Source organism: Cervus canadensis, chromosome 30 (genome assembly GCF_019320065.1).
Source record: "Cervus canadensis isolate Bull #8, Minnesota chromosome 30, ASM1932006v1, whole genome shotgun sequence".
In the NCBI taxonomy this organism is placed as follows: domain Eukaryota; kingdom Metazoa; phylum Chordata; class Mammalia; order Artiodactyla; family Cervidae; genus Cervus; species Cervus canadensis.
The window spans coordinates 9,103,634-9,391,991 of record NC_057415.1 but is presented as its reverse complement, the minus strand read 5'-3'; the positions used below and the strand labels follow the sequence as shown (position 1 = coordinate 9,391,991).

The following is a 288,358-nucleotide window of genomic DNA, read 5'->3' as shown; positions in this document are numbered from 1 at the left end:
ACAGAGTCCTAGCCCTGGGGCTAAACCTCACCAATCATTGCTCTAAGTCCTCTTGCCAAAGTACCCCTTGACCTAAGCGCTGATCCTCTGCTTGGATCAAAGTGAAAGTGCAAATTGCTCAGTCGTGTCTGACTCTTTGCCACCCCATGGACTATACAGTCCATGGAATGCTCTAGGCCAGACTACTGGCATGGGTAACCTTTCCCTTCCCCAGGGGATCTTCCCAACCTAGGGATCGAACCCAGGTCTCCTGCATTTCAGGCAGATTCTTTACCAGCTGAGCCACAGGGGAAGCCCCCTGATCAAAGAAGAGCCTGACCCTCTTTGTCTGGGAGGATAAACAACCTCCACTGCTATCACCTTCTCTATGCTTCCCCCACCCTTCACGCATTCCTGCCTCTCATGCGCCTCTCTCTGACTCGAATAGGCTAATTTGTGTGCCTGTCAATTCCCCACCTTTAGACTAAAGTCTTCTTGGCAAGAACCAGGTCTTGGTGTTTTTTTTCCCTCCTCAAAATGCATTTTGTCCTGCCTGCCCCCTTGTTGGTCTTCAGTGAACATCAAATTGTGGGTTTTTTTTTTTAACAAGTTGCAAGCATTAAGCTTCCCTGGTGGCTCAGACAGTAAAGAATCTGCCTACAAGGCAGATTTGATCCCTAGGTCTGCAAGATCCCCTGGAGAAGGAAATGGGTACCCACTCCAGTATTCTTGCCTAGAGAATCCCAGGGACAGAGGAGCCTGGCGGGCTACAGTCCATGGGGTCTCAAAGAGTCGGACATTACAGAGTGACTCACGCTTCGCTTTCAAGCTCACCAATGCTTAATTATTGGGATGACCAAAAAAAGGAAAGAACAGGGGACTACTCTGGCCAGAGAGATGCAAGTTGTCTTTATGGGCAAAAAGTGGTACTTGCCAGGCATAATGGAGACTGGAGAGTTAGATGAGTCTGTAAGGGAGAGGAAAGGCAGAGGCAGGAAATGCCACAGAGGGGAGAAGCTACTTGATACCAGCCCTCCAAGTCCATTGTCCACCACAGACAAGTAGCTCTTTACTCTTCCAAGGCCAGAGGAAAGGGGTCCGAGATGGCAGCCCTGGGAAGACACCCATAGCCTTTCAGATGACTGCCTTCTTGGGAAATCCAGGAGTCCAGAAGAGTTATGAGTCAGTGCAGGCTTGGCTCAGTCTCTTGAGTAATTGAAGCTTATCAAACATCCTCAAGCGAGATTTGGAGCCAAGATCCAGATGAAGATCCACAAGTAGTCTGATGCAGACCAAATGTCACTGTTTGTTGACATTTCTGTTGCTTCAGCTTCCTATCATGTGCAGGGATGAGGGACCAGTCTCAAGGACTCTCCAACCAAATGCCTTCTATCAATTCCTTGGCAGCATCTCTCCTTGGTGTTCTGTGCCTCCTTCCTTACGTTGAGGAACTAGATTCCACATCCTGGAAAGAAACCAAAGGGTCGTCTGGACCACACTTCTTAAAGCTCTATTACCCCTGAATATCCAGTCCCCTTCTTTGCCTACTTTGGACCCTGTCCAAGTAGAAGGCCCCTAGAGCCGCAGATCCCTTGGCCTCTTTAACTCCCTTGATTTTAGAATCATTTCCATGCAAAGTCTCATCTCCAAAGTCTGTGTTGGCCGAAACTGAATTAAATAAGAGAAGGGACTGCCTCCTTTCCACTGCCCACCCTCTTACCATCTTCTTCTGCCTCAGGCCCTACCAGTTAATCTCTTTTTTCCCCCATTTTTTCCCATTGTGGTAAAATATATATAACATAAAATTTATCACTTCAACCATTTCTGATCTACTTTTTAAAAGAATTTTACACCTTCACCCCTTTCTCCATTAAGTGAGATGACCTCTCCCTAAAGAGGTTGAAATAGGAGAAGGTGATGGGGGAGCAGGATGTGGGACTCAAAAACGTTTTGATTCACCAGATTGTAGAGGATAAGACCTGTGTCTCTGCCCGGTCCAAGGTAAGACAGGAGTCTGCTCAACATCTGGCTCAGAGGATGAGCTTGGGGATAGGGATGAAGTTCAAGGACTAGGCCAAGTCAAGCCTCCCGGAGGAACCAAGGTTTCTCAGTTTCTGGCCCTGCCCCTGTCTCCTGGATCAGGAGGCTCATCCCCTAGGCCTTTATGCAGAGGCTTCCCCCAAGTCACTGTTGCTGTCTAATTGTCCCTGAGTTAGGCATTTGCCCTATCTCCCAAACAAAGGCTTTTTGTTCGTAGGATTTCCAGGTGAATAGGAACAGGAATGAATAACAGAACATCAATCTAGGATAAGCAGCCCTAACCACGGGGAAGGCAAAGCAGGATTCTAAATCATTTTTTAAAACTTACAGGTCCCTTGTCTCCCCCAAATGAATCTGGGGCTTCCCTGGTGGCTCAGTGGTAAAGAACTCCCCTGCCAATGCAGGAGACACAGTTTAATCCTGGTCCAGGGAGATCCCACACGCCTCAGAGCAACTAGGCCCATTCACCACAACTACTGAAAGCCATACTGTAGAGCCTGCGAACCACAACTGCTGAGCCCTCTTGCTGCAACTACTGAAGCCCAAATGCCGTGGAACCACATGCTCAGCAACAAGAGAAGTCATTGTAATAAGAAGCCTGCACACTGCAACTAGAGAGTAGCCCCTGCTCGCCATAACTAGAGAAAAGCCTATGCAGCAATGAAGACCCAGCACAGCCAAAGATAAATAAATGCAATTTTTTTTTTTAGTGAATCCAATTATTTGCCATCCCAGTGCTAGCTCTGCATCTTTCACCATCCTTTTCTCTCCCTGTTTCTGAATAGCTATTTTTGAAAACTAAATAATAGGTAAGGGAGTGGGAGCTGCCAGTCTTTCTGGAATAACTGCAGAGCCATTTTGGTTCATTGTCTCACCCCAAATCTGAAAGCAAGGGAGACCTCCTCGGTGAGGTTTGCCTCCTGGATCTGCAGCTTTGGTCCCAGTGCCTGCAGCCGATGTGCACAGGCCAGGGACCAGCTGCAGCGTGGCAGAGCCTCACCCAAGCTGCAGTGTAATAGTCTTCTCTGCTTTTGCTCTTAATCAGTGGTTCTCTACTTTTGCTCTTAATCAGTGGCCTCCAGTCAGGAATATTTTGTCTGGCAGGTAATGCCCAGAGGAAATTCTATTCTTTGAAAGAAGATTCCCCAGAGGGAACCAGGCAAATAGGACTGGAGAAGAGCTCTCTTGGAAAACAGTAGATAGATGTGATGACCTGAAATACCCTGGAACACAGTGAAAAATCAAATACTAAAAAACCAGCTATAGCTATTGGTTGTGACTACAGGCATTGTAAATTGGAACAATCCTCTGGGAAAGCAGTTTGGCAGTATGTATCAAGAATCTTAAAAGCGTTCACACTTTTTGATTTATAATAGTGCAATATTGCAAACCACGTAAATGTCCAAAATAAGTGAAGGGTTAAAAAGTTATTGTATGTCCCCTTTATGGATATCATGTAGCCATGAAGCTGATGGTTAAGAAAACTATGTAAAAATATGGAGAGCTGAATATGCCCTAATACTAATTTTTTTAAATATAGAATATAAGATACAGTGTGTTTTTCTTTAAATGTTGTTCTATGAATAATTATTAGTAGATGCTTTCTGGTTATAGTAACAAAATCCAACTCAAGCTAGTTTAAGCTAAAAAGGTGACTAGACTGTATGGACACTAGATTTTCTCCTGATACATGAGGACAGGTGTGTAATCAAACCTTAGAGGGACAGGACAAGTTCTAGAACCAGAACCTGAAACCTAGGGGAAAAGACTTTCTAGCTCTTGTGATTCTTCTTTCTGAACATCAGCTTTATTCTTGTCTCCCTGCCAGTGACCTTCTCGGCTACCTAATCTACAGTCTTAAGCTTCACGTCTCCTCTTAGAAGCCCCACTTCCCAATTCTGGGGGATGCTCTGATGGGCTCCACCTGGTCTAAGCAAGGATGGGACCACATAGACCCAACAATGTACCTACTTAGAGGCCCACGCCTGTGACCATGAGGACAGGCAAAACACCAGCTCCCAGAGAGGGAAACCCCCTAGTGTTGCTACTGTAATATACATAAAAGACTCAGATACACTAGAACATTAACAAAGATTGCCTCAAAGTGGTAAAACTAAATGTGATTTTTTTTTTTTTAATTTTACCATGTATCACTTTATAATAGAAAAATCTGTTAAACTTGCCATGGCTAAAGTTGTTTCTAGCCATGGGGTTCTGCATTTTGGTTCTCCCAATGAAAGTCACCACAAAGCTACTAAAGCTTAGTGGGTGGTGCTTCTTTTTGGGAATGAATTCCATCCTAGGAGCTGTTTAAGGAAACAGAAAATCTTCAGCTATACACACGACCCCCTTGAGTTCTTGAACTCTAGCCCAGCCATGAGAATCCTTTCAGCTTCCTTCTAGGGAGCTTTGCTTCATCCCGTAATGCTCTGCAGAAGTGTGGTGCATGTGGAGAAGGTGTGTTTTCTTCCCTACAACCGACACCCAGTCCAGAGCTGGAAAGGAGTGGCCACTCAGTGTTGACTTTGTTTGAACTGAGTCTTCTTATAGAGAAAAACCTTGAGGAGTGAGGAGATTTAGACTGATAAGAGAGACCTCCCTGAACTTGGCAGGGTCCTCTGACCCCTTTCCTGAATTCAGGCTTCATAGACTTCCCTAGCTTTTCTGTTCTTTCCCCTGCTCTTTGTAAGAGCTACAAACAATATTTGGAGAGACTGTCTCTCTTATGTTTCCCTGACCGCCTTCCAGATATTCCCCAAAAGACCTTACACCTAACAGAGGTCTTTGTCCTTTCCTATAAGTGGGGCCCCTATGGGTCTTAATATTTCCTGAAAGGATAGAAGTCCTGGCCAGTTGCCTGGCAGAAATGCTAGCAAAGAGGGAGATAGGAAATGAAAGTGGGAGCTCCCCAACCATGGTACTCACAGGACCTCAGATCCTTCCGCAAAGTAGGAACTGTCATTGGCCAAATGATTCTCATGTTGAGCCAGAGAGGGATGGGAATGCCTAAGAGGCTGAATGGACAGCCATCTGCAGGGAAGCTGAGAGGTCTAAGCAATGCCTAAACTGCTACTGAATATTCTTGGACTGGATGTTAGGTTTCTGCCAAGCCATGGGCATTGGACAGAAAGGCATAGAGTTGCCTTTTTTTTTTTTTTTTTTTTTGATCTCCCTCTAAAATATGAGATCTAAACATGCTTATTACCACCCCTGCCAAGGAATGTTTTGGGGGAGTGGCATAACTCTTCAGGGAGCCACAACCTTAGGAAGTTTCTGAGCTGAACCACTTGTGACAGGAACAGAGTTGGTCTTTGATACCCTATCTTGCTGTCTCTCTGCCCATCAGAGAGTGGCCTGAGCTCCAGAGCACCCCCTGTTTTCCTTTTCTTATCAGTACTACCTGTCCTCCTGGCCCTGTTCCTGTTCCTGCTCTAAGTCTGTTCTGCTTTCTCCCAGGGGAACTGAACAGGGTACAGACATGACTATTCCAGGGGTAGCCTTTCAGCATTTCGTAACTCAGAACTGCTTCCACCAGCTCTCTCCTAAAACTAGAGGAAAATCCATGTGTGTTAGGCAAAGAGAGGTTAGATAATGTTGATACTAGCACTTTGACTCTTCATACCTCATTCTAAATCCATTTCATTTCCATCTTCCTGAAAATTAGTGCTTGAAGGTGAGGGACAGAGGTTACCTTTCCTGTGGGAAAGTGAAAATTGAATCATGTTGTTACCTTGAATCATCTGTGTTCAGTCCTTAAGACAAAGGCAAAATTGTTCAGCACCACGGAGAGTGCCTTTCATCCTGAAGACAAGATCAAGAGCGGGTGCAAGTTGAGGATTTGTAGCTGAAACCCCTGCCAGTCTGATCTCCTTCCACTCCTGTCCAGCCAAGAGTTCCTCTTTTCCTCAACCCCTTAGCATCTGCCCCCTTCTTTTACTTAACTAGGCTTTTAGGAATGAACTCCCTTAACTTTCCACCCACCTGTCTCCATGTTATCTGCATCCCCCACCCATCTTCACCTCCTTTCCATTTCAGTAAGGAGCATTTCTCCTCTCACCTGATTCTGGTTCTATCTTCTCTTGACTCCCCAAAGACCACATTCCATTGAACATCTCCCTTTCTACTCAATTTTCTTTCCCTCAGTGTGAAACAGTGGTCATGTGTTCCCTCCCTTCAAAGAATCCTTCAACTCCAAAACTCCCTCTGACTGTCATTCCTCCTCACTCCCTCTTCTCAATTTAGCTCCTTGAGAGAACAGCCTGTGTTCACTGTTTCTACTTCCTTATCTCCCATTCCCTCCTCCATCCCTTGTGATCTGGGCTCTGTTCTTACCATTCAACCAAAACTCTGTTTGCTGAGGTCGCCTATGACTTCCTTACTTCTAAATATTATCTTTATCTTATGGACTCATGTATTAGTTTGACACTGTTGATTTGTTTCACCTGGAAACTGCTTGAATATCTTCCTGGATCTTTTTCTACATCTTGTCTTTCTGCTCCTACTCAACCTTCTTCTTCCACTCGTTTCCTAAGGTTGGATGCTCTCCAGGACTCTATTCTTGGTTCCTGTTTGTTTTCACTGTGCCTGTTCTCCCTGAGGAGGTTTATTCTCCTCTGTGGGCTTCAATCACCATCAGTCCACAGCTCTTTCTTGAGATCCTGAACCTCAATTCCTACTGACTAATGATGTCATCTAGTGTCCAAAAGACGCTTCAAAGCTCAACCTGTCCCAAACTGAGCTCATCTGGTTTTCCCTGACCATAGTTATGCCTTCTCCTGCATTGTCTGTTTTAATAATTACTACGAGCATCCCTTTCCCAGTTACCCCACCCAGAAAACTAGGAGTGTCTGGACTCCTTCTACATTTTATCTCAGAGGTCTGCCACTCTACTCTCTTTAACATCCTCCTTTATGGCTTTTTATCTTCTGCTTAGTTCAGGTCTCTGTCATCTCTTGCCGGCACTGATGCAATAGTTCCCTAAACTCCAGTCTCATTTCCTTCCCACCAATCTGCTACGTGACTTTTAGAGTGTCCTTCTCCATCTCAAATCTGATCATGTTACTCCCCTACTCAAGGCTTCATTGGCTCCTCCGCCATCATCTTCTGAGCAAAGAACAAAATCAAGGCCCATCTTCCAGCATGATCTGAGCCCTGCTGGCCCCGCAACTTTATTTCCTGTCACTCTTCATCATCATACCTTCTAGGTTTCCACTGTAGCAAAATATTGACTGTTCCTTGAATGTGCAATGCTAGTTTCAGGCTTCTGAGCCTTTGCAGATGTTCCCCGAACATCCTTCCTCTTAAGATAACTGGGAAACTGATGTCTGGAGACCTTTTCGAGAGTCTTCCTCTGGGAAGTTTTCCCTGATCACCCTCCCTTTGTCCCTTTCCCTCTTCTTTTATGGCTCTTGTTACATTTACTGATAATTACTGGGAGTTCCTTAAGGATGGGTCTATTTCTATGTATCTTGATGAGCCCCGGGCTCATCACTGATAACTAAGTGAGGAGAGAGAGGAGACAGAATGCTCCCTGATCAGGCCCCTCCTCACCCTGCTGAGTGAGCATCTCTTCCACAGATACCTCCCCACATAAGCCAGGCCCCAACCCGGGTGGTGACAGGACCGCTGCTGTGGATCGGCCACTGCCAGGGTACCCTGTTCATGGCCGTGTGTCCCACAGAGCCTGCACTGATAAAAGCTTCAAAGCTACCACACATGGAGTGTGCTGGATGTAGTATATATACTCAGTACTACTCTAAATGCTTGCATATTAAGCACTAGATTACATAGTCTCACTTTATCCTCACAGAAACCTTTGACATAGGTATTAGTATTAGCCCTACTTTACAGAAGTAGAAACTAAAGCCCAGATCACATAGCTAGTGTTATAAATGGAGGATCCACGATTTTTTTTTTAAAGAATAGTCTAAATGGTAATTTGTTGAAGCTAGTAATTTGTTTGATAGGTACCCAGGATCTCTCTATACTGTTTCCTCTGTTTTCATGTAAATTTAATAAGTTCTACAGTAAAGCATTTTTAAAAGATTGGGCTAAATCAGTGTGTTTTAAACTCCCTCCCCCACCTTTCTTTTAAGGCAATAAAACCCTTTCTTCAACCAAAATCTTGCAGAAAGGCTCCTATGTAAGTGAAATGAAAATGGATCTATTCTGGGGATTTCCCTGGTGGTCCTGTGGTTGGGAATCCACCTTGGATTGCAGGGGACGTGGGTTTGATACCTGGTCCGGGAACTAGGATCCCCCGTGTTGCAGAGTAGCTAAGCCCCGTGTGCCACATCGTGCCCACACGCCACAAACCAGAGAGCCCACACACCGCAACGCAAGATCCCAAGTAACACAGCGGAAATCCCGTGTGCCACAGCGAAGACCTGCCACAGCCAAACAAATGCATAAAAATGGACCTATTCTGGCTTCAGGGAAGCCAGACCCCTCCTGTTGCTTTCCTCTCACACTCAGCCCTGCCCAAGGCACCGGGTTCGGGAAACACAGTTGAATGAAAATCACTGGACCAGACTAACTCTGAAGATTCTTCTGGTACTTCTGCCTTCCTCTAGTTATATTGGTTTTGCGCTGGTCATTAGCTGATTTATTCCATCCCAGAAACAGTGAGATTGAGCTATTAATCATCTCCGTAGTCTTTGGAGAATTTCCGCACAGGGTTGTAGAAACACGGGCTGCTGCTAGAGATGCATTTCAATGTCTGTCTCTGCTGAGTGTTTATTAATAACCTTGCTAATCGCCACTCTAGTTTCTGGATCTAGCTAACTCCTGTCAGATGTCCTTGGGGGGCATTTTAAATTTTCCCTGATTTCTTCCAGCCAGATGCTTCCTTCTGCCTGGATTCCTCTCTGATACTTGTATTCATGAATATTTCACATCTAATCTCCCTGATTACATTTCCATGTGGTGGTCATGGTGCATTGGCTGCACCTCCCGGGAAAGACATACAGGAAGCCCACAGTGAAGACTCGAGTTTGCAGGCACAGTGCCAGAGTCTTTGTTCCCACCTCAAAGATGGCCTTCCATCAAGGACAGTGATGGGGAAATGCTGAATGGGACCTTGCAGTCTGGGGCTTTACATGCTGGCTCTTGGCCTAACGGGACTGGCAGTGTCACTCAGGAATCCCAGTGGCCTTAGGGAACACATGTGGGTCCCTGTGACCAGAGTCACTCAACAGCTTCCCACTCAGGCCCCATCCTTCCTGCGCTGGCCCCGTCCAGTGTTGCTACCCAGGACCTCCAGCCTGAGAGAAGACACTCTGATGGACTCATCTGCACCAAGGAGGGAAAAGTTAGCCACAAACGCCCAAGGACTTGAGTTCTTAAAGTTAACTGTGGGAGAAGGCAGAGGTGATGGGGAAAGAGACAAGATGAGCCAGGGGGCATAGTGTCCTGGAAGCCAGGGGAGGAAATCCTTTCCAAATGGACATGGTATGTGTGACACGTGACATACTCTACAGAAAGAGGAAAGGAAGTTGGAAATCTGTCAGTGCTTCCCTGGGAGGGCCCCGCAGGCACGTCTGTGGGTTTCCCCTTTGAGAAGCCCTCGCTCAGGCGGCCTTGGGAGTGAGCCGTCCCTGCAGCCTAGTGCTCATCGGCAGGTCTCCATGCCCTCTGCAGGCGGCACTTGCCAGGCTGTTTTGACCACAGAAAGACATGGATAGGTCACTGGAGGCCTCCTTCTCCAGGGCAGCAGGGGACAGGTGCTGCCAGTGATCAGCCTCCCAAGGAGGAGCCGAGCCAGGGAGGCAGAGGATGGATGACTTGGCAAGACCAGTGGCTTGGGAGGTTGCCTGGGATGCATGCACTGAGCCCCCAGTGCCCCCGACCTGTTCCACCCTTCTGTCCCATTCCCCTCAGTGACAGCGAAGGCCGGGAATCAGAGATGAGGACACAGGCCCGGGTTCTGCCCTCAGGAACTCACAAACCACTGTGGCAACACAGCCCACGCAGGCCTTGCACTCTGGATGGCCTAAAGAAACACAGACAAGGCCAGGATTTCCCTCCAAAACACTCTAGACTTTTCCCTTTTCCTTTAGTGGCAAGCATGTTTTCATCCCCCACTGCTTCATTCTAAAGGGAAACTAAACCACCATAATGGCTGCGTAGCCGCCCTTTAACAGTCACCAGAAGCCACTCAGATCCCTGGCCTGGCCCCACAGGGCCCATCCTCCAGCATTCTCCCTGCCTGTCTGTCTGTTCTCCATGTCCCCAGAGGCAGAATAGGCACAGCCTTGGAGCCTCTCTGTGATCCTCTGACCTAAGGTTTACCACTCTGTGATCTTGGGTGGTTAGGATGGCCGCATCCTATGTCCATGGCTGGTTATCAGTTTCTCAGGGCGAGGGTGAATGACTCCCGCGCCTTCCAACTGACTAAGGCAGAGTAGGACAAGGCCCTGGATCTTGTAGCAGAGATTTGGGGTGGTTCTGGAGAGAATAGTGAGGGTAAAGTAGGACTTGGGGCAGCATAACACCCATAGCAATGGGAAGAAGTCAGTAAAGAGGGCAGTGAGGGAGACCAAAATGGTTCCAGACCCTGGACATACACAGAATGCATGCTGTCTTCTTTGTCATCTGTAGGGTCCAGCCCTGTCTGGGCAACACAGGACGAGCTGGCCACCGGCTGACTTGCCATGGTCTGTCTTCTCACCTGCCATTCCCAGCCAACCATTCAGGTTCTCTCAGGAGACACTCTTTAGGATTCATCTGTGAAATGGAGAAGTTCTGACTAGAACTGCGTGGCTACAGCCTGGAAGTCTAGCCTGGCTCGGCCAGTCAGTTCTCTGGATCCTGGGAAGGGATCAGCCAGAGCTGGGGAAACAGAGAGAGAAGGCCCGTCTCAGGGAGCACCTGCTCAGATCTTAATCCAGACTTAAACTCACAGAAACCTAGAAAGATCTTTCTAAATAAGGCAGGGCCCTAAGGAGCATGGCGACTAGTATGGGAGGCAGGAGAAGGTGGTCCTGTGGGTTTAAAGAATCACAGGAGGCTTCCTGGGGGTCGCAGATGACACGGGACTTAAAGGACAGACACCCAGATGGGTGTAAATAGGGCCAAGATCCGGGCTCTTCCACCCAGCTCCCGATCTTCCTTCCATAGTAGACGGGTCTGTCCCTTCCTTCCTGAACCCCACCCGCTGCCAGGGAGAAATACCCACATAGGATAGGTGAGAACAGCCCCCTGTGTTCACCTCCTAACAGCTCCCTCTCTCCCTGCTTTCTCCCCCAGGACCCAGCCGCCGCCTCCATCTCAGACGGAGACTGTGACGCCCGGGAGGGTGAGTCAGTAGCCATGAATTACAAACCATCCCCGCTCCAAGTGAAGCTGGGTGAGTGTGTCCGGGGGGTGAGGGAGATGTTGGGCGTGGACAGGCAAGGTGCGCTGGGCTGGGTCTGCGAAGAGGTACAGCTCAGGTTAGACAATTCCAAGACTCTAGCCACCAAGTCACTGGCACCACCCGGAACCTTCTCTCCTGCAAGGCCAAGAGGGAGGTGATAGTTCTCTACAGGAGCCCAGAGCTCTAGAGGCATCTCTGGGGCCCAGAAGGCTCCAGATGTTCTGGGGCATAGCTGCAGGAACCCCAGAGAGAGGGTTGGAAGCCCCATCAAACACTGGACCAGGTTGAGAGGAAGCTGCCTTAGAAGTGGGCATCAGTTCCTGTGTCTGAGGGGAGAAAGTAGTGAGGCTTCCGAAGCCTAGAACCTGGCTCCTCTCCCCTAGAAGCTGAGCCCCGCTCCCCCTTCCTAGTCAGCCTATCTGGATATCTCTGGATCTTGTTGGCTCCTGTTTGGAGGAACTTTCCCTTAGTTTCTTAATAAACCCAAACCTCTCCTGACTTCCCAGGGTCACCCTGCCCTTGGGGGTTTATCTCACGTCCGCTCCAAAGTCAGTTTATGCCGCCGCCCGCTCCTTTGAGCCGCCTCTCTCCCAGGCACTGCCCAGAGCCCCTGCAGCTGCTGTGCTCACCTTATCTCCCCCCAAACACCTCCTCTCTCCCTCAGGGACCATCTCACTCACCCAAGGCTGCCGTACATAACAGACTTCTAATTTTAAAAACTGGTTTCAGGAATTCCCTGACGGCCCAGTGGTTAGGACACTTCATTTCCACTGCTGAGGGCCTGGGTTCAATCCTTGGTCAGGGAACTAAGATCCCACAGGCCATGAGGTGCAGCCATCAATCAATAAATAAAAAGTTTGTTTTCGCGAGTGAAAATATAGCTAACACAGTGCATCCAGGAAAGAGTTAACAATTAAATGCAGGCCACGACCATCCTTCAGAACTTCTCTGCCATCCCGGCCCGCCACACTCCTGCTCATCTTTCTCCCCAGGCTCCAACTGCCCATCAAATACTGGGCCCTCTCCTTAGTCCTGAGAAATCTGTTTTAAAAACCTTGCTCTGCAGCTGCCAGGACACCTTTTCAGAGTCCTGTTATATTATTCAGCTTTTCTTTTTTCCTTTTAACTTGCTTTTCTCCTTCCAGACCAAATCCAGGGAGCCCCTCAGGCTGTTTTTCTAAACAAGAGAGCAGTCCTCTCAGTGGAATTTGTTCATCTTCCCAGGACAGGACACCGGACTCAAACTCCAGCCAGTTTTATTTGCTTATTATTGTTTAATTTAACAACACAAATATTTAACAAGTATAATTTCTTTACTCTGCCCCATCATTTTCTCCTCCCCAGAGATGATCATTCCAAGAGTTTTGCTTTTGGTTTTTAGGTTTTTCTAGTTTTATTTTGTATTTGAACACAAGTGGTATCATACTGTCCACATTTTCTGAAGCTTTTTTATGTTTTCTGATTGATGTCTTAGAGCCCCTTCTAATGTCAGTATATAGAGAATGACTTCTTTTAATAGTTGCATTGTAGTCTGTAGTTTGCTTTTGCAGTTTATTAGCATTTTTCCACTGTTTCAAAGCAAATTGCACCCCCTAGAGGCTTGGGGTGGTAATTGCAGCTGCTGCCTGCAGGAAAGGAGGTGAAGGTGGGTTTGAGGGCGTGAGATAGATGAACAGTGACAAAGAAAGAGGGTTAGAGAGTGGGAGATGAGAGACATGGAGGTCGAGAAAATTCCAGAGTCCCAGTAGCTATAAATGCCCATCCCATACTTCCTCTCTGGAACTTGTTGTTTTATGAGAGCTTTCCCCAGGAGTCCTTTTGCCAGTGTCAGAGCTGCTGTGAGGAGGAGGAATGGGAAGACAAGCCTCCTGTAGGGCCCAGGCAGAACCCGACTACTGGCAACAGAGCCACACACCAGGCAATGGGTCCCTTGGTTGCCAGTCCCATGAATCTGGTAGGTTCTAGAGCCTCGGAGAATCCATAGGCTGACCGAGGAGTCAGAAGTAGTCTCGGCAGAGGGCCCCCCAGCCTGCTGCCCCTCCTGCTCCACAGTCTTCAGGGCTTCTTTTCCTTTCCATTAAGCCCAGACTCCTCTGCTTGGCATTCAAGGCCTCTCTGCTCCAAGTCTGTAATTAGAGGGGGCCCCCAGTCCCTTGTGCACAGGACCTGATACATGACTGACGACACAGATGTTTGCTGAATAAATAAATGACTGAAGAAATGCATCCAACTTTTCCAACCCGGCCTTCCCCCATCTTCGTCCCTCCACCCCGTCCAGCTCCACACTTACTACACTCACTTCTAAATGGACTTTTCTCTACACTACCCTTCCTTCTTCAAATGCCCTCCTCACTCGGCCTCAAGTGGGATTCCCTGGTGGTTCAGAAGGTAGAGAATCTGCCTGCAGTGCAGGAGACCTGGCTTCAATCCCTAGGTCAGGAAGACCCCCTGGAGAAGGGAATGGCTACCCACTCCAGTGTTCTTGCCTAGCGGAACCTAGCGGACAGAGGAGCCTGGCGGGCTACAGTCTATGAGGTCACACAGTTGGACACAACTGAGCGACCGGCATTTCCAGTCTCCACCTCAAGGTGTCACCTGCAGGAAGCCCTGCCATCCTTCTATTCCATCTCTCCCTCTCCAGCCTTTCTCTGGGTCAAGCACATGCTAGCTGCCCCACTTAGGAGTACAGTTCCTGGAAGATGGGGGTCAGCCTCCTCCTGTCACCCTTCACTCTCTGCCTCAGGTTGTGCCGAGCAAAGCACTGTCTCTTTCAAGCAGCAGGGCTTAGAGTTGGATCCTTGCCTCAGTTTTTAGAGAAGCAAGGGATTTCACCATGGGGCCAGCCCGGGCTGTCCTGAGTGGTAAGGCAGCGCGGCCCTGGAGGCAGGACACAGCTTCGTTCCCACGTCCCCCTGCAGAGAAGCAGCGGGAGCTGGCCCGGAAGGGCTCCCTGAAGAACGGCAGCATGGGCAGTCCCGTCAACCAGCAACCCAAGAAGAACAACGTCATGGCCCGGACAAGGTAGGCCCCTCCCCGCCAGGGCCCTGCCAGCCGGCTCCTGTCTCTGCTGGTTCTGAGCCTCCCCGCTTCCCTCGCTCCTCAGGCCCAGCTCCTCTCCGAGAGGAGAGAGTCTCACAGGATCAAGGTGGCGGGGTGGGATGGGGCCGGGTGGGATTGGGCCGGGAGGGAGATTGTGGGGTGTGGCCAACCCAGTTCCTTGCCAGGTTGGTATGCTTCAGTCACCAATCCAGTCCCCCAAATTCTCCCCCCAGGCTGGTCGTCCCGAATAAAGGCTACTCCTCGCTTGACCAGAGCCCGGATGAGAAGCCACTGGTAGCCCTTGACACAGACAGGTGTGTACGGAGACATCAGGGCAGCTGGGCAAGCCCCAGCAGTGAATGAATGGGAATAAACAAGTGGGCTGAACAGGCCACACCTGCTCTGTCAGAATAAGGGTGTCCCTCAGCCAGGAGCTCTCCGAGGGTGAATCCCCCAAAGAATGGAGATGGGGGGGAGCAGACAGAGGAAAGGGGATCAGTGCAATCTGCTGCTGTCCTGGGACAGCTGACCTGGCAGCTGCCCCTCGAATGGGCCCTGATGCCGTGGTGCCCTGCCCACTCTGAGGGGGGAGCCCTACTGCAGGGCACAGACCTGGCTAGACCTAGACTTTGGGAAAACCCAACAAACCCAGATGATTTGAGCCTAGGAAAAAGAGGGGCAAGGCTGTGGGGTAGTAGCAGCTTGATTTAGGAGGAGGTTAAGGGTATTTGGTTAAAGGTTAAAGGTATTTGGCTTCCAAATACTTGGGTTTCCAAATACTACCCTTGGTTTGGGCTTCCCTGGTGGCTCAGACGGTAAAGCGTCTGCCCGCAATGCGGGAGACCTGGGTTCAATCCCTGGGTCGGGAAGATCCCCTGGAGAAGGAAATGGCAACCCACTCCAGTACTCTTGCCTGAAAAATCCCATGGACAGAGGAGCCTGGTAGGCTACAGTCTATGGGGTCACAAACAGTCAGACACGATGGAGCGATTTCACTTTCAAGGGTAGTATGTATTTAGAAGGGTGGGGCTAAGGAACCTGGCTTAAAACTGCATTCCCACAGCAAGCATGGTTTCTGCTGAGATTGTGCTGTTTATTTGGAAGTGTGGGGGGAGGGGGAGGTATTGACTGATGTGGGGGAGGGTAAAGAGAGTTTTCTATTTAATGTCTGGAAATCACTTCCTCTCTGCCTTCTCTCCTCTGCGGCCAGTGATGATGACTTTGACATGTCCAGATACTCCTCCTCTGGCTACTCCTCCGCTGAGGTGAGGGCCCACTGCTTCCTGCCCTAAACGCACCTTAGTAGGACCACCTCTAGGGGAAGGGGTGGGGCTAACACCAAAACACCCTGAGCAGAGCAGTGGGCAATAGAATGGGAAAGACTAGAGCTCTCTTCAAGAAAACCAGAGATACCAAGGGAAAATTTCATGCAAAGATGGACACAATAAAGGCCAATAATGGTATGGACCTAACAGAAGCAGAAGATATTAAGAAGTGGTGGCAAGAATACACAGAAGAACTATACAAAAAAGGTCTTTATGACCCAGATAACCACAATGATGTGATCATTCACCTACAGTGCTGGAATGCGAAGTCAAGTGGGCCTTAGAAAGCAACACTATGAACAAAGCTAGTGGAGGTGATAGAATTCCAGTTGAGCTATTTCAAATCCTAAAACATGATGTTGTGAAAGTGCTGCACTCAATATGCCAGCAAATTTGGAAAACTCAGCAGTGGCCACAGGACTGGAAAAGATCATTCTTCATTCCAATCCCAAAGAAAGGCAATCCCAAAGAATGCTCAAACTACTGCACAGTTGTACTCATCTCACATGCTAATAAAGTAATGCTCAAAATTCTCCAAGCCAGGCTTCAAAAGGACATGAACGTGAACTTCCAGATGTTCAAGCTGGATTTAGAAAAGGCAGAGGAACCAGAGATCAAATTGCCAACATCTGCTGGATTGTAGAAAAAGCAAGAGAGTTCCAGAAAAACATCTACTTTTGCTTTATTGACTATGCCAAATCCTTTGACTGTGTGGATCACAAGAAACTGTGGAAAATTCTTCAAGAGATGGGAATACCAGACCACCTGACCTGCCTCCTGAGAAATCTGTATGCAGGTCAGGAAGCAACAGTTAGAACTGGACATGGAACAACAGACTGGTTCCAAATAGGAAAAGGAGTAAGTCAAGGCTGTATAGTGTCACCCTGCTTATTTAACTTATATGCAGAGTACATCATGAGAAACGCTGGGCTGGAAGAGCACAAGCCAGAATCAAGATTGCCGGGAGAAATATCAATACCTCAGATATGCAGATGACACCACCCTTAGGCAGAAAGCAAAGAAAAACTAAAGAGCCTCTTGATGAAAGTGAAAGAGGAGAGTGAAAAAGTTGGCTTAAAACTCAACATTCAGAAAACTAAGATCATGGCATCCCGTCCCATCACTTCATGACAAATAGATGGGGAAACAATGGAAATAGTGACAGACTTTATTTTTGGGGGCTCCAAAATCACTGCACATGGTGACTGCAGCTATGAAATTAAAAGACACTTGCTCCTTGGAAGAAAAGCAATGACCAACCTAGACAGCATATTAAAAAGCAGAGACATTACTTTGCCAACAAAGGTCTGTCTAGTCAAAGCTATGGTTTTTCCAGTAGTCATGTATGGATGTGAGAGTTGGACCATAAAGAAGGCTGAGCACCGAAGAATCGATGCTTTTGAACTGTGGTGTTGGAGAAGACTCTTGAGAGTCCCTTGACTGCAAGGAGATCAAACCAGTCCGTCCTAAAGGAGATCAGTCCTGAATATTCGTTGTAAGGATTGAAGCTGAAGCTGAAACTCCAATACTTTGGCCACCTCATGTGAAGAGTTGACTCATTGGAAAAGACCCTGATGCCGGGCAAGATTAAAGGCAGGAGGAGAAGAGGATGACAGGGGATGAGATGGTTGGATGGCATCACGACTCCATGGACATGAGTTTGAGCAAGCTCTGGGAGTTGGCGATGGACAGAGAAGCCCGGTGTGTTGCAGTCCATGGGTTGCAAAGAGTCGGATTGGACACGACTGAGCCCTGAGCGATTGAACTGAGGTGGAGCCTGTGCTGGGCGGGGCCTGGGATAAGATCTCACTCCGCCTCCAGTGCAGGGAGCAGAGTTAGGGGCGGGGTTCGGACCCAGGTTGGAACCGGGCCCTGAACTGCAGTGGGGTGTGGCACAGGGGCGACCCCTTATGGGCGAGGGCCTGAAGTAGGGGCGGGGCGAACAGAAGCAGGATCTGAGGTGGGAAGTTGCCCCTAGAAAGGGGTAGGGTGAGTAGCAGGGCCAGGTGGAGCCCCAAGAGGATGTGCCTGTAAGGGAGGCCAGAACTGAGGCTAGGGCCTAAAGGAGGTGCAAAGCATGGGGTTTCTGGAGAGCCAGGGATGGGACAGGGCTGGGTGTGGACAGCTGGTGCCTGCGGGTGGCCCCGAGCCTGACCTCCCTCCCCTTTGTCTACAGCAGATCAACCAAGATTTGAACATCCAGCTGCTGAAGGACGGCTACCGGTTAGATGAGATCCCCGACGACGAGGACCTGGACCTCATTCCCCCCAAGTCCGTGAACCCCACCTGCATGTGCTGCCAGGCCACGTCCTCCACCGCCTGCCACATCCAGTAGCGGGCGGGGCCGCTGCGGCCGCCGGGGTGGGGCCACCAGGGGCCAGCTTGGACCGGGCAGGGGCCAACCCCTCCCCTGCTCGTCCACCTGCCCCCTGGGGCCCCGCGCCCCCTACAGCCGCCAACCTCGTAACAGTCATTGCTTCCTCCTATGGTAGGACGTGTACCTCTGTGTGTTCATGGAGCCGGAGAAACCAAAACCGGGTCTCTCTCCACCCCCCGGGGCTGAGGAGGGGAGGGCTGTTTGTTCAGTTACTTGGGGGACCTTGCCCAGCATCCTGCCCCCTTCCCGAAGCCACTGTCTGGTGGAGGAAAGGGGTGACTGGACTTCGTGGAGGCTAACAGTAATGAGTAAGGGGCAGGATCACAAAGCCAGGGGTTTGGCTCCACCCCAGTGAAGCCAGGAACCCCCAGCACCAGCCAAGGAAAGGGGCTGGGAGGAGAAAGGCCCAAGCCAACAGGGTCAGGGCCCAGCCCCACAGAGCCGCCTCCACATGCTCCCTTGCTGGCCCATGTACCATTTGCATTTCTCCCCTCATCTCCAGATGGGAAGTCTGGCAAAGCTGCCCAGTGGGATATTGTCCCCCATCCATCAGATCACTGCCATCTTCCTCCACTTTGCCCCATTCACCTCCTTCCTTGCTGTCTGGATTGCGTGGTGGGTGAGGTGGGCCTTAGAGACAGCCAGAGTTTAGATGGTATGATCCGTCCTCACCTGCCCCTAACTAACACATCTATCTCTCTGCACCCCTTCCCCTGCCCCCCACATTTCTGTTCTGTTCATCTGTCCTGGGTTAGAAGCAGGAGGTAAGGCTGGCCTCGAATGCCCCATTGTGGTCTTACTCTAGCACAAGATCCTAGAGGCTGCTTCCCAGGAAGACTCTTCAAGAAAGCAAGCCTGGGAGAATACAGTGGCAGCAGGTGTATGGTAGGGATGGCTTGGCAGAATGTGTGCGCACCTGGGGCTGTCAGAGTGTGTGTCTACATCTCTGGGTTGGGCCTTTCTCTCTAGATGACCGTGGTGACCATGGTGGGGAAATGACTGTGTGACCTGTTAACAGTGTGAGAGGCCACTCAGCAGTTCAGTGGACTGACAGCCCTGGGCGGGGGTCAGAAGTCTGAGTTCTGGTCCTCGCTCGGGCACGCTTCCTCTCACCTCCAACAAGCCAGTTATGTTCTCTGGCCTTCTGTTTCCTACACGGCATAGTGAGCAGCATCTGAAATTATTTTGAAGGTTATTTCAAACCTGAAGAAATTTCTTCATAGGAATTTCCTTGGAGGTGGACAGGGAGGTCTCTGGTGTCTTCAAGTATACCTGGGGTCTTCCTGAGCTGCATGTCTGTGTGGAGAAAAAAGGGGGACGTTCCTATGGGACCTATGTATGTCTGAATACATGTGGGTCTTTGGGGGAATGTGAGTGTGTGTGTCTGTGAATGTATTTGTGTATGTGGGTATCTATTGTGTGTGTAGCTGTACCTGTGTGTGTAGCTGTATCTACGGGGTGTGTGAGAGTCCGAATGTATGTATCTACTGCTGCTTCTGCCACTGTTACTCATTGGTGGAGGGGTGGGGGTGGTGGCCAGAAAAGCTGAGGATGAAAATCAAGAGGGAGGAGGGGACCAAGGCCCTCCCCAGGGCCTGGGCAATACAGACCTGCCCCCAGGTGAAGAAAAGCAAAAGCACAGATGGCCTATACCTGCTCAGGTCTCTGCTCCTTGAACCCCATACCCCAGGGCCATTCCTCAGGCCGACCCCATCCTGCACATGCTGGCCAGTCCTCTCTGATACATACCACTCACGTGCTGCAAGTGTGCACAGGCCACACCCACAGCCCAGCCCCTGGCTGCCATCCCGGGAGGCTGGAAAGGGGAGAGGGCAGAGAGGAGAGAGAGCAAGGCTGCTGACTTAGGAAGGGTATCACTTCTCCCTGCACCACACCCAGGGGCTACCAGCTCCCCTCAACTTCTTCAACCCAACCCCACCTCCTCTTAGTTCAGGGAGGAAATGCCAAAGGGAAGCAAAGGACAGAGAAGTCAGCTGCAGGACTCACATGGCCCAGACTGGTCCCCACCTGAGCCCATTGCTCCCACCCTGATCAGCAGACCCACCCCCTGTCATCTGGGCACCAGAGCCGTGCTTCCTGCCACCACCACCCCAGGCTCCTTGACTCACCCTTCAAGAACACGGGTACCTCCTCTTTTCCAGGCAGGGCGCCCACCAGGGCTCATTTAGACGGCGGCCTTTGCTGCTGACGTGCTATGTGACTCTGGCCCACTGCGCAACCTCTCTGGCCCTGAGGAACAAGGGAAAGGCTCCCTCCCCACAGGACAGACCTAATCCCCTGGCAGACAGGGGCCTCTCGCTGAGGCCGAGGCCATGTGGTGGAGAGAAGTAGGAAGCTGGTGGCTAGCACCCTCTGGGTGTAGGGAGTGCGCAGTTCCCTCCTTCCTACCCAGGAGGCTGGAGGGGAGAACGGAGGCCTTGGCTCGCCCTGCCGCCCTCCCCCTGTAGATACTGCCTTAACGCTCCCTGCCCTCAGCACTGGCTGCCACTCAGCCGGGTTCCTCCGTGCTCACTAATTTATTTCCAGGAAGGTGTGTGGAAGACATGAGCCGTGTATAATATTTTTTTTAACATTTCCATCGCAGTATTGACCATCATCCTCGGTTGTGTATCGTGTAACACAAATAATGATATTAAAAGCATCAAACAAGCTAGCCTCAGCTCCCTACCTGGGGTCGGGGCCAGGGGCAGATGGGCCGGGAAGGGCAGAGAACTGACCCTCTGAACTTGACCCCTCGGGATCTCCATCCCTCTTCACCACAGTGAGAAGCTTTGGCCTAGAAGGTCTCCGGGGACCTTGTGAACTCTTGGAAATTGGGCCCTTTTGAGAGGCTGAAGGCAGGAAGAGACTGGGGTGGGGAGTCAATCTTCACCTCCCCGGAGATGGGGCTGAGCCAGATGATATCATAATGGGCCGTGCCCATCGTAGAGAGGGAGTCATGGTGGGGTAGGAGCAAGAAGGCTGTGAGGGAGGGAAGCTGAGAGACCCTCCACAGGAGGGGGTCACAGCAGCTAGGGGTACCTGCCGGGCTGTCTGGGAAAGAAGGGGTGGTCACTGATGTCTTGCAGGAGCCCTTGGTAGGTAGAACCCACGACGGCGTCCCCCAGACCCCACTATGTTCCTCTTTTCCCAAAAGACCAAGACCCCCGTCAGCACCTACAGTGACTCCTACAGGGCCCCCACCTCCATCAAGGAGGTCTACAAGGACCCACCTCTGTGGGCCTGGGAAGCCAACAAGTTTGTGACCCCGGTAAGTGGCAAGCTGGTGTGGGAGGCTTGGGGGAGTGCAGTCCAGAATGTATGGCTGTGGGTGTCTGGATGACTGATGGTGTGGCTGTCATTGTGTTTTTGTAATTATTTGTAGTTTTGTGTGTATGTGATTCATTTGCTTAGGCATAAAACTTCTAATAATATATACAAAGGAATACAAGATCCTGCCCTCACGGTACCTTGCTACTCCACCAGGATAGGGGATGGAGAGAGACAGATGATAAGAAATAAACAAGACTGTCCAAAATTCTGTAAAGGAAATAAACATGGTACTGGAAATGAACGGTAACCAGGGAGAGCTACTTATATTGAGAGTGATGGAAGAGCTTTCTCTCTTTCAAGGTGCCATTGAGTTGAGGCTGGAAAGGTGAGCGACAGCTAGCTCACCTTTGAGCTATGTGAGGAACTGAAAGAACAGGATTCCGGGCAGAGTGATCAGAAAGCGCAAAGGCCCTGAGGCTGCCTGTAGGCTGTGCCTACAAGCATGTTTTTATGCATGCATGTCACAGTCTCCTGTAGTTGAAGACAGGTGGCCAAGTGGGGGTGTGCAGCTTCACAAAATCGAGAGGAGATGTGGGAGTCTTAACTGTGACTCTGCCCAAGGAAGATTATCTATGTGTAGCATCCAACAAAACTGCTGAGTATTTACATGTGCCAGGTACAGTACAGTTACAACCATGAAGGGCCAGGCACTGCCTCTGAGGAGCTCTCAGCAAGAAATGAACAAAGTGCCCAATGTGAAACATGCAACAGCAGAGGCTTGTGCTGGTGGAAGAACCAGAAAGAAGAGCTCACTCCCGGGACCTGAAGGGCAGGTCTACTAAGAGATCCAGGAGGGACTTCCCTGGTGGGCTAGTCATTAAGAACAAACCTGCCAATGCAGGGGACACAGGTTAAATCCCTGGTCCAGGAAGATTCCACATGCTCCGAAGAAAGTAAGCCCATGCACCTCAACTACTGAGCCTGCAGCTAGAGAAAGCTTGTGCAGAGCGACAAAGACACAGCGCGGCCAAAAAATAAATTAACTGGTTTTAAAAATGAGAGCCAGGAGGAGGATGCTTCGAGCAGAAGAGATATAAAAAAGGGCAATGCCGGGTCGGGGACCCACCAGGTACTAAGAACTAGAGCAGAGAGAGAACCCAGCCCTATGGTAAGAGAGGGGCCTGCAGACCACGAAGAGCCACAGGTTGTGTTGAGAAATGTGGTCATCATGCTCCAGGTTTTTGATCCTGGGAGTGTCATGCTTGGATTGTAAGCAACTCTGGCCACAGTGGCAAGAGATCGAAGGGACTGGGACTGGGAAAGGAAGCCCCATGAGAGGGTGAAGGATAAGGGGAGAGGATGTAGGTGGGAGATAAGGAGAGTCCGTAGCAGTGAAAAGGGGAATTTGTTGAATAGGAGGACATTTTAAAAATTATTTTTGTAATTATAAAATAAATATATGCTCAGAAAATGGGGATAACTAAGAGAAGCACAAAGAAAAAGGCCTATAATTCTCACTACCCAGAATAACCACTGATAATTTATTACTCCATGCCCTTTCAGGAAGCAAAAAAAATTTATGAAGGTGGTGTCATGTTGTATACCATGTTTTGAATCTTGCTTTTTCTGCAAAACCATCTATCAAGAACATTTTCCTGTGTCGAAAATATTCAATAATGTAATTTTAATACCTGTATGGTGTTTTACTTTATGAATGTACCAAAATGTAGTTCAGGAATTTTATATTATTGGAAATTTAGATTGCTTATAAAAGTTTGCTAGTATAGTCATTCTTGTACATTCTTTGTGTAACATCAACTGTTCTCTTAGGATAAATTCATAGATATGAAACTGTTGGGAGAAAGGTCACATCCAAAAAACTTTTTGGATATAAACTTCAAATTGCTGTGATGAGGTCATAATAATCTACATGCCCACCAGCAAGATATGAAAATGCCTGCCTGCTTTTCCAAACTCAATAGGAGAAAATTTTTAGGAAGTAGATCAACACATCTTGGTCACCATCTGGATATGAAGATGAGAGAGATTAGGATGACTCCTGGGTTTAGGGCTCTGGAAAACTAGAGGAATGTTAGTGCTACCACCTGAGATTTGGAATGCACATTAGAGAGAGGTTTGGGGTTCTTCTGGGGGCAAAAATATTCAAAGACTTCCAGGTAAAGATGTCTGATGGGTAGCTGGATATACTTATCTGAAGCAAAGAAAAGAGGTCTGGGCTACAGACGTATATTTTGAAATCAACATATTGGTGGTAGCTGAAATCATAGGAGTAATTCAGATTGCCAAAAAAGAGTAAGAAAATGGCCAAGGACAGAACTTTGGAGAACATCAATATTCAAGGGGTAGGTAAAGGAAGAAGAGCCATGAAAGGAGACAGAGTGATAGGAGGAAAAATCCAAGAGAAACCAACAAAGACAATATTATTAGACAAAACTCAGTATCAAACGTTGTCGGCACAGAAAGGGATCTCTTGGCTGTAGTAACCCTTAGCCACCTGACTATACAGCTTCGTTGAGTGGAAAGGAATGAAAGTCAAATAGCAGTAGGATTAATAATGAAAGAAAAGGCTTCTGCTTCTGACAGTATGGTGGTCTAAAACTCTGAAGGACGCTCCTGCTTACCAAACAACTAGGTCTTGCATAAAAGTTAATTTTTATTTGGTTTTGGACTGTTAGTGGAGATGAGTGGTAAGTATACTAAGATGACAGGATTGCCCTGAGAACAAATGCAACTATCAGTACTACAAGCAGGAGTTTAAGCCTTAAACTAGCTGCAAGATGGAGCAACTAAACCTGGAATCCCCAAACTGAACCAGAAAACCTGTAATTCCCAAACTGAACCAGAAAATCCAATGATCCCTGGCTCCCTGCCCCACCCACACACACATGTATATATATTCTGTGTTGGAAAATATCTTCAATGTAGGTCTCTAGGTGCCCTTCAAAGTACAGTCATTCACATCTGAGCTCATAATAAGAGATATAAGGAAACAAACCACCATATGACAGAGGCAGTAGAAACAATAAACAACAGCCTTAAACCTCTAAGGACATAAGATATTGGAATTAACAAAGAATACAAAATAAATGGCAACCCACTCCAGTATTCTTGCCTGGAAAACCCCATGGACGGAGGAGCCTGGTAGACTACAGCCCATGTGGTCGCAAAGAGTCAGACACGACTCAGTGACTTCACCTTCACAAAATAACTATGAGTCTTTAAAAATAAAATGTGAAATCATCAAAAAGAGCAAGAAATAAGAGATCGTGTTCTTAAAAGGACAGACAAATTTTTAAATGAATAGAAATTTTAGAAATAAAATATATGTTAAAACCAAAAACTCAATGGATGGGTTAAAGAGCTAATTAGACACAGCTTAACAGTGTCAGTGAGGGTCTTCCCTGGTGGTCCAGTGGTTAAGAATCTGCCTTCCAATGCAGGGGACTCAGGTTCGATCCCTGGTCAGGGAACTAAGATCTCACATGCTAGTGGAGCAACTCAGTCCGCACACAGCAGCTGGAGAGGAGCCCACGCGCCACAATGGTGAGTCCACACGCCACAACAGAGACCAGGCCCAGCCGAAACTTAAAAAAAGAAAAACCTGAGTGTCAGTAAAATGAAAGAATGAAATAAATTTTCCAGAATGCAGCACAGAGAGACAGAGAGAAAATATGGAAGAAACATTAAGCAACATGAAAGAAGGGGAAGATCTCACACAACCACTCAGAGTCCTAGGATGAAAGAACAGAAAGGAGAATAGGCATTATCTGAAGAGGAAAAGGCTCAGAATTTTCCACAACTAACGAGAAATGCATCCAAGGATTCTTAGGTAACTCATTCAAATCTGCACACCAGCTTAACAGATGACCTTAAAAATATGCAGAGAGAATTATTTTCAATGCATCTTCCTTTCAACACCAATAAATAAATAAGATAAAGACACTTACAGGCAAATAAAAATTAAAACATTTACTACCATAAGACCTGCTATAAAAGAATTTCTAAAGGATATACTTTGAGGAAAGGGAACTAATCACAAAAGGAAAATTTGAGATAAAGGAAGAAATGATGAGCTAAGAAACTGGTAAATGAGATAAATTTAAGCAAAATTGTCTACAGAAAATCATTATAATAATTTTAGCTTGTAAAATTTATTTTTTTAGCTTGTAAAATTTAAAGAAAGAATCAAAATATTAGAAAACAGTACCATGTAAATTATATATTGGAAAACAATATCATGTAAGATACAAGGATACGAAAGGAATTTTTATAAAAACTGTCATTATTCAATTATTCACAGATGATACAGTTGTACTATAGAATCTGAAAATTATTCAAATAAGAGAATTTAGAAAGTCAGATGAATATAAGATAAGTCAACCACATTTCTTTACATCAAAAACAAGTATTTAGGAGGCATAATCTTAAAGTATATATCATTTGAGCATCAAAGAGTAAAACTTAGTAGAACTAAATAACAGTCTATGCAAAACTATGCAAAAAACTATGCAAAAAACAGTCTATGGATAATATTATAAAACTTTGAATACTTTAAGAAGATACTTAAATGAAGAGGCATAACATGCTCTTGGAGAGGAAAAGTCACTAACATAGAGATTCAATACAATTCTGATTAAAATCTGAAAAAGATTCTTTGAAGAATTTGTCAAGCTGTTTCTAAAATTTATAGAGAAGAGCCAAGGCCCAAGACTAGCTAAAACACACCTGAAGAAAATGAGGACTTGCTCTATCAGATAATAATATTTATTACCAATCTACAGAAATTCATAAAGCATAGTATTACTGAAGGGATATACAAACTGATTAATAAAATAGACCAGAAATGGAGCCACACATAAATGGAAACAATATGCAACAGAGATGATTGAAAGTAAAGCTATAAAGATGTATCAGGGTGGGGTAGCTTTACAAATACATGGGAGGGACTTCCCTGGTGGTCCAGTGGTTAAGAATCTACCTGCCAATGCAGGGAATTCAGGTTTGATCCCTGGTTGAGGAACTAAGATCCCACATGCTGCAGGGCAACTAAGCCTGCACACTGCAGCTACCCAGCCGGTGCCATCTGGAGCCTACATGCTGCAACTAGAGAAGCCCCCACCCCACAACAAAAGATCTCGTGAGCTGCAACTAAGACCCAACATAGCCAAGTAGATAAGTACTTTAAAAAATTTGTGGGAGAAGTTAGATTACTCAATGAGACAACTGATCACCTTGTGGATTAAAAATAAAATTGATCCCTAGTTCACCCCAAACACAAGAAGCAGTTCCTGACAAATTAAGGCTTAAATATAGCAAGTAAAACTATACAGCTTTTAGAAGAAATTATATATTATCTCCATTATTTTAGGTAATGGGTGGATTTCCTAAGTCACAAAAGCACTACCTAAGAGATTAATAAATTCAATTATATTAAAATTAAGAACTTATGTTCATCAAAAGACACCAAAAAGAAAATGAAGATATAAGCCATGAACTGAGAGATGATATTTGTAACATGTAACTGACAAAAGAATGTGTAGAATGTATAAAGGATAATAATTCGCTGGGTTAAGATTGAGCACATGTTTTGACTTCTTCCTAAAACTCCTCTAAAACTACAATAAATGGACATTTATTGGACAAAAAATGGACAAAAATAGTGAAAAAGTGGGACAATGACAACAAAATTTCAGAAGCTGGAAAGTGTGATAGTTAAGTAACTGACAACAGTTCTGAGAAAGCTGAATCCAAAGCTAATAGTGGGAAACACAAGGCATAATTCAATTTAAAACTGTGGAATTTTCAAAAGGTTCAGAAATTAGTAATATTAGACTTCTCTGGAACTGAAGATGAGACAGGACCAAGGCTGAAACAATGATTTAAACGCTGATAAAAAGCAATTAAAAAAATTAAAAAAAAAAAAAAGCAATTAAAGGGACTCCTCTGGTGGTCCAGTGGTTAAGACTCCATGCTGCCAATGCAGAGTGTACAGGTTTGATCCCTGGCTGGGGGAATTTGGAAACTAGGATCCTGCATAATGCCTGGCTTGAACAAAATAAAAAGAAACCATTAAAACCACTAACTTCCTCCTCTAATTCATGCCATAGGGTGACTACTTGCCCATCTCTGCAAAAGTCAGAAGGCTTATTTTTCTGGCAAGGATCTCAGGACTGGGAATTCCAGGCCCAGCTAAGGTCAGGGTACCATATTGAAAACAGGTGAATCTCCATATGCTGAATGCTAAAACCCCCAGCAGCCCTATTCTCCACTAGGTTCTCAAAACACTGGCAGCCAGGTACAACTCTGAAGCCAAAGATTGAAACAGTCTCTTCAGAGAGATCTGATCAACCCAAGAGAAAAGACTTAACAGATACTGACAGAGTTTGCAACAAATAGTCTAGCCAGACCAGCCTACAATGATGCCCACCCACAGCTCAAAGCCTTCAGTAAGTTTTTATAGTCTGCTATTCATGAACAGACAATCAAAGATTATAAATATCTGAGGGAAGCCTCAAAGGGAAATACTGAAGATATCTGTGGGTTCTTTTAAATGACTATGTGTGTGTGTGCGCGCGCGTGTGTGCACGCACACGCGTCTGTGGGTTTGTGAGCATGTTTGAGTGTCTATGGATGTGTGAGCATGTCTGACTGTGTTTGCATAGATGTACATCTGTACGTGTGTCTATGAGTGTATCTGGGTGCACAGATCTATGTGTATGTCTGGATGTGCATGTGTTTGTGTGTGTGTAAAACTCAGGGGAGTGCTAAGTCTTGGGGCCCCTCCACCCACATGGAGTATGACCGTGCAGGATCTGCCCAAAGAACAAAACCTCGGCTAGCATGGAGGATTCAAGAAGCCCCTCAGCTGAGGGATTTTCAGGGGCCTAGGAGGGCTAGGAGCAGCAAGTTCTCACCCCTGGCCAAGAGAAACCTCTGCTTTTTAGATCACATGGGGGAAGTGTGGTAGCAACGTCAGCACCCCAGCACCTTGCTGCCCGCCATGATGAGGAAGTCCTGTCTGATATTTGACCTTGCTGGGTGTCCCACCTCTGTAACCCAGCTGCCTTTCATCCTGGATGCCTACAGAGACATGGGCCCACAACTAACCTGGCAATCTACATTTAGCTGAGGAGAAGGGAGCCCCCAAAGGGAGACCTTGATCTGAAATTTGGGGTGATAGGATAAGATGAGGTGAACCCCAAGAAGCAGAGGGACCTGAACCAAGATCAGGGGAAAAGTCAGGCTAGGATAAAGAATAGCACATCGTGAATGTCAGGGTCAAGCGTAATACTGGTGTCAAGATGAGAGCCACAGCAGAATTCAGGTCAGGCTGGAGTCAGAGAATTCGATTTTTAAAGTAGGTGCCCCTCTGTCCCCATTCTTCATCTCCTTTAGGGTGCCAGATTCTTCGAGGGTCCTCTCTGTCCTAAGCACCTGCCTAAGGCAGCCAGCTCCCAGGGCAGCCAGCCTGTCCTGAGGCTCCAGGTTCTACCACAGGTCTATTGCTCTGTCGGGGGAGACCCAGACCCTGATCCCAGGCAGCGCACAGTCTGAAAGAAAGAAGACAAGAACACCCAGCTCTGCCCTTAGAAGTCCTAGTCAAGGAAAGGACAGAAATGAGAACATCAGGAAATCACTCTGATTGAGGGCAAATGTCAGGTTCCAAATCCTTAGATGGAAGAAAGGGTGACTCAAGCAAAGCTGGCCTGGATATCCCTCCAGCATAGGGAGAGGGGTGGAACACCCACCTGGGCTGACCTCAAGAGCTAAATCTAGGTCCAGCCGGATGCCAAGGCTGGGGTCCCCATGCACCTAGCCGTCTCTTCCCCTCTCCCCTTGCCCAGGGCCTGACTCAGACTGCACAGCGCCATGTGGATCCTGACGCCCTGCAGAAGATGCTCAAGTGTGCTGGGCAGGACTACAGCTACAGGGGCTCCATACCAAGCCACCCCTACTTCCCTGAGAAATACTGGCTCTGTCCAGAGGAAGGTAGGGCCTCACCACTCACCCATTCAGTGACCCCAGCGAAGACCCTACACCTGAACCCAACTTGAATCCTGACCTCCACCCTGGTCCTTATCCCCATCCACAACCTGGCTTTCTATTCTTATCTCCCCCATTCTAGCTTGAGTCCCAACCACCTGCCCTGACCCTGACCCTCACCCCTGACCCTGGAGGAGGAGATCCAGGCTCTACCTTTTGGGAGCTCCCAGTCTGTGCCAAAGAACTGGAAGAGGCCTTGGTCTTATCCCTAGAGTAAGGGAGGGAGCATTAACCTCCTCCAAACAAATTCCTCCATGTGTATTCTGGGTGCCATCTTCTCCCGTCTTCTTGGTGGCCCTGTTCCATCAGTTTCCCCTTCTCTCCTGCATCCCCTTGCCCCACCACACCTCTCTCCACTCAATCTGGAAGGCTTTTCTAATTTCCCTCTGCCTAAAAATTATCTCTTGCTCCTCCCCCTAACAGCGAAGATTCTTGAAAATAAGAGTTACTCCTTATGCCTTATGAGAAATCATCTTTCTCATTTGGTTAGGTGTTTATTATTTGTCTCTCTATACATTCCAAAAGAGCAGAATGTCCTGTTTTTATTTAGAACAGGCCCCCTCCATCCAGAATAGCATCAGGCTTCCTAAGTATTTGTTGAACGAATTGATTAATGTTCAATTGAAATTGGGAATCTGCATCTCCTACACTTATATTTAACGTTATTAAAAATGATCTTGTATGGTTCCAGTTACCTCATCCATGGAACTCTTCAGTCTTTACCTTATGAGACCTACCCTGTGCATTTCATTCTGACAACTCTCTACTTTGTGAAACGCCTTCCCTCCATCTGTGAAAGGAAGATGTGAAACCCCACGAGCTTCTCTAATGCCTCAATTTCCTCGGTCTCTTGTCTAATCATTCTGGAAACATAGGTTTTCTTGAGATGCTGATCTGAGCCCTCCTCTCTCATTTCTCTCCTGAGACCATTTAATTTAACCCACAACTTTAATTACTGACAACTCCAAGTCTTTATTTCAGGCCTTGACCTCTCACTAGAATTCCACTCTCCTTTATCTGATTATGATCAGATTTACCTAAATGGCCCCAAACACTTCAAACTCAGCATGTCCAACCCTCCAACCCGGACCCCCCAGTCCCAACACACTGCCCCACGTGTACACACACCTGCTCTTCCTCTGTGGCCCCTGGACCTGCTTTCCTCATCTCTCAGGTGTGTTCTTTCACACTGTTAGTGGGGTGGATCACAGAGGAACTTACAGGACAGATTCAGGGGACTGCGTGGGTGTAGCTTTGGAGGGTTTTTACATGGGGATTTTCATTTATGATAAGTGCCAAAGTTTCTATGTAGAGATTGGATTGTAGGATTTCAAAATGAGGTAGGAAGATCAATAGACTAATAGCAATAATAATCACAATAATAATGATGGTGATAGTCTTCTGTGTGCCAGGCATTGTTCTCAGTGTTTTACATATAATAACTTATTTAAATCTCACAACAACCCTGTGGGGTAGATAGTATTATTAGTCCCATATTAAAAGTAAGGAAACAGAGACAAGATGAAATTAACTAGATCAAGGTCGCACACAGTTAATATCTGGCAGAGCTGAAATTAGAACCACAGGAGTCTGTCTGCAGAGTCCATCCTATTAACCATGACATTATTGTCTCCTGGCTTAGGCACTGTGGAAATACAGGAGTAAGATCATGGGGGATTGGAGGAAGGATTTCATCAAGCGATTTTAAGGAGGCAGAATAAGCAGACTTTGAGCCTGCATGTGGAAGATGAAAGGGAAGATTTGAAAGGAGGCCCATTTCCAGGGTTTCCACGTTGGCTGATTCAGAGAGGGTGGTGTTAGGATGAAAAGTAACCAGCTCAAAGGACACAGACCTCACTCAGAAGCTTGCTTTAGGTGGGATTCAGGCTGCATCTCAGTATCTAAGACAAATGTGGGGCCAGGATGGGCTTTTCTGGCCTAAGGGAGATTAGTGGGAGTCCAGTTTTGTGATAGGGATCAGAGGAGAGACATTTAGGGGCTCCCCAGATCCTGGGATAGAATAAGGAGTTATCCTAGGAAAAAAAAGAATAAGGAGTAATTCTGTCTTATATATCTCCACCCCTGTGATCAAGCAGACAAATGCAACCCAAACTACCTGTGTGGCAACCCAAACTACCTGTGCAGTAACCGGTATAACACGTGGAGGATGGGGCCTTACAACTGCTGGAACAAATGTACCACATACCTTCCCCGGCTGCCTAAGGTACCTACTGTGCCCAGCAAAGACGCCTGGGGTCTGGGATGGCACCCCCACCATCTGCCTCCCAAATCACAGGGTCTGACATCTCACCATTAGTTTCTCATCCCTTTCCCACCAAGGTTCCAAGGCCTTTTCCCACTTGTGAGACTAGGGTTTATATTTGCTAGGAAACAAGGGAGCTCGGGAGAGAAGCTGTGCTGGGCCCCTGAGTCCCAATCTCTAGGAACTGGGTCTCCAAGTCCCAAACTCTGGCTAGGCTGTGTGGAGACAGGGGCTGGTGCAAACTCCTTGATGTGCTACCTTCCTGAAGCTTGCCACCTGGCCCCTCTCTAGTGGTCTGGCCAAGGAGTCAGTGATAGGCTGAGTCTACCTGCTCCTCTCCTTTGTGATGATAACAAGGACAAAAGGAGGCAGAACAAGGCCCTCCAGAGACAGAGCAGATAGATACAGGACAGTCTTCCAAGGAGATAGGAAAGAGTCCGCACATGACCTCAGGCATCAAGAAAGAAGGAATATGAGAGGATTGCAGGCTATATTAGGGGCTCTTAGCTGTAGGTTGATGGCTGACCTCAGGTTAACTGAACCCTTCTGAATTAGAACTTCCTCAAGAATCAGAAATTTTCATAAGGTCCCCAAATGATTCTGATGGACAGGCAACAATGCAATATTTAAAAACTCCTTTTAGAGAGACACGGAGACACAGAGTCGGCTAGATAAGGAGGGGTCAAATCAAAGGCAAACGCTGAGACAGGGATGGCAGGGACCCAGGTACAGACCGGGTCCACCTACAGCTCCACTTCCCCCACCTCCATGCCCACCCCCCAGGGAGGCGGAGTAAACGGCGTTGCCCGGCGACAACCGCAAACACTCAGAGCGTTGGAGAGTAGAAGGCGCGGCCTGGGACTAGTCTGGGTGTTCTGGGAGAACCCACCAAGGGAGGAATTCTTCCGGGTCAGAACTTGAGGTAGCGTTTCTGCCACTTCCAGGAGGCCGGGATGGAGACAGTGGTTCGAGGAATGCCCTTGGTGTATCCTCCTAAGCCGGAGCGACTCAATGCCTACGGTAACAGATAGAGGGAAAGCAGAGGGAAATGGGTAGACCAGAAGGCCGGAGGGATGGAGACTCGAAATGTGGAACAAATGTTGAGGGTCATGGAGAGGTTGTAACCCTGTCTCGGCTTGTGTCTCCATCTCTTCCTGTCTCTGACCTCCTCTCTGGCCGTTCCCGTGACTCTGTGTCTGGGTCTCCCGGGCTCGGGGCTCGCGGGCGCAGAGCGCGAGGTAGTGGTGAACATGCTGAACTCGCTGTCACGAAACCAGCCGCTGCCGCAGATCACGCCCCGCTGCGGGTGTGTGGACCCGCTGCCGGGCCGCCTGCCCTTTCAGGGCTATGAGAGCACTTGCTCTGGCCGCCACTATTGTCTGCGTGGGATGGACTACACCGTCTCCGGGCCACCCTGCACGGAACGCCGCCTGCGGCCTTTATGCACAGAGCTGCCTACTGTAAGGTTCGCAGGGCCGCGCGCGGTGTCGCCGGGCTCCGCCCCCAAACAAGCCCCGCCCCCAGAGCCCAGCCCTACCCCCCCACCCCCTCCACCCCGCGGGTCTGCATCCCGCGCCACTTCTAGCTCTGCCCGGCCTCTGCGCCAGACCCCACTCCGCCTCCAGCCCGCGCGGTCCCCTTGCTGGGCGCCACCCTGTCCCTTCCTCGGGCCTCATGGCCTGAGCAGACTGCTGAGGGGAGAGACCTGCACAAACTGGGCTCAAGGTCCACCTGGCTCTTGTTTGTCTTCTGGAGGCTCCGCTGGAGAGCTTCTTGGAGGCACACACCCCGCGCACCGATTCCATCCCGTTCCCTCGCTCGCCGGCCCTCCCCCCTACCTGGCCACCAGGCCCTGGAGACGCAGGTTCTAGCTTGCGGAGCGCCACGTGTCCTCAGAATACTGTCCCCTATTCCTGGGCCTCGTGGTTGGTACATCGGCAGGGTTATCGTTGGGTTCTAAGAGGGCGAGGAAATGGTGACCACGTGGGTAACAGAAGGGTCCTGGCCTCCTCGGAGCCCCGCACCACCTCCGGAGATGGACAGCCTCCCGTGTTATTGTGGAGGAAACTGAGGCTCGGGCGCCCAGCAGAAGCTCAGATTGCCATCTATCTCCCTGCACCTGGTGTTAGACAAGGCGGGCTGAGCCGGGGAGAACTCCAACATCCGCGTCTGCCTAGAGAGCTGAGAAAGGGGGAGGGGGTCCTGAACCATGTCCCTAACCCTGTGGGGACACCCCGTCCCTCCCCAGGCTGAGAGAGCCTGATGTATTGAGCGAAACTGGGTCTTATCACTCAAAAGGGTGTGGAGGAGGGAGAAAGTGCCTAAGCCTCAGAAAATCGCCTCGTCGATAAGCGAGGATCCAGGGTACTCAATGACTGGACCCCTTTAACCCTCCCCGGAGTACAGCGTTCTCCGTGGTCCAGCCTGGGCGGCAGAAACCAGGCCTCGTGGGGAGAGGGACTTCCAGGTGTCTTCCTGGAGGCAATACTTCGAGGATATCTTGAAGGGCCAGGAGGCTGGAAGGGAGGATCTCCGAGCCGTAGGACAGACACCTGAAACGCGGCTCAGGGTCCTGGTCTGGGCTGGGGTGTGGGGAGAAGTGAAAAGGTCCGACTCCTTCCTGCCCACCGTTTCTTCCTTCAGGAGTGTGTCTCCCTGCGAGCACCGACCCGGAATGCAATGTGCTGTTATAACTCCCCAGCCGTCGTACTACCCCTGTCCGAACCTTAGGTAAGTCTGGCGCGCACACATGCAAATTCGCACCCACAAAAGAAGCTGTAACCTTGAGTGGCGGGGGACCCAGGGACTAGCTGGGGTGAGAACTGTTCGCTGTAATGCACCGATTGGAAGATGCCACAAGGGGGCGCTAGTGCCATGGGGAAGTCAAACTGGCAACTAAACCAGAGCCCCAGGAGAGGGCATGGAGATTGGCATTGAAGAGTTACAAGTTGGCAGTCGGGCTTCAGGAGACGGCAATGGCAACCCACTCCAGTACTCTTGCCTGGAAAATCCCATGGACGGAGGAGCCTGGTGGGCTGCCATCTATGGGGTCGCACAGATTCAGACACAACTGAAGCGACTTAGTAGCAGCAGCAGCAGCTGCAGCGGGGCTTCAGTGGGGCTTAGAGTCAAGAGATCAGGGTGTTAGGTTCAGGGCTTGAATTAAAGGGTTCAGTTCAGTTCAGTCGCTCAGTCATGTCCGACTCTTTGCAACCCCATGGACTGCAGCATGCCAGGCTTCCCTGTCCATCACCAACTCCCAGAGTTTGCCCAAACTCATGTCCATCATTCCAGTGATGCCAGCCAACCATCTCTTCTGTCATCCATTCTCCTGACTTCAATCTCACCCATAATCAGGGTCTTTTCCAATGAGTCAGTGCTTCCCATCAGGTTACCAAAGTATTGGAGTTTCAGCATCAGTCCTTCCAGTGAATATTCAGGACTGATTTCCTTTAGGATTGATTGTTTGATCTCCTTGCAGTCAAGGGACTCTCAAGAGTCTTCTCCAACACCACAGTTCAAAAGCATCAATTGATGCTTTTGAATTAAAAGGTAGGAAGTCAATGTTAGGGAGAGGGTATTGGGAATCAAAAATTTAACAGTAGTACCTGAGGTCAAGAGGTCAATGTTGGAGCCTAGGGTCAGTATTAGGGGCAAAATGTTGGGATAAGATTAACACTGAGAATTGGAGTCAGATGTATGAGGGTCCAAAAGGGCTGACCCATCTCTCCACACAGATGGGACACAAGTCACTTCAAGAAGACTGGTGGCTCCCAGAGAAACAACTATGTCGTCCACCCTGAGTTTGTGTCTGAGACCTATCCTGACTACCACTGCTGGTAGAAGCCCGGGCTGGCCGGGCCAAGGGGGCTGAACGATAAATAAATTCTTCATCCTAAAGGCTGCCTGCAGCATCTTCACCCAGCAGGATCTGGCATGAGGAGTCAGTCACTCAGGCCTCTGCCACGCCTCGTCAGCAGAGATGCAGTTTCTCAAAGTCATCCTGCACTGAGCCCTCCCCACCCCATCATGTCAGTAGTTCCCATGGGTGGCACTGAGCGCCCTCCTGACACATAACAGTAGCTCTATGAGGGGCATGTCCTCCTCCTTTCCACTCCAGAGCCCAAACTAATGGGCCCACCTAGCCACTCAGGAGGGCCCATTCACCTCCCATCCCAGGAGGGCACAGCTGACATTTCCCCAATATCCTCCAACCTAGATGTCCCATCACCCCCATACCCCAGAGGACAGAATTCTCCATCCTGCAGTCAGAGTCATGTCCCTCACCCAACCTCTTGATCTCTGTTCCCAGAGTCTCCGTCACAGCCACCCTAAAGTCTATACAGAACCCCTTACTGCCCTCCCTGACCCAAGACCAAGGGGTGGGGTCCAGAACAATTTTGGAAGATTTCATGACCAAGAAATCTTTCATTTCAAGTCACACAACAAAGCCCTGTTTCTCTGTCCCTCAAGAAGCTAGGTTTGGGGTGTTCTGGAGTCTCTGGGGTCGTTGGTATTTTTTCACCCCATTCCTCCTGGGTGCAGGTGTATGCTGGGTCACACCCACCTCCTCGCAGCACGGGCACTTACAAGGGCGATCACCAAGGGAAGTGGGTGGGGGAAGACTTTGCAAAATACCGAGCAGAATCTGGGCTTCCCAGTCCCTAACCTCAGACACTGCTGGTCTGGTCCGTTGGGAACTGACAGATCGGGCCTCCCGGAAGATGGAACTAGGCTACACTCCGTGGGGTCCTTGATTGGATCCAACCTGCATTGAACCGCTGGGATCTTCCCAGAATCCCCCTACCCTTTTTCCATCTGGGAAAAGAGCTGATGAGAGCGTTATCCCAAGACGGCCCCAACCTGCCCAAACCTGGAGGAAAAGGAATCCCGAGAGCCAGCTCTGGCCCATTACCCTGAGGCTCGCGCCTTCTCACACACATCCTAAATTTAGCCTTGGAGGTGTGAGTATCCTAACTTTCGGCAGCGGCACTTTCCCCCAGAACTACACTTCCCAGCAGGCCTGGGGAAGAGCCCCGGCCGCGTGTGGGTGAGCAACAGTCCACCAGGGGCGGGCCTGCGGGCGAGTGGGGCGGGGACTGGGGGGAGCGGGGAAGCGGGTGGTGAGCCGGGAAGCACCAGGCAGGCGGCTGGCCTGAGCTGCCCCGAGCTGGGCACAGAGCAGAGGCGGGGAAGGTAGGGGCTAAGGGGCGTGGCCTCTAGTCCGCGTGACAATGTGGGAGGATGGTCCGACGCCAGCTGCGGAGCTGGACTTCGAGACTAGGCGAGACCGAATGACCGGGGCGTGGCCGAGCAGCCAGGGGGCGGGGCCTGAGGGCGGCCTCGGCAGTCCCCAGCGAGGCAGCGCCCCGGGTCGCACCGTAGCAGCTCAACTTCTGCGAGCTTGGAGGGGATCTGCGGTAGCCTCCCTTCACCCCCACTTCTGGGGTCACTGCCGTGAGTGAGCCCCGAGGGAAGACCTTGGGTGGAGGGTGCTGGGGGAGTATTTCCTGCACTTTCTCTCCTACAGATGAGTAGGTGGGGTGAACCTAGACACCTGGGCTACTTTTGGGGCCGCGGTCACCAGCTGGCGACCGGCCCCTTGACCTCAGTCTGTCCCTTCGGACATTATAGCTGCAGCATTGGCAGTGGGTGTAGGGTATTCCAGGCTGTAGACTCAAGTCACTCGATACCCCCGGATCCCTTCGCTGCGCAGGACGGGGAGAGGGGCCCGGATCGAGTTGCCTTTGACATTTCCACCCCCACCTTACCCCTGGGAATTGTGTTGGACAAACAACTCAACGTGGAATGGCCTCCCCTCAGTTGGGTTGGGCCTGACCCTCCCCGTTAGAGCTAGCTAGAGGCCGGAAGCCAAGACTGAGGTTGACCATCAAGTGGGGAGAGGCTTGGCTAGGGCAAACCCCCACCTACCAGCCTTAGCCGGTGGTTGGCCAGATGGCGGAGGCGGCAGATTACAGGGGTCTCCAGTGCCACCGTTAACACCGGAACCACAGTCCCTGTGCCAGATGCCATTAAAACTGCCACTTCCCACCCCCAAGAAGCCTTCCTGGAGCCAGCAGCAGCACCAGCCCTTGGGAGGACAGGCCTCACCATGCCCACATCCACCCGATGGAAACCTGTCCCACCCCTTTGGCCACAAAGCTCCTCTCCTCTACTGCATTCAGAGAGCCAGTAATTATCTCCCATTCCTAAAACTTACCCTGTGGGGGTTAAACTGGGATTTTGGACTCAAGAAACCTTGCTACCTGAGTGACTTCAAACAAGCTCCTTTTTCTGTTTGGGCCACTATTTCCTCATCTGTAAAGTGGCACTGCTGCTGTGCACCCCCCAACCTGGTTCAGCGTTATTGTTAGGGTTCAGGGCCTGTGGGTTTTTGTTCTTCACCAAAGAACCTCAGAACTGTAGTAAGAAAAGATTCTTAGAACCCAAGTGTTTGAAAAGGCTTTTGAGGACACCTTGGTGGCCTCTCCATGCCTCCAGGGGTCATTAGATGGTTGGCTTAATATGATAGTTTTGAGGATGAGCTATCTCTCTTATATTAGATACAGACCCTTTCTCCCTAGATGCCCAGAAGGCACCATGGTTGTCTTGAATGAATTTTGGTGGCCTGGTCTGCCAAAGCCTGCTTTGGGTCTTGCTTAGCTTAAGGGCTTAAGGGTGTCCATGGTGGCTCAGGTGGTAAAGAATCTGCCTGCAATGAACCCAGGGTTCGATCCCTGGGTTGGAAAGATTCCCTGGAGATGGGCATGGCAACCCACTCCAGTATTCTTGCCTGGAGAATTCCATGGACAGAGGAGCCTGGTGGGCTACAATCCATGGGGCCACAAAGAGTCAGACGTGACTGAGAGACTTAACACTAGCTTAAGGGCATCAGCTAAAGGCTACTGCCTACACTTTCCAGGACTTTTCTAACCTACGCCTACAGGAAGGGAGTCCATAGTGAGGTGGGGGAATTTTGAAGGCTAAATCGTGTAGGATGAGAGGAAGGGAGTAAGAGGCTGTTCTAGACCAGCTGGAACTAACCAATTTTGAGAGTTAGGGGAAGGAGCTCAGAGATAAGGCCCCGAGATAGAACCTCACTGGTAGGGGGTGGGGGAGGATATTGTTGGGAGCTGTATATTGACATCTGGGATCAAACTTCTGATCGGCACCTTGCATTCTTGATAATGTCTTTGGGGGAGAGGAGGGGAGGTGAGAACCCTGAGCAGTTCTGGCAAGTCCTTGGAAGTCTCTGGGGACTTGGAAACAGACACTGGAATCTGGGAGGAGTCTAATTACTGTTTGTCAGTCTCCTCTTTCCTCCCCACCATGCCCCCCCGCCCCCCAACCTCCAGCTGGAGCAGATGGGCAGCTGGCGGGCTGGCAGTGTATATATCTGTGTATGCACCTGGTTGGTGCTATTTCTTTGTTGGACTCTGCCCTGAGGGCGGGGACAAGAAGGGTCAGTAGCCTTGAACAGCAGGTTGGGACATACCTCCTCCCAAGTCTGTGTTTCTCTGCAGTCATATCTGAGTCTTTAGCATACAGTATGCATAAGTGTATATGTGTGTAGTAGTGGGTGTCTGACTGCCAGAGAGTTGGGGTTGGGGAAAAGAAATTGACCCAAGATGGGTGGGTGAAATTTCCTAAAGCAGGTGGCCTAAAGGATTTAGGTTAAGGAAGGAATGAGGTTGGTAGTCATAGGATAAGCCTGGGTGGAAATGGAATCAGAAGGACAGGTGAGACCATGTATGCCTTGAGCCTCAATTTGAAAAGCTTAGTCTTCTGAACATCATGGGGGTCTTGAGCAGCTCCCTGAACTAGGGAGAGATGTAATCTGATAAGTGCTCTAGAAAGATCAGGTTAGTACCTGGGAGCAGAAGGCCTTGGGGGAAAAGAAGTTGAAATCAGGGAGGCCTATTGAGGAAGTGTCGCAATGGTGCAGGAGAGAAATAACAGTGCTCCCATGAGGATAGGAGCAAGCAGGACAGTGGGAGAGTGCTGGAGACAAAGCCAGGAGGTAACTGGCCCACAGATGTGGGTGCTGGGAGCAGAGCAGGAAGGTGAGCAGGGACAGGGACTTGGTGGTCCTGATGGCTAAGAGTAGAGGGGCGTTTGAGAGCAAAGAGAGGGAGATGTGAGAAGCCTCCAGGCCCTCATACTAAGCTCCTGACCCTTTCCTAATGTCCAAACCCACCCTGCCCTCCCCCCCGCCCAAACCAGGCCCTAGGACTGAGTCTGGCTTCAAGTAACTTGTCTAATCTCCAGATTTAATATGGCTTCTGACTCAAGATTAAATTCCATGTCTGAGCCATTCCCCTTCCTTTCTCCTCTCCCCCTCCTGCATGGGGAAGCCAGCCCACTGCAGCCCTATGCACGACGTTAAAGGTCTCAAGGAGCTCGCAGGCTTGTCTGCCTTCTCACAATCATGGCCACCACTCTGGGAGACTAGGCCTTCTCCAGATCCTTCCCCTTCTCATCAGCCTGAACAGCCCCCATGTGTGATCCAGGGAGGCCTGATTAATTCTGTGATCCTGGACAGCTCCCTGACTGTCTGGGTTTGTTCCTCCACCAGGAAAATGGAGATGCATGTCATCTGCCCCTCCCCTTTCAGAAAGTGAAAGTGTTAGTCGCTCAGTCCTGTCCCACTCTTTGAGACCCCATGGACTGTAGCCAGCCAGGCTCTTCTGTCCATGGAATTTTCCAGGCGAGAATACTGGTGTGGGTTGCCATTCCCTTCTCCGGGGGACTTTCCCAACCCAGGGATCGAGCCCCAGTCTCCTGCATTGCAGGCAGATTCTTTACCTTCTGAGTTACCTCTCCTTTCAGAGTTCTGACTAATTTTGGCAAACAGGGTGCCCATGAGAAAGGGTAGGTAAGGTGCAGACAGAACATCCTGGTAAGAGTAAAGTCTTGAGATCCCAGTATACAACTGCCCAAAATACACACTTCTTTCTTACAAAAGCAAATGTAAATACTGTGGAATGAGAAGGCTCAGTGCCACCTCTCTCTTCCCCTTCCTGAATCAGGCCGGCCAGGTTCAGATTGGCTTTGTCGGGTGCCCGCCTGCCCGCTCCTTCCTTAACTGGGGGCTGATGCCCCAGAATTCTCAGGAGAATTCCCAGGCCTACCCCCGCCGCCGCCGCTCTGGGAGCCACACAGGTCGTAAGACTCCCGAGTCCGTCGCAGCCGCAACCATGTACACCTTCTTGCCTGACAACTTTTCCCCTACCAAGCCCAAGCCGTCCAAAGAGCTGAAGCCGCTGCTGGGCTCCGCGGTGCTGGGGCTGCTGCTGGTGCTGGCCGCGGTGGTGGCCTGGTGCTACTACAGCGCCTCTCTGCGAAAGGCGGAACGCCTGCGCGCCGAGCTGCTGGATCTCAACCGCGGTGGCTTCTCCATTCGCAACCAGAAGGGCGAGCAGGTGTTCCGCCTGGCCTTCCGCTCGGGCGTCCTGGACCTGGATTCCTGCAGCCGCGACGGCGCCCTGCTTGGCTGCTCTCGCACAGCGGATGGGCGCCCGCTGCACTTCTTCATCCAGACCGTGCGACCCAAGGACACAGTCATGTGCTACCGCGTGCGCTGGGAGGAGGCGGCTCCGGGGCGCGCGGTGGAGCATGCCATGTTCCTGGGCGATGCTGGGGCGCACTGGTACGGCGGCGCGGAGATGAAGACCCAGCACTGGCCCATCCGCCTGGACGGCCAGCAGGAGCCACAGCCCTTCGTCACCAGCGACGTCTACTCCTCCGATGCCGCCTTTGGCGGCATCCTTGAGCGCTACTGGCTGTCGTCGCGCGCGGCGGCCATCAAGGTCAACGACTCGGTGCCCTTCCACCTGGGCTGGAACAGCACGGAGCGCTCTCTGCGACTGCAGGCGCGCTACCACGACACGCCCTACAAGCCGCCCGCCGGCCGAGCCGCTGCTCCAGAGCTCAGCTACCGCGTGTGCGTCGGCTCGGACGTCACCTCCATCCACAAGTACATGGTGCGGCGCTATTTCAACAAGCCGTCCAGGGTGCCAGCATCCGAGGCCTTCCGCGACCCCATCTGGTCCACGTGGGTGCTGTACGGGCGCGCGGTGGACCAGGAGAAGGTGTGGCGTTTCGCCCAGCAGATCCGCCAGCACCGCTTCAACAGCAGTCACCTGGAGATCGACGACATGTACACGCCTGCCTATGGCGACTTCGACTTCGACGAGGCCAAGTTTCCCAACGCTAGCGACATGTTCCGCCGCCTGCGCGACGCTGGCTTTCGCGTCACGCTTTGGGTGCACCCGTTTGTCAACTACAACTCTTCCCGCTTTGGCGAGGGCGTGGAGCGGGAGCTGTTTGTGCGCGAACCCACCGGCCGGCTGCCGGCTCTCGTGCGCTGGTGGAATGGCATCGGCGCAGTGCTCGACTTCACGCGCCCCGAGGCCCGCGACTGGTTCCAAGGACACCTAAGGCGACTGCGCTCGCGCTACTCCGTGGCCTCCTTCAAGTTTGACGCTGGCGAAGTCAGCTATTTGCCCCGGGACTTCAGTACCTACAGGCCGCTGTCTGATCCCAACATCTGGAGCCGGCGCTACACCGAGATGGCGCTGCCCTTCTTCTCGCTGGCCGAGGTCCGCGTGGGCTACCAGTCCCAGAACATATCCTGCTTTTTCCGCCTGGTGGACCGCGACTCGGTGTGGGGCTACGATCTGGGGCTGCGCTCGCTCATCCCCGCGGTGCTCACCGTCAGCATGCTGGGCTACCCCTTCATCCTGCCCGATATGGTGGGTGGCAACGCTGTATCTGAGCGCTCAACCAGCGGCGGCGATGTGCCGGAGCGCGAGCTGTACGTGCGCTGGCTGGAAGTGGCCGCCTTCATGCCCGCTATGCAGTTCTCCGTTCCGCCCTGGCGGTACGACGCTGAAGTGGTGGCCATCGCGCACAAGTTCACGGCGCTGAGGGCCTCTCTCGTGGCGCCACTGTTGTTGGAGCTGGCGGGTGAGGTCACTGACACGGGCGACCCCATCGTGCGCCCCCTCTGGTGGATCGCTCCCGGGGATGAAACGGCGCATCGCATTGACTCACAGTTTCTTATCGGAGACACGCTGCTCGTGGCACCCGTACTGGAGCCGGGCAAGCAGGAGCGGGATGTCTACCTGCCCGCAGGCAAGTGGCGCAGCTATAAAGGTGAGCTTTTTGACAAGACACCAGTGCTGCTCACCGATTACCCCGTTGACCTGGACGAGATCGCTTACTTCATCTGGGTATCCTGACCCAGTCCAGGGTCCAGAAACCTAGCAGCCCTAACCCTAGTCTTCATGTAGGCCTTTAACCCTCAAAATCACAACCGTGTATCCCCCAGGAAGTCCCCAACTTTATACCACCCACTAAGTGGGTAATTGACCTAAATGTGCTGGAACCGGCTCCTGTAGTGCGGGGGAGAAGACACTGAAGCAACCACCCCCACCCCCAACTCCAGTGCACAATTGTTACAGCCGTCCTCTCCACCGGCACTCCAGTCTACAGAAACTCCTTCCCTTGGATGGGGGCAAGAGAGCTCAGAGGAAAAAAATCAGCTCTCTTCCTGTAAAACACAGTTGGGTTTTAAACGCACAGAGAGGGGGACTTCCCGTGGTGGTCCAGTGGTCCACTGCAGGGGGCTGGAGTTCAGTCCCTAGTAGGGGAACTAAGATCCTGCATACCACAGTGGCCAAAACAAAAACAGAAAGGCGCAGAAAGAAGCCTCACCTTCCGTCTTTGTCCTTCTGAAGTGGTGACTTGGTCCTCTTGAAGGTCCCAAAATAGCCTCCTGCCACACTTAGAAAGGGCACATTCTTGGTGTTGGAAAGTGCCAGGCCCCGAGTTCTCAGCACTCGCCTGACCTGTGGCTGACCTGGTCCCTCCCAGCTGGCCACAACGGATGGAGGTACTTGGCCAACTGACAAGGAGGCAAGTGGTCCCCTCCCAAAGGCCGGGAGGACAGAGCCATCGTCATTGTCCCTCATTTGAGAAGAGACTCCTAACCCCGTCCTAAGGCATCTGTGAACACACATGATGCAGCCCTGGGCCAGGGTCACTGCCTGATGGGCAAAGACTCGCAAGGCCATGCAGGCCAGACTTGGTGCCTTAACTCAAGAACCTGTGTGTGTGTTCTGTGTGTATGTGTGTGTGTGAGACAGAGAGGCACCACGGTCCCTGGGTCTGTGGAATTAACACAATACCTCTGAGGCTGCATAAGCCTGGAGGGAGGGGGCAGGGAGCAAACTTGAGGTTTTAGACTTTGAACCTGGTCGCTTCCTAGGTGATGCCCCTGGGACTCTCATAGAAAATAAACAGCCCTGTCCAGATTTCGCAGCTGCCTCACTCCGTATACACATGGCAGAGGTGTGGCTTAAAAGGGAGCCGTGTTAGGGAATTCCCTGGTGGTCCAGTGGTTAGGACTCCACGTCTCTTCCACCACAGTGGGCGCAAATTTGATCCCCAGTTCAGGAATCCCACCAGCCGGGTGGGAAAATAGGGGGCAGAAAAGACAAAAAAAAAGGGGGGGGGAGTGGGGAAAGGATGTTTTTATTCTGGTGGTGGTGTGCTTCAGCACACAAACTATTGCATACAGCGACACCCACAAATAATACACACAGGGTAAGATTTTTCATTTTAGTAATTTTTCTTTGCTAAGAAGAGCAGCCAGAGAGCTTTTTCTTCCTTTGCAGCTGAGTCTGGGGAAGGAGTGGCTTGCCAGCCATGGAGAGGTGGGAAATAGGTCAGGGTTCAGCTTCCCTTAACAGCTCTGACAGCAGAATCAGCCCCTCACCCCCTAGAGAATGCATCTCTTTGCCCACTCCTCCACCCCCTCGATTTTCTTTGTGAAGAATTCTAGTGAAACTTTAGGAACACTCACTCCTGATTGTACCATTCATCTACAAACTGTGTGGCCTTGAGTAAGCTGCTTCACCTCTCTGAGCCTCAGTTTCTTCATCTATAAAATGGTGATAATAATGCCTACCTCCCAGGTTGTTGTGGGAATTATAAGCACAGATGTATGTAAAGTGCCTGGCACAAGTAGGTGCTCAATAAAAGCTATTATAGTAGTTTTTTTTTTTTTTCTTGCTTAAAAACAACATGGATTTTTTTCCAGGCTCCAGGTCCCAGCCCAGCTGGCTCGCTCTGAGCACTCAGTTGAGCTTGAGTTTGTGACCTGGGGGACACTGTGGTCCAGGAGAAAGGCAAGAGAAGAGACGTCTGAAGTGGAATGTCAGGAGCCAGGAGTCCCCAGGATATGGGGAGTACATGGAATTAGCTTCCCTCTCTTTTTGGTCAAGAGCATTTACCAGTCAGTATTCAGTGATGAGCCTTCCTAGGTCCTGGTGCACAGCCATGGGGTATGTGTGGAGTGACTGTAGAAGGAAGACATATAAGCTGGGTCCTGGGAAGTTTCCTAAGTGTCCGGACAGCATGACTCACACTTAAATGGCCCTCCACTTCAGACTATGCAGTCTGAAACAGTTGACCTAACCTCTCAAGCAATGGCTTCTTTATCTTTAAAATAGAATTTCTAGGACTCATTGAGATGTGTCTGTAGAGTACTTATGCAAAAATTGGCAAGGAGTAAGTGTTTAGTAAATGGTAACTCCTATTAACTCTTGATAGTAAACAAGGACTGAAGGAAAACTGCCTAAAACTTGTGCTGTATCCTACTGGGTAGCCTCTAGTCACATGTCACTTCTTAAATTTAATTTTTAAATAAATGTAATTAAAAATCCAGTTCTTCAGGCACGCTAGCCACATTTCAAGTGTTCAAAAGCCATGTGTGACTAGTGGCTCACATGTTGGACAGTTCAGACTACAGAACATGTAGCATAAAGTTCTACAGCCCAGCACCAAGCAAGTGTGTGCTGAAATGGCATGGGAGAGTGGAGGTGGGTAAAGTAATCCGGAGGGCCTAAGTCATCTGGCCTGGAGGAGGAGTATCCTTTAGCAGAGCACTGAGGGAGTTCCCTGACCGTCCAGCAGCTAGGACTCCACGCTTCCACTGCAGGGGGCTAGGGTTCGATCCCTGGTCATCAGGGAACTAAGATCCCACAAGCCATGTGGTGTGGCCAATTGAAAAAAAAAAAACAAATGAAGTCAAATGTTAAGAATTTTAAGAGGGCATTGAGGGCAGGCAGCTCAGCTGGAGGAGGGGACACAGCATGCCCACTGAGCACTCACTGTCTGCTAGGGCAGGGCCAGAGGGCAGAGTGCCCGTGACTGGCCACATCCCAGCCAAATGGGCCTTGACTTGTAGTCTGGTTTCTAGTCTGACCTCTGCCATTGACCTCATTAATCACAAAAGCACAGATGAACGAACTAAAACACTGAGAAAAGGAAGAGGGCATTGACTTGAGTCACACAGGTTAGTCCCCAAGGCTGGACTGGAACCTGATGTTCTGTATTGAGATACCTAGAATCTGCCGCCCATGCTTCACCCATCTTTCAACAGCTTGGCCCAGCTCCTGTCTGTACACATCCAAGGTTGTGAAATCACGGAAACGTATGTCTTTGAAGCAGCCACCCAATGGGTCCGATTCTAGACCAAGAAGTGTTTCCCTTTCCCCCACTGACAACAAAAAAGAGAGGTTCAAGAAGTTGGGGGTGGTGGCTGGAACAGTAGGAACCATGAGAAAGAGCTGGTCTTGGGATGGGGGGAGGGGAGGGACCAGGACTAAAAGCTCCCTCTACCCATTTGCTAGGATGCCAGAAACTCTGCCCCCTTGGAGCCTTATCCAGCCCCCCACCATCCCTGCCAGCACCTCTTGTACATTCCATGTTTATCTCTGCACATCGGGGTGGGAGGGAGGGCTAATGCCCCTCGATGGAGCTTCCAGCAGCCTTGTCATGGCCATTCCCCACTGGTCTTTTCTGTACCACTCAGGGTGGGGGTGGGGAGGCTGGTATGCAGGAGTGGAGCGCTCCCTTCTCCAGCGGTAATGGGGGCGGGGAGCTTGCGTGGACACTGCAGAATATCTGAGACTGGGGACTAACACCCCCGTTCAGTGACCACGTACAGCCTTAGAGTCTGCCCCAGTTTCCCTTCCAACACTATATGAGTCGGCTGAACTCTGGCCAAGTCCTCTCTCAAGACCAAGATTTGAATTTTCTGGGAGGCTCTTTGCTCTGTTCTCCCAGATTTGGGCAAAGGATCCCTCACCCTGGTTGGCTACAGAGCCAATAAGTCTTCTTTTGTTGGTTCCCCTCACCAGGATTTCTGGTCCCTTTTCTCAAATCCGAGGCAGTATTGACTTCTCCATCTCCTGGCCACTACCCCATGTCAGGTCTTACCAGTTCTAGCGTGGACCATTGCAGTGGATTCCTCACTCTGTCCACTCTTGAACCCTTCAATTCAATCAGTATAGCGGGCAGCCAAGCAAATCTTTCTGAAATTCAATCAGGCCATTTAGGAAAAAATTCAATCTCTGATGTTCAAGACCTCTAAGATCTAAATTCTTCTCACACTTCTGTTTTGCTCACACGCACATGCTTATGAGCATATTTTGAAAATCATTTTAAGAGATACTCCCTTCTGTTCTGGGAACAGCTGCACAGCCCATCCCTATGAGAGGAGGCCTGCCCAGACCAGCCTTGAAGAAGACTGCAGCGGCAGCCGGGTGATTTCCTTTCCTGCCATTGTCCAACTCAGTGGGACTTCTGCGGATGCCCTCCCCTCTTTGGTACACACCCCGGCTCCCAAGGAACAACATGGTTTTTATCTTCAGGCTAGCTATTTTATTTCATCTTGCCCAGGGATCTTTCCAGCAGCTTGAGGGGAGGAGAGAATTTCTTTTTTTCAAGGCACTTTACCATTTTAATGGACTATAGGGGAAAAGAGAAACAAATTTTTGTTAAATTGAGGCATCAGTAACATATTAACTTCAGGTATTCAGTATAATGATTTGTTATTTGTATATATTGCTAAATGATCACCACAGTAAGTCCAGTTAACAGCTGTCATCAGTTACAAAAATTTTTTTTTCTTGTAGTGAGACCATTCAAGATCCACTCTCCTACCTACTTTCAAATACGCGATACAATATTAACTATAGTCACCATGCTGTTCATTACAGCCCAATGACTGTATGTATTTATTTTACAACTGAAAATTTGTACCTTTTCACCCCCTCACCCATTAAGAGAGGGGAGAATTCTTGGCCTTATGAGGTTAAGCCCGGAGTCTGAGGGTGGGGTTGGCGGAGTGGGGAAAACTAAAGAGGAAGAGGCTCAGTCCCTGGGCGGGGAGGGGGTCCCGGTCTGAAGAACAGGAAGAGACTTTGCCTCTGACTCAGTGTCCTACTGCTGTCTTTCCCCTCCATAGCCCCTTTCCCCTCCTCAGGGGGTCCTGTTGAGAGCTTCCTACTACATAATCTGAGGTGGAGGCAGGGTAGGAAGGGAAGGAAGTGAAGGGGGAGGGTTAGAAGGAAGGTGGAGAGCAAGCTTCGCTGGACTCTGTAGCACAGCCTCTAGGGGGCTGCAGTGGGGTTGGCACTGCCCCCCTCTAGAGCCTAAGGGACCCGCTGGATCACTCAGGGAGCAGTCAGCCTCTGCTTCTCACCAGTGGGGGCCCCACCTGGGGTCCCACACTGGCACCAGGATTTCAATTTAAATTCTATAATTAAAATCACCCCTATAGCTTCATGCCTTTAGATCTTCAATTCAGCAAACAACTGCTTACTGTGGAGGTGTAAGATACTGCCTCTGAGAGTCAAGAGGGCATTTTGGTTTTCCAGAGCCTCTATCAAAGGCCCCCAAGAGGGGGCAACTTAGGACCACCCTCGTGGGGATTAATTTACTAGAAGCTTCTTCACCCCAGGATGGGCTTCCCTGGTGGCTCAGAGAGTGAAGAATCTGCCTTCGATGCAGGAGACCTGGGTTCAATCCCTGGGTCAGAAACCCCTGGAGAAGGGAATAGAAAACCACTCCAGTATTCTTGCTTGGAGATTTCCATGGACAGAGAAGCCTAGTGGGCTATAACCCGTGGGGTTGCAAAGAGTCAGACACGACTAAGGACTAACATTTCACCCTGGGGTGGTGCAGGTGGTAGTGGAGAAAATAAGTGCAACTCCAAGAGAAGCCTCTTTGGGTGTAGGTGGGGACAGAACAGTGTTTAGAGAATGAGTGGTTGTCAGGGGAAGCTTCCAGGAGGAGATGCTCTGGAACCTGGATGGAGGGCCTGAGACTGAAGGGGAAATTGCAGTCTTAGCCCCATAACCCTTGAACAAGCCCAGGCAGCCAAAAGCAAAGTGGTGATGACAACAAAGCCCACTCACCTGTTAGACCCCAATCTCGGTTCTGCTCTCACCCTCCCTCATCCACTGCCCATTAACATGCCCCAGTCACACCTGTCAATTCGTCCCACAAAGTGAGCAGCTGAATGCAATTTATCCACCCCCCTTCTCCAAAGTACCTGTGTTTTAATGGAAAACTCTGTAAGGCCTAGAAGAATGACTCCAAAGCTACACAAGATATTCTAAAATCAGAGTCCCCTCAGGCACCTAATTCTCGAAGGACCTCACATATAGACAATTGCCAGGGCCATCCAGCTTCTTAAGCCTCAATATTCCCAGCTTAAAAAAAAAAATGAGCAGCAGAATCAGGTCATTTTCCAGGTCCCTTCGAACTCTGATGTACAAGTGCTGAGCATTTTGAGATTCCACAGACTCCCTCAGACTCCCATGCTGAGAGCACAGGGCTGGCCAGCCCTCATTAGGAGGCAGCCAGTCTGTGGTTTGGCACCACTGCCCAGCAGGCATTTATTAAATCAGTAGGATGTGGTCCCTGCTGGCTTGGAAAGAGAACACTAAGCTCCAAAAACTTCCTGCAGCAGGCCTCCTTCAGGGAGTGCCGCTTGGAGGGGTGAGGAACAAAACCGTTCAGGCCCCTGGCAGGGCTCCAAGATCCTGTTCACTAGTACTTCTGCCCTGTCTACACGGAGGGGCGGTGACTGAAAACATCTGGAAGCCTGTCGGAGACCCGGGCGACTTCTCTATTTCGTCTGGGGGTGCCTGCTCTTGACCCTGGTAATCCAGGTTGACCTTTGCCAATGCCCCTTCCCAGCCAATCTTCTGCACTTCATTGGGCAACAACCCTCTAATGAAATCCACATGAACCCAGCTGCTAACAGCTCCTGGAAGGGCTGTAGGATCTAACACCTTCCCTGCGTTCTGTGAGCCCTAGTAGCAAGCGGAAAGAGGGCCACGGCCCAACTCTTGCGCCTCTGGATCTTCCAGCAGAATTGTGGAGAAAGGGAGTAGGTAGGAAGAGAGGAATGCCAATGAGCAACGCCTGCTAAAGGTGGAGAAGGCCGCAGCAGGCGAGGATGGCACAGGGAAGTGACAGGGCTGCAGGTGGCCCAGCAGAGGCCCCAGGCTCAGGCCTGCTCCTCGCCAGTACCTCAGTCACACTGACACCACGCTGACCGTGGGAGTCGGGACTGGGCCGGGAGACGGGAGTGTGTGTCATTGACCTGGTGGCCCAGGGTTGCCTGACCCTCCTGTCCCTGTTGTGACTGGGGATCTGTTCCAATGTTCTCTGGGTCTCTATTTTAGGAAATACTTACTGAGCACCTGCAACATGTGTCCCTGGTGCCAGGAAAAGATACATCAGTGAGTACAATCCTACTCTGTTATCTGCGGAGGACTGAGGGACCCACTGTGGATACCAAACTCCACAGGTGTTCGAGTCCCACTATGGGTCCTCGGCACCTGTGGATATGGCGGGCAGACCCAATTCCTTCACTCCAGTCCCACTCACTGGTATGTCCTGTCCACTAAAAGCCACAACATCTCGGGCACATTGGTGGGGTAGGGTGAAAGTGCCTGGAAGTCCAGGGGCAGAAGAGCTACCCTGGTCATGTTGGGTCTTCCTAATTCTGACTCCCTCCCTCAGCTTCTCTGGGGTACAGTGGTTGGACCCAGGGTTCCCTCTGGCTAAGGTTGGAGCTCTGATCCACTCTCGTTTTCCTTCACCGCCCCCGCCCACGCCCCGAGCAAAAGTCCATGAAATAAATACAGCAGGTTAGAGGGAGAGAGAAGCTGCTTGAAGTTTATTCATAAAGTATAAGGAGGCACTCACTGGACCTGGGCTTTTTTTTTAAACTCCTCCTTTCCCTTCCTTTCCACCTAGCTGAGATTCTTGCTTGCTCTCCTCTGAGAGTCCTCAGCTGATTTTACTAGCCTCTCTGCTCTCTGCTATAATGAGCCAAAGACCAAGGAAGTGAAGTGAAGGCAGTTCATCTCAGAAGGCCCTGAAGGATCCTACTGAGGCAAAAGGCCGGACTCTGGTCAGTTCAGGTCGCTGTGGAGCAGAGAAACTGGTGTCCTTCTTGGAGTGCTGCCTTCATCTCCTCAAACTGAGCCAACTGGCAGGCATCCTCCAGCCCCAGCCAACGGTAGGCTTGGTGCTCGTGGGAGAGGCGGACCTCCACATCGCAGTCCTTTACCTCTGCCAGCCAGTAGATGACAATTTTAGGCTTCTCCCTGGCCACGTAATTGAGCTCCCTTCTGAAGCCCTCAATGATGGTCAGCTGGCTTGCTTCTATGCCTGCTTCCTCCTGGGTCTCCCGAAGGGCTGTTTCCAAGTCACTTTCTCCTGGTTCCACATGGCCTGGTGAGGAAAAAAGAAGAGGAAGCAAATATAATCATCAACAAAGCTAGATTTTCCAGGTCAGATGATTTAAAGCTGGGGTCTCTGGTGACTTTTCTAGGTGTTGCTAGGCTTTGGCAATATCCTATACTGGCGGGGAATAGGGTACAGGACAGGGAGGGTCTGGCTGTGTGGTGTCTGGGCAAGACCCTTCCCCACCCCAACTTCGCTACAGAGAGTGAAACAAACCATACATTTGGCAAGTCTGGTCTAGAATGCTGCTCCTCGATGTGGAAGAATCGGCCTCCCCCAGACCTCTGCTCTATTTTCCTCTGGAGCTCTCTTCATCCCATGTTCTCAGGGAAGACCCTTCCCTGGGAGACCTTAACGTGACTCTCCCAAGGAGGGGTGGTCCTTTCTTGCCAGGTGGGAGCTGGCTGAAGAGGGAGGTCTTCGCTTATAGCCCACAGTGAGGACTTAACACTGTCTGCAGTTGGTGCCCGAAGTCCCAGGGCCAACGGTCAGGCTCTAAACCCTATACCGAGGCACCGGCAGCTGTTTCCAAGTAGCTATCAAGGCTCTTCCAAATTGTTTTCATCTTTCTAACTGAGTAAGGCCAGACTCCAGTTTCATAGGGAAAGTCCTGATGGGAACTTAGACTAAGGACAAGCCGAGAGCCAGTTCTAAGAAAATTTGTTGGCAAGGACCAAACCCAAGCAGACAACTGCCAAGAAACTGTTGTAAGAGAACTTGAAGCTCTGCAGACTGGAAGCAGCCCTCGGCTTTGCCTCAAGGCCCTCCCTGCAAATTCTCAGCTTGCCCAAGGGGGCCAAGAAGGCCTGGGAGGGGTCTGGCAGCCTCGATCAACACATGGCTTCAACAAGTTGCTGGGGGCCTCCTGCTTCGGGAGCTCCTGGGAAGCAGGAATTCTTAACTGTTCTCTTCTTAGCTCAAAGACAGGGCTACATCCTAGTCTCCTCCTTCCCGGGGGTCCCCAGAGCAGCGCCCCAGTCAGCTGCTGCTGCACAGCTCCCACAGAAAGCAACCAGGAGTCTGGACTTAAAATTCCATTTCTGTCCATGGCTGCTGGGGCATTTTCTCTGGAAGCACCTCCATATAGCTGTGGACACAAAGATAGGCAGGTACTGCATCGGGGGAGGCAGGTGGGAGGGATGCTGGTGGGCAGAGAGGTGACGCTGATTCGGGATGCTTGACCTTCCCTCAGAACTGTGTGCGAACCTCTGAGCACACCCCACCCAACAGCATCTATTCAGCATTCTGCCCAACAGTGCTAAGATGGTAACTTCTCCCCCGCCTAAGGCAGGGAAAATTCAGAGATTTCCTTTGAAATCTTTCATTGACAGGCACCATGCAGTGTGACTCAGGTGGTCAGGAGGCAAGTGTGAATATTCCTATTCATAGTATTGGTGACACCTCTTTTTTTATTTTTTCACTTTGTTTCTTCCCAGTGGAACTCAAATGTGCCAATTGTTTTTCCTGTTCCCACTTCCTTGTTCTCCAACCTTAAGATGTTAGTCGCTCAGTCGCATCCGACTCTTTATGACCCCATGGATTACAGCCCACCAGGCTTCTCTGTCTATGGAATTCTCCAGGCAAGGATACTAGAGTGGGTCGTCATTCCCTTCTCCAGGGGATTTTCCCAGCCCAGGGTTTGAAGCCAGGTCTCTCAAACTGCAGGCAGATTCTTTACCATCTGAGCCGCCAGAGAAGCCCTCCTCCAACCCTGGAGGAGCCTTGCTCACCTCTCCCCCACCCCACTTCCCCTTAAAGTCTCTGCTCCCTTCTGTCTGGGGGCTGTTCTCTCTTAACCTGTAGCCCAGGAATGCCCTGGCCTCAGGGTCCCCAGCGGCCAGCTCAGTGCCTCTTCTCGTTCCCCATCATTCACTGGAGAGGCTGACGCTCTGGTGACTGAGACAAGGAAACCTGGTATTCAGTCTCAGAGTTCTATTTCGATTCTTCTCTGGCCTGGCATGTAGACCTTGTATGCAGAAAGAACCGAGAGCTTCTGCCCACACACCCACCTCCTGCTACACAATCACCGGGAAGCAAGTGCTGTAGGGTGCCTGGCAGCGTGGATTTCTGAACAGCGCCTCGCATCTCCCCACAGCCCACCCCCTGGCCTCCCACCTTTGGGAGGAGTCCAGTGATGAATGCCATCTGATGCCTGTAGCAGTAGAAACTCAATTGCAGCGTTGTCCACCTTGGGGATGAGGCGTCTTCGGAAGATGATCAAGCCACATGCTCTCAGGGCCATGGTCTATCTGAAGGCGTAACAAAGATGTGCCAAGTTACACAAAACAGGAAGATCCATACTGAGGAGGCCGGAAGGGGGCAGCACTCTGGTGCCGGGGAGTCACACAGACCAGCTAACAGTGACCTCATCACCTACATGCTGAGGACCAATGTGGAGAAGCCAGGAGTCAGATACAGGCCTTTGTGTCTAACTGCAGGCCCCGGCCTCTAGCTGGTAGTGTGGGTCTGTCCCAACTTTTCCGGGTCTCTTTGCCAGAGCAGGGCCCATGTGTGTATGTAGAGATGGGAGATCCTCAGGTGCAAACTCACCAAAACTGGAGAGCTGCTGGGAATGGGAGAGACGCAGTACAATGTCATCATCAAATCCACAGTCCCATTTCCCTCAGCCTCCAGCTTGAGACTCTGGAGCAGAGAGACCCCAAAGTATGGTTTCTTTGTATCTTTTAACTTCTATCATTTATTTATTTTGGGGTATAGTTGATTTACAATGTTGGTTAGTTTCTGCCTACAGCAGAATGAATCATTATACATATACCCACTCCATTTTAGATTCTTTTCCATATAGGTCATCACAGAGTATTGATTAGCATTCTCTGGGAAACAATGTGGTTTCTGATGGCTTAGAAGGGTCACTTAGGAATGGTGGCTTAGTGTTCTAAAAATTTACTGTTTTTTTTCAGTCTTTTATGTTTTGGAATGTGATACATTCACATGGTCCAAAATTCAAAATATAAAGGGGCACCCATGGTAGAAAGTCTTCCCATCCCATCAGAGGCGAACTAGCAGAGTGGTCAAGAGTATGAACCTGGAGCCTGGGTTCAAATTCAGGCTCTGCCACTCATTTACCATGTGATGGGCTCCTAAGGCTGTTTCCTCAGCTGTAAGACAGGGTAATGACAGCTCTGCTCTAAAGGGTTGCTGTGAGGATTACACGACTTAACTTTGTCAAATGGTTTAGAACAGTGCCTGCTGATTAATAAGCACTCAATAGACTTCAATAGGCACAGAAAAATGTCTGTGCATCATTAATACCGTTTTCTGGAGGATGAGATTATGGGGAAACTTTCATTTTCTGCTCCATATATATCTGTATTATTTGGAAATTTACAGAGAACATTAACTTCATAATCAGCCATACAATAACAACAGAGTTTTTTTTTAGTCTTTTCCATTTAGTCTTCTTTCCACTGCAGGAAAAAATGTCAACAAAAGACAGGAGGGACTTCCCTGGTGGTCCAGCCTTTAAGACTCTGAGATTCTACTGCAGGGGGTGTGGAACTAAGATCCTGCATGCCATGCGTGCAGCCAAACACACACACACACCCCAAAAAACATGGAAGATCCTTTCAGTAAGGCCCTGCTAAAGAAAAACTTGTGGCATTTGTTCATGCAGCAAATATTTATGGAGCACCTACTATGTTTCAAGTACTGTGCTTGGCCTTTGCCTTTGCATGAATATAGAATATAGTTTATAGTCTAGTAAGAGAGGAAGACTTTAAATAGTTAAGCAAATTTAAAGACATTTGTCAATAAGGTCTGTGTTCCAAAGGGAAAATGTATGATTGGAAACTTGACCTTGCCTGAGGGATCAAGGTATGCTTCCTACACTTGATCTTAGCCAACAGGCCGAGAAGCGATAAGGAATGCTTCCTGAAAGAAAGGTGTTTGAGCAGAGAAGTAAAGGATGAGTAAAAGGTAAACTGGCAAAGGGAAGAAGGAACATGTGCTCCAGGTAGGGGGAACAGCATGGACAAGGGTTCCCGGGTGAGATGGCAGAACTGGAAGAAAACCGGGTATCTAAAGCACAGCTGAGGTCTGAGAGACTGGCCAGGCAGGCAGAGGCCCGAGCTGCAGGGCCTCGTCTGCAGGATTCCAGGGCCGGAGAAGCAGCAGGTGCTCCTGGGTGGCACAACTGATGCTGAGAGGAGTGGCTGGAATAGGAGTGGATGATCTCCATGGCCCCCATGATGCTGCTCAATCAAGATGAGCTTCCCTGGCGGTCCACTGGTTAAGCATCTGCCTTCCAACGCAGAGTTCAATCCCTGGTTGGGGAACTAAGATCCCACATGCCGTGGGGCAACCAAGTCCATGTGCCACGACCACCGGGCCTGAGCTCTGTGGAGTCTGTGACCCTCAACAAGAGAACCCCCGCACCACAGTGAAGACCCAGTGCAGCCAAAATAAGTAATTTTTTAAAAAATGAGGTAGAGACAAATGTGCTGCTTGTAAAACACTTTTCAGACACACTAAGTGGAAAAAGAGTGGCTCATAACAGTATGTAAAGTGTGGATCCTTCCAAGTTTAAAATTCATATATAAACTGCTATCAGGGCTTTTATTAAATGTGGTGTTCTGCTCCCTGGTCTCCCAGGGAATAAATACATGCTAAGGACTTTATTCTGGAAGCCAGAAGGAACCCTGTCACCAAAGAACTAGTGAAGGAAGATTTCAAATTACTGGTTACAGGTTTAGGTAGGAATAGGTACCTGATCCCAGACCTTCCTATCGTGATGCTCAGAAAGCATCAGCAAGTTACAGGTGTAGGGTACCTTGCCCCTGCTTCGAGTAGAGTCCCATGAGATGGATGTTGGGACAAGCTTAGGGATCCAAGGCTAGAGTGCACAGTGCCCGGCCTAGGACAGGAAGCCCCTGGGCATTCTTTCACACCACTGCCGTCACCAACGCTGCATGAGGAAACAAAGATGCCTCCATGGGGGCCAAGAGAGACAAGCCTGCGGTGGCCATGTGGCACCACCGGGGAGAGGGCAGCAGGCCAGCACTGTCCTATGGGGAGGAGGCTTAGGTTAGTGACAAGGGTGCACCCTACCAAAACTGTATCTCAGTAGATACCTGTATTCAGTGGTGACCACAGATAACAGTCAGACCAGAAGAGCTAGGATCAAGAGCCAGGATCAGCCAGATGTTCACTTTCTACCTGTGCTCTGTACCCAGAGAGGACAGAAAGGCAGAACTCCTGTTCGTCCTCCAATCACTTGGCTTGAGCCAGCTGAACTCTACAGTTTCTCCTTCCTTCCCCATCCATGCAACCATCTCCTTATCCTTTCAGCAACAACTCAGATGTCACCTCTTCTGTGAGGCCTTCTGGCTTCTAATCCCTCCATCTTCTGGGCCTTTAACATGGCCTGAATAATCTACTACTGTCATGTTTGATAAGAGAAACAGAATACTATAAGAATTCAGGGTAGGGAATAGACCTTGTCCAATCAGGAAGTTGATGGAGAAACCCATGTACCTCTGTCACCTCCGCATCTGGTGTTAGGCCTGAAGTCTCTGTAAGCCGGTGAGGCCAGCAGCTGGAAAGGAAAGCTGACTGTGAAGTGGGAGACTTCTGTCCACTGTCTCCAAGCTCATTGACTCGGGTGACTTGCAGGAGAAGCTGGAGCCCTTTGCCATAGAGCTGAGCGTACACCCAAGCCGGGACTTGGAGCAGCTGAAGGAGGTGATGCAGTAGGAATTGGGGAGCTGCGGGCCTGGGTGCTGTCCTGCACCCCAAAGTGAGCCAGCAGATCAGAGTGTCCAGAGGTATGTCCTGCCACCATGCCCGGGATCCTGCTCTGTCCTTCAGTGGACCGGCTGCTACTTCACTTCAGCCTTCCAAATCTTGCACAAAATTCTCCTGAGGTCAGCCCTAACCTGGAACTATCCAGGAAGGGACTCCTGGGAAACTCAGTTCCAGCTTAGCTACATGGACATGGTACAAAGCCGTCACAAGCACGCACATCTAGCATGGTAAATCTCTGCACCTCTGGCAGGTAAGAGCCAGACTGTGAGCTGTCTCCTGGGACCCAGCACAGCAGCTCTCAACAGATGTTCATTGACTCAACAGAACTATCTCCCCACCTCCCACTCAAACAAATGCTCAGGTTCTGTTCTGGGACTTTGGGAAATAGCCCAGTGTTTTCCTGAAGAGTGCCATTTACATAAAAGTCAATGGAGCTATTGTTGGAAGTTTTCTGTTTTTCTGGAGACCGTGGAGCTGAAACTGTCCTGGGGTTTTAAAGTATCCAGATTTCTTTCTTCCTCTCTCTCTCTCACAGATACACATACACACATTCAAAACACTGAGTGGATTCAAACCCCAGGGGGTTAAAGAACACAGCATCTAATATGCAAATATGCCTGCAGCCAGATTTCGGAGGTGAGAACTCCAGGCTGACAGCAGGCAATTCACACTTCAGCAAAGTAGCAAAGTGCCTTAGGTGGTTTAAAAAAAACCTGAACAAAACCCCCTCAGTGTCAGCAGAAGGTTCCAGAAGCTAAGGAAAAGTGCTCTTGGCTTTCTCTATAGATACAAATCCCTCACCGCCTAGGAGGTTGAGGACTTAGGTGCCAAAAAATAATTCACAGATAAATGTCTATACTGATGTGTTGTGGTCCAATATTTTCATCAAATTAATCAGAGTGCTATTGCAAGCACGGCTCAACCACAGGAGCTGTCACAAATGTACCTTTAGAAAGAGCTCTCCAAATCCTCCTGCAACCTGTTCCTCATAGTCTAAAATCCCTCTAGCAGAAACAGTATTTCATCCCACCATGTTATCAAGAATCTACCCCATGCAATGTTTTTTTTTAATCTTTTATAATGCTCAAGACAACTCTTCACAATAAGCATTGTTACCTCCAGTTTAAGATAAGGAAATTCAGATTCAAAATGTTTAAAATACTTGCCCAAACGCCTAACTGGTCTGTGAATCCTGAGATTTGAATCTAAGTAAAAGCGAAAAGTGAAAGTATTAGTCATTCAGTGGTATCTGACTCTTTGCAACCTCATGGACTGTAGCCCTCCATGCTCCTCTGTCCACGAATTCTCCAGGCAAGAATACTGAAGTGGGTACCCATTCCCTTCTCCAGGGAATCTTCCCAACTTAGGGACCTAACTTGGGTCTCTTGCATTGCAGGCAGAATCTTTACCATCAGAGATACAGGGAAACCAAGTCTAACTCCAAAGTTTGTATTTTTTCCATTATACAGCTTTGCTTACCATGAAAGAGCAGGGCGTAGGGCACAAGTGGCCCTGAGGATACGAAAATGATTTATTAAATTGCTTCCAGTTCCAAAATTCCCACACTTTGATCTACATTCATTTGGAGGATTTTAAAGATGTCTAACTGGAATCCTTTTCACAGAAGTTTTAGTGGAAGGCTGACATAGATGAAGATCCTGTTGCCCAAAGACAACCCTGGAGGGGTAAAGTGTAGTCTGATGCCCCTAAACTTTGTCTCTCTGATAAAGGTTTCTATGCCTCTGCTTTTCTTTTGTTTTGTTTTGTTTTTCTGGGAAGCTGGAACCTATAACCACACGTTCAAAACCATACCCAGTAGCCTGAGGGTTCTCAAGCACCAAGTATTGGGGACATGCTTGATGCCAACCTTGGACAAGCACACAAGTAACTAACTTGGGGCACTCGTGTCCTGAAAATTTGCCCAGGCCACTCCACTATGAGAAGGAAGGTCAACTCTGCCTACCCACAAGCAGCTAGCTATGTGACTGCTCACCTTCTCTTCACATCGCACATCATGATGGTCTCTTCTCCAATTCTCCTAGTCCCTTCTTCCCTTTCGAAGGAGTGAACAGAAATAAGGCTCCCATCTTTGAATAAAGCAACAACAACAACAAAAAGATAAAACTAAAAAAGAAAGAAAAGAAAAACCCCCAACTACCATAAACTGATGAGCTGAGACAAAGAAAATGTTCCCTCAACCTCACCTTTACCTGGACATCTGCCACTCTCTGTTTCAAAGACTAAGCTGCTGCGTCATCTTGCTATCTTTGCTGTTTGGCTGAGGGAGGAAATGGGAGATTTCACCTGTAATGACATGAATACTGGCTTCAAGGATGAAGTCAAAGTCAGACAAGGTTGGGACAAAAATCGTTTCTGGTGAAGGAGAACTGTTAAGTGGCCTATTAGTGCCATCTGCTGTACAATTTTTGCTTTCCAGCAAACATGGGGAATTCTAATACTAGAGCCTGCAAGGATTCATTCTCTCATCTAATGTCTGTTGAGTGTGTCCCATTCGACAAGCAGTGTGACAGGACTGAAGAGTAGATAGGAAGCTGAATACTAGTGAAAGTGGAAGGTATTTAAACAGACAAGTCACTAGATGTATTTTGTGCATCACAAAGGTATGTGTAAGATGTAAAGACAGCAAAGACGGAATGATTATCTTTAGGTCAAGGGGTACTTCCATAAGGGTTTTAAAGGATGACTACGAGTTTGCTTGCTTGCTAAGTCACTTCAGTTGTGTCTGACTCTGTGACGCTATGGACTGTAGCTCTCCAGGCTCCTCTGTCCATGGGATTCTCCAGGCAAGAATACAGGAGTGGATTGCTATCTCCTCCTCCAGGGGATCTTCCCAACCCAGGGATTGAACCCCCTTCTCTTATGTCTCCTGCATTGGCAGGAGGGTTCTTTACCACCAGCGTCACCTGGGAGGCTTCCCTGGTGGCTTAGACGGTAAAGACTGCCTGTGTTCCAAGTATTTTCATCCCTTCTCAGTCAAAAACAGAATGCACAACACAGAAAAGCATGGCTGGCTTTGCAGTGAGAAATACTTAGCTCCCTAATTCAACAGCATTTTATTTTGAGCAACACACTTCTCTAAGCCTCCTTTTCCAAATAAGGAAATACCAACCTACTATTAACAGTTGTTGCAGAGTTTCAAATAATGTATACCTAGGGTCTGACATATCAGAAGTACTAGATATATGTCACACTTAATCCCTGTATAAAACATCATCAGAAAGCTTCTCTGTTATGTTTTAATGACATGCTCTCAGCTTTCACTAATAGTTGAATAAAAAAATGACTTTTCATATTTTCTGCAAAACTGTCAGTGAACACACTGTTCATCACACCATGTACATCCCTGACAGCCCCCCAAGATGTTTTAATATAGCTACTAGAAGAAATTTCACTCTTTTGAAGAACAAATTGTTTCCTTAATTATTAGTTATTTAACTGACAAGTTTTGAACTAAATTGGGCACTCAATTACAGTACATCTACTGGTTCCATTGGCTAATATATTTTCTTATTTCTAGTATGAAGATAATAGCTACCACTTTTGGAAGAGCTACTACTTGTCAGGCATTTTGCCAAGTGCTTTACCTTCATTATTTCACTTAATTTTCACAAGAACCCCATGAGGCATTACTCCTCGTTTTCAGAAGAGGAAAAAGAAAATTACAGCTCAGAGATGAGTCTGGGTAGGGACTCAAAAGCAGATCTGCCCACTCCTAACATCAGTGCTCTCAACCTGGACTCGACACCAGCTACCTTTGGCTATTTGATTGCATTCAACTTCTTTAATGTCATTCATATATTTATTTATTTTTCCCCTTGAGAGATATAATAGATAAATAAGGTCCAAACTAGGCCACAAGGAAAAAAGAAGTTTTTAAATAGTAAGGACTCTCCTGTGACTTCTGTTGTAACTGTCACGATAGTATCCATTCAATAAAGGAAGTAATTAGAAAATATAAAACCTCTCTTGGAAAGTAGGCAGGGTTTAAAGAGTAACAAAGTTAAAACTGAGGCCCAAGGAAGGGAAGGTATGGCGCTAGGGTGGCTGGGCCCCACACCCGGTACTCTGGGTTTCCGACGACCTACCCGATCACCACTCGTTTCGGGACAAACAAGGCTCGCGGGGCCCCCAAAGGGTCTCCCTCCCTTCTCTCTGCAGCGGCTGGAGTCTGGCCTGCCCGCGCCCCACAGCCAGCTGGAGAAAGGCAGGTCCACGACCCTACAGCGACCGGAGGTTAGTCAGCTGCAGACTCATTGCTCCGAGCCTCAATTTCTCCGCGGAGAACTAAACCCAGTAATCCCTCTTTAAGGCTACTCACCCCGAGTAGAAGGAGGCAAAAGGCGGACCTTGGGCGAAGACTGGCAGTCCGTCGACCAATCCCAAGAGCTGGGTTGCGCTTTGGACGACCAACTGCTCGGGGCGGAAGGATCCTGGACCCGCCTCAAAGGTGCGTTTCTCTCGCTTAGAACATCGCGAGATTTTCATTTCAGTGGAACGATTGGTTGAAGGGCGGAAAGTGAGAGTTACGCCCACTGTTTCATCGGGTTCCTGATTGGCCTTCTATAAGAGAAGGCGGTCCACGTCCACGCGTTCCCTCGATGCTCATTGGTGGACGGTGTGGGACTGCCGGCGCGCGGGCGTCGGCGCGGGCGTTCGAACCGGCGCTTGGGGGCGTTGCCATGGGGATGAGGCCTGGCCGCAGGCTCCAGCTTGTGAGCTGAGAGGGTTCCAGTCGCCCGCGTTGGGGCTTTCTCCTCTAAGCGTTGTCTTCAGTCTTCAGACAAGGTTGACCGAGGAGGAATTTGGAAGCCTCCGAGGTGAGAAATGGCGGAAGAGAATCAAGGCGGGTTGGCCTGGTCGAGAGCCTTAGTGCATGCCTCTGCCGGAGAGGGTGAGCAGGGCGCCCGCCGAGCGCGTGAAGAGGCGGGCAGTTGTAAAGGAAACCGGGAGTTGACGTCTCCCGGTCGGCCGTTCACCCACTCGCCTACCCTTCTTCCCCACTTCTCCCGTGAAACTTTTTCTGAGTCTCGGAGTCTTGCTTTTGGACCCATAGCCCTGACTGGAACCTCTCTTAGAGTGCTTCTGTTCTGCCTTGGATTATTTGTGTACTTCCGTGAACCGCGTTCTTCTCCCTTCTCCCATGTAATTCTGAAGTCTCTGAGGCAAGGCAAGCATCTTGCATGTTTCACACATAGTAGATTTTTCAGGAAATATTTGTTGTGTTGAGTTTAAGTCACCACAAATAGATTGGATTCCTCTTTATGCCCTGCCCCGTTTTTCCTCATTTACAGAGATTAGTTTTTAATTTTTATAGAACTAGGAGGAGGGCATTCTAATCTCATATGCACAAGGACCTGGAAGTTCACGGTTGGCCTTTCCACTCTGTGTGAAATGGAGAACTTTTTGGTTGCTTACTGGAACTCTTCCTACCTTATGGCTTTTAGTCTTGGTCTCCCAGTTTTTATTGAACTTTCTCTTAGTGTTGCTTAAAACAAACCCTTCTGTTGTTGCTGTATGCCAAGAGACATAATCTCAGTTTCTTAGTGACCCACAGCTATTGTCACATTTTCAGTGTGTTTTGGAAAACGTTTTATTTAAATCCTTTTCTCTTTTGTATTTGTATTCTGCTTGTAGTCTACTTGAGCACATATAACAGCTGCTCTGGTAGCCTTTCCATTTATCAGGTGTCCCTGATAGAATTGTATTACCAAGACTGTTGTTTCGTTTTTAACTCATAAGACTATATGTTGCCATTATGCTTTGTTGATTCTTATATCAAAATCATAGCTCAATGCTGACTTTAATAAAAGGATTGAAAAAAGTTAGGTATAGCAGTTCTGTTCTTAATTACTTTCCTGTGAAAGTTTGAGTAAAACCTTATAGTTAAGCCACAGACCTATGACATGTAATGGAAACCCGACTGGGGATTCAGAGTTGGGTCTTGGCTCTAACTCACTCACTATGGCTGGCTTTGCAGGTCATTTAGCTCTTTTAGATTTCTCTTTTTCCATGTGGAAAATCAAAAGGTTAAATTAGAAGTCCTGTGGCTCTATTATCAATTTAGTCAAGCAGTTGTTGGCAGGTAGAGATCACACACTCAGCCTTCCAGAGACCATACAGCTGGAGGTAATTAATAGCTACCATTATTGAGCATTTACCCTGTGAAAAGCACTGTATCAAGGGCTTTATATAAATATACATTTTTCTTAGCATAGTACAGTATGTACTACCCACATACCACTTCATTAAAGACTTTTGGTTTCTGTTGTTAATGAAAATCTTTAACTATTCATAGTATGGCCTTGGAGCAAACTAGGGTATGGTTCTCTTATCTTCCAATTGAGGAGAAATAGCAGTTTCTTTCTCTGGACTCCACTTTTGTTGTTTGTAAAGTGAGTTGAAATATTCTTCTCAGATCTCTTCACTTTAACTGATGAATTAATCCAGTTTCCTGTGCTCGCTCAGCAACCCTATTCATAATTTGTTCAGAGTAGGTCGTCAACAAATTTTGTTAAATGAGTGATGGATTTCTACTTCTTGTACTTTGAGTGTTGTAGTCATTATATACTTCCCAAGATGATGTCTCAAGGACTTTGATGTTCATCATCCTATTAAACAAGAAGACTTTTCTATAAGCATAATCTAATAGGTACCATTCATATTGGAAAAATTCAGTTTTCCACCAGTATGTCTTTTTTCCTGTGTAGGGAAAAACCACACGTGTCAGGGTTCCCCCTCCCCACCAAAACAATTTTCTGTGACACCAGCTGGGTGTTCTACAATTTACCTCAATCCAGCACTGTTTACCTGGAGGTAGTGTCAGATCCTAGAGGTTAAGGGCTTAGTCCCACAAGACTGCTCCATACCACTTCAGACACCAGTCACAAGTGGTAAGTCCTCAGATACCCACAACTTCTGTCAGATTTGACTACGAATTGGAAGTTCGCAAGCCCCCTCCTCAGGTTCAGTTAATTTGCTACAGCAGCTCCCAGAACTCAGAGAAACGCTGATGTTTACCAGGATGTTAAAGGATATGATAAAGGATTCAGATAACAGTCAGATGAAGAGGTCCATAGGGCATGGTCTTGGGAAGGTTTCAAGTGCAGGAGCTTCTGTGCCTATGGAGTTGGGATGTGTCACCCTCTCGGCATGGATGAATACACCAACCCAAAAGCTCTCTGAACCCTGTCCTTTTGGGATTTTCAGAGACTTCATCATACAGATGTGATCAGTTATTAACTCCCCTGCCAGCCCTTCCCCCTTCTCTGGAGACTAGGAGGTAGTGGCTGAAAAATTCTAAGCTTCTCTTTGTGGTTTAGTCTTTCCATCCAGGAGCTGACCCAGAGCTGCCACTAAGAGATATTCCTAGTGCTGTTATTGCTTGGGAAATTACAAGGGTTTTAGAAGCTCTGTGCCAGGATCTCAAGGCAGAGACCAATGTATATCTCCTATTCTTACTCTTAGGTTTTTTTTTGTGTGTGTGCTTATGTTATTTGATTGCTTATTTAGCACTTTATTACATTATCCCAGCTAATCCTCACAAAAGCAAAAATCTCTTCCAAGTCACTATCATTTTCTGCCTGTTTAACTGCAGTAGCTTCCCACTGATCTCCCTCCCTCCATTTCTGCCCGTTCTCTGCGATCCATTCCACCACAGAACTGACAGAGTAATCTTTAAAGATCATGTCCTTTCCCCTGCTTAAGATCCTCCAAAGACTTCCTGCTTCACTTTAAATTCCAGACACCTTTAGGTGGCCCACTGGACTGCATTTGATCTGTCCCCTACCTTTCTGTTGTCATCTCATATAACTTTCTCTTTCATCTACTGTGCTAGAGCCAAACTGATCTTCTCTTGATTGCTTGCTCATGTCATGCTTTAGGGCAACTTTAGGGCCAGTGTGTTTGCCTGGTATGTTCTTTCTCTTGATCTTTACATAAATGACTCCTTCACATTATTTCAGATTTCACCTCAAATATTCTCTTCTGAATGAAGTCTTCTCTGATCATCCAATGTTGAAGTAGAATCTTCATCCTGCTTTATTTTTTTCATCACACTTGTCACTATCTGAAATTATCTCACTTATTTGATTATTGATTATCTCCTTCCATTAAAATAATAGCACCTTGAGGGCAGTGACCTTACCTGTTTTGTTCCTCAATGTTTAGAAAGAGCCTAGCTCATAAAAGACCTTCAAGCTATTTCTTGAGTGACTAGATGAAAGGTTTTTGTTACTGTGACCATAGCTTTGTCCATAGCAATTTGTTTGTGTGATAGGAACTTCTTTCATTTTCTTGCTCAGAAGTAGTGAGTCAAGACACCAACTCTGCTATAGTTTTCCTAAGTAATCAAACTATGCCTGATACAAAAGTTTTACTACTGGTGACTGCAAGTGGTATCAAATGCTTTTTTATAGTTTTAAAAATAGTGCAGGGATATTTATGCATTGAATAATTATTGTATGTTTATTATTCCCAGGACTCTTTAGGTTCTAGGGATAAAAAGATTAATAAGACACATTCCTTGACCACAAGATGCTATTCTAGTGAAGGAAATAGACATACTCATAGATAATTATAACAGAATGTAGCTTCAATAATAAAAATATGCAAAAAGTATGATACGAACATAGAAGGGAAATCCAGCCACATCTGGGGAGACCAGAAAAAACTCATTTGTGTTTTAATCAGTGGGTAAGAGAAAGTTAAAATGAGGTTCGATGAGAGTCAGAGGAGGCCATTTAAGAGTACAGTGTGAATAAATGCAAAGATAACAGTCTAAGAAGTTGACTGAACTGAGGAGTGAGGTGGGGAGAGGAATGGGCTAGACTGTAGACCTTGTTGTTGTGTCTGACTCTTTGCGGTCCCCTGGACTGACCCGTACCAGGCTTCCCTGTCTTGTACTATCAGTTTGCTCAACTCATGTCCATTGAGTCAGTGATGCCGTCCAACCATTTCATCCTCTGTTGCCCCCTTCTGCCCTCAATCTTTCCCAGCATCAGAAGCTTTGTAGGACATGCTAACAAGCTTGGATTTTGGCCTTTAGATAGGTGACAGGATGCCACTGAAAGGTTTTAAATAAGGGAGCAGCATGGTCATAACTATGCTCTCAAAATAATGATCTGGTTCTCTAGTGCAGTCGATGGCTTGGAGGGGGCAAAACTGGAGGTGAGGAGAGCAGTTAAGAGGCATGTGATGATCTAGGTGAACCACCATCTGAGGCTGAACCATTCTTGTGGTAGTAGGAATGAGGATATCTAAGGGGAGATGCGACAGATACTTAGATTAAATTGACTGGACCTGTTGATTAGGTTTGGGATTAAAGGAGAAGGAGTCTAAAGATGCTTCCCAGTTTAGCTCTGAGTGACTAGATGCTATTTTGTCACTTACCTCACCCCAACCCCCACTTCTCCAAGGCACAGAGAAATGGAGGAACAGATTTCGTGGGGAGTTAATGAGTTTAGTTATTGACAAATAGTTTGGATGTTCACTTTTGAGGATATTTTGATGATTATACCTGCATATTTTTGCTGCAGGTTGGAGGAAAAGATATTTGTAAGATGGTTAGTTTTATTGTGAGGTGAGATAAAGTTACACTGAAATTCTGAAAGTAGCTGGTTAATAATATTGCATGATATTCAGGCCAAAACGACTAGAAGAGATTTCACAAGCAATGAGGAGCAGTAGTGTGTCTTTTATAGTCTTTTAAGTTACCTGCTTATGTTGAGATTTGATAGGTTAGAACTAGTGGTATAGAATTGTGTAGCCAACATACAGATATCTTATTGCTGTCAAAACAAATTCATATAGCTGTTTTTAATAAATTATCTCTGCATTGTTTTCATTTATATAAAGCGAGGTGATAATTGCCATCTCTCATAAAAAGTCTTCCAAGATTAATCAAGTAGCATAATTAATTCAGTTCAATTCAGTTGCTCAGTTGTGTCCCACTCTTTGAGACCCCGTGGACTGCAGTACACCAGGCCTTCCTGTCCACCACCAACTTCCAGAGTTTACTCAAACTTATGTCCGTTGAGTCAGTGATGCCATCCAGCCATCTCATCCTCTGTCGTCCCCTTCTCCTCCCGCCTTCAGTCTTTCCCAGCATCAGATCCCAATGAATGGAATTGTTTTAATTGTTCTTTGTTTTCTCAGCATTGTTCCTTTAGAAATTATTTCTGGTGCCATTGTGGTAATAGTTCCCAAGAGAGTATAACCCTGAGTAAAAGAAATCTCTTATCATCTTAGTAATTTATAAAACTGTAATCATTATTTTTCTACAACAATATCTTTATAGAAAACCATAACTATATATTACATAAAGTTATTTAACAATAAACAATATAACTATATTGTAATAGCTATTAACCATGTGGGATATATTTTATGATAAGTATTTTATAACTGCCAAATGGCAACAAATCTGAAAGTGACCAACATCTACAATTGGATTGTACGTGTGCGCTGTCTCTTCAGTGGTGTCCAACTCTGTGCTACCCCGTGGACTGTAGCCCGCCAGGCTTCTCTGTCCATGGGATTCTCCAGGCTTGAATACTGGAGTGGGTTTCCATGCCCTCCTCCAGGCATCTTCCCAACCCAAAGATCAAACAAATGCCTCTTACATCTCCTGCATTGGCAGGTAAGTTTTTTTACCACTGGCACCATCACAATTGGATTAGGCCAAGGTTTAAAAAATAAAACACTGAGTTTAAACCCTATATTGGTTACCACCTGTTCCAGGGAATTATTTCAAAATTAAACCTCTATATTTAGAGAGAGCAATACTTGCACTGTTTTAAAATAACTGAGTCCAACAGTTTTGTTATGCTTAGAAACTTAGAAATTTTAAAGTGTCATAGTGGGGCTCTTGAATGAAATTGCGGTAATTGCAAAGCATTAGCTACTTAACCATAAACCTTGAAACTTTTTTTTTTCAGTTGCAAAAATAATCTTTCACAAAGTACTTTTGGGTATAACTCATATGATTTGTATCCCAAAATTCACATTTAGCCTTAAGAGTTACATTAGGAATCATATATTCTTATCCCTTTGCAGCTGTTGTTTTAAGCAGGTGTCTAGTATCCCTTTCTTAAGACCAGTGGTCTATAGATAGAACAATATCTGGAGCTTGAAATAACTTAATTCCCTTGTTGGAGGAAGAGTATATACTCTACTAGCCACCTTTTAACCTCCCACTGGCAATATTGAATTCTTGTGTTCTTAATTAGGGATCTTATGCCTATTGTAGGGTACACAAACATCTTAATGCAGTTTCATTGAGAATATTGGATTTGTGTTGTATGCAGTTACTAACAGTACTGTGTGACTTTGTTTTTTAAAGTGATCATTATTACCTAGGGCCAGATGGATTGATGGTTTAGTACTACACATACTAAAAAGGCATTTACTAAAAGGCTTTGAAACTTTATGGGTGAGTTGTATGGTATATGAATTGTTTCTCAATACAGTTGTTATCTAGATAAGTATTTTTTAAGTGGCTATTGTCACAATTTAGGGGAACTCAGATAAAGAAATACTTCTTGGCAGTCAGAAGCTATTTTAGTCCTTGTATAATATTTCACATCACCTCTGTATTAATGAGAGCATGTAGTATGTTCTAATGCCTGCTGACCTGCCTGTGGAGTCCTTTTCTTTCAGAAACAGTATATTCATTTAAAACATATATAACTCAGTAAGTAGAAAATGGAAAATAGTAAGGTGTTTGAAAAGACCACTGAGGTTTAGCCTATCAAAGCTGTGTGACCTTAGGCAAGTCACTTAATCATTCAGAGCCTCAGATACCATATAAAATGAAGGTGTTGGAGCAGATCCTAGTTCTCAAACTGATGTACACAGGGCTAACCAATTAATGGAAATGAATAAAGTTGGTGGGTATAAAGAAATAGGGAGCAGGGGGACTATGGTGTATAGGGTAATATGTGTCCTTCTAAAGAGTAGAGCCATAACTTAATTTTAATTGTTCCTGCTTTTTAAATATTGCAATTTAAAAAAATTTTAAACATTCAAGCCAGACTACAAGATGTGAGGAAATCCTTCATGGGCCTAGTATTATAGACTTTGTTGTTATTGTTCAGTCTCCCAGTCTTGTCCAGCTCTTTGCAAACCCATGGGCTGCAACACGCCAGGCCTCCCTGTCCTTCAACCACCTCCCAAAGTTTGCCCAAGTTCATGTCCATTGCATTAGTGATGCCGTCCAGCCATCTGATCCTCTGATGCCCTAGATCAGCTATAAACAGGATGATCTCTGTTGACCGGGAAAGCTGTAGGATTCTTTTTTTCCCCCTTAATATAAATATTATGTGATACATTCCAAAGGGTATTATGAAGCATATATATGTAAGTTACAAAGCATAATACAAAATGAATAAATGTCTAAGACCTAGCAGATAATGTCCTGTATTCTCTTCTGTTAACCACTTTCTTGCTCTTCCATCGGAAATAGCCATTATCCTACATTTTCTATTTTGATGCTTAAATAATGCAGTGGATTTGCTTGCTTTTGAAGCCTTCAGTTCAGTTCAGTTCAGTCGCTCTGTCGTTTCCAACTCTGCGACCCCATGAGCTGCAGCACGCTAGGCCTCCCTGTCCAACACCAACTTCGGAGTTTACCCAAACTCATGTCCATTGAGTCGGAGATGCCATCCAACCATCTCATCCTCTGTCATCCGCTTCTCCTCCTGCCCTCAATCTTTCCCAGCATCAGGGTCTTTTCCAATGTGTCAGCTCTTCACATCAGGTGGCCAAAGTATTGGAGTTTTGGCTTCAACATCAGTCCTTCAATGAATATTCAGGACTGATTTCCTTTAGAACTGACTGGTTGGATCTCCTTGCAGTCTAAGGGACTCTTCAAGAGTCCTCTCCAACACCAGAGTTCAAAAGCATCAATTCTTCGGCGCTCAGCTTTCTTTATAGTCCAACTCTCACATCCATCCATGACTACTGGAAAAACCATAGCCTTGACTAGATGTACCTTTGTTGGCAGAGTAATGTCTCTGCTTTTTAATATGCTGTCTAGGTTGGTCATAACTTTCCTTCCAAGGAGTAAGCGTCTTTTAATTTCATGGCTGCAGTCACCATCTGCAGTGATTTTGGAGCCCAAAAAATAAAGTCAGCCACTGTTTCCACTGTTTCCCCATCTATATGCCATGAAGTGATGGGACCGGATGCCATGATCTTAGTTTTCTGAATGTTGAGCTTTAAGCCATCTTTTTCACTCTCCTCTTTCACTTTCATCAAGAGGCTGTTTAGTTCTTCTTCACTTTCTGCCATAAGGGTGGTGTCATCTGCATATCTGAGGTTATTGAAATTTCTCCCGGCAATCTTGATTCCAGCTTGTGCTTCCTCCAGCCCAGCGTTTCTCATGATGTACTCTGCATATAAGTTAAATAAGCAGGGTGACAATATACTGCCTCCTTTTTCTATTTGGAACCAGTCTGTTGTTCCATGTCCAGTTCTAACTGTTGCTTCCTGACCTGTGTATAGTTTTCTCAAGAGGCAGGTCAGGTGGTCTGGTATTCCCATCTCTTTCAGAATTTTCCACAGTTTATTGTGATCCACACAGTCAAAGGCTTTGGCATAGCCTTAGGAAAAGGAACATTGTTTTCTGGGATTTCTTTTTTTCCTCATGATGTTTCTGAGATTTGACAAGTTGTTTAGTATAGTTTGTTCTTTTACCACTATTGTATAATGTTCCATTGTTTGAATATACCCAAGTTTATTTATACTCCTGCCAGTGGGCATTCAGGTTATTTTGTTTTTGGCTTTTATGAACAGTGCTGCTCTCAACATTTTCTGTGTGTGCCTCATGAAGCTCTCATGTGCAGAGGTTTTTCTAAGGAATATACCTAAGAGTTGAGTTGCCTTGGTTGTAGGCTGTAAAAACACTCAACTTTGTAAGATAATGCCACACAGTTTTTCAGTGTTGTTTACCCCCATTATCCTTTGTTCTGAATGTTCTCCATAACTCTGCCTTCTTTAATTTGTTTTCCCTTCTTCCACACCTTTTTCCCCTTAGTGAAGATAACCTGCCTCACTGCACCTTATTTTCTTTTTCTAGAAAGTCGTATGTTCTCTGCCATTTCATTTAAAACGTTTCCTCTAACATAATCCAATCATATTTAGAAGTAAATATTACTCTTTTACAGTTACATTTTAAATAACTTCCTAAAAGTGCCCTTAAAAGGCTTTTCCATGCAGAATATTTATTTTTAAATTTAATGGTCTTTTAAAGAGCTTTGTAAGTTGTATTTGTCAGGTTTGATCTAGGAGTTCTGTTTACTGTGGGTGTTTTTTTAATTACCTCACAAATGATCTGGTTATTTCCAGCATTTGTGAACTTTTAGTTTCTGGGGTTGCTCAGGATAAATAATTTGAAATTTTGTTGTTTAATGGAGTGAATTTTTTTAAACTTGAGAACATGAATTATTTCCGAAATAAATTTGAATATTTTTCTTTTAAAAAGCTGTGACACACAAATGTTACCAACTTTTGTTTTTTCTACCATCAAAGTTACCCAAAGCCACATTTTAGTTTCCTCTTCATTGTATTCTTTATAACAAAAATAAATACCCTTTTAAAGAATTGTTCAGTTAAACATTATAAAGATAACAAAGATTATTTGATACTATGAAATACATGGACAAATGAATCAGATTTCCTTTTGTTTTAAACAGGGCGATTTATTTCAAATAAGTGAGGTTAGAGTTCCTAATATTCTTAATAAAATGAAACTGGCTTCAGTTTATGCATTATGAGGCTTATATTGAATTACTTCTTAAAAACTATGGCCATAAACACCCACCTGGAACATGTTCGATATGCCCTTCTAATTTATTCAAACAAAGCTCTTGAGATTTTCATTCTGTGCTACAAGAGTCTAAAAAATAACTCAGCCTGTGCATTTTTAACAGCTCTTGACCACAGCTTAAATTTCCACAGAAGCTTTCAATACATTTTCTTGATTTCTTCCGTGGTTAATTTTGTTTTTGTTAATGATAGAAGTAAATGTTTTAGGAGAAATGCTTTTCTCTTTTAGATGCTAGTGTAACATCTAAAATTTAATGATACCGGGTTTCTTTTTGGAGTGGTAAAAATGTTCTAAAATTGTGGTGATGGTTGCCACAACTCTGTGAACATACTAAAAACTATTGAATTGTACGCTTTAAACGGGTGAGTTTTATGGTATGTAAATTATATCTCAAAAAAGTTATTAAAGTTTAATGATGGTATGGGGGGTGTATTGACCCTTTTTTTCCTTTTTCTCTTTGATAATTTAAGTATTTGAAATGTCACATGAATTTCACAAACTGAAAATAGCTTGGCTGCTTTAGAACTTGGGCAGTTTTCCCCCAGTTTTTCTGACTGATCAGGAATTTATAGACCTTAGATTTAGGTTGTCTACTTTTATAGTGAGCAAAAACTTTTATTGGAAATATTGAATAGTCTTAAGGGACTTCCCTGGTGGTCCAGTGGCTAAGACTCTGGGCTCCTAATGCAGGGGCCGTGGGTTTGATCCTGGTTAGGGAACTAGACCCCACATGGTGCCACAAAGATCCCGTGTGCTGCAACGGAGACCTGGTGCAGCCAAACAAATAAATACTTTTTTAAAAAAAGAAAATTGAGATTTTGAATTGACATTTATACAGTCAAGCAGCAGTAGATTGTGATACTTTCTTCAAACTTGTTTCACTATTCATTTTTCTGTTAAATTAGACTGATTTAAGAAAATTTTTCCTTATTAGCAGATGTCATTTAGGTCAGTGAAAAAAGAGCTATGAAAAATAGTATGATCATTTTAACTTTTTCCCAAAGGCCTAAGAAAGGAAAAATCCCCCAAATTTCAGTCTTTGTATGTTAAATAGATTTAAACTAACAATGACACTAGATGATTTTATTTTATGAAAAATTGTAGAGAATACACTCGACATAGTGATGGAAAACAAATCAAAGATTAGCTGGGATCATGGGTGGAGGAGAGGATTGACTCCCAAGGGGCACTGGGAACTCTTTTGATGAGACTGTCTTGGTTGTATTGGTATTTTGATTGATATAGTGGTTACATTAGTATATATTTGTCAGAACTTATGAAACTGTACTAAAATTGGTCTAGTTCGTTATACATAAATTATACCTTAGTATTTTGATATATAGCATCATCTAATAACTCTATATAATATATAGTAACTAGGTGTTTGGACTTCCCTGCTGGCACAGTGGTAAAGAATCCACCTGTCAATGAAGGAGAGGAAAGTATTTGTACAGTTGTCATCGATGAAATAATACTAAGTTAGTAGAAGCCTACACATAGTACTACTATTATTTTGCAAGTGTAATTCCTCTACTTCCGTACCTCTAATCTCTTACCTTTTGATTCTCTTACGTATTCAACTTTTTATCAATCAAATAATAGAAACCATCTTTTAATACTTTTAGAAATCTTTAATATGATGTATCTGTTTCTAATAAGTCAACACTTCTTTTACATGCCAGGCACAGTGACCCAGTGCTGAATAAGAGCATGGCTCCATTTTTATGGAGTACTTTAAAACTTTCAAGTTGGTTTTACATAAATATTTTATCACATCCTTTGAGAGGGGGAAATGAAACTCAGAGAAACTAAGTGATTTTGCCCAAGGTTACACAGCTAAACGATTGAGAGTTATCTGATTCCAAGTTCAGTTTCAGGCAGTTTAGGTGGGTAGAGTTACATAGTTTAGATAGATGAATGAAAAGTTTGAGGGGACATGTTAAATAGCTGGATCTTATCCACATCCTGGAATGTGAATCAGCTTCCTTAATTGTGTATAAAGTTGCATGAATTCCCCTTCCAGTTTATTTTCTCTGCCACCAGGATAAGAAAATTTGAATTTCTGCCAACTGGATTTCTTCCAAGACTCTATTTCTGATTGTTACCCCAACAGCTGAGACCTAGCCTTCTCTGGGTTTGTCACAAAGGAGCATTGTGCATACTTGTGGCATTGAACATGAGTGGGCCCTCATGTAAAAACCTGCCCATCTGACCTCCATTATTGATTTGCAGGGCATTTTCCTGGTGGTGGCAGCTGTGAGAGGTACCATGCTGCAGCACAGATCTGCAGGAGGCAGCCATTCTGCTGAGCAGGGTCCACAGTGGGCCTCTTAGGGGAGCTGGCAGTGAGCTGTCTTTGTAGCTGCTTTTGACGGAGGCAACATGGAATAGTGCAAAGAACATGGGACTAGCCATGAGAAGACCTAAGTTTGAATCTGAGAACTATTCCTTGAGAGCTGTGTTAAAACTTGGGCAACTCACTGATTCCTTCTAGTCTTTTTCCTCCTGAGTAAAATGAGCGTGTGACATGTGCATTATGGATGAATCTGATAATCATTATACTAAATAAAAGGACCCAGATACAAAAGAGAATATATTGTATAATTCTATTTACATAAGCTTTCAGAAAAGCAAACATATATGTAATGACAGAAACATCATACAGATCAGTTCAGTTCAGTTCATTTGCTCAGTCATGTCTGACTCTTGACGACCCCATGGACTCAGCACACCAGGCTTTCCTGTGTATCACCGACTCCCGAAGCTTGCTCAAACTCCTGTCCATGGAGTAGGTGATGCCATCCAGCCATCTTATCATCTACCGTCCCCTACTCTTCCTGCCTTCAATCTTTCCCAACATCAGGGTCTTTTCCAAGGAGTCAGATCAGTGGTTGGCTAGGGCCAAGGGCAGAGGGGAGGATGAAGTGCAAAGAGATGTGAGGAATCTTGTGAGGGTGATGGAAATATTCTGTATTATAATTGCGGTGATGGTTTTACAGGTGTTTACAATGGTCAGAACTCATGGAATTGTACCCTGTCGTGCACTCACACCCAAAAGGAGATTTTTGAAGCTGTTTCAGAGCTTAATAAGAAAGAATTGAGGGAATTCCCTGCCAGTCCATGGTTAGGACTCCATGCTTCCACTGCAGGGGACATAGGTTCTATCCCTGATAGGGAACTGAGCTCCTTGTGCCTTGTGGTTCACCAAAAAAAGAGAGAAAGAATTGAAATAGGTTTGAATTATTTACCATGGGTACAGGAGGAGAGAAAAACAACCCAGTGAAGTTACAGCTCATGTAACAGGGAAGCTCAGACACTGAACAAAGTCAACAGTCATCCACCTTGACTTCTAACCCATCTTTTATCAGTTTGCTATTTTTATCTGAATCTTTATAAACTACTAGTAGTAGGGGATGTTTAAAACTAGACAGATTTCTTAAAATACTTGAAATACTTCATTTACTAAAAATTTTTATCTATATTCCGTTGTCTGGTCATTCCACTTTTTAGTGATCATTATATCCTATCACTTTTATGTTGAGGAACTCCATTGACATCCTCATTGTCACAGTGCGACAAAGGTGTCAGTGTTATATTTTTAACTTCAGTATGTAAGACGGGCTGCAAGAAATAAAATGGAAATGACTTGCCCTTCCCAGCCCCCGAATTCTCATCTTGTTTTCTATTAATGATTGTAAATGCCTCAACATCCTTCTTAATAAAGCTTCCAGAAGCACAACTCATTGTTTGGAGTTGACACTGAAGTCAGAAATTGACCTAAAGAGAATATTTAGTAACTCAAATATGCAGTAGTTCAGTTCAGTTCAGTCATTCAGTCGTGTCCAACTCTTTGCGACCCCGTGAACCACAGCACGCCAGGCCTCCCTGTCCATCACCAACTCCCGGAGTTTACCCAAACTCATGTCCATTGAGTCGGTGATGCCATCCAACCATCTCATCCTCTGTCATCCCCTTCTCCTCCTGCCCTCAATCTTTCCCAGCATCAGGGTCTTTTCCAATGAGTCAGCTCTTCACATCAGGTGGCCTAAGTATTGGAGTTTCAGCTTCAGCATCAGTACTTCCAGTGAACACCCAGGACTCATCTCCTTTAGGATGGACTGGTTGGATCTCCTTGCAGCCCAAGGGACTCTCAAGAGTCTTCTCCAATGCCACAGTTCAAAAGCATCAATTCTTCTGTGCTCAGCTTTGTTTATAGTCCAACTCTCACATCCATCCATGACTACTTGAAAAACCATAACCTTGACTAGACAGACCTTTGTTGACAAAGTAATGTCTCTGCTTTTTAATATGCTGTCTAGGTTGGTCATAACTTTCCTTCCAAGGAGTAAGCGTCTTTTAATTTCATGGCTGCAGTCACCATCTGCAGTGATTTTGGAGCCCAAAAAATAAAGTCAGCCACTGTTTCCACTGTTTCCCCATCTATATGCCATGAAGTGATGGGACCAGATGCCATGATCTTAGTTTTCTGAATGTTGAGCTTTAAGCCAACTTTTTCACTCTCTTCTTTTGCTTTCATCAAGAGGCTCTTTAGTTCTTCACTTTCTGCCATAAGGGTGGTATCGTCTGCGTATCTGAGGTTATTGATATTTCTCCCAGCAGTCTTGATTCCAGCTTGTGCTTCCTCCAGCCCTGTGTTTCTCATGATGTACTCTGCATATAAGTTAAATAAGCAGGGTGACAATATACAGCCTTGACGTACTCCTTTTTCTATTTGGAACCAGTCTGTTGTTCCATGTCCAGTTCTAACTGTTGCTTCCTGACCTGCACACAGCTTTCTCAAGAGGCAGGTCAGGTAGTCTGCCACTCCCATCCCTTTCAGAATTTTCCACAGTTTATTGTGGTCCACACAGCTAAAGGCTTTGGCATAGTCAATAAAGCAGAAATAGATGGTTTTGTGGAACTCTCTTGCTTTTTTGATGATCCAGCAAATGTTGGCAATTTGATCTCTAGTTCCTCTGCCTTTTCTAAAACCAGTTTGAACATCTGGAAGTTCACGGTTCACGTATTTCTGAAGCCTGGCTTGGAGAATTTTGAGCATTACTTTACTAGCATGTGAGATGAGTGCAATTGTGCGGTAGCTTGAGCATTCTGTGGCATTGTCTTTCTTTGGGATTGGAATGAAGACTGACCTTTTCCAGTCCTGTGGCCACTGCTGAGTTTTCCAAATTTGCTTTCATATTGAGTGCAGCACTTTCACAGCATCATCTTTTAGGATTTGAAATCGCTCCACTGGAATTCCATGACCTCCACTAGCTTTGTTTGTAGTGATGCTTCCTAAGGCCCACTTGACTTCACATTCCAGGATGTCTGGCTCTAGGTGAGTGATATGCAGTAAGTAGTGTCTATTCTAGATTAGCTACTTGTGGCTGTGTAGAGTTCTTCCTTATCTCCAAAGGGAAGATAAAGGCCAGTGTGGTTGTGTTCATTCTTTTCCCTCTTTTGCTAATGCCCAGGCCCTCTCTGCTTAAGATAGGCATATATAACCTTTAGCTGGATGTGGGACAAAGGGCAGTTACTTCCAAAACAGAAATACATATTTCTTGAAAGAAACCTGATTTTAGATTTCTGCCAGGAAATATACAAGATGAAGCTCTTAAAGATTAAGACAATTGATTGAAACACTTGAAATATATAAAACCCATGAGTTAATAATGAATTTTAGCCGCCCCCCCCCCCCAAAAAAAAAGAAAGGCAGATTTCCAAGAGAACTCATTGGAAACCATCCAAAATAACTAGGCCACTACTTAACTCTGAAAATTAGAAACTGAAAAGAAAGAATACTCTTATGCCTGCCTTCATGTGCAAACTCTACTTTGGATAATCAAATAGCCCTAGTTGTTAACAGAAAGTTTTTCTTTATAGGAAAATTCCAAAAAGAGTGATAGATTCAGAAAAACACCATTTTGCAACCCCAGTGAAATGATTGAGGCAGGTAACCGTCATCAGTGGATGAAACCATTGGATTAATTGGTTGATGAGAGTACTTTGCAATGAAGGAAGTCAGTCTGCCATTTGCAGACATTGTATGTTTTCTGGTGTGATAAACTGTGAAGCACATGGTAACACCTATGAAATATTTTTGCCCAAATTGTAGAACTTGATTCAAATACAGGGTTGCCAGATTAAGCCAGCATAAAATAGGACACTTAGTTAAATGTGAATTTCAGATGAACAATGAGGAATGTTTTTAGTGTGGTATATCCCATACTTAGGACATATTTGGTTTCTGTGTTAAGTCAGTGGAATATAAAGGAAAAAAGAAAGAATAGGGTACTGCCCTGTCAGAAAAAAGGAGACATAACAATGAAATTCATGATCCTGGTTTTTATTCTGATTTGAACAAAAAAATATTTTTGTAAAAAGATACTTTAAAATATATATGCATATTTTAAAAAAATAAATAAATAAAATATATATGCATATTTAATATAAATAGAGATTTTCTTTTAGATAATTGGGTAAATTATATTATGGACTGAGTATAAGATACCAAAGAATTATTTTTAAACTTACTAGGTATAATACACTAGGGTTACATAAGAAAATATCTGTTTAGAAAATTTAGAAGTGAAATGACATATCTAGGATTTACTTTTAAAATATTTCAGCAAAGAAAAGAAAGAATAGGAGAAGCAGGTGTGGGAAATTTTTGATAACTGAAGAATCTATGGGTAGATAACATGGGAGTTCATGGTACAATTCTGTTTACTTTTGTGATGTTTGAAACTATTTTAAGGAAAAGTATTTTAAAATGCTGTTGGTAGATCATTATTCCTGCTATTTGCCAGGCACTTAGTAAATGCTTTACAGAATCTGCATACTGCATAATGAATACATTCATAGAGTACTTTTTAAAAAATTTTATTTTTCTGATTGCAGTGGGTCTTCATTGATGTGCACAGGCTTTCTCTTATTGTGGTGAATGGAAGTTACTCTCAAGTTGTGGTGCACGGGCTTCTCATTGAGGTGGCTTCTCCTGTTGCAGAGCGCAGACTCTAGAGTGTGCAGGCTTCAGTAGTTGTGGATCTTGGGCTCTAGAGCACAGGCTCAGTAGTCGTGGTACACGGGCTTAGTTGCTTCATGGTGTGTGGAATCTTCTTGAACTGGGATCAAACCCGTGTCTCCTGCATTGGGAAGCAGATTCTTAACAACTGGACCACCAGGGAAGTCCCTGGTTGTTTTTTTTTTTATTTTCTTATGTATCTGGGATGGGGCTCAGGTATCTATTTCTTAAAGTTCCTGGAGTGATTCTGATCATTATCCCAGAAGAAGAGAGGAGCTGGACTTTTTGTGACATGGAAAGAAATGTGATACAAAGCATATCTATTTTTTAAATTTTTATTGGAGTATAGTTGATTCACAATGTTGTATTAGTTTTTGATGTACAGCAAAGTGGATCACAGCCTTGTTGTGGTGAAGGGGCTTTCATAACTCAGTAAAGCTGTGAGCCATGCTGTGCAGGGCCACCCAGGACGGATGGGTCACAGTGAAGAGTTCTGACTGAACATCCAGTGGAGGAGGAAATGGCAACCCAGTCCAGTATTCTCGCTGCGAGAACACGAACAGTATATAAAGGCAAAAAGATATGACGCTGGAAGATTACCTGACCCCTCAGGACGGAAGGTGTCCAGTATGCTACTGGGGAAGAACGGAGGGCAATTACTAATAGCTCCAGATAGAATGAAGCAGCTGGGCCAAGAGGAAACAACGCTCAGTTGTGGACGTGTCTGGTGGTGAAAGTAAAGTCTAATGTTATAAAGAACAATATTGCATAGGAACCTGGAATGTTAGGTCCATGAATCAAGGTAAATTGGACATGGTCAAGCAGGAGATGGCAAGGTTGAACATCAACATCTTTAGGAATCACTGAACTAAAATGGATGAGAATCGGCAAATTTAATTCAGATGACCATTGTATTTACTACTGTGGGCAAGAATCCCTTAGAAGAAATGGAGTAGCCCACATAGTCAACAAAAGAATCTGAAATCCAGTGCTTGGGTGCAATCTCAAAAACAACAGAATGGTCTCATTTCGTTTCCAAGGTAAACCATTCAGTATTACAGTAATTCAAGTCTGTGCCCCAACTACTGATGCTGAAGAAGCTGATGTTGAATGGTTCCATGAAGACCTATAAAACCTCTAGAACTGACACTAAAAAAAAGATGTCTGTGTAATCATAGGGGATTGAAATGCAAAAATAGGAAGTCGAGATAACCCGGAATAACAAGCAAGTTTGGCCTTGAAGTACAAAATGAAGCAGGGCAAAGGCTAACAGAGTCTTGTTAAAAGAACATGCTCATCATACCAAACACCCTTTTCCAACAACACAAGAGACAGCTCTATACATGGACATCACCAGATGGTCAGTACCAAAATCAGATTGATTATGTTCTTTGTAGCCAAAGATAGAGAAATGCTATACACTTAGCAGGAACAAGACCTGGAGCTGACTGTGGCTCAGATCATGAGCTCCTCATTGAAAAATTCAGGCTTAAATTGAAGAAAGTAGGGAAAACCACTAGGCCATTAAGGTATGACCTAAATCAAATCCCTTATTATTATACAATAGAGGTGACAGATTGATTCAAGGGATTAGATCTGGTAGACAGAGTGCCTGAAGAACTATGGACAGAGATTCATAACATTGTACAGGAGCCAGTGACCAAAAACATCCCCAAGAAAAAGAAATGCAAGAAGGTAAAGCAGTTGTCTGGGGAGGCTTTACAAATAGCTGAGGAAAGAATAGAAAGAAAAGGCAAGGGAGAAAGGGAAAGATTTACCCAGCTGAATACAGAGTTTCAGAGAATAGCAAGGAGAGATAAAAGGCCTTCTTCAATGAACAATGCAGGGAAATAGAGGAAAACAATAGAATGGGAAAGACTAGAGATCTCTATGAGAAAACTGGAGATATCAAGGGAACATTTCATGCAAGGATGAGCACGATAAAGGACAGAAACATTAAGGACCTAACAAAAGCAGAAGAGGTTAAGAAGAGGTGGCAAGAATACACAGAAGAACTATACAAAAATGGTCTTAATGACTTGGATAACCACGATGGTGTGATCACTCACCTAGAGCCAGACATCCTGGAATGTGAAGTCAAGTGGGCCTTCGGAAGCATCACTACGAACAAAACTAGAGGAGCTGATGAAATTCCAGCTGAGCTATTTCAAATCCTAAATGATGATGCTGTTTAAGTGCTGCACTCAGTATGTTAGCAAATTTGGAAAACTCAACAGTGGCCACAGGACTGGAAAAGGTCAGTTTTCATTCCATTCTTTTTTTTTTTTTTTTTTCATTCCATTCTTAAAGAAAGGCAATGCCAAAGAATATTCAAGCTACCGTACAATTGTGTTCATTTCACATGCTAGCAAGGTTATGCTCAAAATGCTTCAAGCTAGGTTTCAGCAATGTGTGAACTGAAAACTTAGAAATGTATAAGCTGGTTTTAAAAAAGGCAGAGGAACCAGAGATTAAATTGCCAATGGAGAAAGCAAGGGAATTCCAGAAAAACATCTTCTTCACTGACTACACTAAAGACTTTGTGTGGATTACAACAAACTGTGGAAAATTCTTACAGAGATGGGAGTACCAGATAACTTTACCTGTGTCCTGATAAACCTGTATAAAGGCCAAGAAGCAACAGTTAGTACCAGACATGGAACAACGGATTGGTTCAAAATTGGGAAAGAAGTATGTTAAGACTGTATATTGTCACCCAGCTTATTTAACTTCTATGCAGAGTACTTCATGTGAAATGTTGGAGCTGGAATCAAGATTGCTGGGAGATATATCAACAACCTCAGATATGCAGATGACACCACCCTTATGGTAGGAAGCAAAGAGGAACTAACGAACCTCTTGATGAAGGTGAAAGAGGAGAGTGAAAAAGCTGGCTTTGAAACTCAACGTTCAAAAAACTAAGATAATGGCATCTGGTCCCATGACTTCATGGCAAATAGATAAGGAAACAATGCAAACAGTGACAAACTTTATTTTCTTGAGCTCCAAAATTACTGTGGATGGTGACTACAGCCATGAAATTAAAAAACGCTTGCTCCTTGGAAGAAAAGCTATGAAAAAACCTAGACAGTGGATTAAAAAGCAGAGACATCACTTTGCCGACAAAGGTCCGTATTGTCAAAGCTATGGTTTATCCAGTAATCATGGACGGATGTGCGAGTTGGACCGTAAAGAAGGCTGTCAGTTCAGTTCAGTCGCTCAGTCGTGTCCAACTCTCTGCGACCCCATGGACTGCAGCGCGCCAGGCTTCCCTGTCCGTCACTATCTCAAAGAATTGATGCTTTTAAACTATGGTGTTGGAGAGGACTCTTGAGAGTCCCTTGGGCTGCAAGGAGTTCAAACCAGTCAATCCTAAAGGAAATCAGTTCTGAATATTCATTGGAAGAACTAATGCTGAAGCTGAAGCTCCAATACTTAAGCCGCCTGATGGAAAGAGCTGACTCATTGGAAAATGTCCTGATGCTGGGAAAGACTGAAGGCAGGAGAAGGTGGCAGAGGATGAGATGGTTGGATGGTCACCAACTCGATGGACATGAGTTTGAGCGAACTCCAGGGGATAGTGTAGAACTGGGAAGCCTGGAGTGCTCAGGCCACAGGGTTGCAGAGTCGGACATGACTTAGTGACTGGCAACAGTCAAGGGCTCTTGACCAGGCATATAAGTCACATAGTGTCATTTCCACCACTTTCTGTTGGCCAAAACATGTCACAAGGCCAGCCTAAATGCAACAGAAGTAAATTTCATCTCTTGGTGGAAGGGCCTGCAAAGAATTTTTCTTTTTCTATCTACCACAAATGGAAAAGGACAGGATGAGTTTAGAATGTGCTTTTTAGCCCCTTTGACCATTTCTGTACCCTAAGAAGCATTTCCTCCAAAGTTTATTACTCAGGGTCCTTTAATTACTACTTTTACCTGGCCCTGACCTCTTTTTCTGTTTCTCCTAGAAGGGAGATAAAATATAAATTAAAATGAAAAACAGAAAAGCTTTACCAAGAACTAAAAGAATTTTGAAAACTCTGAATTATTTAAAAAAAATTTTAGAGAAAATGTAGTTTACCTACTTTTAAATATTCTTATGAACTTGAACTTGATTAACAGTGATAGAAAGAACTCCTCAGGGTCCTGACTTTAATAATAGACTAGGATTATGTGTTATTACCACATCATTTGTTAGTATTTAACTAAATAGCTTGTGTTAAATTTTTTAAACATTTTAATGTATAGCCATTAAAATTTTTGACCATAGTATTAATTTCCTAGGTAAATTGTTTTATTCATGTTCTGTATATAGGTAGACATCTACAAACACCTGCCTTTTAGAATGATCTGAAATCCTGAATTAGTAGATTCTAAATTAATGATGTTTTTACTTCTTTATTCAACTAACTTCTACCAGTACTCAGTATATACAAATGTGATTTTCTCTGAATTATATTCATGATCCTCTGTGAGTCACTATTTAATTCTGCTTTCCATTTTGAAACAGTTCTTAGCCTTTGTTCGTTAATCATGGGAAACAGTTGTGCCACATGCCTTGACATTAACTTGAACATCTAAAATTAGTCCTGTAACAATCAGCAGTTGGGGAGAACGTTTCAGTAGTTTGTGGTATATGTTAAGTAGACATTGCAAGGTTGGAAGGGACTCCCTAGAAATAAGTAAGTGATTTGTGTTATGTGTGTGTGCATGTACCTATGTGTATGCATAATTGAAAGTCTCTTTTTATTAAGCAAAGGACAAATTACTACAAATGCATTATAAGCAAGTTTACACATTATGCTATTTAATAATTTTAAAAGAAAAATGTATTTATTGAAAACCTGGAATGCTGGATGGATTTTGCTGTGTATTTCTTTTGTGGTTTTCTTTTTTTTTTTAAGGAATAATTGTATTATATATACTATATTTCAAGTGAATGAATTTTTTTTTCTCTTCAGAGTTTATAGAAACCCGTTCACAAAAATGACATCCTGGTTGTATGAATGTCTTTGTGAAGCTGAACTAGCACAGTATTATCCTCATTTTACTGCTCTTGGCCTTCAGAAAATAGATGAATTAGCCAACGTTACAATGAAGGACTACTCCAAATTGGGAGTCCATGACATGAATGACCGCAAACGTCTCTTCCAACTTATCAAAATCATTAAGATTATGCAGGAAGAAGATAAAGCAGTCAGTAGCCCAGACTATCGTCTTCAGACAAGCAGTCTGTGTGTCAAGCCTCAGAAATCCAGATCTGGCCCTCGTAGGCAACTGCATTTTGATTCCCCTGCTGACAACAAAGACAGAACTACCAGCAACAATCAGTTTGAACTGTGTGATTTATCAGATTTTTCTGCAGGTGAACAGAAGTCTAACTACATAAAAGTACTGGAGCACATGCTACCAGATGATTCCCAGTACCGTATACAAACAGGAATTCTGAATGCCACCGCCGCTGATTCCTACATACAAAAAGAAGCGAAGACTTCACCCTTTTCATCAAATCACTTTTCTCCAGTACAGGGGGATTGTGATAGTTCAGTTATTCAAAGAGTCTCTTATGTTTCAGGGTATAACTATGGAATTCCTCATTCCTATATCAGGTAATAACTTTTTCTTTTTTTCTTTTTTTTTTTTGTTCTGGAGTGAAGGGAGCCTTAGGCAAGGGCAGGGTTCTCCATGACCAGAGGAGACCAACTACTCCATATTTACAGAAAATAATAGTGAACAGCTTCTGTGGTGATAATGCAGATACCTTGACTGGGGGAAATTGATGAGGAATTTGGACTTTCCAGATGGGAGAAAGATGATATTGTTCATGTGCATCAAGCAGCTGCTTTACCAGGGTCTGCTGCAGACCTGTTTTTATTAGCATGACATGATATATCTAGTGCATCCATGAAGATAAAATAGTTAACTTGCCTCTGCAGTAGAAAAAAAAATGACAAAATCCACAGAATTTTTTTTTTTTAAGACTATCAAATTAACTTCAACCAGGGGTCATGAAGCTTAGTTTAAAAAAAAAAAAACACTGTTTAATTCAGCTAGTTGAATTCAATAGGTCTTTGGAGCAGTTGATTTACCTGCAAAATTTGAAATAAGATCCTGATTTTGAGTGCTTTTTACAATTCCAGCCCGGGAAGAACAGATGAGTTTGGTCATTGCAAAGAGTAAGATACTTCTGATAGCATGTAGAGTTTGGGAGCCAGAGTGACAATAAGTTATTTTCACTTAGTGCTTTGAGTTAGAATTTGAAAAAGGTCCCTAAGAGTTGAAATATCAAGTAATCCCTAATACTAACCTTGGTATAATAGAAAATACATTCTTTTAAAAATAATGCGTATTGCCTGTTTTGTTCTTTTAAAAGTTACGGTTGGTGAGTTGCGGAGAAACAAAATACATTCTTCAGGCACTTAAAAAAATAAGGGCTATTATTCATACCTTAAAACAAAGTATTTCCATATGGTTTTGTAGCAGCTAAGGTTTCAGAGGATTTCATAACCAAGCAGTTCTTTTATTCTAAAAGAATAGAGGACCCAGTTTTAAAGGTAAAGATACCTTTAGTAATTTGAAATACATAAATGAATTCTATAGTGTTTCTGAAAAAAAATTTTTTTTGGCTTGGTTTAGCAAAGCACAGAGCATGTAGTATTTTTTTCTTCTTTTAGTTGTGAAAGGACTAGATTGTTCTATGACCATCAATGCCATGATTGTTGCTGTCCTGTTGGTTAGCTCAGCGGTGAAAGAACAAATACTTTTTTGAATGTTAATCTTTTATTGAGCAACATATAAAAATCTAAATTGGAATTATTTATAAATAGAATGAAGATATGACTTTCCATTATTTATTTAGATAGAATGGATATTTTAGTTTAAATATTGCTGCTTTATTTATTTCGCATATATAGAATACCCCCTCTGCCTGTCCTGATTCTAGATATAAAGATCATTAGAATATCTGGAGAATCAAGACTCTTAGGGGGCAGGGTGAATGGGAAGTCAGACAACCATAGAGTGAGCTAAGTGCTCTCACAGAGGTTTATACATGGCAGACCCAGGATGAAAGGTATTCAATTGAGCTTTCTCACCTTTTGTATCATCTTACTCTTTCCATTCCTTATTATATTAGAGAAATGGAGGTTAAGAAAGCTCATTGTCCCAGTAATTCTCAATATTGTCTTCTCCCTTAAATCCTAAGTAGGAGCCAGAGTTTCAGAACCCTGAGAAATTCTCTCACCAACTTGAAGCTTCCTGTTGGTGAGTCATCCCTACCCGAAGAGCATTCTCTTTGGATACCTCAAATTAGGTAAGTTCAAAATAACTTATTGGATTCTGAATTTTAATAAAAGTAAGGCATTTAGAGGACTGGTTGCCCTGACTTATTTAAGATCGTGAACAGACCTAACTCTAGCTGTATTAACTTTGCATGTCAGACAGATATATAGTTTATTTCTTCTAGGGAATATTGCACATTAAAACTAGAGCCTTAAAAAAAGAAACAAGCTAGAACCTTTTAGGATGCGTTAAAAATGTGTTTTATTCTGAGAAATTCCCAGTAGCCCAATGTTTAAGATTCAGTACTTTCACTGCTGGGCCTGGGTTCAGTCCTGGTTGGAGAACTGAGATCCTGCAAACCCCACAGCATGGTCCAAAAAAAACCCAAAGAAAGTTTGTTTTTTTCTTATAAAAAATAAAACACATGCAAAAGAAGAGAAAATACAACCATGAACCCCCACATGCCTGCCGTTCACTTTTAATGATTGTCAGGATTTTGCCATACTTCAAGTCAAAATGGTTCTTTTTTAAGATGTCTACTATACATTGGTTAAAAAAAAATAACATGCTTCAAAAGCCTTGAGTAGTTTTTTATGCATTATATTAGAAATTTTATTTCCTACTTTTTACTAATTTAGATCCTGGTGAAAAATAATTTTCCAGCCAGTTGGAGGTCTCAGAAAATTGAAATTGATATGAAACAATTATATAGTGAAATATCCTGTGTAAAATCTATTATAAAAGGCTGTTTAGGGGCTATTAATCAAATTCTAAAGTGTAAAGGAAGGGAATGATTTGTCTCTCTAAGACATTCTAAGTGTATGTGCCAAAGGCATTGGTCTTGGTAAAATATCTACTTTCAAGGATTCTCTTTTCTTGTTACCTTGCTTAAGAGGCATTTCTGCATAGGTAAAGTGGTCAGTGCTTAGATGTATCATATATGCCACCATTAGGCTCAGCTAGTAAACCTGATGAATTTTGTACTCTTAACCCAAGGAATATTGCCTCTCTACTGGATGTTAAGGTGGATGAGTTCACTGAACACAGCCAGAGAAGAAATGTGTCTGAATAGAAGGATGATTTAGTGGTGGACAGCACCAGTCATAAAATCGTCCTGGGAGTAGGATCGTGTTCTAACAAATAAATACATATCAGGGTAGGCAGAAAAAAAAGAAGCAAGAAAGACAAAGGGAGGGTCAGAATATACCTGGGAGAAACATGGGGAAAATACATTGAAACCTACCACCAAATTCAAGGTATTTAATAAACCCAGGTAGGATAAAAAAACAAAATTAGATTGAATGGTCAAGAAAACAGTAAATGTACAATAATAAGGATTGAAAGGAAGCAAGAAATTTGCATTTGGGTGGGATTGAGTAGAGATGGAGATGGAAGTAAACCAGGAGGATTTCGAGCTAATGAAAGAGCTTTCTCAGTGTCAGCACTTTAGTGTGTAACAGATATTGTATGTATATGTGTGTGTGTTTGTATTTCACCTAATATATAACAAAATATACTGATACTTTGACCTCTTAGGTAGCTTTACCCCATTAACTAAAAATTAAAGCCCACTTATAAATCAGACAGAACACTTCAGAGAAAGAGAATCCTTGGACTGAGATGGAGAAAATCAGAGTTTGTGTTCGAAAACGCCCTCTGGGCATGAGGGAAGTACGTCGTGGAGAAATCAACATTATTACTGTGAAAGATAAAGAAACTCTACTTGTTCATGAGAAGAAAGAAGCAGTTGACCTCACACAATATATTCTACAGGTATGATGCTTTCCTTCTATGAAACTGACATTATCAAGTGTCAAGTTTTTTGTTTGAGTAGCAGTACAGATTCTGAAATTCAGTTTTTAGGTTTGAGTGTTGGCATTCATTCTTTGTGACACTGCATTAATCATTGATAACACTTAGCCTTCATTTTTAAAAAATATAGTGCAGTAGGAGATAACGCAAGCATAATTCCTCCTCTCTCGTGCAGTAGAGTAGCATTGTACATTCACTTACCATGCTTTATGTGAATTTAATTATGCATATTTAGTCATAAAAGAGCAAATGGGAGAATAAAAAGAGTTTAAATAATGAACTGCTGGTAGGAAGGACAGTCACTGAGTTGCCCCAGACCAACTGTGAGATGGTCACATAGTCTCAGTTCTCTCCTGTCTCTTAGTGTGAACTTACTCTGCTGAGTGCAAGTCTGGAGCTTAAAGATGGAGAGCAGCATGGCCCCAGGTTGCCAGCCAGCTGCTTATTTTGATTCTTAATTATGTTTAGGCATAGAGTTAAGTTGGTAGAAATTGGGTTCCTGAAGAGGCCACTTTGTACAAGGTAGATTGCAGTGAGTAAAGATAATCCAGGAATGTGATTTCACATTGAACATGTATGGGTTTAAGTAAAACACTGGTAGCTCAAACACATTAAGGAATGTTCACTCCCCTCCAGGATGATTATGATTAAGTCCAATAACAAAGAGTTTGATATCGAAATGAATTTATTCCCAGCTCTTAGGTACCCTTTCAGTAATTCCTTCAGTCTGTTATGAAAGCAGCAAACCCCATTAATGGAAGATATTATAATTTAGGCACTCTTAAAATCATGAAGCAATTATGAATAATCTATTAAGATCTGGGAATTCAGAGTTTCTCTTACTCTGAATCTGCCTCCCTAAATGTTCATATTATGTCCATTCTATTCTCTCTGTCTCTTGCTTCAAAACTCAGTGACTAAGAGTTCCCTGGTGGTCTCATGGTTAGGATTTGGCATTTTCACTGCTGTGGCCTGGGCTCATTCCCTAGTCAGGAAACTGAGATCCTGCAAGCCAAGTGGTGTAAGAAAAAAAAAAGTACAAAACCCAGTGATTAGTAGGAAGAAAAAAAATAAGGTGGTGAGTAATCTGGTGTGCAGACAATTCACCTTGGTCAGCTGAGATTTTACTCTACTAAAATAAATCCTTTAACACTGAAGTCAAGTTGTTAGTACTGTCCCCTCTTTAACACTTACATTGTTCTTTGTTTTCTTTGCTTACCAAAATTGGGTTTCTCAGTAACAGTCAAAGCAATCCACAGGGTCTTTCTATGGGCAGTAAATTACTAGGCCACTGTCTAACCAACTCAATCACTTTAACAGCCTTATCGATTGCTGGTCAGTGCACAATCTATTCGGTCTAGGTGGGAGGTATTTATATTGAAGATGGTCCAAATGACCAATTAGTTGTAATGCTATCTAGTTTCATGGCTACTTATAGCCATAGTAATAGCCCTATCCAGTCACCATCTACCCAAGACTGCCTTAATGATGCTTCTGTCACAGTAATTCCCTCAAGGAGGCATCATTTTATCTTTTGTATTTTTCCATTATCCCAAAACACAATAACCTTACTTCTTTGTCATTACCATTGGTCAATACTTATTGAATATCCATAGTTTCCATAGCTCTTTCTCTGCTGTTTGAACTTTGGACCTTTGCTGTCATAGGTCAAACTCCTTACTTGTCAATGCTTATAATATGTGTTGAGAGGCCTCCCCCGCCCCCGCCCGCCTCCGCCTTTCTTCCTTAAGTAGAAAAAAGAAAAAGGAGGTTCATAGCAAACATAGCAAGTACATATTGATCCTAGATTCTTTGGGTTTTATTTTTAATCTTATTCAGGTATTCAAACAATAGGTTTATGTGTCCTTTAATTAAATATCTTATCCTTTCAGATCTTTTGTTACTTAATATATGTGATCGTATACATACATTGTGTTGTCATACTTAACCATTAAATTTTATGATAACAACATAATGAGTGAAAAAAAACAAGGAAACAGACCTGTTTCTTTCATCCCCAATTTCTTAAATAAAGGAAAATATATATAGATTAAAAAAAGATGGTACTGAAATATATCAAATCCAGTAGTGGCCATCTCGGGGTAGTAAGATTTACAGATAATTTGATTTTCTTATCTGTTGTAATCTATGTTTAACTTTTTTTTCCTGCAATCAGCATTATTACTCTTACATCAATAAAATCAGAACTTTTGAATAGGATATAGATCATGCTATGAAGAGTGTCTCTAATCTCATTTTGTCCTTGAAGACAACTGGTATTCTAAGTGTATCTTTCCAGAGATTTTAGAAATACATTTATAATCTGAAAAAAAAAAAAACTTCTTTAAAAAATAAGCTATGCAACTCATATCATATCAAGGCTAAAGTGATTTTTTATTTTTTTGGCTGCACCCAGAGCAGCTTGCAGGCTCTCAGTTCCTGACCTGGGATTGAATCCAGGCCACAGCAGTGAAAGCCCAAATTCTAACCATTAAACCACCAGGGAACTCCAGGAAGTGAATGTTAATCAAACTTCATTGATAAAATATGGTCAAATGAAAGTGTATATGATGCAGAGGACTGTGAATTACAATAGTAATCTTGCATGTTCACATATCTTTCATGAGAGATTCTTACAGAAGTATTGGAAAAATCAGTACTTAAGTTCTATTGGAAGGAAAAATTGTTGTTGTTCAGTTGCTAAGTTCTGTCTGATTCTTCGTAACCCCACGGCCTGCAGCACGCCAGTCTTCCCTGTTTTTCACTATCTCCTGGAGTTTGCTCAAGCTCATTGAGTTTGATGGCATCACCAACTGGAGTCAAAGATGCCATCCAACCATCCCATCCTCTGTTGCTTTCTTCTCCTTCTGCCCTCAATCTTTCCCAGCATCAGGGTCTTTGGCAGTGAGTCAGCTCTTCTCATCAGGTGGCCAAAGTATTGGAGCTTCAGCTTCAGTATCAGTCCTTTCAACGAGTGTTCAAGGTTGATTTCCTTTAGGGTTGATTGCTTTGATCTCCTTGCAGTCCAAGGAACTCTCAGCATTTTTCTCTAGCACCACAATTCAAAAGCATCAATTCTTCGGCACTCAGCCTTTATGGTCCAGTTCTCCCATTGGACATGACCACTGGAAAAACCGTAGCTTTGACTATTATGGACCTTTTTCGGCAAAGTGTTGTCTCTGCTCTTTAATACGCTATCTAGTTTTGTCATAGCTGTACTTCTAAGGAGGAAGCATCTTTTACTTTCATGGCTGCAGTCGCTGTCCACTGTGATTTTGGAACCCAGGAAAATAAAATCTGCAACTGTTTCCATTTTTTCCCCATCAATTTGCCATGAAAAATCAATCTTCAGTTCTATTAGATGGAAAGGTACTAATTCCTGTAATGAATGAGTGCTTTCAAAAGTGTTTACCCAAGAGCACTTATAGAAAGAGGAGAATAGTCATATACTCAGTGAAATAAAAGAAAACCAAAACCAGTTTATTCCCACATTTATTCCTCTTCATTTTTAAAAATTTTCCTGAGAAATGCCAAAAATGCTTTTGATATCATACTTAACTATAAAAACCTACAGTGATTTCTGAGCAAAGAATGGATTTGTCTCCTTGCTTAAAGACCTGTTTATGAGTTAGGTATAAATCATGTCCATTAAAATCAGATTTTAGAAATGTATTTTGCTGTTTATTATTGCCATTTTCAAGCCTAATCAAAAGTATAATGTATCTATATGACCTATATGACCATCTACCTATGACCCAGCTTCAAATTTACATTTTACTGTTCTTAAAATCAGTTACATTTTTCAGAACACTAAATGTTCACAGATCTCTCTGTCATGCTGCACAGGTTCATGTTTTTCTCACCTCCTAACTTCCGGAGACTTGTTTCTTTCCTTTTTTTGGCCACACTGTGCAGCTTGCGGGACCTTAGTTCCCTACCCGTGCAGTAGAAGCTGGAGTCCCAACCACTGGGTGGCCAAGGGATTCCCTGGAGAATTTTTTCTATTGATAAATCTGGCTTTGTGACTCCAATTTCTTCTCAAATGACCTAACAGATTTCCATTCTGAAGTAATGTATATGAATCAGAATCATACTTGGGGTAAAGTGACCCATAGTAAACTGGCTTAAGCCCATTTCCACCAGAGAAGCAGCTCAAGATGCAGACAGACCTTGTTTTAAAATTAGGGAAAAACCAAAGCTAGAACATGGACCTTTGTTAACAAAACCTTCTATGTTAGTATTCTAATTTTGCTGAAAGATGTCAAATCTAGGGGATTTGATGCTCAATGGATGAATGTGGACACAAAACCATAACAGTTGTATGAAGATGTAAAATGCTAAAAATATTTTTCCTGTTTCCTTTCCATTTTTTTAAAAAACCTGAATTGTGCCCTGAACTACAGTTGTTTGAAGAAAAGTTTTGTTTATTGCCAAAAAAAAAAAAAAAATTTCTTCTTAAAATTTTTTCTTAACTGAATATTTAGAGTAGGCCCAAAAGGTGGCATAAAATATGACTTCATCTCTCATTCATTATGTGTGGGCTGCCATTATGATACTACAGTCAGACTTGAAATTATTAGGATTTTTTTACCCAGATATAGTTGGGCTGCCAACATGATAAGCCTCTAAATTATGGAAATAATTATGGTTGCTGAACTAATGCTTTCCAGACCCAACTTAATGGGGTCTCCTACTCTCCTCTTTCAGATTACCATGGTTTTTCATTTGGGAATAATCTTGGATTCCTTCCTCTCCCCAGCTATCACATCCAGTCAGCTGCCAAATTTCTCGTGCGCTCATGTCTTTTTATTTCCATTGTCATTGTCTAATTTAGACCCTTCTTAACCTAACCTAGAATTCCATGGATGGAGGAGCCTGGTAGGCTTCAGCCCATGGGGTCGCAAAGAGTGGAACATGACTGAGCAAATTCCCTTTTCTTTCTTTCTTTAACCTAACCACTAGTGTTCATGTTTCCAATACATGCACAATAGAAGGCAGATTAGTCTTCCAATAAAATGGCTCAGCTCATCCCTCTCTTTTGCAAAGTTTTTTGCCTTTCCACTTTTGCTAAATTAAATATAAGCATTCCCTCCTCTCCCTTAATGCTGGTGTCCCAAAGCCCCTACAACACAGTCCTAACTCCTTATTCTTACCTGCTGTTTCACTTTTCTCCCTGCCAATATCCTGTATTTCAAACACCGTAAATCCTCCCTGTCTTCTGAACATCCTTTGTGCTTTCCTGCTTTGCCTCTTTGCTCATGTTTCCCGCGTGCTCAGGCTGGGCTGTGAGAATAACCTCCACAGAATTCAGTTCCTCTCCTAGACTTACGGAGGATTGGCTCACTGTTAGCACTCATTAATCTACTTCCCTTAAGAGAGAACAGAAATCATGTGGCTTGGTTTTTACAGTATAAGAACATGTCTACAGAGATCTCAAGTAAAACTAGGCCCTGTCATTTGACAGTTGCTGATTGCTTATTATCTCTAAGTTTGTCATGGACAGTTAACTATTAGTTAAAAATGTATTTGCACCTTTATCATGTGTCAACTAGAATAGTGATGAAGAAAATCCAGAACGTATCTCTTTCTGTAAAAATCAAATTTCTTTTTCAGCATGTTTTTTATTTTGATGAAATCTTTGATGAGGCATGCACCAATCAAGATATTTACATGAAGACTACTCACCCACTCATTCAGCATATTTTCAATGGGTACGATAGAAATTATTTGCTCCTCTTGCCTTTTATTTTCTATTTTCCATAAATCTTATTTCTTTGTAAATATTACTTATGCTTTTATATTATTTTGAGTCAAATATGAAATTGTGTTTTGACCTAATGAATTTAAATTAGACTCTTCTGGAAAATTCCATGTCTCTCCTTTTGGATTCACAAAACATTTAGAAATATTCAGCAAAATTTTCATTTACATTGGTGATATTGATTCTTTGTGCTTAGTGGAAAAGTATAAGCTGCCAACAATATTATTTTATCAAAGTCCTTAGAATAAAAAGATGTATGTGGTTGTAATTAGTTTGAACTTTTGCTAATAGGAATTATGTATTCTAGGTATAGTTTCATTAATTTTTTTTCAAGTAGGATAGATAAGTGACTATCACTTTTCATAGATGTATTTTTTAATTTAAAAATAATTATTTACACTTAGTAAACATTAAATGGGACATTTAATGGGGGGGACTTAGTAAACATTAAATGGGACATTTAATGGGGGGGCTCTGTTATATATTTAAAATATATAGTAGTCAGGTATGGATAGAAAATGTTGGGTAGTTGATTTCAGGGTATTTTTACTTTTATTTTTTAAAATAACTTTTATAACTTAAAAATTGAAGTATAATTTACATACGTCAAGATGCACAGATCTTAAGAAGTACTTAGGTTTGATGAGTTTTGATTTATCCAAGTAACCAGTATTCAGAATAAGATACAGAACGTTTCCATCACCCCAGAAAGTTCTTCCACCGTCACGTCCAGGTCTTATATAACTACTGACTTGCTTTCTGTCACAGTAGATTAGTTTTGCCTATTCTAAAATGTCATAGAAATAGGATCGTTATAATGTATATCTTATGCCTGGCTTCTTTTGCTTAGCATAATGTTTTTTGATAAAAGTACATGTTGCATGTAACTAGTTTTATTGCTGAGTAATATTTCCTTCTATAAATATTCCAGTTTTTTTTTATCCATTCTTCTTTTGATGGACGTTTGGGTTCTTTCCAATTTTGGAGTATTATGAATAAAGCTATATGAACATTTTTATCCAAGTCTTTTTATGGACATCTCTTAATTTATCTTGAATAAAAATCTATAAATGGAATTACCAGGTCATTGGATAGGTCTATAAGAAAGTGTCAAACAATTTTCCTTGCTCTATTTTATTTTCCCAACAGCAATGTATGAGAATTGAAGTTCTGTACCCTCACCATATTTGATATGGTCAATCTTTTTTATTCTAGCCAGTTTAATGGGTATGGAACTATATCTCATTATGTGTTTTGTTTTTTTTAAATAAATTTACATTTCCCCAGGATCTAATACCGAGCATCGTTTCATGTGCTGATTTGGCCACTCAAATATCTTCATTTGCCTGTTTTTTGGTGTCTTTTTATTGTGGTTGTATGGAAGTTTGTTCTTTTATAAACAGGCTAAAGTGAAATTTCTTTCTGCTTCAGTTTCTTATGCACCAAATTTAAGGAGTGCATTTTGAGAGAGCAGGTTTCTAAAATAAGTTAACATTTAAATGTTAAGACATCATCAGTAAAAAATAAGAGAGTTGCAAATTAGGTGAAATTATTAGGTTAAGTTCTATAATGTGTAGTAAGAGCTTTCTTCATCTTTTTTTTTTTTATTTAAAGTTCATTACAAAAATGTTCAGAAGATAAGGTAGATGTTGTTCTTTATTATTCTTATTCTGTTAGATCTTCTTCAGTGTGTTTACATTTTTCTCCTGTAATTCTTTTCCCTGTGTGACTGTAATTCTTTTCCTATAATTCTTTTCCCAACTGTGACTCTGTATTCAAGTGCCCACACTGTTGGGAGCCATGATTTAAAAGACAAGGAGTAACCAACCAGTCTCAGCTTCTAAACAGCTTACATTTAATTTGCTCCCATGTCTAGATTCTCACACTTCAATGATTCCTTTGCTCTTGTCAAATCACTGTTTCTTTGGTTTCTGTCTGGCTTCATGTCCTTTCTGTGTATTCATCTCTCTGTCCACCTCCAGCCTCCCCTTCCCCTGTGTCCATACATATTAATAGAATATTTTTCTTGCTACTTTTATCATCAGTCCATAGGATGCCTGTATAAGAATCTAGCTACTTACTGCATAATATTATGTTCACTCTCTGTTTAGTACTAAATAGTACTAGGACTACATAGTACATAGGATCCCATAGTACTCAGGTAATCTTGGCCTCATCTCCTCCTAAAATACACTGTGGCTGGCAGGTTGGTCTCCCAGCTTTTCTGTCCACCTCTTATTTTACAGTTTTCACACCCATCCAGCTCATGTACACACACATATCCACATGCAGGAACAGTGGCTTCTGCTTAGAATCATCGGACATCAGGGCCGTAAGGGACCTTGAAAATCAGGTAGCCCGTAATTTATTGATGAAAGTGAAAACTAAGGCCATAAGAGGTCTTTTGTGAGTCCTCCTTCAAATATTTTGCTTCAATTGATTTTACCTCTGTTTAAACTTCCTTAATGTTCTTATAAGTGATCACCACCATATTGTATGATCTTCTATTATTATTATATTTAGTTTTTTATTACTTCTTTCACTGAACTTATCTTTAAGGATTAACACAATTTTTTTTTTTTTTCTCAAGGATCCTCTAAAGCACCTAACATCGGGTCTTTGTTTCCGTGTCTTCTAGAGTTGTCTTATGGTTGTACCAGTTCCATGAAAAATTTCTATTAAAAAAACTTATATACTGCTTTGAGAATTCTTTTCCTCCTCCTATATTTTTATAATGTAAAGGCCTCTTCTTAAAGGACCATATATTTTATAGTTGAATTTTATGGAGGATTCTTTTTCCACCTGACTTGTCATTTAAAAATCTGTGTTAGCAGTTCTCTTAAAATTTAAAAGTAAATACAAATGATTCTTCCCCCAGAGGCAGTGCCACTTGCTTCTCATATGGACAGACAGGTGCTGGAAAGACCTATACCATGATAGGAACTCATCAGAACCCAGGACTGTACGCTCTGGCTGCCAGAGACATCTTCAGACAACTGGAAGTGTCCCAGCCAAGAAGGCATCTTTTTGTTTGGATCAGCTTCTATGAAATCTACTGTGGACAGCTTTACGACCTTCTAAATAGAAGAAAAAGGTATTGGGTATGAGTGGGAAACTGTAAATCTATTCTTTATTGTTTTAAGCCAGAGTCCCACTGAAGCTTCAGTACTTTGGCCACCTGATGCAAAGAGCCAACTCATTGGAAAAGACCCTGATGCTGGGAAAGATTGAAGGCAAAAAGAGAAAGGGGCGGCAGAGGATGAGATGGTTAGATAGCATCATCAACTCAATGGACATGAATTTGAGCAAACTTTGGGAGATAATGGAGGACAGAGGAGCCTGGCGTGCTATAGTCCATGGGGTCACAAAGAGTCTGACACGACTTAGCAACTGAACAACAATAACAACCCGCTGAACTGTGGGATTTAATGAGAGGCTTTGGTATACCAGTGCCCTTTTATGAATGAGGGTCTCCTGAATCAGAGGCATATTTTTAAAAACTATCAATTCAGCTACAGAAAAATGTAAATTAGCCTTCCAGCAGTGTTTTATAAGTGATCAATATCATAATGTTCATCAAAAGACTATGTCTCTTTTATTGTGGTCTTTGAAAGGTCATAATTTCAGGAAGTCAGGAAACCAACATATACTTAAATCCCTTCGTATTCTTTTCATCTGTTATTATACTGGAAGAACTATAAATAATGTTTTCCCACTTCCTCTTGTTTTTTCTCTCAGTAATCTTAGGGTAAACTTAATGATAGTTTTCTGATATCAATAAAAATAAAATTGTTTTTCACATTAGACTTTTAACTCTTATAAGGCTTTCGCTATTCCCTTTACAACATAATACAGTACTTTAGAAATATGTTCATTCAGTAACAGATTTTAAATCCCTCTTGTATTCTTGTGGCATAAAGTTTTGCTTAGGTTGAAACATGACTTTCACTGAGTAGGAGGCAATGAAGCTGTGAAGGTACCGACTGACTGGGAGAACAGGGAAGAGAGGGAGGGCCTGGGGAAGTGGAGGGACAGAAGGTTGTCCTGAGAGAATTCACCAGACCTGAGACCTGTCGGGAGCAGCCACACCAGGTGGAGAGGAGAGAGCTGAGGCTGAGCGTGGTGGAAGTCTGGGAAAACCAAGCTGTGGTACATATACACCATGGAATATTACTCAGCCGTTAAAAAGAATTCATTTGAATCAGTTCTAACGAGATGGGTGAAACTGGAGCCCATTATACAGAGTGAAGTAAGCCAGAAAGATAAAGACCATTACAGTATACTAACACATATATATGGAATTTAGAAAGATGGTAATGATAACCCTATATGCAAAACAGCAAAAGAGACACAGATGTACAGAACAGACTTTTGGACTCTGTGGGAGAAGGCAAGGGTGGGATGTTTCGAGAGAACAGCATCGAAACATGTATATTATCAAGGGTGAAACAGATCATCAACCCAGGTTGAATGCATGAGACAAGAGCTCGGGCCTGGTGCACTGGGAAGACCCAGAGGGATCAGGTGGAGAGGGAGGTGGGAGTGGGGATCGGGATGGGGAACACATGTAAATCCATGGCTAACTCATGTCAATGTATGACAAAAACCACTACAATATTGTAAAGTAATTAGCCTCCAACTAATAAAAATAAATGGAAAAAAAAAACCAAATGAAAGACACTAGCCCCCTGCAAAGGTATCCAAGCCCCATGGAGTTGTCTAAAAGGTCATGCAGGTTTCATGTGCTCCAGGACAACACTGGAATGGGGAGTAGGGGTGGAGGAGCAGCTCCAGTTCATGGAGAGCATGATAGGTAGGCCCCATCACAGAGGGGCACTAGGGTAGTATAACTGGAGAGGTCACAGAAGTGGGCTTAGGCAGGCCACCACTCTGTGGACTATTTCAACCAAAGAAAGGACCATCAGTATGCCACAGTTCAGAGAACGTACTGGAGTTGGGGGTTCAGTCATGACACAACTGCCAAATAAGGAAGGGATTACTTTCAGGAAGAGATGCTTTTCTTTTCTGTTCTCTGTGTTGGTTTTGAAGCTTCAAGTTAGCTTCACCACAGCTTCTCTTTCTAGCTTAATACCCTTATTTGGAGCCTTTTCCAGTCAACAAGGCCACTTCCTTTAAAGAACAGTTGGTATAAGAATAAAAGCCACTCTTGTGCCGTGCTGTGTGTGTGTGGTTTGTTTCTTTGTGAGTACAATTCTTTAATGAGCTACATCAATATATTGCCCTGTATTTCTGCCTTTGATGATAACCACAGGAGTGGGGATATGCTGACTTCTAGGTAAAAGCTTCTCTGGGGCTCTCTAGAGAAAACTCACACTTACTCTGAAAATTTCTTGAGCTGGGAGATGTTAGGGTTTTTTGTTTTCTTTTTTTAATGTCTCTGGTTAATTGACTCGTATCTCTTTTTTTCCTACTTTCTGAGACTTCTGAAATGTCCTGCTTCAATGATAGCACCCTTTCTTATTTGTTTAGAGCTGTTACAACTTATCCTGTTGTTTTTAAATAAAATATATTTTCTGTAAAAGGGGCTTTGACAAAGGTAAATAGAAGTATATGTGCTCAGTCTACCTCTTACACTAAAAGCCAAAGTTTATAGATCTTAAAATTAGCTCTTTAAAGTAGAAGATAAGTTGTCTTTATACCTTTGCATAAAAGTTGTACAAGTATACTTCTTGCTTATATGATTTGAAAATACAGCAGTACATTTTAGGCTATTCATTAGGAACTTTCCGGGGTGAGCTCAGGGAATAGGGTCTGGGAAATATATTCAGGAGTGATGTGAGGGTGCTGAAAACTTGATTCTTCTTTTATTCCCAAAGCCCAACTGTTCCAATAGAGTTGTCTTCTGAGAGGTCATGAGCATCGATGAGGCTGTTTCCCTATCCTTCTGTAAAAATTTGGAAACTTGGGGTGAGGGATAGACAGAGAAAAACATTTTTTGAGAAAATCTTTTTGTTTGGCTATGAAGTGAAATTCCGGTATTCATTTTATCACTGTCTTCAGTTCAGTTCAGTTCAGTCTCTCTGTCGTGTCTCACTCTTTGTGACCCCATGAATCACAGCACGCCAGGCCCCCTGTCCATCACCAAATCCCGGAGTTTATTCAGACTCACATCCATCAAGTCAGTGATGCCATCCAGCCATCTCATCTTCTGTCGTCCCCTTCTCCTGCCCCCAATCCCTCCCAGCATTAGGATCTCTTCCAGTGAGTCAACTCTTCGCATGAGGTGGCCAAAGTATTGGAGTTTCAGCTTCAGTATCAGTCCTTCCAATGAACACCCAGGACTGATCTCCTTTAGGATGGACTGGTTGGATCTCCTTGCAGTCCAAGGGACTCTCAAGAGTCTTCTCCAACACCACGGTTCAAAAGCACTATCTTGCTGAGGGAGAAAATAATCTTAGTGTCTTTGATAGATTCAATACCTGCCCCTTGGCAGATCTGGTTTGATGGTGGTAGATGTAACCATTCATTACACTACGCTCAGGCCTGAGGCTTTTGTTGCAGTACTAACTCATCCTTGCTTCCTTCAAAAATATATCAGGACTCCTTATGTTGCAAGTAGTAAAATAAAACCCTACTGTTACTGGCTTAAGCATTTAGGGAACTCATTGACTAGAAAGCCTAGAGAAGCCTTAGGGTCTTTTGACTCTAGAGGTTCAGAGATGTTATAAAGACTCAGTTTCTTTGCATTTCTGTTCTACCTCCCATGGTATTAGTTTCATTCCAAAACGGTCTTTTTTGTGAATGCAAAATGGCTACCACTGCTCCAAAGGCCACACGCCTTTCACTTCTAGAGGGAAAAAGGAGTACCTAACAATCAGAGACTAGAACTTTATTTTGATTGGATTAGCAGAGATCCTGTATCAACTCCTGAGTCAGTCACTGTATCCAGGAATCCACTGATTGGATCTGGGTTAACCACTCATTCTGTTCCTTGTAGCCAAAGTTGTTGATTTATTTATGTACAGCCATCAAAGACCACCCCTGAAGCCTAGCATTGGGGTCAGGAGGTGTGGGGTTGGGCAGGGAGAAGGCATATCAATCCCACTCAGTAGCAAAACTGCTACATGATGGGGGAGTGGTGGAATGGGTTACGAGGGGTCTGTTACTGGAGCTCTGCCGAACCAACCATGTTCTTGTCTTTGCAGGCTCTTCGCAAGAGAAGATAGCAAGCACGTAGTACAAATAGTGGGACTGCGAGAGCTTCAGGTGGATAGCGTGGAGCTCCTCTTAGAGGTAATCTTCCTCCGTTACTGCCCCACTGTAGCAGCCCAAGTACAAGGAAAGACATCATTTTGCTATCTCACAAGTATAATGGACTCGGATTTAGGCAAAGGGCGGACTTCCCTCATAGCTCAGTTGGTAAAGAATCTGCCAGCAATGCAGGAGACTCCAGGTTGATTCCTGGGTCAGGAAGATCCGCTGGAGAAGGGATAGGCTACCCACTTCAGTTCTTGGGCTTCCCTTGTGGCTCAGCTGGTAAAGAATCCACCTGCAATGTGGGAGACCTGGGTTTGATTCCTGGGTCGGGAAGATCCCCTGGAGAAGGGAAAGGCTACCCACTCCAGTATTCTGGCCTGGAGAATTCCATGGATTGTATAGTCCATGGGGCTCAAAAGAGTCGGACACAACTGAGTGACTTTCACTTCACTTAGGCAAAGGGCAATGACAAACACGCCATTTCACATTTCTGAAATACAAATCCTCTTCTGAGAGGATGGCTCCTTTCTCTACAAAGTCTCAGTGCCTTGATAGTGGGAAGTAAGGCATTTGGGAAAGCCTAATGCAGGAGAGGATACTTTGGGACCAGTTTCAAAGGCTGCTAATGTGCTTTTCTATGGTAATGGGCTCTGGTAAAGGCTGCTAGAGAGAGAGAGATTCATATTTTAAATAAAAGTTTTAATGGATAATACCTTCACATGGACTCAAAATTCAAAAGTTACAATGAAAATGTTCCTTTCATTCCCTTTTCTTGAGGCAACTAATTTATTTTTTGTTTTTTTTTTGTGTATCTGTCCAAAAGTATTTTAAAATCTGCTTTTTCATGTTCACGCTTTTAAAATACCCAACCTAGTGATTTTTTTTAGTATTTTCAAAAAATTGTGCAGTTGTCACCACTATCTAATTCCAGAACATTTTCATCACACCAAAATGAAATCCTGTACCATTAGCAGTTACTCTATTTCCCCTGCACCTGGTACCTGAAAACCATTAATTTCTACCTGTATGAGTTTACCTATTCTGGCCATACCATATAAATGTAATCACACAATATGTAAGCTTTCTCTGGCTTTTTTCACTTAGTGTAATGTTTTCAAGGCTCATCTATGTTGTTGAATGAAGTACTGATAAATGTACTTCATTCCTTTTTGTGGCTAAATAATATTCTATTGTATGGATATACCATATTTCATTCATCTATCAGTTGATGGGCATGTAGTTTCAACCTTTTGGTTATTGTGAGTAGTGGAGCTGCGATCATTCATGTACAGGTTTTGTGTGGACATATGTTTTCAGTTTTTTTGAGTATATGTGTAAGAGTGGAACTGTTGAGTCATACTTTTTGAGGAACTGACAAACTGTTTTCCAAAGTGGCTGCACCGCTTTATATTCCTACCAGCAGTGTAGAAAGGGGGGGTATTGTTTTAAAAGCTCCCACAGTGATTCTAACATGCAGCTATCATAGTCATTCTAGTATATCCAACAAGCCTGGCTAGAGTCAAAGGGAGGAGACTGGAAGGACAAGTTGGGTACTTGACAATAACCACCTTTAGAACAGCTTCACAGTACATCCCTCCAGGGGCTTAGGTGTGTGAAATGGCAGGGTGGCCCACCATTGACACGAGTCTTTTTCTAACAGTTTCTTTTTCTTGGGACAAATAGGTAAATTTTATTTAAAGGCTGGGAGCTTGTATTTATGTGATTATCAGACTCCTGAATCCTGGTATCCAAAATCCAAGGATGGCACCTTTTGTGGCTGTTTTTAACAGTCACCTGAGAGCCAAGACCCTCTTTCCAGTGATTGCAGAGGCAGATGCAGAGCAAAAGAGGGTGGGACATGTTGAAGGGCTTCCCTTGAGACTGTTGACTATTCTTGACCTGTCCAGAGCTCCGTCCACGGCAGAGTCCTCAGGAGAGTGTTTCGCATACGCCTGTTGCCTGTGGTCTTCATGCCCCCACCTAGTCATTCCTTTACTTGGCTGGGAGTCTCAGGACAGTTGGTCCTCACGATGCTGTTGTTCCTGGAAATTAGACCAATTGAATGAGAAAGGATCAAACACTAAAAAGAAGTCCCTTTTCCTTGGCTATGGGTCATAACTGTGTTAGTGGACAGTCCAGTGTCAAATCACTCTCATCCTGGAAGAGTTTATGGCACTGCTCTGTCCTAAGGTGTATTTTCTAAGACCAGCAGAGAGAGGTTTCTTGTTAGTGAACATATTGCCATTGTTGCCATATACCCTCAGTCTGTAATACGTATGAGGTAGTACAAGAAGGAATCCAGCTGAGATCAAGGTGGAAAGTTGACATAAATTATGGATATCTGACGTGGCTACCCTCGTAAACATTTATTGACTTGGAGCAGCAGCACTTGCTAACTCAGGTGTCACCCTTTCTCTCGGGTGTCACCATCCCCCTCGCTCAGGTGTCACCTCTGCGTTTGCTCAGCTGTCACCCTCAGGCGTCATCTTCATGGATGTCACCATCACAGATCACTCACAGGCTCACACAGGCATGGCCACTTGTTGCCTGCCTGCACAACTAGCAGTTTCATTTTTCACATAGGATTGTCCTTCCTCCAAGAGGTTTCTCCTTCCAGGTATATTTTATTACCTGGTCTTAACAATGTCCAGGGTTTCCCTGCCTTTATAGAGGACTCGCTGATTCATCCAGATTTGGAATCAAGATTTTGTCAGGCAAACAATGGGCATTTTTTCAGTTGTATAGGTTTTCAGGTTTTCAAGTCTTTCTTACAGACATTACATGTACCTATAGGTATCCATTCCCAAACTTCTAATAAATCTGCTTCATGTTTTAATGCTGCCTTGGCTGTAATTGGTAGCCGAGGCCCACAGAGCAAGAGCTTCCCTAAGATAAGTCTCAGTCATAAGCTGGTGATAGAGACTTAGTCTATACACAGTGCCTCTCCTGCTCAAGTGCTCATAGCCCATCTTTGGTATTTGTGCTGGAAGCTTGGTGATTAAAGCGTGGATGGAGCTGGGTCCCGGGGCCGTGTGTCCTTGAACACATCTTTTACCTTTCTGAGCCTGAAACATGTGGATGTTATATGATTGGGTTGGGTGATAGAGAAGGAAATGAGATAATGTACATATAATGCTTACTGTGATGCTAGTTGAATTTGTCATGTCTGTTATTCTTTTTTTTTTTAATATATTTATTTATTTGGCTGTATCAGGTCTTAGTTGTGGCATGAGGATCTTTAGTTATAGCACGTGACCTGTTAGTTGCAGCATGTGGGATCTAGTTCCCTCAACAGGAATCAAACCCAGGCCCGCTGAATTGGGAGCATTAAGTCTTAGCCACTGGACCAGCAGGGAAGTCCCCACATCTATTAATCTTATTAATAAGTCCCCAAATATTTTCCAGTGCCATAGAATTCCACAGTTGTCTCTCCTTTCTATTGTAGCAGGTCCCCATTTTACTACTCATGTAACATGTTTGTCTAAAGGGTCTAGATCAAGAAACTTGCCCAGTAGACTTTATTATGGAAGGAAGACTTTGACAAGTAAGAGATAGAGAAATGGGAGGCCTGTGATTTTTAAGGTGACGCATTAATTTTATTCTGTTTCTTGACTTGCATTTCTCTCAAATAGATTGTCTCTTTTTGTTCTTTATCCTCTTCCTTTCCTTTTCCTTCCTTCCTTCTTGTTTAAAATTTTTAATTGTACTTGGGAGCCATGGAATCTCATGTTGATCCATAAAGCTCTATTTCTCCATGGATCTCTGATTATTTTACATTTTTTAAAAGAAATAGTTTATGTTTTGGAAGTTTACACAAATATGTTAGTTCTTTAGTATATATTTTTAATTAGTATTTATTGAGAACTTATATGTGCTAATTGTAGTACTAACTGCTTTACATACTATGTGTTATCTCTTTTTGGTCTCAAAAATAACTTACGAAATTACCATTTTATAGGTAAGAAAATGAGGCCCTGAAAAGTTAAGTAGATTTTCAAGAGTTGAGACAACCATATTGTCAGAACTGGCATGTGAACCCAGACAGTTTAACTTCATATTTTGTCTTTAACTGCTACGCTTGAGTTGTATGCCACTTGTTTGCCTGATGATCTTTGCAGACTGCCTCATTTTTACTCCTCAGAGCTCAGCTGCTTTTTTCCACAGTTTCTGAAAAACATGGTGATTACAGACTGCTACTGAGGCTGAGGAAACGACCATACACCAGAAATTCCCTCATGTCTTCCCTAAAAGGCATTTAGTCAGGAAAGGTCGTGCCAACATGTTAGATTTTCTGAGATGCACTCACAGGTACCTAGTACATCATGGTGAATAAGGTGTACTGAAAAGTCAAACATAAAACTCTGTAACGGAACCTCAGAAGACAGTCTTTCTTAACTCCCCTTGTGGGGATGAACCACAAGGCCACCCCTTCGGCTTCCTGTCAGTATACACAGTTCCTGACTAGGTATGACCTTGAGGCCTCTCTGAGCTCTCATTAGATTCCAGCAGAAGTAGCATCATTGCTGCCATCATGTGGCAGAGGGTACCTGGCTTCCATCCCAGCCTGACCATATGCTGCCTGTATGACCTTGGATAATTCACTTAACTTCTCCTTTATCTATCAAGCATATCGCTTACACAAATCACAAATGTAGACATTTAAAAGATCTCTGTTTCTTCATGAAGTTTGTAAAAGGCTCTGTGTGTGTGTGTGTGTGTGTGTATCAAAAAAGCTGTGAGAACCCTGAAACTCTGGGAGGAGGAGGAAATGCACCAGAATCTTTTTAACTCTGAAGTTATGGAAGGTATATATTTTCATTTTTATATTTTTCCTATATTTTCTAAGTTTTCCACAGTAAGCTTGTCTTTCTTTTCTAATGAAAAAAGAGAAGTTTAATAAAGATAATACAGATTTTAAGTAATCCATCATCTTTGCATTATGGTCTTTGAAAGTGTGAAATCAGAATGATAGGAAAGGCCAGGATAAGGAAGTACATTTAAACTAGATGGTTCACAGGAATTCCCTGGCAGTCCAGTGGTGAGAACTTGACACTTTTCACTGCTGTGACTCCAAGTTCAATCCCTGGTCAGGGAACAAAGATTCTGCAAGCTTCATGGCATAGATAGGTAAGTAAACTAGATGGATCAGTCATAGATCTGGTCTTAAGTGACCTAGCCAGCATCCAGCCTTATTTATCAGTATTTTGGGGGAGGATTTTTTGTTGTTGTTCTTTGGCACTTACCACAACCAGTATAAGGGGTACTACGCTAACTCTTCTGATTTCTGATTAGCAGCAACAAGCTGTCCATGCAGTTGATAATCCAGTTTTGTAAATTAACAAGTTCTGCTCTTTACAAAAGGATTTATCAGGTAGTCCCTTTAAACTTATAGCAAGCTATTTACAAAATGAGTGCATTTAAAATCTGGTTCTAAGATACAATTCTAAATCTCACAGGTAATCTTTAGAGACATAACTATCACTTAGGCCATGAAGAAACTTAATAGTAGTTAATTTTTTTAAAAGTACCTACCCCTGGAGAAGGAAATGGCAATTCACTCCAGTATGCTTGCCTGGAAAATTCCACAGTCAGGGAGGCCTGGTGGGCTTCAGACTATGGGGTCGCAAACAGTCAGACATGACTGAGCACACAGTGCATGCCCGCCCTCTAAGCATGATGCACGGGAGACATATTGGTCCTCAACACTTAGCAGTCTTAAACTGGGAAGGAGTGGGGTGGTCAGCTTCTTTGAGTGGAAGTTGTTGTAGCTGCTGCTGGGATGTCCTCTAAGCTACAAAGACCAGCTCCTATCCCCATGAACTTGAGAGAAGACCAAGAATCAGGCTTTTGATATATCATTAAGGCTCTTATAAAAGGGTTGTTTATTGCATTATTTAAGTATAGGTATACAGGCGGAGTCAATCAGTGAATCTCTATAGTGGGGCAAATCTCATACTCTACCAACTACATGCTAGGTAATTTAAAACATGAAAGAAATGTTAACTGTTGGCATTCTTGCTAGTTAATTGTCTGTGAGTCTGTTAAAAAAATAAAATTTGATCATTATCAGTCAAAAAAAAAAAAAAGGTACCTATCCCTGCTAGTTAAGGTATTTTATAAACTGTTGTTAAAATTTGACTCTGTCAACTTTTGAACTCTTAATTTGGAAATGGTAGCCATGTTCAATATGATAAAAATTAAAATTCTGAGAGATTGAGATAGGACTTCCTTTAGTCTAATTCACACTGCAAATAAATGAATTTATCATAAGTGCCCCCACAATGTAGTGGAAACCACATGGGCTTTGGAATCAGCCACAGCAGATGCTAGATGTAGAATTTGGTTCTGCCACAAAACAGCTATTTGTGAGCAAGTCAACCTTTGAATTTATTCCTCAGTTATAAACTGAGCATAATAATCATACTCACCTCATCTTAGGCTACTGGGAGGATTCTGTCAAATATTTTTAAGGTTCATCACCTATTTGATTCTCAGTAATTAACACTTCCCAAAATCAGGGCAGCATATTCATATATGGCTGTGTTTTCAGTGGCTTGAGGCCATTCCCGAGGCTTCACCTCTTCTCCCCCATTCCTTTGTGGCCAGAGGGATCCACATTAGTCTTTACTCCCATTTGAAGGGGCAGTGGTCTCCAGGGTAATCATGGGCTCACAGCAATTTCGATAACTCATCACTTCCATGTTTCCACATGTCAGGCCTGGTCTCCTTTATGATTGCATTGTGGTGGAACAGGTGGATGTGATTATTCATTCTGGGATGCACATTTCTGTCCTTTGCTTCAGTTACTACGACAGATGGGTATTATGGGACCTTACTCTGGAGCCAAGTTATGCCCTGCGGAGTTGAGTCAGGATAAATCCATCAAAGATATTAAAAACAGTGTATGAGATCAAGAAGTAAATTAGCTCTTGAGCTGTTGAATGTTCTCCCCCAAGATTAGTTTTCCACATTGTTGTCATTGCTCTTGGGTACTTACTGTTTATGATTTAGTGTTTAGGCAGTTTTCCACATAGAGGGAAAAGACTGCAGTATACTGACAAATCTCTGTCTGGTCTGTGCTGCTCTCAGCCAACTCTTAGGAGCCAGAAGGCTTTGTTTACTCCTTGTAGAAGTCACCCTATGGATTTTATTTTCAGGTGATCCTCAAGGGCAGCAAGGAGCGCAGCACCAGGGCCACTGGAGTTAATGCAGACTCCTCCCGCTCTCACGCTATCATCCAAATTCAGATCAAAGATTCAGCCAAGAGGACATTTGGCAGGTGAGCTGGAAATATGCAGGGAACTGCATTGTCTGCCTTTCCTTAATGTGACTTTGAAATATGTGTTGTCAACAACAGGACATCCTGCCCCATAGAGTTCTTTATTTCAGGGACACACCATAGAGTTATTAACTCTGAAATAAATCATTGCACCAAAGTGCCACCAGTTGATTAACCATGAAGTAATGACCTATTGTTGGTCAACTCTAAGTTATTAAAAGGAACATTGATTGCTTCTAGTGTGAAACACAGTATCAGCAGAGGAATAGTAGGAAATGCATCTCAGAGAGCTTACAGGCCAAAAAAAAGGAAAATTAATCCATCCTTCTTGAAAGAAGCCATACGACAGTTGGGTACATTCATCGCCTCTCTGGTGCTATCTTAGCATCACTCTGCCACAGTGACGGATGGGCCTATCTCACCTCTGAGTAATGAGTCTTTCAAGGGGTGGGGGGCTGGAAAGCAGCCCACAAAAGTCTCTATTTAATTATCTAAGTGGTCACCTAAGTGATTTGCATTGTAGTCATTTAGCCTTATGGGAAGAATGTTTAATTAATTCCAATCATACTTTCTCACAAATGGTTAAAGCCAACAGAAGGGTGTAAGTGGATTAAAATCTTGTTTGGAAAGTTTTGGAAAACTGACAGTAATGTCTTTAACTTTCCTGAGGATGGGCTTGTGTTGATTTCTTCCTGCCATCACAAAGTGTTGGCTGATATAAAAAGAAACCAAAGCCCCAAAGAAGTCTTGCCTGCTGTGTCTGTTCTCTAGGATCTCTTTCATTGACTTGGCTGGCAGTGAAAGAGCAGCGGATGCCAGAGACTCAGATAGACAGACAAAGATGGAAGGCGCGGAAATAAACCAGAGTCTTCTGGCTGTAAGTCCTTCTTGAGAGATTTTTCCCATCTTTACATGCAGCCAAAGTGGGTGAGGGTGGGTTGGAATAAGGCAGTGGAATTCCAGGGTTGGTGATGGAGGCTGCCCGGTGAGATTCTCGGCAGTTCTAGATAGCTCTTCCTCTCTCCCTGCCTTCTCTTCCTCTGGTCAGTCCTGCCAGTTAGAAACAAAGAAGTGTTTCTGCAGTTGGGTGAATGGTTCACTTAAGTACATTTTCTGTTCTCGTCAGGTTTTAAAATTACCATCAGGAGGCGCAGAATGTCTGATTATCTCCTTTTGTGATTTTGAGAATTAAGAGAGAGTCAAGTGTTATCAATCTAATTCCTCCATTATTATGTTTCCTATCAACCTTTATGCCTTGTGGTTTTAGCAGGCGTCAGTGAGCATTACTTTTATCCCATTGCTTTATTAGGCATTCCAAAATGGTGATATTCTAATCCTAATATTCCTCTGTATTTATTAGCTGGAAAGAACTTTCCCCCAACGATCTGATTATCCTGAAGTGTAACTCATACAATGGAGGCGAGATAACTGCTTGGTTCTTTGCCTTCGCTCACCAGTTTTCAGAATGAGTTGATGTCCTGGTAACCTGAACATGACCATGAGTTTGTTGTTCTTTACTTTTTTTGTTTGTTTTTGTATTATTATAAACTCACTGTCCTCTCTTTTTTTTTTTTTTTTAAATTTATACATTTTTGGCCCTTGTGTTCCTGTGTCTTTTTGTCATAACCCTGCTAGTCCTTGGCTTTCTAGTATGATAAAATGTTGTAGGCTTATCTTGTACATTTTTTCCCCAGAACTTAAATCAGCCATTTCTTCAACAAGCCTAAGTTTTAGAGGGAAATGGTATTTAGGGAGCATTTAGGAGTGCTAGTGGTGCTTATCACCACTGGGTGAGTTCTTACTTCTAGGTCATTTTGATGGACAGAGATGGGGAAAGTGTATCATGGATTCATACTAATAAATTAATTAAAAATTAAGACTACAGGGTTTTTGCTTAGCTTTTTTGAATTTATATTTCTCTCCCTTTTCTCTTATGCTAAAATTCTTAGTTCCTAACAACATTAATGTAATTTATTTGCTCTACCTCCATATGTATGTATACCAAAATAATGGTATATTACTTTTAATATGATTACTGAATTCAGATTAAGATTTCTTTGCAGTTGTCCTTTTTACCCTTATGTTGTATCCCTCTTGGGATGTACAGTCATAATATTATATTGCAAAGTCTCTTTAAATAATTCTGTGTGTTTAAGCTCACCAATTTTGTATTCAGTTAAAGAAAAATTATGAAGTAGCCACATTCAGAGAAGGCTAGTGTCCATCTCGGTCCTCTCGATCCTGTCGTCCCCCTCCCCTTAGGTGACCGTTTTCTACCAACGTGTTTGTTTGTGCTCACCCCTTTGTCAGGGGAAAAAAGAAAAGAAAAGGCTGGCATACTGTTAACACTGTTCTGCAGTTTGCTTTTTTCACTTAACAGTATCCTGGAGCTCATTCACGACTGTGTATAGAGACCCCCATTCCTTTTTAGTACTGCCCTGTTTCCATCCACATTAAGTCTTTTTGATTAGAACTGAAAACTCCTACTAGACACATTACTCTCAGGTCTCATGAGGGGTAAATGGAGAGGCTGAGAGAGGTGAGAGAGTCAGCATCTTTTTATTATTATTTAAAATTTTTGAATAATTTTAGATTTTAAAAAAGCTTCAAAAATAAACATATAGCATTCCTTCACCTAGCCTTCCCGGTGTTAACATTTTATATAACGATAGCAATTTAAATCAGGAAATGAACATTAAAATAATTCTATAACTGTCTGCAGACCTTGTTTGAATTTCATCAGTAGTCCCACTCATGTCCTTTTTTGGGTCTAGTTACCTGTAGTTGTCATGGCTCTGTAGTCTCCTCAGTTTTTGTCAATCTTGACCTTAACACCTTTGAAAAATGCTGGCCAGTTATTTTGCAGACTGTGTCTGAATTTGGGTTTGTGTAATGTTTTCTCATTATTAGGTTGAGATAATGAATTTTTAGCAAGAATAGCGCAGAAGTTGTACCCCTCTCAGTGTACTGTAGCCGTCAATATGTCATTACTGGTAATGTTAAACTTAATCACTGAGTTCAGGTGATTTGTGCTAGGTTTCCCCGTTGTGAAGGTATGATTATTCCCTTTGTAATAAGTATCTCATGGACAGATACTTTAAACTATGCAGTACCTATAATGTCCATTGATGACTCTTACCTGTAACAGTTATTACTGTGGGGTTTACATGATGAGGTTTTTCTGTGTCCATCATTCTATATTAGAGGATCCCCTTGTGGCTCAGTGGTAAGGATCCGCATGCCAATGCAGGAGGTGCAGGTTCGATCCCTGGGTTGGGAAGAGCCCTTGGAAAAGGAACTGGCTACCTACTCCAGTGTTCTTACCTGGAGAACCCCATGGACAGATGAGCCTGGCAGGCTACAGTCCATGGGGTTGCAAAAGAGTCAGACACGACTTAGTGACTGAGCACACAGTCTACATTAATTAGTTGGAATTCTATTGCAAGAAAGAGCTGTTTTTTTCTCTTTATTTATTTACTTACTTATAACAGTAAATGGGTATTTCTTTCATTTGCTAAATTAGAATCCATTTCTATCATTACTTATTTTCTTGCTCACATTTTCCCAAATGGCTGTTGGGAGTTCTTTCTGGGGTTCTGTCCATAAGTTCTTTCAGGTTGGTTTTGTATCCTTTTGACATGCTCATCATTTTTTGAGCATCTTCTTGCCTTTTGGCACTACAAGGCGTCACACACTCTTCCTTGCCCTTGCCCTGAAATCAGTCATTTCTCCAACGAGGTAATACACTTTTGAGTACGTACTATATACTAGTGAGTTTAATCTTCACAACAGATTCTCTTATTCCCTCTTTATAGATCAGGATTCTGAAGCTCAAGTTAAGTGAGTTTGCCAAGGGTCTACAGCCTCTAGCTAGAAATCTTTGATTCTCATGTTTAAATTTACGGTCTAGGAATTAACTAGGAAACCTATGAGGTACCTGTGGAGAGGGCTTCCCAGGTGGTGCTAGAATCTGCCTGCAGATGCAGGAGTTACAGGTTGGATCCCTGGATCGGGAAGATCCCCTGGAGGAGGGCATGGCAACCCATCCCAGTATTCTTGCCTGGAGAATCCCATGGACAGAGGAGCCCGGAGGGCTGTAGGCCATAAGGTCGCAAAGAGTCGGACACGACTAAAGCAGCTTAGCATGGCATGGCACCTGTGGCATATCCTTGGGGCTTGGCTGTCTTTCTCACATGGGAGACAACATGTGAAGGAGCCTGGAAACAAGCCTTAAAGAATAGGATCAAAATCTTGTGTTTTGTGAGGCGTACAAAGATGCCCCTTTTTTCTGTCCTGGGTATTTCCCTTGCTTTTCCCTTAGAGCTTAGTAAAGTCTACTTTCCATTCTGATTCAGCAAGGCTAAAGGGACCCAAGGGCTCATAGAAATTGATGGCCACACTTGGATTTGAGTATGTAAGGGGCAGGTGTAACTCAGGGGCCAGGTTTGGTTACCTGTTATCCCTTCTAGAGAATCTTCCCAGTACTAAAGTTTGGGGATATTGGACTGACTTGTAATAAGAGGAAATTCCTTTATACCGTCTTATAACCTTACAGCTTCTTGGATAGAGAAGGGTTAGCTGTGGACATCTATGACTGCTGCCAAGAACAGTCACGGGAGACTCTCAAGGCTAATTACCTTTTCTTGGTGAACTCCCAGCACTGGCAGTTCCAAGGGATCCCTTCCATTCTCTTCCCTCCCTTTTTTCTCATTTACTGTTGCTTACCCTAGATTCGTGACTCAGAAATAGAAGGTCTGTCCTCCCTGGTCTTGTCCCCTCAACCCCTGCTCTTTCTGATGGGCATGTTGCCCTTGGAGATGTACATATCCAGATTTCTGCTGGCACTAGTGATGTCCAGTGAGCACTTCTTTGAGAGGCTCTGCCCAGGAGCAAGTGACATGCCCTTCTTTGCCTTTGGGCCACCATCCCTACTTTTTTTAATGAGGGTGTAAACCTAGGTCATTTCTCAGTTCCTTCCCAGCTCTGCCTCTAGGATTTCTCCTCTTCCATTTAGACAACTTGTATCTGAATCTGTACTTGAAGCTGTACCTGTAGGTGTGCATGTGTGAGCAGGGAGGCAGGGGAGTGGCATGGGTATTTTCTCTATTTAAGTGCATCTTGTAGTTGGGAAGAGTGTGAGGAAAGAAAGGGAGCCGGCAAGCCAGAACTGCCACCACATAAGTTGGACTCTGGGACCAATGGGAGGGTCCCTGGGTTTGTCAGTTCTGCGCTATCAGCTCTAATCCTAGGTTCACAGCCTTTAAGTTGAGAGGGGGCCAGGGGCAGGGTAGGCATAGCTAGCACAGGATGATGCTTTCCAGTTTACCTTGATTGTTCTTGTTGAGCAAGAAACTACCAGGGCATTTTAACTTCTTTGGAGGAGGGTTGCATGAGTGTGGTTTATTTTTTAAAAAATCTGATCTGTTAGTCTCACTTTGCATGTGATATTTGATGTGCTTGTTATTCTACCACTTTGCAGCTGAAGGAATGTATCCGTGCATTGGATCAGGAACACACCCACACTCCTTTCAGGCAAAGCAAATTAACTCAGGTAAAGTTAAATATGAGCTTTGAGTTCTGGTTCACTCGTGTGTTCCTTCTTCCATTCATTTAATCATTCAGGAGAGCATCCATTGCCAGCAAGGCATGATGTGGTGGAGGGCGGGCGGCGAGGGAGGGGGAGGAGGGGAGGAGTCACCTTCCTTCTAGGCGCTCTCAGTCTTGAAGAAGAAAGGGCATCCTCAGGCAGGGATCCCTGCAGTACACAGCAGCCAGGCAGAGGTGGTCACCGTCCAACAGCTTTCCATTTATTTCTAACAAAAACAAACCTTGTGGATTTAGTGGCGTCTCTGAGCCTTTGAAGGGGATGGTAGTGTAGCTGTCTTGGTTCTCTCTTAGTTGTAGACTTAGATAGACCAATGTTTCAAGACAAAAAATAATGGCAGCATTTAAAAAGAATGAGATGGATTTTTGACATGTCCTTCCAGGAAAGATGACCAAGATCTATAGTTTAAAAATATGAAATAAGAAAAAAAAACTACACATAAAAATTATGCATCTCTGTTAGCTGATTATTTTGAGTAGTAGCACCATAGCTTATTTTTTTTCTTCCATTTTTCTGTCATGAAAATGTGCTTTATTGTTAGGAAGCACCAAGAAGAGTGGCGAATGGAGGACTCAGCCTAGGTACAAACAGCTGTGAAGACAGTTACAGGGACCCCTGTTTTCCTTCTGCACCAAGGCTGGGCACAGTAGGGGACAGACGAGGCAGGAGGCAGTCTCGGTGAGGCGCTCTGTATTCCGGGAGGAGTTCCCACTCTGCAGCTAGACCAACAGCTTCATGGGAGCTGGGGCAGAACCCATGATAACATAGCTCCTAACTTGTTAGAATCAGTCATCTATGGGTTAGATGGTTTCTTCTCAAACATGACTACAGCTGGGGACTCAGGAAACCCTTCTTTTGGGTGGTTAGTCCTGATTCTGACATCGGCTTTGTTATTTTTCAAAACTTGTCCTCCACCCCCAGAAATTGTGTTCCTGTTTAATTAAATCAGTAATTTCACACATAAATCCACTCACAGAATCATACACCTTTTTCACACAAACATAAGTTTTAGATCTTTCCAGGTACCTAAGTACGTGTATCCATAATTAGTTTTTATGGTTGTATGCAGTTTATAATTTTTTAGTGTTACTTGTTTATAGACTTAGAGATTTTCCAAATTTTACTATTATAATATTGTAATGAATATCCTGTGTATACTTTTTTTTTTAAATCAGTTGAGCAATTGTCTCTTTAGGATAAAGTCTTTGAAGTGTGATTGCCAAACCAAAAGTAGGAACATTTTTTTTACCAGGTTTTTATCATATTACCAAACTGCCCTCCCAAAGGCATGTACCAGTTCACACTGCATAGTACGTGGGCAGCATAGCAATGTACAGGAGCACCCTTTCCCTAGACCCTCACCAGAGCAGGTTCGTGTGAGTCTTTCTTCATCTTATAGGCCCCCAAATTTTAATTTTTTAATTTATTTATTACTTGACTGCACTGGATCTTAGTTGAGGTAATGAACTCTGAGTTGCAGCATGCAAACCCTTAGTTGCAGCATGTGGGATCCAGTGGACCCCCCACCAGGGAAGTCCCCACAAATTTTAATTTTGTAAAATGCTTTGTCTGCATTTCTTTGATTAGTGGTGCAGTGAGTATCTGTTTTGTTTGTTGATTGATCATTTGTGTTTCTTCTTTTGTGAATTGCCTTTCTGTAGAAGGTGGTAGGTATGAGTATGGCCCAGTGTCCTGAACACAGTATGTAGTCAGTATGCCCTCTGTTGGCTGATTTCACTGACCTGCCTTCTGTTTTGAACAGGTGCTGAAGGACTCTTTCATTGGCAATGCCAAAACCTGCATGATCGCCAACATCTCACCAAGCCATGTGGCCACTGAACACACTCTGAATACTTTGCGCTATGCTGACCGGTGAGTGCCCTCAGGTGTCAGAGTAGCGGGGGGCGGTGTGTGTGTATGTTTGTGAGAGATGCATACACAAGGATCTGACCTTGAGCTCCCCAAACCTGTTCTTGGGATAATAATTCTACTGCCAGGGGAATGTGCAACTGGTCATGTGAAGAATGTGTCTTGGTAGGCCCTGTCATAAGTGTGAACATGACGAGGAAGGTGACATGTTCCCTTGTTCAGGAGACAACTCCATCAGTGAATCTTAAATAGCTAGCCGGAGATGAATTATTTTTCCAGAGTGGAAGGCTTCATGAGGTTTTCTTCCTGCCAGCCTCAGCCCTAATTGTTAGGGATAGAGTACCTATTATTTGTTAAGGCAGAAGTACTCAGAGCTATGTAAGTCCAGAAGAGATCAACCTTGTTTTATGGAAGGAGAAACTGAGGCCCAGAAAAGAGCAGGGACCTTAAAAGGGCTCATTGGGAGTTGGTGGCAGAACTAGTACCTCTGACTGCCAGGTCAGGGCTCTAGTGACTTTGGTATCTGCCAGGGCCCCTCCCATCTCTTACCCTGGGGTCATGTGTCTCCTACGTTTGACAGTGCTCTCATTACCATCCTTTCCTCCGGCTGCTTTGCTGCCTGGTCCTACCGTACAACACCTCCTCTTGGTCTCTCAGAAGCTGTCTCCAAAGTTAACAGACTACTTGAGGGGAACCTGGTATTCTTAAAATTACTGTTGAAGAATCTTTTGTATACATGGCATTTTATGAAACTCACTGGGAAGGAAAGATAAGCTATTATTTAAGTTCCATGAGAACAGGAACCTTATCTTTTTCTCCACTGTCTCTATCCTGCCCAGACAGTACTTGGTACCTAGTAGGTGTGTTATTAATATTTGTGAATGAAAGGAGGAGCTCGCCCTGGGCGTCAGGGCTTCAGTGATGTTCTCTGTGTATTTTATCTCATCTCATTTCAATAGGAGAGACCATTTACAAAGTGGCTACTAGAATGGACTCTAGAGTGAAACTATCTGGGCCAGTACCCTGCCTCTCCACTAGCTGGCTGAGTGATCCTGGGCTAGTTTTCAACTTCTCTGGGCACCAGTTCCCTTAATGTGAACACGGATAATGATAGCACCTACCTCATGTAACAGTTACTTGGATTCAGTGAGATGACGTGTATGAAGGGCTTAGGGCCACACCTGGCACAGAGTGAACGCTGATTATATATTAACTTCAACAATAGTAATATTATAGGCATATGCTCAGTCATGTCTGATTCTTTGTGGTCCCTGGACTATAGCCCACCAAGTTCCTGTCCATGGAATTTTCCAGACAAGAATACAGGTATACTGTGGAAATACTGCAACTTTGGCTCAGACCACTGTGATAAATTGTACTGAAGTCCTAGGTTCATTTCCCAGTGCATGTAAAAATTATATTTACACTATACTGTGTAGTTTATCACGTGTGCAGTAGCATTATGTTTTTAAAAAACAATGTACGTACCTTAATTTAAAAATAATCTTGTTGGAAAAATGGCACTGATAGACTTGCTCTATGCAGAGTTGCTATGAACCTTCAGTTTGTTTAAAAAAAAAAAAAAAGCAAATGCCCTCTCCACAAAGCAAAATGCAATAAAATGAAGTACACCTATAATAGGTTTGCTAAATAAGTTTCCTCAAGGAGGATTCCTAATTGCATGGCCTCCTTAATGCCAGCCTCCTAGCCCTGCTAGAAGATAAGTGAAGACTGAGATAAGCTAGAAGACATGGGATGATCCAAAATTGTTTCCCCCAAACCAGTATGGCTTCAAGTTCCTTCCCCCCATGTGTCCATTACCCTGCTTCAACAGTTACTAACCCTAGGTCAGTCTTGTTTCATAAATCCCTCCCTGCATCACAGACATAACAAGTGCTTGAAGTGAGAACATCATTAGGAGCAGAGAATAAAACATTCCTCTCAGCGCTTCAGTAAAGGAAGATGAAAGTAACCCTTTCTCAGGGGGGATGTATTGAGTACAGTTGAGAAATTATTTAAAGTAATTTTTGTTAAAAACTAGAAAAAGTGGCTCAGACAGTCTATTATGGAAGGGAATATGAGGAAAAGAAAGAAAGGCAGAGAAAGACAAAGGAACAGGCAGAAGCCTTTGCAATGGCTATGAAAACCATTCTTAAACAGCCTGAGAGAAATGCCCAGAAGGACCCAGGTGAAAAGGGATGGGCTTGCTATTGCTGTGGAACGGAGGGGCACCTCAAGCGATATTGCCCTCAGGCATCTAAGCCGCCCCCGGCTCCATGTCTGGTCTGCAAAGGACCACACTGGAGGAGAGACTGCCCCCAGAGGCGCAGGCTTCAGGGGTCGGACTCTCAAGACAACCAGGACTGAAGGTGCCCGGGGGTCCCCACACAAGCTCCCGTCCTAATTACACCTGAGGAACCCCGGGTATTGATAACTGTGGGAAGCCAATCCATCAATTTCCTTTTAGATACTGGGGCAACTTACTCCATGCTTACTGAAGCCCCTGGCCCACTTTCTTCCCAATCCCCTTCTGTAATGGGACTGTCTGGACGAGCCAAAAGTTATTATTTCAATTATTCTTTATCTTGCAACTGGGATTCTGTGCTATTTTCACATGAGTTCCTGATTGTGCCAGAATCACCCTCACCCCTTTTGGGGAGGGATATACTGAGCAAGGTCCATGCCTCTGTTTCCATGAATATGGAGCCCTCCCTTTCTCTCCCTTTAGTTGAACAAAATATAAATCCTAGAGTATGGGATGATGAAAAATCTGTGGGTCAAGCACAAAATGCTATTCCTGTGGTTGTCAAGCTCAAAGACCCGCACTTATTCCCACATAAGAAGCAGTATCCACTGAAACCTGAGGTTAAGGCAGGGTTAAAACCCATCATTGAAAATTTAGAGGAACAGGGCCTATTAGTTCCCTGTTAACAGTCCATGCAATACTTCTGTTTTGGGTATAAAGAAATCAAATGGTAAATGGAGACTAGCTCAAGATTTACAAATAATAAATGAGGCTGTAGTTCCTTTAAAAAAAAGAGTAGAAAAAGTATAATAGAAATAATCTTTCATTCAAAGCAGTCTGAAAAATTATTGAAAGTAAGTATGAAAGTCATTTGTTTTATGTGCTTAAATTAATTGTAGGTAACAATCTGTACACACACAAGCTGAGAATGATTTTATTGCTTATTTGAAATTTTCCTCTGATTTAAAATTTTTCTCTCTTCACATACTAAAACAATGTTAGTAAATAGTACAAAAATAAAGTTCTAGCTGGACCCCTAACAAGTTTATCAGAAAAGAGCTCAGTAACAAGAGTGATTTTGGTAAAAGGTAGAGTACACTGGAAGTACTTAGCATCAGTGACCAAATTACCTGTAAGATTTCTTCTGACACCCTCAGATTTCTAGAATTACTTCTATGACTCCTAGGAAGAAACTTTGGTGTTTCTCTTTTAACAAAATTAAAAGAGCTCAGTTTTATAACAGGAGGTAATGTGGAACCATCTAGACTTGCTGTGGCAACTCTCAACTCATTCCTTGTTTGTATGTCCTGCTGCAACACCTCAGCAAAGGCCCAAGAACGCAACATGATTTTCAGTTCAGTTCAGTCGCTCAATCATGTCCGACTCTTTGCGACCCCGTGAACCGCAGCACACCAGGCCTCCCTGTCCATCACCAACTCCCAGACTTTACCCAAACTCATGTCCATGGAGTCGGTGATGCCATCCAACCATTTCATCCTCTGTCGTCCCCTTCTCCTCCTGCCCTCAATCTTTCCCAGCATCAGGGTCTTTTCAAATGAGTGAGTTCTTCTCATCCGGTGGCCAAAGTATTGGAGTTTCAGCTTCAACATCAGTCCTTCCAATGAACACCCAGGACTGATCTCCTTTAGGATGGACTTGGTTGGATCTCCTTGCAGTCCAAGGGACTCTCAAGAGTCTTCTCCAACACCACAGTTCAAAAGCATCAATTCTGTGCTCAGCTTTCTTTGGATGTTCAACTCTCACATCCATACATGACTACTGGAAAAACCATAGCCTTGACTAGACGGACCTTTGTTAGCAAAGTAATGTCTCTGCTTTTTAATATGCTGCCTAGGTTGGTCATAACTTTCCTTCCAAAGAGTAAGCGCCTTTCAATTTCATGGCTGCAGTCACCATCTGCAGTGATTTTGGAGCCCAAAAAAATAAAGCCAGCCACTGTTTCCACTGTTTCTCCATCTATTTGCCATGAAGTGATGGGACTGGATGCCATGATCTTAGTTTTCTGAATGTTGAGCTGTAAGCCAACTTTTTCACTCTCCTCTTTCACTTTCATCAGGAGGCTCTTTAGTTCTTCACTTTCTGCTGTAAGGGGGTGTTGTCTGCGTATCTGAGAAATTTGACTTCAGTCATGACTTTGTCTCTCTGCTTACTATGTTACCTGCTTCCTTGCTTCTCAGACCTAAAAGGAAGTCAGGTCTCAGTGTCAGGTTTATTATCTTGGTTTTCAGAAATGGCCAGGGGGTCATTTGGCTACTTCTAAGTGGATTAAAACCAAAACAATGGAAAAGACATTTTCTGAGAGCTCCCCGGCAAAAGTACAACTCCCTCCATAAGGGATTTCAACACAGAATCTACAAGCACACCACTGGAGAGTCACATTTTACTTGATGTCTCCTTGTAAATCCAAATTCTTCCACTGCTTTTATTTTGTTTTAGGTATCACAGAGTGAGAGACTCTGATCTTGGCAACTCAATCCTAGCAGACTTAATTCTGGATTTTTCCATGTTCTCTAAAATTCCCTTGTAGAATAGAGCATGGTTCTCTTATTTCTCTATCTAGGGGCTGATTTTTGCCTCCCAGAGGATGTTTGACAATGTCTGGAGACAATTTTGATTGTTGTGACAGAGAACAAAGGCTGCTGTGATCGTGGGTAGAAGCCAAGGAAGTTGCTAAACATTCCACAGGCACAAGACAGCTCCCCACAACAAAGAATTGTCTGACCCCAAACACCACTGGTGCTAAAGTTGAAAACCCTGGGAACAGACAGGTTGTTTCTACCTCCATGGAATTAGCACAAGCCGACTTATTTCTGAGAGCTTGTGCTTCTTGAAGTGCCCAGCAGGTTGGAGGGAACTCATTTTCTCAGAGAAGCCTAAAAGGAGGTGGTTTGCAGGAAGAGAAGGTTCTGATTATGGAATAGTAGGTGAGGAGTAGACACATGGCTCCTGAGTGGGCTGATCTTCAGGAAGTGTGGTATGGGCCCTGCGTGGACATAAGTTCTGAAACCAGCTCCTCTGGCCTGTCCCTCACATGCATCTGTGGTATTTCAAACACTCTCCTGATCATGGAATAGTGTGTGCATGCTAACATCCTCAGAGAAGACACTGATCTTTGTTCAAGTAAAGTGACGTATTTCATATTGAAATAGAATATCCCCTTTATTCTTTCCTTTATTCTCTCCCAGATAAAAAAATAATTCCCAGTTCTTGTAATACTTTTCTTTGGTTTTTGTTTTCTCTGAAAGCTATGGGAAGGGAATTACAGGAATGTACATTAACATAAAATGGTCATTTACAGGGTCAAAGAACTAAAGAAAGGCATTAAATGTTGTACTCCAGCTAACAGTCGAAATCGAACATCTGGAAACTCTTCTAACTCTTCTCCAAAACGAATTCAGAGCTCTCCTGTGGCCCTGCCAGGGGACAAATGTTCTCCCAAAAAAGTCAAGCTGGGGCTTCAGCAGCCGTTCACAGTGCCATCTGGTTCCACGAGAGGGAAGGCCCATCCTCTGGCTAGTCACCCAGCCAATATCCCTTTTGCTTCTGTACCTAAGGTTCCTGGCAAAGAGGGTGGCTCTCGAGGGAGTCCTCCCCGAGAGTGGGTCATTCAGACTAGCTCTAGCAAAGGAAGTGTGCCGTCTGGACATGTAGCCATAAAAAGGGCAGAAGAATCAGCTGCATTATGCTCTGAGAAAAACCCAGTTGGCAACAAAACCACCCTAGGCTGGGGAAGCAGGGCGCCAGGCCCAGGAGGGGACCTGGTCCGTGGTAAGCCACCCTCCCGCTGCAAGAAAGTGCAGACTGTGCAGCCAGTGCAGAAGCAGCTTGTGTCACGAGGCGAGCTCTCCTTTGGCAGCGCCCACCGCTTAGCGGAGTATGGTCAGGGCAGCAAGGAGGGCACACCCAGCCGGCCTGCCTCTGAAGCTTGGACCAGCAACATCCCTGCTCGTCAGAAGGAGCGGGAGGAGCATTTGCGCTTTTATCACCAGCAGTTCCAGCAGCCACCTCTCCTCCAGCAGAAGTTACAGTACCAACCCCTGGAAAGGTTTTTATGCCGGTCCCGGCCCCCAGAGGGGCAGCTCCAGAGTGACATCCCTTCTCCCTTCCACCCTCATCGTGCTGAGAGTCATGATGGAGCCCAAGTCCCCCAGGCGGAGGACCCTGATGACAGCGACTTCAGTGAAGATTCTTTTTCACACGTCTCCTGTCAAAGGCCCAGAGAGCAGGGAAAGAGCCCGGAGAGCAGTGAAGGCTCGTTCTTCCTTCATCAGAGGGAGCAAGGTCCTGAGGAGCGGGTGGCTGAGAGGCAGCAGAGTCTGTTTTTCAGCCCAGATGGTGACAGGGAGGGTGTAACTGGAAGCTGGGTCTACTCCAGGGACCCCGCAGGCCACAGAAGGATAGCACTCGATCACGGCCGCAGCCCAGGTCAGGTGCCCTTGGACTGGAGCAGAGAGGAGGACTCAGACCTCTCAGGGCCTCCTCCCAGAGAAGACCTGGCAGGGAAGCCTTACTGCTCACAGGTAGACTCTGTATATGGTCGGGGAAGAGGTGGCGGCCCTGCTTTTGACCTCAGACAGGAAGCCTTCAGAAGTGAGGTTCCTGGGCAGGCCGAGGGCAGCTTGCCATCCCTGGAGGAAGATGGTTTCGCTTGCTCACTATCCCACATTGCAGTTCCTGGGTCCCCAGACCAGAGAGACACAGTGAGCACACCCCTGAGAGAAGTCAGTGAAGACAGCCCAACTCTGGAGACCAGAACAATGAAAGACAGTAACCCTTTCCAAGGAGAAGACTCTAAAGGTGAATTAGGCACGAGCTCTGAGTGTGCTTCCGGACTGATGGCTCCGCTCACCGTGTCCCTCCTGGAGAGCCTGGATGATGCGGGCCCTCCTTCCTGGGAGCAGCCGGCCCAGGATGGAACTGTGCGTGGTCTCGTGGCAGCAGACACAGAGGGGCCAGCAGTGGGCCACACAGTGTCATCGGGTGATCCTGAGGCAGTCCCGCCAACGTCTTCAGCAGCCGAGCACCTGTGGCTCTCCTCATCTCCCCCCGACAACAAGCCTGGGGGCAGTCTTCCAGCCCTGTCCCCATCACCCATCCGTCAGCACCCGCCTGACGAGCTGCCCGACGGGGAGGCTGACCCGGGGGAGGCCTGCCAGAGGAGAGACTCTTCTCCCGCACTCTTCTCCCGGGGGCACTGTGATGCCAATGTTGAGACAGAGCTGGATGGCTCCCAGGGTTTCCTGGGAAAGCCCTTCCTCACCTTTCATCCTGGAGGACCTCACGCTGGGCCTACACTCACCCCCCGAGCAGGAAGGAGTGATGTGGCTGACCAGCCCAGGGCCCAGGAGAGAAAGCAGCTGACGGGGCCCAGTTGGCCGGAACTGGGTTTCTCCGCAGACCCCATCACACTGTCTTGCTACAATGAGGACATTGCATGGCTCAAACATAGGCCAATCCCAAGGCCCTTAGCAAGGCCAGGCTCTCCCCTGGTGGCCAGCTGCTCTCCCAAGACCACCAGGACACTCCGTCAGCCTGCCCTGGGGCAGGCACAGTAAGTTGGACTCTCCTACCTAGACTTGGGCCCCTTGGCATCCCTACTCCCACCCCAGCTTATTGTTCTGTCTGTTCTGGGAATAGCTATGGTTGGCTCAGAGACAGGCTGATTGTCCACCTTTTCAAGGGAGCCTGCCTAGATGCATCTGACATGAGCAGTAGGAGTAAAATGTATTGGAGCAGGCCTGCCAGGGTGGGTGGGCCCTCAGCCTGGGAAAGCTGGATGTGAGGGAGAGAAGGGAGGACCTGACCCCGTGACCAAGCCTGAGGCCCGAGGTGAGATGCGAATCCTCCTCGTTCTGGTGGGTATGTATTCCTGCGGTGCTGCTCCAGGACACAGCAGCAGCAGCCGTGTGCCCCCAGAGGCACAGCTCTAGGCACCTTCCAGGACGGCAGAGGTAGGAAACAGGGGCTGCTGACTGTGCTTTCCCCGAGGAGGCTGGATGGTGCTGCAGAATGAGACCGCCTTGGAGGATGTGAAAGGAGGGGCGGGGGGTGTCGAGGGCTAGAGGCACAGGAGGGCAGGGCGGCAACAGATGCTTCTCTGTGAGGCCGCAGCCCTCCACTCTGGCTCCCGATTCCCTGGGCCAGCTGCCTGCCTGCTCACTGGGGCTCGGCCTGGGCCTTGGGCAAAGAGAGGGGCATGCAGGGATGTCCAGGGGAGGAGCTCACCTATAGCCAGGGGTCAGTCATGCTGTTGTGTGGTCTCTACCCATCAGGGGGGTCTGACAGAAGGCAGGTCCTCCAGCTTCTAGCCCAGACCCCCTTGCTCTGGTCCCTGAACTCCCCACAGAGAGGAGACAGGCCCACAGGCCAGGTGGCAGGCTCTACCTGGGCCACGTGCCGGCTGCAGCGGCACAGCCTTTAGCTTCCGTGCAGGGAAGCTGTGAGCAGCGCCTGCGGAGGAGCAGCAGCAGCCAGCCCTGTCTCTCAGTGAACCCAGGAGGCCCTGGCAGGGGGCAGCTCCCAAAGCCACTGTCTTCCCAGTACTTCAGGGTGTCGCCCTAGTCCCTGACAAGCCCTGAAAGGAACGGTGGAGAGGCAGGAGATGGTGGGGAGCTCGTTCCCATCAAAGCCTCGACCTCTTTGGAAAGCAGCTCCTGGCCTAGAAATGAGGCTCAGTTCCAGAAAGCTGCCCATGAGATGGGAGGCCCAAGGCTGACAGCATCCCCTCTGGTCCCCAGGCAGGTGGTCATCCAAGCACACCGGGAACAGCTGGATGAAATGGCTGAGCTGGGCTTCAAGGAGGAGACCCTGATGAGCCAGCTGGCTGCTACCGTAAGTGGTCTTGGCTGGACCCTCCAGGGCTGTTGGGACTTAGCCTGCAGCTAGTTTGACGTTGTTTAGTCACTAAGTCATGTCTGACTCTTCTGCAACCCATGGACTATTGCCCACAAGGCTCCTCTGTCCCTGGGATTCTCCAGGTAAGAATACTGGAGTTGAGTTGCCATGTCCTTCTCCAGGGGATTGTCCCGACCCACCAGGGAAGTCCACCTAGTTTGATAGTCATCCCTGTTTCCTGCAGTATGTGCAGAAAGGGTCTGCTGCCACACTATAGCTTTGTTGAGGCTTTGGGCCTTCTCTTGCCACTCCTCTGAGCTGGCTTGAGGGGCACAAGGACAGGTGGGAGATGGCGTGACACTCCCCATTCCCAGGCCAGTGTTTCCAGCCTCTCTTCTTGCCATTCTGCCTTCCTAGTGGCTCGTTGGAGGCCCCTCCCTGTGATGGTAACAGTGACTTGCCTTATGCAGACCAGAGGTACTTCTACAAAACCACCCTTTTGCCCTGCAAATACCTCTCTAAAGAAGTGGGCCCACCCTATGCCATGGTGACTCTCCCTGCAGGTTTTCCAACTGGAGGAAGGGCCCTGGGCTCTGAAATCCTCCTGCAAGGGAAGGGATTAGAAAAGCAGATATGACAGAGGGCCAGTAACAGCAAAAGCTCCCTTTGACCTTCGTTTCCTTTCTCAGGATTTTGAAGGTTTTGTGATCCAGCTAGATGAAATCATGGTTCTGAAGTCCAAGTGCATCCAGAGTCTGAGGAGCCAGCTACAGCTATACCTGGCCTGCCACAAGCCAGCTGCAGGCCCCGAGAGGACAGCGGTGTCTTAGAGTTGGTACGGGGGTGGCTGGGCTCTCAAGAGCTGGAGGGGCCTCCACCAGGTCCCCCTGCAGATCTCAGCACCCACTGCCTTGTCCTGCCATGGTGGTCCCTCCCTCACCACTCATGGCCTGGGCTGGGTCCCAGCTCCTCTCTCAGAGCCGAGCATCTGTCCAGTTCCGAGCACAGGGGCTTCTGCAAGGAAGGACAGATGAGCCTGAAGAACTTCTAATAGGTCTCTCCCTTTTCTTTGGGATTGAGGATTTGCGTTACTGACCCTTTGTGGAAACAACAGTTGGGTCTAATAACCCTGTAGATGTTTCTGAATTTGGGGACCTGAGGATGGGGGGATGGTCAGCGGTAACCTGCAGGTTGGAGGTCACAAGCTAGGGGAGATAACATGCTGAGCCTAGAGGTTTTATCAGCTGGATTCTGTGCCTTCCTCCAGGACTTGGTCAAAAACTAAAACGCTGGTGCTAGTGGGGTGGGGGCTGGGTGAGATCTGCCCCACCAGCCCTTGGGAGATTGATTTGGGGCTTTAGGTTAGCTTTTGAAAATGTAAAATGAATAAACCTTAACTGGATGTCTTTAACAGGAGCAGATGTGGGACAGGTCTTATGCTCCCAGTTCCCCTCCCTCCCTGCAACACAGTATTTAGACGGAAGAGGGCACTCGCATCACTGCATTCTTTTCCAGTCTCTGCCTTTTGCTGAGACCATATGCCTGCATCACATTCCTAAGTCCTGTCTGTGAGTCCTCACCCACCGTACCTCGGCACTAAGTGCTCTGGCCAGTGAGACTCTACAGCAGTTTTACACACATACATGCACCCCTTCATGTGAGCTGTTCACTGTGTATCTTTTTAGCAGAAAGCAGCTTAAGATAAGAAATACCAGGTAGTCCATCACTTACCAAGGCCAGCTTGGATCAAGTTGAGATTCACATGTCAAAGCCTTGGCCCTGACACCCATTTTGATATGAAATTTTGTTCTCTTGTAGAAGTTAAAGGATAACTTCTCCAAATTTTAAAAGAAGGGTTTAATTAATTTTAAAGGCCAGAGGAGGGACTAACTGGCTTTCTGAGACAATGGCCATGCCTCATCTGACCACCAGAGGGCGGCCTCTTTCCAGCTTGCTGCTTCCCAGCCCAAAGGTTCTGTATCCTCACGTCATCACTACAAAAATTAGAGACCCATCCAAGCCAAGAGCACAAGGAGGACTGTGGGGGAGAGAGTATTACAACTAAGGACAAGAAGCTAGGGATAAATCTAGTGCCATTGAGTGCAACAGCCCCACTGAGCGCTAGTGAAGCAGTCTGAATCCCCGTCCCACCTGTGGAACACAGAGACACGCCTGATGCTGCTCACAGGACCAGGGACTCACTCCTCACCTCTGAGTGCGTCTCCCGAAGGCCCAGCCTGTCTCACCTCCACAGTCAGTCTTGCAAGAAGGCACATGTCTATGTCCTTAACCCAGAGACCGAGCTAGGTCAGGTTTAAACAGACCTTTGTGTCTAGGCCTGCCTTTGCAAACCAAAAACCAGGGCAGACCGTAGGGCCAACTCCTGGGTTCCACAGGTCTAAGAGTTGGAAGAAAGTAGTGAAATGACAGAAAATGGTTAGCCTCTGTTCCATCCCCAGTAAATCTGCTTACCACTCACTAACCTCCACCCTGCAGTGAAACATTCCTTGGCAATAAAGAAATCATCACAACAGGATATACCTTTTAGATTTTTATTAGTAGTACTCTCTGAAGAATCAAAATAGTTAGCAAATTACTTTAGATTCATCAAGACTGTATATCCTTTGTGTTTAGATCTTTAATGATGTACAACATAATACAAAACAAACCAAAGAGACTGATTTCTATGACTAGGTGTTATCTGTTGTGTCGTCCTAGAGCAGGGGCTGGAGGGAGAGGCTGTTCTCCAGGGAGAACTGAGGTGGAGTTAGTGCTGGGGGACTAAATCATGGCCTGCTTTCTCCCCGCTTGATGTGCTGGGAAGGGACCAATGATTCCTTAAACTGACAACTGCTTCCTAGAGTAGGGGACTCTAAAATCCTGGGTAGCAGAAGATTGTAGTCCAAACCAGGCCAAAAGAAACAGGCTGGGGCAGGGAAGTGTGGTAAGTGCCTGGCAGAAAAGGCAAACTCAGGGCCCCAGGGGGTAAAGGGCATTCTCTGCACCTCAGAGACATTGCAGAACCAGTGTCACAGTAAGTGACATTGTTAAAAAGGGAAGGAAACAAACCCTGGAAGAACCTTTCAATTGCACTCAACCTGGATTAGAGGTCAGCCCACTCTTGCGGACGAGGGAACATCTAGCCCCGAAGCAGCACTGAGTCTGGCCCCACCACCTCCTCCTCCCCAGCTCCTTTTGGCAGCTGGGCCAGGTTTTGGCTGAAGCCATACAGATCCCAAAAAGACCAGAGAAGTCAATCTGGAGGGCCAAGGCGGGAAGGACACTTCTCAGGATACAAATACTTTTAATATGGAAGGAGCCAGGACAGTTCTGGGGGCATGTGCATGCCCAAATCTTACCCACTCTCTCCCCAGCTCAGGACCTAAGCTTGTAGAGACTTGGCAAGCACAGTCTCCACACCTGACCTTCCACCCCCAAAAGGAAATCCGGAAGTGCGCCCCTTCCCCTTCCCCATGGGGGCTCCTCAGGGCCTCCTGCAGGGGTGGCTCTGGCAGGGCCTAGGCAGGGCCTCGTCTCAGCTGGCTCCCGCCCGCGCCATGAGGTCTTCCAGAGCATTGTCCTGGTCGTTGTTGTGTAATAGCAGAACTTCCTTAATATCTTTCAGTTCAAAGCCCATTTCCTTAAATTTGCTCATCAGCTGAAGAAACTCCATCATCTAAAGAAAAGAGAATACAGATTCAAGAAAAGGTTCTGGCCACATAGCACAGTGGTGAAATCCATGCGTGAGGGGCTGCTTGGGAGGGCATCCCTGCCGGAGCCCCTCAGGTCCCCGAGCAAACAGAGGAGGGCTGATGCCACAGCCAGTCATCCTTCAGGAGCCACGCCCAGGCCCCAAACCTTACTGACCTTCCTTCAGGTCCCACCATCCACATCCACGTTCCCACCCAGCCTAGGCAAAATGACTAGCCATCTCCCCCATCATCCGAAAGTACAGCTTTTGCCCAGGTCGTTTTTTTCCATCCCTTCCCTGGGACAGACGGTCTTCAACTTGGTACTTCACCTGAGCCAAACATCCACATGCCTGTCTGGACACGGGAAGTTCTTGCTCCAACTAGTTCTGCCTACAGCCACTGGGAGGGATGAAGGTGTGGAACAGGAGTGCCCCCAGGACATACTGCTTTGCCCCTTCTTTCCAGAGGGTTCCCTGGAGCTTACCTTTTCCTCTGAACACTGCTGCATTTCCAGAGCCTCTTCCACCAAAAGAGGGTCGAAGCCCTTCTCACAGAGCTGTCCGTGTGCAAAGAGATAGTCGAGAATCTAAGAAAACAGAAAGGGTTAAGCACGGACTGCCACTGTTTCTGTGCTTCCCAAAAGTCTCACACCAATCCACACATCTGCTCCCCGCCTTGACTGTTACATCCTGGATAGGACTTGACGTTGTACCTTGAACTGTGTCCAACACAGCCGGACCTCAGTGACTATTTGCTGATAGACACACCCTTCTAAATATGCACTGACAGTCTTCAAAGGAGTTCCTGTCAGCTGACTCATCTCCCAACTGATGTCAGCTCCACAGCCTGGGCAGGGTACTCTCCTAAGAAACCACCCGAGTCAGAAAGGGCCCCCAAGGCTCGGAGCTCCAGTACCCTGGATCAGAACTGCCTGGGTGCTTCTGACGGGACGGACATTTATGGAAGAAGACGTCTGACCATATCGCAAGCCTATTCTGCCACTGTCTCAGGAGAAGCAGAGAAGAGGGGTAAGTGGGTAGTCCTTAATTCCAGTACGCCCAAGTCTGTCCCTCAGCCTAGGTCCCAGAGCAGCCCCCAGAGCAGAAGCACTGCTGGAAACCCCCAACAAAGCCCCCGAGTCCTGCCGCCCTCCCTCATCACAGGAAAAGAATGGCGCTGAGAATCTTCGGGACTCTAGGACAGATGCAGGGCGCTTCCAGCTCCGAGATCTGGGACCCCTCTCCTACCCTGGCCCTGTGGCTGACTAACCGCTCACCTGCTCAATATTCTCTCCTTTCTTCTTCATGGCTCTCAAGACACACTCATATGAGTAGCCCATGTTGACCACTGTCTCCACACAGTGCCGCTCACTGGGGGACAGCGCCTGCAGTTCAGAGTAAGCCTGGGGACAGCTGGGAGTGTTGGGCACTTGTGACACTGAGAAATTAGGAGGTGTGACCTGGTGGCAGAGAAACAAAGGATTAAGGCAAGAAGACAGACCCAGGCCCCAGAAGACAAGTCACTGAGGTGGCCTGATCCAGGGGTTTATCAATCCTGACCAAATCAAACCTCCAGTCAAGTAACCTGCCTGCAAGAAAGGGCCAGATCTCTGGCCAGACATCCTAAGGAAGAACTCTTTGTTCTTTCCCTCTTTGGGGTAGGGGAGCTCCAGCCGAGGGACAGAGAAGTTGGGAAGACACCTGCCAAGTGTGGCTGTCCTCTGACCTCATCCCACCTTGCAGAGTGAGGAAGCACCATGGAAGCACGTGCCTCTTCCTGCCCAAACCCCCTGGGTTTGTAGTGGAGGAAGAAGTTCTGAAACCTGCCTCTGGGCAGCACCTTGCTGGCTGCTAAGACCTCTCTCCAGGGCTCCACGATCCCTTTCCTAAACTGCCGTATCTGAGTACTAGAGGGATCATTCATCTCAAACCCCCTCACTCCAAAACTAACTGTCCCAGTAACCATGTCCATCACGTCCCAGCGTCCGTCGTCACATCTGTCACTGGGCTGGGCAGACGGCCAGCTCAGGGCTCCCATGCTCGGGGCACTGCCCTTTTCCCCACACCCTGTGCTGTGCTTTGATTCCCCGCAACAGCTACTGTCCTGCAGAGGCAGGCTGAAGACGGCCACCCCTCCCGGCGGTACCCTCAAGGACTGGACATGGTCCCCAGGGCCCAGCGTCCACTGCCCTGGCTACAGGCAGCCTACTCCCACCACCGGCCCCCAGCCTGACTGGACAGATTCTCAGACTTAAACCCCACCACCACTGCTGATAATAATCAGCCCCAAGGCAAAAAGGCAGCTCACTCCCAGGCCGAAGGACAGAATCACCATGGGAAAAGCTCTCTGACAACTTGGCTCATCTCCCGAGAACCAGGAAAAATCATCCAAGAAAATTTTATTTAACCCTCTCCTTTTTTGGGGGGTGGGGGAGAGGAAGGGAGGAGGAAAGGAGCCTGCTTATCCTAGAAGCATGTTCAAAATTCTATAGCTATAACCAGATGCTCTCCTCCAAGTCAGCTGGGGGAAGCCAAGAAGATTCCACAGGCCTCAACGCCCGCAGCGTCTGCTGAGCCCTCTCACCAGAGCACACTCCAGGCAGTGCAGTCCTGGGGCTCAGCCATCAGTGACAAAACACGACAGGGCACGGGAACCGGGGCACACAGCCTGGCCACTCTGCAGGCCCCGAGACTCCCTGTCATTTTAGGGCCGGGCTCTGCTGGGCGTGAAAACACCAGTACCCAAACAGCATCTTGTTCCCATTGCTGGCACAGTACTTATCACACAAGAAGGAGGCCCCAGACGTCGGGTACATGTCACAGGCAGTTCTGAATGCTCGCAGCCTCGCTCTGAGCTTGAAACTTACATGGCCCTGATATGTGTGTGTGCGCTCAGTGGCTCAGTCATCATTGACTCTCTGCGACCCAAGGACTGTAGCCCGCCAGGCTTCTCTGTCCTTGGAATTTTCCAGAATGGGTTGCCATGTCCTTCTCTAAGGGATCTTCTCAACCCAGGGACTGAACCTGGATCTCCTGCGTCTCCTGCATTGGCAGGCGGATTCTTTACCACTGAGCCAGCTAGAAAGCCTGGGCCCTGATACATTGATCCTCCCTTCCAAAATCCACTAAAATGATAATAAAACTGTATTAACCTTTAAGACTAAAGAAAAAGAGGGTGTAACAGAGGACAATGTATTTCAATGAAATTTTAGAAGGTGGAATGCTAACGGAGGCAGAGTAACTGGCAGAAGCAGTGAAGTTACAAGTGGGAGATGGGAGAGTCAGTTCAGCAGGAGACCCCTGAGGAGGTTTCAGCATTTGGAAGTACCAGGTACTGTTGGGGTAAGGCAAAGTACGAAGGCAGTGATCAGCAGAAAACCCTCAGGCAGACCTTCCGCACCCCACCTTCTGCGGAGATAGAAGGTTTAGTCTAGAAAATGGGAATCAATTCCAAAAAGGACTGAAGATACCAGGCACAGCATCTGGCAGAGTGAGGTACAAGAACAGAACGGGATTAAGTAAGCCTATCTCAGTATCCTCACTTTCTTTAGCTTTCAGGCAGATTTCTTAGATATAACTTTAATAGCCCTAAGATCTTCATATGTTGATGTCTTACAGAGCTCCCTTCAAAGCCCTGGTGGCTCAGGCGGTAAAGCATCTGCCTGCAATGAGGGAGACTCAGGTTTGATCCCTGGGTCGGGACGATCCCTTGGAGAAGGAAATGGCAGCCCACCCCAGTATTCTTGCCTGAAAAATCCCATGGAAGGAGGAGCCTGGTAGGCTACAGTCCATGGGGTCGCAAAGAGTCTGTAAGGACTGAGCGACTTCATTTTCATTTTCTTCAAAGCCTTCTCTGGTGGCTCAGATGGTAAAATCTGCCTGCAATGCAGGAGACCCACGTTCGATCCCTGGGTCGGGAAGATCCCCTGGAGAAGGGAATGGCAACCCACTCCAGTATTCTTGCCTGGAGAATTCCATGGACCGAGGAGCAATGGAAGTAGAGCTACAGTCCATGGAGTCACAAAGAATCAGACACATCTGAGTGACTTTCACTTTCACTTCAAAGGCAACTAACTAGTCAATCAATCAGCAGGCACACCCCAACATATATATTCCCCCCATTTTGACTGTTTTTCTTTTAGTGACTCACTCTTAAAAGTGAATAGAAAGCCAAAGCCACGAACATAAGACCAAACCAGAAGAGGGAAAAGACAAAGCACTTGGAAATTTAAAATAAAGTAAAATTTCTATTTAAAAGATTATGAGATTTTTTAAAAAGTTATGATAGTCAAGGATACCTTTCAGATAGTAAAACATAAAGTCAAAGAGATAGAAAAGAGATAGCAAATCAGAAAAACAGCCAAGGAGGTCCAACATCCAGTTGGACCAAGAAGAACAGAGAAAACAGAAAAGTATACTACCAAAAACAAGCAAACCACAACAACCAGATTTTGAAAACTGAGCTGAGCCTTTGCTTGAAAGGATCGAGGAGGGTCAAGCACAGTAAGTGAAGAAAGCCCATCACTGGTAAATGTCAAATCTCCAGAAATGAAAAAAAGGATCCCAAAAGCTTGTTGGAGTAGGGGAAGAAATCCAAATGGCACAGTACTGCCAGAAATCAGAGATGCTTGTACTTCCATCTGAGAGCTTTCTGTTTTTAATCTTTGTTTATGGCTGCAGGGGGTTTTCACCGCGGTGTGCGCACGTTTCTCTAGGTGCCTCCAGCGGGGGCTGCTCTCTAGCTGTGGTGCACAGGCTTCCGTGATGGGGCTTCTTGCACTGCGGAGCTCTAGGTGTGCAGGCTTCAGGAGCTGCGGCCCCGGGGCTCCAGAGCACAGCTCTGGCACAGAGGCCTAGCTACTCCAAGGCATGTGGAATCTTCCCGACCAGGGACCGAACTCAGTCCCCTGTGCTGGCAGGCAAATTCTTAACCAGTGGACCACCAGGGAAGTCCCTGAAAGTTTTTTTGTTTTTAAGCGAGTAATGTCTTAAAATTTTTTAAGGAAAATGATCTTCAACTAAGAAATCTAAATTGAGCCAAACTATTATTCACACATGAGGATAAAATTTAGACATTTTTGGATATTCAAGAATTCAAAAACAACAGGTTAACCAACAAAATTGAATGTATTTGAATGAGAAAATTACCACTAGGTCTTTGGCACTCTTGGAGCATTTGGTTAAAACTAGCAACAGGCACAAAGAAATTACACAGAATTTTTAATGGGGCAGTTAAACTATAAGAAATAAAGGCTACCAAGAAAATCCTCATCACCACTACAGTATATACCATCCCAATCATAATATTAACTAACATTAACTGAGCCAAAATTTGTGATATAAATATGATGGAAGATACAAGAAGAAGGTGGAGGAAAGGCTAGTATAAGGGCTAAATCCTCAACTACTATAACAGGAAATATAAACCTGTCTAACAAATTTAGAAAATGCAATGTAAGCATCCAATTTAGAAATACAAAGATAAATCCCAGTATAAACACAGTTTGAAGAGTTAAAAGTACCTGACTATGGGAAGCAAAACTGGAGTCAGGAAGAGGTGAGGCGGGGAACTACTCTTTTTCAATATAAGCCTCTAAATGCTACTTGGTTTCATTAAAATACTCTGATAAAAATAAATTCATTTTTTATTTTTTAAAATGTTTCATTCAGTTCTTCTCTGTGTGTTTCTTTTTGGAGGCTTCCTATTTTTTTTTTTCCTATTTCTTTTTTTGGCTGTGCCACATGACTTATGGGATCTTAGTCCTGTCCAGGAGTGGAACCCAGGGCCACAGCAGTGAAAGTGTGGATTCCTAACCACTGGACAGGCAAGTCCTCTCCTTTTTTTAATCTAGAGATGGAGAGTGACTCTGTAAGTATTAAAACAATGGCAACATGAGAAATGACCAAAGATTCAAGCACCAAAAAGCTAAGAGATTATATATTATCAGAAATCATTTGAAATACAATTTAAGAGCGAACTGGCACTTCTCATATCCTTCCTGGCCCCAATGAGTAAATTGAGAACTCAAGTACAAGGAAAAAGGCAAATGTTTCACTGAAGTAACTCTGACAGAGTAGAGAATATATAGCCATACCTGGAGAAAGAGAACCTGATGGCCGATGAGCCTAACCTGTGAGCAGAGCAAGGCCTCTGGCAGGGCTGAGATGCAGTGGGAAGAGACACTGATTTGGGCTAGACCAGGCAGTTCTGTGCTGGACACAGAAGAAGGGCACATCACACGACTGTTCCTCTCAAGATGATCCTATGGAGTTCTCAACTTCTAAGATTAGTTTACACAATGACACATGAAAATCTGAAAAATGAGACCCAAACACTGGGCCTGAAATAGATGACAAAAACTAAATTCCGGGAATTCCCTGGGAGTTCCCATGTGAAGGATGTATACGGCCCAGCTGACGACCATCACCCCCTACCTCCAGTCACTGTCTTGAAGAGAAGTGCTTCTCTCACCAGGAAAAGGTCCTAACTAGCAGTTTCAAAGACTCACTAAGATAGAAAGCCAGGATGGAACTAGGCTTTGCTCCCTAGGAGTAAGGGTCTCAACTTCCTTAAAAGATCACCACGACTCCATCTCTATTTAAAGCTACCCCCAGAGGGCAGCAAATCCCCAGTCCAGGATGAAGCAGGGACCCTCGTACCCTAAAATGGATGGGCCCAAAAGAAACTGCACAATCAGATGTGTCAAAGAATGATGAGTGTTCTGGTTTGAGACATACCCTCTGCAATTAGTTCACTGGCTTTGGTCTCTTTAACACTCTTTAAGTTAGATGGGAGTGAGAGTGGGGGATGGTGGTGGCTGAGGATCCCTAACCGTCTGGAGTGTTTTTAATTTCTCTAAAGCATACAATGAATTAGGGAGCGGAGAGGAGTATCCTGCTGACCAGAGTCCAACCACAAACCAGGGGGATTCAGGATAAGGCCCATGCTAAGAGATGTTACAGGCTTCACTGGGTACTTCAACAGTAAAGAATCCACCTGCCAATGCAGAAGACACGAGTTCCATCCCTGGGTCGGGAAGATCCCCTGGAAAAGGAAATAGCAACCCACTCCAGTATTCTTGCCTGGGAAATCGCATGGACTTCAGGAGCCTGGTGAGCTACAGTCCTTGGGGTCGCAAAGAGGCAGACATGACTGAGCAACTAAACAAAAACAAGAGATGTTTACGCACTCTACCGAGTTTCTCTGGGCCAAGGTCCATGGACATTTACAGGCAGCAGTAAGCTCTCTGACAATGGAAGCACTCACACAGAAACAAACATTTACCAAGAACGTTACTGCTGGGAACTTGCACTCTTTCTGAGGCAGGCCAAAGCTCATCTTTTCTACCAGCTAAGAGCAGGCTGATTATGGTCTCAGAGATATCCGATCAATACAGTCAGGCTTCCTGACTCTAAATACTGCCTTGATATGCTGTTATTTAAAAATCTGAACTGGTGTAACAAAAGTTCTTGGGCTTCTATGACTTCTATTCTATAATACAATAACATATTGTTCTGTGCTGCTGAAACAACCACATAAAGTAACCTCCCTGTATATGCAACTTCTCTGTGTGACCAAATCAGATTTCCTTCAAGGTGATACAGTTCAGCTCAGTCGCTGAGTCGTGTCCAACTCTTTGCGACCCCATGAACTGTAGCACACCAGGCCTCCCTGTCCATCGGCAACTCCCAGCGCTTGCTCAAACTCATGTCCATCGAGTCGGTGATGCCATCCAACCATCTCATCCTCTGTTGTTCCCTTCTCCTCCTGCCTTCAGTCTTTCCCAGTATCAGCGTCTTTTCCAACGAGTCAGTTCTTCACATGAGGTGGCCAAACTCAAGATGACACAAGTTACAATTTTTTCTATCAATCCACCCTTCAACACTAAATCTGTTCCAGTCTTCCCCTCTCCCTCCTTTGGAGAAAACTGCATCATTCTTAGTAGTAAGCCAAAAAAAAGTAATTGCAGTATTAAAATCCACAGGTTTAAAAATGGCAAACTTCCAATGCCAATTTCAACCTTTGGCTCAAACTTCCCATTACTAAAGTACCACCTAGTCTGAAGAAACATAACCCCAAATCAGTCAAACACACAGGAGCCAGCTTCAGGGCAGAATGAGATGAGAGGAGGGAGGACAGGGAAGTAGGGAGAAGATAAAATAAGGAGTACCAAGCAAGTGTAAAAAAAAATTAAGAAAGTCAACAGGAAAAAGTAAAAAAGCACAAAGAGAGCAAACCTTTAAAAAATGCAAACACAAGACATGGCAGCATGGGAAAAAAACAAACTGATTAGGCAGGAAAACATCATTCACATGCTACCCATTATCTTTTGGAAGGAAAAGATTAAAAAGACAGGGAGGAAAAAATCATTACCAGGTTAGGTGCAAAGCTAATCATCTCTGTCCTCAGAAAAATACTCAGAACTACATGTACTTAATGTAATCAAGGTCACTTTGGTCATGCCCCATCCTTCCCTAAATCCTGAAAAGAAGAATGTGAGGGTGGCAACTGCTGGGTAGGATTTAGAAATCTGTGGCGCTGAGACGCAGGGGATTTAAAAGGCTTACCGTGGGACGCGTATTTGGAGGTGCTGATTCCTCTGTGCACACAGACAAGACAGACAGGGAAGGCGTCTGGGGAGGGGTCAGGGTTGGCACCTCTGCGCCACTGTCCAAGTTCAAAGCTGAAAGCCCAAGGGTAGGATGCCCATTGAGCTCACTGGCATTGCTTTGGGTGGAAGGCTTTAGGGAATTCCGGAACGTGCCACTGCGGAGGCAGGATGTGCTATGGAAAGTGCTTGCCATCTTGGGTGTCTTCTGACTGCTGTCATCAGAGTCAAGTTTGGGGAAGGACAAGGACTTGATATTGCTTACTGCAGGAATGGGGGGCAGGGACACTTTGGAAGACAGCGACATCTTTTCACAGCTACCCAGCTGTGGTAAGGTTACAAAGCCATTGGGTTTATGAAGAGGCTTGAAATCTAGGGTGGCCCGCTCCAGAGAGGCCAGGACCTCCTCCTCCTGTAACACAGACCCAGAGCCGCCTCGAGGCAAGTTACTGTCCAACAACTGGGCCATAATGGGTCCACTGGTTCCCACCAGAATGTTTCTCAGCTCTTCCTTCTCATCAATAGTTTTTAACTCCAGATTATCAAATGGGTCTTCTTCACACTCGAAGTCAGCAGGATTGAAGTCCGCCTTCGTGTGGGGCGGGCTGAGGACCTTCTGCTTCGCGGCGCTGCTGCTGACCCGGGTCGGGGTGAGGATGCTGTTGTGCTGTAAGCTGGCGAGGATGGGGTTGATAGGAGGCGGCATGGAGGCTGCGCTGTGGGTCCTGGAGAAGCTCATTTTGCTGTCACCCTCGGGGCCACTCTGAGAATTCACTTTAGCTTCTGCTTCCTCAGCCTTGCGCTCTGCTTCCCACTGGGCTTCTTGGATCTTCTTAATGTCTTCAGCCCACTCAATGGTTTTCTTTTCCAAGGAGAAGTCATACTGCAAAGATATATCAGAAAAAGGTGTGAACCCAGGTGGCCATCCCTCCCCCACCGAATTCACCTTCTTCCTCACCTTGGCACAAGGGAACTGGACAAGGCGGCATTTAAGGTGCACGGGGGGATCCCACCTCAGGAAACCCAAGACTTCCTAAGCTTGTAAGATTTCATCAGACTTTGCTCCCTGGTTACACACAGAACTTATTGAGGAAGGCCTCCCACCATCTCTAACCATATACCCAGGTCATATGTACCTTGCTGCTTCCTTGCTCCTCTCCCGTCAGGCCCTTTCCCTTCCTAGAGTTCTTCACTGGAGGCTCCGGCAGAACTCAGCCAGCTCCTCTGTGAGGCTCTCCTGATGGCCCGTTCCTTCCTCTGAACTCTTACAGTGTTTGTCTCTACCATGTGATGCTGAGCACGTGTGACCACACGGAGCTTTAATCTTTCTCTAAAACATTTCCCCAACATTGTCACAAGCCTCTTGTGGGCAGCAACTGGGCTTCAGACCCTCTTAAGATCTCTGTTATCTAACACAATGTCCTATGTGCTCAATACTAACAACAGGCCCTAGTATTTAAGAAGCACTTACAAGGTGCCATGCATGATTCTAAGCACTTTTTATGTATTAGTTCTCTAGATTTCTCAACATTACAATAGCTATGCTCAAGGTCATGATGCTGCTAAGTGGTTGAGCCTGGATCTGAACCCAGGCAGTGACAATATATTCTATGCTCTAAACCACTAACAAATTACAATGAACAAATTGTACTCTAACTGTAGGAAAAGTGCTTATTAAGAAATCTAGACATATTCAAATTAAGATTTTTATAGCGCAAACTCAACAAAAACAAACCACCTCATAAAAATATGGCCAGAGGATCTGAGTAGAATCTTCCAAAGAAGCCATACAGATGGACAGAGGCACATGAAAAGATGTTCAGTATCACTAATTATTAGGGAAATGCAAATCAAAACTACAATAAGGTATCACCTCACGCCCCTTAAAATGTCTACTATCAAAAAGGCAAGAAATAGCAAGTGCTGGAGAGAACATGGGGAAAAAGGGACCTTCACACATATTGTTGGTGGGAGTGTAAACTGGCACAGCCACTGTGGAAAACAGTATGGAAACTTCTCAAAAGAATTACCATATGATCCAGCAATTCCACTTCTGGGTATTTATCCAAAGAAGACACAAAGACCAATTCAAAAAGATATAGGCACTCCTGTGTTCATCACTATTCACAATACCAAGACACAGATACAATCTACATGCCCATCAATGGATAAATGGATAAAGATGATGTGGGGGAGGGGTGTGTGTTTATGTATGTACATGTGTGTGTGCAACACACACACACAAAAACACAAACAACATGAAATTAAAGAAAGATGAAATTCTGTCATTTGCAACAACACGGACAGATCTTGATGACATTATACTAAGTGAAGTAAGTCAGAAAGTGAAAGATAAATACTGCATGATTCCACATGTATACACACACAAGCATACAAAACAAGAACACAGAGAGAAAACAGGTCAGTTATGAGCCGAGGGACAAAAATTGAGTAAAGAAGATCAGCAGTGTAGTGAGAGATGGAAATGAAATTCTGGTGGTAAGGGTGCTACAGTGTATACCTGTCAAAACATAATGCTATATACATGAAACTTCCACAATGTTACAAATCACTGTTACCTCAATTTTCTAAAAAAAAGATTTTACAGTATAAACTGCACAAAAATTCACTTCGAGGTTCCTTCATAGCTTTACGCATTGTTCAGTCACTAGGTCGTGTCTGACTCTTTGTAACCCCATGGACTACAGTACACCAGGTTTCCCTGTCCTTCACTATCTCCCAGAATTTGTCAAATTCATGTTTGTTGAGTGGGTGACACCATCAAACCATCTCCTCCTCTGTCACCCTCTTCTCCTCCTGCCTTCAATCTTTCTCTCCCAGCATGAGGGTCTTTTCCAAAGAGTCGGCTCTTTGCAGCAGGTGGCCAAAGTACTGGCGCTTCAGCTTCAGCTATCAGTTCTTCGAATGAATATTCAAGATGGATTTCCTCTAGGATTGACTGGTTTTATCTCCCTGCTGTCCAAGGTACTCTCAAGAGTTTCAGCACTACAGTTCAAAAGCATCAATTCTTCAGCACTCAGCCTTCTTTATGGTCCAACTCTTACATCCACACCTGACTTGGAAAAACCACAGCTTTGACTATACAGACCTTTGTCAGCAAAGTGATGTCTCTGCTTTTTCATATGCAGTCTAGGTGGGTCATAGCTTTTCTTCTAAGGAGCGTCTTTTAATTTCATGGCTGCAGTCACTGTCCACAGTGATTTTGGAGCCCAAGAAAATAAAAATTGTCACTGTTTCCACTTGCAGCTTCAAGTATAGATCAATTTATAAAAATTTCATTTGTATACTTGGAAAAAATTACCTATTAAACAAAATTCACCTAGAACAGGAGTAAAAACCTCTGGTGTTCACCCTAAGGCAACAAAGCTGAACAGTGTGTCTGGAGACACAGTGAGAGTAAAGAGGAGAAAGAGAGAGGAAAGAGGCCTACCATGACGAGTCTCAGAGCAGAAAACACACAGTAGAAGAAAGTAGTTTCATCCCTAAACCTTTCAGCTGCAACCACCACAAGAGGAGCCTGGAAACGCACATGTCCAGAAGTTCATTTACACACTCCTGAGTCAGTTACTGAGCCTCAGAAAAACACTTGGGGTATCACAGGGCTTCCTTTCTACCTCTAACGGAACAGTGAGAAAACAGCACTGGCCAAAGGTTGATGCTTCTAACTAGGGAGGAAATCCAATTGTGCAACTGGTTTCCCCCACCAAAAACAGGTGTGACCAACTTCCCACTGCCTGTAAACACAGGTCTCTGAAGTTTTACTCCCAAAAGCAACTGGAAATTTCTTCCCTCTGTAATAAAACCTTGAGATTTTTTTTTTAAGTTGCCAAAGTAATGTAGAATACTTGGAACATAGTTAAAAAAAAAAAAAAACAGAAAAAATTAGGAGAATTATTATAGTGAAAAAGAATGTGATTTTTGAGTGTGCAATAATAATAACAGCATCTAATACTTATGGAGTACTAGAAATCAGAGGGAGAAGGCAACGGCAACCCACTCCAGTACTCTCGCCTGGAAAATCCCATGGACAGAGGAGCCTGGTGGGCTGCAGTCCATGGGGTCGCAAAGAGTCGGACATGACTGAGTGACTTCACTTTCACTTCTCACTTTCATGCATTGGAGAAGGAAATGGCAACCCACTCCAGTGTTCTTGCCTGGAGAATCCCAGGGACGGGGGAGCCTGGTGGGGGCCGTCTATGGGGTCACACAGAGTCGGACACAACTGAAGCGACTTAGCAGCAGCAGCAAGAATCAGAATAAGCATTATAAATGCACTATTTTACTTAATGCTTATAACAATCTTATAAGATTACACAGCTATTACATGGCAATTCCAGCCCATGAATCAGTGAACCAGAGTCTGCTCTAAGCGTGACACTAAGGGCCACCCTCCACTATGTGGCCACCACTACTGTTTCATTTTCAATGAAAACTGTCTGGGCCTGGGTGCAAGGTCTCCATATGATTTACTGACTCGCTTTGATGACTTTTAATCTGAAACCCAAGGGCAAATATGAAAAACGTACACGAAGCTTCAAGCTACCTGTTTAGGGCTCTAGGTCTGACTCCTTTCTGGATAGAGAGGGAGCAGCACAAACACCACAGCCCAACCTCCTCCCGGAGAGCGGAGGCAGTCGAAGTTTAAGGGAGCTATCTGCAGTTAGAGAACAAAAACACTTCAGCTAGCCCACACAGGAACGGAGCTTGGAGCCTTGATCTCCTCTTTTGTCATTAGTGGGCACTGTGAGTATGGCAGGCAAAGAACCAGGCACTCCTTAGGGCTTCACGCAGATCAAACAGAAAATTCCTAGTAAAGCCTACAGTGGCAACAAATGTGGGATTCTAAACACATTTTCTGAATGATTCAATGAGGCAGTGAATAATATGAGAACTACTGAAATAAAATGCAGGCGTTATTTAACTCATGTTGCTAATAATGTCCTGCACACGGGGTACTATTTACTGAGTATTTGTTGCTGCCGATAAAAAAGCCACCAGGCAAACAGAACAAGGTGAAACTTCATACGGGAAACTGCCGTCTCTTCTGGCCCAACAAATTCTCCATACCAAAGGAGGATCAGTTCAGTATACAAAAACAGGTAAGATATTCAACGTTACCTGAAACTAGGGAAACGCACATCAAAACCACCATAAAAGAGGGACTCCCCTAGCAGTCTGGTGGTTAAGACGCACTGCTTCCACTGCAGGGGATGCAGGTTTGATGCCAGGTCAGCAAACTAGGCCCACATGCCACATCGTGAGGCCAAAAAGAAGAAAAAAAACCATGAAGCCACTGCACACCCATAAGGATGTACATAACCAAAAAGACAGATGATAACAAAAGTTGGCAAGGATATGCAGAAACTGGAAACTTCATGCAGTGTAGGAAGGATTATAAACTGGTATGGCCACTTTGGAAAACAGTCTGGCAATTTCTCAAAAGGTAAAACACAGTTAATATATGATCCAGCAATTCCTCTCCTATGTGCAAACCCAAGAAAACTGAAAGCATTTGGGTCTGCACAAAAACCTGTATACAAACATTCACAGCAGTATTGTTCCTAAAAGCCAAGAAACTGTAAACCGTCAAAGATGTCTATCAACTGTGGACTTCCCTGGAGCTCCAATGGTTAAGACTCCTAGCTTCCACTGCAGGGGACACAGGTTCAACACCTGGTCAGGGAACTAAGATCCCACATGCCGCTCAGTACAACCAAAAAAAAAAGTTTATCACCTGATGAATGAATAAACAAACGGTCGTATATCAACACAATGGAATTATTCAGCTAAAAAATCAACGGGTAAAACTTGAAAACATCATGTTACATAAAATAAACCTATCACATACGTATTTATACACTGTCATATATAAAAGACTAAATATTGTATTACTCCATTTATATGATATTCCAGAATAGACAAATTCATGAAGACAGAAAGCAGATTTAGTGGTTGCCAGGGTTTGATGGGAGGGGGAAATAGGGAGTGACTACTAATATACACTGGATTTCTTTTCAGGGTGATAAAAATGTTCTGGAATTAGATGGTGGTAATGGACATGAGCTTGCGTAAACTCCGGGAGTTGGTGATGGACAGGGAGGCCTGGCGTGCTGCGATTCATGGGGTCGCAAAGAGTCGGACACGACTGAGCGACTGAACTGAACTGAATGGTTATACAACTCCAAATATAATAATAAAAAGACTCCACTTATTTGCATACCTTAAAAGGGAAAATTCTGTGGTATGTGAATTATTAATCAATAAAGCTATTATTTAAAAATGTAACAAGTTCTCCCACTATGATTACTCCCTACTAAAGACCAGAAGAAAAAAAAGAAGTTTTTATTACTGTTTTTTGGCTGTGCCATGCCACTTGTAGGATCTTAGTTCCCCAACCGGGGATGGAACCCAGGTGCTCAGCAGTGAAAGCACAGAACAATAATAACCACTGGATCGCCAGGGAATTCCCAAGTCTTTTTTTCTCCCAAAGAACACACTTTAGCGTAACATGGTAATGCTTCAGTAAATTCCCCGTCTTTGCCAAGAAGTTGTATTTTAAAAATCTAAAGTCACAGAAGTAAGTATCTGGGTGAGTGGTGTACCCTTCTGTTTTTCCATGTAACTTCTCTAAACTGTAAGCTCCTGAGGACAGCGGAAGGCATCTGTCCATCCTGAGCCGCAGCAGAGTGTCCCTCAAAGGCAGGCATTCAGCAAGTGTAGGAAGTCACATAGCATGCGGGCATTTGCTGCTTTCAAGGTATAATTTTATACACTTATATATAACTGAGCTTTAGAGATGCAAGGACTGAAAAAGAAGCTATTGCAGGAATGGCATTTAAGCACAGTCTAGAAGAATAGATTTTTAACAGGCAGACCACTTTCAGTATAATGAGAAAGAGGAGACGATTTCGAGCGGATATAAGCACTCATGAGAAAAGCGTAATACAGACAAGCAGTGCATGTAGTACATCTGACAAACCGCCAGTGTCCTGGTTTGGAGCGAGTGTGGGGGAGGTGATAAGCTAGGGTACTCGACCATAACCTTATGTTGAGACTTGATTCAGTAAGGGTTGGTGAATCATTGGAAGTTCTTATATTCAGGAATATTATTCTAGAAACAATATGAAAAATAGAAGGAGAATTCTGTAAACTCCTCTGTAAGCAGAGGAGCCCATTAAAGAGACTACGGAAATAGCCCAGGTGAAAAACTAAAGTAAGGATAAACTAAATGGCAAAGGGGCGACACAGCAGAGAGAAAATATCACGGAACTTGAGGGACCAAGAAGGTAATGAGCACACTCAGAGAAGGAAAGAGGAGCAGCAAGTCAGGTGAGCAATAGGAATTTGTGTTGGGCAAGGTACAGAACCCCAGGAACATACAAACAGAGTATACAAGATCTGTAAAAGATATATAAACACATACGGAGGTGTTGGGGGGGTTGGGCACATGTGCATGCCTGTGTGTGAGAGACAATGGGAGCCAAGCAATAACAGGAGCTATCAGAAACATAAATAAGAGAAGGTTTTTTTTTTTTCTATTGCACTATACATCAAATTCTTACTCCTTAAAATTTTAAATGTACTAAACTTTAACTAAAAATAACCACTTACCTGTACTTCTCTGACAACCTGCAAACAATCAGGCAAGGAGAAGCCAATAGGAAGACCAACTTTAGCTGGTGTTTTGAATTTGTCTCCTATCTTAAATGGGACATCATCAAGGTAACTGAAAGTCCCTACAATCAAAAATAAAGTAGAAAATATCAGCAAAGAACTTATTATTTGTTTTTGTATAATCTTATGTCTAGGATACAACATTAATTTATGCTATCCTAAGACTAGAAGTTACAGAGTTCCTTCTCTGACTGCTTACCTTCTTCTGACCCTAGATCTCTAAGGAAGAACTCCCACTTGAGGCTACTTGATTTTACTTTGGTTGGGAAGATCCCCTGGAGGAGGGCATGGCAACCTACTCGTTTTCTTGCCTGGAGAATCGGCATGGACAGAGGAGCCTGACAGGCTACAGTCCATAGGGTCGAAAAGAGCAGGACAGCGACTTAGCAAGCACGAATACTTGGCACAAACGCCAAAGTACTCACAGCAACCTAAAAGGCCTCCCCAAACGCCCATTTCCTCTCTCGCCCTCAACTCCTGGCTTACTGCACTAGGTCACAGTGATTCTCTATTCCTCAACCATGACGTGGTCAAAATTACCTCAAAAAATCTGCACTGGCTGCTCCCTCTATCTGGAATGCTCTTCCCTCAGATAGTCACATGGCTTACTCCTTCACCTCCTTCAAGTCTTTGCTCAAATGTCCCTTTCTAAGTGAGGCTTACCCTGACCACCCTTTAAAAAATTACACCCACATCCTAACCACAGTAATGTCACATCACTATCTATGTTTCTCCATAGCACTTATTACCTTCTAACATATTATGTAATTTTCATTTTAATTGTATTTATTGTCTGTCTTGCCCAATAGAGTACGAGTAACTTGCAAGTATTTAAGTTTTATTTACTGATGTAGTCTCAAAACCTACAGTGCTGCCCAGCACATATAAGGCACTTATTAAACACTGCTGAACTGATGACAGAATCTTGACAGAATCTCCACAAAAGAACCTCTTTGGTTAGGCTTTCTCTACTCCAGTAAGGATCATTTTTTAATTAACACGTAGAACTACTCTAGAAAAAATTTTTAAGTGATATTTTGGAGATGTGGAAGGAAAACCAGACAAGACCAGGGGAATCAGATGAGGATTATCAGGAGACACAAACCATACAAAACTGAACTGCTTTTAGCTCCCTAAATGTTCTCTGTCCATCACAGATGAGTAATACAGAAAGATGGGACATTATAAACAACTGATAGGATCAGACAAAATGAAGTCGTTCTTGTCTATGAATCTTACTATGTATACACTCCAAATCAGACCATCTTTTCTTTTCTGATCAGGTTTGGGGCTACCTTGCTGGCACAAGTATCAGGGACAATGAAATACAGTTGATAAATTTTGCTTTTTGAATATTAGCAGCTAGTAGAATAAGACTTGTTTCTGGGTCTCACACATGGATATCTTCTGGAGTATTCTCACGGACAGATTAAGACAATTACACATCTTCCATGAAGAGGCTTCTCTTAATAAAAACTCTGTAGATTTCAAGACTTATCAAGGTCAAGATATATTTGTAATCTTGTCATCATTCCCATTTCCCAAGAGCAGCAGACACTGCTCTGATATACCTGAAACCTCCAACAGAAAGAAGGCTCCTGTTCCTACCCTTGGGGGAGAGTTTCTACCTCTTTCCCATATAACCTTTGGCTAGAATTAAAACATCTTAACTGTCTCTCACTCAGACAGTAGATTAAATCCACAACTGTGTTCAATTTAATAATTTTTCTGAGGCACAAACCATAATTGTTAACCACATTCTCGCAGTTTTCAAATTGGTCATATTTGTATCAGTGTTTTCTCAGGCACCAATGCCTGTCACATTCCCACCCTTATTTACTTGATTAATCATGTCTTGTTCTTTTTAAGAATGAGCTTAAGAAAAACTTCCTTCTCAATCTCAGAACAGGTCTTACCACTCTGCATTGTTAATAGTTTGTTTCCTTATACTCCCTGCCCACCCCCCACCAAAGACTTTGATCAAGACTTTAATCAAATTCCTATCCACATCTCCTAGGCTCAACATAACATCCAGCAGATGAGATCTGCTCAATGAGACTAAAGACCACATGGTCTTATACTTCTCTTGGTATTTATTAAAACTCAAAATGATTTACCTAAAATGGCAAAGCTAGTGATGAAAATGTTTTAACAGATATTCATGCAAGATGTAAGCACATTTGTAAGGCTCTGCAAAAAGTCACAAAAATGTACCAGAGGTACCAAAACAATCAGGTACCATCACAGCTTGCCAACAAAACCCTGGTTACAACACTAAAACCTTCTGCCACTTAAAATGCTTTACAGTACAGAGATCAAAAGCAAGGCTCTTTTTACTTGTAGAGAAGTTTTACCTGTTTTCCATGAAAACAGGTGCTCAGAAGTTACTGAAAGAGTCTACCTTCAGCTAGGTCCCTGATTAACTGGAAACAAAGCTAAACTAGCATTTTCTAAGCAGCACTGGAAAGACTTACAGTCAAGTTAATAATCACAAAACTAAGTCTTCTGTTTAAGAAAATTTTAAGTACACAAAGTAGGTTAATTATATGACACATACATATTTTAAAAATCCTATGTATAATAATACTTACGTGCATATATGATAAACAAATATAAGAAAACCTGTCCACATTAATACTAACAAAATTTTCTTAAATGAATAGTTCTTTTAGAGTTTGGTAATGGGGAGTTGAGGGGGGGAAAACTACAAAAAAAAAGTACTGAAGATATGTGAGCCAAATGATAATATCTTTAAAGAAAGGTGTTCAGTTTCCCTGCACACCTTCCAGTTAGAAAATTATGACAGTGCTGTAGATGCACACAGACGACTTCTATTCTATAAACGGAAGTAGGTCTTGGCTTAGGGACGGACCAGAGCAAGCAGAACACCTTGAAACAACTTCGATTTCCCTTTATTAGCACCAATTACAGGTAACTGGTTTAAAAAGCAGTTTCATTTCACTAACAAAGCCAATGCCCGGGTGATTTAGCACGTTCTCTAACCTTCTGCCCCCTCCCCCAGGCTTTGTTAACAGGGAATGAGTAAACAAGTTTCATGATTATTGGGAGGAGGGGTTAGAGCTAAAAGGCAAAAGGGATTTAAGAGACAGCAACAAAAAGCAACTTTTTGAATAATGGACAGAGATTAGTACAACTGAATGAGGTTGCTTTGAGGATTACAAAGAATATTTTTACAAATATAACCAACTATATACCTTAGGAACTATTCATTTTTAGCCAATATATCAGAATATCTATTTAAAAACATCAATTTCTCTTGTATCTCAATACATTTTATTATTAAATAGATTCAATAAAACCTCAACCACATGGCCAAGAGAATTAAGCACTGTGGCTAACAATTTTCTGGCTCAACCCAAGTACCTTTCAGTTTCATTCTTTATTACTGAAGATCCTCCTAAAACATCTGAGACCATTACCCTCAGTTTCATTTAAAAAAACAAAGTACATCTCTGATGGAGGGGTTGTTCCTTGAGGTCAGTTTCAGTTTCTGCACACTGCTTGCCATTATGCCATGGTAGAAGGAAACAGGCTGAATGTGTAAATGACTCAGGATAAATTCTGAGATGGTTTCATTCTGTTTCCTTTCTTTCCAAATTGCTGATATGTTTATGATCTTGTAATCTGCCTGATTTTCTGAAAAAAATGTAATTCTACATGGGGATAGAAATTCCTAATAGAGGGTAGCAAACAGATTACGCTTAATGCAGATTTGAACTGTGCGTTCAAATTGAAGTTTTTAAAAAAGACTAGATCAAATTTAAAATTAGGTGAAAATGGCAATTCCATTAACCATCGTAACCTTAAAGCTGTAAATCAGGTAGGTTAACAACTGCAAAATCAGATCTATAGATAAATGGAAAGACAAACACACACACATGTACACATACACATATACAATCATATAAGTATCACTACAAGATAAGAAGTCAAAAGAAAAAGTCATTCACACCCTAACAAAAAACAAGATAACCTATAAAATCAGCTTTTTAATATGCAGGGTCTGGCGTTAAATCAAAAATAAGAACAAAAAATCAAGAAAAAGTGATCCATCATCAAAAGAACCCAAATGCAGGGACTGCAAAGATACTGGAATTCTCAGAGAACTTTAAAAAAACTGTAATCAATGTGTTAAAGGATCTAATGGAATAGGTGAATATGTGTGAGCAGATGGGGAATTTAAAAAATGGAAATAAAGAGAGACAAATGGAAACAAATGGAAATTCAGTATGAGAGAATAAAATTTTTGATAGTTCATAAGCCAGGCTATGCTAGTCAGAAGAATATACTCAGAAGAGGAAAGAATTAAAGAACTTGAAATTAGGTCAAAAGAAATTAAAAGAATTAAAACACAAAGAGAAAAAAAAATGGAACAGAGTCTTAAGAGATCTCTGGGACAATAGCAAACAGCCCAATGCGCATGTGGTTAGTCTCAAAAGGCTGAGAGAGATATATGTAGCAAAAGAAATGAGAGAGAAGATAATGGCTGCAAATTTTCAAAAGTAGTAAAAGACATCCAAGAAGTTTAGCTAACTCCAAGCAGGGTGAAAACAGAAAAATCACACCAGGGCACCTCATAGTCGAAATGTTGCAAACAAAAGCTAAAATCTTAAAAGAGGGGAGACGGGCATCATATTATGTACAGAAGAAAATGATAAAAGGATGGTTGACTTCTCTATATTACACTGTTACTTAAAAAACAGCAGTAACACATCAACTTTTAAAACAATCTGTGGACTTCCCTGGCAATTCAGAGTTAAGACTCTGAGCTTCCACTGCAGGGACACAGGTTCCCTTGGTTAGGGAACTAAGATCCCACACGCCACACAGTGTGGCCAAAAAATAAATATATACATTTTTTTCTATCATTCAGCAGAAAAAGTAATTCAGTATCTTAGTAAAAGTAACACAAAGAGCAAAATAAACATTTCTAAAAGTTAGCTAAAAACAGTCATAAATATGACAGCTTGGCCTTTCAAAGGAGGGAGTTTAGTTTTATTAAGCCCAATTACAAAGACATTTTTTTCTCAAATTAGAATCTCAAGGCATTTTTCCAGATACTAAAAAGTCATTTGTTTGTTGAAACATTTTTTTTAAAATCCTTTAAAATTCACTTCTGGAAAATAACTTTTTCTCAGATAAAACAAGTGGAAAATTAATTAAAAATTAAAGACTGACATTCAGAAAGCCCGGCTCTAAACTGAGCCAAAGGTTTGCAATTTGCATAATGTAAGAAAAATATTTTTAAAGGTCTTTGGAAAGTTTCTATATCTCTTATTCTATTATTTAGGTGTATATGGTTACTGATGACAGTGAAAGAAGTTCAATCTCAGCTGAAAAGAAAGAACTTGAAGAAAAATAAAATACTAGTTATAAGACAGCACAGTATAAGATATAGGCAGCCCAAATATTTAAATTTTAAAAAGTATTTTCATATTCAGTCATGAGAGCAGCTGTTACCTCCTTGTGCACACTTCAAATGACCTAGAATTACACACACACACACACACACACACATTATCTAATCCCCAACCAGATAATACCTAACTTAGCGGGGAGCAACCCAGAGGCTCATAAACTAAATGGTGTCAAATCAGATACTCCCTTGACAAGGAGATACAAAAACTTTAGCTATATGATGCTAGCCACTTAAGTTCAAAAATCGAGTATCAAGAAGCAAACATAACTAGGGAGGCCATTTTTGGCCCTGTGCACTCTACACAAGTAGGTCAAGAAAGCAAGTCTATAAACAGAATAAAAATGGAGCACGTCCGCAGAGAAGAGCACAAGAGATGGACAGAGTTGTAGACATGGTTTCCTGGGTTTCTAATTTCAGCCTTGTAAAAGGCCAGGTGGAATCTGATTTCCTGCATTCAGATGCCTACAAGACTGCCTATTAAATATTCTCCACTCATTCGCTTTAATTTCTATTCCTTAAGCTACATGGTATCTAAAAATAAGATTATTTTAAAAACCGAACTAAAGCCACCAAAATTCAAGTAGGAGCTCAGCGAATTAAAGCAGAAGCCAAAGAGAGAAAATCTTCTGAAATTTTACTCAGATAGAATGTCTCATTTAAACGATAATACTTTGGTTAGGAATGTAAAGAGTAGGAAGTCCTTAAAAAATTAATCTTCACTGATCAGAATTATAATCTTCTCTCTAGACTGTTTAGATGGAATACATAATAAACTAAGGTCCAACTTATTTTCACTCCAATGAAAACGGAGTTTCCTTGTTCTTTTCTCTCCTAGGTCTTCCCTCTCTCCTTGGCTCTGTCCTCTCTTTTCCCTTGAAAAAGTGACCCAGAGGCAACTAAGATCTGCCTCTCTATATCATGTGAATACTTTGAAAAAGTCCTGTAATAATCCTTAACGGAGTTAGCTTACCTGGAAGATCTGATGCCTAACCCGTTACACAGAATACAAATTCCAGAGTTTGAATGACTGTTCCAAAAGGATTTAACAAAACATATGCAAGCAATGCATGTAAGCATATGCACAGTGGTGGTTCAAAATATTAAAGCTGTTGCATAAAATATATAAACAAGTTAAAAACCACAGTAACTGTTGTACTACTCTGACTCAGCTAGTGATATTTTGTAGATCAGAAGAGCATAATGATACATGTTGCCATTCAGTCTAACAAATCACTTTTACAATGACATAATTTTTAAAATGGTTTTAAACAGTTTAAATAATAGTTTTAAATAGTTTTAAAACCCCTTTTAAAATAATTGTGTTATCTGGATATTTCTGGTGTTTCCTATCTTTTACTTATGAAAAGATGGTCTAATTTTAACTTCCTAGGTACTTCCATTCCTATCAAATGCAGATAACAAAGTTTATTAATATAATCATTTTGGAAGGTTTTATCTCAGAAAAAGATGATAAAACTATTAGTTATTAAATGCAAAATTGTAATTCCTGTTGGTTAGTTGCTAAGTCGTGTCCAACTCTTTGCCACCACATGGACTGTAGCCTGCCAGGCTCTCTGTGCATGGAATTTCCCAGGTAAGAATACTGGAGTGGGTTGCCATTTCCTTCTCCAGGGGATCCCAACCCAGGGATCAAACCTGTGTCTCCTGCATTGGCAGGAAGATACTTCACTGCTGAGCCACCACAGAAGCCCAGAATTGTCATTACAACTACCAATACTTCTGTAATATCTTGACCTGCTAATCATGCCTCATCTATAGTAAATTACTTCTTTTTATGGGGGGAAAATACCTAAATCAAAACATTATAAAACGTTAAAGGCTTAGAATTGTTCACACCTGATGGAGCAGAGATGGACCAGCGAATAAGAAAGGGCATGGTAACTACTTCAAAATACTGCTGAAGAACAATAAAAACAAACAGGCTCCCTCTCCATCTCCATTAGTTTTGAGTATAATAAACACAATGACACTCAAAAGTTTAACTAGCCATTTGAAGAAATGCTTCAATATTAAAGTTATATGTGAAGTTCTATGGAATGCATATACGCTACACTGTCGTACAACTTTATTTTTCTCAATCGGCTCATTTAAATAAACAAAAAGGGACATTTACTAATGTGATTTCAAATTCTCTGATCAGATCAAAACTTAAACCATAATATCTAACAGTCCACTTACCATGAAAATCTGCACCCAACTTCTTAGAAGCCATTTAGAACCTGAAAAACAAAGAAATATGTCTTAGCCACATTATGCCTCAAGGGGATATAAACAAACCATCATAAGAAAATTTAGATACCAAAAAACCCCAGAAGACTACAGGGTTCCAGGACTGATACAACCTCAAACTTCTCAGTCCCAAAGTCTTAAAAAAGAAAGCAGAAAGGAGGAGAAACCACTTTTCTATACAAAAACAATCCTGTAATCTACATGTTCTGAAAACAAACAAAATATTAGAACAGCAAACTGGCCACTAACCAATTTATATGCAAACTGTCAAAAAAAACCCTTACTAAACACTTATCTTCCTGATATAAACTACAAATGTCAATACTTGGCAGTTTTCTCAAGATTTTTAAACCATCCCATTTAATTCAGTTGTGTAAATACAGACCTTTTATTGACAATGAACTGTAACTGTTAAGACTGACACTTCTGAATTAGGGAGTCGATGACGTTCAATCTTACCTATCTGTCTGACTGTGCTGGCCTCAGCTGCAGCATGCAGAATGTTCGTTCTTCATTGTGGCATGTGAACTCTTAGTTATGGCATGTGGGATCGAGTTCCCTGACCAGAGATTGAACCCGGGCCCCCTGCACACACTGGGAGTACCGAATCTTAGCACCTGGACCACCGTGTACTGTTTTAATTTTGTAAAAAATTCCAAAATGGGGAACCTTCCTGGCAATTCAGTGGTTAAGACTCCAAGCTTCCACCATGGAGGCCAGGCTTTGTTTGATCTCCGGTCAGGGCACTGAGATCCCTCAAGCTGTAATTCCACAGGCTGTGTGTGTGGTGCTGCCCCCAAAAATGTGAAACACGAAAGAGGAAAATCCACAAAACCACACATCTAGCTGAATATTATCTTTGCACTTTGCCCCTACATAAGCAGGTACAAGGTCCTTCTCTTGCACAAACAACCTGAGTTCTCCAATTTAAAGTTTATTTCCCGTGACGCAGTGTTTATACCTTTAACTTAAGACATAAGAATAATGAATTTACAGTATGGTCTCTACCAACCTGCATTACATACAGTACAATGAAAAGCATCATACTCAAAATGATCTGCAGGCATATCCCACTCTACTGCAATTTGATTTTCTGCACAAATTAAAGGTATGCTCAACCTTACATTGAGCAAGTCTAAGGAGTGAGGCGCCATTTTTTCTAAAGTATTTGTTCACCTCACATCTGGTCACATTTAGGTAATTCTCACACTATTTCAAACTTCTTCATTATATTTGTCATGGTGATTAGTGACCTTTGATGCTGTAATTGTTATGGTATTTTTTAGCAATAAAGTATTTCTTAGTTGAGGTATACATATTGTTTTCTTAAATGATACTATTATTGTATACTTGATAGGTTACAGGGTAGTGTAAACATAACTTCTACATGCACAGGACCACCAAAAGCCTGTCTTCTTCAGTGGTCTGGAACCAAACCCAAAATATCTCCGAGGTATGCCTGTATCTTCCACTTAAACTTTTTTTTAAAAGAAGGTAAGAACATCACACTTATCATGTGAAAAATCTGCAGAATTATTAAATCTGTACAGGATTTTAAGAAACTGACAAGTTGATTTTAAAATTTACATGCAGAACTTCCCTGGTGGTACAGTGGGTAAGAATCTGCCTGCCAATGCAGGGACACAGGTTTGATCCCTGGTCTGGGAAGATTCCACAGCCAAGGAGCAGCTAGGCCCCATGGGCCATAACTACTGAAGTCCACGGCTGCAACTATGGAAGCCCACGCGGCTAGAGCCTGTGAGCTGCAAAAGAGACGCCCACACAATGAGAAGCCAGGCACTAGATGAAGAGCAACACCTACCAGCTGCAACTAGAGAAACCCCATACACAGCAACAAAGACCCAGCACAACCAGAAGTATTTTTTAATAATCAATTTTTTAAGTAATAAAATTTACATGTAATGGCAAAGCAAACAGCGAAAACGATTTTGAAAAAGAACAAAGTTGGAGAACTTACCACCTAACTTCAAGTCTTACTATTAAATTATAGTAATTAAGATAGTATGGGGACTTCGCTGGTGGTTCAGTGATTAAGAATCCACCTGCCAACGCTGGGGACACAGGTTTGACCCATGGTCCAGGAACTAAGATCCCACATGCCACGGGGCAACTACCGAGCCCACACAGCACAAGTACTGAGCCCACGAGCTCTAGAGCCCGTGCTCCGCAACGAGAAGCCCACGCGCCACAGCCTGAGAGAAGCTCCCACTGTCGCAACTAGAGAAAGCCCACACCTAACACAGTGAAATGCCTGAGTGCCACAGGAAGTCCCCACACAGCCCAAATTTACAAAATTTTTTTTACAATCTGAAGGATAATAAATTAACTCCCTTTAGTGGGAGAAAAAAAGCAGCTACCAAACCAACAGAACAAACCACTTCCAATAGCCCATTCCTGATTCTAACTTAGCCAAGGCCATCTCATAGAGGCAGTTCTCTAGCTTATTTCACATCCCAACTTATCCGTCCTACATTGATTTAGAAAGTCATACTGTATGTTGTCCTGATGTTCAGGGACCCAACACCGTAGGCAGTGTAGGTGTCCCCACATTAAGACCTACTACTAGCCAGCAAGTGTCATTCAACGGTAGTGTTTAAATGTCAACAGCAAAGAGTTACCACGCCATTTCTATTACTCATAAAAAGTTACTGGTTAATTAACTGCTATGGACTTAACCACAACACTGAGTAGAAGACAAAGGCTGTGCTCAACCCCATTAAGGATAAAAAGTATTATGGAAAAAGCACGCACTCACAGATTTCAAAAGAAGCTATATTTTAGAACATGTGAAAAGAAAAACATTGGAAGGAAATACATTAAAAATATTTAAAGCTAAAAAAAAAAAAATTTAAAGTGGCTGCCTCTAAGTGGTAGCACTGGGAATAATTCATAAAATTTCTCTATAGTTTCTGAACACTCTATGGCAAGCAAGTACTAATTTTATAGTGTCTTTAAAGCTTTACTTTAATAGTTTCAATTTCCAGTATGATGTTGGGATGAAGCATTCTGGTTGCTATTCTACTAGTTAACAGAATTAAAATTTTATAGTATATGGGTCATCAATCTTCAAAGAACCAACAAACCATACTGAAAATGACTTAACTTTTTTTGTATGAACTGAAGACTTCATAGAATCTTACAGGCTTCAATATCATCATAATGTACATAAACCACAACAATACAGGGAGACTTTTAAACCCGGAAGCAAGATTCTTGGCAGCCTCAATCTTCCCACAGAGGCACAGACCAGAAATGAGTTTTTTCTATATCTCTGTTGAAAGCAGGAGAATCTAAGCATCTAGATACTCACAGACAGGTGCAGGAAATTAGTGTTTTCATGTCTGTTCCGAATATTTATTGATATTGACATTATATTCTTCAAATATCAGCTATTTGAAGCAGCAGCTGTTTTTGAGAGGTAAATAGCTTAGCAGAGGCTCTGACTTTTTTTTTGAGGTGATGATTTAATAAATTATTTTGTGAATAAGCTAACATCAGGAATGTCTTAAAGAAGTTCCACCAAATTTAAATGAATTTTTAATGACTTTTTGAAAAAGGTTCGACCAACGACAACGCACAGAATGGGAGAAAATGATCTGCAAATTTGATCTGCAAATCCTCTATCTAATAAGGGAATTTTATCTAGAATATATAAATAACTCTACACTTCAACAATAGAGGCAAATAACCCAATTAGAAAATGGGCAAAAGAATCTGTATAGTCAATTTCCCAGAGAAGATATACAAATGACTAAGAAACACATGAGAAGATGTTTAACACATCGTTATTTGCCAGTCAGGGAAATGCAAATCAAATAACTATACCATTAAAGCACACATATTATCAACAACAAAGCAAAATTTCTCTTAAAGAATAATAAATGAAAATTAAAACACCATACCCCTTTATTACTAGATAAACAATTAGAAAGTATTAAATAAACAAAAAACAATTTAAAATTCTTTAAAATTATGCCTTAATGAAGGTGATAAAACAAATTATCTAGGGGTCTTCTTTAAATATTAAGATAGCTCATGAGTGCAACTCCGATTATATTTCTCACAAACCTTAAGAATATAAGAAATTCATCCATATTTGGTCACTTGAAGAATTTTCCTAATGTCTGCTATGCTATGCTAATCTCTGAAGTATCAAAAGTATTTTAGGGACTTTCCCAGCGGTCCAGTGGTTGGGACTCTGTGTTTCCAATGCAGGGGGCACAGTTGGATTCCTGGTTGGGGAACTAAGATCCCACAGGCTGTACAGCGTGGCCAAAAATAATGTTTCTTAAAAAAAAGAAGCGTTTAATAGCTACTTGGGATCAACTTTCTTTTCCTGGAACATCTGAACAAAATTAAGTGCTATGTGTGCATGTATAGAAGCTTCCACATAAACTTCCTATATGTTAATCATAAGTACTTTTTTGTAACATTTTCGTATAATCTAAATGTTCAATCACAGAAATGATTAAATAATTGGAAATAAAAAAATAGGTTGTGAAGAGTATTCACTAAAAGCATATGAATGATGGGAAATAAATTTTAAATTGTTTTTACAAGTTGAACTGAATTACTTTTACTATGTAAAAAATGTACACAAAATAAGACTGAAAAAAATAAATTTTACCCCAAATGTAAAATTATAAATGTTCCCAGGAGGCAATATATTTATAAGCAATCATAAATTTCCACCAAAATAAATGCTTCTATTAAATATTAAAGGAAAAGTAGAAAGCAGAACAACAACACATTTTTAATTCATAACCTTTACATTAATAAAGTGCAGAACTCCCTCACATGGCCAAGAATTAAAAGCGATGTTCTATTTTACTAGTTCAGTGCCATTTCAGTTCAAATGATACAGGAAGAAAACCTAATAATTTAAATTTTTGAATCACTGATTGAAGATATCTAAGAACAAAGAGAGATGGGGAAACAGGTAACAAGAAGAGAAATAACTGCAGAGAGAGAAAAAGCTAGAGGGGAAGAGGCAGAAGAGATAGAGTAAGGAATGGAAAAAGGGAAAGGTGAAGAGGGTAAGTGAAAGGAGGGAGGTAAGGGTAGGAGACCAGGAGAAGGAAAACATTTTAAGTAAGGCCCAGTCAGCTTCATAAGGGAAAGAAAAAGCCCAAGAGCAATGTAATATTAATGTCCTAAATTTCTTTCCTTTCTTGTACCATCATCAAATTACTACTACAAGAAATTACACTCTACAAACAGCTTCAAAATACACAGCAGCAATTTAATCACTCAGTAAGCTATCCCAGTCACACACAACAATATGAGCTATAATCATCAGGAGTTTCCCAAGATACAAATTAATCAGGAAATTCTCAAACTTACAGAAAAAGAAGGCTTTGGGAACCAGCAAATTGCAAGTCTGAAAACAAAGTTAACAGCCATACAACACATATACGACAAAAATCACGCACGCAGGGGCCTTGACAGTCCAGCGGCTGAGATTCAAGTGTTTGTGACTTCTCGTTTCCACTGCGCAGGGCAGAGACCCAAGCCCTGATCAGAAAGCTAGGAGCCCATATGCCATGCGGTATGGCCAAAAAAGGAAAAAAAAAATCACATGTGTAAATGCCAGTGAAATGTCAATACCAGGCTATCCTATACTCCTGACAAAAAGCTTTCTTTTCTCTCAGTCTCAGAGACATTTTGGGGCCTTAGCTTTTCTCACGGGTAAAATAAAGGTAGTAGACTGAATAATCAACCAAACCTAAATGTACTATAAATCTATAATATTAGAATTAAGGGAAAATATTCAAGATGTCCTTTTAATTATAGGGGACTGGAATGCAAAAGTAGGAAGTCAAGAAACACCTGGAGTAACAGGCAAATTTGACCTTGGAGTACGGAATGAAGCAGGGCAAAGGCTAATCGAGTTTTGCCAAGAGAACACAATGGGTACAGCAAACACCCTCTTTCAACAACACAAGAGAAGACTCTACACATGGACATCACCAGATGGCCAACAATGAAATCAGATTGATTATATTCTTTGCAGCCAAAGATGGAGAAGTTCTATACAGTCAGCAAAAACAAGACGGGGAGCAGACTGTGGCTCAGAACATGAACTCCTTATTGCCAAATTCAGACTTAAACTGGAGAAAGTGGGGAAAACCACTAGACCATTCAGGTATGACATAAATCAAATCCCTTGTGATTATACAGTGGAAGTGAGAAATAGACTTAAGGGACTAGATCTGATAGAGTGCATGATGAACTATGGACAGAGGTTCATGACACTGCACAGGAGACAGGGATCAAGACCATCCCCAAGAAAAAGAAATGCAAAAAGCAAAATGGCTGTCTGAGGAGGCCTTACAAATAACTGTGAAAAGAAGAGAAGCAAAAAGCAAAGGAGAAAAGGAAAGACATACCCATTTGAATGCAGAGTTCCAAAGAATAGTAAGGAGAGATAAGAAAGCCTTCCTCAGGGATCAGTGCAAAGAAATAGAGGAAAACAATAGAATGGCAAAGACTAGAGGTCTCTTGAAGAAAATTAGAGATACCAAGGGAACATTTCATGCAAAGATGGGCTCAATAAAGGACAGAAATGATATGAACCTAACAGAAGCAGAAGATATTAAGAAGAGGTGGCAAGAATACACAGAAAAACTGTACAAAAAAGATCTTCACTACCCAGATAATCACGATGGTGTGATCACTCACCTAGAGCCAGACATCCAGGAATGTGAAGTCAAGTGGGCCTTAGGAAGCAATCATCACTACGAACAAAGCTAGAGGAGGTGATGGAATTTCAGTTGAGCTATTTCAAATCCTAAAAGATGATACTGTGAAAGTGCCGCACACAATAATGTCAGCAAATTTGGAAAACTCAGCAGTGGCCAAAGGACTGAAAAAGGTCAGTTTTCATTCCATTCCCAAAGAAAGGAAATGCCAAAGAATGCTCAAATTACCACACAAGTGCACTCATCTCACACGCTAGTAAAGTAATGCTCAAAATTCTCCAAGCCAGGTTTCAGCAATACGTGAACCATGAACTTCCAGATGTTCAAGCTGGATTTAGAAAAGGCAGAGGAACCAGAGATCAAATTGCCAACATCTGCTGGATTGTAGAAAAAGCAAGAGAGTTCCAGAAAAACATCTATTTCTGCTTTACTGACTGTCAAAGCCTTGGACTGTGTGGATCACAATAAACGGTGGGAAATTCTGAAAGAGATGGGAATGCCAGACCACCTGACCTGCCTCTTGAGAAACCTGTATCAGGTCAGGAAGCAACAGTTAGAACTGGACATGGAACAACAGACTGGTTCCAAATAGGAAAAGGAATACATCAAGGCTGTATATTGTCAGCCTGCTTATTTAACTTATATGCAGAGTACATCATGAGAAATGCCAGACTGGAGGAGTCACAAGCTGGAATCAAGATTACCAGGAGAAATATCAATAACCTCAGATATGCAGATGACACCACCCTTATGGGAGAAAGTAAAGAAGAACTAAAGAGCCTCTTGATGAAAGTGAAAGAAGAGAGTGAAAAAGATGGCTTAAAGCTCAACATTCAGAAAACTAAGATCATGGCATCCGCTCCCATCACTTAATGGCAAATAGATGGAGAAACAGTGGAAACAGTGGCTGACTTTATTTTTGGGGGCTCCAAAATCAATGCGGATGGTGACTGCAGCCATGAAATTAAAAGATGCATGCTCCTTGGAAGGAAAGTTATGACCAACCTAGACAGCACATTAAAAAGCAGAGACATTACTTTGCCAACAAAGGTCCGTCTAGTCAAGGCTATGGTTTTTCCAGTAGTCATGTATGGATGTGAGAGTTGGACTATAAAGAAAGCTGAGAGCAGAAAGATTGATGCTTTTGAACTGTGGTGTTGGAGAAGACTCTTGAGAGTCCCGTGGACTGCAAGGAGATTCAACCAGTCCATCCTAAAGGAGGTCAGTCCTGAGTGTTCACTGGAGGGACTGATGTTGAAGCTGAAACTCCCAATACTTTGGCCACCTGATGCGGAGAGCTGACTCATTTGAAAAGACCCTGATCTTGGGAAAGATTGAAGGCAGGAGGAGAAGGGGACGACAGAGGATGAGATCGTTGGATGGCATCACCAACTCGATGGACATGAGTTTGGGTGAACTCCGGGAGTTGGTGATGGACAGGCAGGCCTGGCACACTGCGGTTCATGGGGTCGCAAAGAGTCGGACATTACTGAGCAACTGAACTGAACTGAAGTCAGTAAGAATACTTGAAAACACACAAATGGTTCTGGGTAACAGACTTCACAGAGGTATAATATAGGTGTTTTACTTTACTGACAAATAAAGAATGGAATTCATGACAGATAGCAGGGGAGGCCTCAGTGAGGGCAGACTGATTTAACACCTGATCCAGAGGTGGACAGCAAAGACAGAGGACAGAGGTTGCAGTGCAGCCTGACCATGGTGGGGAGCAGCGGTGGCAAGCATCAGGGGGAGTGGCAGAGTGAAGCAAAGGGAACCGCACCTCATCGCTGAGGTCCTGGTCACAGGAAGCAGCCACGCAGAGCTGCCTCTGGCCCCTGACATCACAGAACTGGAGTAAACATAGGCCCTTCAGTGTGGCTCCTTTTCCTCAGGGCTGCAGACACTGTGGCCTCCTCCCAGCTTCTCTCCTGTCTGTGGTCTGGCTCCTCTGCTGAGCTGTTAGTGGATCCCTGGAGGGCCCCAGCTACCAGCCTGAGCCATTCCTGCCCAGAATTGCCTGGATCCTGACAGCAGACAGGCCTTGAGCTAAAACCAGACCCTTGCTGTATACACATTCTGTGAAGAACAGCCTGGGCTCTTCCTGAACAAAGAATTATTAAACATTTCCTTTTTTACTTTTTTTGAGGGGGAGGAGCCAGCAAACACACACAGGTGGTCCAAATCCCTCTTCATACAAATAGAAGGCAAAGGAGACATGTTCTAAAGTGCTCCCCCCGAGGGCCACCTGGGCAACCTACAGCCCCCAAAGGGCCCAGGACTAGAGACTCAAATTCTGCTTCTGTTCTGTGGTCAGGCTTCTCTCTGTCTAGCTATAAACAAAGATGAAAACCAAAAAATAAAAAAAAAAAAAAGGAATGCAATCCATGATGAGCCAGCTTTACAAAATGCCTCAAACAACACAGCATCACCACTCATAAAGCACAAACTATAAGAAAAAAATAACTAGGTAGAAATACATAATTTGTAAGATAAATCTAACATATTATGTCAAAAGTAGAATATACCTTTTTAAGTAGCCACGGAACATTTTACAAAAAACCTGAGTAATTATTAGGCCACAAAGAAAATTCCAATGAATTTCAAAAGTCAACAGTAGTACAGCCAATAGTCAAAAGGGAAAAAAATTATAAATTACATCAGAAAATAAAGAAGCCCTACTGCCTGAATTTCTAACTGTCTCTTAAGAAATCATGGCTCAAAGAGGGACCCAGAAGGGAATTCCCTAGCAGTCCCATGGTTAGGACTCCATGCTTCCACTGCTGGGGGCCCAGGTTCCAGCCCTGGTCAGGGAACTAGGATCTTACAAGCCATGTGGCACAGCCAATAAAAGGGCAACCAAAAATAAAACACAGAAGATAACAACAATGAAAATACTACAGTTGGAAAAAAAAAAGAAAATACTACAGTTGAGAACCTACACACAATATGAGGCTAAAGTGGTACTCAGGAACATCTACAGCACACAGCATACTTGGGGAAAATTCACAGCATGAGAACTTAGGGAAAACACAAGAGTGAAAACAGCAAAGACATGGGCAGAAAATAATCAATTAAAACTCAGAAAAACAGATCAACTAAATAAACCCAAGAGCTGATTCTTTGGAAATTAAAACCATCTAGCTAATGTAATTTTAATGGGGGATGGGGGGGAATATGTATAGAAAACAGAGGAAATTAAAATAATCCCAAATCATTGCTTTGTTCACCTGCTTTCAAATACATTTGAGAACCCGGATAAAATAGATGATCTTCTAAAAAAATATTAATTATCAAAACTGACCACAAAAAAAAAAAAAAAAACCTGACCACAGAAGAGGCAAAAATCTTAACATATAACCAAAGAAGAAATTGAAAATTATCAAAGCACTCTTGCCACCGAAAAGAAACCTTAGTCCAATGATTTCAACGGTTCGAAAACAGAAAAGTTTCTAATTTGTTTTAGAAGTGAGACTACTGGGACTTCACTGGTGGTCCAGTGGCTAAGACTCCATGCTCACCAATGTAGGGGGCCCAGGTCAGAGGACTAGCTTCCACACACCAAAACTGAAGATCTCACATGCTGCAATGAAGATCAAGATCCCACATGCTACAACTAAGAACAAGTGCAGTCAAATAAATAAATACATGTATATATTTTTTTTAAAAACAGTAGGACTACTGATTCCATAAAAGAAAAAACTACAGAAAAATCTCATGTATAAATACAGATTAAAAAATCCTCAAAAAATGAGAATTTACAGGAAAACATCATGTCCAAGTGGGATTTATGCTATGAATACAGGACAGTTCAACATTAGGAATCTGTTGATATAATTTGCCAAATATTAATATATCTAAAAAGAAAAATCATATAGCCATCTCCTTAACGTAACATTAAAAATAGTAACAAAAATCATCTCACCCAATACCAAAGCCAAAGAATACTAACTAATGGGGAAACTATACAAAGATTCTACTAAGCATAGGTACAAGACAAGTCCACTATCACAACTGCTTTATTTAACATTAGATAAAAGGAATAAAAGGTATAAAAGTCAGAAGACAGACTTTCCCAAGGAGGTCCAAAAACTGAAAAACTACTACAAACATAAGAGAATACAAAAAGGTGTTACTGGATACAAAATTAATATTCTGAAACGAATAGCCTTCATATATACAATGATCAGATAAGAAGTACAATGGAAGCAAGATGTACCATAGGAGATAAGACAACAAACTGCGGACAATTCTTAAAGAGATGGGAATACCAGATCATCTAACCTGCCTCCTGAGAGACCTGTATGCAAGTCAAGAAGCAGCAGTTAGAACTGTACATAGAAAAACGGACTGGTTCAAGATTGGAAAGAAGTATGTCAAGGTTGTATATTGTACCCTGCTTACTATCTTATATGCAGAGAACATAACAAGCTGGAATCAAGACTGGTTGAAGAAATAGCAACAATCTCAGACATGCAAATGATACCACCGAAATGGCAGAAAGCGAAGACGAACGAGCCTCTCGATGAAGGTGAAAAAGAGTGAAAAAGCTGGCTTAAAACTCAACATTCAAAAAACTAAGATCATGGCATCTGGTCCCATTACTTCATGGAAAAAAGATGGGGAAAAAATGGAAATGGTGGCAGATTTTATTTTCTTGGGCTCCCAAATCACTGTGGATGCTGACTGCAACCATGGAATTAAAAGACGCTTGCTCCTTGGAAGAAAGGCTATGACAAACACAGACAGCATATAAAAAGCAAAGACGTCACTTTGCCAACAAACTCTGTATAATAAAAGCTATGGTTTTTCCAATAGTTATGTTCAGATGTGAGAGTTGGACCTTAAAGAAGTGCTGAGTGCCGAAGAATTGATGCTCTCAAACTGTGGTGCTAGAGAAGACTCCTGAAAATCCCATGGACAGCAAGGATATCAAACATGTCAATCCTAAAGGAAATCAACCCTGAATATTCATTGGAAGGACTGATGCTGAAGCTGAAGCTACAATACTTTGGCCACCTGATATGAAGAGCTGATTCACTGAAAAAGACCCTGATGCTGGGAAAGATGGAGGGCAGGAGGAGAAGGGGATGACAGAGGATGAGATGGATGAATTGCATCACCAGATCAATGGACATGAGTTTGAGCAAACTCCAGGAGTTAGTGAAGGACAGGGAAGCCTGGTGTGCTGCAGTCCATGGGGTCGCAAAGAGTCGGACACGACTTAGCAACTGAACAACAACAACAAAAGGAAAAAAACTAAAGCTATTAAGACACAAAAAAAGACTTAGACAATTGCAAAAAAAAAAAAAAAGATAATCTTGGCTAAAACATACAACATCACTAAGATCAATTCTTCCCTAAGTTGCTGTATTAATTTGGCATGATGCAAATTAAAACTGGAATCTTGTTTTTGTTTTTATAACAAGATGATTCTAAAGATCATATGAAAATATCAATTAACAATAGCCAAGAAAATTTCAAAGAAAATAATAAATGGAGAACAGCCTATCAGATATTAAAATACTTATTACAAGAAACAACACTTAAAGCTGTCCTGTACTGGCACATAAACAGACCAATGGAAAAGAGTAGAAATCCCGAAAAATATCCTAATATAGACATTTAAAGTGCCATTTAAAATCTGTCAAGTGACGAGACAATTAGCTACCTAGAAAAAAGTAAAGTTGGATGCTCATCTCACAGTTCCATACCAAATTCCAGACAAAAGTACCGTATCAGTACACAACTGCCCAAATATATAAATCCTATTTTCACTCTATACAGAAAGCTAACAGGCAAAAATAACCTTCTGAGGCTTAAAGTGCAACAGAATGCCTGCTTCATGAAAAACTTCAAAAACAAAGGTTATTTTTAAAGGCAAGTTGTTGACTGTACAAGGTTTTTCACTAATTTCTCTTACAATTGAAGTTTTCACCAAAGCTACTGATCACATAGTATACTAAAGACTTTAAGAAAAACAAATAGTGGAGTGGGAGGGAGGTTTAAGAGGGAGGGATATATGCATACTTATAGCTGATTCACGTTGTTTGAAGTATGGCAAAAACCAACACAACATTGTAAAGCAATTATCCTCCAATTAAAAATTAAAGAAAAAGCAAAGCAACTAATGATTCAGTGCAAAGGTCATTTCACACAGCTTAATAAACACCAATTAGAGTTAAACATGAGCTTTCTAAAATTCAAAAAGCAGCAAGTAGAGACTTCTTTGGCAGTCCAGTGGTTAAGACTCTGTGTGTCCAATGCAGGGAATGCACGTTGAATCCCTGGTTCGGCAAAGAAGATTCCATATGCATGCCATGCGGTTAAAAAAAAAAAAAAAGGCAGTAACTAAAAAGATAATACAGTACTGTCAATACAAATAACCAACCCAATCTGATGTTATCAGAACTGCAATTAAGAACTCTACCTAATTCCAAAATGGGTCAAGAAAAATCCAAACAAGGATTTTCCTGGACTCTGGATGCCTTTTAATTCTCCAAACATCTAGCACAGCACCTAATCTTTAGCAGAGGTGGCTTTTCATAGCTTCTTGCCCTCTCAAACTTTCTGAAAATATGATAATTCTATATCACTAATAAGTAATTTGGTAATGAAACCAGACAAAACGCCCTTAAAATCAAAAAGTTAAACAATGATTTCCTACAGTTACCAATAAATAGTCTGAAATTATTAGGCCTATGAGACTAACATATGTAAGAAGAGGAATGTACTGACTAGCTAAAACTTAGTATTGGAAGTCATAACATAAATCATTAGTCAATTAAAAATTTCAAGTCAATGTCTTAGCCAATTCATTAAATTCACTTAAAATGTTTTCCTCTATGTAATTTTAGAGTTGTGAGTAAGAGTACAATATCCCAAGAGGAAATACAGCCACAAACCTATCCAATTAAATATTTTAAACTATGAATAAAAATTAACTGGAAAAAAAATAATTTCAAGAAATTGTTGAACCAAAATATCATCTGGGACCTCCCTGGTGGTCCAATGGTTAAGACTCTGCCTGCCAACACAGGGCATACATGGGTTCAGTCCCTGGCCCGGGAAGATTCCACATGCCACGGAGCAACTGAGCATATGCTCTGCAACTACTGAGCCCATGCGCCACAACCACCAAAGTCCGCACACCACAGAGCCCGTGCTTTGCAACAAGAGAAGCTGCCGCAGTGAGAAGCTCATGCACTGCAACTACAGAGTAGCCTCCACATGCCACAGCTAGAAAAAGCCTGTGCACAGCAACAAAGACCCAGCATAGCCAAAAATAAATAAATAAATAAAATAAACTTGGGTTCTAGTCTCATTTCTTTCATCAATTTGGGATGGTTTGGAATCAGTCAAAACTTCTGAAAGAAAGAAGGAAAAAAAAATTCAGGGCTTCTTCTGTAAAAAGAGACGCCTGGAGTAAATGATCTCTGACAATCTTTTCAAAACCTTTAAGGGTCCAGACACATACTTTTATAACTTTGTACTTCAGTCATCTTTATAGCATATATATATAAGGGGCTTTCCTGGTGACTCAGATGGTAAAGAATTTGCCAGTAAAGGAAAATCTGACAGTAAAGAATCTGCAACACAGAAGACCCCAGTTCAACCCCTAGGTCGGGAAGATCCTCTGGAGATAAACTACCCACTCCAGGCTTGGGCTTCCCTGGTGGCTCAATCAGTAAAGAATCCTCCTGCAACCCCGGAGACCTGTGTTTGATCCCTGGGTGGGGAAGAGCCCCTGGAGGAGGGCATGGCAACCCACTCCAGTATTCTTGCCTGGAGAATACCCCCGGACAGAAGAGCCTGGCAGGTTACAGTCCATGGGGTCGAAAAGAGTTGGACATGGCTGAGCGACTAAGCATACACAGCATATACATATATGTAAGAAAGATACCAGAAGACTTCACATTCTTACTTATGAGGGCACATAAAAACATGTAATCACTTGTTGAGTCTATGACTCAGTAAGTGTACAGAGTCCACACCCATGTTTTTCTGAAGGAGAAAATGGTTATTATTCGACACTAATAATACTATTTCACTCTACAAGAAGCCAACACAAAATAACTGGTTAATGTAAAATACAAAGAAGCTAATTATCATACCAGACGCTATTAATCTGAGCTGAAAGAAGTAATCACAGACATAACTTCTCTGTCCTTTCGGCAGTCTTCACACTCAGTGGGTTACATCATTCTGACTGTCCCAGTCATGTGAAATCTGAATGATTTTTTTCCCATAGAAACAAAGAAATAACAGAGCTTTGTTCCCTAAACTTAAGAACTCATACCCTCAGGCGAACACTGTGCAGTAACAGGGAACAAATAAAGATGGCACAATGTCATAGAATATCAAGGATCTGAGGTTAGAAGGTTAGGGTTGCTAAGTAATTTCACAGGCAAATAAAACACCTTTCTGTAAATATAAGTACCAGAATAATTTTATTTAAAGTTCTATCAAGTCTTTAAGAAAATAATTATTCCAACACATAAATTATCCTTAAATTATCCTAATGCAAAAAATGGAAGCAGACAAACACAGCTTTGCAGTTTAGTTTTATACAGGATTTATTTATTGCCTAGCTTTCTCCCCTAGGCTTTAAGCACTGCAAGTACAAGAACCACTTTGGTTTTGTTCACTATTTCACCAAACATACTGCCTGTGAGTAGTGCTCAGTAAGTACCTACTGAATGAATGTTGCCAAATTTCCAAGCTATTATATAAGATTAGCATAATACTGACACCAAAACTTGACCAGGGAAGGAGAAAAACAAGAAAATAAGAAAGAAACCTAGGCATGGGTGCTAAGTTGCTTCAGTCGTGTCCAACTCTTCGAGACCCCGTGGACTGTGGCCTGCCAGGCTCCTCTGTCCATGGGATTCTCCAGGCAAGACTACTGCAGTGGGTGGCCATACCCTCCTCCAGGGAATCTTCCCGACCCAGGGATCGCACCTGGGTCTCCTGCACTGCAGATTCTTTACTGTCTGAGCCCACACATACTTATCACTAATTTCTAATTAAAACAGCAGTAAACTGAACTAAACAGCAGATTCCTGCCTGTAGGATATTTTTCAGGAGCAATTAGTGCTGACTTCAACACAAAATTTCAAAGGAGGAAAAAGAAAAAGGGAAAATAGAAAGGAGGGAATCTATAAGTTAAAAAAAAGAGCGTAAGAGATAAATCTAAAGCAGTCACAATATACAGATTTCTTTATTTGGATACCAGATCCCAATCCAAATAAATTGAGAAAAAAAGACAAAACAATTGAGAAAATATGAACACCCACTAGACATACTAAATAATAAGTTAAATTTAAGGTAGGATAATGGTATCAGTTTTTTTTCTTTAATTCCTATCTTTCAGAGATACCCCAAAATATATTTACAATTAGAAAGCTACATCTGGGATTTGTTCCAAAATGACTCTGAAGAGGACATGAACATGAAACAAAATCATTATAGTAACTAGATGCGGCGGCGGGGAGGGGAGGTGACCCCGCGACAGGTATTAAATCATCATCAGTCAAGATGTCTTCAGCACCCGAGCCTCCAGCCTTTAAACAGGAGCCGCCCAAGAAGAAAGACCCGGGAAACGCAGGGCTCAGAGGGGTCCGCACCACAGCCTTATTTCGAGCTGTGAATCCAGAGCTCTTCATTAAACCTAACAAACCTGTAATGGCTTTCGGATTGATAACCCTTTCGCTTTGCGTGGCTTATATCGGTTACCTACATGCGACGCAGGAGAATAAGAAGGACCTCTATGAAGCTATTGATAGTGAGGGACACAGTTATATGAGGCGGAAAACCTCTAAATGGGATTAACTGAGCTGGTTGCTGCAGATGAAGGTTTCCTGGGGACTCTGAAATCTTCAGCTGAAGATTAGGACCGCACAGTGTCTTCTTTCTTATTCCGGAAGATGCTGCTGAGGAGGAAGGAGGGCGATTACAGCCAGACCCCTGGAGTGAATGTGGTCCTTTCAAAACGGAGCCCTTGTCACATTCTTCTTCCCAGAGGAAGAGCTGTTCAGTGTTTTAATTTTTTTTTTTTTCAGTGTTTTAATTTTATTAAATCCTCTTTTAAAAAGTGCCGTGAAAATGGAAGTCATTTTTGTAAATTATAAAGTTCTGTCCAATAAAAGTACTGCTGCTCTTAAATTTGCATGGTATTGTTAATATTTTAAGGGGAATGTACATTTACACTGTAAATGTACAATGTTGTGAAGGTTTAGTTTTGCTATTTGCAAAGGCAGTGTTCTCTTTCTACCTGGTGAAGAAGAAAATTATTATAAATTATTGTAAAGCCTGCAGTTAAAAACAGTTTTTATAGGGTTACAGATGGGTCATATATTTCAGTTTTCCATTTCAGCTAACTTTGGTCCAGATTTTTATTTTAGTTGAAAAAATACTCCCACTCAATTACTAAAATAAAGATTAAATGAAAGAATAAAAAAAAAAATCATTATAGTAACTAAAAATGCGGTATAATTTCTAAAATTTGTGAATTACTATACTGCACACCTGAAATTTATTTTTTAAAAAAGGAACAAAAAAATAAAAAATTTAAAAAAGGAACAAAAAAGATTAACAGCTGTTGCAGTTAGATCTACATTTATAAGTTTAGAACATTATAAAATAAAGAACTAAAACAAAAAGATGTTACTGCCATAGTGTGAAATGACAGAGGCTGCAAATAATCACATTTTAATTTTATAAATTTTCTAACTTTAATTTTCTAAAACTACGCATTAAACCTAACTCATAATTGGCAACCATCATTATCAATAATCTATAGTTTCAGCAAATGCTAAAACTAGTGGGTTCAAGTTCCACAAGAGTAACAGCATATGTATGTGGTCTCAAAGTATCTCCCCCCAATATATTTTTTTATTAATTATAGTGGAGAAAACAGTAACTTTCTCTTGGCAGACACCACTTTAACCAAGTGACCAAAACTGATTAATAACACCACCAGTAACAAGACAAACTGACGCCTCCATATATGATATACTGAAAACACATCAATTCTGCAGTATTCCTGCCAAAAATTAATCTATCATGAGAGGGTATCAAACAACCTGAATCTAATCATGAAGAAGTATCAAAACAAACTGATCTTGAAGGACAGTCTATAAATGATCTGTACTCTACAAATACATCAAAATCATGAGACCAAGACTAAAAAACAGTTTCAGATTAAATAAAGTCAATTTAAGTGACAAAATCACTAAATGTACTACATGATCCAAGATGCTTTTCTGTTGCTGAGAATATTGCTGGGCAATGGGTGACTCAATAACAGTTAATTTCCTGATTTTGATCATTAATATGTGGCTACGTAAGAGAACATTCTTATTTTTAGAAAGCACACACTGTAAAGTAGTAATAGGGTATCATGCCTGCTATATTTCAAGCAATCATGAAAAAGATAGTATGTATAATGTAAATACAAACAGAGGACAGATAGATGACACAGGAGGAGAATAAATGAAGATAAAAAATATGAAACACTTCAGTATCTCAGTAGAAGGTATACAGGAACTCTTTGTACTATTATTGAGAGTATTCTGGTGAATCAGAAATTGTATCAAAATAAAAAAACTTAAACTCAATAAGCACATATATTTGCACGGTTTTTTAATCAGGAAGGATTCATACCGAACTGTTAACAGTGGTCAGTTCTGGGAGAAAGTAAAAAGAAAGCTTTGATGTTCTGTTTTCTATACTTAGGTAATTTTTATTCTGGAGCTGAAAAATTCAGTAACTGAAACAAAAAGTTCACTAGATGGGTACAAGCGTAGATGTGAACAGGCAAAAGGAAGAATAAGCAAACTTAAGATAGAGCAATGTCTATAAAGAAAGGAAAAAGAATAAAGAAAAGCAAACAGAGTCTAAAGAACCTGTGGGATGTCTTTAAGCATAACAACATCCCTTTACAGGAGTCTCAGAAGAGAAAGGACGACAGAAAGACTATCTAAAAATATAATGGCCAAAATCTTCCCAGATGTGATGAAAACATCAACCTACAAATCCAAGCAGCTCAATGAACTCCAAGGAGAATAAACTCAAAGAGATTCAAATCCAAACACATTATAACCAAACTGCTGAATGACTCTTTAAAACCAAGAGAAGGAACTCATCATTTACAGGAGAGCCTCAATAAGATGAATAGCCAATTTCTAATAAGAAATTATGAAGGACAGAAGACAGCAGGATGACATATTTAAATTGCAAAATAAAACAAAACACTGTCAACCAAGAATACTGTATCTGGCAAAAACTGTCCTTCAGAAATGAGGGAGAAATTGAAATATTCTCAGATATATAAACCTGAAGGAGTTTCTTGCCAGTGGACCTGGCCTACTATAAGATATGTTAAAAACGCTTCAGGCTGAAATGGCAGAATACTACACTAACTCAAAACCCTAAGAAGAAATAAAGATCTTTGCTAAGGATACATAGGCTAATACCTTTTTTGGTTTCCAACTCCTCTTTTTTCTTGTACAGAATTTTTTTTAATGCACAAGAATTATTATAAATCTATGTTACTGTCTTTCCATGTCTGGTTTATTTTACTTACCATAATGTCCTCTAGGTTCACTCATGTTGTATATAAAGTTGCAGTCTGTGACAACAACATTTAAAAGGGATAGGATGGAACCATATAGGAGCACAGTCTCCGTAAGATACTGAAGTGGGTTATCAGTTCAAACTAGACTGTTAAAAATTTAAGATGTTAAATATAATCCTCAAGAGAAATTAAAACATACACCCACACAGACAAAGTGAAAACAACCCAACTGTCCATCAACTGATGAATGGATAAATAATATGATATACCCACACAATGGAATATTATTTGGCAATAAAGAAATACTACGGCATGGTTAAACAGAGAAAACATGCTGAATGTAAGAAGTAAGTCAAAGAAGACTACATATTACGTTTTCATTTATGTGAAATATCTAAAATAGGCAAATCCACAAACAAAGTAAATTACTGGCTGCAAGGGGCTGTGGGAAGAGAGTAATAGGGAATGAATGTTAATAGGCATGAGGCTTCTTTTTAGGGTATTGAAAACTCTCTGGAACATTTTCAACAGACTGCAGTGGTGGTTTTACCACACTGTGAAAATACTAAAAACCACTGAACTGTACACTTTTAATGAATGAATTTCGTGGTGTATGAACTATATCCTAACAAAGCTATTTTTAAAAATGCAGCCCTAAATATACAAGAGGACAGAAGGTAGAAAAAACTACCACAATCAAAGTGTTTCAAGCTCAGGATCAATGGTTTTAAGCAGTTCCCAAATCTGTCTAACAAGACTTTCTCAGGATAGAACTGAAATAATGAAAAAGAGAAATAAAACCTCTAACAGCCGGTACTCACCTCTTCCAATTCAAGAGGTGAGTACCAAGAAAAATGCACTCGTAAAAACTGAAATCTAGACACATCATAAAAATTTAGATCGTCACCAGATTTTTAAAAATCTGAGTTAAAAAATAGCTTCCAGATAGACTATGGTTATCTTCAAAGGAAAGTAAGACTAGCCTCAAGAACTTTCACTATCAACAGCTGAGGCTATAAAAGTATGCAGCTATTATCTTCAAAAAACCTAATTAAGAATAGTTCTAAGGATTTCCCTGGTGATTCAGTAGTTAAGACTCCACCTGTCAATGCAGGAGACAGGTTCAATCCCTGCTCCAGGAAGACCCCACACGCCACGGGGCAATCCTGTGGAATGTGCACCTGTGCCACAACCACTGAGCTGGTGCTCTAGAGCCCACGCTCTGCAACGAGAAGCCACTGCAAGGAGAAGCCCACACACCGCAACTAGAGAGTAGCTCCCTCTCACCCCAACTAGAGAAAGCCCCGCACAGCAACAGAGATCCAGCACAGTCAAAAATAAATAAAATAAATAATAAATAAAATATAGTTCTAAAATTAGAATCCTAGTATCCAAATGAGTTGGCAAAATGAAAACATTTCAACATCCAAAGACTGAAAATTCACTATTCATTGATTTCTCCCTGAAAAAAGAAGAATCCAGATAAATAATTCAGCAAAGCATAAAATTAATCTAAAGTAGGTGAAATGTGGAACATCAGAAAAGGCAGTGGGCAGGGACTTCCCTGGTGAAAAGATGGTTAAGAATTCACCTTGTAATCCAGGGAACACAGGTTCCATCTCTGTTCAGGAAACTAAGATCCCACAGGCCAAAGAGCAGCTAAGCCTTGAATTCTGAGATTGCAAGCTCTGGAGCCCTCACACCACAACTAGAGTCCATGTACTGCAATGAAAGATCCCGAGTGCCACAACTAAGACCTGACGCAGACTAATAAATATTTTTTAGAAAGAAAGAAAAAGCAGTGGGCAGATAAATCAGTAAAATATATCTAGTCCAAGGTAACTCCCAACATAAAAGTAATAGATCTGGAACTGAAATCTGAGATGACCTAAAATGGGAGAAATCTGGGAAAGGAAGAAGTAAAACAAACTTGTCTTATTGTAGAGATCACATACGCAGCACACATAGATTTAACGTATTAAAAATTACATATAAAAATTTTAACAACAACCAACAGGAAAAAAGGAGTAAGATAAGCAACTTTAAAGTAACTAAAGAAGTCAAATATAGAAAATTCATCAAAAGGAATAATGATTTTGAAAAACAAGAAAAAAGGAAGGAAAACAGAAAATGTAGAATAAGAATAAAACTAAATATATTTTTAATCACAATTAACATGAAAAAATTTACTCCCTCTGTTCAAAGACCAATTTTTAGCCTGAATTCCAAAAAGAAAAAGTATAAAAGATAAGCCTTTTAGAAAATGGGAACACACAAGTGAGGAACTGTTATGGAAAAGATAACAGTGTTTCAAGTCTAGGAAACAAAATCAACAAAGGCTCCTCATCCTTTGAAAATTGTCAACTAACATATTTTGCTTCAGATTACTGCATGCAGCAATTAAGATAACAAAATTATTGGCAACTGTGATAAGGTAGCTTCTAAAGCTGAAGGTACATTCATGTCTACATTGACTTGTGAGTCCCTGAAAATCAAATAGAAAACCCTCTAAAGGTAAAAGATTTTTTTTAAAAGGTAGATATAATTTTAGCATACATATGTACTAAATCTTTTGAAACTCCTCTCAAAAATAACCAAAGCTCTACCACCCTCCAAAGAGTGTAAAAGTATCCCATTAAGTTTCTCCTCTCACCATCACATAATTTTTAAAAAGTCATAAAAAGAATGAGAATACTGGCATATTTTATTTTAGGGTAAAAAATAAAATCACAGCAGATAAAAGTGTCAACAAAGTGAACTTTGTACATTAGCAAAATATTAATATTACCTTTTCATATCCATGTTGAATAGAAATACAAATCCTACCAGGTTACTGGACCCAAGTTGCTTAAATATAACATCCCAGTGTCTAACTGAAATTTCCAACTACAAAGTCACAAATATGACATATTGGTTTGCTGTACTACAGAAACGGAAGCTTCTGTTAAAAGTATATTTAGGAAATTCCAAACATAAAGAATTTGCTTAATTTGCGGCATTTATATAACACAGAACTATTTCTAAGGCAGATATAAACGTAAGTTGTAAAAATCCTCATTCCCTAATACAACAATATTATGACCTCTATCAACATAGTGTACAAATTATCCAACTATGTACAAGCTAGTTAACTTACCTATAATGCAACTACTGTATATTATTTTCACAAAAATTAGAAACATTGACAACACTGTAAGCAAGAACAGTGGTCTGGAAAGCTACCTAGAGCACAATGAAACCATCAGTGCCTGGACCCATATTAAAAATCAGAATACCACTGATTTCAAATTTTAAACATGTCAATTCTTTTCTAAATAATAATTAAGAAAAACAGAAGAGAAAAAATAATAAAGCCAAAAGTTGATTCTTTGCAAAGGTCAATAAAATTGATAAAACCCCAGGCTAAGCTATTTAGTAAAAGAAAACAAAACGCCTGATTTCAGGAATGGAAGACTTCTGAACATCACTATAGAACTTCAAAAGACCAAAAGAGAATACAATACAGAATTTTATGCCAAAAGTTTGGCATTTTAGGCGAAATGAACCAATTTCACAAAAAACACAAACAACCAAAGCTCACCCGAAATGAAATAAATAGCCTCAACAGCCCTATACCTTTCAAAGAAACTGAATCTGAGGTTAAAAATCTTATAAAGAAAACTCAGGGCCCAGCTGGCTTTACTGGTGAAATCAACTATTCAACACACTGTTTCAAAATATTAAGGAGGAAGGAATAATTTCCAAATCAGTTTACAGGGCAAAAAATTATCTTGATACAAAAACAGCCAAGACATTCCAAGAGAAAACGATAGGACAATATCCCTCCTAAACATCAATGCAAAAATTCTTAAAAGTTTAGTAACTCAAATCCAACAACATATAAAAGTGTACCATATAGGGACAAAATTGAGTTTTTCCCAGGAATGCAAAACCGGTTGCATGTATTGGTTGAATATAATTAAAAATAATTGGTTGAATATCTTTTTAAAAATTTAATCAGTGCACCGGCTTCCCTGGTAGCTCAGAGGTAAAGAATCTGCCTGCCAAATCAGGAGACACAGGTTCAATCCCTGACCCAGGAAGATCCCACATGCCACCGAGAAACTAAGCTGGTGTACCCACAACTACTGAGCCCCCAGGCCACAGCAGAAGCCCACACGCCCTAGAGGCTCTGCTCTTGCAACAAGGGACGCCACCGCAATGAGAAGCCCCTGCTCACCACGATTAGAGTAAAGCCTGAGCAGCAATGAAGACACAGCAGAGCCAAAAATTATTCAATATAAATAACACTAAAAAAACACTAGTCAGTGCAATTCACCATATTGACAAATAAAGAAAAACTATACAATTATCTCAAGAGACACAGAAAGTTCATTTGACAAAATTCAACACCCATTCCTGAAAACCTGAGTAAACGAAGAATAGAAGGGGATTTCCTCAACTTGATAAAGGGCATATATTAAAAAAAAAGCCTACAGTCTACATCATACCTAACGGAAAAGACTTTCCTCTTAAGTTCAGAAATAAGGCAAGGACGTCCACATTCCATCACTTTTATTCAATCTTGTATTGGAAGTTCTAGCCAGTACCAAAAAAAAAAAAAAAAAAGAAGGAGAAAATAAACAAGAGGCATCCAGATAGGAAAAAAAACTATGAAACCTTATTCTGGACAGCAAGGTCTGTAGAAAGTCTAGTGGAACCTACAAAAGAATAACAGAACTAGTAAACTAAACACAAGTTTAGCAAGATTAGAGAACATAAGATTAATACGTAATTATTACATTTTATATCCCAGCAATGAACAATCAGAAGCTGAAATGTTAAAAAATCATCATGTACAGTTTCAGTTCAGTTCAATCATTCAGTCGTGTCCGACTCTGCGACCCCATGGACTGCAGCACACCAGGCCTCCCTGTCCAGCACCAGCTCCCGGAGCTTGCTCAAACTCATGTCCATTGAGTTGGTGATGCCACCCAACCATCTCATCCTGTGTCATCCCTTCTTCTCTAGTCTTCAATCCTTCCCAGCATCAGAGTCTCTTCCAGTGAGTCAGTTTTTCACATTAGGTAGCCAAAGTATTGGAGTTTCAGCTTCAACATCAGTCCTTCCAATAAATATTCAGGGTTGATTTCCTTTAGGATGGACTGGTTGGACCTCCTTGCAGTCCAAGGGACTCTCAAGAGTCTTCTCCAACACCACAGTTCAAAAGCATCAATTCTTTGGTGCTCAGCTTTCTTTATAGTCCAACTCTCACATCCATACATGACTACTGGAAAAACCATAGCTTTGACTAAACGGACCTTTGTCAGCAAAGTAATGTCTCTGCTTTTTAATATGCTGTCTAGGTTGGTCATAGCTTTTCTTCTAAGGAACAAGCGTCTTTTAATTTCATGGCTGCAATCACCATCTGCAGTGATTTTGGAGCCCAAGAAAATAAAATCAGCCACCGTTTCCACTGTTTCCAGTGGACAACAAAATACTTTAGACTGGGTGACTTATAAAAACAGGAATGCATTTTTCACAGTTCTCAAAGCTTTGGAAGTTCAAGATCTAGGCAAAAGCAGATTCAGTGTCTGGTTACAGACTGCTTCCCAGTTGTTGATAGTTGTCTTTTTGCTATAACCTCACATGGTCATGGAAGGGGGTAAGGGACCTCTTTTATAGGGTACTAATCCCATTCCTGAGGGTTCCTCCTCATGACCTAATTATCTTCCAAAAACCCAATCTCCACATATCACCACATTAAGGATTAGGTTTCAACATACAAATATTGGCATACACAAATTTTCAATCTATAGCAAAGACCTAAATAGATGGAGAGACAGATATACCATGTTCACAAGTTCTAACTTAATATTTTTAGGGCATTGATTCTCCCCAAATTGATCTGTAGATTCAATATAACTGCAAACAAAACACTAACATGCTTTTTGTAGATAGTCTAACAAGCTAATTCTAAAATTCACAGAAAAATGTGAAAGGCCTAAACAGCCAAAATAACACTGGGAAACATCCTGATTTCAAAATTATACAGTTATCAAGATAGTGTGATGGCATACAGACAGATAAGTAGATCAAAAGAATAGAACAGAATTCAAAATCAGATCCTCATACACACAGACAAAATATTTTTAATGTGCAAGAACAAATTCAACAGAGAAAATGTAATCTTTTCAACAAAAGGTGCTGGAACAAATAGATATCTATACTGTAAAAAAAAAAAAAAAACTTCCATTCATAGCTCACACCACATATTAAAAAATTAACTAAAAATGGACTACAGGCTTTGTAAAATCTAAAACCATACAACGTCTAGAAGAGAACATAGAAAATCTTTCCATCCTGTGATTAGGTAATCACACCTGTGATTAGTTAACATCTTAGATATACCACCACAGCACAAATCGTAAATGAAAAAATACAGCATTAAAATTGAAAACTTCTCAAAAGACACTGCTAAGAGAATAACTCTCAAATGCATGAAATATAAATTTAAATGTTTATAAGCACAGAAAACTCAGCAGTGGCCACAAGACTGGAAAAGGTCAGTTTTCATTCCATTCCCAAAGAAAGGAAATGCCAAAGAATGCTCAAACTACTGCACAATTGCACTCATCTCACACGCTAGTAAAGTAATGCTCAAAATTCTCCAAGCCAGGCTTCAGCAATATGTGAACCATGAACTTCCAGATGTTCAAGCTGGATTTAGAAAAGGCAGAGGAACCAGAGATCAAATTGCCAACATCCGCTGGATCATTGAAAAAGCAAGAGAGTTCCAGAAAAACATCTATTTCTTCTTTACTGACTATGCCAAAGCCTTTGACTATGTGGATCACAATAAACTGGAAAATTCTGAAAGAGATGGGAATACCAGACCACCTGACCTGCCTCTTGAGAAATCTGTATGCAGGTCAGGAAGCAACAGTTGAACTGGGCATGGAACAGCAGACTGATTCCAAACAGGAAAAGGAGTACGTCAAGGCTGTATACTGTCACCCTGCTTATTTAACTTATATGCAGAGTACATCATGAGAAACGCTGGGCTGGAAGAAGCACAAGCTGGAATCAAGATTACCAGAGAAATATCAATAACCTCAGATATGCAAATGACACCACCCTTATGGCAGAAAGTGAAGAAGAACTAAAGAGCCTCTTGAAAATGTTGGTTTAAAGCTCAACATTCAGAAAACTAAGATCATGGCATCCAATCCCATCACTTAATGCGAAATAGATGGAGAAACAGTGGAAACAGTGACAGACTTTATTTTTTGGGGCTCCACAGTCACTGCAGATGGTGACTGCAGCCATGAAATTAAAAGACGCTTACTCCTTGGAAGGAAAGTTATGACCAACCTAGACAGCATACTAAAAAGCAGAGATATTATTTTGCCAACAATGGTCCATCTAGTCAAGGCTATGGTTTTTCCAGTAGTCATGTGTGGATGTGAGAGCTGGACATCCAAAGACAGTTGAGTGCAGAAGAATTGATGCTTTTGAACTGTGGTGTTGGAGAAGACTCTCGAGAGTCCCTTGGACTGCAAGGAGATCCAACCAGTCCATCCTAAAGGAGGTCAGTCCTGGGTGTTCATTGGAAGGACTGATGTTGAAGCTGAAACTCCAATATTTTGGCCACCTGATGGGGAGAGCTGACTCATTTGAAAAGACCCTGATGCTGGGAAAGACTGAAGGGAGGAGGAGAAGGGGGCGACAGAGGATGAGATGGCTGGATGGCATCACTGACTCGATGGACATGAGTTTGGGTAAACTCCGGGAGTTGGTGATGGACAGGGAGGCCTGGCACAACTGAGTGACTGAACTGAAGCACAGAAAACAAAGACAGGCAACAGAATATACAGTGATTTTTAAAAAGGTAAGCTTTTGAGTAAGAAAGATTAGGGTTCAAATTCCAGCTCTGCCACTTACTAGCTACGTATCCCTTGAACAATTTAACATGTGTAAAATGGGGATAATAATACCAACAACCTCACTGAGTAACTGTAAAGATTAAAGAAGATAATGCATATAAAGTACTTTGAACAATCTTAATCCATGTTATGCTTTTAATAAATGTTAGCTAGACAAATATCTTTAACAGTGGATATTTCCATTGGTGGAATTTTTCACCTGTATACTTTTTCTTTTTACATATTTCTGTATTCTGAGTTTTCAAAGTAATTAGTTCATATTCCAAACAATATGACTTTTAAATCCCTCAAACGAGTACAAACTAAAACAAATAAACCTAATTGTACATGAAGTTAGAAAAGTGACAACAAACAAAAAATAATTTCATGTGACTTTGTGTGTGCGTGTGTCACTCAGTAGTGTCTGACTCTGTGGCCCCGTGGACTGCAGCCCATCAGGCCCCACTGTCCATGCAAACCTCCAGGCAAGAATCCTGGAGTGGGTTGCCGTCCCCTGCTCCAGGGGGTCTTCCCGACCCGGGGGCTGAATCCGGGTCTCCTCACTGCAGGCGGGTCCTTTCCTGTCTGAGCCGCCGTTAGCGCTCAGCATTCTAACCGTGCATGTCAGCAAAACATGCAGTGAGAACACACGTAACTGCAGAGAGTTTAGGCTTTACTTCTTCTTGTTAGCAGTAAAATCCGCATTACTACTTTAAAGCTATTTTTGTATGTGCAATACAGAAAATAAGTAATTATATTTATTGTAAGGGACCAAGATTTTTTATGTAAGAGGAAAAAAAAAGGTAAAACATTAAAGAAGTAAAAACTATTCTTAAAATTAAAAAAATCAATACAAACATGTAATTTTTAAAAATATTTGTATAAGGACAGTACCATTGAGTATCTCTAGTACCCAAATTTTGAGCTCTCAATCTCATTTCTGCACTTACTCTTTTTCCCTCCAGTTTTACTCAGATATAACTGACATTGCTGTTATTCAGTCACCCAGTCGTGCCCGATTCTTTAAGACCCCATGGACTGCAGCACTGGCCAGGCCAACCTGTGCTTCACCATTTCCTTAAGTTTGACCAAGTTCATGTCCATTACACTGCTGATGCCATCCAGCCATCTCATCCTCTGACGCCCTCTTCTCCTGCCCTCAATCTTTATCACGGACTGTTCCAATGAGTCAGCTATTTGCATCAGATGACCAAAATACTAGAGCTTCAGCATCAGTCCTTCCAACGAGTATTCACGGTTGATTTCTCTTAAGATTGACTGGTTTGATCTCCGTGCCATCCAAGGGACTCTAAGGAGTCTTGTCCAGCACCACAGTTCCGAAGACATCAATTCTTCGGCACTCCACCTTCTTTACGGTCCAGCTCTCACAAGCACACATGACCACTGGGAAGACCATAGCCTTGACTATACGGACCTTTGTCGTCAAGAGTAATGTCTCTGCTTCTCAACATATTGTCTAGGTTTGTCATAGCTTTCCTGGCAAGAAGCAAACGTCTCCTGATTTCATGGCTGCAGTCACCATCCACAGTGATTTTAGAGCCCAAGAAGAGGAAATCTGTCACTACTTCAACCTTTCCCCCCTCTATTTGCCATGAAGTAATGGGGCCGGATGCCATGATCTTAGTTTTTTAAATATTCAGTTGACATACAGCACTGTATAATTGACTTTCAACACTGTACAAGTTTAAAGTATACAACATAATGATTTGACTTACATGTATCATGAAATGATTATCACTAGTGAACATCCATCATCTCATATAAATACAAAATTAAAGAAATAGAAAAAATTCATGTGTGTACGTGATGAGACCCCAGGATTTACTTTCTAAACAACTTCCATATATAACATATAGCACTGTTCATTACATTATAGTGTACATTACATCCTAATACTTATTTGTAACTGGAAGGTGGTACCTTCTGACTGCCTTCATCCAATTCCCAACCCCCTCCTCATTTCTATAGTCACAAATCTAATCTCTTTTTTTATGAGTCTGTTTGTTTCTGAAGTATATTTGACCTACAACACTGTTAGTTCCTGTTACACACACAGTGATTTGGTATTTCTATACATTTCAAAATGATCACTATGATAAATCTAGTTATGATATGTCACTATATAGCTACCGACTATGTACCCTACACTGTACATTTCATCCTCATAACTCATTTACAATAACCATCCATTTGTTCTCTGTATCTATAGTTTCTGTTTTGTTATGTTTGATCATTCGTTCTGTGTTTTAGATTTCATATAAGTGAAATCATGCATTATTTGTCATTGTCTGATTTATTTCACCTAGCATAATATCCTCTAGGTCCATCCATGTTGTTACAAATGGCAAGGTTTCACTCTTTTTTATGCCTGAGTAGTATTTCATTTTATATACATACTTAATGTATATATGTATGCTACATACCATTCATCTGTTGATGGACACCTGGGTTGCTTTCATATCTCAGCTATTGTAAATAATGCAGCAATTAACACATGGATGCATGTATCTTTTCTAATTAGTGTTTTTGCTTTCTTTGGATAAATATTCAGGACTGGAATTGCTGGATCATATGGTAGTTCAATTTTTAATTTTTGGGGGAATCTCTACACTGTTCTCCATAGTGGCTGCAACAATTTATATTCCTACTAACAGTGCATGAAGGCTCCCTTTTCTCCATGATTTGCATTTCCCTGATGATTAGTAATGTTGAGCATCTTTTCATGTGCCTGACAGCCATCTGTATGTCTCTGCACTGAGAAATGGTTGCTTTCAGATATGGATAAAGAACTTCTAAGATAAACCTGGGCCATTTGTTGTACATGAAAATAAGAAATTTTCCAAAGATTTATAGGTTATATCAAAAGGCTACCAAATTTTTAATAACTTGTGCATCAAAAATAATGACTATAATAATTGTTTTAAACACAAAGCCACAAGTCTATGGTGATATTCAAAGATCCATAGAAAATCATCAGGAAAAAAAAAAAAACAAACCACAAATAATCTACTACCATTAAAAGATGACTATTATACCAACTTTGAAATTGGTAATTAAAAGATAAGAATTAAGCATTCATCATTCCTTTCCAGTAGGAACTACACTTGAGGGTAACTCTGCTGATGAGAGAAAGTTCTTCAAAGAAGAATGGCACCTCATAAACATAAATATGAAAAAAAAAAGTGTGATGATACAAGTTCATAACTTCTAATTAAATAATTGATTCAAGTAAGTATCATCAATGGATGCTAAATTATTAGGTAAAGATTAACAGGGAGCTTTATAATAGAAGGATGGGACTGACACCATCTGAACATAACTAGAATCACAAAAAGTGGGACAACCATTCATTACGTACCTCCTGATGGGATGTAAAAAGAAGGACACAGCACCACTTCTATGATGGCTGCTATCCCCAACCAGACAACAGAAACATGAATTAAATCAAGCTTCTAACCCTTTCTTTACAAGAATTAGAGAAGCAAGCAAAAAAGACAGCACAAGAATGCACAGACAAATCCTAAATTTGGAATACCTTCAGAACAAATGGCCTGGTTTCTCCAATGAAAAGGTGATAATTACCATATCACAGAAGAGACTTAACAGACCTGAAAACCAAATAAGTGATAAGTATGGACCTGACCTGAGTTGTGAATGGAAAAAACTATCTGTAAAGTGACACTTCTAAGAAAATAAGAGAAATTTTCATATAGGATGGTTATTACATTAAGGAATTACTAATAGATAATTGCATGATAATTATATTTTTTAAAGAAAGTTAACTGTTTTATCAGTTAGAAACACATAATAATCTATTTATAGGAATGTTTGAGATTTGCTTTAAAATATTTCAGGCACTTCCCAATCCCCAAAAAAGGGAGGAGAAAAGACTTGAAAAAGATCAGTCAAATGTTGATCTTTGTGCAAGCTAGGCAATGGGCACATGGGAATTCATTACACTTTCTCCTTCCTCTCTGGTACACTTTTAAATTCCCATAATACTGAAAAAATAAAAGGAACCCTTAGATATTTTTTAAGTGGTTTTATTGGAGCTGCTGCTGCTAAGTCACTTCAGTCGTGTCCAACTCTGTGCGACCCCATAGACGGCAGGCAGCCCACCAGGCTCCCCCGTCCCTGGGATTCCCCAGGCAAGAACACTGGAGTGGGTTGCCATTTCCTTCTCCAATGCATGAAAGTGAAAAATGAAAGTGAAGTCGCTCAGTCGTGTCCGACTCTTAGCGACCCCATGGACTGCAGCCTACCGGGCTCCTCCATCCTGAACAAACCATTTTGTACAATAAAGAATTTGGTTAGCCTGAAAGTTAAAGTCGCTCAGTAGTGTCCAACTCTCCGTGACCCCATGGACTATACAGTCCATGGAATTCTCCAGGCCAGAACACTGGAGTGGGTAGCCTCTCCCTTCTCCAGGGGATCTTCCCAATCCAGGGATCAAACCCAGGTCTCCCACATTGCAGGCGGATTCTTTACCAGCTAAACCACAAGGGAAGCCCCTGGTTCTTGGAGGTATCCTCTAAATCCTTGGAATTTCCCAAGTGATACAAAAATCTTTGTTTTTCTTGGTGGGCCCCTAGACCATACTTGATAGTTTACGCTAACAAGATGACTTAGGACAGAGGATGACCATACCATAAAGACAAATCATGTGATTTTAAGCCATGTAATATGTTCAACCTTCAGGGAGGGGAAGAGCAGGGATGAAGATCAAATTCAACCTCGTGGCCAATGAATCATGCCTAAGTAATAAGTCAATAAAATGAAATCTGGACACAAACTCTGCTGAGCTTCCCTGGTTAACAGTGTTCTGTGGATCTGGTGACACAATGATGTGTCAGGAGGGTGACACATCCTGATTCCGCTGGAAGAGTCATTTTCATGTTTCGGACCTTCCCAGGTTTCACCCTATGGCATCTTCTGACTAGTTCTGATTTGTATACTTTTTGCTATAACAAATCTGTAATCATAAATATAGCGCTTTTCTGAGTCCTGTAAGGCATTGTAGCAAATTATCTAACCTGAGGGCTGCTTGGGAACCTCTAAATTTGTAGCCAGTTGTTTCAAAATGTTCTGGGAACCCTTGAACTTGTGGCTGATATCTGAGGCCAGTCTTCTGAATGACTATGCCTTTAACCTGTCCTGGGTGTTCATTGGAAGGATTGATGCTGAAGCTGAAACTCCAGAACTTTGGCCACCTCATGCGAAGAGTTGACTCATTGGAAAAGACCCTGATGCTGGGAGCAATTGGGGGCAGGAGGAGAAGGGGACGACAGAGGATGAGATGGCTGGATGGCATTACTGACTCAACGGGCATGAGTTTGAGTAAACTCCGGGAGTTGGTGATGGACAGGGAGGCCTGGCGTGCTGCGATTCATGGGGTCGTAAAGAGTCGGACACGACTGAGCGACTGAACTGAACTGATGTGTGCGTGCGTGCGTGCTTTAGTCCCTCGGTTATGTCTGACTCTGCAACCCTCTGGACTGCAGCCTGCCAGGCTCCTCTGTCCATGGGACTTTTCAGGCAAGAATACAAGAGCAGGTTGCCATTACCTCCACAAGGGGATCTTCCCAACCCAGGGGTCAAACTCACGTATCCTGCATTGGCAGGTAGATTCTTTACCACTGTGCAACCAGGGAAGCCCATTAACCTAATTCTAGGTAGTGTCAGAATTGCACTGTGAACTCATAAAAGACATTTGGGGGACAAGTGAGGAAATATAAGTACTGCTATAATATGATAATATGAAATTATTGTTGGGAGTTCCCTGGGGGTCCAGTGGTTGGGACTCAGCACTTTCACTGCCAAAGCCCAGGTTCAATCCCTGGTCAGGGAACTAAGATCCCACAAGCTGTGTGGTGTGGCCAAAGAAAAAAAAGAGAAACACTGTTTACCATAGATGGTTGGGCGTGGTTAACAGTAGTGTATTTATGAAGAAAAATGTCCTCTTTTTTTTTTAAAAGTTATGTAACATTCTAGTGTAAAATGTCTATAATTTAACTCTAAAATATTTCTGAAAATAAATGAGACAGCAAAAATGCTGTTAAATCTTGTTAAAAGGATACCCACAAGAAATTGTACACAATTAACTAAAACGGGTCAAAAGAGCACAGTAAGAAAACACAGGAATATACAAATAGAATTCTAAAGTGAAGAGGTATGTTATCTGGCTTTCATTTTCCCCCCAATGGAAAAACTAACTAAATAATTACTTGTGTGTGTGTGTGTGTGTGTGTGAGTCACTCAGTCATGTCTGACTTTTTGCAACCTCATGGACTGTAGCCTGCCAGGCTCCTCTGTTCTTGGGATTCTCCAGGCAAAAACTGGAGTGGGGAATCATTTCCTTCTCCAGGGAATCTTCCCGACCCTTTGTTCCCCCCTTAAAGCTCGTTCCCAATCAACTTTTGTTCATTTAAAAAAATATCCCTGCCTGCTCGCAACAAAAGGCAATTAATTTCTCAGACTTATATGTCTCATTCATTCAACATCTGTTTAAGGTGTACCTACTATTACTGCCTGATACTTCTCTAAGTACTTTGCCCACAAAGGTTCATACAGTCAAAGCTATGGGTCTTCCAGTAGTCATATACAGACGTGAGAGGTGGAACAACTGATGCTGAAGCTCCAATATTTGGCCACCTGATACAAAGAGCCGATTCACTGGAAAAGTCCCTGATGCTGGGAAAGATTGAGGGCAGGAGAAGAGGGTGTCAGAGGATGAGATGGCTGGATGGCATCACTGATGCAATGGACATGAACTTGGTCAAACTTAAAGAAATGGTGAAGGACAGGGAGGCCTGGTGTGCTGCAGTCCATGAGGTCACAAAGAGTCAGATATGACTTAGCGACTAAACACACACACACACACACTTCTCTAAGTGGCAGCTATAACAGGACAAAACACCTCATTGAAATTAATTCTAATGGGGGACGTTCTCTGGTGGTCCAGGTTGGGAACCGCCTGCCAATGCAGGGGACGCAGGTTCAATCCCTGGTCTGGGAAGATTCCACATGCCATAAGGCAACTAAGCCCATGTGCCACAACCACTGAAGCCCATGCTCTACAACAGGAGGAGCCACTGCAACAAAAAGCCCTTGCACCACAATTAAGGAGCAGCCCCCTCTAGTCACAACCAGAGAAAAGTCCACGCACAACAACGAAGACCCAGCACAGCCAAAAATCAAATAAATAGACTATTAAAAGAAAAATGCAAAAAGACAAACATTAAGCATAAAAGAATAAGTAAAACTTAATGAGAATTGCTGGATAAAATGTAGTATACTACCTTTAGAAAATAAGGATATTAGCTGACAGTGAAAAAGTATTATGCTTCTAATGAAGTACATGTTAAAAACTTTACATAATTTTCAAAACTATATGTTGAAGTCTTACTTAGTTTTGAAAATACCATCACATACATCATCTTATCCAAACCTTACATTCTATGAGATATAAGCAAGTATTCATATTCTTGTTTCACAAACTAAAGAGTTCAAGTCTGAAAGAGATGGTTAGTTTTTAAAAAGGAAACCTGGAACTACAACTTTAGACCTTTAAACTCACTCTAGAGTTCTCTTCATTGCAATATAATCTCTCCAGGCAAAAGACACTAATTAAAAACCTTATAATAAATTTTTAAAAAATCTCATAAAATGTCCCAAATCAACCTCACGTTATAGTAAATTCAAAAGTTTACTATTCAAAGTATGATCCTTGGGCCATCAACATAACCTGAGAATTTCTTTAAAAATGCACAATCATAAACCTACCCACAACTACTGAATCAGAATCTACATTTTACCACAATCTCCAGGTGATCTACATGAACAATAAAATTTAATGATCGGGAACAGTTTAAAAGAACTTTTCACAATGATAAAAATGTTTTATATCTCCACTATGTGGCTATCATATTGGACAGACCAAGAACATTTCAAACTAGAATTGTGCCTAAATATAATTTCTTATCCACTAAATGAAATAAGCCTGTTACCGTAACATGTACTCTTCCACTAAATTCTGTCAGCAATACATACAAACCAAAACCATTTTTTTTAAACATAACTCAAAATGTATAGCTTCCTAGAGACATCTGGAGTAAGACCTATGTTATTACAGAGTAAGTCATACATTACTACTGGCTGCATTATATAATTACATTTATAAAAGACTCATTTAATAATCTTCCAATAATTTTCATATGGGTTTCAAAGAAATGTTCCATTATCTTTAAATTCTGCTTATATAAAATGCTGAGATCTCTGAATAAGCCAGGTAAGTGAAATATTATAAAAACTACCTACTACAAGGATAAAGTTAGATTCCCTATTAAATTATAAGAACTAGGTGGAATTTCCTGTTTTAGAAAACGGATGGGACATTTGAATGAATGAATAGCAATAATCAATGAACAATTCAAGACCTTCAGTGATTTTAAAGTATTTCAGAACAAAATTTGTGGTAGGTTGGTTGGTTAGTTTCCTATTGTTATTATCACTTGGAAATAGAATAACCTTTGATGGAAGAAAATTTTTTGAGATTTCACTGGCTACCCCTAAAACCCACTCCACATGAAAGTGAAGTGAAAGTCGTTCAGTCATGTCCCATTCTTTGCCACCTGGAATTCTCCAGGCCAGAATATTGGAGTGTTTAGTCTTTCCCTTCTCCAGTGGATCTTCCCAAACCAGGAATCGAACAGGGGTCTCCTACATGGCAGGCGGATTCTTTACCAACTGAGCAATCAGGGAAGCTCTAAAATCCATGCCACCTAATAATTTGTAATCCAACAATGGACTCTGAATTCCACCCACAGAAAGGAATCATTTATCATACATGGTGTGGCATAAGGTATAATCTACCAGGAGGAGGAAAAAAAGGAAGCTACTGCCCATATCCTTTCCCAATGAATTCTAAAAGGAAATGTTAACACTCCCAACTATAGGAAGATGTTAGGATTAGGAAGATCTAATTCTTACCAGTGAAGGAAGAAATGAGCAAGAGGATATGAACTGTGACTGGGACTAAGACCATGATGATGAGATGCAGCACAAAACAAGCAAAGCCAGTCTGACCTTTAGTTTCCAAAGGGTTAATAAAGGTTAATTTATTAATAAATTAATAAAGGTTATTATTTAACAAAAGGTTATTAATAAATTAATAAAGGTTAAGGACAGGCCATCCAGCAACAATGAACAGTAAGAGACTGAGAATTAAAGGTAGCCAAAGATGAAATTTAGCATCAAGATCTTTAAGTTTGTTTTTCTTATCTATTTTTCTTACCCATCAAACCTGAAGGTAACTAAAAATTTTCTATTATACTTTTCTATAAACTATGACATTCTAAAGTATGGTATTTATGCAAGGACTCTCAAAAATCTAGGGAAATACCTTTCACAAATATCAAAGGTGTACTGTATATCACTATACAGTATTTGCAGTATAATTAAAGCCTGGTGGATGTTTTATATTTCAACGTGATCTTTGCCAGGATCAGGACATCCAACTCCCTAGAAGAACAGTTCCTTCTCATGAAAAGAAAAAAGTTTTCAAGAGGTTTTAATACACAAAAGAGAAATTCAATCCCTCAAGATTTTAATAAAAATAACCTAAGAGGTAAGAGTTTAATGTAGATAGGAGACAGAGCCTAAAGAACTGGGCAGACAGTTAAAAAAACAAAATAAAAATACTATATTCTCCATCACGTATGTTCTAGCTGATTTGCAATTTTCATCATAACTTTTTTTTGGTCTTGCTGCATGACTTGCAGGATCTTAGTTTCCTGACAGGGACTGATTCTGAGCCCTCAGCAGTGAAAGCACAGAGTCCTAACCACTGGACCACTAGGGAATTTCCCGTCATAAATCATAACTTTAAATAGTTTCTCCAATACTAAGAAGAGTTATTTCATTCTTTTAAAAGTATCCAATGAAATTTAAATACCATAAACATATGATACTAATCCCACCTCCCCAAAAAATACCCCCCACATATAAACAACTCGTTAACTGTGAATATGTACATATTTCTCTTTATTTAACCATGTAATTACATTCCACCTGATTATATAATACCATATTACTTGAAAATAAAGACAAAAAAACTCTTCCAAAATGTTTCCAAATCAGCCCTTTGACAATTCACAATTATTCTTAATAAAACCCAATACCAGACAGACTAGACATCAAAAAATCTTTCTGAACATATTTTAGTAGAAATCCCAACTGCTCAAAAAAAGTGACTCATTATTAGTTATCCACACAAGAAAACTCTCTCACTGTCAAACCACACGGTTAACATTTAGTAAAATGTATGTGTTCACTAAGTTGTTTCAGTCGTGTCCGACTCTTTGCGACCCTACGGACTAGAGTCGGCCAGGCTCCTCTGTCCAAGGGATTCTCCAGGCAAGAATACTGGAATGGGTTGCTATGCTCTCCTGCAGGGGATCTTCCCAACCCAGGAACTAAACCCGACTCTCTCACATCTACTGCGTTGGCAGACAGGTTCTTTACCATGAGCGGCACCTAGGAATTCCAATAAAATGTATACGTCATTCACAAACCTGTTAAGTTTCCCAGCTTGGGGAAATATATATAACCTGTGTGTACAATTCAGGTTGCTTTTAAAACCCTTTTAAAACCCTCTGGCCTGGGACTTCCCTTGCGGTCCAGCAGTTAGGATACCAAGCTTCCACTAGAGAGGGCATGGGTTCAATCCCTGATCAGGGAACTAATATCCTCCATGCCACACGGCCAAATAAATATTTTTAAAATAAAAAATAATTTTAAAAAAAAATAATAATAATTTTTAAAAAACCCTCTGGTTCTTAAAACTCCAAATACAATACGAGCACAACTCCTGAGAAGCTGGCCTTTCTCATCAAGCAAATATTGGTACTAAATGTCAGATTAGATGCCACAAGACACATAAACTTTAGTACTTATTAAAATAACATGCAAATAAAATAAAACAAAATAAAATAACATGCCTAGCAGAAGAGGATTTCCTAAATATGATACAAAAAGCATAAAAGTCTGGAAAGTTCATTCAGTTCATTAAAACCATGAACTTTTCTCATCATAAAACTATGAAGAGATGGTAAGACAAGTTATAAACTGGGAGAGAATATTTGCAAACCATAAATTAACAAATAATTAGTGTATAAAATACATAAAGAACTCTCAAAAATCAATCAGGGGACTCAAAAAAGAGGACTCAAAAATAGGCAGAGAACTTGAACATGCGCATCACAAAGATACAAATGGCTAATGGACATACAAAAAAGATGCTGAACTTCAGGAAACGCTAATAAAACACAGTAGATACTCTTTCAAACCCAAAAGATTAGAAAAAAATTAAAAGTCTGACAATATCAAGTGCTGGGGAGGAAGTGAGGCAACCAGAACACACACTGCTGGCTCTTGACTCAGTAAACCACAAGATTCACAAATACCATAAACCAACTCAGTGACTCAAACACTGGAAGTGTTTAGTAAGCATTAAGCAACTGACAATGACCAATCCAAAATTCTGAGAACACAAGTGGATTACTGCCAAATACAAATTTCGGCCCTTGATGAACCAGGTCTGACCTGACTCAGCAATTACAATTATAAAAACCTTTTAGCCCTTTATCCAGTTTATACAGTTCATTTTGTTAAGTACAAAATATTCAGGTATTTATTTCCTCCTAGAACTGATGACATCTTAAGTGACTAAAGCTGTAATGAACTATTTATCATTCCGGTTATGCTATTTCAATGAGAACAAGTAGTTTCAAATGGCATTACTTTTAAAACTCACACTTATAGTTTAAATTTACTTCATAGGAATTGGAGTGGCCCTGTGACCATGTAAGAGGGGCAAAATGATGTAACAGATAGAGCAAGGGCACTGAAATTGGACGAATTTAGAGCAGTAACCTTGCTTTAAGTTACTCAACTTTTCTGATCCTCAGCTTCCTCAATACCTAAAAATCAAGCCTATCTTTGCCTACACAAACAAATCCTATGAATAAAAGTGAGATGATGTAAAGTGTTTACGATGCCTAGCTTATTAATACAGACCCAAGATTAGCCCCATTCCCTTTGTAAATCTAGCTCTCACCTAAAATTTTTGAAATCTGAAATGTTAACTCTCAATTCATAGGAAAATAATATTCTTACATTCAAATTATTTTCAAATATTACAAGACATTGTGTGCTATGAAAAGCAACACCCTGATTACATCTTTCTCTACTGAAAGGCTCTTTTCCTATAAGAAATTAGATCCTGGAAAAGAGGACAGATTTTCAGTTATCTTCATGACACAGAAGTAAGGATTCTCATGCTATGTGGGAAACTAAATCCAATTGATTTCCAAGCTTCAATTCAAGGTTTTCTTGATTCTAAGAAGCTTATTTAATACTTAATGCTGGACACTAAGCTGTGTCCGATCCTCTTGCAACCTCCTGGACCAGCTCTTTAGGCTCCTCTGTCCATGGGATTTCCCAGGCAAGAATACTGGAGTGGGTTGCCGTTTTCTTCTCCAGGGGATCTACCCCACCCAGGGATCAAACTGGAGCCTCCTGCACTGGCAGGCAGATTCTTAACCAATGGGCCACCAGGGAAGCCCTAATACTTACAGTACTGCGTGCTAACTTTTGCGTTTCTTGAGAAGGGCTATCTGAAGAAAATTACCTGTAACGATGACCTGATAGTAGCTTGTTTTTGGCTTTGGTTAGTCTGTGGGAAAAATGGTTATGCTTAAAATAATCTACATATGGAAAAAACCTCAAACATTCAACAATATAATTAAATAACAGGAAAAATGTATAATACTGACAACCACACTCTACAGTAATGAAGATACATTTATAATGCTGAAAAAATTCAGAGAAATTTGAATTAAACTTCACTGAATTAAACTTCAGGAATCCTCATTTTAAATACCTTACCATAGTTGAGATAGGAAAGAAAAGTCGCACAAGATAAAGTGCTATTTGCCAACCTAAGAAATGGGAACTAACAACTACTGATGAGAACGCATCACAGACCTAATACAATCATATCAGGATACTGTCTTCTTTAAAAGAAAAAGAAAAGCTTTCAGATATACAAAAAATATGTTATGATTAAAAAAAAAGTATGTCATGATGAAATATTGAGCCAAATACTACACAAAGGAAAAATTCAGGAAGTTCTTATATTTACATAATTTTCTTCCTTAGTCTTCATTTCCAAAAAACATTATTTCTTCCAATGAAGCTGTACAGTGATACAGTCTCACTAGAGGAAACATTAATTTTCCCATTTCCATAATTATAATGACTTATTAATGCAACACAAAGTAGACAGTAATAAACAATAAATAAGTCACAGAATGAATAGGATGGATCAGAAATACAACTTTAATTTATAAAAACCTACTATAAAAACACACCAAAAAAATCCTACTTTATAAAGTAGGTTAATGTAGACAAAGGAATTCTTTTAGACCTCGGACATTTTACATTCTTTGCTACAAAATAATACAGAAACTTTCAGTTAAACTTTCAGTTTGGGACACTTACAAGAAAGAACTGGCTCTATCACTAAAGACTAAGTGCCCTGCTTTTCTTATCACCAAATCTGGCAAAATTCTAAAGAAAAATATCCATCATTTTTTTTGGGTAGGGTATCCCCCTACCCAAATTCTAAAATACTAATAATTAGAACTGAGCAAAGAAGCCCTATTAAGTGGAGTTAGAACAAAAGCTACTTAACAGATAACTACCAAATCTGTTCTTGCAACACTCCATGGAGTCTAAAAACTCTCAAAAATTTATCTCACTTTAATATAAAATGTATTTTTATGGCCAGCCACACTTTAAACAAGAACATGTGGAGACAAGACAAAGGTCAGAGATAACTATTTAGAGATCAAATAAATGAACTATAACTTCATGTTTCACAAGAAAGATTAGGAACTGTTTCTGACCCTCAGGTGGACTGGACAGATATGTCTCTACCCAAGAAACAAACAAAAGCAGCAAGACTAACATACCTGGAGAAGACCAGGCAATGTCGAATATAGCCCCAAAGATCACTCGCCCCGAGTCTGGTCTCCTCCCTTTCCCCCTAATCTCATCGCCTCAGGGAAAATTAAATCTGTATCTCAGGTCCGCAGCTCACCCTCAACTCCCCACCACTCACCTTTACTAAAACCTACGTCCCTCTCTCCCCGACATTCTCTATTTCCCACCGAGCTCTCGTTCCAGACAGCCTACGTACTGCGCCTATTTTCCAGCAGAACATTAGTCCCCTTAATCCGAACTCACTTATTTTTCCGCATCCCATCTGCCCTCCGCCCCTTCAATGCTGGTCCCCTCACCCTGTCCCTTCTCCCAGAATCCTTCCCAAGTTACCCATCTCTGGCCCCCCGGCCCTCACACCCCCTGAGCTGCAGCTCCTCCATTCCACTCAGTCTCCAGCTTCCTCCCCGTCCCTCCCCCAGCCGTCTCCCGGTACCGGCTCCCTCTCCCAACTCCGCCCCTCACCTCCCTCCCTCAGCGAGGCCCCCTCACCTGAATGCTGCAGCCGCCGTGCCAGAAGCCGAAAGGTGCTGCTGCCGACCGGCCCCCCTGGCTCGGTCCCTGCTGAGCTCCTGACGGCCCCTAGGGAGAGCGAACACTACCACCTCCAACTCTGCCCGCCCCGGGCCAGACCGTCACCGTAGTCACCGCCAGTACCACAGCCGCCATGTTGAAGTCCCACTTCCCTCCTCCTTCCCCTCACCGCTCCTCCCCTTTGGGCGTCTGACGTCGTGGCGCCGCGCCCCACCCCTCGAGCCAATGGGAGGAGTCATGGTGACGTAGCTAATTTCCCCTGGGAGCCACATCTGGTCGCATCTGCAGGGCTGCAATTGGAACGAGTGAACCCGGCTGACTGGAGGGTTGGAGGAAAGCTGCGGGGGTCACCAAGAGGGTAATGCGTAGGGGTTGGAAGAGCCTCCCAGGAGGAAGCCCGCGATTCCTGAATCTCAAAGAGAAGCGCAAAGGCTTTCCAAGGGGACCTACTTAGAAATCAGAATGTCTTCAGGTCCTGAGTCATGGACTTTCTGGGCCTCACTTTCCCAATTTATAGATTGTAAGGGATCAGGATCCTGTAAGGCCTTTTCAGAACAGACCTCCACCCATGTCCTCCTCCTGCCTTTTGTCTCTAGAAAAATTTAGTCAAGGAATAAATTTAATCAGACAAGTGGAAAAAATACAGAAAGAAAGAGAAACAGTTAAGCATTACAAAGCAATACTTTAGCCATTAAACGAAGTTGAGGACCTTTAGTTCTTCCTCAAGGACTATAGACAATATTCTGAGCTGTGTCATTTAAGCTGTCTTGCAGATACTGAAGCCCCTACCCCCGCTCCTCGACCCGCACCACCACCACCACCACCGAGTGGAAGAAGTTAATTATAGGCAAGCAAGAAGGAAATGGCAACCCACTCCACTATTCTTGCCTGGAGAATCCCATGGACAGAGGAGCCTGGCAGGCCATGGTCTATGGGGTCGCAGAGAGTCAGATGCAACTGAAGGGTCTAATCACACATGCAAGCACATAGACCCCCAAACAAGTTGGAATCAAAAGGTTTTGATTACCTCACCACCATCCAATCATAAGAATTCCCACAAGCTGACCACACCCTGCTTCTTGAACACTATAAAACTCCTTACTATCCCCACCAGGGTGGAACACACAATCTTGAGGGCATAAGCCCACTGTGCCCCTTTTGCCTGGCAAAACAATAAAGCTGTTATTTTCTACTTCATCCAGAACTCTGTCTCCGTGTTTCTGTTAGGCACTAGTGAACAGAGGCCAAATTTCAGCAACAAAATGAATGGGTTGAAAGGTGACCTCTAATAAATCTCCCTCCAATTCTGACATTCAATGGGTTTAAACCAGGTAATCCAATACCAAACCTTTACTTCCTTCTGTTTCCTAGAACCAGGTGCCTGGATGTTCACAAATGAATGAGATACATCTATGTTCCAAAAAATTCCTAGTTGGTGGGAGAAATACAGGCATAAACAGTAACTCTAGAAAAAGAGTGATGGTGGCTTCAGTTGCTCTGGAAAAAAATGAGTTTTAGCTAAAGGATTAGGAAAGATTTACATCTCTACACTTTCTTGATTCTACAGGTAAAGAATGTATACATTCTGGTATCTTATTCTCTAGCCCAATTTTCTCTCTAGAATTCCAGAGCAGGTAATTGCATTTTGAAGAGTGCAGCAGTGTTTTGTTTTTTGGTTTTTTTTTTTTGAATGCAGCAGTTTTAATGAGAGAAGGTGGGTATTCCAGAAGGGGGGCAGTCAAAATGAACAGAGTATTCTCTGTTCCTATTGGAAATCATCAATTCTGGACAACTTACCTACTTAATTCAAACACAGCCACAGAAGGTTTGTGGAAAGAGCAGTGATCTGAGCAAATCTCCTCAACAGGATAATTGAAATGGTAGCAGTGAATAAAACGGATTGGAGATTACCAGGTAGACTTCTTTGAGTGCCTGCATGCTCAGTCGTGTCCAACTCATTTGCAATCCCATGGACTATAGCCTCCAGGCTCCTCTGTCCATAGCATTTTCCAGGCAAAATTACTGGAGTGGGTTGCCATTTCCTCCTCTAGGGGATCTTCTCAACCCACGGATCAAACCAGAGTCTCCTGTGTCTCCTGCATTAGCAGATGGATTCTTTACCCCTGAGCCACCTAGGAAGTCCAAATATTTATTTATTCATTTTGGTTGCTTCAGGTCTTAGTTACAGAATACAGGATCTTTCTGGGTGGCATGTAGGCTCAGCAGTTGCCCAATCTTAGTTGCCGTTTGCCTTGGGGCATCTTAGTTCCCTGACCGGGGATTGAAGCCTTGTCCCCTGTGTTGGAAGGTGGATTCTTAACCACTAGACTACCAAGGAAGTCTGGTAGACTTCTACATTGAATGAAATACTTACACCTGGACTAAAACAGAGACAGTGGGAATGAAGACTGGATCAGCTGGAACAAGACTTAGGAAACAGACTCACAAGATTTAGAGACCTTCTATATGGGAGGAGCAATCATGAAGAGGAAAGAGCCAAGTTTTGGGGGTGTCTTATTCACAGAAGTGAGACCTGACTTTTCCTGAAGTACCAAGGGAAATAACAGTGAGTGTAGCTGCCAAAACTGAGCTTAAGATGATGGCAGATTTTCTGGACAGACGCTCAGAAGGAAATGTGAGCTTGGAAATCAGGAAGGAGGTAAGGAGCACATAGACATAGAATAGTGGTACTCCTTAAACAAATGAATTCTTCATTCATTTATCCAGCAAGTATTTATTGAATGCCTGCAGTATGCCAGGCATTGTTCTATGCACTGGTGATACAGCAGTATATAAAAAGACCTCCTGCTGCCCGCCCACCCCACCCCCCGAAAAAAAAACCTGCTCTCACAAATCTTACATTTTAGAGGAAAATAATAATAGTGGTTACAGGTGTTACAAAGAATAAAGCAGGGAAAGAGGATAGAAAATATCCAGGATTGAAATGCATAAAGGATGGCTAGGGAAAGATGGCATCTGAGAAAAGACCTGAAGGAAGTGAGGAAATGAGTTAGTCAGATACCTAGGAGGACAAAATGCCAGGCCAAGGGACAGCAAGTACAAAGGTCCTGAGATGAAAGCTCACTTTCTATGTTCTAGGAACAATAAGCAATCCAGTGTGGCTGGCATGGAGTGAGCAATGTGGAGATCAATGGGAGCTGAAAGCAGAGAGATAACAGGAGGCTAAATCACATAGGGATTTGTAGATCATTTTATGGACTTTGGCTTTTTAAGTCAGCTGAAAGCCATTGGAGAGTTTTGAGCAGAGAAGGAAAATGATCAAAATTTTTATCAGGATACTCTAGTGACAACGCTGAGCATAAACCAAAGAAGGACAAGCACAGAAGAAGAAAGACCACTTAGAGGTGATTGTAGTCGTCCAGGCAGGAAATGACAGTGCTGGAGACTGAGAGGCAATAGCAGTGAAAGTGATAAGAAATGGTCAGGTTCTGGGTACACTTTGAAGGTAGAGTTGTAAGAATTTGCTCACAGATTAGATGCACAGTGTGAGAAAATCAGAAGACTCAAGGATGACTTTAAAGTTTTTGACCTGAGTCAAATTTTTGCACATATGGCTAGAAGAATGGAAAATGAGATTAATTAAAATTTCTGGGACTGGGGACCCTTTGGAACACTGACAAATAGGGCATGGGGAGATAAAGTTGAGAGATGCAAAGGTAGTAGCAAAAAGTAGAAAAGGAATGAGAAGACCATGGTGCCCTGGAGGATTAGGAAGGAAAACCCTCTGGAGGACTGGGCGTGTGCCTCTCCTCTCAGAGAAGGACTCTCTGAGACCAGAGACAAACCTCCTCCATCAGACAGGGGCTTTCTGAGATTCCTCATCAGCCTTGGTCTCCTGATCTAGTAATTCGTCTTCTCTGTCTTCTCGCTTTAAGTGGGGACCAGGTAGCTAACCGGGGCTTCCCAGGTGGTGCTAGTGGTAAAGAACCTGCCTGTCCATGAAGGAGACATAAGAACTGTGGGTTCAATCCCTGGGTTGAGAAGATCCCCTGAAGGAGGGCATGACAACGTATTCCAATATTCTTGCCTGGAGAATCCCGTAGACAGAGGAGCCTGGAGGGTTACAGTCCAGAGGGTCGCAAGGAGTAGGACATGACTGCATCGACTTAGCACACACACAAGTTGGTGACCACCTACTCCTGAGCCAGCCTGCCATGGAGGCAACTCATCCTTAAGAAATGGAAAGACGGGATTTCTATGGTGGTGCAATGGTAAGGATATCCGCCTGACAATGCAGGAAACATGGGTTTGATTCCTGGTCTAGGAAGATCCTACATGCCTTGAAACAACTAAGTTCGTGTGCTACAACTATTGAGTCTGTGCTCTAGAGCCCTGCAAGCTGCAACTACTGAGCCCATGTGCGGCAGCTGCTGAAGCCTGCTCACCCCACAGCCTGGGCTCCACAACCGGAGAAGTCACCGCAACAAAAAGCCCTCCCACTGCAACGAAGAGTAGCCCCCACTTGCCTCAACTAGAGAAAAGCCTGACAGCAACAAAGATCCAGCACAGTCAAAAATAAACAAATAAATGAAAAGTATTTACAAGAAAAGAAGAATCCACCTGCCAGTGCAGGGGCACAGGTTTGATCCCTCGTCCAGAAAGACCCCACATGCTGTGGGGCTGCTTAAGCCCTTGCGCCACAGCTACTGAAACCCACACACCTAGAGCCTATGCTTGCAGAGAGAAACCACTGCGATGAGAAGCCTTTAATTACATCACGACTGGAGAGTAGCCCCCACTTGCCCAAACTAGAGAAAATTGTCACACACCAAAGAAGACCCAGCACAGCCAAATCAACAAATAATAAATCTTTTTTAAAAAAGAAATGGAAAGGCACAGAGAACTGCATTTAGTTTACCATGATAAACCATAGTGAAAAAGGATATTACCAAAAAAAGAATGTGTGTATATATATATATATATATATATGTATGTATGTATATGTATACACATATATATATATATAACTGAATCACTTTCCCATACAGAAGAAACTAACAGACCATCGTAAATCAACTAAACTTTAATTTTTTAATTTAAAAGAATATTTAAAAAAAAGAAATGGAAAGAAAGTGGGGAAGTTTTCTAGAAAAACAAATAGTTCTTAATCTTCCTAGGAGTGACTCATACTTGTCAGTTTCCAGGTGTGGATTCCAGTGGTAACTCACCTGGGGTCAGAAGATGGTGAACAGGGTGCCAGCCCTCTACTTTTCCTATCCTGTGTCTTCCCCTCCCAGCGCCAGCATGCCTGTTGGCTTAGAAGAAGCACTCCAGGCAAGCAGCACCAAGTTTGCACTCGTCCTGCTTCTCCTCTTCTTTCTCTCTCCCTTCATATGCTAGGATTTTGGGTATTTAAGAGAAGAGACAGGAAAGACATACAAGCAACTCTACGCTCTTTCATTCATTTAGCCATCCAACATTGACAGAGTCCTACTATGTGCCAGGAGCCATGAGTCTATAAAGATGCTCTAAAGACGGTTAAGTAAGGAAATTAGAGAGGTGTACAGATAATGATGTATACTGAGCGCCAAAGAATTGATGCATTTGAACTGTGGAGTTGGAGCAGGCTCTTGAGAGTCTCTTAGACTGCATGGAGATCAAACCAGTCCATCCTAAAGGAATGTAAATACAAATCCCTATGTGATTTAGCCTCCTGTTATCTCTCTGCTTTCAGCTCCCATTATTATTGCTCACTCCATGCCAGCCACACTGGGTTGCTTATTGTTCCTAGAACATAGAAGGTGAGCTTTCATCTCAGGGCCTTTGTACTTGCTGTCCCTTGGCCTGGCATTTTGTCCTCCTAGGTATCTGCCTAACTCATTTCCTCACTTCCTTCAGGTCTTTTCTCAGAAGCCATCTTTCCCTAGCCATCCTTTATACATTTCAATCCTGGATATTTTCTTTTTTTTTTTTTAATCCTGGATATTTTCTATCCTCTTTCCCTGCTTTATTCTTTGTAACACCTGTAACCACTATTATTATTTTCCTCTAAAATGTAAGATTTGTGAGAGCAGGGTTTTTTTTCGGGGGGTGGGGTGGGCGGGCAGCAGGAGGTCTTTTTATATACTGCTGTATCACCAGTGCATAGAACAATGCCTGGCATACTGCAGGCATTCAATAAATACTTGCTGGATAAATGAATGAAGAATTCATTTGTTTAAGGAGTACCACTATTCTATATCTATGTGCTCCTTACCTCCTTCCTGATTTCCAAGCTCACATTTCCTTCTGAGCGTCTGTCCAGAAAATCTGCCATCACCTTAATCTCAGGCCTGAATATTCATGGGAAGGACTGATGCTGAGGTTGAAGCTCCAATACTTTGGCCACCTGATGTGAAGGGCCGACTCATTAGAAAAGACCCTCATGCTGGGAAAGATTGAAGGCAGGAGGAGAAGTATACATGATTTATATAATGACAATACAAATTGGTGAAAATTTTTTGTAGAGCAATTTGGCAGTGACTATCACAATACATTGTGGAATTAAAAAAGCAAATTGCAGAATAATGCATATTGTATTCATTTTTGTAAAATAAAACTACATATAGATAGGTATTAAATGCCTAGATTAAAAACTGGAAGGAGGGAATTCCCTGGTTAAGGGTCCTTCTTCCAAAGCAAGGGACGTAAAGTTTGATTCCTGGTCAAGGAACTACGATCTCACATGCTTCGGGGCAGCTAAGACCATGCACCACAACAAAAAACAGGCCACAATGAAGATCCCACATGCCACAACTAACACATGACTCAACACAGCCAGAAACAAGTAAGTAAATATAAAAACTGAAAGTATACACACAGAGCTATTAACAGTGGCTCTGGAGGGGGCAGGACTTAGCTGAAGGAAGATGGGCAGCAGGACTTGGAACCAAGCAAGGAAGGGAAGTAGAAATCATGTATTACAGAGGATGGCAGGCCCTGCTGGGAAATACTCCCACGGTTATAAGAGAGAGCAAGAATCACCGGGACTTCTCCCTTCCCCCTTTTCTGCCAGTGCCTCACTGGCAGTGAATGAATCTAGCTAGTATCCAGTCAGCAAAGGAGTTTGGAAATGCAGTTTTCAGAAGAAAACAGAGAATTGGCCTGAGAATGACAATGTCATGACCAATTTCAAAAAGTTATTGTGTAGTTCACAAAATCAGTGAGAGAGATGGGTATGAAAAACAGGAGAAAACAAAAGAAGGCAAGGGAAGAGTCTTTCTGTAAAAGAATAAAAGTAAATAGTAGGGCTTTTCTGGGGTTTCACAGGGGTCTCAGTGGTAAAGAACCTTCCTGCCAGTGCAAGAGGTACGGGTTCGATCCCTCGGTGGGGAGACCCTGGAAAAGGAAATGGCAACCCACTCCAGTATTTTCGCCTGGGAAATTCCAGAGACAGAGGAGCCTGGCAGACTACAGTCCATGGGGCCGCAAAGAGTCGGACAGGACTGAGCAGCTAGACAGCAACAACAAGGGCTTTCTTGGTGGTCCAGTGGCTAAGACTCTACCTGCCAATGCAGGAGATGTGGCTTCGATCCCTGGGCCAGTAAGATTCCACATGCCGTGGGGCAACTGAACCTGTGTGTCACAACTGAGTCCAACCTCTAGAGCCTGTGCTCTGCGACAAGCGAAGCCACCTCAATGAGAAGCTTGCACACCAACTAGAAAGTAGCTCCCGCTCATCTCAACTAGAGAAAGTCCAAGCGCAACAACGAAGACCCAGCATAGCCAACGAAAAAAAAAGACCAGGTTGGTGGCCCAGTGGTGGGGACTTGGTGCTTACATCGCCAGGGCTCACATTCAATCCCTGGTTGGGGAACTAAGCCATGTGGCAAAAAAAAAAAAAAAAGAATTTTTGGAGGAAGAGAAACATGTGAACAGACAACTACAGTAGAGTTAATTGCCGCAAGCTCAAGGGCAAGGCCCGCCGCTAAACTAAACTGTGCCTTGTATAAGATAGAAAAAGGCACCCTCTCTGAGTGGATGCGGTGCCAGGGTTTACAATTTGGCAGGCTGAATGCGGCTGGATTTTAGCTCTCTGGACCCTCAGCCAGGCGCTTTCATACAGAGAACAAAGTGAACATCCATGCACAGCTGCCTTGCTTAAGGAGACACCCATGAAGGAGAGTGGGGCTTCATAGGTGACTCAGTGGTAAAGAATCCACTTGCAATGTAGGAGCCACAGGAGATGCAGGTTCGATTCTTGTGTTGAGAAGATCCCCTGGAGATGGACAGGGCAACCCACTACAGTATTTTTGCCTGGGGAATCTCATGAACAGAGGAGCCTGACGAGCTACAGTCCATAGGGTCACACAGAATCTGAGAATACCGAACCGACTTAGCACACACGCACGGAGGTAGCCTATAAGGATGTACACCTGTGGAGCAGGACACTCTGGGAGCCCGGCCTCCTGGCCCAGAACATCATTAGAAACCTCAATGATTTCATTTGTTTCTGGTGCTGCTAACTGTGACGAGGAGTTGGCAAAGAGAACCCCTGGGAATTTGGAAAGGCTCCTTTGGAAGGCAAAATTGACAGATGGTGTTTACAGCTTTGCTTTGGTTCTCCCATCAGAGTGAATGCCAGATGTTTTCCTTGGTTTCCAAGACAGTGTGTGAGCTCTAAAAGGCTCCTTTGCCCAAAGATAATGAAACATCAGTAGGAGTTAAATATGAGTATGTCAGCAAGTGAATTAATTGTGTGCCCAAGGTCAGCAAAATTTGATTTGCTGCTGTGTGAACCCAAAGTTTAGTGTCAGTATTCTAGTCATTAAGAAATGTAACAGAATCAGTGTCCCATTGTAAAGGGGAGGTTGGATAAATCCATCTGAGACAATGTTATGCAGCCATCAAAAAGGATGTTATAGGAGACAAAATTATTGACGCAGTAAGATCAGTGGTTGCCAAGGTTTGAAGAAGGGGAATGAGTAGGTGAAATACATAGCATTTTAGGGCTGTATCTGTATAACACTGCAATGGTGAACCCATAACATACATTCGTCAAAATCTGCAGAACTGTACAGAGTAAACCTTAATGTAAACTACGGACTTTAGCCAATTACAGTGCCTCAATACTGGTTCACTAATTGTAACAGATGTACCACACTAACGCAGTATGTTAATAGTAGGGGAAACGGCAGTGGGGCTGGGGGAATATGGGTACTCTGCACTATCTACTCAGTTTGTTTCTGTAAACCTAAAACTATTCTAAAAAAAGGATGTTCCAGAGTATGTAAATATGAGGAGATTACATTACTAAGTTAAAAAAGAATACTAACAATGTCTACAATATGGTCTCACTTTTGTAATGTGATATATACATGCACAATATAATTTTGAATCTGAAATTCTGAAAGCACATATGCCAAAATATTTACAGTGCTTAACTCAGTGGAAAGATTATGGGTAATTTCTAATTTCTTTTTGTTTGCTTATTTGAAAATGCTTCTGAACATTTTTTATTACACAAAACGCATGAATACTTTCCTGTTGTAAATGGTTCAAACAATAGGAAGCATATTTTAGGACTGTTGTGGTGTGCTCCCCCAGATCTCCACCCTTCAAAACAGAAGTGTTCATTCCCCCAGCAGCTAGGAGTGTTAATGCCTGATCCCCAGGTAACCTTACCTGAGGTTCATCATGCCTTTTTCCCCAGGGCAGCCCACACTCAAAGACTGATTGACACAAGGGCATAAAGGTGCAGTTACCTTGGCTCCATATAGAGACAATTCTGCAGGTCCATCCTAACTCCAGTGCTCTGCCTGGAATAGCCCAAAGCTCTTTTGTGAATGCCTTGCAGCCCATAACTTCTTCTGCCCAACCTTGCTTCCTTCACCCTCCCACAATGAACCTGAAAGCTCTCTACAATAAACTTCTAGGATTCAAATCTCTGCTTCTTGGAGAACCTGACTGACAGGGATCAGGGCCAGGAGTGAGCCAAGAAAGCAAACTCTACAATGGGATTTCATGCATATGAATATCCTGGTGAGCTACAGTCCATGGGGTTGCAAAGAGTCGGACACAACTGAACATGCACACGCATGCTCACACACCATAAATCTAGTTAAATATATTGTCAAAGATAAACAAAGCCAGACACTAGTTAAGGTGAAAAGGACAAATTTTGATCTGTAACATACTATTACAACAGGGAAGAGAATTCAGCATGAACCAAGCTCAGCTTTGACTGGTAGAGAAGTGACAAGAGAGAATGAGGGAGAAGGCAGGGGGAAAAGGTAGAGGCTTGAGTAAAACTCAGGGAATTGAAAAATTACAAAAGACTGGTTAGTGTAAATGCCAATTAAAGCAACTATGTCTGTTACTGGCCATTATCTAAGTCAGGATTCTACACAGAGCGTGGGAGAGCCTTATCTATTCTGATGATTACATTTCAAAGGAATGGCTTTCAGTCCTTGAGAAAGACACTATGGAGTTACAAGAGATAAAGATACATCTCAAAGGGACAGGAGAAAGACTCACAATTGTAAGCCCTTTTTAGTAAATGCTCTAAGAAAGAGTGGTCAGAGGCCTATTGTCAGGTGTGGGATAAAACAAAACACAGTTTTTTTTGGTAACTGAGTTTTCTCAGGCACTTTAAGGGGATTATTCTAGGGCTGCTCCCTTGAGTTGTTACAAACAATGTTAGTGTTTTGTAAGACTTTCAGTGTGAGGGAAAGGGACTGAAAAAATAATTTGAGCCAAGAGTCTATAGTTTTTATAGGCTCAAATTGAGTCCTAAACAAGAAGAGGGCTCTGAGGAGCTGGGCTAGAATTTAATCAAAGACAGCCTCTGTCAGACTGTAAGAGAATTGTCAGCTCAACAAGTCCCAGAGCTCGCACGGGGCTGGAGGAGTTCAGTTTTCAACCAGAAAGGAGAACCCATTGAAAATGTGGGGAATTTAGTAGAGACCCCCCAGAGAATCTCACACTTGAAGTTATACTGAACCAACCCTAGAGAAAAAGCTTCTCTAGACCTTCTGTAATAAAGGTTAAAAATAAGCCTTGAAAGGATCAAGCTTATCTGAAAGTAATTTAACAGCAAGCCAAAACAAAAGTCAATGCTGCTGAAAGAGGGGAAACCCAGACTCTCAACAATGTTACATTCACAATCTCTGGCATGAAAGTTTTTTAAATCCAAGACATGCAAAGAAGCCAAAAAAAATGTGATCCAGAACCAGGAGAAAAAAAAAAATCATTGTCTGATCAAAAGATGGACAGAAGACCTAAACAGACGTTTCCCCAAAGAAGATATACAGATGGCCAACAGAAAGATGAAAAGATGCTCAACATGGCTAATTGTAAGAGAAATGCAAATCAAAACTATAATGAGACACAACCTCACTCCAGTCAGAATGGCCACCATACTAAAAAGTCTACAAATAACAAGTGCTGGAGAGTGTGTGGAGAAAAGAGAACCCTCCTACCCGGTTGGTGGGAATGTAAGTTGGTGCAGCCACGATGGAAAATAGTATGGTGGTTCCTCAAAAAACTAAAATAGAGTTGTCATGTGATCCAGTAATCCCACTCCAGGACATATATCTGGACAAAACTATAATTCAAAAAGATAAATGCACCCTATGTTTATAGCAGCCCTGTTCACAATAGCCAAGACATGGAAACAACCAAAATGTCCATCAAGAGATGAACAGAGAAAGAAGACATGGTACCATGTATAAAATGGAACACTACTCAGACACAAAAAAGAATGAAATAATGCCATTTGTAGCAGCGCGGATGGACCTAGAGATTACTGTGTTAAATGAGATACATCAGAAAGAGAAAGACAAATACCACGTGATAGCACTTGTATGAGGAATTTAAAACTTAACCCAAATGAATTTATCTAAGAAACAGAGGCAGACGCACAGACATAGAGAACAGACTTGTAGTTGCCAAGGCGGGGGGACGGAAGGGAAGGATGGAGTGGGAATGTGGATGCAAATTAATATGCATAGAGTGGATGAAGCACAAAGTCCTACTGTATAACACTGGGAACTATACTCAATATCCTGGAGTAAACCATAATGGAAAAGAATACAAAAAACAATGTGTACATATATGTATGTTCAACTGAATCACCTCTCTGTACATCAGAAATTAACACAACATTGTAAATCAACTATACTTCAGTAAGAAAAAAATCAATCATTAGAAAGAGAGGTGATAGAATTAACAGGCGAAGACTTTAAAAGAATTATCATAAATATGCTCAAAACGTTTAAAGACAAGTGTGAACATAATGGAGTGAGATGGGAGATGTAAAAGAACAAAATCTTACTTCTAGATGTGGAAAGTACAATAGGCCAAAAGAAAATTTTACTGGATGAACTCTTCACATGAGGTGGCCAAAGTATTGGAGTTTCAGCTTCAGCATCAGTCCTTCCAATGAACACCCAGGACTTATCTCCTTCAGGATGGACTGGTTGGATCTCCTTGCAGTCCAAGGGACTCTCAAGAGTCTTCTCCAACACCACAGTTCAAAAGCATCAATTCTTCGGTGCTCAGCTTTCTTCACAGTCCAACTCTCACATCCATACATGACCACTGGAAAAACCATAGCCTTGACTAGACGGACTTTTGTTGGCACAGTAATGTCTCTGCTTTTTAATATGCTATCTAGGTTGGTCATAACTTTCCTTCCAAGGAGTAAGCTTCTTTTAATTTCATGGCTTCAATCACCACCTGCAGTGATTTTAGAGCCCCCCAAAATAAAGTCAGCCACTGTTTCCACTGTTTCCCCATCTATTTGCCATGAAGTGATGGAACAAGATGCCATGATCTTAGTTTTCTGAATGTTGAGCTTTAAGCCAGCTTTTTCACTCTCTTCTTTCACTTTCATCAAGAGGCTTTTTAGTTTCTCTTTACTTTCTGCCATACGGGTGGTGTCGTCTGCATATCTGAGGTTATTGATATTTCACCCAGCAATCTTGATTCCAGCTTGTGCTTCCTCCAGCCCAGCGTTTCTCATGATGTACTCTGCATATAAGTTAAATAAGCAGGGTGACAATATACAGCCTTGACATACTCCTTTTCCTATTTGGAACCAGTCTGTTGTTCCATGTCCAGTTCTAACTGCTGCTTCCTGACCTTTTAGATAGTACTAAAAGGAGACGCCAATAAAATTGACATCATTGCAATAGAAAGTATACAGTATAAAACACAAGGGAAAATAAGACTGGAAAAAAAAATAAATAGAGTATCACTTCTTTGTGAGACAATAACTAGTGTTCTAATAAATGTGTAATTAGAGTCCCAGGAGGAGTCAGGAAAATTTTTTTTAATAATGTCCACATTTTCTTAATTTTTCTGAAAAACTGTTTTTCCAATTAGGATGAAGACAAACCATACCAAGGCACATTCCTGAAAAACAGTAAGATAAAATATAATCTTAAAGGCAATCAGAAAAAATAAATAAATAAATAAAAGAAAAAGAAAATACATAGGAATAGATAGAAGAAAGATTAAAGATGTCTCAACTGAAATTATGCAAGCCAGACAACAAAATGACATCTATGAAGTGTTCAGTTGCAAACCATAATTCTCTACTCACAAAAAATATCCATCAAAAATGAAGGGAAAAAAAGGAAGGAAAAAATAGCACATTTAAAAAGTGGTTATACATATAAAGGAATATTTTCAGCCATAAAAAGGAAATTCTGGGAATTCCCCTGCAGTTCAGTAGTTAGGACTCAGTGCTTTCACTGCTATAGGCTCAGGTTCAATCCCTAGTTGGGGAACTAAGATCCCACAAGCAGCACAGAGCAGGCAAAAAAAATTTTTTTCAACATGCTACAACATAGATGAATCTTAAAGACACTTTAAGTAAAATAAGCCAGTCACAAAAGGACAAACATTTTATGATTCCACTTACACAAAGTATCTAGAGTAGTCAAATTCATAGAGACAGGAAGTAGAAGGATGGTTGCTCAGGGGCTGAGGGGAATGGGGGAATGAAGTTTCAGTTTTGCAAGATGAAAAAGCTCTGGGGATTGGTTATACAGCGTAAGTATACTTAACGCTACTGAACTGTACACGTAAAAATGATTAAGATGGTTAGCTTTTATGTTACGTGTATTTTACCACAATTAAAAATTAAAAATTTTCAGGGACTTTCCTGGTGGTCCAGTGGTTAAGGATCTGCCTTCCAAAGCAGGGGGTGCAGGTTCAGTCTTTGGTTAGGAAACCAAGATCTGACAAACCAAGGGGCAACTAAACCCAAGGACTACAACCACTGAGCCCACTCACTCTAGAGCCCACACACAACTAGACAGCCCACATGTTATAGAGGCCATGCTCCACAGCAAAGACCCAACATAGCCACACACACACACACAATTGTCAGCACAGCATCTTAAATCAACTATACTCCAATAAAAATTAAATTTTTTTAAAAAATTAAAACATTTTAAATGATTAAGATGACCAATTATATGTATCTGTATTTTCTACACTTTCTTAAACTTAAAAATTACTTTTTAAAATGAAGGGAAAATAAGACTTTTTTCAAACAAACAGAAGCTGAGAAATTTCACCCTCATACACTTTTCGTGGGACTATAAATAGGTGCTGCTATTATGGAATAGTATGGAGATTCCTCAAAATATTTACTATATGATACAACAATTCCACTTCTGATTATTTATTGAAGAATACAAAAACACTAAGTCAAAAAGATATTGCATCCCTATGTTCATTATAGTACTATCTACAATAGCCAAGATGTGGAAACAACTAAAGTGTCTATTGATGGATGAATGGACAAAGAAGATGTAGAATACTACTCAGCCATAAAAAGGAATGAAATCCTGCCATTTGCAACAACATGGATGGATACTGAAGGTATTATGTTAATTAAAATAAATCAGAAGGTAAAAGACAAATATCATATGATAGAAGTCATATGTGGAATCTAAAACAAATAAATAAAACAAAAACAAACTCATAGATACAGAGATCAGATTACTGGTTACCAGAGGGAATGGGATTTGCTGAGGTGGGCTAAGAGGATGAAGGGGGTCAACTGTGTGATGATAGATGGTAATAGGCTATGTGATACATAAAGGTGTTGAACTATAATTCTATACACCTGAAATGTATATATTTTTTAGAAAAAGCTGAGAAATTTTATCACCCTCAGATCTATAATATCAAAAACGTTAAAGAAATTTCTTTAGACAGAAGTATGATGATACCAGAGGGAAATTTAGATCTACAAAAAGGAGAAAAGAAAGCCAGGAGTGGTAAATATATAATTACAAACAAAAAAAATCTCATTTTTAAAATATATTTGAGATAATTGATGGTTTACAAATACAGGATTGTATTTTGTAGTTTATAACATATATAGACTAAAACATATTGCAATAACAATACAAAGAACAAAAGAAGAAAAGGGAAAGGGCACAGGGTGGGGGCGGAAGAAGTAGAAGAGAAGAGGAACGACAAAAACACATGGGAGAAATAGAAGACAAACTGCAGGATGGTGTGTTGAAACCATATCAGTAATTACATCAAATATAAATGATGTAGAAGTTCCACTTTCAGCATGAGAGCATGAGGATCTCAGAGGAAACCGATGAAAATTATTTTTTAAAAAGTTTAAGGAGAAGGAAATGGCAACCCACTCTAGCATTTTGCCTGGGAAATCCCATGGACAGAAGAGCCTGGTGTGCTACAGTTCATGGGTCTCCAAGAGTCAGACACAACTTAGTGACTAAACAACAACATTAAAGAATACGATGCTGTTCATCTTGCTCTGAAATTAAATAATTCTGAACTGATGGGAAGAAAACTCAAAGTCATGCCTTCTGTCCACAAAGAGAAGTTAAAACAAAATTCAAATCCTAGTTTGACGAATGTCAGTAAACCTAAGCAGGGACTTAACTTTGCTTCAAAAAGTGCACAAAATTCTAAAGGTTTGTTTATGGGAGAAAAAGCTGTTCTCATGAAGAAGAAAAAGAAAGAACAGAAAAAAAGTCGACAAACTAAGACACAGAAAAAGCAGAAGTAACAACCCAAAGCTTTTTTTTTCCCCTCACTGACTACTGGCAATAAAATTGTGATTAAAAAAAAAAAAAACAGTTTAAATATTTGGAAATGGCCCTATGAGCATAAAGCAAATGAAGAAACATTTATTTTCTAAAAAATCTACTTAAACTCAGTAAGAACTGTTACAGTCTCTGTTGTTTGAACCAAGAATCTCACTCGGTCTTCTTGCTCCCAACTCCGTAAGACAGACTCTATTGGAGACTTGTACAGCCGAGAACCCAAGCCCCCTCATCCCCCAGGCTCTCAGTCAGAGGGCTCTCTTCTTAGAAGGGACAATAAATACATCAGCATTTCTCATTCTACCCCCAGCTACCCGTTGCTCAGACTAAATTCAGGGTAAGGGCAGCCAAGAGGTGCCGGGGTTCCTTTCTTCTGCCCAGACCTCGCTCATTGGGTATGGTGCAGATGAAAAAACTGATTGTTCTTGAGGCTTATCGGCAGGGGTCTCAGGCAGACAGGCAAGCCAAGGGGACCCATGCCTGCTTCCTCCCCTCACATCCACAGAGCAGTCAGGTCTGAAAGTGGGATGTCACTTAGAAAGAACTGCACCATTGCGTCCTCCTCCAGCACAAGAGATGTGGCTCACAGATTTTGACCAGAGGAGAAGCAGGCCATAGAACAGTGAGTTCTAATCCCTTCTCAAAGGAATTGACTACATTTGCAACCCAATCATCGAGAAATTCAATCCTAAGAGTGCTCTCAAAACCAGTGGAAGTCGTGGCAAAAGACAACTAGGAGAAGATATTAATAGAGAAGTTATTTGACAATAGGCTCAGATATAAACCAGCTACAATGCCAAAGAAAAACAGAAAAAGAGATGACTGCCGAGATCCTTCCTGGGCTTAGAACAAATCTCAGACACTGACCTCAGGAAGAATCCTTTCAAAGGAGCCCAAATTTGGTTGGATTACTCTGTGAAGCAATTGATGTCCTAACATTGTGGAAAATAGAGTAATCAGACAATTAGAGAAGCTTAATAGCTGAGTGTAGTCAGAGACAGAGAGAGCCAAAAAAGGAAAAACATGGGGAACAGAAACTGCCTATGAAAGTGACCAGATGTCCAATTTAACCAACAATGATTTCAAAGTAGCCACTAGAAGGATGTTTAAAGAACATATTAACACAGAGAAAACTAGTGGATTACGTTTCTGTGGCAGGGAAATTACAAGGTAAACTTAGGAGATGTTACATGGAAAAATCAAGGAACCTTTCCAAACATCAATGGAGTTACATCAAAAGTTCGCAGGAGTTCATCTTGAAGGAGCTCCTATCATCCAAAGCTGGGTAGATTTGAAAACTGAAAAAGTAGTGACTGTTGTTGAATGAAACACAATGAATCTCTAAAAATCCAAAATGAAATCTGAAAGGTAAAGTAAGAAAAAAAGTACTTTTACCAAATGAAGCAGCTCCAAATTGAACAGAAAGAATTAAACATGTATCCTACCTTTTCAGTAGAAACCATATTTCATTGAAACTAAATTGTCCAAGTAATGAGAAAATATTCTTCTATATCAAAGATAACTTGCTAATAAATGTATTAAAAAGTAGTTGAAAAATTATCATTTCCCAGTACACAATTGTATTATTAATTCAGGCAAAGTTTATTAATTGATGCTAATCATTAATGAGTGGTTGATAGGGAGCTGTGCCTTTGTATCTCCGAAGCAACCCCACTCTGATGGTAAGGTGAAGAAAAATATAAATTTCAAGCTGTCACTTCCTCAGTCCAGCGATCAAAATAGGTCTTACTCTCATTAATGGTGGGACAAACCAGTGCTATGTATCTCCTTGGAAGGTGAGGGGCAATATACAATATCATCTGTGATGTATTTTGGTTGAAAGTGTTTAAGTTGAACTAATGAAGCCTTTAAATCTAACTTTCACTTACAAGAAATATAAGAACACATTGAATGACAGCTTGAGGAAGCAATCAGAATGATTCATAGTGAAACATTCGGCAGGAAAACTGGTCTAGTTTCTTTAGCAAGCCAGTATTATTTTTTAAAAGGAAAAAAGAAGAGAAAATACATAAATAAAAGGAAAGTAGAGGAGAAGCAGCTTCTCAACTCCTCGACTCTTACTCAGCTTCGGCCTCCTCGCCTCCTCTTCAGCCTCCATCATGTCCATCAGGGTGACCCAGAAGTCCTACAAGGTGTCTACCTCCGCCCCAAGGTCCTTCAGCAGCCGCTCCTACACCAGTGGGCCCGGTTCCCGCATCAGCTCCTCGGCCTTTTCCCGAGTGGGCAGCGGCAGCAGCTTTCGGGGCGGCCTGGGCACCGGCATGGGTGTGGCTGGGAGCTACGGTGGGGCCCCAGGTTTGGGGGGCATCACAGCTGTCACCGTGAACCAGAGTCTGCTGAGCCCCCTCAAGCTGGAGGTGGACCCCAACATCCAGGCCGTCCGCACCCAGGAAAAGGAGCAGATCAAGACCCTCAACAACAAATTTGCCTCCTTCATCGACAAGGTGCGGCACCTGGAGCAGCAGAACAAGGTTCTGGAGACCAAATGGAACCTCCTGCAGCAGCAGAAAACTGCCCGGAGCAACATAGACAACATGTTTGAGAGCTACATCAACAACCTCCGTCGGCAGCTGGAAACTCTGGCCCAGGAGAAGCTGAAGCTGGAAGTGGAGCTTGGCAACATGCAGGGGCTGGTGGAGGACTTCAAGACCAAGTATGAGGAAGAAATCCAAAAGCGCACAGACATGGAGAATGAATTTGTCATCATCAAGAAGGATGTGGATGAAGCTTACATGAACAAGGTCGAGCTGGAGTCCCGCCTGGAGGGGCTGACTGATGAGATCAACTTCTACAGGCAACTGTATGAAGAGGAGATCCGTGAGATGCAGTCTCAGATTTCTGACACGTCCGTGGTCCTGTCCATGGACAACAACCGCAACCTGGACCTAGACGGCATCATCGCTGAGGTCAAGGCCCAGTATGAGGAGATTGCCAACCGCAGCCGGGCTGAGGCCGAGACCATGTACCAAATCAAGTATGAGGAGCTGCAGACACTGGCTGGGAAGCATGGGGATGACCTCCGTCGCACGAAGACAGAGATTTCTGAGATGAACCGGAACATCAGCCGTCTCCAGGCAGAGATCGAGGGCCTCAAAGGCCAGAGGGCTTCCCTGGAGGCTGCCATCGCTGACGCTGAGCAGCGTGGTGAGATGGCTGTTAAGGATGCTCAGGCCAAGCCGGCTGAGCTGGAGGCCGCTCTGAGGAACGCCAAGCAGGACATGGCACGGCAGCTGCGCGAGTACCAGGAGCTCATGAATGTCAAGCTGGCCCTGGACATGGAAATTGCCACATACCGGAAGCTGCTGGAGGGCGAGGAGAGCCGGCTGGAGTCTGGGATGCAGAACATGAGTATCCACACCAGGACCACCAGTGGCTACGCAGGTGGACTGACTTCGTCCTACGGGACCCCTGGCTTCAACTACAGCCTGAGCCTGGGGTCTGGCGGTGGCCCCAGCTCCTTCAGCCGCACCAGTTCCAAGGCTGTGGTTGTGAAGAAGATTGAGACCCGCGATGGGAAGCTGGTGTCTGAGTCCTCTGATGTCCTGTCCAAGTGAAAGGCTCCTGCGGTCCCTCCCAGCCTTCCCCCGCTCACTGGCTCCTGCAGATAGAGTTGTGCGGGGGAGCATGTGCATGGGAGACCTGAGGTTTCGCCCCTGTCCTCCGCCCACACCTGGGGGGAGTCGACTGCCTGGGGTTGCCCCTTTTGCCCATGACCCCAACTAAAAGCCAACGTAAGCGTCTTTTTCAGAATAAATCCAATTCGAGTATCTTTTTTCAGAATAAAGCTTCAGTTGGCTCTGCCAACCCGCTAAAAAAAAAAAAAAAAAAAGGAAAGTAGATTTTTAAAATAGTTAAAATGGTAAATTTTATGTGATATACTGTTTACCAAAATAAAGAAACCTACTCTACCGTGAGATGTTGATAGTGGGGGAGGCAGTACAGGGCCTATGGTACAAACTTCTGTACTTTCTGCCCAATTTTGTCATGAATATAAACCTGCCCTAAAAAGTAAAGATTTGGTGGTTTTGTGTTTTTTTTTTTTCTTGGCTGCACTAGGTCTTTGTTGCTGCTCTGGGGCTTTCTCTAGATGTGGTGAATATCGGGCTTCGCTCTAGTTGTGGTGTGTGGGCTTCTCACTGCAGCGGCTTCTCTTGTTGCAGAGCACAGGCTCTAGGGCGTGTGAGCTTCAGTAGTTGTGGGGCATGGGCTTAGTTGTCCCAAGACATGTGGGATCTTCCCAGATCAGGATTTGAACCTGTGTCTCCCGCATGGACAAGTGGATTCTTAACCACTAGACCACCCGGGAAGTCCTAAAGTTATTTTTTAAAAGTACTCTCATAAATTTAAAAAGGCTTAAAGGGACATAACAACCAGATTCAAAGATTTGCAGTCTGGTCTGTGATTGGATCCTGCTTTGGACAGACCACCTGTATAAGTCTTTTTTTATACAATTGGAGAAATATGAATAGGAAGTGAGAATTAGATCATTTGAGAATGCAAGAGATTTAAGAACAGTTGCATGCATGTGTGCTAAGTTGCTTTAGTCTTATTTGACTCTTTGCAACCCCATGGACTATAGTCCGTCAGGCTTCTCTGTCCATGGGATTTTCCAGGCAAGAATACTGGAGTGGGTTGCCATGACCCACTCTAGAGGATCTTTCCCACCCAGGGATCAAACCCAAGTCTCTTACGTCTTCTGCATTGCCAGGTGGGTTCTTTGCCACTGAGCCACTTGGGGAACCCTTAGGAATGGATAGATTGCTTTAAAATAATTCAGCATTGGAAAAAAAAATAATAATAATTCAGCATTGGGATTCCCTGGTAGTCTGGCAGTTAAGACTCTGCCTTTCCATGTCATTCCATTCCTGGTCCAGGAAATACGATCCCACATGCTGCTTGGTGCAGCCAAAAAGTAAAGTAATAATAATAATAATAATGAATTTTAAAATAAAATACTTCAGGATAAAAAATTGAATTGAAAAGGGAAAAAAATCATTGACTAAAATCCAAAGAAGTTTAAAGAGAAATATTTATCTGTTCCTAAAGTAATTACTCCTTTCAAAAAATCATTACAGTGAAATTTAAAATTCATAAATTAAACAAAATAATTAAATTAAAATACTATAAAAATATGTGTGAAGAACTTCCCTGATTAAATTTATTTTGACCTAACTTATCACTGTAGATTAATTTTTCACCATATATAGATTAAAAGTTATGAAAGAGGGACTTCTCTGGAGGTTTCGTAGTTAAGAATCCACCTACCAGTGCTAGGGACATGGGTTTGATCCCTGGTCCAGGAACTAGAATGCCGAAGGGCAACTAAGATCACGTGCCCTAGAGCTCTGCTCCGCAGCTAGAGAGTAGCCCCCACTGGCTGTGACTAAAGAAAGCCCAAGGACAACAAGCCCTTGCGCCTTATCAAAGACCCAGCACAGCCAAAAATAAGTAAGTAAGTTATGAGAGAAAAAAAGTGAAAAAGGAACACTCTAGATCAGCACATTTTATTACAGTTAACACTATAAACTCAAGCAGAATTGAAAAAACGTTACAAAACTAAATGGCTCCAAATTATAATAATTACTGTCCTTGGGCTTCCCAGGTGGGTCAGCAGTAAAAGAATCCACCTGCAATGCAGGAGATGCAGGTTCGAACCCTTTGTCGGGAAGATCCCCTGGAGGAGGGCGTGGCTCCTAAGTCTCAGTTCAGTTCAGTTCAGTCGCTCAGTCGTGTCCGACTCTTTGCGACCCATGAACCGAAACACACCAGGCCTCCCTGTCCATCACCAACTCCCAGAGTCCACCCAAACCCATGTCCATTGTGTTGGTGATGCCTTCCAACCATTTCATCCTTTGTCGTCCCCTTCTCCTCCTGTCCTCAATCTTTCCCAGCATCAGGGTCTTTTCAAATGAGTCAGCCCTTCGCATCAGGTGGGCAGAGTATTGGAATTTCAGCTTCAACATCAGTCCTTCCAATGAACACCCAGGACTGATCTCCTTTAGGATGGATTGGTTGGATCTCCTTGCAGTTGGTTTATTAAATATTTCTTTTCTTTTCTTTAGTTCACTACTAATTTTTGCAATTAGTAATTTTTATTGAAGAAGCAATTTTATCATGAATATTATTTTAAAAATTAAGCAGGAGGAAAGGATATACACAGAGCCAGCACAGCCAAAAACATTTTTTTGTTGTTGTTGTTGTTTATTTCACTTTAATATTGTATTTGGCATCCTGGCCACACAGTAAAGCCAAAAATTAAAGTAACAGGTTGAACATGGAAAAAAGGACAGAGGAGGGCAGAAAGTTGGGACTTGGACCTGAAGATTTCAAAGCAAGCCACACAACACAGTTTAGAAATTTCTATTTGCACAACAGAAGGTGGAGCCTGAAGCTGCTGCTGCTGCTGCTAAGTCACTTCAGTCATGTCCGACTGTGTGACCCCATTGACGGCAGCCCACCAGGCTCCCCCGTCCCTGGGATTCTCCAGGCAAAAACACTGCAGTGGGTTGCCATTTCCTTCTCCCCAAAAACATTTTTTAAAGGGTGGGGGAATGTCTGGCTAGCCTGAGTTTTTCGTTTGGGGCAGAAGGGCATCTTGACTGGCAGAGCCCCACAGTGTACATTCTCGAAAGATAAATCAAACTACACTACTAGAATAAGGGAAATTAAACACTGGGACTGGCAAAAACATAGATTCCACCATTACTTAGCATGTGCTTGGCATATACATACATCACCTCATTTACTCCTCACAATAACCCTGTGTGTTAGGTATTAATCTCTCTCAGAGACTGCAAGAGGTTATGGATCATGAAGCAATTCAGCAGCCTAATCAGCATTTGAAGTCAGGTCAAACCCCTACTTTCTTTCTTTTTGGGGCTCACTGTCCTGCACGTGGGATCCTAGTTCCCTGACCCAGGATCAAACTCACACCCCTTCAGTGCAAGTATGGAGTCCCAACCGCTGGACCACCAGGGAAATTCCAAAACCCTACTTCTAAAACTCATGTTCTTTCTATTACACCATGCAATCCCACTGGGGAAAAGATTAAATTTCCACTCCTTCTCAGTTTTCCCAACAGTAGAAAGAAGTAATTACTTGCTCTGGGTGTCCTGAGTGACTTGGGTCTCTCAGCTAACAGGTTTGCAGAGCAACCAGGGCTTCCTTGGAAGTGAGGGGCCTCCTATTTCCTTTGCTTCTTCTGTCATTGATTAGCAGAGGAAGAAAGGGGGGAAAAAAGCTTAGTGTAATGGTATGCATAATATTCACTGTTTTCCAAATGCTTAGTTTTGGTTGCCTTTGATTTCATTCACCAGTTCAGAGGCTCTGGATCTCTGGGGCCACGAGTGGTAACTGGAGTATGGACGCAAGAGCAGGAGTCCTTCCCATCACACAGGAGCTGGTCTGAGGTGGGGTGACCTGCTTCCCGCCCAGGGGTCCCAGTAGTTTATCACTTTATCACTCCAAGCCCAGCTCTGCCCACAGGGTCCCGTGGCCACAGTCATGCTGACAGATGAGGCCTGCCCACCCTCACCTGCCGGAGCCCCATGCAGATCCTAAAGTCCCAAATGAAGGCCTCCTGATCTGATGACTGCATATGAGCCCAGACCAAAGCAGTGGCTAGAGAAGGAATATAAGTAATAAGATTCCTGATAAATCAAGTGAAGGACAACTAAGGTGGTGTTTTTTGGTTTTTTTTTGGTTGGTTTTTGTCTGTTTTGTTTGTTTCGTTTTGGCTGGACATTTGGAAGAGTTGAAGTAGAAAAACTGATATGGCGGCAGACTTCAGGGAAAAATGAGGAGCTGGATTTTGGCCTTGCCCTTTCTGAGACGCCAAGGTAGAGATGACATCCAGGCAGCTGGAACTCTGGTCTGGAGTTGAAGGAGGGGTAACTAACACAGTGATGTCCATGTGGTGACAGCTTAAGTCTGAGACCAGGACCAAGGCTGAATCTCAAATGTAGGATGGAAAGGTCTGTCACTTTTCTGTGAGACAGGCTGAGAAAGGAAGGAAGGAAGGAAAAGAGGGCTGGGGCTGTCACGAAGATACCCTGGAGAAGGAAATGGCAGCCCACTCCAGTACTCTTGTCCGGAAAATCCCATGGACAGAGGAGCCTGGTAGGCTACAGTCCATGGGGTCACAAAGAGTCGGACACGACTGAGCGACTTCACTTTCACGTTTCACTTTCATGCATTGGAGAAGGAAATGGCAACCCACTCCAGTGTTCTTGCCTGGAGAATCCCAGGGATGGGGCAGCCTGGTGGGCTGCCGTCTATGGGGTCGCAAAGAGCTGGACATGACTGAAGCGACTTAGCCGCAGCAGCAGTGAAGTGAATGAACCTTAAGCCTGTTATATAGAGTGAAGTAAATCAGAAAGGGAAAAACAAATATTGTGTATTAACGTATATATATGGAATCTAGAAAAATGGTGTCCATGAACCTATTGGCAGGGACGGAATGGAGATGCAGGTATAGAGAACAGACTTGTGAACACTGGGGGAAAGAGAGAGTGGGACAAATGGAGAAAGTAGCATAGACATATATACATGTGTAAAATAGATAGCTGGTGAGAAGTTGCTATATAACACAGGGAGCCCAGCCAGGCACTCCGTGATGATCTAAAGGGGTGGGATGGGGGAGGGGAGGGAGGCTCTAGAGGGAGGGGATATATGTATAATTATGGCTGATTTGTGTTGTTGTATGGCAGAAGCCATGACAAGATTGTAAAGCAATTTTCCTCCAATTAAAAAAAAAAAAAAAAAAACTATGACTTTAACAAGCTAAAGTTATACAAGCCAAACTTTTGATCTTTTCACCAGTTCCTGGTCTTAAAAATCTTTGAAATTTTGGGGGTGTTAGGAATAGTTTTTGTTTTTCATAACCAGCCCCTGTCATCACATAGGAGTTTACAACTAAGAAGGTGATTTAGGGTGGGGATCCTAGATAGTCATAGGGTAGGGCTGGTCCCTGAAAAGATCAATGAAAAGAAGTTTACACTTTCAGCTTGGGAATTCCCTGGTGGTCCAGTGGTTAGGACTTGGCACTTTCCAGGCCCAGGTTCAATCCCTGTTGCTCAGAGTGGCCAAAAAAACAAATAAAAACAAACAAAAAAGCTTTCAGCTCTACACTAGATCTCCCGAGGATGGGAAGGGAGCCAGGGAGGAAGTATAACAACTGTTTAATATAGAGAGTCTCAGAGCCTCTAGGTTGATAAACACATTTAAAAAGCGGAAGTGCTGGGAGATGGCTGCACCTACAGAGGGAATGGAGAGTCCCCACCACTACCTCCACCCCTCACTCTTTACCCCAGACGTATCTTCCATTTGGATGTTTCTCCTGAGTTCTATCCTTTGTAACAAATGAGTAAAGGTAAAAAGAAAAAAAAATATGTCCTAAGCATAGTGTTTTATATTCCTCTTTGCATTTAATTCTCTTTAACAGTCCCAGAAAGTAGACAATATTGTTAATCCCAATTTACAACAAAGGAAACAGGTTTAGAAAGTGGAAGTTTTTGCTTAGCACTTTCAAACCCTAGTCCTCCTGACCCCAAAACTGGTGCTCTGAACTGCTGTACGGCCCTGCCCACCTGAGGCTGTCCCGTCCTTTATGCACTGAGGCCAGAGGACCATCTCTTTGCCAATTCTAAAGGTCCCCTAACTCTGATTCCTGCTTCCACTGGCAAGGCAGAGAGCTGAATTCTGTGTTAAGCGAAGAGCTGAATTTTGTAATGTCCAAATCACTTTCTAAAACTATTCCTTAAAATTAGCATTGGTACACAACTTTATGGATTTCTCAGATGGCACTAGTGATAAAGAACCCACCTGCCAATCCAGGAGACATAAGAGATGTGGGTTCGATCCCTGAGAAGGGAAGATTCCCTGGAGGAGGGCATTGCAACCCACTCCAGTATTCTTTTTTTTTTTTCCCAGTATTCTTGCCTAGAGAATCCCTATATACAGAGGAGCCTGGCGGGCCACAGTCCATAGGGTTGCAAAGAGTCGGACACAACTGAAGGGACTTGGCATGCACATAGCTTTTTAGGTGCTTCAGACATTGATTCCTCAGGCCTCAGGGGCTCCTCACTCCTATACCTCTGGTTCCCAGGAGCAGCCTATTGATCAGGTGATTGAAACTCGTGATTGCAACTCAGGCCAGAAGGTTTACCAGGAAAAAGAGAAGTGTTTCCAAATTGTGAGAGCGATTAGAAAACAAAACAAAAACTTTTGAGCTCACTCTAACTCTCTGGGCACATCACACTCAGAAACTGGGTGAAGTTTCTGTAGAACGCAGAGAGAGGGAAGAGCAAAGTCTCATTTAATGGACTTTGTGCCAGGACCAGCCCTGAGCCAAGCTCTGAACCAACAGGTGGACGTGGCTTATTCCAGTAAAGAAAGAGCTTCTGGAAGATTGGAAGTGTTGAGATGGTCTGCGGATCAGTCAGAGAAATGGCTGGATAGGGTGAACAGTGAGACATGAGAAAGAGAAGTTGGAAATTCCCTGGCGGTCCAGTGGTTAGGATTCCCAAGGCATTCAATCCCTGGTCAGGAACTAAGATCCCATGAGCATGTGGCATGGCCAAAAAAATAAATAAATAAAGAGAAGTTAGTAAGAAACGTGAGCCACCCTCTAGAGCAACTTTCTTCATTTTTCTACTACTCTTGCCCTCACCTTTAGCTCTATTTTCTTTCTTCCCCATATTCTTGGGAGAGTAGGAAGGAGTAGATGAAATTGATGGGAGTTTACTGCTCAACGGCAAAAAAAAAAAAAAAAAAAGATGCAATAGTTTAAACCAACTTTGTCCTCTTCTTTATCAGCCCACAATTAATGTCACTGTAAATGGTAAATAGAAATCTGAAAAAATCCGTTTTTGCTCAGGATTTTTCATTATAGAGGCTGATTTTAACTAGATCAATGTACTGTAATTACTAGAATTCTGCTATTATGTCATTAACCTGCATTTAAGCATAGAAACGGCAAAGTGATGATGATGACAGAAGCAGTGACAGGAAAGATAGGGCTCTTGAAGAACAAATAGAAAGACTGCAGGAAAAAGTGGAATCTGCTCAGAGTGAACAAAAGAGTCTCTTCCTTGTCATATTTCAGGTATCGTGACTTGGGACACTGATAGGTTAAAAAAAAAACCGGTATATTTCTTTAGTTTTAAAAAAATGTCTCTAATCATTAGAAGTAATACATGCCTATTTGTAAGGTCTTAAATGTATAAAAATTTACACAGGAAATAAAAGTTCACTAATTGGAGGTAATTCTGTTGTTGATTAGCATGTATATTTCTTCTTGCTTAAAAAATGGGGGATGCTATTATTAAGTACTTGTAGATCTGTTTAGATGATTGCTTTCCTTCCTGAAGATTTTTGTGTATACATTCCTGTTAACATTTCTGATTATGCCCTTAAAACAGATTCTAAGAAAAATTACTAGCATAAGTAATCCAAATATTAAAGGTTAGACTACTTTTATATTGCCAAAAATGATGCGCTCCTCACCTCATCAGGCTCCCCAGGTGACTCAGTGGCAGTCTTCCTGCCAATGCAGAAGATGTGGGTTTGACCCCCTGGAGAAGAAAAGGGCAACCCACTCTGGTATTCTTGCCCAGGAAATCCCGTTGACAGAGGACCCTGGCGGGCTACAGTCCATGGGGTTGCAAAAAGTCAAAAACAACTTAGGGACTAAACAACTCATGTTATCACTGGTCTTCCTTTCTACACCTCAGTATTTATTGAATCATGAAAGTTAGGGGTACATACCACAAAGATAGGGTGAAACAAGCAATACCTTTGAGGTCTCTTGGTCAAAAATGTGATTGTTTCTGAAGAGTTTTTACTAACTCCCCTGGAACTTTGTACCCTATTTCCAGCATTTTATCATGATCCTGACCGAGCACTTAGTACGTGGTGAAACTGATGGGACCAGTGTGTTAACACCATGGTATAAGCACACATAGTAAATTCTTTTTAATGAAAACTCAGGTCATAAAACATCTGCTTAGAACTTGAAAAAAAAAAAAAAAGAACTATATAGAGAGGCTCCAGCAGATCTTCCTACAGGTTTGTGGAAAACTTTGATTAGGATAATAAACATCACTATTCTCAGCCATGGGAATTCTCTCCTAGCGCAGTTAGAATGCAATCTGTAAGTAATAGAGCTTCAAAACGACATAACTTAAGCAGTGGTTGCTCAGTCAGTAAAGAATCTGCCTGCATTGCAGGAGACCCAGGTTTGATCCCCGGAGAAGGAAATGGCAACCCACTCCAGTATTCTTGTCTGAGAAATCCCATGGACAGAGGAGCCTGGTAGGCTACAGTCCGTGGGGTCTCTAAGAGTCGGACACGACTGAGCGACTAAGCACAGCACATTCTCAGCCACAGGGATTCTCCATTTTAAAAAGCATCAGATTTGTTAGGTTATATAGTACCTGTAAGCGCTTTAGTTAGGGTTCATTTGTTCCTACCATTGCTCATCAGAATATTTAGGCTTAAAATTGGCTCTATATCACTCAGACTCCTAATTGCCAGTCTCTTTGTTGGAAAGCCTAGCTGTAACACGAAATAGAAAAATGCTAAGGGAAGAGTAATAAGATTTTAAGAACTTCTATAAATCCAAAGTTCAAATGATAACCGTGCTTCTGGAGGCGCTATTAATAAGTTCCCTGAGGTTCTTACAGACAGCAGACTGCAACATGCACTCTGCTAGATTTAAGTTAAAGATTTGAAGTAGAGTGGTGTCTTCAGACATCAACACCCCAAGCAAGTCCTTATCTGTTTGTTCTAGACAAGAGTGATTAAAGCAGAAGGCTTAAAGGGGAAAAAAAGTTTCTTAAAAAATCTAGAGTAAATTTTTGGTTGGAGGCTTATTTATTGTCAACAGCCTGATCCTATGGGAATCTGAGTATATTAAAGTTTATTTATGTACATGTAGAAGAAACTTTTCATTTTCTGACAATTTTTTTCCAGTTAGGCTCAATAAGTCACTGATTTTCAGTAAAACAGATGACTTCTATTTTAAAAGATAAAAAACAGTGAGGTTTGGGTTTCCTGTTTTGTGGCATACTTAACAGATCACTGGCTAATTCTGAAATATAAATAGGTTAAATATTTTTTTCTTTGCTTTATAAATAAGTTGCTATATAAATTTTTTCTTTGCTTATAAATAGGTTAAATATTTTTTTCTTAACACATCTCTTTGCTTAATGCCCTAACCAAAAAAGAGAATGATTTCCAAAATTTCTTCTTCATAGTTCATTCCTTGTCTGGGCAACTTTTAAAAAGTCATACTTCAGGGGAAGGGCTTCCCTGGTGGCTCAGAGGGTAAAGCGTCTGCCTGCCGTGCGGGAGACCCGGGTTCGATCCCTGGGTTGGGAAGATCCCCTGGAGAAGGAAATGGCAACCCACTCCAGTACTCTGGCCTGGAAAATTCCATGGACCGAGTAGCCTGGTAGGCTATAGTCCATGGGGTCGCAAAGAGTTCGACACGACTGAGAAACTTCACTTTCACTTTCACTTTCAAGCATAGAAAAATTATTTCCTTTCTCACCCTGATGACTCAGCCTTGAATTTAGGTCTGCAAAAGGGAGATAAAGGAGTAGAAGTCTCCACAGAGGGAGGAGAAAAACACTCCTTCAGCCAGAATCGGTTTCCACCCAGAGGCAGCTCTTGGATATTGGTGGGTGGCCAAGAGTGGGCTGATGTCAAGGGGTCCCCTGATGTTTGCCAGTCCCCAAGGTACCAGGGGCACAGCTGGGTGGGACGGATCTCTGCCTAGAGCTCCATCCCCCAGTCCTACTCTCTAACAAAAGTGATCCCACAGCCAGATGGTAGGGAATGGGAAGTAGGGAAGATGAGAAGAGGAGGACTGGCCAGATTAGCAGGCGGTTCCTTTGCCAGAGCAAGGGTTTAAGTGTCAAAGAAGGGCACAGATGGTCTTCCAAGTAATTAGAGAAATTAAATCCCCAGAATTTTTTAATCTATGTACATCCAGACTGTTTTAAAAAAAAAAAAAGAAGAAGAAGAAAGGAAGGAAAGGGGGGAGGGAGGGGAAGAGAGGAAGGAAGGAAGGAAAGCAGAGGAGAAAAAGAGAAAGAAAGAAAGAAAAAGAGAGAAAGAAAGGGGTGGAGGGAGGAAGATGAAAAGCTCTTTGAGTCTTTGCTTGGGCAAAGTACTACGTCTTGACATTCCTTCCCAGAAGCACTAGTTTTCTCATTTCCCTCTTTTACAATTTCCTGAATCATGTTTTATCCTTTATCTCTTCCTCTGGCCCCCAACCTCTCCCATCTGGCTCATATACTTAGGAGAATTGGGTGAAATACAATCTCTTGGCTGTGGCCAGAAATTTCTCTCTTACGGGTTCTTGCTGATTGTTTCAGCTGAATTCCCATTAATAGTAGAAAAACTTCATTATCAACACACTCAGTAATGTTACAACTTGACCTGGGAGCTTAGGGGACTGCTTGATACTCCATCCTTGACTAATTGTGAAGGATGAGGGCCCCTTTGTCACTAGCACTGTCCACACACTGATGATGACAGGTGTACAAGATCTAGTGTAAGAGATACCCCATGGTTCTGGCCAATGAGAAGGGGTTTTACAAAGAACCAGAGGGGCAGATGGCCTTACAGAGCTACCTGTGCCTAGAATGAACTTCATAGACTGTGATGGGCCTTTATGAGTGTTGATTTCACCACTACAGAAGGTGAACGGCATCCCTAGCAGTGTGATAAAGGGGAAAGACTGTTGACATCGTTTTAGGCCTGCCTCTGCTATAATTCTGGAGAAGGAAATGGCAACCCACTCCAGTATTCTTGCCTGGAGAATTCCATGGACAGAAGAGCCTCGTGGGCTAAAGTCCATGGGGTCGCAAAGAATCGGACATGACTGAGCAACTAAGCATAGATACACAGACACACGCTGTCATAATTCACTGTGTTGCTTCTGCAAGTTGCCTTACCTCTCTGAAACTCAGATTCCCCCGTTGTAGAATGGAGATGATATTGTCTTACTTCTGAGGGCTTTTGAAAGTTTCAAAAGAGGGCTGTGATAGTGTTTTGAAAAGCATGAAGAGTTATAAACTAGAATAGAATATTATTTTATTCATCTTTACCCCTAATCATTCTTTTATATTTTAAATGTATGAATAGATCCTTCATTCCGGATACCAACTCCTGGGAGATCAAATTTGACCTGAATCATGCAGTGATTTCAGAAGTTACTAAGCATGGACTGAAACGGACTTGAAGAGATGTGGATCACTGGGTCATGATTTAGCAGGTTCACTGAGGGCATGTGTTGGCTTATTCACACAACAAAGAGGCAGAAATGAAGAGATCCCCAACAGCTTGTAAGGGACTCTGGCCAGGGCTTCCCTGGTAGCTCAGTGGTGAAGAGTCTGCATGCCAGTGCAGGAGACATGGGTTCAATCTCTGATCTGGGAAGATTCCCACATGCCAAGGAGCAACGAAGCCTGTGTGCCGCGACAGTTGAGCCTGTGCTCTAAAGCCCATGCTCTGCAACAAAAGAAGCAACCGCAATGAAAAGCCCGAGCCCTGGAACTAGAGAGTAGCCCCCGGTCACTGCAACTAGATAAAAACCCTCGCAGCCACGAGGACCCAGCACAACCATAAGTAAATAAAGAAAAATATTTTTAAAATAGCCTCTGGCCAACTATCTTATCTAATTACCATGCTGAAGAGTCAGCTGGTACCAGGGAAGGAGAAAAGCTGTTGCTGCTCGGCTATTTGTGTAGACTTTAGGGTTCTTGTTTGGAAGATTTTTTAAAATACCTCCAGCTGCCTTGAAAGCACCATTCACAAGGCTAAAATGTAGTAATCAGGCTAAAATGTTTTTAGTTGTTGTTTTTTTTCAGACTAGCAAATATTTTAAAAATTCATAATACTCAGTGTTGGCTAAGATGTGGGAAAATAGACACTCTCATAAGGAAAGTATAAATAGTAGAATCTTTGGAGGATGATGTGGCCTTTCTACTCAACTCCAAATTTTACAACACAATCGGACTATAGAAAGGAAGAGGGATTCCCTAGGTCCTAAAAGTCCACTTTATAATAATTCTTAACATTTTGGAGCATTTTGTAAGTCATATATGTGATCTTATGTGATCTTCAGTATAATTCAGTAACACATTCATTTGGAAAATAAGGAAACCAGGGTTCAGATGTATTCCCTTGATTTGTTCAGAGTCTCATTGTTAGGAAGTGGCGGAAGCAGGATTAAGATCCCTAAAATCCAGCTGGTGTCCTTCTTCCTACAGAACAAAATGGACAGAACACAAAGGAACGGTCTTCTTACTAGATAGGACCAACAATACTTTCTGGAATAAGATGGAATACAAGTCAATTTTTTAAAAAAGAAACATCTGGGGAGGCATAACATCTACCAAAGTGTCACTTAGGTATTTTGTTAATTTTTAAAAATTGTTTATTTATTTAGTGGCTGTCCTGGGTTTTTGTTGCTGCCCAGGCTTTTCTCTAGTTTCGCTGCATGGGCTTCCCTTTGCAGTGGCTTCTCTTGTTGCAGAGAACAGGATCTAGGGCACTCGGGCTTCAGTAGTTATAGCACATAGGCTTGGTTCTTGCAGCTCCCGGGCTCTAGAGCAGAGAATCAACAGTTGTGGTGCACGAGCTTAGTTGCTCCACCCAGGCGGGATCTTCCCTGATTAAGGATCGAACTCCTGTCTCCTGTATTGGCAGGCAGATTCTTTACCACTGAGGCACCAGGGAAACCCCGAGACAGGTGTTTTTTGATATGCTCTATGGATTATCAAGTTTTGTTTGGTTCCAGTGACAGAAACTGTATTCAAACTGCAGCAGGTTTCCCAGAGGTTATTAGGCTTGACTTTTATCCCTAGGTTCTGCTTTCCTTAGTGTTGACTTTAAGATAGGCTCCCTCCTGCTGGATCCCAGCAGCTCCAGCACTATATATACTCTTTTAGTGTCAAGATCTTAGCGTTATGAAAGCATTTCCCCCCACAGCTCCAGCTTTGAGCAGAACTGGATTACGTATGCATTCCTCGGGTTAAACGGTTGGGTCAGCCCAAGTCCAAAGCACATGAACTGAAATTGAAAGTAAAAGCAGATTCTGTTACCAAAAGCAAGGATACTGAAAAGACCAAAACAATACTTAAAATACACTATAAAGTAACATAAAGAAGTTGGCTGTTTTGATTGGAAAAAGGAAAGTAAAGGCATTTGTGATTCTCACATTGAACACTTCCTCAAAAGACCCTTTTGTGGAAAGACAGAAGGCTTCCCAGGAAAATTACAGTTCCTCTGTTCCCTACAAATTGATTTGTACAAAGAGAGCAATACCCTCCATCCACAGTGACAAAGAAGACGCACCTGTCCATGGCTTGTCCACGTGCCTACTGCCTCACTGCTGTGGCGGGGAACCTCTGAGGAACGAAACGGTTTCCATACTTACAGCTATTCCACTTGTAGCCAGATTAAGCAGGAAAAACATAGAAGATATGAGTCTGTTGATATGTCTAGAGCTAAAAATCTGGAACCAGTGGGATATGGAAGAGCAAATGTGTGTGTATACATGTATTTGTGTGTATGTGTGTGTGTGTGTATACAGATTTATGTATCACTATAGGAAGCAAGGGGCTTCCCAGGTGGCTCAATGGGAACGCACCTGCTTGCAATGCAGGAGACACCAGAGATATGGGTTCTGTTCCTGGGTCGGGAAGATCCCCTGGAGGAGGGCATGGCAACCCACTCCAGTATTCTTGCCTGGAGAATCCATGGGCAGAGGAGCCTGGAGGCTACAGTCCATAGGGTTGCAGAGAGTCGCAGATGACTGAAGTGACTGAACACAACAGCACAGCCCGTAGGAAACGCAGGATAGATTAGAAGAGGGGAAGGAAGGAAAAAAAGAAGAAAGGAAAAAGTGAGAGTTTGGCTTTCTTAGTAGGTTTCATATCCTCATTGCCTTTCTTCTCTTCCTCCTGCTCTTATTAGTTAGGATATTGACTAGATGGAGACAAAAATATCAGTGGCTTAATCAAAGTAAAAGTTCTGTTTCTCTCTCAGGTAAGGCTCTGAATTAGTAGACTGTGCAGGGCTGATCAGAAGAATTGATCCCCAAGGTCACCCTGGGACTCAGTTCTAGCCGTCTCATTACTCCTCCTATAGTGTCCACAGGGTCAGTGTTGACTCACCATTATTATTTACCAAAGATAGAATGAGAAGTTATGCAGCTTCTTGTTAAACATGTGACCTGGGGGTTGCCAGCATCACTTTGGCTTACTTCCCTTTTGGCCAGAATGTAGTCATATTGTCATTTCCAACTGTAAAAATGTAGTATCAGGGTTAAAAAAATGTATTATTATTTTTTTTAAAAAGGGACTCCTTGGTGGTCCAGTGGTTAAGGGCTTCCCAGGTGGTGCTAGAGGTAAGGAACCCACATGTCAGTGCAAGAGACTCAGGTTCAATCCCTGGGTCAGGAAGATCCCCTGGAGGAGGGTATGGCAACCCGCTGCAGCACTCTTGCTTGAAGAATCCCACGGACAGGGCAGCTACGGTCCATAGCGTTGCAAAGAGTCAAACACAACTGAAGCAACTTAGCACCAGTGGGTGAGAATCTGCCTCTCAGTGCAGGGGACATGGATTCAATCCCTGGTTAGGGAACCAAGATTTCACATGCCATGGGGCAACTAAGCCCTCGTGCCACAATTAGAGAGCATGCCAGCTGCAAAGAAGAGGAAGCGCAGCTAAAAAATAAAAAGTGTTACAGCTGACTGCCACGCACCCAGCTAAGGAGGATTCATTTCTAACTGAAAGATGGGGTTATTGGAGAACAATTAGTGGTCATTCTCCTTCACTCCTCCAATCAAAGACAGATTCTACTCATCTGTCTCCCTTGAAACACTCAACATCCTTCAAGAATTAGTTTATATGACCTCTTTGAAGAAGGCATTCCTGGTCCTCTCCCTCGATTGAGCTCCCATGGTCCTTTCACACATCTTATGTCCCTTAGGCTGTCTGGCATTTTAGGTAGATGGGTTCTCCTACCAGTCTATGAGTTCCTAGAGGACAGAGATGAGGTCCAAGTCAGATCTCTGCCACCCACCACACCCATCACAGAGTAGAACCCAGAAATGATTACTAAATTAGCGAACCTGCTTCTCTTTTCTCAACCTCTTGAGAGCAAGTTGGAAATATCATTAGAATGTTGAAAAGTTAGAAACTCCTAAATAATTCAATGTTTATTTTCTAAAAGCAAGTAACTTCTCCAACATAACCATATTTCTTAATTGTAGTTTGACAGATTTCCTTACATTCTTGGAGGAAAAGAAAGAAGAAGGAAAAAAGGAGCAGAAAAGGGGGAAAGAAAAATCTCCATGTCTTTGCAGTGATCTGTGTTGTTTCATTCCCATGCTTAGACAGGTTGTTTGCAACCCTGACTTAACCTCCACTTCCTGCTTTCCCGCAGCCTAAAGAATGGCCAGAAGTGAAAACATTATGGTTTTCTCAGTTCTTCTCTAAGCATGTGTCCTTCCCCTTTGCATGTATATGGCTTCCTGGATTCCAGTATATACAGGAAACTTTCAGAGTCCTTATTCCCTCCCCTCCTCAAATATCGCTCCCTACATTTTCCTCCCTAGAATTTTGGTGTGCCTGTCATTTGCTCTAACTATTTTTTTTTTTTTTTGTCCAGGCAAGTGCTAATTTGTTCATTTGCCTTTCAGTGTTTTTAAGGAAAGTCCTCTGTATAACTTCTCTGCCCCGTAGAGTTCCAGGTTAAGTGAAACAAAAGAAAGCCCTTCACATCAGTCCTTTGGGGAAACCTCAGTCAGGTCAAAAAGACAAACCATTCTTTTGGAACAAGGTCCCCTCTGCTTCTTCCAGAAGCAGGTACCCACACCAGGAACATGGGCTGCCAACTTTAAGACAGCTACCAGACCAACTTTAAGACTGCACCAGAGAGCAGTGGAGAGAGTGGGGCTGGGATAAGATAAAGCATCACAAAGATCTCCTGCTGGGTTTCAGTGGCCTTTCTCTGTTTTAGCATTTAGTTGCTATAAGTTTTTGACTATCTCCCAGAGTTCTGGTAAGACTGAGACAGTTTTTGCCAGGTCTTTTCAGTTTCTGGAGACAGAACCCATACTTTGGCATTTTTTCACTAATGCCATGTCTATCCTCCATGTCTTTTTACTACATATTATCTTTTTGTGACATCCTCTCCGTGAATTCCTCAGATCAACCTTACAATTCACTAAGTCTCTCTTTGTGTCTATTCAAATTATGTCTTTTGTTTATTGAGGGCCACCCGCTCCCCTCCCCCACCAATAACTGTACTTTTCCATTTAAGGCAATCCTTTTAAGGATTTCTAATTGATTCATTTATTTGTTTACATATTTTTCTTAAATTTTGTTTATTTATTTGTTATTTTTTGCTGCACTGGGTCTTCATTGCTGTGTGTGGGCTTTCTCTAGTTGTGGTGAGCAAGGGCTACTCCCTAGCTGCAGTGTGAGGACTTCTTATTGTGGTGGTTTCTCTTGTTGGAGGCCACGAGGGCTTCAGTAGTTATGGCACGTGAGCTCAGCAGTTGAGGTGCACAGACTTAGTTGCCCTGTGGCATGTGGAATCTTCCCATCCTAGGGAGCGAAATCACGTGCCCTGCATTGGCAGGCAGATTCTTAACCACTGGACCACCAAGGACATCCTATTTATATTTTTTAAACTTCCGATTTTGAGATAACTTTATATTTACTGAAGAATTATAAGATCATACAGAGGTTTCCTGTATATTTTTCACCCAATGGTAACATCTGTGATACATTTATCATATAACAATGTAAAAAAGTAGCATTGATTCGGTGCTATTAACTTTATTCAGATTTCCTCAATTGTTTCGTTAACATCCTTTATATGTTCAGAATCCACTCCAAGATACTATAGTACATCCTATAGTCGAGTCCCCTTAGTCTCCTCCAGTCTCTGACAGCTTCTTAGTCTTTCCTTGTCTCTCATAACCTCAGCACTTTTGAAGAGTACTGGGCAGATATGTTGTAGAATGTCCTTTAGTTTAGTTTTTTAAAATGTTTTCTCATTGTTAAACTAGAGTTATAGATTTTAGGGGAAAATACCATAAGCCTGAAGTGCCTTCTCATCTCATCACATCAGGGAGTATATAATATTGGCCTGTCAATATTATTATATTTTATCAATTTATCTGCCAAGTCTCTCTACTGAAAAGTTATTATTTTTCTCTTTTCATACTCTGTCTCGGAAGTGAATCACTAAGTCTAGCTTATACTCAGGAAGAGGGAAATTAAGCTCCATTTCCTGGAGGAAGAAGTATCAAATAATTTGTGGACATTATTAAAACTACCAAAGTATTTATTAATTAAATTGATTTATTGTTATGTATACCTATTCATATTTTTTGACTGTTTTAATTTCACAATATTTTATTCTTTTTATGCTTTATTCAATCTCTTATTCTTTCTTTGACAATTCAGAGCATACTTATGTTAAAGTCTTTTCAAGATTGTTCTTTTTACTTTTTCCAGAGAAAAAGATAAATTTATTTGTTCCAAATTACAGGTCGTCCATGTTGGATCAAATCTTATTGGGACATTTCAAGATAATGGTGCTACCATTTCAACCAGTCATTGTCATGACTGTGGGCTCTTGAATGCCTCTAAGTGGTGAGAGGTATTAAGGAACAGCCAGAAAACAATAGCTTCTTCATTGTGTATGTGCTCTGTTTATGGAAGGGTCTTGTGTATTGTGTACATGTATGTGATGTGTGTTCTGTGTGTTGAGTGATGTGCCATATGTCTTGTGTGTACTGTGTGTGGTATGTATGTGTTTCTAGTGTATGTTGTGGGTACATGGTATGTGTCTTATGTGCTGTGTATGTGTGTATTACTGTCTTGTGTATGTCTTTTTTTCTCTAATTTTTATTTATGCATTTATTTATTTTTGGCTGCACTGGGTCTTCGCTGCTGCATGTAGACTTTCTCTAGTTGTGGCCAGCAGGGGCTACTCTCTAGTTCTGGTACATGGGCTTCTCATTGCAGTGGCTCTTCTTGTTGCAGAACACAGTCTCTAGGTGCTTGGCTCAGTAATTACAGCTGATCAACTCTATAGTACCGACTATAGTACCGACTAAAGTACAGACTCAGGATAGTACAGATCGACTCTATAGTACAGATTTTTATAGTACAGACTGCACTGGCTTAGTTGCCCTGCGGCATGTGTGATCTTCCCAGACCAGGAATCGAACCCATGTCCCCTGCATTGACAGGCGAATTCTTAACCCCTGGACCACCAGAGATGCCCCGTGTGTGTCTTTTTAAAGTATAATTGGGCACTTGCCTGCTGGTCTTCACTTCCATTACCAGGGGCACAAATTTAATCCCTGGTTAGGAAATGAAAATAGACACAGGGATTCTCGTTCCAGTTCCAAAACCTTGTTTATTCATTAGGCTGTTCCACTATTTCATTGCTTCCAGTTCTACAAGATACAACTGAGCTGCCTACTTCATTGCAAACTAGTTATTTTTACCTATAAGAGGGCCTTTCTAATCACAAGCTAGCTTTTGTATGATGATTTTTATTGGCCAGCAGCAAACAGAATGTGTGCTACCTGCTCTATTGAGGTTGGAGGTGATGATGTTAAGTAGAAGGTGAGGTCGCTTTGGAAATTTCTTTTTTTTTTTTTCCATTTATTTTTATTCGTTGGAGGCTAATTACTTTACAATATTGTAGTGGTTTTTGCCATACATTGACATGAATCAGCCATGGATTTACATGTGTAGAAATTTCTTTATCATAATTGCAGCAATTTTCCAACTAGAAAAGACCTCATTGTTCTTTCTCTATCAATGTACTCTACCTAAAAAAGTCTGGCTTATGTTGGCTGTAAGATTTTTGATTTACCTCCTCAATAGGAATCTCTTTTGAGAACAGTTTATTCAAAGTAGTTGATAATGACAACATGCAGTAGCAGAATTGATAACAATGTGTTGAAATAGACAATACTCATGTTTCTAAAGGGTATGAACTCTGACATGACCTTCCTGAAAGGTAATGGGATTTAATCTATCAAGAACCTAAAAATGCTTATACCCATTGACTTAGCACTCTTCCTTCTGGGAGTTTATCCTATGATATCAGAGCTACGCACAAAGCTTTCTCCAGGAGCGTGCATAATTCATCGTGCTATTTTGTTAATATCCAATAGTCATAGGTTGAGGAATCAAGGGGTGGAAACGGAAGTGGTACCCTCACTATTATGCCTAGTAATCTACTAGCAAAATTTTTGCTTTCGGATCCCATAACCTAATGCTCTGTTTTAGTTTCAAAGGGAGGAATGCTTCTGCTGGGAAATACAGCAATTCCATTTAACCAAAGCTGAGACTGCCACCTGGCTAATTTGAGCTCCTCTTGTTTTCAGTCAACAGGCAAAGAAGGGAGTTACTATACTGGCTGGGGTAATGGATCCTGATTACCAAGGGAAAACTGGATTGCTACTATACAATGGAGAAATGGAAGGTTACATCTGGAAATACAGGTGGTCTCTTAAGATATTATCTTAGTATTACCATGCCCTGTAATTAAAGCCTGTGGAAAACTATAACAACCCAATTTATGCAGAACAACTTAGGACCCAGACTATTCAGGAATAAAGGTTTAGCTCCTCCTACCCCAAAAACACAACCAGCTGAGGAGCATGTTGAGGGCAAAAGGCGTATGGAACGGGTATTAGAAGAAGCTTTTAGTTATGACCACATGACAAGTTGCAGAAACAAGGACTGTAATTTTATGTATATTTCTTCTTTTTTTTGTTCTGAATATGTTTGTTCAGTTCAGTCACTCAGTCGTGTACCACTCTTTGCGACCCCATGGACTGCAGCACGCCAGGCCTCCCTGTCCATCACCAGCTCCTGGAGTTTGCTCAGACTCATGTCCATCGAGTCAGTGATGTCATCCAACTATCTCATCCTCTGTAGACCCCTTCTCCTCTCGCCTTCAATCTTTCCCAGCATCAGGGTCTTTTCCAATGAGTCAGTTCTTCGCATCAGGTAGCCAGAGTATTGGAGCTTCAGCTTCAGCATCAGTCCTTCCAATGAATATTCAGGACTGATTTCCTTTAGGATGGACTGGTTGGATCTCCTTGCAGTCCAAGGAACTCTCAAGAGTCTTCTCCAACACCACAGTTCAAAAGCATCAGTTGTTTGGCGCTCAGCTTTCTTTATAGCCCAACTCTCACATCCATACATGACTACTGGAAAAATCTTACCTTAAACTAGAATATGTTTGTAATGTGTTTCAAACACCTTTGTTTCTTATCCTTTTATATAACATAAGATGCATTAATGAAGCTAACTTTACGTTGAAGTGTTTCACTTACAAGATATCAAAGTGAAGCATGGACGTCACCCAAAGATTTTGTGTCTTCTTCTGGGGAAAGTTGCTACTGCTAAGTCACTTCAGTCGTGTCCAGCTCTGTGCAACCCCAGACAGCAGCCCACCAGGCTCCACTGTCCCTGGGATTCTCCAGGCAAGAGTACTGGAGTGGGTTGTCATTGCTTTCTCCCGTCTGGAGAGAGTTGTATTTTTGGTTGTATGCGGGATAGTTGTATTATGCTAGGCGAAAGTATGATTTGGTTATGGTTCTTATCTGAAGATTAAGTCTAACTTGAGCCAAGTATAGATTTTAAGTTGACAAGGGGTGGACTGGGATTAGTTGTATGTGTCAACTTTGCTAGGCTGTTATTGTTGTTGTTTGTTGTTTAGTTGCTGGGTTGTGTTTGACTCTTTTGAGACCCTGCGGACTTTAGCTTACCAGGCTCCTTGTCCACAGGATTTCCCAGGCAGGAATACTAGAGTGGGTTGCCATTTCCTCCTCCAATCTAGGTGTTGTTGTGAAGGTATTTTGTAGATTAGAAATGGCTGGTCAATATTCTACATAGTTAACAATACTGTATTGTACAGTTGAAAGTTGCTAAAAGAGTAAATCTTAAAAGTTCTCACCATACATAAAGAAAAGTAACTACATGAGGTGATAGATCCACTGGATCATCGAAAAAGCAAGAGAGTTCTAGAAAAACATCTATTGCTGCTTTATTGACTATGCCAAAGCCTTTGACTGTGTGGATCACAATAAACTATGGAAAATTCTTCCAGAGATGGGAATACCAGACCACCTGACCTGCCTCTTAAGAAACCTGTATGCAGGTCAGGAAGCAACAATTAGAACTGGACATGGAACAACAGACTGGTTCCAAACAGGAAAAGGAGTACATCAAGGTTGTGTATTGTCACCCTGCTTATTCAACTTATATGCAGAGTGCATCATGAGAAACGCTGGGCTGGAGGAAGCACAAGCTGGAATCAAGATTGCCGGGTGAAATATCAATAACCTCAGATATGCAGACGACACCACCCTTATGGCAGAAAGTGAAGAGGAACTAAAGAGCCTCTTGATGCAAGTGAAAGAGGAGAGTGAAAAAGTTGGCTTAAAGCTCAACATTCAGAAAACGAAGATCATGGCATCTGGTCCCATCACTTCATGGCAAATAGATGGGGAAATGGTGGAAACAGTGTCAGACTTTATTTTGGGGGGCTCTAAAATCACTGCAGATGGTGACTGCAGCCATGAAATTAAAAGACACTTACTCCTTGGAAGCAAAGTTATGACCAACCTAGACAGCACATTAAAAAGCAGAGACATTACTTTGCCAACAAAGGTCCGTCTAGTCAAGGCTATGGCTTTTCCAGTGGTCATGTATGGATGTGAGAGTTGGACGGTGAAGAAAACTGAGCGCTGAAGAATTGATGCTTTTGAACTGTGGTGTTGGAGAAGACTCTTGAGAGTCCCTTGGACTGCAAGAAGATCCAACCAGTCCATCCAAAGGGAGATCAGTCCTGGGTGTTCATTGGAAGGACTGATGTTGAAGCTGAAACTCCAACACTTTGGCCACCTCATTTGAAGAGTTGTCTCATTGGAAAAGACTCTAATGCTGGGAAGGATTGGGGGCAAGAGGAGAAGGGGGTGACAGAGGATGAGATGGCTGGATGGCATCACCAGCTCAATGGACATGGGTTTAGGTGGGCTCCAGGAGTTGGAGATGGACAGGGAGGCCTGGCGTGCTTCGATTCATGGGGTCGCAAAGAGTCGGACACAACTGAGTGACTGAACTGAACTGAGGTGATAGATGTGTTAGTTAACCTTGACTTTAATGCAATAATCTTTAAAAAAAACCTGTCTTCCTCCTTTTTTTCCCTGACAGTTAAATCTGACCCTACAGTGTCAGATCCCACAAGGTAAGGGCTCAGTCCCGCAAACTGTCCTCAACTTCAGGTTCGAATGGCAAGTAGTAGGTCCCCAGGGTACTGACAACTTCTGTTTCACTTGGATATAAGCAGGGGTTCCCATAACCTCCTCCCCTTTGGATTTATTTGCTAAAACAGCTCACAGAACTCAGGGAAACTCTTACATTCACAGGTTTATCATATAACAAAGGATAGACAGACTGCCAAATGAAGAGCTACATCAAGTTGGTCTGAGAGAGTCCTGAGCATAAGAGCTTCTGTCCTTGTGGAACTGGGGGTGGTGCATCACCCTACCAGTAGTACATGGATGTGTTCACCAACTTGGGAATTTCTTGAACACTATAAGGTCACAAAGAGTCAGACACGACTGAGTGACTAAACTGAACTGAACATACATTTGGGATCTGTATGGTTCAGTTCAGTTCAGTACAGTCACTCAGTCATGTCCAACTCTTTGCGACCCCATGGACTGCAGCATGCCAGGCCTCCCTGTCCATCACCAACTCCCGGAGTTTATCCAAACTCATGTCCATTGAGTCGGTAATGCCATCTAACCATCTCATCCTCTGTCGTCCCCTTCTCCTCCTGCCTTCAATCTTTCCCAACATCAGGGTCTTTTCAAATGAGTCAGCATCAGGTGGCCAAAGTGTTGGAGTTTCAGCTTCAATATCAGTCCTTCCAATGAACACCCAGGACTGATCTCCTTTAGGATGGACTAGTTGGATCTCCTGGCAGCCCAAGGGACTCTTAAGAGTCTTCTCCAACACCACAGTTCAAAAGCATCAATTCTTCTGTGCTCAGCTTTCCTTAGAGTCCAACTCTCACATCCACACATGACTACTGGAAAAGCCATAGCCTTGACTAGACAGACCTTTGTAGACAAAGTCTCTGCTTTTTAATGTGCTGTCTAGGTTGGTCATAACTTTGCTTCCAAGGAGTAAGTGTCTTTTAATTTCATGGCTGCAGTCACCATCTGCAGTGATTTTAGAGCCCCCCAAAATAAAGTCTGACACTGTTTCCACCATTTCCCCATCTATTTGCCATGAAGTGATGGGACCAGATGCCATGATCTTCGTTTTCTGAATGTTGAGCTTTAAGCCAACTTTTTCACTCTCCTCTTTCACTTGCATCAAGAGGCTCTTTAGTTCCTCTTCACTTTCTGCCATAAGGGTGGTGTCGTCTGCATATCTGAGGTTATTGATATTTCACCCGGCAATCTTGATTCCAGCTTGTGCTTCCTCCAGCCCAGCGTTTCTCATGATGCACTCTGCATATAAGTTGAATAAGCAGGGTGACAATACACAACCTTGATGTACTCCTTTTCCTGTTTGGAACCAGTCTGTTGTTCCATGTCCAGTTCTAATTGTTGCTTCCTGACCTGCATACAGGTTTCTTAAGAGGCAGGTCAGGTGGTCTGGTATTCCCATCTCTGGAAGAATTTTCCATAGTTTATTGTGATCCACACAGTCAAAGGCTTTGGCGTAGTCAATAAAGCAGCAATAGATGTTTTTCTGGAACGCTCTTGCTTTTACTATGATCCAGTGAATGTTGGGAATTTGATCTCTGGTTCCTCTGCCTTTTCTAAAACCAGCTTGAACATCTGGAAGGTCACGGTTCATGAAGCCTGGCTTGGAGAACTTTGAGCATTACTTTACTAGCATGTGCTGCTACTGCTGCTAAGTCGCTTCAGTTGTGAGATGAGTGCAATTGTACGGTTGTTTGAGCATTCTTTGGCATTGCCTTTCTTTGGGATTGGAATGAAAACTGACCTTTTCCAGTTCTGTGGCCACTGCTGAGTTTTCCAAATTTGCTGACATATTGAGTGCAGCACTTTCCACAGCATCATCTTTTAGGATTTGCAATAGCTCAACTGGAATTCCATCACCTCCACTAGCTTTGTTTGTAGTGATGCTTCCTAAGGCCCACTTGACTTCATACTCCAGGATGTCTGGCTCTAGGTGAGTGATCACACCACCGTGATTATCTGGGTCATGAAGATCTTTTTTGTACAGTTCTTCTGTATAATCTTGCTACCTCTTCTTAATATCTTCTGCTTCTGTTAGGTCCATACCATTTCTGTCCTTTATTGAGCCCATCTTTGCATGAAATGTTCCCTTGGTATCTCTAATTTTCTTCAAGAGATCTCTAGTCTCTGTATGGTGACTGTATGGTGGTTTATCGCATAAGCTTGATCAATTATTAGCTTCATTCCTTTCTCTGGAGAATAAGAGGTGAAATGAAAATTCCATGCTTCTAATCATGGCTTGGTCTTTCTGATGAACAGCCCCCACCTAGGAGTCATTAAAACAAAGATATTACTATCTTTGTACCAATTACCCCAGAAAATTACAAGAGACTTAGGGAGACTGTCAGGAACCCAGATCAAAGACAAACTATTAAAACCTAAGATGTGCCTAGTGCTCTTTTTTTTTTTTTTTTTTAACCTTTATCTATTCACTGTGCGAGGTCTCATTTGCAGAATGTGGTATCTAGTTCCCTGGCCAGGAATCAAACTTCGGCCCCTCGCATTGGGAAAATAGTCTTAGCCACTGGACCTCCAGAGAAGTCTCACTCCTAGTCTGTTATCACCTAGAAAATTACAGGGTTTTAGGCGCTCTGTGCCAGATACTAGAGGCAGAGATCAATACATATTTTTTCTATTTTTTACATAATCATTTTGCAATATTTATGTATATCAAATATCACATTATACACCTTAAACATACCCTAATATTATGTCAATTATGTTGCAATAAAATTGAGAATTTTTTTTTCAATTCTACTATCAGTTGACTTTAAGTAATGAGGCTTACCCTTGATAACGTGAGTGGACCTCATTCATTCAGTTGAAAGGCCTTAAGAGCAAAACAGATCTCCCTGAGGAAGGATTTCTGCCTTGAGAGTGCCATGTCAACTCTTTACTTGTTTTTCGAGCCTTTTATGTCTGCTATTTTATTTAAAATAATAAACACACCCATAAGTGGAAGGAAATTTAAAAATATTGTGTTTATTTCTTGGTAATAACTTTTAAAATATTTTTTGGAAATTTGGTATTTATGTTACCAGAATGAAAATGTTATTATGTAATTATCTGAGGATAATAGAATCCTTACTCCATTTTGTAAGTCATTTTATTTTTCTACCATTAATTGATGCCCATGTCTTTGTTTTTACTGCCTTGCATTTGAGTTGACAGATATAGCTAGTAAAAGATATTTCAACAAAATCATACATAATATTCTTTTCAAATTCTTACATTTATATTTAACTCCCAACTAATCATTTGTGAAAAGTATTTCAAAAATACATGAAATGTATTTTTGATGAGGCAATTTTCACTTATCTTTTTCCAAATAAATCACTTGAATTTATAAGAGGCAAAGTTTCATCTGTTCTTTTTCTTTCTTATCTTATTGAGATGACAAATAGAGTTGAGATTGTTTAGATTGTTTAAAGGTAAGGAGGAAGAAAAAACAAAGAACTTGGATCATTTAAATTCTATTTCAATTCTTGAATGCTTAGACATTGTCTGTCCTTAACACAAATTCGATCAGTGTGTGTCAAATTATACATAAAATAGAGGAATATAATTTCCGATCTCCAAGTAGTGGATGTTCTGGATGAAATATTTCAAGTCCTGAATAAAGAGAAAGGATAAGAATACTAGGACAATGCTAACATAAATTCCAAGTTCAACCAGGCCCAGAAATAGTTGAAAAAATAGCAGAGGTCCTGGATTCCATTTCTCACTCATGGGTTGTCTGCCTATGTGACTTGACTTTTTTGGCTTCAGTTTCCTATAAATGTATGAGTTCAAAGAGACGAGCTATCTTTATAATGCGCTTCCGAGGGATGCTAGTGGTAAAGATCCTACCTGCCAATGCAGGAGACGTGAGAGACATGGGTTCAATCCCTGGGTCAGGAAGATCCCCTAGAGGAGGGCATGGCAACCCACTCCAATATTTTTGCCTGGAGAATCCTATGGACAGAGGAGCCTGGCAGGCCACAGTCCATAGAGTCACAGAACTGGACACAACTGAAGCAACTTAGCACACCTTTAATAATCTACGACCCAGGATCAGAAAAATATTTCCACAGGGTGAAATAATTACCATTCCCATGCCTTGGGGACTTCTAACATTTTCACCTCAGCAGAGACCAGTTGTTAAGCTACCATCTGTGCCAGTTCATGTGCCTGTCTTTCAGGTCTCTCTTTTTGCTATGTTTTATTATGGTTTGTGTGTGAATTAAAATTCCAAGTACTTTTGCTAACAGAAATGATTTCCTCCTGAGCCCTTTGCTAGCAAAGATAATTAATTAGCTCCAACACATTAAGGGAAATGTGTTGTGACAACATCTGCTTTGTTTGTTCCAAAGAATCTATGCAAGTAAACATGAGGAATTATTGTTACTAAGCATGTATAACACAATTCAATTTGTCCAGAGTATTAAAGTATTTTATAGCATTTCTTGTTATTTATTCTTCCTGGCAAGACCAAAACAGAGAAAGTCAGAAACAAGCAGGTCCTTTGTCCGCCTGACCATTGATGGGCTTCCTGTAGCACACTGCGTTGTGATGGAATGGTTACCAGGGCTGACTTGGAGGTTTGGAAGTGACGATGATGGGAATTATTTCGGTTTTTATTTGAAACTGTAACATAGTATAGTTTAGGGCTTCTTGGTGGCTCAGTGGTAGAGAATCCGCCTGCCAATACAGGAGACGTGGGTTCGACCCCCAATACGGTAAGGTCCCACATGCTACGGGCAGCTAAGCCCGTGTGCCACAGCTGTTGAGCCTGTGCTCTAGAGGCTGGGCGCCACAGCTACTGAAGCCCTAGAGCCTTTGCCCAACAAGAGAGGCCAATGCAATGAAAAGCCCATGCACCCCAACTAGAGAGTAGCCCCCAACTCGCCGCAACTAGAGAAAAGCCTGTGCAGCAAAGAAGACCCAGCCCAGCCAAAAATAAATAATAAAAGTTTTTAAAAATAGTATAGTTTGAAATAATCTTTTAAAAGAACCATTTATAGATATATAAATACAGATACAGTTACATTTAAAAAAAAAGAATTAGAAAGTTACACATCCATATGTAAACAGTGGTTATCTGAAGGGTGGAATTACGGGTGATTTATTTTTTGTGTCTTTTTTAAACATTTATTATTTCATTTTTAGCTGCATTGGGTCTTAGTTGCAGCACTCGGGATCTTCGCTGCACGATTTTGGATCTTCCCTTGTGGCACACAGGTTTCTCTCTAGTTGAGGCTCCTGGGCTCGGGAGTCGCAGTGCTCGGGCTTAGCTGTCCTACAGCATATGGATTCTTAACCACTGGACCACCCGGAAAGTCTCTTTTGTGTCCATCTTTTCCTTTCTTGCTTTCCAAGATTGCACTTTGAACACATTTTTTTAATAAGGAAAAAAAGCTATTTTAAATAAGTAAATAGATTTACTCAAGATTCTGAAAGCAAGTTACTGCAGCATTACTCTCATCACAATCTCTTCCCTGTACCTACTGTTGACATCACTATGAACATACCTAGAGGACTTTGTGAAACATACATTTGACTTACTCTTCATTCAATCGTTCAACATCTAGGGAATATATCAAATGTGGTAGATGCCTTCCCAGGCACTAGGGATAAGGGTGTCCTTTGCTTGAGTAGCTCTCAAGCTAGCAGGAGAAACAGTCATATTGGTAGAGAAAACAGACCATTACAATACAATGTGATAAATTAGCCATAAAAAGTTTCTGTGGGCACACAGAGGAAGAGTATCTTAGCCAGATTGAGAGATGAGTAATGGTAGGAGGAGACTAGTCACAAAAAAGATGATGCTCAGGTCCAAGAAATTATTTACTAAGAATGAATGATTCTGGGATTTCCCTAGTGGTCCAGTGGCTAAGACTCCACCCTGTCAATGTAGGGGGCCTAGGTTTGATCCCTGGGGAACTAGATCCCACGTGCCACAACTAAAAATCCTGCATGGCACAATTAAGACCCAGCACACCCAAATAAACAAATATTTAAAAAGGAAAAGAATGAATGATTCTTATTAGATACTAGAATGAGTAGACAAACAAGGGACACACTAATCTTGGAAGTTTCAAATTGTGCTCATTCACTAATTTATCCATTTATTCAACAATTATTCGTAGAGAGGTAGTATGTGATGATGGAGAAGGCAATGACACCCCACTCTAGTACTCTTGCCTGGAAAATCCCATGGACGGAGGAGCCAGGTAGGCTGCAGTCCATGGGGTCGCTAAGAGTCGGGCACGACTGAGCGACTTTACTTTCAGTTTTCACTTTCATGCATTGGAGAAGGAAATGGCAACCCACTCCAGTGTTCTTGCCTGGAGAATCCCAGGGACAAAGGAGCCTAGTGGGCTGCTGTTTATGGGGTTGCGCAGAGTCGGACACGACTGAAGTGACTTAGCAGCAGCAGCAGTAGCAGTATGCGATGAAAGTGAAAGAGGAGAGTGAAAAAGTTGGCTTAATGCTCAACATTCAGAAAACTAAGATCATGGCATCCAGTCCCATCACTTCATGGGAAATAGATGGGGAAACAGTGGAAACAGTGGCTGACTTTATTTTTTGGGGCTCCAAAATCACTGCAGATGGTGATTGCAGCCATGAAATTAAAAGAAGCTTACTCCTTGGAAGGAAAGTTATGACCAACCTAGACAGCATATTAAAAAGCAGAGACATTACTTTGCCAACAAAGGTCCGTCTAGTCAAGGCTATGGTTTTTCCAGTGGTCATGTATGGATGAGAGAGTTGGATTGTGAAGAAAGCTGAGCGCCGAAGAATTGATGCTTTTGAACTGTGGTGTTGGAGAAGACTCTTGAGAGTCCCTTGGACTGCAAGGAGATCCAACCAGTCCATCCTAAAGGAGATCAGTCCTGGGTGTTCATTGGAAGGACTGATGCTGAAGCTGAAACTCCAATACTTTGGCCACCTCATGCAAAGAGTTGACTCATTTGAAAAGACCCTGATGCTGGGAGGGATTGGGGGCAGGAGGAGAAGGGGATGACAGAGGATGAGATGGCTGGGTGGCATCACCGACTCGATGGACATGAGTTTGAGTAAACTCTGGGAGTTGGTGATGGACAGGGAGGCTTGGTGTGCTGCAATTCATGGGGTTGCAAAGAGTCGGACACAACTGAGCGACTGAACTGAACTGAGTATGTGCGAGGCACTAGAGATATAATGGTAGCAAAAATAACTATAGTTCTTGTTCTTGAGGAGCTTATACAAATAACCATGTAGATAAACGTAAAATTTTAATTGTGTCAAGTGCTACAAAGGAGAAGCATATGGTGCTATGAAACTGAATAATTCAGCGGGGAAGGATTATAACTAGTCAAAGAGGCAGGGAACACTTTTCTGAGGAAGTAACATTTTAACTGAGACCCAGAGAATGACTAAGTATTACAATAGCAAATAGTCAAAAAGATGAACTTAGTTCAGTTCAGTTGCTCAGTCGTCTCTTTCCGACCCCACGGACTGCAGCAGGCCCTGCTTCCCTATCCATCACCAACTCCCCGAGCTTGCTCAGACTCATGTCCATCGAGTCAGTGAGGCCATCTAACAATCTCATCCTCTGTCATCCCCTTCTCCTCCTGCCTTCAATCTTTCCATGAACTAAACAGAGGTAAAGCTGTGCCCAGGTCCTGGAGCAGGAGGGAGCATTTTGGTTAGGAAGAATTGAAAGAGGGCCAGTAGGGCTGGACCTAAGAAAGGAAGAAGAGTATGGTATGAGATGTGGCTAGAGTCAAGTTAGGAACCAGATCAAGCAAGGTCTTATAGGCCAGATTAAGGATTTTATCTTTATCCAAGGAACAAGAGAAAGACATTGAAGAAAGTTAACCTGGAGGTGAGAATGGGGATGACTTAAATTTGCATTAAAAAAATCTGCAGAACGCAGAACAGAAAAAAAAAAGAGGTAAGAGTGGATATTGGTAGTTCTTCTAGGAGACCTTCACAAATGGTGGGATCAATAGGTGACAGATTTGGACTAGGGTAATGGAGAGATGTGAATTGACTCAAGATACTTATAAAATAAATAGGGCTTGGTGATGGAATAGATGTGTGAGTATATGAGAGGGTATGAGAACTGGGAGAGGCAAAGGTGATTCCCAAATTTTCACATACCTGGAGAGAATTTTCGTTTTGTTTGTAAAGCTGAAGGCAATGTGGTAAATTCAATGTCCTCTCAGGTTCATCTCATCCTATGGCTACGGTCTTAAAAATTTTCCCCTTCCTGGCCTGATTGTCTCTTATAAATTACAGAAGAATAATCCAGGTGAAAGAATTTAGAATGTTTCTTTTTTCCTTGCTGTTCCACACAGCTTGCAGGATCTTAGTTCTCTGACCAGGGATCAAACCTGGTCTCCCTATAATGGAAGCACAGAGGCCTAACCACTGAAATACCAGGGAATTCCCATAGAAAGTTTATTTCCTTATACTGAGGTATACTTACTTAAACTGCACAATCATTAAATCTACAGCTTGATGAAATTTTATATATGTGTACACTAGTATAATCATCACCAAGATTAAGATATAGGTATTTCCAGCACACCAGAAACATCCTTGGGTTCTCTTCCCAGCTAGTAACCACCAAGAATAATGACTATTTTGACTTCTATTACTGTAATATGGGTTTCCAATGGGGCGGTAGTCGTAAAGAACCTGCCTGCCAATGCAGGAGACACAGGAGACTCAGGTTCAATCCCTGGGTCGGGAAGATCCGCTGGAGGAGGGCACGGCCTGGAGAATCTTATGGACAGAAGAGCCTGGTGGGCTACAGTCCGTAGGGTTGCAAAGAGATACGACTAAAGCCATTTAGCACACACCCATTACTGTAATATTGTGATATAATAAGAAATACATATATCTGGTTTCATCTCTAGTTCAGCAAGAGGTCCTAAAACTCTTCTAATTTACCAAGTGATAATGTTTAGAGGAGAAGCTGTTGTTATTCATAATAAGTCCCTTTCAACCACACTTGAGTTTCTGTTAGTAAGGCGACTCAAGATGGGCCCCTAGGGCTTTCCTGGCAGCCCTGCCATAAAGAATCCACCTGGAAATTCAAACAGGAGACACGGTTTGCTCCCTGTTCTGGAAGGATCTCACAGGCCTCAGAGCAACGATAGCAACTAAGCCCAAGAGCTTGTGCTCCAGAGCCCAGGAGCCACAAGTACTGAGTCCATGTGCCTCAAATACGAAGTTTGCTTGCCCTAGAGCCCATGCTCTGCGACAAAAGAGGCCACAGCAATGAGAAGCCTGTGTACCACAGCTAAAGAGTAGCCCCTGCTCTCCACAATGAGAGAAAAGTCTGCACAGCAACGAAGACCCAGCACAGCCAAAAATAAATAATTTTTTTTTTTTAATTAAAGAAGGACCCCTGGAGAACTTTAGGATGGGGGCTGTTTGCCAGAGGAATCAACTTTGTGATTAGAATGGTGAAATTTTCAATCCCACTCTCCTAATTGTCAGGAAGGAGGGAGGGACTGGGGACTGAGTTAATTATCAAGGGCTAGCGATTTAATCAATCATGCCTACATAATGGGACCTCCATATAAACCCTAAACCATAGGGTCTGGAGAGCTTCCAAGAGTTGGTCAACATATCCATGTGCCATGAGGTGGAACACCCCAAACTCCATGGGGACAGAAGTTCTCATGCCTCAGGGCCCTTCCAGATCCCCTGTACCTCCCTCATCTGTTTATTTGTATCCTTTTTAATATTCCTCATGTGTGCATGCTCAGTTATGTCCAAGCCTTTGTGACCCCATGAACTGTAGCTCACCAGGCTCCTCTGTCAATGGAATTTTCCAGGCAAGGATACTGGAGACTAGGTTGCCATTTCCTCCTCCACGGGATCTTCCCGACCCAGGGATCAAACCCACAGCTCCTGGCATTGGCAGGAAAATTTTTTACCACTGAGCCTCCTGGAAGTCCCTAATATCCCTTATGATAAACCAGTAATAGTATTTATGTTCGGTGAACCATTATGGCAAACTATCGAACCTCAAGAAGTCATGGGAACCCTGTTAACCTATTTTACTATTGATTGACATTTGAACTACTTTCATGAATTATTTATGACTATTATGAATAGAGTTACTACAAATATTCTTGTAAATGACTTTTGGTGGACAAAAACACTCATTTCTATTTGGGTTTACAGCCAGAAGTAAACTGCTTCATCATAAGGTACATGTGTTTAGCTTTGGTAGGTACTATCATAGATTTTTTTTCCAAACTGTACCAATTTACCACACCCACTAGCAATGTATGAGAGTTCCAGTTGTTTCTCACCAATACTTTGGATTATCAGTCTTTTTTTTTTCCCATGTTAGAAATTTTTATTCCCCATCTAAGATTTCACAATCAGTATGATAACAAGGAGTGGCTGACTGACAGTGTAAGCAATTTGACACTAAATGGCGAGGGTAGAAGATCCTTAAATACGGCTATGACTTTTGTCCCTGATGACCTGCTTCAGGCCTGTGGTGCTCCTGCCAGGAAAGCGTGATCATTGTTTGTTTGCGAGGAACCATCAGATGGACCCAGCTGGAGGGTTCTCCTCTGGGATGAGAGGTATATCCTGTGAAACTGCAAGGAACACGAAAGACAGGTTAAGACAGAGGAATGTGTCCAGACTGGGAGAGGCTGGCTGCTGCTGCTAAGTCGCTTCAGTCGTGTCCGACTCTGTGCGACCCCGTAGATGGCAGCCCATCAGGCTCCTCCGTCCATGGGATTTTCCAGGCAAGAGTACTGGAGTGGGTTGCCATTGCCTTCTCCCTATCAGTCTTTTAAAAACAACTGTAACTTTTAAACTTCCAAATGAAGTTTGGGAAGACCGAGGCAAAAGAAGAGGCCAGCAGAGGATGAGTTGGTTGGATAGCAATACCCATTCAATGAACATGAACTTGGGCAAACTCCAGGAGAGAGTCGGACACGACTTAGCGACTGAACAACAACTCACTTTGAAAAAACTCTTCGTTCTGTTTTATTTCCACAGAAATGGTGAGCTCTGCTGGAAGGTACATTTAGGGATAGTTCCTGGTATGTCAAGATGAACTGCACCAACCTGGAGGATGAGCCTATAGCCTATGACAGTGGCAGAGGAGACCAAGATCTAAGCGCAGCCCAACATAAGCCTAGAGATTCTCAAAGGAATTCCAGACTCTTGCCCAATGAGCTCCTGAGTCATCCAGGGCATTATGAGGCAAGACAGAACTGGAACAACAGGCTCAAAAAAAGGAAGCTGACCCACTTCTGATCCACTCACTGTGTGTATGTCTCTGAAGGGCTAGACCTGACCAAGTAAGATGGACCTGCCTTTCCCAAGGTGGAATTAGGGGTTAGTGGCAGTGCTGACTTGGGATGGCGGAGGACACTGTCTCAATCTGGTCTTTGGTTCGGCTTGGAAAACAAACCCAGATCTCCTCCTAGGCAGAACTTCAGATGGGCCAACAGAGCTCCCTGGAGGTATGAGGCCTGAGGCTTGAAGCCTGAAGGGATCAGCAGGTATCTGGGCACTAACAGCCTGAGACCCATCAGGAAGCTTTTTGCTTCCTCAAAGGATTTCTTTGCCTGAAGAAAGGTGGGGGCTGGCACTCACACCCCTAACAGAATCTTCTGGAAATGGAGGCAGAGGTGATCCTGAAGAAGCCCCCTTGCCTGGTGACCAATGTCAGCCCTCATTGAACTGAAAAGTCCAAAGCTCCTCTCTTCTCAGTGATTCAGATTTTCATGCTATCTGACCTGCTGGAGACAGAACCTGGGCCCTGGGGGACAGGCAGGCAGTGGCAGTCCCCGGTTCGTTCCGGTCCTCAGGACTGCGTGGGAGACCTAAGAAACAAATTACAGTGGGACGCCTATTTCATACAGCACAAAGGACAGTTTGACCGGCAGGTCACGGGACTCTAAAGGGAGGCGAGGTCCCACGCAGCAGATAAAGGAGACGTGACTTCGGGGCGGTTGCGGCTAGGGCAGCAGAGACGGTCAGGCGGAGAAGGAGGCCAGTGGAGGGAGAAGACTGTGGGAAAATGAAGCCTGAGAGCTCCCCAGGGGTAGTGTTGAGGGGCACCTGGGCTGATTGTGGCAAGCAGGGTAGGTTCTCTACAGTGTGAAAGTCCGGATATGCTGGCGATGATTTCCAGGCAGACTCTAACTTGTGGGGTGGGGTGAAGTGTTAGTCTGACTCTTTGTGACCCCGCGGACTGTAGCCTGCCAAGCTCCTCTGTCCATGGAATTCTCCAGGCAAGAATACTGGAGTGGGTAGCCATTCCCTTCTCCAGGGGAATCTTCCCGACCAAGGGATTGAACCTGGGGCTCCTGCACTGCAGTTAGATTCTTTACCGTCTGAGCCACCCGGGGTGGGGAGAGGAAGTTAACGCCTCCTCTCACAGAGTCCAGCTCTTGGCGCCAGGGCTTGGTTTCATAGGTTCCGGAAAACGCGCAGGGCTCAAGAGATAACACCAGTGGCGACTGCGGGGCAAAGGCGTGTTGAGAGCGAGTCCTTCCGCGAGCGAGGTTAAACGTCCTCACTTCCGGGTACGTCCGGAAGGGCGGATGCGGCTGCGGTGTTGGCGGCCAAAACCCAGATTCCTTTGCCCCGAAGTCGCGCACCTCCAGCGGCCGTCAAACGGCAGTTGAAAAAGAGCGGGCGGCCGTAAGCAACAGCCGCGAACTCTAAGGCCAGCCCTACTCCCCGCCCTTCTCTCCGGACTGCGTCTCCGTGGCGACGCGAAACGAACTGCGGCTGCGCGAGGGTGACGGAGCGCGGGCGAAAGGGAGGGGGTGTTTTGGTTCCAGCCGCTCGCCGTCCTTTCTAGACCCGGTCGTCTACAAGCTCGGGTTCCTGTCTCCCTTTTCCTTTCCCTTCCCTTTCCCTGCCCCGGTCTTCCCTCCCTCCTTCCCTGCTGCCTGCCTGCCTTTTTTTTTTTTTTTCCTATTGCTGCCCGGGGTCCGGGCCATTTTCCGGGCCGGGCGCACTAAGGTGCGCGGCCCCGGGGCCCAGTATATGACCCGCCGTCTCGCTCCCCCGCGATTCCCCCGCCCCATGTGGCTGCGGGGCCGCGGCGGCGCTGCCCACTATGGCCAGGAAAGCAGTTAGCAGGAAGCGGAAAGCGCCCGCCTTGCCGGGAGCTGGGAGCGACGCTCAGGACCCACAGGTGAGAGCCGAGACGCCTGGCCCCGGGTGATAAGGCCGAGGCACCTGGAGGATAGGGTTCGCACTTTGGGAACCAGAATGAGGTCCAAGGTCTTGGCGGGGGGAGGGGTGATGTGCGGAGGTGCGTAGAGCGGAGCCCTAGCCTATAGGATCAGGCCTGGGTCCTTAGGAGTTCTTTGGATAGCAGATAGGCCCGCAGGGGTCAGAAATTAAAGGGGAATTTGAAAACGAGGCATGTTCTGGGGAGATCTACAGGCGGGAATGGGGCTTGAGGAGAAAACAGTCTGGGCTTCGGAGAAAGGGAAACCGAAGTCGAGGAGAATCGGGAACAAAACCTCGCCTAAGATACTGGGAGGGAGAGTGAGGTCCGTCTTTCGGTGGCCGGGGGACGGAGATGGTTGCGTCTCTCAGGAATGGGTACCCAGGCTCCCTTAGATAAATAGTTTACAGATATCACCCTGTCCCGCTCTCTGAGTCTTGAGTCTCTTCAGACTCATATTTCCCGTTCCTCCCACCCCGTTGGTGTTTGATTTTTCGAATTCTACAACTGCCTGGAGCGCGGACGTGGTGACAGGCAGACGGCCATTGCTAGGGCATCCCTGAAAGACCTGGGACCCCAGTTGGGCTTCTTGGGCCGCACCTACCATGCTCCAAGTAAAGTACAGGCTGAGAGGGAGAAGGAGGGCCATTAGAGCTGCAGCCCAGGTCTGTATGGTAATCTCTGGGCCCTTCATTCCCTTCCCTATTAAGGATAGTTTTAAGGTTAAGGAATCCATCTGCAATGTTGGAGACCCTGGTTCTATTCCTGGGTCGGAAAGATACCCTGGAGAAGAGATAGGCTACCCACTGCAGTATTCTTGGGCTTCCCTTGTGGTTCATCTGGTAAAGAATCTGCCTTCAATGCGGGCGAGCTGGGTTCAATCCCTGGATTGGGAAGCTCTCCTGGAGAAGGGAAAGGCTACCCACTCCAGTATTCTGGCTTGGAGAATTCCATGGACCGTATAGTCCTTGGCATCGAAGAGTCCGACAGTACTGAGCAACTTTTACTTTCACTTTAAGGTACCTGAATCCTTCACTTCTAAAAGGCCTTAAAAAACCTATTGTCCTCTTTTATGCTTTCATTCCTTTGTCTTCCAAGTCCTTTTTTCCCACAGCATCTTTTCTGTGGCCTTTGAGATTGACTTTCCTGTTGCACTGTATTTGTAGCTCTGTTCTATGTAAATCCTGCGAGATGAGTTCTGTAATATGGGAGGATCCCCAACTCTGACAAAAGTCGGCAAAGCCTTGATTTCTCCTTTTGCTCTCCACAGTTTGGCTGGGATCACTCACTTCACAAAAGGAAGCGACTCCCCCCAGTGAAGAGATCCTTAGTGTACTACCTGAAGAACCGAGAAGTCAGGCTACAGAATGAAACCAGCTACTCCCGAGTGTTGCATGGGTATGCAGCACAGCAACTTCCCAGTCTCCTGAAGGAGAGAGAGTTTCACCTCGGGACCCTTAATAAAGTGTTTGCATCTCAGTGGCTGAACCACAGGCAAGTGGTGTGTGGCACAAAATGCAACACGGTAAGTGTCTGGGTGGATATGAACTTTCTCCTGGCTCTGGATATATGGCTCCACATGCCCTAGTCTCTCACTGCTGGTTTTCCCCATCAGTTCTTTGGGGAGGAGACTGCCTTATTATCCATTACATCTCCTCTTATCTGTCCATGACTTCTTCTCTATTCCTTTTTCCACTTCCACATTTCTTTTCTGATAAATCTTCAGAGGAGTCTAGTTCTGCAGGCCTCTTGTATTATGGATGTGTCACTGCTTCTACATTTTTTTTTTTCCTTCTTTTTTATGCTGTTTTTTTAAGTCAGAGACCTCAGAGGAGAGGAAAGAGAGGAAAGAATGATAGTCAGGGCATCATTCAGGATACAGGATAGTGAAAACCTTGATGTTGTCTGCTAGCCTGCTAGTATATGTAGAAGTCTGAAGATAGTTCAGTTCAGTCGCTCAGTCGTGTCCAACTCTTTGCAACCCCATGAATCGCAGCACGCCAGGCATCCCTGTCCATCACCAACTGCTGGAGTCTCCCCAAATCCGTGTCCATTGAGTCGGTGATGCCATCCAACCATCTCATCCTCTGTCATCCTCTTCTCCTCCTGCCCCCAATCCTTCCCAACATCAGGGTCTTTTCCAGTGAGTCAGCTCTTCACATCAGGTGGCCAAAGTATTGGAGTTTCAGCTTCAACATCAGTCCTTCCAATGAACACCCAGGACTGATCTCCTTTAGGATGGACTGGTTGGATCTCCTTGCAGTCCAAGGGACTCTCAAGAGTCTTCTCCAACACCACAGTTCAAAAGCATCAATTATTTGGTGCTCAGCTTTCTTTATAGTCCAACTCTTAAATCCATACATGACTACTGGAAAAACCATAGCCTTGACTAGATGGACCTTTGTGGAAAAAGTAATGTTTCTGCTTTTTAATATGCTGTCTAGGTTGGTCATAACCTTCTTTCCAAGGAGTGAGCGTTTTTTAATTTCATGGCTGCAATCACTATCTGCAGTGATTTTGGAGCCCAAAAAAATAAAGTCAGCCACTGTTTCCACCATTTCCCCATCTATTGCCCATGAAGTGATAGGACCAGATGCCATGATCTTTGTTTTCTTAATGTTGAGCTTTAAGCCAACTTTTTCACTCTCCTCTTTCACTTTTATCAAGAGGCTCTTTAGTTCTTCTTCACTTTCTGCCATAAGGGTGGTATCCTCTGCATATCTGAGGTTACTGATATTTCTCCTGGCAATCTGGATTCCAGCTTGTGCTTCCTCCAGCCCAGCATTTCCCACTGATGCACTCTGCATATAAGTTAAATAAGCAGGGTGACAATATACAGCCTTGACGTACTCCTTTTCCTGTTTGAAACCAGTCTGTTGTTCCATGTTCAATTCTAGTTGCTTCCTGACCTGCATAGGAATAAGGCAACACTTTTTAGGGGATAGAATCTGAAGATGTATTTTTTATTAGAAAGGGCAGGGAAGTGTGTTTGGTGGTATATTTCAGGAAATAGATGCTTGGTCTTTGCAAAGTAGCCTTCTGAAAAGGTTTCAGAAGCAAGAAAGTTGAATATGACATGAGTAGGAGAGTATTTTTTACATAGCATGATTTAGATAATTATTAGTGAATGAAGGGAAAATTTTATCAGTAAATTTAGCCAGAACAATTAAAAGCATGGATAAAATAAGTCAATTCATGATTGGCTATTGTGGCTATGATTGGGATAGAAGAGTAGAAATAGCATGATGTCAGGTAAATAAAGACAGGGCCTGCAGGTAGGAAGTGGTTTTGAATAATGTGAGAAAAGATGGGATATAGGTCTAGCTGCTGTCTCTGTTTTCACCTCACCATGAGTGAATAGAGTAGTTTATCCTGGATAGAAATGTATCTTGGATCAGTTGACAGAGAAGATAGCTGTAGATCAAGAAAGTCTTTTTTAAGTACTAGGAGAAGTGTTTATATATATATATATATACACGTAATTTTAAAATTAATTTTTGGCTGCACTGGGTCTTAGTTGCAGCAGGAGGGATCTTCTGTCTTCATTACAGCATGCAGACTCTTAGCTGAGGTGTGTTGGTGCTAGCTCCCTCTGTATGTGTGCACTCACTTGCTCAATTGTGTCCAGCTCTGGATACCTCATGGACTGTAGCCTCCCAGGCTCCTCTGTCCATGAGATTTCCCAGGCAAGAATACAGGAGTGGGTTGCCATTTCCTTCTCCAGGGGATCTTCCTGACCTAGGAATCGAACCTGTGTCTCCTGTGGCTCCTACAATGGCAGGCAGATTCTTTACCACTTGAGCCACCTGGGACCAGGGATCAAACCCAGGCTTCTGTATTGGGAGTGTGGAGTTAAGTTTTATTTTTAATTATTTATTTACTTTGTTGTTTTTTTTTTTTTCGGTTGCACTAAATCTTCGTTGCTGCACACGGGCTTTCTCTAGTTGCAGCCAGCAGGGGCTCCTCTGTTGCAGGCGCACGGACTTCTCATTCTCTTGGCCTCTCCTGTTGCCAAGCCCAGGCTGTAAGCACTCAGGCTTCGCTAATTGAAACACGTGGCCTCAGTAGTTGTGGCGCAAAGGCTTGGCTGCTCTGCAGCATCTGGAATCTTCCTGGACCAGGGATCAAACCTGTGTCCTACGTTCAGTTCAGTCGCTCAGTCATGTCCAACTCTTTGCCACCCCGTGGACTGCAGCACGCCCGGCGTTTCTGTCCTTCAGTATCTCCTGGAGCTTGCTCAAACTCATGTCCATTGAGTCAATGATACCATCCAACCATCTCATCCTTTGTTGTCCTCCTTTTGCCCTCAATTTTTCCCAGCATCAGGGTCATGGGTGTGTGTGTGTTCCTAAATAAATGGAAAGATACTCTCTGTTCATGGATTAGAACACAAAGTGATCTACAGAATCAGTGCAATCACTATCAAAATCCCACTTGGCTTTTTTGCAGAAATTGACATGCTGAGCCTAAAATTTCATACAAAATTTCAAGGAATCCAGAACAGCTCTGAAAAAGAACAACAAAGTTGGCAGGTGGACTCTTTTTTTAAAATTTTCAGATGCTTCACTTTATTTTCCTTGTAAGGCAGCCATGCATTACACACATTAAGCACGTGACAGTCACATGATTTCTTCCCTCAATAAGCCCCAGAGTTTCTGTAGCTCTCCTGGGGCCTATAGCCCGAGCAGACCTGAGGAGTCAAATGTTAAAACATTCTCCATAGCCATGCGTACCTTTGATGTTTGGGTTACTGAACACACACTCACTGGATAATTTGTTTTCAACATAGTCCATTTCTGTTCCTTACAGTGTTAACTGTGCTTTCTTCTTGATGAACGCTCTGACTCCATCTTGAGCAGCTTCTTCATCAGAGTCTCCTTCTGTCTTTTTATTGGAGAGTGTAGGAAAGGCCATTACGGCCCCTGGTTCGGATACCAGTTTTCACACCAACAAGTTCAGGCTTAGCTTTAAGAAGTTGTTTTATCTTGTTTGCCTTGAAGGTGTCAGGGTGAGGGGGTTTGGGTGGGCTGCAGCTTCCTCTTGCTTACAGCCTGGACGGTGGCCTGGACGAGTGAAGCCAGCTTCCTCAGCGCCTTGCCCTGGAGCTCAGCCACCTCAGCCTGTTTCCATAGACATGGCGAGCCTGTTCGCAGGCGGATTGTTAATGCACTGTAAGACCAAGGAGGTCTCCGCAGACAAAGATTTACATATCAGTTTTAAGGAAGAGTACAATACCATGGTGGTTGAGGCCAAGCTTTCATTTCCTCTCCTGTTGAAGGCTGCTTATTATAAAGAAGCCTTTCAAAAACAAATAGTGGTGGCAAGCTCCTGCAAAACTTCCTTTTCTTAGTGTCTCAGGCTACCACCCTTGTTTTAAGTGAACTGTCATCATTGTCACTTGACTGCAGAGGAATTTAGAGGAATTCATTGCACACCCTACACAAACCATCATAGTGTTTTGCTCAGCAAATGTTGCTAATTGTAAACTGAATCATCATAGTCTTTTGTTTCTTGAACTTACGACTTTTTGAAGGTGAGAATAACATTAAGTAGTAATTTAACCTACTCTTAATACGTTCCTCTTTCTGTCTTCCTATTTCCTCATGACTTAAAGTGTATTTCCTTCCTAGGTCCTTAAGACTCAAAGTGGAAGCTTGTTTTCTTTTTGTAGTGTTTTTCTTTGCTTAGGTTTCAGAACCAAAATTGGGAATCAGAAACAGTGCTCTTCTCTGAACTTTGTAATATTTGGCAAATGGTTCCTTTTTCTGTGCCTTTGTTTTCCAATCTGTAAAATGGGAGTGGTAACATCCAGTGCTGAGAATGTAGCTGTATACATCTTCAGAAATATTTCAGGTTAGCAATATCTTATTCTTCAAAAGGAGTAGTGGTGATAATGAATCCAAAGCCTTTTCCCATGCTCTTAGCACTCCCTGGGACTTCCCTCAGTTTAAAAGGAAAATTACTTAAACAATTAGAACTCTCTTTGACTAGTAGTTGAAGATTTTGGGAAGGGAGGAGTTCATGTCTGATTCTTGGTAGTAAAATTTTGATGTATTGAAATTTTACTGTCAACGAAATGATTTAAATGTAGGAAAAATGTACCACAACTATTTATATTCTAAAATAATCTTTTAATACATATGTGTGGGTTAGAAGCTCTTTTTCTCTTGGCTGCTGTTGTTATTATTATTTTTTTTTTTGCTGTTGTTATTTATGAGCTATGTGTACACAGGTCACTTGACACAGATCATTTCCAGATTAACTGACTTGGGGCTATAGTATAGAAACATTCGTTGAGGCAGTGGGTTGTCCTGCCTCTGCTAAAAAATTAGCAGAGGTATTGTAAATTATTCTGTAGCTTGATTCCTGAAGTGAGAATTTCCCTGTGCTGTAGGCTGACACTCAAACTAGAGGCCATCCTTCAATCTCTCTGAATTCCCTGGGCCTGGTAATTACAGGAATTAGATGGCCAGCTTATGTTGTTGTGGTGGTTGTTTATTTTTTCCCACACCACACAGCTTGTGGGATCTTAGTTCCTTGACCAGGGGTCAAACGTGTGCCCCCTACATTGGTAGTGTGGAGTCCTAACCACTGGACCACCAGAGAATTCCCAAGCCGATGTCCTAAACATTAATAACATTGTTCATTCACTAAGTTCTGTCTCACTCTGCAACCCCATGGACTTCAGCATGCCAGACTTTCCTATCCTTCATCATCTCCTGGAGTTTGCTCAAACTCATGTCTGTTGAATTAGTGATGTCATAGAACCATCTCATCCTCTGTCGCACCCTTCTCCTCCTGCCCTCAATCTTTCCTATTATCAGGATCTTTTCCAGTGAGTTGGCTCTTCACATCAGGTGGCCAAAGTATTGTAGCTTCAGCTTCAGCATCAGTCCTTCCAGTGAATGTTCAGGGTTGATTTCCTTTAGGATTGAAACATTAGTACACTCATATTTTTACTAAATTATTTAAAGAAGAGAAGGTAGTCTAGCCTTAATTGGAATATGGGTTGGGGAACCAGGATGGATAGGTATATTTTGCTGGTTTAGTGTTACAAACTCAGGTTATGTACAAAACCGTACAGAAAAGCTAAATAAGAGTAGCTTGCCAGGCACAAAAAACCATTTGAAGAGAAAATATTTAGTTTTGTGTTTTTAACTAGTTGAAGTTTGAGAGGGGGTAAAGATTGAAGTTGGTGGTTTAGAAGTCACCTGTGTATAAGGGATTATTAAAACTGTTCTGTTACCATGGAGAGAGGGTAGAGAGGTCACTCTTGGGTTTTATAAACCTTCCCTAAAATTGCAAAAGTGTCATTTTATGTATATTTTCTGGGCATAATGTGGAGAGAGTGGTGTAGGGGAGCAGTCTATAGATTTTATTACATTTTCTTTATTTATTTGGCTGCACTGGGTCTTTGTTGCAGCACTTGGGATCTTTAGTTGTGGTATGTGGGATCTAGTTCCCTGACAGGGATCGAACCCAGGCCCCCTGCATTGGGAGCCTAGAGTCTTAGCCAATGGACTACCAGGGAAGTCCCTCACTACATTGTGAAGGGGTGTTGTGAGCCAGAAATGGGTAAGAACCGTTGATATTGACAGAGAAGTTCAAATAGAACCTTGGAGAGCACCTGCATTTATGGGGCAGGAAGAACTATAGGGGGGACAGGGAGGTCAGAGGAAAACCCAGAGAATACCAAAAGCAAATCAAGAAAGTGGATATTTTGAGAGGGGTCAGTTTGGGAAGGATGGTGATAGGCAAGAGTGATAAGGTATCCAGAGTTTGGGGTATTTAATTTTAGACATGAACTCTTACTTCCCATTTTTTGACTTTTGGAGACTCACTCACCTATAGTAGATAAAATAGCTCCTTGCAGCTAGGGTGACCTCCACCATAGGGAACTATGGAGCCTCAGTAGAGGATGTTAGAAAGGATTTACAAGGGTGACTTGGGGAAAGACTCAAGTATTAATAAATTGGATTTTCACAGGAAAATCTCTTATGAAATTATTTTCACCAAGACCCCAAAGCCTAACTGATAGTACCAGGCTAACTCCTGGTTGCCAGAGCTGCTTTGATGTTTTTCACCATCTCCCAAGTCATGATCAGAGATATACTGCTGACTTCACTGTTAGGCTTGGTGAATCATTATGATTCAGACAAGATGAACTTGGGCTGCAGTTTGCTGCCAGATAAGAGGAAGAAGGACCTTGCAGAAGCCTAATTTGGGGGTGGAGTGGAATGGTAGTTACAAGTTAAGAAAACAGCCAAACTTTTATGTCCTTGAGTTGACATTCAGATTCCTAAAATCATAAAAGCAGAATATGAAACTCAATTTGAGATATACGGAAACAAAGGAAAAATGTGGGAGTTTTGTTCTGACCAGATTCCACCCCCGGCCCCCGCCCCCGCCCCGCCCCGCCCCCTCTCCTGACCAGATTTTTTTTATTCATTCCTCCTTATCTCACTATTTTATTTTCCCAAAGGGATTACCTTTAAAAAATGCTTTAAAATGCTTGCAGAATTCCTTGGGTTCAGCCAGATGTACATCTCAGGTTAACAGCATTCTTATCTGTATGATCTGCCCGTATTTTGTAGTTAAGATATTAACCTGCTAACTAGGTTTTAGTTTTTTCTGTGGCATGTGGTTTATTCTTTGTCTAGTAAAACATGTTCACAGTTATCCCAAAATTAGTCTTCATCTTATTTTAGAATTTTTGACTCTTTTGATTTTACATGTTAAAGCCATAGAATTGCTATCTTGGCAAGTTTATTCTGCTGGGGCACATGTGCAGAAGTGTTTCTAGATTGAAAATCATCGTGGAAATGCTTCCAAAAGTCTGAAGTTCTATGTCAAGTTAATTGATGAAATAAGGCTTTAGGAAGAGGAGCAGTAGAAATAAGTTTATGCCTATTATATGTGATGGTGCTAGAGTTGGCAGCTCCTTTCTGACTAGTCTTCATCTTGAGAAGACCTTGCTTGGCTTAACATGGGTATGGGCTCCAGAAATCATGTTCAGTGTATTGCAGGCTTTGGTCAGCCTCTGTATGTGAGAGAATTAATGGTCAAGAGTGGTAGGGCCTGACCCATGCACTTGAGAGGCAAGAATATACAATGGACAAAAGACGGTCTTCAATGAAAATTGATGCTGGGAAAACTGGGCAGCTACATGTAAAATAATGAAATTAGAACGTTTTCTTATATACAAAAATAAACTCAAAATGGATTAAAGGCCTCCTGTGTTTAAGGCTGGAAACTATAATAAAACACCTAGAAGAAAACATAGGCAGAATTGACATAAGGACTTCCCTGGTGGTCCAGTGGCTGAGACTACACTCTTAATGCAGGGGGCCTGGGTTTAACTAAAGATCCCTCATGCCACAACAAAGATCGAAGATCCCGTGTTCCACAGCTAAGACCCAGCACAGCCCAAAAATAAATATTAAAAAAAAACAACTGACATAAATCACAGTAGTATTTTTTGAATATATCTCCTAAGGGAAAAGAAAAAGAGCATAGTAAGCAAATGGGACCTAATTAAACTTTAAAGCTTTTGTACAGCAAAGGAAACCAGCCACAAAATGAGAATACAGCCTACTAAATGCAAGAAAATGTTTGCAAATGATACAAACAATAAAGGGTTAACACCCAAAATGTATAAACGGCTCATACAACTCAATGTCAAAAGAACAAACAACCAATTAAACATTGGGCAGACAGACATTTTTCCAAGAAGACCTACAGGGACTTCCCTGGTGGTCCAGTGGTTAAGAATCCACCTCACGGTGCCAGGGACACTGGTTTGATCCCTTGGCCTGGGGAGAGCCTGCATGCCTCGGAGCCGGTGTGCCGCAGCTCCTGAAGCCCACGCGCTGAGAGCCCATGCTCTGAGGCAAGAGGAGCCACCATGAGGAGAATCTCGGCAACCAAGAGGGGCCCCCGTTCTCCACAACAAGAGAAAGCCAGCTTGGGGCCGCAGAGGCCCACCACGGCCGAAAACTAAAAATACATCTCTAAAAAACAAAGAAGATACACCAGATGGCCAAGAAACACGGGAAAACATGCTCAGCGTTTTTAGTTACCAGAAATATGCAAATCAAAATCATGAGATGTCACTCACACCTGTCAGAATGGCTATTATCAAAAGACCTCAAATAACAAGTGTTGGTGAGGATGTGGAAAAAAGAGAACCCTTGTATGCTGTGCATAGGAATGTAAATTAGTACAGCCACTATGGAAAACAGTATGGAGCTTCCTTGCAAACTAAGGATAGAACTGCTGTAAGATCCCAGCAATTGTGGATCATAATTTGGATTTCTGACCAAAAAAAGTAAAAGTGAAAACCCTAGTTCAAAAAGATACAGGCACCAGTGTTCATAGCAGCATTATTTAAAGTTGCCAAGATATGGAAGCAACTTAAGTTTCTCATCAACTGATAGATAAAGAAGATGTGAGGGGCTTCCCTGGTGGTCCGGGGGCTAAAGACACCACGTGCTCAGTGCAAGGGGCCCGGGTTTGAGCCCTGGTTGGGGAACTACATCCCACATGCAGCAACTAAGATCAAAGATCCTAAGTGCTGCAACTCAGACCCACCACGGCCAAATAAATAAAAATTTAAAAAAGGATGTGAGATACAAGCACACACCTGTACATATATACATGTGTGTGTATTTTCAGTGACTAAGTCATGTCCAACTTTTTGAGACCTCATGAACTGTAGCCTTCCAGACTCCTCTGTCCAGGGGATTTTCCAGGCAAGAATACTGAAGTGGGTTGCCATTTTCTCCTCCAGGGAATCTTCCCAACCCAGGGATCAAACCCATGTCTCCTGCTTTGGCAGGGGGATTCTTTACCACTGAGCCACATGGAAAGCCCGTATCCACATACTTACATACAGACACAATGATGGAATACTACTCAATCATAAAAAATGAAAATTTGCCATTTGCAACAACATGGGTGGGCTTGGAGGCTATTATGCTTAGTGTAATAAGTCAGAGAAAGACAAATACACTATGTGTTATCACTTACATGTGAAATCTAAAAAACTAAAAGCATGTACAGAACAGAAACAGATTCTCAGATATCAAGAATAAACTAGTAGTTACCAATGGGAAGAGGGAAGAGAGGGGAAGGGCAAGATAGAAGTAGGGGATTAAAAAAAAAGTAGGGGATTAAACAGTACAAACTAAAAACAAAAAGAAAAGAAGTACAAACTACTATGTGTAAAATAAACTAGAACACAGGGAATATAGCCAATATTTGATAATAACTTTAAATGGGAGTATAAGCCATAAAAATTTTGAATCACAGTGTTGTATACCTAAAACAAGTGTAAGTAAATTAGCCTTACTTGAGTAAAAATTCTTTTAAAAAGATTAGGGCCTGAACAGCAATCCTGTGGAAGGAGTCGAGAATTTTAGGGCAGCTTTTCATAACCAGAATATTGGTAAATGTTTTGGTGGTTTCTTCCTTCTCTGGGACTGCACCTCCTATTGCTGAGTGTTTCACATTCTTGGCTGCTGCCCCATAGATGACAGCAACCCTGCACCTTGGACCCTCAGTTACTGTGACCGTCAGGCCACATGCACCTGTGTACACAGGCAGACATGCATTTTCAGACATTGTACCCTCAGTTGACAACGGCCTCAGAGCCTGAGGTGTGCTCTTTATTTCAGATAGTCTGTTGGAAGCTTGGGATGTTGAAGAATGAACATAGGGGGAACATGCTGACTCTTGCCCTCCAGGCTTTATTTTCTAATTTGATCCTTGATAGGCAGTTACAATCAGAGAAAACTGTCTTTACTTCTTGTCAAGCTGACAGATGGGCATTTTTTCCTGCTGGATTGTGAGTGGTGCCTGGATCTGGTTGAAGATGAGAGTCAGAGGAAAGAGTTTTTCCTGGTGATATCTAGGAGTGCTGCTCTCCAGCTTGACCTTAAGCAAGATTCTTCCTGTGTTTCCTGGTCTGGGAGATAAATGGAAGAAACTAACCCAAAAGTGGCAACTGGGTTCAACCCAGAATTATGGTTGGACTGCAGCTTCTGGTTTCTTAAACTGATTCCACTTGAATGGGCTTACAGGCCTTCAGATCCTTAGAGGCCACCAGTCCCTCTCATACGTTAAGTGGGGATGTTTTCATCAGGACAGTTTTTGAATGTGAGAAGAAATAGGGTAATGTTTCTCCATTTCATTGGTTAGAATGTAGTAGGACAGTTTTGTGGTTTGTGTCTACTTTTACTAAACATTTATTGATTTTCTCCTGAGGATAGCAGAATGCTGCTTTGTGTGAGATTGGAGTGAAACAATATCTATAAACAATATTTATAGAAACAAATCTGACATAGCTGGAAGGGACTGTAAAGATAACAGTTCTAACCACTGACCTCCACTTTTCTTTTAGAGTTGGAGAAACAGACCTAAAGGGAGAAAAGTTACCTGCCTGAGATTCCATATTGAATTAGGTGTGGACCCCAGTTTTCCTCATTCTTTCTCAGAATTCTTTGTTATACCAGGTACTCGTCAGCCTTTCACTGCAGTACCCCCAGTGGCAGAGAACTGCCTGACCTCTGCTCAACTTGGTTGAGATGTGATACGTAGCTATGGACAAAGTGAATGACAACATAGATGCCTCACTAGAAGTATCAGCCAGGACTGCTCTAAGAAGGAAGTCATTCCTAGCTAGGATATTCAGAGGAGATTTCCTGGAGGAGGAAGAGGCTTCTGCAGTGGCAAGGAAGCAGGAATATCCATTTCATAGCAGAGTCCGAACACACAAGGAGTGTTGAGGGACCCTAGATAGACTCATTTGGCTGATGCTGGGCAGAAACAAGAGAAAGTAGTTCAAGTCACTGGGGGTTTGGTTGACGAGACTAACTGAATCTCCTTTGGATAACATTTTTTCTTTTTCCTAGACTCATGTCTAGTCTTTAATATTGAATAATCCTGTTAATCACCTTTCTCACCTGGAGAATTGAGTCACATGCTTTGAAGCATGGCCCCGGTGAATTTATGGCCTGTTCCGGCAGTCCTGGAGACTTGGAAGATGGGGAAACCCAGGTCACTGAGAGTGAAGGTTTGCTAACTTCTTGAGGAAAGTTAATAAGACAGTCTAGTTACTTCATTTGGTTCCTGTTTTCCTTGGACTTTTCCTTCAGTCTTCCTTTGCAAGTCCATATTCTAAATTGATGTATATTTGATTTCTTTCTGATTGCTTGGGCCTTTGTTTCATAAGTACCACCCAGGAGCTATCTGTATCATAGTCACTTGAGGTATGTGTTTAAAATGCAAGTTTCCTGGTCCCCACTCTAGTACTGATTCAGGATTTTTCCTTCATTGAAAGCTAGAAATTGGAATTTTAAACAAGCTTATAGGCAATTTTTATATGAATCATTGGCTTAGGCTTGATGCTATATATAGCAGTAATATGTGTGTGTGTGTGTGTATATATATATATGTTTTTTTTTTTTTTGGTCATCTTTTTAAATCTAGACCATTTGTTTGAATCTTCCTTGTATTTTCTAAACCACACTCAGGGCACAGATGGGACATCATGTTTAATGGATCTGGAAGAATTTTCTTGTAGGCATCTTGGTTAATATCTGTTTAGTAGGACTTGCTTGGTCCAGTGGTTGAGAATCCACTGGCCAACGCGGAGGACGTGGGTTCTATCCCTGGTCTAGAAAGATCCCACATACCACGGGGCAACTGAGCCCATGCGCCACGACTACTGAGCCTGAGAGCCTCAGCAAAGAGAAGCCTCAGCTGTGAGAAGTCCGTTTGCTGCAGTCCGGGCACTGCAATGAAGAGCAGCCACCACCTGCTGCAAGACAAACCCCCCTTGCCGCAACAAAGACCCAGCGCAGCCAAAAAAAAAAATCTGTTTAGCAACCAGTTGGATGTAATCAGATCTTATTTCCGCACTGTGAGGAAGCCTTTGATAAATAATTATTTTCTTTATATGCCTGTTACTTGTCTCAACAGACAAAGCAAGAAATTCTTTTAAATTTTTATATTTTGACCTCACCATGAAGCTTGACCAGGGATTGAACCTGTACCCACTGCATTGAAAGTGCAAAATCTTAACTACTGCACCACCAAGGGAAGTCCCTGCCTGTTGTTTTTTTAGGTCAAATCTTAACTTAGGTCATTAGTTTCCAATTTCTTAGTCTCTTTACTAGAAGAGTTAGACTAAACTTTAGTCAGAAGTATAAGGTTCAGTTATTCTGTATTGTGTATTTGGATTCAGAGATTCATGGGTTGAATCTAGGCTCCATTTCTTACATTATTTATTTATTTGGCTGCACCATGTCTTAGCTGTGGCAGTCAGGATCTTTGATCTTCCTTCCGGGATTTCAGTTGCAGCATGTGGAATCTAGTTCTCTGACCAGGGATCAAACTTGGGCCCCCTGAATTGGGAGCATGGATACTTAGCCACTGGACCACCAGGGAAGTCCTGGGCTCCATTTCTTATTAGCTTTGTACCCTTGAACAAATATCTTCTCCTAAACCTTTCTTTCACCTTTAAAATAAATGGAGCAAGTAGTATCTGCCTACCAGAGTCATGAAGAAAATTAAATAAGATTTTGGTTAGCATAGTGCCTAGATTAGTAAATTGTCGATGTAATTGCTTAGTAAATTGTTGATGTAATTAATGGCGGTGGTGGAGGAGGCAGTGGTAGCAGTAGTTTGATGGTTCTCGTCTTTAGGTGTATTTCTGGCCAGATTCAGGTACTCCAAAGATAAGAAGTTGGCATTTTTCTACCCTGTGAATGACCTGTTTTCTGTATGTCAGTCTTATCCCAAATAGCTTAAGCATTTAAAAACTACTCATGTAGATATTATTTATATGAGAAAATATAATTAGGAAATTATTTTTAGGAAATTATATTTAATTTCATCATGAAAAGGATTCAGATAAAAGATGTTTTCTGTATACAAATTAAAGTGTTACCTAGTTCTGATAAGAATGCAATGGAATAGATAATATATGTATAATGCCACTAAAGCCCTTTTTTGAAAGTAATTTAACATTATGTTTCAAAGACCTGGGATATATTATTTATTGAATGAAGAGCCTAAAATATTGTGCCCTTTGACCTAATCATTTTTTAACAAAAATTATTGGAAGCTATTTTATCAAAATGCTAATAATAGAATACTTAAGTAATTTATGGTAAATCAAATCTGTGTGATATTATGAAGACATTGACATAATTGTGAAGACTGTAATAACATGCAGAGCTTTTGATGCGTTAAATGTAATGAGGTACGGAATTCTCTCTCTGCTGATTATAGCTATGCACCATTATACATGCATGTGGTTAAGGACTGAATAGGCACTTGACAGATGAAAAACAGAAAATAGACTTGACAAGAGAGACGATTCTGAACAATGTTCCCTGCATTTTTTTATTTCCAGTATTGTAGATAAAGTATTGTCATCAAACTCTATAATTAAAAAAAAAAAAAAGTTGTTACCTTCAGCTAGATGAATCTTGTATTTTCTTATCCTAAAGCAGTGGAGAAGGTGGCCTTGCCCAGTTTCATTCATTGCTTGTCTTGTTTGCTGACAAAGATGGAGCAGTTATGTAATATACCGCCTCTTTGGGGAAAGGGTGTAAAGAAGGAACTTGGAAATAAGGTGGTGTAGGATATATGGCAAAAGGAGTTTCCCCTCTCAGTCACACAAGTGTTTTGAGCTCCAGATAACACCTGGAGAGGGGTCTTGCCTTTCAGTGGGAAGTACATAACCATATTATTATTAAGTCTTTGTGCTATAATTCTCAGGAAATAAGAATGAGGGAAAAGGATTATATTATTATTTTAATACTGTTATTATTAAAAGCTTATGATCTCTCAATATACTAGATAATTAGTTAGTGTATAATGACAATCTGCTCTTTAGTAGTTTGCAGTTTAGAGATAAGGCTTCCCGTTAATTCTGGGTAAAATAGCTTATGCCTTAAGATGCTCTAGGGAACAAAAAGCTGAGGGTATCTTGTTTTCTTCTGAATAATCTATACACTAAGTATTAGTATCCTTCAATACTATAGAATGTATTTTTCATTATTCATGGCAGGAAGTGAAGATTTGTGTAAAATGAGGTTAGTTGGTCAAGTCTTTTGCTTAACCTATCTTTATTTTTTTTTAATTAATTAAAATGATTTGTTTATGTATTTTTTGGCTATGCTGGCTCTTCCTTGCTGCTTGCAGGCTTTCTCTAGTTTTGGAGAGCCGGGGCTCCTCTCTGTGGTGGTGCAGTAACTTCAGTAGTTGTAGCACGTGGCCTGGCTCCCGGGCTCTAGAGCGTAGGCTTTACCACTGTGGTGCTCGGGCTTAGCTGCCCCGGGGCCTGTGGGATCTTCCTGGACCAGGGATCAGACCCACATCCCTTGTATTGGCTGGTGGGTTATTAACCACCAGAAAAGAAGTCCTTTTCTTTTAAAATAATGCATGTCATATGTGTTTTTTGAGGGAAAAAATTAACATTCTAGGACTTAGGTCTTTAAAAGGGTATTCATTTAATAACATAGCATGATTTCCATGTTAATAGCATAATTACTCGTCTCAACAGTCAAAGCAAGAAATTTTTTTATATTTTGACCTCACCATGAAGCTTGACCAGGGATTAATGCTATTAAAATAGCATTATTTCCATGTTAATAAGTGTCCTCTACTCCATCGTTCTTGAAGGCTGTATCATAATCCACTGAGTGGTTATTCCCAACTGCCTGTGGTGTTTCACTAGTTTAAAAGTCACTGTAACTTGGGACTTCCTTGGTGGCCCAGTGGTTAAGACGCCATGCTTCTGTTGCAGGGGGCATGAGTTTGATCCCTGATTGGTGAATTAAGATCCCGCATGCCACAGCGCAGTAAAAAAAAATTTTTTTTTAAATAAATAAGTAAATAGAATTCATTATAATTAAAGCTGTTCACTTGTCATATTTCCTTAGTGTAACTGCAGCATTTACACATTTTTAATCTTTGATGCGTATTGGCTAACTGTGTTTTGCTGTGTTTCTTAGTCTTGGCTCTCTCCTTTGCCCTCCACGTCTCTGTTGGGGACAGAGAATGTATTCCCCTGCTAGGTTTCAGTCCTCTTCCCTTTCCTAGACTCAAGCTGCCCTCTGGCCTTTAATTATCTGACTCTGTATAGTTCATCCTGATATCTGTGCTTCCTGTGTGGATTTACTTTCCTTTCTTCACTAGCTTCCACCTAACATGCCTTGAGTTTTAGAGACTCTGAATCTCCCCTCCCCCCATTTTATTAAGCCATCCTGGCTTTCTGTATAGGCACAGTTACACGTGTCTATATGCAGATACATGCAGGCTGAGGTGTTCTCACTAGTCTTAGAATCTTCCTGATTGTAAGGCCTTTGCTTTCTTTTTTTCCCTCTGCCCTGACTTATAAGCTGCAGGGAGCCATTAAGCCTCAAGCTTACCCTGCCATGCTGCTGGTTGCTGGCAGGGATCCCAGTAGGTGAGTGGGGAGCAGTCCCATTCTGGGAGATGTTACAGGAGCTATATGAAGCCTTGGCCCCTTGTCACACAGCTTGGGGAGACAGTGTGTGGCACCCCATCCGCATCTCTTCAATTTCCTTTGAAAAAGCAAGGGGGCTCCCTGCTTTACATGCTGCTTTGTCGTTCCTTGGTGAGGGTAAGGTTGTGGGTAAGCTCTTGGTTTCCTCTACAGAGCCAGCCATTTGCATCTCCCTTGTATGAAATTTTGTTCATCTATTCTGTCTTAAAACCTGCGAAATGAAACAAAACATTAGAATCGACTGTCTCTGAACTAGTACTTTTAAGGCACCTGTTCTGTGCTGAGCCCTGTGCTAGATACTTCATATTTTATTAAATCTCTTAGCAGCCCTATTAGATAAATAATATTATTTAAGTTTTCTAGATAAGAAGCAAGATTCAGAAAGGTTGAATGACTGATCAAGTTCACATAGCTGCTAAGTAAACATTCTTAAACCTAGACCTCTCCCATGTCCAAAACTGGAGAGGTTGGGCTTAAGACTTTCTTGGACGTGAATAAATGAAGCCTTTTCTCTTTTCCTTTTCTGGGAGGCAGAAATGGAGCCTTGTTTATTAAGGCACAGGGTTGTTTCTTATCAAATGCGTTGTCCTTAGTGTACAGAGCAGACAGTCTCTACACCAGTGCTTCTCAGACACTTCCGTGTGCTTGGAGATCTTGAGAAGCTCCAGATTCTGCTTTAGTAGGTCTAGGGTGAGGCCTGAGATCCTTGGTCTCCCGCAAGCTTCCAGACGTCCCTTTGACTGGCACAGCCCTAGATCAGTGGCCTTTAAACCTGAGGAGTCAGTAGATTCACCTGGAGACGCTTGACAGAAATTCAGTTCTACTGGCCCAAAACTCAGAACTTTCTAGTTGGAGTTTTATGGTAGCTATGGGAATTGTTTTTGCTTTGTAGTTTTTTTAAAAAAGAAAGTTTCCTAGGTTATTGTGATAAGCAGTTTGAGAATCACTGTCTGGAAGCTGACATATTATGTGTACGTTGTCCCATACAACACAAAGGTGTGAGTGGGCAGTAAATTTTGCTGTATTAAACATTTGAGGGGCTGTGTTGGTGAGGTTAGGGCTTCCCTGATGGCTCAGATGGTAAAGAATCTGCCTGCAACGGAGGAGACCCAGGTTCAACCCCTAGGTCAGGAAGATCCCCTGGAGAAGGGAATAGCTACTCACTCCAGTATCCTTGCCTTGGAGAATTCATGGACAGAAATCTGGCATTTCTGTCAGGCTATTAGAAAATAGTAAGAAACCCAATCATATTCCTTGGAAGAGCTAGCTCACAAACCCCAAGAACAGAAAGTATTCATGGATCTCAGAAGGAAACAGCTAGGAATTGGAAAGCCACTAGGAACCAGGGGTGTCCATGCTTCCTAAATTCACTGTTTCCTGTTCTCTGGGAATGGCTTTGGTAGAAAATGGGCACCCAGTTTGGTTTAGCACCACCAGCCAGTTCCATACTGCTGAGAATTTGAATGACCTAGTCTAATCTAGGCTCTGAACTGGTTCTCCCTGAGCTGGGAGGCCACCCCAGAACAGTACTGTGACCTGGACATCTGGGCTTACATCAGATGAACTCAGCTACAGGGCGCCACTCTGAACGCAGGGATGCAGGGGTCCCCCAGCGTCTTTGGGCAGGCCACAGTAAGGTGGTCACTCTTAAGTGCTTACTGTGTAGCTCCGTGTTGTTGGGGCAGGAGAGCAGAACCAGGTAAGATAAAGCCCCTGCTCTTGGAATTAAGAGGGCGTTATCAGCTTAATGGAGAAGAGAGATGAGTGGATATTTTAAAACTGTGATAAGATCTAAGTATTGTGAGTAGAGGGCTATCTTGGGAGCCTACAGGAGAGGAACTTATTCAGCCTGGACATTAAGAAATACTAGGAGAGGACATGTCTGAACTGAATCATGAAACGTAAGGACATAATGGCCAGGTAAAGAGAAGAGTAGGTGAAAGCATTTCTGGCATTGGAACAGCCAATGGATGTCCAGACAAGCCAGTAAAATCACTATATATTTTGTGTGAGTAATAATTTATAAGCAGTTCTTCCTTTTTTTTTTTTTAAATAAAAAGTTTTATTGGAGAAAAATAGAACCACCACGTACACAGGGAAAAGAGCACAAAAATTCAACTGATACAGAACTGAAAGTCACAACTACCCAATGTTGTTTGCGATTACTTTTCAATTTCTTAAATGGCTTCCCTCAATTTTTTAAATAGCCTTGCCAATTTTCAGCTGAAATAGAATCAAGTTTTCAAAAAATTAAGAGCCTCAGCGAAGGGACCAGGTTTTAAGATAACAAAGGTGACACCAAGAGTCTCCTAATAGGACCAGTTCTACCGAAAAATTCCTGAAGCACATAACTACTGAGTCTGGTAGAACAGTAGCTCAGAGACCATCAGGGATTAGTTAGAACACTGACTCAGACGGTCCAGTATTAAGCAGTTCTTTCTATAGTATAACGTCCATGGAAGGATGTGAAGCTGGAGAGATAGATAGGGTCCACGTTGAGGAGAATCTTGATGCCATGCTGAAGGGCTTGAATTTAGGGGAAAGTGAAAGTGAAGTCGCTCAGTTATGTCCGATTCTTTGTGACCCCATGGACTGAAGCCTACCAGTCTCCTCCGTCCATGGGATTTTCCAGGCAGGAGTGGGTTACCATTTCCTTCTCCAGGGGATCTTCCTGACCCAGGGATCGAACCCAGGTCTCCTGCATTGTAAGCAGACGCTTTACCGTCTAAGCCACCAGGGAAGTCAAATTTAGGGGAAGGGGAACTATTAGATATTTTTTAATGGATATGGGAGGATTTCCATTCTTTAGGAAGATGAATGATTATAGTGTGGAGTATAGTTTTGTTGATGGCCTTGCCTGAAGGCAAGTCGTGTAGAGGAGAGAGGATGAAGAAGAAGGAGCCAACTGTAAGAATATTTAGGAGGAAGTTAGGAATCTAGGGTGAATCCCAGGCTTGAGTGAGCAGGAAGATTGTGGTGGCATCAGTTGAAATGAGCAGTTTGGGGAGGAAGATAATTTGTTTTAGACACATTGAGTTTGAAAATTTGAAAATGCCTGTCAGACACATTGGTGATGGCGCCAGTTAGGTGGAGGCTCGGCCTTAAATAGTTGTCAGGGTTTACAGGTTTGGGAGTGGTTCCCCTCACTCTTCCTTTCTTTTTAAAATCCGCCCCACCCCCAGTCTCTGCTTGACCCTCTTATTCTAGCTACTCTTCCTTTTCTATTTCTCTTTTAAATTTAAGACTTACCTACGTCCTCCTTTCATAAATCGTCCTATGCAAGCAGTAGGTTGTTTATACAAAGATTTGACATGTTTTGGCTTCACTCTGAGATTTGCTGATAGAATTTTAAGTGAACCTCCTAGACTATGAGGTATATGAGGACAGAGATCATTCCTGGTAGTTAGGTTTCTCACACCTAGAACAGTTCTTGGCATTGAATTGGTGCTGACTCAGTGAGCAAATAAAGGAATGAATCATTGAATCACATAAAGAGTTTAATAATAGACTCCATTGGGGATGCCCTTTCTCTAAGACTGATCTTTTCTATCAAGCATTTCTCTGAGTTGAATTTTGGAGAATGAAAGAGGGTTGGTTTGTTACAGAAGTGGATAAGAGCATTTCAGGCAGAAGGAGCAGCATAAGCAGAGACATGGAGGCACGGAACAGATAAGCAGTTGAGACGCGAATCTCTCTTACTCTCTCCTATCTCAGGTCACTCTAGCAAACCTGGTATGGTTTATACTTATGTCTAATAGTGGTTGTGATGTGTTTTGTTTATAATTTTCTACACATGTGTTGATAAGAATTAGTGATACATGATACGGTTGCACTGGTAGAAAACCTTTCATCAGGTTCATTAGGTCCAAAGTCTAATACAGGTCTTCTTTGAAGCCATCTTTGAATGTCAGGCAGAATTTACTTCTTCCTCTTCTGTGTTTATATAACATATTATATAGCATATTATACCTATCTCTGTTATGTTTTCTTATTTACATGTTTCATTTGACTAGTGTAGCCCTGACTTTGCAGTTAGTAGACATTAATTAAATGTTTGATGGATAACTGAGTGAATGAATGGATATTTATACGCAAGGTCAGCCACACTGAAGAGAAACTTCACCTTCTTTATCTCTTTTCTCTCGTAGCTGTTTGTAGTGGATGTCCAGACAAGCCAGATCACCAAGATTCCCATTCTGAAGGACCGGGAGCCCGGCGGTGTGACTCAGCAGGGCTGCGGCATCCATGCTATCGAGCTGAATCCCTCTAGGACGCTGTTAGCCACTGGAGGAGACAACCCGAACAGTCTGGCCGTCTACCGGCTGCCTACGCTAGATCCTGTGTGTGTGGGAGATGTAAGTCTTTAAGCAGAGCCCAGCAGGTAACATGGACCTTCCTCCCGTAAGCCCTTCGGGAAGGAACAGTTTGCTTACTGCTGACTTGGGGGCTGGGGTGGGGGTGAGGAGTTGTAATGGTGAGATGTGGGTATGGAGATGTCAGAGTGGGTACAGAGAGCTTCAGATGCTGACAGAAGGGCTGTTTGATACAGGTGCGAGCAGCACACCTCAGATGCCAGCAGCAGTGGGTTGGTGTTTGAGTCCACAGTGTTTACACATTTCCTACTGCCCATGGTCAGAAGAGTTTATTATTCATTCAGCAACTAATTTTTGACCCTTCTGTGGCCAGGCATTGTTTTAGACTCTGGGGATGTAGCAGTGAATAAAAGAGACAAAGCCCCCCTGTCCTCCTGAAGCCTGTGCTCAAGTGAAGGGAGGCGTATAAGCCAACAGAAATGTACCAGCAGTAAGTCAGAGTGGGAAGTGCCACGGAGAAGAGGAAAGGCAGGCTAAAGGGAGAGAGGGTGGTGGAGGATGCTACTGCAGAGGGTAGTCGGGGAAGGCCTCTTTGATAAGAGTAACACTTGAGCAGGGAGGCTTAAAGGAAATGTGGGTACAAGCCATGCTGATGTCTGCGGAAGAGAGTTCAGAAGAGGGAAGAACATAGAGGTCGGTTCTAGCTGTTGGCCCAGGAAGCACAGGGGAGCGTGCCAGGATGAAGTTGGAGGGATGAGAGGTGGATGATGGTGTGTAGGAGCCGCAGGTAAGACATCAAGAGACAGAGTGCTGGAGCAGTGTGTGCACCGGCCGTGTTTATAGCCCGTAGGCAAGCCAGCTTCATTTCAGCTTGGAGCTTCTCAAGACACAGTTAAAGACTGTAGGATCATGCCATCTGGGTTGTGATCACCAGAGATCAAAATTGTAATTTTTACAAAGATATTTTCGTTCAGACTTTTAAGCTTTTCAGGGGTGTACGTTGTAATCCTCATTTCACTCATTTCTTTTTTCCTTTCCCCCCCTCCCCCCCACCTCCCGCACCTGTCACTCCCTCCTTGAAGGACGGACACAAGGACTGGATCTTTTCCATTGCGTGGATCAGTGACACTATGGCCGTGTCTGGTAAATTGCCCTTTTGTAAGGAATTCTGGTGTGGCAGGGAAGGAGGGAGGCTAGAAGTTAAAAAAGGGGTCATAGTGTAACTGGAAATAGCCCAATAACCAACCATCAGCCAGGGGCCAGAAAACCTTATTTCTAGTATTGTCTCTTTCTCTGACTTAGCATGTGACCTTGGATAAGTCTTGTCCCTTGTATATTCCTAATCTGGAAAGTACTGGAAGTACTGGCACACTTATTATTCATACTCTGCCTTTTTTTAAAGAGCCTGTGTGATGGCCCCTCAGCTTCAACATTTTGTTGGGATTTGCTGAGACAATAGTTCGGAGAGTGGTTTTGGAAAAGTTGTGCTCTGGAAAATATTTGGAGCAATTATCATTTTCTGTACAACTATATAATGTTGATAAAGCTGAACAGGATTGGGGAAGTTCCCCTCCCAATGGTAGAACAGTCAGGAAAAATACATGGAAATGAGTGAAGAGATACTCAAATGCTTTCTGAATACCCACAGCAGCCTAGAACGTAGGCCCAGAGTGTCAGCCAGCTTTTCTGGGTACCTGGCTTCCCAGGTGGCACAGCCAATGCAGCAGACACAGGAGATGAGGGTCAGGAAGATCCCCTGGAGGAGGAAATTGCAACCACTGCGGTATCCTTGCCTGGATAATTCCATAGACAGAGGAGTCTCAGGAGCTACGGTCCATGGGTTTGCAGAGAGTCAGACCTGACTGAGCGATGGAGCATGCCTGCATATATATGTAAAATATAATCGTCCATTCCAGATTCCCAAATTTTAAAAAATCACAGGAGTTGCTAAATTAAGTACTTGATATGTTATTTCATAGAATCATCATAACAATCCTAGAAGGTTTACATTGTCAGCCTCATTTCACAATTGAGAAGATTTAGATTCTGAAAAGCTATAATTTGCCAGAGGCTACAGAGACAGTGAGAGATGGAGTCAGGATCTGGAGTCAGGATCTGAAGCCAGCTCTCAGTTCAAAGCCCATGCTTAGAACTGCTACAAAGAAAGCTAAGGGAACATAAATGTTTCTTTCTTCGGGTTTTTTGCAAGGCAATAGAAAACAGCAAGGAAGGAAGGAGAAGTCTAATGGACAAACATAGTCACAGTTCAAAAATTTTCAGTAGCGGTTCAGAAGCTTTTGGATTCCCTGTCATTTGTCTTCCCAAGAAATGAGAGCTCCTGGAGGGCAAAGACTGAATCGTGGCCCCTCTATAGGGACTATGTGTATGACAGTAAGCTGAACTAAATGGGGTTGTTGGGAGCCAGGACATGACTTTTTTGGAGAGCTTTCCTTCTCTTTTTTAATATATCCTGGGAGTGTTCTGTGTTTTCAGGCTGATAGCTTCCAAGGCTACATTTTGTGAACAGTAAGCAGGTTTTAAGAATACTGGCTCTGAAATAGGAACAGACTCACAAATATAGAATACAAACATATGGTTACCAAAGCAGAGAGGGAGGGAGTCGGGACAGATTAAGGGGATGGGATTAACTGATACAAACTACTGTATATAAAATAAAAAAGCAACAAGGATATACTGTATAGCAGAGGGTATTATGCTCAGTATCTTATAATAACCTATAATGGAATATCATCTGCAAAAATACTGAGTCATTATGTTATCTACCTGAAATTAGTATTATAAATCAGTTATATTTCAGTTTAAAAAGAAGAAAGAATATTGACTCTGAGAGAACTATACTCTGAAAACTGTACAACATTTATGAAGGAAATTGAAAATGTTGTAAAGGAAAGGAAAGATATATCCTATGGTCTTGGATTAGAGGAATTAATGCTGTTAAAATATCTGTATTTCCCTAAGCAATCTACAGATATAATGCAATCCTTATCAGAATACCCATGACATTTTTTCATCAAACTAGAGCAGTCCTAAAATGTATATGGAACCACAAAAGACCCCAAATTGCTAGAGCAATTTTTTTTTTAAATTTTGTTTGTTTACGTGCTTTTGGCTGCTTTGGGTCTTCGTTGCCGTACACAGGCTTTTTCTAGTTGCAGAGAGTGGGGGCTACTCTTCGTTGCAGTGTGCAGGCTTCCCATTGTGGTGGCTTTTCTTATTGTGGAGCATGGGCTCTAAGCACTTGGGCTCAGTAGTTCTGGCTCTTGGGCTCTAGAGGACAGCCTCAGTAGTTGTAGCACATGGGTGTAGTTGCTCCATGGCATGTGAAATCTTCCTGGACCAGGGATCAATGCGGGTGGATTCTCATCCACTACCACCAGGGCAGTCCTGCCAGAGCAATCGTGAGATAAAAAAGAACAAAGCTAGAGATAGCATGCCCCCTGACTTCAGACTAAACTACAAAGCTGTGGTCATTGAAATTGCATGGTGCTGGCACAGGAAGACACTCAGAGATCAATGGGACAGAACAAAGAAGTTAGCTCGTCAGTAAATCTGTGGCAAAGCACATACAATGGAGAAAAACCAGTCTTCTCAATGAGAAGTGCTGGGAAAACTGGACAGCTATATGTAAAAGAAGGAAATTATTGATAGCACATTTTCTCACACCAATATACTAAACTAAACTCAAAGTGGATTAAAGACATAAATGTAAGACTGGAAACCATGAAACTCCTAGAAAACATAGAACACTCTTTAATATAAATCATAGCAGCGTCTTATTTGATCTCCTGAGGCAAAGGAAACAGCCAAAAAAGACCACCTATGGAATGGGAGAAAATGTTTGCAAATGATATGACCAGTAAGGATTAATATCTAAAACATATAAACAGCTCGTACAACTCTATAAAAAAAATTAACAGCCCAGTTAAAAATTGGTCAGGGAACATCCCTGGTGGTGCAGTGGGTAAGAATCCACCTGCCAATGTAGGGGATACAGGTTCAGTCCCTGGTCGGGGAACTAAGATCCCAGAGGCTGAGGAGCAATGCAGCAGACACAGGAGATGAGGGTCAGGAAGATCCCCTGGAGGAGGAAATTGCAACCACTCCGGTATCCTTGCCTGGATAATTCCCGTGTGCTCCGGAGCCCCACAGCTGGAGGATCCCTGCACCACAACCAACAGTGCCACATGAGGCGGTGAGAATCCCATGGGCCACAACCGAGACCCAAAGCAGCCAAAGTAGCATTTAATAAAATAGGTAGCCGTGGAATTCCCTGGCAGTCCAGTGGTTAGGACTCCGCTTTCACTGCCAAGGGCGCAAGTTCAGGTCCTGGGTGGGGAACTAAAATCTCACAAGCCACGTGGCACATCCAAAAAGCTAAAACAGGTAATGACAAGGACCTATTATTTAGCACAGGGAACTCTGCTCAATATATTGTAATAACCTAAATGGGAAAAGAATTTGAAAAAGAACAGATATGTATATATGTAACTGAATCACTTTGCTGTACAGTTGAAAGTAACACAATACTGTTAATCAACTATATTCCAATGTAAAGTAAAAATTAAAAACAAGATGTAATATACACAATGGACTATTACTCAGCTATTAAAAAAGAATGAAATTCTGCCATTTTCAACACCATGGATGGACCTGGAGGGTATTATGCTTAGTGAAATAAGTCAGTGAAAGACAAAAACTCATCACTGGAATGTGGAATCCAAAAATAAAATGAATGTATAAAAACAAACAGTTTCACAGAAAAAGAGAATAAACTAGTGGCTACCAGTGGGGAGAGAGCTGGGGCGAGATAGAAGTATGGAATTGAGTACAAACTACTGTGTATAAAATAAGCAACAGGGATATATTGTGCAGTACAAGGAAATATGGCTATTATTTTATAATGACCTTAAATGGAGTATAATCTATAAAAATATTGAATCACTGTGCTGTATACCTGAAACAAATATAATATTGTAAATCAACTAATACTGTAGTAAAAAATTAAAATCTAGGGACTTCCCTGGTGGTCCAGTGGTTAAGACTTCCAATGCAGGGAGCACTGGTTTAATCCATAATTAGGGAAGAGCCCATATGCTTCATGGAGTGGCCAAAAAAAAAAAAGAAAGATTAAAATCTAAAATCTAAATCTAAAATTTAATCTAAAATTAAAATCTAAAAATCTATCTTTAATCTAAAAGATAAAATCTAAATCTCAATAGAAATCTCATCTTCTATTGAGACTTTAATTACGATAATATAGAACATACCTTCCTTATAAACTGTAGAATAAGTAAAACCTCTACATACACAACAAAAACCCATCAATGTTCCTAATATATAATTTTGCCATCTAAATTGAGGAAATACAGCTTTGTACAAATAATAATCTTCAAATGCTGTGTTCTCCAAATTGTTGCATATTGAAAGTAGCTTGTGTTTCAGTTTCCTGATCATCCAAATAAGTTGGTACTCTTTGCTACCCTAATGATGGAGATGTCCTGTGACATGCTGATGACATATCGTAGGATACACAAGACCACATACAATTATGGAAGCTAAAGAGTAAAATCACAGTATACATTTTAAAACCATAATATGTGCGGAGACAATAAGAAACCTAATTTGGAGGAGTGATATATAAAGATTGAGAAACTGCCTCAAAATTTTGCAGTAATAATTAGCTCAGTTGCGAATATCAATAGCTCCAACATTCGGCTGTGCAGGAGGGCAGGGGGAAGATTTTTCCGGGGGAACTTCCCTGGCAGTTCAGTGGTTGAGACTCCACATTTCAGCTGCAGGGGGCCTGGGTTTGATCCTTGGTTGGCATCCTAAGATCCCATAATCTGCACAGTGCAGTAAGAAAAAAAAGCTGTTGAATTTTCAGTTATGCTTCATTTACATCCAAATCAGGAATTTCGTACTCTGAGAGGTCACATCAGCAAGAAAGTCCAGATAGTTTTAAGTCAATGTAGATGTCTTATTTCATTGGGTATAAACAAGGTTCTATTATTTACCAAAAAAGAATGTTTGATGTACCATTAACATTAAAATAGGTTTTGCTGCATTAAAAAAAAGAATAGTGGCTCTGATAATAAAAGACCTGAATTTGAATCCTGGTCATACCGCTTATTAGCATAAAGGACAAGTTATTTAAGCCTTTTTAAGACTTGGGTTTAAACATGGATAATGATTATACATACTTTAAAGGGTCATTGGGAAGATCAAATGATACAGTGTTTAGTGGCTGCCATAGTGAAAATGCTCAATACTTGTTAACCAGTGTTAATGTTCACATTTGATGAACATCAACCCCTTGATGATGAACATTTCCCTCAGATTCAGGGTATTCAAACTCATCATCTCCCTCCCAGGACCACACCTCTCCCTACCATTGACATATTGATAAATGCTCCTGCCTTCTACCTAGGCACACAGCAAGGGAACTAAGACTGTTCAGTCTCCATTGATTACCAAGCCCTGTTGATATGATTTTCTAAAATATCTCTTACACCCATCAATTTATTTTCTGTCTTCTCTGGGTGCTCATCATCTATCTTTTGAATTACCCCAATGTTCTTCTGTGTTTTCTCTCCAATTCTAGTCTTATCTCCTCTAATCTAATCTTCATGTTGCTGCCAGATTAGTTCTTTAAATAAATTTTTCCTTACTGCAAAAGTAACATATGTTTGTTATAAGAATTTTAAAAATTCAAATAAAAAAGGAAAGCATTACCCACACAATCTCTGCCTAGAGATAGCCACTGTTGACATTTTTTTTTTTTTCTTTTTTTTTTTTTTTTTCACTGTTGACATTTTTAAATACATCTTGCTAGTTTTTTTTTTTCAGTACCTATTCCAGTTGTTAAAATGGAATCATTACTAGGTTAAAATAGGATCATTTAGAAGGATAGATAGATGTATGTTACACCACGTATAAGAAAACGATGATGGTAGACTCTAGATGTGAGTATATAATTCATTGTAAAATTCTTTCAACATTTCAACATGCTTGACATTTTTCATAATAAAGCTTGTGGTGTTTTATTTTTTGAACTTGCATTATCACTCTTAAGTAGTTCTCTAGATGTGCCCTTCTCTCGGTGGCCTTTTCTGGATTTCACACACATTGAACCCTCTGTTTTGAACCTCTGTCCACAGACCTTATGGTGCAAATTGAGTAATATTTCTCCCATGTTAGACAGTTTTTACTGTGAAGTATTCAGGAGATTTAAAGTGTGGGAGGGGCACCTTCTGGTCTGAATGGAATGTTGGCAAATATTGATACTGAAAGGAATTTGAAAATTTTTTTAATGGTTCTTGATATACTGTTTTATATCTATCCAAGAGACCCGTTTTAAGTGCTTCATTATTATTTCCTAAGGGAAACAATTTATGTTATTAAACACTCATCTTAGTAGAACAGTCATTCTTAATTCAGGGGTTGTGGTCCATTTAAGGGGCCTAGGAACCTCCCTGAAGTTGAGTGTGCAATGTAGATCTTTGGTGTATTTTTCTAGAGAAAGAAGTCTTTAGCATTCCTAAGTCTGAAGAAGGGGTACTGTGACTCCAGAAATGTTAAGCACCACTGATCTAGAGTGGAGATCACCTGTGCATTCACGCCCCAGTAAGCTGAGCATTTGGCTTGGAACATTATTGAGCTTTGTCAAATGTATTATGTTCTCTTTTGAAAAGTCTCACCAACCACATTACACTTAGAGGTTACATTTTGGGACTTCCCTGGCAGTGCAGTGGTTAAGACTCTGCGCTTCCAATGCACGGGGTACAGATTCGATTCCTGGTTGGGGAACTAAGATCCCACAGGTTGTGGGACAGGCATGGTAAAAAATATACATATATATGCCTATATATTAACTCCTAACTTGAGTTGAATCATCCTCCCAGTGTAGCTGTTAAAATGCATACTGCTGTTTGTTTTGGTCTGGGCCACTGGCCAGACTTGCACACATGTGAACATGGTGCTCGGAGAACTAGGCTAAGAAAGTCCTTTTGGCTTCCGTGGGAGTGTCTCGTGGCGAGCTGGTATGTCTGATGCCCGTGGTCTCCTCTCCCGGCAGGCTCGCGCGATGGTTCTATGGGACTCTGGGAGGTGACCGAGGACGTGCTGACCAAAAGCGACGCAAGGCGCAATGTGTCACAAGTCCCTGTGTATTCTCACATCACTCACAAGGCCTTAAAGGACATCCCCAAGGAGGACACAAACCCTGACAACTGCAAGGTCCGGGCCCTGGCCTTCAACAACAGGAACAAGGTAGGAGCTTGCCAGAGGCCCCTGAAGCCTATTCCCCCCACTTCAGTTCCTTGGCTTATGTCTTGGAAGATGCGCTTCCCTTCTCTTTTCCCGAGTCAGAGCTTACTGCATAATTCGGTTCTGAGCCCAAGCAGCATCTCTTAAAGACTGAGGGATGCTCAGTAACAATCTCTCTCTGAGAAAGATGATAACTAAAATTATGAAACCTACCCCTTGCAGTGAGTATTCTCTGCCTGGTTCATGTCTGTTAACCTCTCAGTTTCCCCAGGGCCATTCTGACCTGTCTCTCATCTGCACGTGACCTTGCAGGTGCTCTATTTTGGGTATGATTTTCCTACATGCAGTCACTTTCTTCTCTCTTGTATTCAGTTCCTTTTCATTCTTCACAGCCTCTTCTCAATGCTTCCATCAAGTCTAATCATCTGAGTCAGATCTCCTGAAACTGAACTATTAAGTAGACTGCTGGTTTGAAGACCCAGACTCATAAGAGAAGAAAGGCTTTTCCCACAGTTTGAGGGCTAGTTCCCTTAGCCTCCCATCTCTCATCCATATTTAGGGGTTAGGGGTAGATGGATCTCCTACCTTAGACCCTCTACTTAGAGCAGCTCTCACACTGAGACTTATAAAACTGGCTTTCATGTGTGTGCTCTGTTCTAACTGTCAAACAGGATGTGATGTGTATGATTGTATGCTACTGGCTTTTTGAACCTTGGGTGTCTCCGTTCAAGCCTGGACTAGCTTCTTGGGTTCTCTCAAGAAGCAGCCTTGCTTTACTATGCTGTCCAGCTGCATTTCATAGGGTGAGACGAGGGGCTGATAATCTTTGGCACCATCGCGGGATCCAAGTGAGGAATGGAGGGTCCCATCCTGCAGGTATTCTCCTGCTTACTGTTGTATGTGAGTTGCTGTGCGTATGACCTGTTTTTCATTGCTTTTGCAGGAATTGGGAGCAGTATCGCTGGATGGCTACTTTCATCTCTGGAAGGCTGAAAATACCCTATCTAAGGTGTGATGAACATGACTTAGTAGTTTCACCTTAAAGTTAAAATACTGTAATCTTGTGAATTATTCATTCTTATCTAAAACATGAATTCTTGAAGTGTCTGGACATGTGATCACATGGTACATGAACTTCTGAGCCTAGCCTGCCTCTTTTGAAAATCTTTTAAAGAAGTCAGTGGGGTGATGCTTTCACATTGTTCCCATTGCAAGGGCTTGCTGAGAGACTCCTTAACTGGCAGTCTTCCATTCCACAATGCATTTCAGTATTTGCTTATGGATTGTGGACTATTTGCAACATTGTCAGGGCAGGCAAACCTAAATGTTAGGAGTCGTTGACAAAAATCTATTAGGAGAAGTCTTCTCCAAAATAATCATGTTAAGGTATGGGTGTTGGTTGCTTAGTCATGTCCCAACTCTTTGCAACCCCGTGGGCTATAGCCTGCCAGGCTTCTCTGTCCATGGAATTCTCCAGACAAGAACACTGGAGTGGGTTGCCATTTCTTTTTCCAATGCAAGGTATGAGTTTACAATATTTGCAAGCAGCTTTTGCCTAAAGCTAAACGTACCCGTGAATCCTTTGCTCTGTTCTTGTCCCAGAGGCCTTTGAGACTTATTCCTTCTTTGATGGAATCTCTTTCAAGAGGAAGCAGAGCTCCAGGAATTACTGATTCCTTCATGTCACAGGAGCGTTTGTGCTCCACCACTCTTGCTGGGTGCCTCAGCTGCAGTGGGCTCTGAAGATTGGCTAAATGATAAGGGTCCAGGGTCAGCGCCTATTGGGCTGCCTGGGGTTGAGCAGAGCCACGAGTATGCTCTCTGTAGTGTAAGCTGCCACACAGTGGGGGATTTAGGCTGCAGGTCGCCAGAAACAAGGTCCCCTAGCTGAAGCTCGGTGAGAAGGTTGGGCTCTTCCTGGCAGAGAAAGCAGATGGGCCCTTGCCTTTAGTGCCCTGGAGTTATCCCTGGAAACAGCCTGTGGTGTTTGGCCTTTCTCTCTGCTTCTTATGATTTAATTCCAGCTTGACCTTTTCCCCTAACCAGCCTCTCCAGTACCTAGATCTTGTTTACTATCACCACCTTTGTTTCTCTGACATACCTGGGGATGGAGCAGTGTGTCTTTTGATCTCTGACTGCGTGTCTTGTGGGTGAGGACAGCCCACAGGGGCGGGCAGCAGAGGACAGCGCCCTTCCGTATACGCTCTGGTGTTACCACGGTGACCTTTCTCCTCTCTGTTTTCAGCTCCTCTCCACCAAACTGCCATATTGCCGTGAAAATGTGTGCCTGGCCTATGGTAATGAGTGGTCAGTCTATGCAGTGGGCTCCCAAGCTCACGTCTCTTTCTTGGATCCGCGGCAGCCATCATACAACGTCAAGTCTGTCTGCTCCAGGGAGCGAGGCAGCGGTAAGAGCCCTGTGTGCCCCTCAGGCTTACAGCTGCATCGCCGTTGGTTTTTGCCCTTCTGTTTCTATACTGGTTTCCAGACAAGTACAGTGATCTTTATGAAGGTGTTTGGTGACACAGAGGGGAGCTGGAATGCCTGCGTGGCAGCCAAGCTTCAAACACTTTAGACAAATGTGTGGTCACAGAAGCCTTTGATGGAAACCAGTCGTCAGGATATTGGTGGTTTCCGTGCTCCCTCACATCACCCTGCTCTCTTTCCTGTTAGTTTCTTTGTTGGAGCTCTGCCTGAACTAGGAAATTCATTTTATGCTAAGGGATGATGCAGTAGACTGAGGGGGATTTTGCAGAGGGCGGTGAGGAAACTTCTGGGGGTGATAATGTTATTTTGGTTGTGGTGATGGTGTCGTGGATATATACATATATTAAAACTTCACATTGTGTACTTTGACTGCAGTGCATTGTATATTGATTGTATGTCAATAAAGATAAAGAAGATATTTAGTTCTGGCCACTGGATGAACTAGACTTCAAAACCCCACCACCACCAGTCTTTAATAGCATATTCTCTCAGAGGGCACCCTCATTCTTTATTGAGGAATAAAAAGGCATGTTTGTACTGTACTTAAAGATTTCAGAATACTTTTGTCAGCCGTCTCATTTCATCTTACCAAGAACCCTGTGGGAGGCAGTTTATACCCCATTTTATAGAGGAGGAGACTAGGACCCGTATCGGTTAAATAACTTGCCCAACGTCATCACACTGGTTGGTGGGGGAACAGCCCAGGGACCAGAATCCAGAGGATCCAGTTTAACAAAGTGTGTTTTCTTCTTATCTCTCCTTAGTCCCCCTTCTCATGCAAAAACGTGGCTGCCATTAAAAGGCACTGCATGGATTACACTTTAGCTTCTCTCTTTCAAGTAGTATTTATTTTCATGCAAATGTTGCAGATATGGCCTTTGTTTTCGGCTTGTTTGTTTTCAGTTATCTTTGAAATACTTACATTTCAGGACTGAGAGTAACTGTGTGTAAGTAAGGGAAAGAGTAAATCGCCTTGGCAGGAATGATGTCTGCAGTGAAGAGATTTTGGTTACTGTTACAGAAGTGGCATTCAAACCTAGTAAGGAGATACTGATTTCACAAATACTAATGAGACCTCTTCAAATCACATGCTCTTATTTAATCAACAGATGCAGCAGATGTGTTTTCCCTGTGACCCAAAGGGATTAGGTGACTTGTCTTAAATTCACAAGTCAGAGACTGTGCACCTTTGAGTCTTGAGTTCTAGGCTATTTGCCACTTTCCTAACACAGTTAATACCAGATAAAGACGTCTTGCCGTGCCATGGTAGTGGTTTTAGGTCAAATACAAGAAAGTCCCTTGTTAATGTAATGATTTATAAATATGCACATTACCCTCAGCTTCAGTGCAGGTTAGAAACATAGAATGGAGACGAGCTCAGAGTGATGATGGATGACTTCAGAGTGAGCCAAGGGGAGGCAAGAAGGTTCAGGGCAGACTTGCAGTCCTAGGCCACAAGCATCTCAGGCATCATCAGGCGCCTCTCTGAGGCTTATGGGAAGGTTCCTGTTAGTGTGCGGATGGCCAGTGTGGCATCACGGTGCTCCGGCTTGTGCATGAGCTAGGTCTGCCACAGGAAAGGTGCTGTGGGATGTCGGGGTGGCGTGTGAACTCAGTGCCAGAGAAATTCAGGCTCGCAGATCCGATCGCCCTTTTCCTTTTCTCTCTCTCAGGGATCCGGTCGGTGAGCTTCTACGAGCACATCATCACTGTGGGCACAGGGCAGGGCTCCCTGCTGTTCTATGACATCCGGGCTCAGAGGTTCCTGGAAGAGAAGCTCTCAGCTTGTTACGGGTCCAAGCCCAAACTCGCAGGAGAGAACCTGAAACTAACAACTGGCAAAGGCTGGCTGGTGAGTAAGCCCAGGCCTCACATGGCTACCGGCCAGTGACAGAAACGGAGTCCTTACACTCCCACCCCTGCTAAGACGTCATAGTATTTCACTAGTAAGAGGCAGATCAAGGTGATTTTTGTTTCTGTGTCTGCACATCCATGGGAAAACTGAGGCCCAAAAGACAAACTAGTTGACCTAGGATAACCCGCAGGTGATAACAGCCAGAAGGAGAAGGAGCCCCCCCCAGAGACTGCCAGTAAATTATTAAAGCACTGGTTCCAGCAGTCCTGAGAAGACCTTAGGCTTGTATAGCACTTTTTCACCCTACTTGGCTCCTCCCTAACGTCATTTGGAAAAATGGGGCCCCAAGTCCATGAGCACCAGTCTCCTGGGATCCAGTGATAGATAACAAGACCTTCTCCTCTCAAGGGGCCCAGAAAGCATCCTTGTCCCTTCTTTTGCCTTTTCTGCCCTTCTGGCAAGTGCTAACAGAGTCTCTTTTTTTTTTTTTTCCCCATAGAATCATGATGAAACCTGGAGGAATTACTTTTCAGACATTGATTTCTTCCCCAATGCTGTTTACACCCACTGCTACGACTCGTCCGGAACGAAACTCTTTGTGGCAGGAGGTCCCCTCCCTTCAGGGCTCCATGGAAACTATGCTGGGCTCTGGAGTTAATGACAACCAACTCTCTCCCCAAATGCAGAGATTTACACTAACTTCCATCTTCAGTTTCCATTTCTTCTTTTGGTTTTTTTCCAATTGTGTGAGGCCCTCATATTTTAGTGGGAACACCAGAGTTTGCCTATGCTTTAGGCACTTGACAAGAAGAACCTCTGTACAGAAATTTAAAGGACTTTTTGTTTTTTTGTTTCGTTTTTTCTTTTTTTGGTAAGCAGACTTTAACTTTCCTATCTTTTTTCTTTCTGGCTTCTCAACCAGACATTGTTAATTCCTGTTTGTATTTTTTCTTTAAGTGACACACACTCTCCCCTCTCTGGGTTCCTTAGGTTGACATAGTCATCCTCACCCTTACTTCACTCTTGAGAGGTAGGGCTCCTTTATAATTATACAGTTGCTGTCCTAGACTTTCTGTGAAAGTTTGGGGGCTGTGTGTGTGGTGTGTGTGTGTGAGATAGAACTTGTGTGCCTGTAAGTACCGTGTGTCATTGAAGTTACCTGGAGTGAGGATTACTGTAATTAAAATATTTATAAAAGAAACAACTTTATTCACAGAGTCTAGCTTTGGGACTGGTCTTTATCTTGTTTTGTAAAGTCTGACACTGATTATAGGAAGTAAAAATAGAAAGGAAAACAAACCACCAGTAGGAAACCCTTTGAATTCGATTGAAAGCTTCCTGGGCCTCTGACGCCAGGACTGCAAAGTAACCCATCTCCCACCTGCCCCTCCTCTTCTGTGTGACCCCCGGGGAGGACATTTCTGTGTATGTGTCACTTCCACTTCAGTTTCCCATCTGGTCCAGTCCGCGGCCACTCCCCCCAAAACAGCAGAGTCTCAGTTCAGAATGCGGCTCTGGCAGTTGCAGAAGGCCTAGTGGGACTTGGTAAAAAGAATTTCCATTCCAACCTCCCTCTCCCTCCTCTCAGACAAGACCTGATATGGTTCCTCAGGGACCTGGAATGGGAGACCTCAGGTCTGCTAAAATTCACATGCTTCGGTCCCTTTGGCTTTGAGGAGAAACTTCTTTGCCTTTCTTCTAATCTCCCCAGCGGGTTTTGCGTTTGTTTTTTAAAACGGGTTCAGTTCAGGAGGGTGGGGATGAGCAGGGGCTTTATCTGTGTGTAGTGAGTGCCTCGTGTGTGGAATGTGTGTTTTCTGAAGACAGTGGAGCCACTCTTGGCTCAGCCCTGGGATGGCGACGGGGTGGCCTATAGCCAGCAGCCTTGTGCATGTAAAAGCAGCGATGTGATCAGTGATTTGTTCCGCCCTTGAACTGTGTAGTGTGAGGTTTTTGAACTTGCCGGCAACTGACTCCTTGCTTTTTTATGCATCATATTGCAGATGAGAGCTGTTCCCACCCCCACATTCCTCCACCACTCTAAGCACATGCTCTGTTTCTGGTAGCAGCCCATTCTGGGGGAAAGAAGTCATATTTCTGCACTTCTGTCCAAGTCGCTTTCCTAGTTGTCCCCCCTGCTCTGGGTGTAACTGAGGAGATTGAAAAAAAAAAAGTATCTTCTATTTGGTGATGGGGGGCTAATGGGGAGGGGAGACAGCAAGTCCACCCTGTATAGTGTTGCAAGGCATACACCACAGGTTCTAGAATTCTCATCTTCTAACCTAGAGACATAGGTGCTATAAACAGTGAATTAAGCAAAATGCTGGATGCTACAGATCTTTTAATTGTCTTAATTTTTTTCTATTATTAAACTACAAGCTGTAGATTTCTTAGTTCTCACAGAACTCATTTTAAACCTACTTGTATAAAAAAATAATTTTAGGATGTTTTTGTACTGTTGCCAGACCCTCTTCTGTGATGGGTAATGCGTTTGATTGTTTGAGGTTTTGTTTTTCAAAATGTAGCACTTGACTTTTTGCCAAGTAAAAATAAATAAATATTCCAGTGCAAAGTGGTTTGAGTATGTGTAGCCAAGAGGCAGCAGGAAAAAGGTCCCCAGTGACTGGTTGGAAGGCCAGTTTGGGATTCTCGGATTGCTTGAAGCAGAACACAGGAGTTCCCTCAAGGGTAAAGGCGGGTCAAGGGCAAACACACAGACACTAATACCTGCTTCCTCTTGGTCCCCAACCCTGGCCCAGGAGCAGTTGCTCCGGAGTCCAGTTGAGAGTAGGCATGCCTGGAGGAAGTGGTGTGGTGCTTGGAGAAAAGCAGAGACTGATGGAGGGAGCATGCTAGTCCTTGCTCTGAGTGACTGGATGAGCAAAGTGACCAGCTCCTCTTACATAAACCGGGGATGGTGATGGGCCCCATCTGCTTCAGTGGGGGGGACTGAGAATGACTGAAAGTGCCCCAGGAACAGGCTTTCATTTTGTCAAAGTTGGAACCGTAGATCCTAACTGTAAGAGGAGAAACCAGTGTGTTTAGTAAGTGATGTTCCCAGTGGGCTGTCGTGCTGAGAAAAGTGGACTGCTGAACCCTACCACGCTCCTCACAGTCATCTCTGGAGGACCCATCAGGACTGGGCCTTGGAGTCAAGCAAGCTGGATACAGCTGCTGTTAGAAACTGCTTGAGAAGATGATTCATACAAGCAACTACCTATTGATACATGATCAAAGGCTGCAAACAGGAAAGGGGAAGCGAAAGAGTTGAAGCGGTGGAAAGGGCTTCCCAGAGGAGAAGAGTTAAAGCATTTGGAAAGGGACTGAAATTAGCCTTTCCCAGAATGAGATGTTTCAGAATCCCCAATCCATGGGACAGTAATGGGCATTTGCAAAATGTCCCATGTTCAGATTACTTGGGGGAAATGTAGATGAAAACAAAAACATGTTTCTTCACAACCTGAGGTTTGGGGTTACCATGGGACTCGTGCATGAGACATGCTCAGAAAAAGGTGACAGAGTGTGAGGAGGGCCTGGCCTAGACCTCTGGCCTCCGTGGAATCTTGGCCCTGCTCCCACTTTCCAGCCAGACTTTGAAGCAAACTATGTATCACAGAAGGGCTTTGTGGGCTTACTTGGTCCCTCCCCTTCCTGCCAGCAGGCCTTAACTCCCAGGCCATGAAAGAAAGTCCTTGTTCTCAGGCACATGCCTCATTCGAAATGGTCTACTGGCTCCTCATACTTTGGGTCCTTTTGCAGACGGCTTTGGAATCTCATTTATGCTCCAGGTCCCCCCATTCCTGCCACTCCGAAAGTGGATTAGTATTAATCTGGTCCATCAAGATAACAATGTTAAATTTATTAGTGTTCCTAATAAAG

General features: G+C 43.0%; 9 protein-coding genes and 1 pseudogene across 31 annotated transcripts in view; 7 read left to right on the top strand and 3 right to left on the bottom strand.

The window, feature by feature from the left end:
• FAM219A (family with sequence similarity 219 member A) overlaps positions 1 to 20,789 on the top strand; it is a 60,416-nt gene extending 39,627 nt beyond the window's left edge. For 2 of the 7 annotated variants that reach the window (XM_043453246.1, XM_043453244.1), the window contains exons 2-6: positions 11,266 to 11,314; positions 14,293 to 14,395; positions 14,647 to 14,727; positions 15,624 to 15,678; positions 17,915 to 20,789. In XM_043453246.1, coding sequence (XP_043309181.1) covers positions 11,266 to 11,314; positions 14,293 to 14,395; positions 14,647 to 14,727; positions 15,624 to 15,678; positions 17,915 to 18,073 — 447 coding nt within the window. In that variant the 3' untranslated portion in view covers positions 18,074 to 20,789. Of the gene's footprint in view, positions 1 to 11,265; positions 11,366 to 14,292; positions 14,396 to 14,646; positions 14,728 to 15,623; positions 15,679 to 17,914 lie in introns of all 7 variants that reach the window. The other 5 variants (XM_043453243.1, XM_043453241.1, XM_043453242.1 and 2 more) reach the window with 3 other exon arrangements.
• A 149-nt stretch (positions 20,790 to 20,938) lies between these two features.
• C30H9orf24 (chromosome 30 C9orf24 homolog) lies at positions 20,939 to 35,601 on the top strand. The gene is made up of 7 exons (XM_043453238.1): positions 20,939 to 21,386; positions 29,254 to 29,398; positions 31,549 to 31,676; positions 32,660 to 32,735; positions 32,946 to 33,180; positions 34,359 to 34,445; positions 35,453 to 35,601. Exons 1-7 carry the CDS (start codon positions 21,252 to 21,254, stop codon positions 35,556 to 35,558), a joined length of 912 nt encoding a protein of 303 aa, XP_043309173.1. The 5' UTR covers positions 20,939 to 21,251; the 3' UTR covers positions 35,559 to 35,601.
• A 1,248-nt stretch (positions 35,602 to 36,849) lies between these two features.
• MYORG (myogenesis regulating glycosidase (putative)) lies at positions 36,850 to 44,773 on the top strand. Its single transcript, XM_043453299.1, has 2 exons — positions 36,850 to 37,172; positions 40,745 to 44,773. Exon 2 carries the CDS (start codon positions 40,811 to 40,813, stop codon positions 42,956 to 42,958), a length of 2,148 nt encoding a protein of 715 aa, XP_043309234.1. The 5' UTR covers positions 36,850 to 37,172; positions 40,745 to 40,810; the 3' UTR covers positions 42,959 to 44,773.
• A 5,959-nt stretch (positions 44,774 to 50,732) lies between these two features.
• NUDT2 (nudix hydrolase 2) lies at positions 50,733 to 61,572 on the bottom strand. 12 transcript variants are annotated; one of them, XM_043453296.1, is made up of 6 exons: positions 61,202 to 61,428; positions 59,300 to 59,399; positions 59,089 to 59,182; positions 58,262 to 58,300; positions 53,448 to 53,581; positions 50,733 to 51,320 (listed from the first exon to the last, which is right to left on the bottom strand). In XM_043453296.1, exons 5-6 carry the CDS (start codon positions 53,572 to 53,574, stop codon positions 51,004 to 51,006), a joined length of 444 nt encoding a protein of 147 aa, XP_043309231.1. In that variant the 5' UTR covers positions 53,575 to 53,581; positions 58,262 to 58,300; positions 59,089 to 59,182; positions 59,300 to 59,399; positions 61,202 to 61,428; the 3' UTR covers positions 50,733 to 51,003. The 12 variants fall into 12 exon arrangements, with proteins under 12 accessions (XP_043309231.1, XP_043309229.1, XP_043309224.1 ...); XM_043453294.1 differs by having other exon boundaries at positions 59,306 to 59,399; XM_043453289.1 differs by lacking the exon at positions 58,262 to 58,300.
• Positions 61,573 to 61,802: 230 nt separating this feature from the next.
• On the top strand, positions 61,803 to 126,301 carry KIF24 (kinesin family member 24). 3 transcript variants are annotated; one of them, XM_043453008.1, is made up of 14 exons: positions 61,803 to 61,933; positions 83,922 to 84,569; positions 86,168 to 86,272; positions 87,825 to 88,014; positions 93,667 to 93,764; positions 96,693 to 96,908; positions 100,981 to 101,068; positions 108,190 to 108,311; positions 109,083 to 109,188; positions 113,791 to 113,862; positions 115,679 to 115,788; positions 121,350 to 123,602; positions 124,789 to 124,882; positions 125,575 to 126,301. In XM_043453008.1, exons 2-14 carry the CDS (start codon positions 83,947 to 83,949, stop codon positions 125,713 to 125,715), a joined length of 4,218 nt encoding a protein of 1,405 aa, XP_043308943.1. In that variant the 5' UTR covers positions 61,803 to 61,933; positions 83,922 to 83,946; the 3' UTR covers positions 125,716 to 126,301. The 3 variants fall into 3 exon arrangements, with proteins under 3 accessions (XP_043308943.1, XP_043308942.1, XP_043308944.1); XM_043453007.1 differs by having other exon boundaries at positions 86,165 to 86,272; XM_043453009.1 differs by lacking the exons at positions 108,190 to 108,311; positions 109,083 to 109,188; positions 113,791 to 113,862 and having other exon boundaries at positions 86,165 to 86,272.
• A 1,122-nt stretch (positions 126,302 to 127,423) lies between these two features.
• UBAP1 (ubiquitin associated protein 1) lies at positions 127,424 to 194,580 on the bottom strand. 4 transcript variants are annotated; one of them, XM_043453010.1, is made up of 7 exons: positions 194,348 to 194,580; positions 152,520 to 152,560; positions 144,818 to 144,942; positions 137,145 to 138,068; positions 129,854 to 130,036; positions 129,062 to 129,163; positions 127,424 to 128,561 (listed from the first exon to the last, which is right to left on the bottom strand). In XM_043453010.1, exons 2-7 carry the CDS (start codon positions 152,551 to 152,553, stop codon positions 128,421 to 128,423), a joined length of 1,509 nt encoding a protein of 502 aa, XP_043308945.1. In that variant the 5' UTR covers positions 152,554 to 152,560; positions 194,348 to 194,580; the 3' UTR covers positions 127,424 to 128,420. The 4 variants fall into 4 exon arrangements, with proteins under 4 accessions (XP_043308945.1, XP_043308946.1, XP_043308947.1 ...); XM_043453011.1 differs by lacking the exon at positions 194,348 to 194,580 and adding an exon at positions 193,828 to 194,138; XM_043453012.1 differs by lacking the exon at positions 194,348 to 194,580 and adding an exon at positions 157,935 to 157,956.
• LOC122431684 (small integral membrane protein 8-like) lies at positions 168,775 to 169,238 on the top strand. Its single transcript, XM_043453014.1, has one exon. It carries the CDS (start codon positions 168,830 to 168,832, stop codon positions 169,121 to 169,123), a length of 294 nt encoding a protein of 97 aa, XP_043308949.1. The 5' UTR covers positions 168,775 to 168,829; the 3' UTR covers positions 169,124 to 169,238.
• Positions 194,581 to 212,485: 17,905 nt separating the features above from the next.
• On the top strand, positions 212,486 to 214,233 carry LOC122432043 (keratin, type II cytoskeletal 8-like). Its single transcript, XM_043453763.1, has one exon. The coding sequence runs from the start codon at positions 212,553 to 212,555 to the stop codon at positions 214,005 to 214,007; it is 1,455 nt and encodes a 484-aa protein (XP_043309698.1). The 5' UTR covers positions 212,486 to 212,552; the 3' UTR covers positions 214,008 to 214,233.
• Positions 214,234 to 249,323: 35,090 nt separating this feature from the next.
• DCAF12 (DDB1 and CUL4 associated factor 12) lies at positions 249,324 to 287,051 on the top strand. The gene is made up of 9 exons (XM_043453361.1): positions 249,324 to 249,960; positions 251,270 to 251,524; positions 271,687 to 271,893; positions 272,934 to 272,994; positions 279,947 to 280,140; positions 281,081 to 281,146; positions 282,383 to 282,545; positions 284,298 to 284,476; positions 284,979 to 287,051. The coding sequence occupies exons 1-9, from the start codon at positions 249,883 to 249,885 to the stop codon at positions 285,135 to 285,137; spliced, it is 1,362 nt and encodes a 453-aa protein (XP_043309296.1). The 5' UTR covers positions 249,324 to 249,882; the 3' UTR covers positions 285,138 to 287,051.
• Positions 254,698 to 261,621, bottom strand: LOC122431920 (annotated as a pseudogene).
• Positions 287,052 to 288,358: the final 1,307 nt, after the last annotated feature.

Coding starts and splice junctions, on each gene's coding strand:
- C30H9orf24 (XM_043453238.1), top strand. CDS start 21,252: ATGTTCCTCTTTTCCCAAAAGACCAAGACCCCCGTCAGCACCTACAGT. Junction 31,677..32,659: donor ACCTTCCCCGGCTGCCTAAG/GTACCTACTGTG, acceptor TGCCACTTCCAG/GAGGCCGGGATGGAGACAGT. Junction 34,446..35,452: donor TACCCCTGTCCGAACCTTAG/GTAAGTCTGGCG, acceptor CTCTCCACACAG/ATGGGACACAAGTCACTTCA.
- MYORG (XM_043453299.1), top strand. CDS start 40,811: ATGCCCCAGAATTCTCAGGAGAATTCCCAGGCCTACCCCCGCCGCCGC.
- NUDT2 (XM_043453287.1), bottom strand. CDS start 53,574: ATGGCCCTGAGAGCATGTGGCTTGATCATCTTCCGAAGACGCCTCATC. Junction 51,321..53,447: donor TCACTGGACTCCTCCCAAAG/GTGGGAGGCCAG, acceptor TTTCCTCACCAG/GCCATGTGGAACCAGGAGAA.
- KIF24 (XM_043453007.1), top strand. CDS start 83,947: ATGACATCCTGGTTGTATGAATGTCTTTGTGAAGCTGAACTAGCACAG. Junction 86,273..87,824: donor CTTTGGATACCTCAAATTAG/GTAAGTTCAAAA, acceptor CTTATAAATCAG/ACAGAACACTTCAGAGAAAG. Junction 124,883..125,574: donor TGAGCCAGCTGGCTGCTACC/GTAAGTGGTCTT, acceptor TTCCTTTCTCAG/GATTTTGAAGGTTTTGTGAT.
- UBAP1 (XM_043453010.1), bottom strand. CDS start 152,553: ATGGCTTCTAAGAAGTTGGGTGCAGATTTTCATG. Junction 129,164..129,853: donor AAGGAGAGAATATTGAGCAG/GTGAGCGGTTAG, acceptor CTGTTTTCTTAG/ATTCTCGACTATCTCTTTGC. Junction 128,562..129,061: donor AGCAGTGTTCAGAGGAAAAG/GTAAGCTCCAGG, acceptor TCTTTTCTTTAG/ATGATGGAGTTTCTTCAGCT.
- LOC122431684 (XM_043453014.1), top strand. CDS start 168,830: ATGTCTTCAGCACCCGAGCCTCCAGCCTTTAAACAGGAGCCGCCCAAG.
- LOC122432043 (XM_043453763.1), top strand. CDS start 212,553: ATGTCCATCAGGGTGACCCAGAAGTCCTACAAGGTGTCTACCTCCGCC.
- DCAF12 (XM_043453361.1), top strand. CDS start 249,883: ATGGCCAGGAAAGCAGTTAGCAGGAAGCGGAAAGCGCCCGCCTTGCCG. Junction 249,961..251,269: donor GCGACGCTCAGGACCCACAG/GTGAGAGCCGAG, acceptor TGCTCTCCACAG/TTTGGCTGGGATCACTCACT. Junction 280,141..281,080: donor CCTTCAACAACAGGAACAAG/GTAGGAGCTTGC, acceptor TTGCTTTTGCAG/GAATTGGGAGCAGTATCGCT.